A 225,215-nucleotide genomic window follows, 5' to 3' on the forward strand; every position below is an offset into this window, starting at 1 on the left:
AAATTTAGACCCCGTGCGGCCGGCGGAAACCAGGTGCGTCTGAGGGAGTGACGCGGATGTTTCTGTGGCCCCAGGACCGCGAGGGACTTTGCTCCTAGCGACCGACTATCTAGGAAGTTGGAGAAGCCAGTGCCCGGTAGCTAGGGGTCCTGTCTGCCAAGCGTAGGGGGCGCCGGGTGTGCTGCTATCCCGCAGCCCTAGCGGCCCCTGGGAGCCCAAGTCCCGCTCTGCTCCGCTACGCGCCGCAGGACGCCCGCCACGCCCCACGCTGCCCTGCAGGCGAACGCGGGAGGCTGCGAGTCCCCGCCGGGCCGCCGTAGAGTTGCGGCTCCGGCCGCTCCTCCCGCGCCGCCCTCCGCCCCTTGCCTCCCGGCGCCGCGGCAGCTCTGGGCTGGCACGACCGCCGCCACCGCCGCCGCTGCCGCCGCTTCCTCTCTGCAGCCGTTCGGCCGCTGCGTGACGCGTCGTTTCCTCTCAACATGGCGTCCGGGGCAGGTCGGCGGTGATGGAGGCCAGTCCGCGGCTGCGGCGGGTGCTCGTCCCCACGGTAGCTAGGGCAGCCTCGCGCTCGCCGGCTGTGTGAGGCGCCGCCGCCTAGGCCCTCGGCCCCGGGAAGACGGCCGCCCGGGCCGGGCTCCGCCGCCGCCGCCGCCGCCGGGCCGGAGGGACCCCCGGGCCGCCAGGCGCCGAGGCCCGACGGGCGCGGCCCCTGAACGGCGGCCCCTCGAGCGCGGCGAGCCTTTCGACGCCCTTGCCGGCCCCGCGGCCGCTCCGTGTCGCCTGCCGCTTCCTGGTGGCGCCGCTGCCCTCCACGCCTCCTCGCCCCCGCCGCCACCTCCTCGCCTTTCTCTGTCCCTGTCCCCCTCCTCCGTCTCCCCTCCAGCCCCCCGGACCGCCGCCGTCGCCTCCTCTTCCTCCTCCGCGTCCATGTATGAGGGCAAGAAGACGAAGAACATGTTCCTGACCCGGGCCCTGGAGAAGATTTTGGCCGACAAGGAAGTGAAGAAGGCGCATCACTCCCAGCTGCGCAAAGCGTGCGAGGTGGCCCTAGGTGAGCCGGGAGGAGGCCGCGGCGCAGGCAGGCGACCGCTGGAGGGGGGCTGGCGGGCGAGCGGCCGGGCGGGCGGGCGGCTTGTCCCGGGAGCCCTGGCCGAGCTCCTTGACGCCCGACTGGAGTTGACAGCAACTCGGCTGGACGCGGGGCACCGGCAGGGTGGAGGAGGAAGGGCGGCCAGGCGGGGCCCCGAGAACTCGAGCTGGTTCAGGATCGCGGGGCACCCGGGTTCGAGCGTTCCACTGTACCGAGTCGGGGGTGGGGGTGGGGGGGATTTTGTTGATAGCCTCTGGCGGTGTGGACAGAATGTCATCCTTTGTGATGGAGCAGAAGATGAGCTGTTGTTTATTAGCTTAGAAATTGAGGTGGGGCCGATGTGACAAGATTGGGCGTGGGGGAGGGTTCCATACCTTAATTACAATAAACTTTATCGTTTGGCGTGGTACTTTGGGAAAGAAAGGCTGAAGTTGTTCCCTTTTGACAGTCGCGAGAAAGGGGTTTGCAAGAGGTGCCTCGAGTTCTGCCATCTCTCTGCCCCAGCTACAGGGAAAAGAGTAGTAATGTAACCTACTGGGCTGACCTGGAAGAACAAGACCGGAGGTTAAGGGGTGGGTGGCCGGTGGCTGTAGCCTCGTGAAAATGGGGAAGGAAAGAACCTTTAGCTAGACTGGCTTTAGGTAACACGGAAAGGGGTGTGTGTGCAATGAGAGAAATGAAAAGACAATGACACCCACCAACCACATGTCTGGACAGTGGCAGCTGCTCTCAAGCTTCCAATTGTGCTTTATAGTTCAGACAGAAAAGATCTAGTGTAATGAAGCCACAGCAGGGAAAAATCCAAACAATACCTATAACCTCGGTAGGCAGATAACGATTTGTTTGAGGCGGGCCATTGGTAGGTCTAGTGCACCCATCGATGAGGAAATTGTTAAGGGAGAAACCAGGCCATTTAATGTACAGATTAATTCCTGATGCTTACGCTTTTGTTTTATAGCCCTGCATGAGAGCATCTTAGATTGGCAAGAAATTAAGCTGGTTAAAAGTGGGTTTTGAAAAATATTTTTGAAGGGGGACAAACCATAACTTTATGCTAAAAGTAAAGTGTCAAGACAGGTTAAAAACAACTTTGCATTTAAGTCTTGGAATCTGTGCAAGACTATCATTTAACTTGTAAATGTTGTACCTTCCTCCTCTTTTTTCCTGAATCCTTAAAATTGGTAATTTGAAAAACAAGTGGATTTCAGTTTAAACGGTGTTTTTTATTGCTGTTTTGTGTCTAATTTTTAAAGTAGTAGTTCTTTTGTCCCTTCGTTGGTCATAAGTTCCCATTTTGTTGTTGTTATAACAAACGATACATTTCCAGGTGAGTGAGAATTCTGTTGTATAGTTGCAAAATCTGAATTTCTATTTGGTTTCTGAAAGGAATCATTATTAATTGGGTGATATGAGTGGTTTTAGGATTTTTAAAAGAATTGTTTTCTATGGGGTTATCAATAACGTGGCAGGGTAAAGAACATAAATTCAAATTAAAAGCTTTAGTACTTAACTAAGCTTTTCCATGCGCGTGCGTGCGTGCGTGCGTGCGTGCGTGCGTGCGTGCGTGCGTGCGTGCGTGCGTGTGTGTGTGTGTGTTGGTGCAATTTTTTTCCTTTTAGTTTTTGTTTGTTTGCTTTGGAGGTGGGTATGGAGCATGCAAGATTGAACCACCTGTCTCTGCCTCTTAAAATCTGAGATTACAGACAAACACCATCATGCCATGTTTTACAGGTGCAATACAGGGCATGGAACTCAGGGTATCAAACTTGGTAGACAAGCACTCTACCAATTGAACTATATCCGCAGCCCAGAATATATTTTCAGTATGCTAAAGCATAAGCATTTAAAGGTTTTAAGTGTGTTGCTTATGTAATTTCCCCATTTCCAAATATTAATATAAATAAACATAATTAAAAGTTCATTAGAATGAGAGTCTGGGGTCCTTGGTTTAAATCCTAATTTTGTGACATTGCAGTAGTACTGTGCTCGGACTTCCTCTGTAAAATTAGAGTACTGAACTTAACGAATGTGCCATGAACATGAATGCACTCGTCTGCTAACTTGGGCATCTATTATTCTTGCCACTCTTGTTTGCCATCTTTAGAAGGTCTGTAACTCCCTTAACTTGAGTCCCTGGCATTTCTAGGCATAGGAATTCTTGATGCTGTGTGCACCAACTGTGCTATGGTTCTTTAAATCAGGTTTTGCCAGCCAACTAACACCAGAATACTTTCTTTATAAGAGGCATTTTTCCATGTTCTGTAAAAGTTACATTTAGCCCTCTATAAAGTATGGTTTTGGTGTGTACTCTCATGGTAGATAGCCCCTGATTTTTTTTTCCTTCTAGTCATCCTTTAATATTAAGTTTGGGATAACTGCTATATATCCTTGGCTGATGTGAAACTCATTATGTAGACCAGGCTACCCTTGAACTGTAGAATTTATGGCAATTCCCCTGCCTCTACCTCCCAGGTACTGGGATTGCTGGTGTGTGCTACCATTGCAGGTCTGTGTGTAGCTGTTGTTAAAACCCTTGCTGAATGGTGGTGGCACACATCTTTAATCCCAGCAGAGGCAGACAGATCTCTGTGAGTTCAAGGTGAGCCTGCTTTACAGAGCAAGTTTCAGGACAGCTAGGGCTATACAGAGAAACCTGGTCTTGGAAAACAAATAAACAAAAAGCCCAAAAAGAAAACAAAAACTTGAAAAGATTCGTGTGTGTGTGTGTGTGTGTGTGTGTGTGTGTGTGTGTGTGTGTGTGTGTATATATATATATATATATATATATATACACGCATTATTGAACACTTAACAGAGCTGCAAGGAGATGGACAGTAAGCAGGGAAATATATACCAGACTGATCCTTTTTTTGTTTGTTTGTTTTTGTTTGAAAATAATTTCATTGGCATTTAAGTAGAATTCAAATCATTGGTATTTGCAATAAATTCATCCTCCTTTTATTATAATGACCAATTAAAATAAGTTTTCTGTAAATAATACTCAAAATTATATCATCATGAATTCTTAAGAATACTGTATTTTGACTAAAGTATCACCTTGTGTAAACTATATAATCCAGGCATGGTGACTGATACACATAACTCTGGCAGATAGATTGCCATGAGTGAGTTCCAGGCCTACCTGTTTGGGTTTCATAGCAAAACCCTTTTCCACTACACAGAGGAACTTTTATTTTTACAAACAGCATAAATCTTTAAAGGGTATACAGTTATTTAAAACTTATTTCAAATTTTCTAACATCTTAGATTTTGTTTTAAAAAATGGTTAAAAAGAACTTTTTCTTAAATTGGTAGAAGCCCACAGGCCCAGGAACAGCTCCAGGTTGCCCTCTCTTGGTACCTGCCTGACTGCAGTTCTGTGCAGTGAACATTAAGGGATTCTAGGCTGCCCTAGCTTAGTGTGATCCATGCCTGCTCTTGAGAATCCTGCATTAAAAATAGTCTGGCCATCTGCTGGCAGATGAGACAACAGCTGAGCTATTTTTAGTTTCAAAAGAATTTAGGATTGTTTCAGGATTGAGCTTGAAGGTGGCATTGTTTATCTTTGGGGAGATGCACTTTGGACATAACCCCAGTCAGGCTTCTAGGTTCAGGAGTTTCTTTGATGTTAGGCTATACTAAAGTAGTTTAACTTGTGTCTTTGGATAGCTGTGAAAATAACTATAAATGGCAGAATGGGGGTTCCTGGTTGGAAGCTGGCACTAGTAAAATAAGAGAGAAGGCTTAAGGAAGGAAGACATTTGAGCCAGTGATAGGGCAGGGAAACCTAAAGGGATGCAAAAGAATGATAGAGTAGTAAGTTTTGCTCAGATTCGATATGAATTTATATTGTCATCATATTGTGATGTGATCCTATTGACTTAGCTTTCTTATGAGTCTGTTACCCATAAACATAATTTATCCCCAAATATATAATTTATTAATTTTTTTATTTGTTTTATTTTTTAGACACAACTTTGCTGGGTATATCTGATTGGCCTGGTACTAGCTGTGCAGACCAGAGTAACCCAAATTTCAGCAGTCATCCTGCCTTGGCATCCTTAGTGTTGGGATAAGTGAGCCACCTTGGCCTTGTCTAGCCAGAAATAGGAATTTAATACCATGATGCAAATCTTAGAGAACTTGCTTGCTTCTGCCTCAGTAACCCACTGTTACTTCAGGTGATAGCATTGGCTGAATTACTGTGTGCCTTTGACCCTGAGTTTGTGGTACTTTAATTTATCACCATTTACAAGCATGTGACATTTCTGAATAACTGCTGAATATTTATTTAGACCAATTTGTGTGTACATTTTTAGGTGTGGGTATATTTGCCTATGTATGCGTGTGTGGATGCTACAGGCCTGTGTCCTCTTCCTCTGTCTCTTTCTACCTTCCATTTTGAGACAGGGTCTCCTATTCAGTCTGGAAATTGCCATCTCTGTAAGTCTGGCAGGACAGTGAGCCCCTTCAGTTTCCCTGTCTTCACACCTCCTAGCACTGAGATAACAAATACATGTTGCTGTGTGTACCTGGCTTTATGTGGGTGCCAGGTATCCAAATTGAGGGCTTCATGTTTGTACAGTGAGCACTTTACCAGTGAGCTGCTCCCCACCCCACCCCCGACACATTTGAGTTTAAATCAGTAAGCAAGTCTTCCTTGCTGTCTAAAACGAGAGCCATCAGTACCTGAGCTGCCTGAAAATTTGAGTTGTCTAGAGAAGACTAAAGGAAGATCCTGTTTATTGGTCTTTTGACTTTCAGGTTGGATTTAAGGACCCTTGATTCAGAGTAGGCTTGCATACAATGTCATGAAGCCCAAGCTTAGAGAAACGCTTACCCACAGATTTGGATTGCCAGAGTAAGTTCAGGTCACAGTCAGTGTATGAACTTACTCCCATTTTAGAAATTTAAAATGCACATGAACACTATTAAGATTCTGAAAAATTCTCCAAAGAAAACTGCTGAACTTTGATTAGCTTTTCCTAAATTCATTTTACGTTTTCTCAGTCTCTTAATGTAGTTAATGCTTCAAGGATACTTTTCCTTGGACATTACTTTGAAACACTGCTTAAGAGAAAAGACAAAGTAGATAATACAATGACCGGAACTCCTGCTGAAACAGTTCTGAGAAGTCCTGTGTTTGGGGGAAACAATAGTCTTGTTCAGTATCCAGCAACTGGAAATCTGGCTTGGAAGTGCATGTCTGTAATCCCAGCACTTGGGAGGTGGAGACAGAATGATCAAGGAGTTTAAGGCTGGCCCTGGTAGCACAAGATCCTGTCTCAAAAATAAAAACAAAACTACAAAAACAGAAATAAACCAAAACCCAACAGGGTAGGGGGTGGAGGGGGGCGTTGCTGTTGTGAGAGAGTTAAGGCTCTGGAATGCTTTCCAAACTGCTGGTCCTCCTGTGTTCATCTCTACCAATGAATAAATCAGATATGATACTGTACACCTGTAATGTCAGCACTCAGGAAGTGGCGATAGAAGGATCAGTAGTTCAAGGTCAACCTGGGCTACCTGAGACTTTTCACTGAAAAATACATGGGATGATCACCGTTTGCTGTAGTATCAACTTGGTTTCCTTTCTTCCTTCCTTCCTTCCTTCCTTCCTTCCTTCCTTCCTTCCTTCCTTTCATTCCTCCCTCCCTCCCTCCTTTCCTCCCTCCCTCCCTCCCTCCCTCCTTTTTTTCCTCCCATCTGGTGGCAAATTCTAGATGGACTCTCCTGGTAACCTTTATTTTATAGACAAAATTGAAAACAGTTTGAGGAAGCATTTGTCATTATATTCTTCACATATCTGACAAGGAAAAATTCACAAGTAAATTATTGCTATTTCCAACAATTTTAGAATTTGTTTATTTTTATTTTATGTGTATGAGTGTTTTGTCTGTGTGTATCAATGTGCATCACACAACTGCCTGGTACCCAAGGAAGTCAGATAAAATCATCAGATTGTTTCCAATTGAAATTTTAGTCAGTTATGAGGAGGCATGTGGGTGATGAGAACCAACCATACCCTGATTCTCTGAAAGAATAACCAGTGCTGTTTTTTGTTGTTGTTGTTTTTGGTGGGGTTCAAGAAAGGGTTTCTCTGTAGCTTTAGAGGCTGTCCTAGAACTAGCTTTTGTAGACCAGGGTGGTCTTGAACTCACAGAGATCCGTCTGCCTCTGCCTCCCAAGTGGTGGGATTAAAGGTGTGGAATGCCTCTGCCGCCGCCACCACCACCCACCCACCACCACCCGCCCCCCCCCATGTAACCAGTGCTCTTAACTGCTGAGCCATCCATCTCTCCAGCCCCAAACATACATATTCCTTTTGACTATATGCTTGTAATAGTCCCGCCTCTTAGGAGGTTGAGGGAGTAGGATGAATTGAGCCTTGGAGTTTGAGACTATCTGGGCAATATATAGCAAGACCCGATCTCAAAAGTGAAAAAAAGCTAGGCGTTCGCTTAATTATTTGTGGAATTCTTCCTGTTTCAGGTAGTGCACTTGTGTACTGGGCACACACTGTGAATCAAGCATGCCTTGGTGGAAGTTAACATTTTAGTAGGGTGAGGATCCCAGAAACTACTGATTAATAAGTATTATCAGTTGTTATCTGAAGAAACATCTCAGAAGGGTAAAGACACAACAGGAATTAACTGTCAAGAAAGGCTTCTCTGTGAAATGACATTTAAGGGAAAAAGTAACAAAGATTCAGTCTTTCAGAGAAAAACAAGAGGTGTGCTTAATGTTTCAGGTTTCAGAGACACTTGTGTTGTTGGGGGAAAGAGGGAAGTGAGAAGAGCAGGTTTGCGGTTTTATCTGTGGGAAAGCCAGAGAGGAGGTTTTTTTGTTTTGTTTTGTGTGTGTGTGTGTTTTTTTTTTTTTTTTTTGAGAAAGGGTCTCATATAAGACAAACTGACCTAAGATTTCCAGTGCAGGTAAAGATGACCTTGATCTGCTCTTCCCAAATCAACCTCCCAAGTGCTAGGATTACTCTGGAGAGTATGTAGTGGTGGTAGGGAGTGGGGAGAAAAAACTGTCCCCCACTCTCATTGTTTTGTGGGTTTTGTCTGTTTTTTGAGACAGTCTCTCAGTGTCTAGTTTGGTGATCCTCCTGCCTTAGCCTCCTAAGTGCCAGGATTGCATGTATGTGTCACCAGGCTTGGCACAAAAAGTGGTTGGTTGTGTGTGTTTTAGGTTTTTGTTTGTTTGCTTTGTTTTTTGTAGCAAACATCATTGTCTTGCCTTTATACATATTTTATAATTTTTTAAAAGCAGTTTTGATATCTTGATACATAGCCTGGGCTATCCTTGAACTCCTGCCCCCATATTATGCACCCTCCAGCCAAGTGCTAATATTACAGGCATGCTGTATTATGCCTGTCTTTAGACCACCCTCCCCTTTTTACTAGATATTGAGCCCAGGGCCTTGTGCACACTAGGAAAGCTCTGTACCATTGAACTATGTTGATGGCCCTGGAATTAAAAATAAAACATTATTATTTCCTTGGCGTTTTGATCATTTTCACCACCTATCCCATCTACCCCTAGATCCACTCCCTTTCCCTAATAACCCCACTTTGTGTACCGCGTCTTATTATTGTGTTGCCCGAGTATTCTTAAATGTGTGGCCATCCACTAGAGCATAGTTAGCTTACCAGGTACTACACACTTAGAGAAAGCTGGTTCTCCTCCTAGCAGCCATCAGTTGTCAGTAGATAATGGGACTTCATGCCCACCTCCACTTTCCATGCTGGTATTGGTCTGGCATGCTATCACAATCACTGTGAGCTTATATGTGTTGTATTCAGAAGATACCTATTACATTGTCTACTGCCAGTGCCTCTTACAGTCTTTCCACCCCTTCAGGTCAGGAGGCATATGCAGTACAAACCTTTTCCTGCCGAGCTACCTGCACCAACTCTAAATCATAGAATTTCCCAATGAGATAATAGGAAATTTTATAGTAAGAAAAAGGACACAATTCAGAATAGAGGGCTGCCAAGAACGGTGGTGGTGATGATCAGTTTTCATTGTCAGCTTGACTGACACAATCTAGAATCATCTGCAAAGAGGGTTTCTCAGTGAGATTGTTTAGATCAGGTTGGCATGTGGACATGTCTGTGGGTTATTATCCTGATTATATTAATGAAAGAACCAGCTTAAAAGTGGGTTTCACGAGTCCTTGGGTTTGCATAAAAAGTGAAGAAGTGAGCTGAGGCAAAACATGGGGTTAATTTTGTAAATAAAAAAAAAATTAGGCTAGGAAGACAATTCGCTTAGTAATGTGCTTGAGTTACAAGCATGAAGACCTGAGTTTAATCCCTACAACTCATGTAACAGTCGAAGTATGGCAGTGTACTCTTGAAATCCCAGCACTGGGGAAGAGGAGGAGGCTCACTGGCTTGCCAGCCTACTTAATCTGTGAGGATAACTTTTGGTTTTCACACACATGCTTGCATACCTGTGAGTGCAAACACAACTTTATTGAAGTATAATTTACATACTGTAAATACTACCTACCTATCAGTATGCTCACTGAGTTTTTAGTCACTACCAGAATTCAGTTTCATAGTGTTTGTACCAGCTCAGTCAGATCCTAGTGTCCATTTACAGTTAATCTTTGTTTCTTCTCTCCAGGTCTATACATCTCCTAATATGTTTTCTGTGTCTAGAAATGCATTTTCTGAACATTGTGCACAAATAATCTACATTGATGAGGTTTTGTGTTTTTCACTCAGTTTGCTTTTGAAGTTCACTCTTGTAGTGTGTACTGCTGCTTCCTTCATCTCTGCTGAGTGTAGTGGCACACACCTGTAGTCTGAAATTTCAGGAAGTTGAGGCAGGAGAGCAACAAAACCCCACAAACCTCAGTTTTGTATTAATGAATAGGAAAATATAGGTCTTTCATTTGAAATACTTGGGATCCAAAGTGCTCCAGACTTTCAGAGTTTTTTTGAATTTTGGAATATTTGCATAAACTTTACTGGCCAGGGGTACTCAAATCATAATATTTGAAATGCTTTAAAATCTGAAACCTTTTGAGCACTGACATAATGCCCCAAAGTTTCCAGTTTTGGAGCATCCCAGATTAGGTTTGCTCATCCTGTATCACATTTTGTTATCTATTCATTAGCTGATGCACATTTGCGTTGAATGAATAATGCTTCTGTGACTGTTTGGGTATAAATCTTTGTGGACATAACATTTTATTTCTCTTAAATAGATAACCTAGGAGTGGAGTTGATGGGCTGTATAGATTATATTTGAAGGGTTATCCCATTGAAGTACTTGATATTTTGAAACGTTTTTTTTTTTTCCAGACCTTACTCTACACATACAGATACTGGAGTGTGAGCATGTACACAGGGTTCTATTTTAAAATGGTTTTTCTTTGTGTGTGAGTTCCTGCATGTATCCGTGCACCATGTTGTGCCATCGCCTCAGAGACCAGAATAGGCATCAGATCTCCTGGAACTATAGTTATAGATGGTTGTAAGCCACAGTGTAGATGCTAGGAACTGAACTAGGATCCGCTACAAGAGCAACAAATACTCTTAACCATTGATACATCTCTGCAGTCTCCAGAAATACATTCTTTAAAAAAAAAAAAAAATTTACACTGATTTCCAAGGCAATCACAGAAATAACAGCTAATTTTTTTTAGTGTGTTCTGGGTTATATAGCAATTAAATACTTATTGACTTTATCTTCCTTGGTCTTCAGAACTCTCCTGAGTGCTTAAGAAATTTAACTATTTTCATTTTGTAGTCAAGAAACTGAATTTGTATTTAGCTGAGTTGAAATGTGGCCATGCACTGTCTTGGGGTTAGGTAGTCCTTATTTTCTGACTTACTGCAATGAATGTGGGTAAGAGACAAGTTGCAAATGGGAAAAGGAAACCGAGAAAGAAAGGGACTGTCAGGGAAAGAAAAAGGTTGGGCATTTTGCATGTCTATACAGATGGCATGTCTGCAGCTTCAGCATTTGATGAATGTAGGCAGGAGGATCAGGTATTCAAGGTCATCCTTAACTGCATAATGAATTTGAGGCCCCAGCCTGGGCTACTTGAGAACCTTCCTCAGCAAACAAACGTAACTTTACCAACCAAATAAATGAATAAAAAATCTTGGGGCTTTAGTTCAGAGGTAGAGCACATTCCTAGCATATGTGATGTCCAGGGTTCAATCCTTAGTACTAAGAAAGGAAATTTTAAAAAGGATGCACATATGTAACTTCTAACAAAGAAACAAATAACACATACATACATACATACATACATACATACATACATACATACATACATCAATACTGCCCTACACATTTTCAGTGAATCTCTGGGGTATTTATGGTCTCTGTGGTAGTGTTGTAAATCCATCATAGAGATAGAATTTTAATTCTGTGTTTTACTTAAAGCAGACACATTCTGTATTCACAAAAAGTTTTGGTAAGTTATTTGAAAATTTGAAGAGTTGTGTAAGTTCTCAAGGATTCTGTATAAACTGGCTTTTATTATACCTGTAGTCCTACCCCCAAGATTTTTTATTTGTGTGTGTGAGACACACACACACACACACACACACACACACACACACAGAGAGAGAGAGAGAGAGAGAGAGAGAGAGAGAGAGAGAGAATGTGTGTGTGTGTGTGTGTGTGTGTGTGTGTGTGTGTGTGTGTGTGTGTGTTTAATTAGAGTTGCTTACATGTGCATAGGTTATTTATAAGCACATGGGCAACTTTACCAATAGCAACACTACAAAAAGGATGTGTCCACCATCTGTCCTCTGCAACCATTAACTTCCAGTAGTTCTTCAAGAGGGTTGAAGCCAGTTGAGTTTTTTCCTTATCCATGACGGAATGCTGGTAGACCTAGGTTTGTGTGGGTCATGTGCAAGTAATGACAGCTGTCTTGAGTTCATGAGAGCAACAGTCATATCATAGCTGGAAGACAGTGTTCATAACACTCATCCTCCTACATTCTTTGCACCCTCTTCTGCCATATTCTCTTATCTCTGTCTTATTTAGGACTTGCTTTCAGCACATTGGCCAGTTAGGAGTCTGCAGTATCTTCTGTCCACTGCAAAAAGAAGTTTCTCTCACCAATGCAGAGAGCAGCACTAATCCATGAGCATAAATACAAATATTTAGAAAGCAGTTTTATGAGTAAAACATGTTCTCTCAGCAAAACAATAGTATCTTCTCTACTAGAGCCTGGCCTATCCAGCCATAGATTTTTGATTAGGTTTACAGTACTAGGTGTGAATTCAACCTGTGTAGCAGGCTTTAAATCCAGCTAGAAAGCATTTGGTTACCACCATAATAGTCATGCTGCACTATCCATAAAGCTACACATGTGTTTGGTTTGCTGCTTTTTGTTGCATTGTCATTGTGTTTTTCTGAACTTTTCATCTGGCCTGTTACTCCTTTTGTGAGTTTCCAAAGCTCTTTCTGTCTGTCTTTCCAATGGGGTCTGTTTTCTCCTTATTCTGATTCTACTTCACTGTCTAGTCCTTTATCTTACTTGGAGGCCTGGGCATGTAGAATTTTTTAAACACTATAAAAGAACCCAGTCTTCCTTTATTTGATGTTAATATGACCATCCTTTTGATACCTTTTTCCGTCTTCTTTCAATCTACCTATATCAATATATTGTATTTGAGGTTAGTGTCAAGTAGTTAACATATACAGTGGTTCATCCTTACCTGTGGTTTTACTTTGTTCTGTTATCAGCAATCAGCTGCAGTGTGAAAATACTGAATTTGAGTTTGCAGAAATAATTACTAATTTTTGAATCTTGTATTAGCTTTGTCCAGAATGTCTATTCCTTATATATGTCCATCCACTAGTCCAGTGGTTCTCAACTTTCCTAACATTGTGACCCTTTAATATAGTTCCTCATGTTGTGGTGACCCCCACAACCATAAAATTATTTCACTGCTACTTCAAACTATAATTTTGCTACTGTTGTGAATTGTAATGGAAATATTTTTGGAGATAGAGGTTTGTCAGAGAGGCAGTGACCCACAGGTTGAGAACTGCACACTAGTCACTACTACCTCAGTTTTCTGATCCTCTGTCACAATATTACAGTGCTTTTGTTTATGCAATTTTTACTGAGTAATGGTTTAAGAGTGATGATGTTTGAAATTTGGATATTACTGAAAGTGATGCTGTAAAATTTTCCTATACATGAAAAACGAAGGTTCTTTTTTTTTTTTAATGAAGAGAACAAAAAATCATATTTTAAGGATGGTGTGATCTATGATAAGAATGAATCACATATTCATAAGTTTGTGAATAAGGTAAAAAGAAATTTGGACTGGTTTTACTGTAACACTTCAGATTGTAAGAGTCATAGTCCTAGTTACATAATAAGTACCTAGTTAAAATGGAAAGGACGTTAAGCTTTATATTGTCATATATCAGAAGAAAACATGGAGGATTTGGTACTGTCTGTGGTTTAGGCACCTACTAGTTGTGTTGGAATGTGTCTCTTGGTGTTAGGGGAGATTACTATAGTGCCGCATAGTTTTAAAATTCAATTTGTTATTTTTTAAAAAATGAATAATTTATTAAATACACTGTAAAAGGGTAAGAGGGAAAGCAGGTGACACATAACTGGAGACCACCTATCTGCCAAACTGTCTTAATTCTTATACTTGGACCTTTGTTTTTAATGTAAAATTGATAATGTTATGGTTTGGATCTGTCATTTTACATTTGGTCCTTTTCCTTTTTTCTTTGATTCTTTTCTTGCCATTATGTAAATCTTAAATATTGCCTTTATAAACAGCAAAGAACATGTGACAGAATGACAAATGTTTCATTTATCACTTCAGTCATATTTCTAAAATTCAGGAGATGAAAGATGTTATATTTTCTCTTTTATAATATACTTGATATCTTTTTTTTTTCTTTTTGAGACAGGGTTTCTCTGTGTAGCTTTGTAGACCAGGCCGGTCTCTGCCTCCCTTGTACTGGGATTAAAGGCAAGTGACACCACTGCCTGGCTTTGATATCTTATTTCCAATAATTTATTTTTATAATTATTTTTGAGAATATAGTACAGTTATAGTTTCCTTCTCACCTCCCTTTGACCCCTTCCACCCTTCTGATGTACCCCTCCATTCCTTTCAGATTCATGGCATCTTTTTAGAGTGTGTGTGTGTATTCCCAATATATAAATACAATTTGCTCAGTTCATATAATGTTACTTGTATGTATCTTTTCAGAGCTGGCCATTTGGCATTTGATAACCAATTAGTGTGCTCTTTCCTGAGGAAGACTATTTGCCCTATTCTCAGTATTCCTAAGTTGTCTGTAGTTCTTTGTGTAGGGCTGAGGCCTCTTCAGCTAATAGACATTAGCATGTCTATTGATACCATTCTTGTTCAGTCATGTTTTGGCAGCCATGTTGGTGCGATTTCATAGATTCAGTTTCTCTGACATTTGTAGGAGACATAGTCTCACAGCAAACTTTCTGTTCCTCTGGCTCTTCCACTCTTTTAGCCCCTATTCCACAATGTTGTGCTCCATAACTCTGCATTTTGTTCAGTTGTGGTTTTCTGTAATGGTTTCCATTTGCTGCAAAGAGAAGTTTCTTTGATGAGGAGTGAGGACTACACTTACCTGGGGTTGTATAAGAACAAATATTTAGTTAAGGAGTATGCTGATTTAGTAAAATGGTGGTTCAAGTTCTCCTCCAAGATCCATGACTTCCTTGGCCCTAGGTAGTTGGTTGGGTTTCCAGTATCACGAATGAGTTTCTTGTCTAGTAGGCTTTAAGACCAGTTAGAGAGCTGTTGATTACCGCCAAGGTAATGTATGCCACTACTACACCCTTAAGGTTAATGATGCTATGCTGGCCATTGTTGTGGTTCATGGGCACCATAGCTGGGTAGGACTATTGGTTGCTTCCCTTCTATGGAAGCTTGCATAGTCCTCAGGAAGGAAGCTTTCAGGTCAAATACAATTCACATTCTCTGGATCTTGTGTCCAAAGAAGGGCAACAGCAATTAGCCTATATTTTGGGATCCTCTTGGACAATAACTCAAAAGAGGGTTTCTCATTCCTGGTGTTGGAGTTTTTGTTAGTCTATGGCTCTAGAGGGGAACATTGTTAGCCCATATATATATTTTTTAAGATTTATTTATTTATTATATATACAACATTCTGCTTCCATGTATATCTGCACACCAGAAGAGGGCACCAGATCTCATAAGGGATGGTTGTGAGCCATCATGTGGTTGCTGGGAATTGAACTCAGGACCTCTAGAAGAGCAGTCAGTGCTCTTAACCTCTGAGCCATCTCTCCAGCCCTTGTTAGCCCATATTTAATCTATGTATGTATATACACAGTACATATACACATATACTTACAAACTCTTCAGTTTTTATATTCCTCTCTGCAGCCAGCCATCTCTTTTCCTGTCTCTACCTGCCTAGTGCTGGGATTAAAACTGTGAGCTCTGCTTCTCTATTAGACTGGTTAAATTTCATGTAGCCCAATGTGGCTTTGAACTCCTGATCTTCCTGCTTCTACCTCCTAAAGGTGTATGCCACTACTGCCTGGCCTCTGTGGTTAACTAGTGGCTAGCTCCACCTTCTGATCTTCAGGCAAGCTTTATTTTTCAATTACATTTAAATTCCTTTTATAAGGTAACCCTAGTGGTTATTTTTCTTTGGTCATCTTTAATCTTGCAAGGTCTTAATTTTTTAAATAAACTTTAAAAAATAATTTACTGATTTTTTTACTTTTTTATTTATATACATTGGTGTTTTGCATGTCTGTGGGAGGGTATTGGATTCCCTGGAGCTAGAGTTACAGACAGTTGTAAGCTGCCATATGGGTGCTGGGAATTGAACCTAGGTCCTTTGGAAGAGCTCTCTCTCTAGTCCACAAGCTCTTAATTTCAAGATTTATTCTTTCACTAAAAATAATGTATAGATCTGAAAATGTACCACTGACCAAATGTTAGTTAACCCTTATGATGTGAATTTTGCTGTCACTCAAATTATTCATTTGTACACAATGAGTCATTTCTTTGTACCTTGCTTTCACTATTTTTTCCTCTCTTTCCCTCTCTGAAATTTTATTATACTATATTTTGGCATGTATTTTCTTGGATATCTTTTTCTTGTTTTCTCAGTTTTAAAATGCATAGTTTTGTATATAGTACTACATTTTGTGTTTGTAGTTACAAACCTTTGTTAGTTATGAATTAACTTTGTAGTTAATAACTAGTATTGTAGCTTGTAAAAGGATACAACATGAGAACACACTCCATTTACTAAAAGGAGTAATTAACTTTTTTACATAGGAGGTGTGTGTGTTCTGAGATTCAAAGTGAAACATTTCTTCCTGTGGTTTTCTGCAAAATAATTTTGAGAACTGTTGATTAAAATCATTCACGTTTTATTTTGTTTGAAGAGGGCTAATTAGCAGCATCCCTGGATTTGAGACTAATGCTGATAAGCAAAAAGGTGGGATTTTTTTTTTTCTACCTCCAAATTACTTAGTTTTCATAGCTTGTTTTTCTAACCAATTAAATTGATCACAAACTGATGTTTCTGAGCAGTTAAGATGTGAATAAATTAAAGACAGCCATAGAACCACTCAGCATTAGTGTGTGTTCTGATGTCAGATGGAAGACCTGAAGCAGAAAGGAGCGGGAAGAGGAAGGAAGCAGAAAAGTGTATTCCTCTTATATAACCTAAATTTTGAACCTTTTTTTTTCTTGGTCAAATTCCGCCTCTCCCACATTCTGTTACCACTATTCTCCCATTCCTGTGAGTTTGCCCTTTTTTTGGACCTCATGTGCAAATGATCACTTGGTATTTGTCTTTTTATGCCTGTCTTCTCCTGGGCATTGTGAATCTTTATTAAGTTGTCTTTAAATATCCAAGTAATATTTTTACCCCAGCCCTCCTTTACTCCTACCACTGGTAAAAGGCTTTGGTCCTCGGAGAGCTAGACTGAAATCCTGAATATCAAATATCTGGCACACAGTAGCCAATGAGTAAGTCATATATATTTTATGAATCAATGTTATAGCGAAGTAATTTAAGGAAGTTACTTTATACTTAATATAGGGCTTGGCAATAGAACGTAATCAGTAAATAATATTAAATTTAGAAGTGTTGCATAAATTTTTCCTGAAGAGAGACTTGAACATCTCTTTACCAAATTGTTCCACCGAAGTCCAGTTTGCTTAAGCAGTTAGTTTAATTGGAGTTTTAGGAGCATGGATGAGGAGTTATCTACAGAGAGCAGGTGTGTGTGTGTGTGTGTGTGTGTGTGTGTGTGTGTGTGTTGAAACTAGAAGGAGCACCATGACAATGAAGGAAAGGATCTTAGAGGGGAGAAATAATGGAATATGTGAGGCATAAAATCAAGGGAAGCTTTTCTGTGGGAGAAAAAGAACCAGCACGGCGGGACAGGGGAAGGAAGGGTAATGAGGGAGGAAGAAAAGAAACTAGTATGAAAATACCATAATACTACTTTGCATGCTAAGTTAAAAGATTAATTTTAAAAACTGGACATGCATGTTTTATAGGGTTATTTTAAATAATAGTCCTAACTGGAAAATTAGTTACTATCAACACATATAAGCATTTTCAAGAAGTTATGTTTCTGTTCATAATCTTCCTGAGAGGCACAGAGTGGTCCATGCCACCCCCACCCACCCACCCCCCCCACACACACAGAGAGAGAGAGAGAGAGAGAGAGAGAGAGAGAGAGAGAGAGAGAGAGAGAGAGACAGACAGACAGACAGACAGACAGGGTTGTGGGGGGTATGCATGTACCTGATATATTATGGTTACAATATTTTGTTCCTAGTACTTCTAGTTAATGTAGTTATTGGGGTGAGGGGAAATGATTTGGTCATTCAAGTTCTATGGTTGCTGATGTACATTCTCCATGGTCTGTTATTTTTATATTTAGGTGAATATTTTTGATTTTTTTTAAATTTACATTTTTTGCTTTTTTGTTTTTAATGTTCCAAATGAGCTTCTGAAGACTGTAATCAAATTACCTAGTGAACTTTCTGCTCTCTTTTGCTAATGTTTGCTTTTCTTTCTTTTTGCCCTCACCAGAGGAAATAAAAGTTGAAACTGAGAAACAAAGGTTTGTATAATTTCTTTTATAAAATTAATTTGTATACTTGTCAGTCTTGGCCAAAATAGTAATATAATCATCTATATTTTTAGCATTACAGATTTTCTTTATATAATCTTTGTAATAAAATCAAAAATAGTTCTTAAGAAACAACTTCATATAAATTAGACATTTCTGAAATACCCTGAGCTATATTTTAACTTCTTTTCTTGAAGGGTTTATTGCATATTTAGAAAAATTACTAGGTTTCTTTGACCATGTTAGCTTCTTTAAGAACAGAATGGAGTTATTCAGAAGTCCACTGCGGCATGAAGGCACTTGGAAAGTCCATGGCTGCTTAACGTTCCATGTGTCAGGTCCTTTGAGATGTTTATTTAGTGGACCTTGGGACCTTTGGGAAGATAGAAATCCCGTTTTGTGTTTGGCAGCTGTGCTGACTGCTGTACACTCTGTGCCACAGAGGCCTTGGCCCTACATAAAAGTGGTTCCTAAAGTCCCTTCTATAACTGATTTTTTTCTTAATGAATCTGTCATCGTTAATGTGGTATTCTAATTAAACTCTCCTTTTTTATTTAGTCCTCCTCACGGAGAAGCAAAAACTGGATCAAGTACCCTTCCACCAGTGAAGTCAAAGACAAATTTTATTGAAGCAGACAAGTACTTCTTACCTTTTGAGTTGGCATGCCAGTCCAAATGTCCTCGAATAGTTAGTACATCTCTAGACTGTTTGCAGGTGTGTATAAAATGGTATCTATGGCTGTCTATTTTCAATGTATTTCTAATACTACTCACAGTTGGTGATTTAGACATGTCCATAAAAGCCTGGAATACTCTTTCTGAGGTAAGAAACAAAATAGTCATTTATATTCCAGATAGACAGTAGCTTCAAAAAGATGTTTCTGGTTAGTAATAATAAAACTTATTAGCAAACAAAATTTAAGGTTGTTAATAAAAGTGTTGATTTGCTCTCTTTCTATCAGTGATACATGTTGAGATGGGCATTTAGTATGTTCCTTGTGTGGTTTTGAACTCTAGTTTCAAGCAGTCATTCTGTCTGACCCTCCTAAAGTAGCTAGGCCCAAGGGCATGCACCACCTTACTTAAGTCATCATTTGGAAATGATTTCACTAAAGCCCTGTTGATTTACAGAGTGCAGCATTTTGATGTGACACTGTTTGCCTTCTTACTATTTTCCTCACCTGTGGCATTGATTAATGTCAGAAATATTCACCAGTGCTCCCCCCTTTATTCTCATATTACAAATACACAGTGTTTTAGATGTTCTGTGAGACAAACTTCAAGATTTAGAGTGTTAGTGTTTGTTTTCAGGTATTGTCACTGTTTGGAGATTGTACATTCTCAACTATTAACTTAGTAGCCAAGAAAAGATGATTTGTTCTTAAGATAGGTTAAAGATAAATTCATCTGATTTCTGACCTTGCTTTTGCTGGAAAACTAGCATTATTAACATCGAATTCCTTCCTTCTCAGTTAAGATGGTAATAGTGAATGGATCATAATTCTGAGGTTTTTGTAGCCAGTATTTGGAAACTAGATTTCATGAAAATTGATAATATAAGTTAGAAAGAAGTTTGATGTCATTTCAAAATATTAAGTTAGTTGTGCCCCCTCACTCCCCAACCCCTATCCCCGAAAACTACCAGGAAAACCTTGTTTACATAGACAGCATCGAGCAGTTCTAACATATCACAGACATGTTCTTTACACATGACTTTCTGGAACTATTGCCTAGTAGTTTTGTTGTTATCAGTATGTGTTTGTGATTATTCCAGCCGCAAATAGTTTTCTAATTTTAGTCAGTACATTATACAGAGAAAAAGGTATAGTCTTTGACTTTGATTATACTTTGATGTTTTTGTTTAAGAATGTAATGTATATACATTCACATGTATTTTAATTCATAGTCATTGTATTTATTGACTAGCTTCTTTATTATGTCTGTTTCAGAAACTTATTGCTTATGGACACCTGACTGGCAATGCTCCAGATAGTACAACACCAGGCAAAAAATTAATTGATAGGATTATTGAAACAATATGTGGCTGCTTCCAGGGTCCTCAGACAGATGAAGGAGTTCAGTTGCAGATCATAAAGGTAATTAGTTATATAAAGTGAGTGTGTTATTTATTATATATACTTTTACAGAAGCTTTTTGCCTTGGAAATGTTAGGAAAGGTGTTTTTGGGTGTTTTTGTTGTTTTTTGTGCATTCTGGCTGTGATAGAGATCGTTGAGATAATGTTTAGAATCCATATGAGATTTGCTGTTTTATGCTAAGAGTTCACTAGAAGAAAACTACATTCTGTATCTCTTCTTTTGGCCCTCCCAGTTAGGATTACCTGGGGTCTTCACAAGTTTTTTTGTGCCTGCCCTGCTTATACATATTCCATCTTTTAAGTTTTAAAATGATTCATATGGTTGTGACCTTAGTAATCTTTTCTGTATTGTTAGATCCCACATCGTCCTTCTTCTCAGTACATGTATCACTTAAGTGTACTGTTTTTCTACCAGCTTTTAGTATTCTCTTGTGCCCATCCACCTATTGAATTTGCTCAAAAAAAAAAAAAAATCCAAGTTTGTGCTTTAATGAACCTGAATGTTGAATTCTTTTGGAGAAAACTAGTTATGTTATAGTTGTTAATATTACAACTATGATAGTGGAAATATGTTTATATATTGATACAATATTGCATGAGGCATATCTATGCTCAGTTGTGATGAAATGTAAATACTCTGCATTTTAATAAAAGTACTATATCTGATGAAATTTAAAGATGTTCTGGAATTCAGAGGCCTATGGGGAAACTGCTTTCAGAGTGGTGAAAGCCTGTTTTCATAGTAACATATTCCAAGTAGGTAGAAATATATACACAGTACTACCTAAAGTAGTAATTATTTTTGAAAGTTTTAATTCTGAAATGAAAGTAGATATTTTTATGCTTAAACTCTGGATGCAGAAAATTGCTTTTTGTTTATTTTCTCTCAAAGGCTTTACTTACTGCAGTGACATCCCAGCACATAGAAATCCATGAAGGAACTGTCTTGCAAGCTGTGAGAACATGCTACAATATCTATCTAGCCAGCAAAAATCTCATCAATCAGACAACAGCCAAAGCTACTCTTACTCAGATGCTAAATGTTATCTTTGCACGCATGGAAAACCAAGCGGTAAGTATTGAAAGAACACCACAGGTGTTTAGAGTAGTTGTAGTGAAATTTGAGTTTCTGTACACCATGTCTTTTGTGTACAGAATTCCTGTGTGTGTTTTAGTCTTAGTTTTACTGACTTGTTTGACTTCAGACAGATGGACTTTTAATTTCACAAACAATGTGTAAGATTGAGTACCTCATGGAAGTGTTTGTATATTGATATTTTTACCAAACTTAATCATAACAAAGTATATAGTAGATATAAAACTACCTCATTTGACCTGTTCAGGTATAAAATTATTCATTAAGTCTTAAAATGAAAGTATATTTTATATTGATGAAGTATATTTTATTTCTTTCATATATTAAAGGGCTTATCCCTTTGTGATAGTCCTTATCCTTAAAACTACTTCAGGTTGATTGAAAAGAGATTAAGAACTACAGACTTAACTTGGGTTTTTATTTGTTTTGTTTTGCATCTTATTGCATAGGTCTTCATAATTAAAGACTGCAGAAATAATTGAGAGATAGTTTACCTCCACCCTTGACTTTCTGCTTTTTATTTTTAAATTTTGTGTATATGTATGTATGGTATGTGCTGATCTGCTCCCCCAGTATGTGACATCATGAGGCCTTTTTTTTTTTTTTTTTTTTTTTTTTTGGAGATAGGGGTAGCTTCAAGATCTGTGTGTCTTCACCCCTCCCAGAACTAGAATTATAGATACATGGCACTGCCACTGACCTGGCTGTTACGCTATTTCTCGTGCTATCACGCCAAGCACTGTGCCACCTCCAGTCTGACTCTGTTTCCCTTACTGCCAGTGTAAGCATAGTATACCTGTCAAAAGCAGAACTAACTAGTCCAGAGCCCTACTTGGATTTCATCAGTCCCACCAGCAATATCTGGTTCTGTTTCAGCAGCTGACCTAGGTAGGATTCCTGCATTGTATTCACTTGTTAGGTTTTTGTCTTTTCCATTCTGTTACAGTGCCTCAGCCTTGCCTTCTTTTTCATGATCTTGCTTTGTTTCCTGTTTTCTCATGATTACAATAAGGTTATACTTTTTTTCCCCCTAAATAGAAATGTATCCTTTTTCATGCATTATGTTAAGAAGCTAATTCTGGTTCCTTTTTTGGCCAGTGATACTAACTTTGATCACTTGGTTACAGTTCAGGTGTTAAGAGCTGCTCTTGCAGAGGACTGGGTTTGAGTCCTAGCTCCCACATGTTGATTCACACCCATTTACCACTTTTTGTTTTGTTTTGATTTTTGTTTTTGAGACAAGGTTTCTCTGTATAGCTTTGGCATCTGTCCTGGAACTAGGCTGGTCTCAAACTCACAGAGATCTGTCTGCCTCTGCCTCCCGAGTGTTGGGATTAAAGGTGTGCGCCACCACTACCCTGCTTTCATTTACTACTCTTAATTCCAGGGGATCCTAGACCTTCTCCTGGCCTCCTTGCTTGTGTTGCACAGGCATATTGTACACAGGCAAATCACTCAAATACATAAAAGTAAAACATTAAAACAAGTAGTATATCTGTCAGGTTCCTCCAGTGTGAAGTTATTGATCTTTCTTTTGTATTTAATAGATATCTTGGAAGGTATTTTAAGACTATGCAAGTATGTTATTTTCCCCTTATATCCCATTTTAGTATCTTTCAATAGTAGATCTCATTGGGAATAATTCTTACTCTGTTGTTTCTTTGGTGGTATTTTTCTGTTTCCTTCTTTTTCTGTTTACTAACTAACTTTTTCAATTTACCCATTTATTTAGTTACTCAGTTGAAAACTACTCCTGGTTCTTTATTCTACCTTATGTATTGTAAACTGATATTATCGTTTTATTGCCCATGTTATCTCAGCTTGATGTCCTTTTGCCCACTTGACAAGATCCTATTCAGTTTTGAATACCTCCATACTTTCCTGAAATCTTCAGGTGTTTTATGCTCCTTAAAAAAAATACCCTTTTGTAGGCATAGTTTCTCTGTGCCCTCCCAAATAACCACAAAGAGACTTTTATTTATTATAAAAGCTTGGCCCATAGCTTATGCTCATTTTTAGCTAGCTCTTATAGCTAAGTTAACCTATTTCTATTAATCTGTGTCCTGCCCCAAGGCTCATTTACCTCATGTACTTTCCATCCTGCTGGCTCTGCATCTCATGGCCTTTCCTTAGACTCCGCCCTTCTTCTTCCAGCATTCTTAGTCTGGTCCTCCCACCTTATCCTGCCTAGCTATTGGCCAGTCCGCTTCTCTGTTAAAACAGTCACAGCGACATATATTCACACAGTGTAAAGGAACATTCCACACTCTTTGAAACTTTCCATAAATATACAGTATGTCATGATAACACCTACCTCTTCCCCCTTTAACAAATCCTCTCAGGACCCCTTCCACATCAAATCTTCCTCCCAACTCTATGTCCTTTTATAATTATTTAACACACTGAGTTCAATTAGTGTTGTCAGTTCTCATGCTTGTACCCTGGGGTGTGGAGACTGACTGGTCCACATTCCTGAAGAAATGGGACTCTTGCTCTCCCAGTAGCCACCAACTCTCAGTAGCTCCTCAACTAAGAGTAATGCCTCAGAAGTCCTTATGCATTCCATTCCGAAATTTGTAACTGACTTGGTCTTGTGTAGCTAACTACAGCTGTTGTGAGTTCATTTGTGTAACAGCCATATCATTCATGTTATTCAGAAGACATTTTACAGCACCCCTTGCCATCTTAATGGCTCTTTTTGCTCCATTTCTATGATGCTCCCAGCATCCCAGGATGGATAGGATATGGATGTCTATGTTGAACACACAGTCACTTGCTCTTACTGTACTCCTTTTTAATTTTGCCTTTTTAAGCTTTGAAATCAACCATTTCAATAAGGAGTTTGGCACTTTTAGTTGGGCAAGGACATTTATTTAGAAACCAAAATCTGAAACATAAATCATATAGGGGAAATACTGACCATGCCCGCTTGGGGGTAAAGTGGAACACAATTAAAGTGGATTGCAAAGGAGTCAGAACTATGACTATAACAAATAGTTTATTAGGAAGTACTCATGCGATGGAGCCAGTCCTGTATAGCCAGGCGGGAGAGGGCAAAAGGAGCCACATGCATGTGTTTCTGATAATCAAAGCCTTGCTAAGTCACTCTGCCCAAGTGTGCATGGTCAGCATCACCTGTGCCAGCTCCCAAGTGTGCGTGGTCAGCATTTCCCCTACATAACCAAGTTAACTAGTATTCATTGTCTTAAAGTTCCTGCCTCTGGCTCTCTGAGAAAATAACAGCTAGAAAATATACCTATATTCTAGTCCCTCCGCCACCCATCTGTACACCCATATGTGACCTTTTTATCTGTGTGTATTTAGAGCTATATGTTTATACTGACATTTCTGATTCCAGTTCAACATCATAGAGTTCATTTTAGCCTTCTCCCTTGAATTACTTATAACTGCTTTCTCTAAACAGCAGGAAATCTGGCTTTTATTTCATTTTGGTATAGCTGTTTTGTTCTTTAATTTCATGCATGTATACAATGAATGGATCTTGGTTGTATCCACACTCCCATTCCTTCCCCCACTTAACACATTCCCCTCTCATGATGCTACTGCCTGGTTCTTCTCCTCTACCTCCCCCTTCTTTAGAAAAAAGTATTGAGTACAGTTAGTGTTGCCAACAGTCGCATGGGTATGGGGACATCCACTGGAGCATGGGCAACCTACCAGTGACCACATCCCTGAAGAAAATGTATTCTCTCTTTCCTCGAAGCCATTTGTGACCAATAGTTCCTCAGCTCGGTTCAGAGCTCTGGAGCTCCTCCTTCACCCATGCTAGAATGCTGGCTGGTTTCGTCTTGTATGTTTTGCAGGTAACTGCAGCTGTTATGAGTTCATGAGAGCATCTAAAAGATGCATTTCATAGCACTCTTCTCCATCCTCTGACTCTTGCATCTTTCTGCTTCCACTTCCCTGAGACCTAGGAGGGAGAGGTTGGCATAGTTGTTTCATTTAGGGCTGGGCATTCACCAGTCTCTTGCTCTCAGCTCCTGGGTGAGTTCTGAGTCTATGTTAACCACTGCTCATTGCAAAAAGCTTTCCCGTTAGAGCTGAAAGCAGCACTGCATCATTATTATTATTATTATTATTATTATTATTATTATTATTATTATTATTACATTGGTGGCACAGCTGCACTGAGCTGAAAGGTGATATTCTCAGATCCCTCTGATACTGGTAAGCTGCATATGCTGAAGTATTGATTGCAGAGTTTTCATTCTAATCCTGCATCTAGTTGTGCCTTTATTTGTGAAATAATAGTTTTGACCTATTAATTATAAGGTTCTTTTACTTTTTTAGACATTAGAATCACTTAATTTTATTTATAAATTTGTAAAATTTTATATAATTTGAAATATTGCTGAAGATTATGAAATATTATTATTTGATACTGTAAAATATTTATCCTTGTGGAAATTAATCCTGTGATAATCCTTCATATCAGCTCATTAGACTGAAAGAGATGTGTGAGGAGCAATAAAGTTCTAAAAAGTGAAATCCTGGGATCCTGCTTGCTGATATTTTTAGCATCTTGTTAAGTGAGCCAGTTTACAAGGTGGTATTACATACACAACAGTGACAGATCTGCTAAAGTAAAATGCAAGTTGATTGACACAATTATTTCTATGCTTTCTAGATGACTGGGCAAAATGATATAAACCCTTATGACAATTTTGCTTACAAATATAGTTGTAACACACTGTTTAAATTAAAAGGTGTTTGATATGATGATGCCAGAACATGTTGAGAAAGGATGTGTACTAAAAAGTTCCCACCCTTTGTTTCCCGTTTGATCATTTCCTAATCTCCATTCACCCCATATAGATGCTTCTTGTATATCTTTCTAGACTTTATTTCCAGGTACCTAGACAAAAAGAGAATAAGCAAGAGAGGGAGAGAGAGAATGAATGAATGTGAAAAAGTATGTGTCTGTTGAACTTTGTTCTTATTTGTGGGATTTTTGTCTGGTTTTAAGTAAATATATTATTGGCAACAACCTAGTTACAACTTGGCGGCATTAAAATTGTTTTCTTTTTATTTAGATAGTACATTTCTCAGCATCAGACAGGAAATACAAGGTTTGGAGAGATGGCTCAGTAGCTAAGAGCACTTGCTTCGGTTCCAGAGCACCCCAGTTGAGTTAGCACTCAAATCAGATGACTCATAGTCGAATGCCCTCTTCTGGCCTCCATGAGTACTAGCCTAGCACACATGTGGCATTCTCTCATGTGGACACACACACATAGAGATAAAATAGTAAAAATTAACACCAAATCAAAGAGCTGTGTCAGTGAAAACTTCCTCTCTGTTCTGATGCATCAATTTTCAGACTTCTACCGAGCAATATTGTTTCTTTTAGTATATTTTTATGGTGGTTCTGATGGGACATAATTTCCAGGCCCAGAGAAAAAAAGATACTTTATATAAAGGATTTATAGTTAGGTGAATTTCAAGTTACTTATTTTACTAACACTAGAAATTATTTTGTTCTTTCCAGTTACAGGAAGCCAAACAAATGGAAAAAGAAAGGCACCGTCAACACCATCATCTGTTACAGTCTCCAGTAAGCCATCGTGAGCCTGAATCACCTCATCTTAGATATTTGCCGCCTCAGACTGCTGATCATCTATCCCAAGAACATGAAGGAGATCTTGATCCCCATATACATGATATGGATAAAAGTCTCCAAGATGACACAGAGCCTGAAAATGGATCTGATATTTCCAGTGCTGAAAATGAACAGACAGAAGCTGATCAGGCAACTGCAGCTGAAAGTAATCTTGAGATGGGGGCTGTGGGATGCTTGCATGTGAAGGGCAGTAGGTGGGATGCGTTTTTTTGTGAAATGTGGAAAGAATGACTTCATGATTATCAGATACTTTGTGATAATTGTGATCTTTCCTATCAGTGGTAAAGCTAATTCACCTCCACCTGCAAAATACCTCTTAATGATACTGCACATTCATTAGCATCTCACAAGCAATGTGATTTATTATAGACTTCTTTTAAAGTTACCTTTCTAAAAAGAATCATAAATATTTGTTTCAAAATTACATAGGTACTTTAATTTTTTCCACATTAGTTTTATAGCTAAAGATCTACTTAGTGAGGGCTTTTAGAATACGGTTGAAAATTCAACGCGGTCATTGGTTTAGGGAGTTCATGCTTGTAATCCCAGGGTTTAGGAGACTGAGGTGGGAAGATCATGACTTTGAGGCTGGCCTGGACTGCACAGCAAGAACCTGTTTCAGAAAAAAAAGTAACAAAATTAAATATAAAAACAATTTTTGATAACCAAGTAACATACAAAAAATTCATTTAAAAGTATTTTTGTATCTTGTCTAGTAAGTAGTCAGCAAGGTTGAGGACATCTCAAAAAATTTTTCTTTGTTTTAATCTGTGTGTGAATGCAAGTGTGCTACAGGGCATGTGTGGGAGGCAGAAAACAATTTTGCATATCAGTCTTTCCAGATTACTTAGGACAGACTAGCTGTACGGGGGAACTTCAAGGAGTTCCCTGTCTCCACCTCCCTCCCATCTGACTGTAAGGGAACTGAGATTACAGACAAGCAACATTTTGTGCAGTCTAAGGATTTGAACTTAGGTCTTCACATTTACATAGCAAGTACTTGACCCACCTAGTCCTAGTCCAATTTCTGTGTGAGAGAAGTTAAATTGTCATAAAGACTAATTTTTATATAAAAATAAACACATGGAATTATTTTCTCTATTCTTTCAGCCTGGCAGGGAATTTGAGTTGTTCTCTTTGTTTCTCCCTAGCCTGATTTGAAAAAATGACAAAAATTGGGTTGCTGTGTGTTGTGGATAGGGCTTAGTTAGACTTAATCTAGAATTGGTTCTTTGCTTTGAGGAAAGACTGCAGCTGTAGATTTTTTTTAAAACCACATTTTCTAGAGCTCAGTAGTGGCATAATAGATGTATATGTGTACATACCTGTTGGGAGGCAAAAAGGCAACCAACCTAAAGCATTCTTTGGGTGCTACCCATTTTATTTATTTTATTTTTTAAATAAGGGCTCTGACTGGCTTGGGGACTCACCAGTTAGGCTAGGCTGGCTGACCAGCCACCCCAAGGATCTGCCTGTTTTCCCTTCCCCAGAACTGGTTTTATAAGTATACATCACCATACCCAGTTTACATGTATACGTGTAATTCTGATTGCTCTAACCTCTCTTCCTTATAGACATCCCTTTTCTATACCCATGTTTTTGTTTTGTTTTGTGACCCAGTGTGACCGACCCTCCACTGGAGTCCAGCAGGCTCACTGGAGAGTACTCAGCTGATGGCACTGACTCCCAAGTTAGTCCCTCCCCCATCCTGTTGGCTGGTTGTGTGTAGGCAAGTACAGTTGCTTTGAGTCCATGATTGGAATAGCTATCATGGCTAGACGACTCATTCTATAGCTCTTTCTATGTTCTAGCTCTTACACTGTTCTGTTCCCATACCTGGTTTTGATCCTTACAGGAGGTGGTATAATTGTCGTTTATGGTTCAGCACTTAACCTCCATTTATTCTCAGCACCTAGTATAGTCATGTGTTCCTGCAAAGAGGGTCTTCTCTGGTTAAGGCAAGAGTAGCATTTGCCTTTGACACCTGGCTAGCGGTTTATTTTGAGGCAGTTTTACTGTGTAGCCCTGGCTGACCTGGAATGTGCGATATAGACCACACTGACCTTGAACACATGGAGATCTTCCTGCCTCTGTGGTGCTGACATCAACCTTTTTTATGCACTCTGAGTATGAAACTCAGGTCCTCATGCTTCCACGACAAGCCCTTTACTGACAGCTATCTCCCCAGTCTTTCTTTTGAAACTGTATTTGGAAAGGTTACCTTAGGCAAACCGACCATTCACACTAGGTATGCTACCAACCAATTAATCCATATGCTTTGCCTAAACTACTTTTGCCAAAAGTGCTCCTACTTTTCACTGCATGTTTGAAAGAGTAGATTCAAAGGGCTGATCTCTGACACAGGTGGGATTTTATTTGTTTACTCATTTATGCATTCAGCAAACATGTTGAATATTCTGTTTTATGTTCTGAGTGCTAGAATTTGGGGTTAAGATGATAGATATAGCTATTGCTTTTAGTGTTTGCTGCTTTCAGCCACCTAGCTGGACAGATGAGCATGAACAGGTAGTGTATAATTGGTTTCCTAGAAGAGGCATGCCTAGGTGGTTAGGCTGAGGAGAATTAAGAACATACCTTCATAGAGAAGGCAATGGTGTTTTAGTTGAGTTGCAGTAGATAAAACAACTAGCTAGAAAAAATGGAAAAATTTCCAACAGGAATAACATGGGCTGTGACAGAGGAACACGTACTGTGTGTGAGGCACCACTGTAGATGTCTTATAGAATGCAGGATTATCAGTAAAGTAGTATTGTTTTAACCATGAAGGCATTGTTCTAACAACTGGTAATAAATAAACCTTCAGTGCAGAGTACATGTTCTAGAGCACAACTTTATTAATAGTTAACTTCTCTAGGCAGTTCTTGTGTTATAAATATTAATCACTAATATATTTCTGTCAGTTTACATGAAAATTTTAATGTACTGTTTTGTAGATGTTTTTAGATAATGGCTTTGTATATTTACTCACATTGAAGTTACAATTTTCTCTTTTTTTGCTTGTTTTATTTTTTGAGACAGGGTTTCTCTGTGTAGCCCTGGGTGTCCTGGAAGTCACTCTATAGACCAGGCTGGCCTCCAACTCACAGAGATCCACCTGCCTCTGCCTCCCAAATGCTGGGATTAAAGGCCTGTAAGCTGTTTTAGCAAACTGCACCATACAAATGAAAGCTTAGAAATGGTAGAAAAAGTATCTACCACAGAGGAGGATTCTGATGGCTATTTTTTTCTGGTATATGATGTAAATGATTGATTGTACATACTTATTTAACAGGTTTCTCATTGTGACACCTGTTTTGTAGAATATGGCAGATAGTAGGTTTTGAGAAAACAGTATTGTCAAGTCATAATCCTTTATAATAGTCTGCATGGGAAGCAGTGGAGAATAACTGTAGCCAACAGATATAAAGTCCCCTGCCATTTGTTGTAGGGAGGTGTTTGCCAGGTGCCTGGAGCATCCTAAAGTGCTAATTGAACCACCTTGAGGTACTTTCAGCATTTCAAAAGCTCCAGGTGTGATCATGTTTTTGTCTGAAGTCATCTATACAAGTTTTAAGATTCCATCAAGTTTTCTTTAGCTGCTCAGAAGTTCTGCAACCTGTTTTCATTTTTATTAAATTGAAAAATAATTCTTTTAAAGCATGTATGCTTTTACATTGGAAATGTAGATTCTTTTGTGAAGAAACAATGAGCAAAACATTAGTGGTGCTCCAAGTGGCTCAATCTCTGTCTCTTTAGGTATTTTTCTGAAGTAAAATGCAATGTTAATATTTTTATCAAATTAAGACCATTACTTTGATGTTGGATAAGGCTTAGTACAGACATGTATGTACCAAGTACATGTTAATGTGCACAAGACACTAAAAGTGCTTCATTCAGAATACTGTTAGAAGTTTGGTCCTATATAGGAATAATCTATGAACACTTATTAAGTTGAATAGTAGAATAATAGGTTATCAAATAGAACCTTGGTAAAAATGGGTTTGAATTTGAAAAATGCTTAAGATTATGAATTCCGAAAATCTAAGATTATATTGTTCCAAATTTTTTACATTCATTTTAATTTTTTCCAAAAATGTTTTTCATTATACATATTTGGTAAGTTTCTTAGAAAGTTAAAATAATATTGTCTTGAATTTTTCTCTTTCAAAGCTTTATCTAAAAATGATATATTGTATGATGGAGACTGTGAGGAAAAGCCACATGATATTGTCCAGAGCATTGTAGAAGAAATGGTGAACATCATTGTTGGAGGTACTTGAAATAGTTTATTATTTTTTAAAGAGTTTTATCTGACCATGGAAAACCTTAAATGAAAAACCAAATGGGTGAAATTATCAATTTTTAAATTAGTGTTTGTATGTTATATATATGTCTGCCAAACATAGTATGCCCCCTTCCCCATCCGTACAGGATGCCCTCTAAGATTTCTAGTGGATGCCTTCAGCCACCAGATAGCATCAAACCCTGTATCTACCTTTTTCCTGTGCACAGCTGCACAGGTTTTTTGCCCTGCCCATGCTCTGTGGTCAGAACATCGGTGTTGTAAGTACATCAGCAAACTGGTAAAAACATCTTTCTTCACTGTTTAAGAATATTCATGTTACTATAATAATTTCAGTATAAGACGTTTTCTAGTCTAGACATTTTACATTTTTCACTTAAAGTACTTTTGCCACTTCTTTAGCTTTTCCTTAGCATATTTGAACTTTTTGAGGTTACTGCTGACTGAAAGAAGGCTTATTCAAAGCAGTGGATCTGATAACTGAGGCAGCATTGAATGGTTGGATTGCATACACACTATGGATACTCGTTCAAAGATATTATTTTATCCCATGTAGGTTGTAGTGGGTTTGCAAACAATTTCAAGTTGCTAATTAACATACAGTTTAAAACTTATGAATTGCTTATTTCTGCAGTTTTCTTGTTAATATTTTTAGTTTGCAGTTGTAATTGAGTAATTAGCTGAAAGGTGGTGCTACAGATAAAAGGAAACTACTACATTTAAACATTTTTGACATAGAAGAGGACGTTATCCCTAGCTTCTGTTGGAATCTGTCATAAAACCCCTCCTCCCTACCACACTGAAAGTTGATTGATTCCATTTCTGGGTTTTGTTGTTGTTCTAGGTAACAAAAGAGCAAGGGTGTATTTTTCCATTACATCAAAAATGCTAACCTTTATTAAAATACCTGTTTTGATTTTCATTGATTTATATCTTTTGGAGAAAAAATGTGTTTTATTTTGTTTTTGTATTGAGACAGTGTTTTGGTTTTAAAGCCAGGCTAGCTTTAAATTCATGATCTTCCTGCTTCAGCCTTTCAAATGTTGGCGTTGTAGCTGTGTATCCAGTCTTCTGAATGTTGAGATAATAGGTATTCACTGCCACATTTGAGTGAAAAATCACAGTTTTCTAAAATAGCTAAATGCTAGGCTGGAGTTGACATAGGATCAGTGCTTTACCTAGAAATTACACTATAAAAACTATATGGTCAAGTTTGTTAGGCATTTCACTCTTATTTTTCATATTATTATTATAGTGCGGGTCAGATTTGAGGTCAATCCATTGAAACTTCAATTCATGATGACATGCACAGGGTAAGCATAGGACCTGTTATACAATCTGGGAAATAGTATTAGATGCATAGGATAGATTTGAATTTATCTAATTTAGCTATATTGACTTAACCATTAAGGCACTCTCAGAATATATTTCCTTCCTTACTAAAGCCCTTCATGTGATCTCCTTGTATCTTTTGCATTCATCATTTTGTCTAGCACATTCTTAGGTTGTGTGCACAGTTGTATGTCTGTAAGGGACTACAGACATTAACTCCATAGCTTGTGAAATGTCTGTAGATAAGAAAGAAAGGGTTATGTTCCATTACCAATGAACAGTTAAAATTCAAGAGAAAATTAATAATTTCTACTGAAAATGAGCTAGTCGGGCTTCCTATATTGGGTAACACAGGGATGACATGCATCATTGCAGGTATGGAAGAATGGCATTTGATGTCCTGGAGGAGATGATTAAAGAGTGGTGATTTGGTACAATAGATGTGATGTTATAAAATAGAAGAAAAAAAAAATCACAGAAGCAGTTTAACAGGGTTTTAAATTCCAGGGTTAGGATTTTGGATTTCATTCTACGACAAAATGAGTCTGAATTGGAGATTTTAGAACTGAGAATTTTGATAAGATCTCTACTTTAAGAAACCAAGTCTGGGTGCTGGAGAGATAGCTCAGTGGTTAAAAGTACTGGCTGCTCTTTCAGAAGACCTGGGTTCAATTCCCAGCTCCTACATGGAAGCTCACAACTGTCTGTAACTCCAGTTCTAGGGCATCTGACACCTTTACAACAATGCATATAAAATAAATTTAAATAAATTATTTAAAAAAAAAGAAAAGAAACAACATCTGAAAAAAGGAAGGCAGTAACAGACTTGTTTCACAGGAGTCTGGTCGAAGTATAGTAAGAGTAGAAATGAGAGAAAGCAGGAACGGTAAGTAAAGTAACAGACTTTGTAACCAATTAAGTAGTTAAGTAAGACAAAGTGTGTATGTTACAGGTTCTAGTGTTACTTCATAGTATACTGGATACACCGAGAAGACTCAAAAAGACTTCAACATAAGAGTTGTCCTCATTTATTAAGTTTTATTAAAGCTTAAAGGTACAGAGTAATACCATTAAAGGAAAAGGTAATGCCGAGCTATGGTGTCGCATGCCTTTAATCCTAGCACTCAGGAGGCAGAGGCAGGTGGATCTCTGTGAGTTCAAGGTGGCCAGCCTGAGCTACAAAGCTACATAGAAAAGCCCTGTCTGGAGGGGGCGGGGGAGGAAAAGGTACATGAGCTATATGAAGGAAGTTAAGTCTAGAGGAAACCTGGTGTCTATTTTCAGGAGTCCTCCTCCTGTGAAGCCATCAGGATATTCTTAGTTCTTCCAGTATCGAATTGTGGACATTAACAAAATGTTTAATATGTATTTGAGATTTCAGGACCAGGTTTTTTACCTAGCATGTACTAAAATTCCAGGCTCCCCAAAGAAAGCTTGGTTCACCATAGTGTAAACTGTACAAATGTTTGGACTTAGTGACCCAGCTCTGGATAGAAATACTCCTAAAACAACAATACTCCTAAAACAACAAAAAACAACACTTTGAAATATACATTTCTAGGATTAGTCATAGACCTATTACTCTTCTTCATCAGTAGCCTCCCAGTTTTAAAGCTCAATACATAGATGTTGAGTGACATACTCTTGGCAGAATTAAGTGGTAGTATAGAAATTACTTGGGGAAAAGCACTAATACTTTCATTTGGTATACTGAATTTGACCTTCAGGTTATTTATCTGTATAGTCAAGTGTAGACACAATAGAAATTAGCACTTTGTCCTAGACAGAGAGCATGTGCTATTGGTACATTGTGTTAGTAAACTTTATGTCTCTGTGGTAGGTATTTGAGAAAGTAACTTCAAGGAAGAAAAGGGTTTTTTTTTTTTTTGTTTGGTTCACACTTTGAGAGATTTAAGTATAGGGTCCCTCAGTTCTATTGCTCTTGGACTCAGACACTTGTGGAGGAAGCATGTAGTAGAGCAAAGCGGCTTATCTCCTGGCATATAGGAAACGAGGGGGAAGAGTGAGGGACGCATCTCCCAGTGACTGCTTCCTCCAGCCAGTCCTCAGTGACTAATGCATCTCCAAAAATAGTACCACAAGCTCAGGACCATGCCTCAACACATGAGCCTGTAAGGGACATCTCATATTCAGATACAGCATTCTGCTCATGCCCCCAAAGGTCCATGGATATCTCATGATGTAGAATGCATTTAATCTAATTCAATGAATCCCCAACGTAGTAACAGTTACAGCATTAGTTACATCTTCACCAAAGCAAATCTTTAAAATCGAAACAGCAAGCTATATAACTTCCCCATCCCAAAGGAAGGACTGTGAGCAAGAAAAGCTGCAGCCCATCAGGACAGACAGTAAATCCTATGGCTGCACATTAGGCATCCAGGGCTAGCCACTGCCCTATGTGGCTTTGCCTGTGCTCATTTTCTGGCCAAACTGCAAGTTTTCAAACCCTTATGTCATTTTTTTTCTCTCAGTTCTAACTGCAACCTGACCAAAGGCAGCCAGTAATCCCTATGCTGCAGCTTGACTGCTGAGCTGCCTTGAAGTTTGTTCCACCAGGTTCCTTCCTCCCGGTAAATTTTACATCCTACAAAGTTGCAGGACACAGACAAAATGTAGGCAAGTGTTTTTTGGTTTTTGGGTTTTGTTTTGTTTTGTTTTTTACACAATGTAGCATGACTGGCTTCTAGGCCAGTTCTTGATACTGCACAAATTCAGTCTTCACTGGCTACTTTTTTTATCAGAATTCTGGTTTTTTGACTCCCCCCCCCCCACACACACACACAAGAATTAGGGTGTATAGCCTGCTTGCAACACTCTAGACCAGTAATTCTCAACCTGTGGGTAGTGACCCTATTGGGGGACGAATGACCCTCTCAAAGGGGCCATCTAAAGACTATTGGCAATCACAGATATTTATATTATGATTCATAGCAGTAACAAAATTATAGTTATGAAGTAGCAACAGAATAATTTTATGGTTGGGGTTACCACAACATGAGATACTGTATTAAAGGGTCACAGCAGTAGGAAGGTTGAGAACCAGTGCTCCAGACCTTAGATATAAAACAGTTTGTGAAAGCAAAACACTCCTAAATAATTACACCTGGAGCTCTGAAGGCAAAACAACAACTGTCACTTCTTAGTACTCATTTTTTGTCTTAGACCTTTTGTCACAATAACAAATATCTAAGATCATGTGTAGTATCTGTTCTTATCAGTTTAATATCTGATACGTCCTCTATCCAAGGACAATATATTAAATGGATTTTTGGAGCTAGGAGTTGGAATAGGAGCTTGCTCCGTCCACTCCACGCATCGACCTGGTATTGCAGTACCTCCAGGAAGTCCTGAGTTCAATTCCCAGCAACCACATGGTGGCTCACAACCATCTGTAATGAGATATGGTACCCTCTTCTGGCATGCAGGCATATATGGAGGCAGAATGTTGCATACAAAATAAATAAATAAATAAATAAATCTTTAAAAAAATATCTGGAAGAAGTAATTTAAGAGGAGGAAAGAATTATTTTGGTTCGCTGTGCAGGGTTTTCAGGTATGTTTGCTTGGCTCTATTGTTTCCTTCTGGGCCATGGTGAGACACAACATCATGCTGGGGAAAATGTGGTGGACAGAGCAGCTCACCTTGTAAGGGAAAGAGAGCAAGAGGTGAGCATGACACAAAGTACAGGAGCATCATAAGCTGGAGGCTAAGCCCTGAACACAGAGTACTAGTAGATCTAACTCACAGCAGGTGTCAGTCTATTTAAACTGGTAGTTGAAGTCCTAAGGTTATCCGGTAGGAAAATGTAGGGACTAAAAAAAAAAAAAAAAAAAAAAAAAAAAAAAAAAAAAAAAAGACACTGTGGTGTTAGGAATATTAATTAAGTTTAAAACCTTATAGTTATAGAAAAAAAATATTCTGTGACCATATGTTCTTTTAAAATAGTGCATTATAGGTAGGGGTTGGCAAATTATAAGCTATCTGCCAACTTTTGTTTGTTTGGAGAGTGCTGGGGATAGAATTAGGTCCTGGAGTATTCTAGACCAGTGTACATCTCCAGCCCTACCTGGTTTTATAAATAAAATATTACTGTAACACAGCCATGTTCTTTTGTATTGCCTCCCATAGTTACAATAGTGACTGACTTACAAGCCCTAAGATGTGTACTGTCTGATGTTTTACCAGAAAACATTGTCAGTACCTAATACAGGTGTAGACTAGGAAGTAAAAGTCCTTTTATTGTTCTGCAATGTTTTACTTAGAAAAATCTCAAATCTACAGAAAATTTCAGAGAACAGGATGATGAGCACCTTTATCTGGATTCACTAATTTATACTTTCGTTGCTTTTTCTTTATGTCTTTACACATACTTCATGCATATACAGGTCTTTGTTGAACCATTAGAAAATTGGTTGTGTGCATTATGACATTTCACTCCTATATAATGCCCATATATATTTTCTCAAATAAGGACATTAACCTATGCAACCTCAATATTGTTGTCACACTTAGGAAAATTGCCACCTTTTTAAGAATATCTAATACAGTTAAGAATTTTACACTTGTCCCAAAATTTGCATCTGTACTCTTTTCTTCCTTTTTTTTTAAGTCTGGGACCTAATTTTAGCACATTCTTCATATACTATACTGACATGTATTTGATCTCTTTAGTTATAGTCCTTTGGCCTTTACCAAAAAGAATTGAGTATTTGTTTGAGAAGAAATGGATAATAATTGAAGTTCAGCAAAACTTCTCACAGTATAGCATTCATCAGAGCCCAGTTTAGTTAGTGTAAATTTAAAACTAGGCTTCTGCGTATGTATATCTAGAATACCCTTCTTTCATTAAGTATATTTATGCCAGTGTAACTTATAGACCATGTTGTGAATCATGCCAAGTGCATGTTTGCGCCGTAGTAAATGTGCTACCTTTTAAAACAGTGCCAATATGTATTTCACTTTGTTTTTCTGGCCACTGTTTCATTTTAGTTACTCTTTGTTTTTTAAGTACACTCTGGTTTAGTCAGCTGTGCTTGAGTGTCTTTTCTTACCATTTTAGATATGGGAGAAGGGACTGCTCTAAGTGCACGTACAGATGGAAACATTGGAACTATAGAGGATGGTAGTGACAGTGAAAACATTCAAGCAAATGGAATCCCGGGAACACCAATTTCTGTTGCATACACACCATCGTTACCTGATGACAGATTGTCTGTCTCTTCCAATGATACTCAGGTATATATGGGGTAAAGTGGAGAGAAAAAAATGGATGGTCTGCCCGTATCTTGAGCAAATCTTCCCAGCTGATGCTTTTGGTGGATTTCTGCTTGTGGAAATAAAAGGCTGGGGTTTGAATGGATTTCTTTCTTTCTTTCTCATTGCTATAACTTAGAGCAGTTTGTTCTCTTAAGATGTATTGATAGCTACATTCCAACTCTAAGTTGTGTTTCATCTATGTTTACAACCCCTCCCCTGCCACTGAAGTTACATTTAAGAGGAACATTCTTTTCACATATTCATGGGGAAATTACAGAATCATAGGACAAGGAAAAACTTAGGAATGTAGGGCATTTTATCTGAGTCTCCGTTCAAAGCTATGAAGAGGTCAGCATGAATGGGAGTGACAGGCCTTCCTCATGCTTCTCTCTTTTATGTGTTTCTGGTCTTTGTGTTTGAAGACAAGGGATTCTAGAGATTTTCTTGGTTGGGGTGACCTTCATCAGTAAATGACTTTAAAGATTACTCCACTGTCTTATGTCTCCTAGAGTCAATTAAAAAGTCTGAGCCAGCTACATTTTAGGAGTATGCTTGATGTCAAAGAAGGAATTTTAGGTTTTTGTCTGTTTGCTTTTTGATACAGGATTTCTCTGTGCAGCCCTGGCTGTCCTAGAACTCGCTCTGTAGACCAGACTGGCCTTGAACTCACAGAGATCTGCCTGCCTCTGCCTCCCAAGTGCTGGGATTTAAAGTCATGCACCACTACCACCAAGCCAAAGAAGGAAAATTTTAAAGAATATATTTTTGAAGGTATTTATTTAGTGTTGAGTATGAGAATAGCATATTACACAGCACTGTGACAGATTCCACTTCAGGTTCTTCTCATACCAGTTGGGGAGAGTGCCACATCAGAGTCAACTGAATAATGTGCTAGAAGATTAAAACGACTTACACTGGGATATGTCTTAATTTCATGATATATTCAATTCTTTAGGAATCTGGAAATTCTTCAGGACCTTCACCTGGTGCTAAGTTTTCCCACATTTTACAAAAGGATGCCTTTCTAGTATTCAGGTCATTATGCAAGCTGTCAATGAAACCACTGTCAGATGGACCACCAGATCCAAAGTAAGTCATTCACCATTGTGCTTAAGTTGTTAAGCTTATAATGTAGTGTTTGGGTTTTAATTTGTTCTTCATGTCCTGTGGAATCTTAAAATTTTTTTTCTGGCGGGGATATTTTACTTTAAAAACTACATATCAAAAATAGTAGGTTCCCAAACTATTGAAATATATATTTTACATTATTTGAGAAAGGATGGGCAGCAATATATATATATAATGTATATAACTGGTACACAAGTAGGTGTCAATATATGTTATTGAGTGAATAAGTCAATGATTTCATATTTCTATGTTCTGAAGAGCTTTGGAACTATTAAGGTCTGATGAATTACCTTAAGATGATTTCTGTCTCCACTTGTACTAAATACTTTGATAAAGTTAATTATCTATTCCCATCAAATATAGTACGTTTTTGGTTGGGTTTGTTTGACTCAAGCTGGAGCCTTCTAGGAAGAGGGAGTCTATAGTGGGAAATTACCAATACGGAGTCAGGTAGAAATATAAGGGTATTTAATAGGGAAAAGCCTTACTTACAGAGCTACCTAGCCAGCCGGCGTAGCAGCAGTCTGTACTCGAGCCCAAAAGAGAAAGTGAAAGAGCAAACGCAGTCACACTACATCACCCTGACCACGCCCTCACAAGCATGGTCAGGCACACCTGTAGCCAGCTCCTAAGTAGGCGTGGCTGCAGCTTCCCCTACTGGAGTCTCTGTTGACCACCTTTAGACTAGCCTGTGGGCAAGACTCTGGGACATTTTCTTGATTGATGGTAGATGTGGGAAGGCCCAGACTGCTGTGGGTGGTTCCAGGGTTCTATAATAAAGTAGGATGAGCAAGCCACGAGGAAGAGGCCTGTAAGCAACATAGCCTCTGCATCAGTTCCTGCATCTAGGTTGTTGCCTTGAGTTTGTGCTCTGGATTGATTCCCTTGATGATGAACTGGGACATGGAAATGTAAGCCAAATAAACTCTTTCCTCCCCAAGTTGCTTTTGATCAGTATTTTATCATAGTAATTAAAAGCAAACTTCAGTACCTAGGAAAGTGACATATTTTGTGGATCATAATGTCCTTATGTATTTATATGATTCTAGTGAAACTTATTTCTGTTTGGAGTTAATAGGATGGCCTATTTATTATTATTATTATTATTATTATTATTATTATCATCATCATCATCATCATCATTATTATTATTGTAGCAGGATATATTGCACTTGACATTTTTAGGAGACTTTCTAGAAAAAGGATGTTTGGAGAAGGAATGACTTGAAGAAAAAGATGCTTCAATTAAAAAAAATCTTTGGAGTGTTTTGAGTTTCTAATGCAGCTGGATCTAGAGAGTTGCTAAAAACTTGAGAGTTGGGAAATTGCTGAGTGAGTAAAACCCTTGTTGCACGACTCTGAAGACCGGTATTCGGATCCTAGAACCCATGTAAATCCTCAAAAGTTTGCAGGCTAGCTAGCCTGCTACACACAGCCACAAACAGTAAAGAGTGCTTGTAGCAAACAAGGTGGAAGATGAGCACCAGCAGCATCTAAGGTTGTCCTCTGACCTTTCTTCACAGACATAATTTGTCCACCTGCATACATAAATGTTTGTGCGTACACAAACATTCCTCATATATAAAAACACACTCATATACATAGGAAAAAGCTTTTAAAACATAAGGTTCTGCAAAATACATTATATTCTATAGTTTTATTTTGTCACATTGTTTTGCTTTAAGGAGAAACTTGTTTAAGATTCAGAAGCAAAATTTTAAAATATTTTTAGGCCCAAATCTCAAGAATCAGAAAAACAAGTTCTTGATTCTTAAGTATAACTAAAGATATTAATTATATACTAAATAAGGATTTTTTTAAAAACATGTTTCCATATTATGGAAAATCACTTTTCTCATTAAAAATTTGACAACTTTGGCATTTCCTTCTGAATTCATGAGGAACTACTTTAAGAAGAAAACTTAACAATTTGGAGTGTGTTAACATCTTAGAGAAGATCCAGGCAGTTCACAGCCAATTGTACTCTAGTTGAGGGAATATGATGCCCTCTTCTGGCTTTTGAGGACACCTGCATTCACGTGATGCACATAAAACTATACAGGCACTTGCACGCACATTACACACACAAATAAGTAAATCTTTTTTTTAAGGTGTTTTTTGTTTGTTTGTTTGTTTGTTTTTGTTTTGTTTTTTTGAAATATTAGGTCTGGAGTGAAAGTTCTGTTGGTAAAGTACTTGCCCTGCCAGCCTGAGGACCTGAGTTTGATCCTGTTTCTAAAAAGTTCAGGATGTTGAGCAGTGGTGGTGCACATCTATAATCCCATCACTTAGGAGTCAGATGCAGATGGATCTCTTTGAATTTGAATTCAGTCCAGGACAGCCAGAGATACACAGAGAAACCTTGTCTTAAAAAACCAAAAAGCTAGCCATATAGGGGCGGTGGCATGTACTTATAAGCCCAGTGTGGGGTTGCAGGTCTAGATGCATCCCTGGGGCTCACTGGCTAACCAGCTTGGCCTGCTTGGCAAGTTCCAGACCAGTGAGAGACAGTGTCTCAAAATTTTAAGAGATGTGTGGATCTTGCCAGAGCATTCCAAGTGGTCCTTTGGTCTCCACATGTACACATACTCACAGAAAGGAATTAGATTTATTGCTGAATATTATTTTTGCTGTGCTTTTCCCCCAGATGATTAGTTTTCACAAGTCAGATGTAAAAAATGTGAATTGATAATATGCTAGAACTACTGAGGTTATATAATTTTGTCTTTTCATCCTTTTATTTTCTTGCTCTGCTAAGCAATGACCTATGGAGTATTGTCCAGCTTCAAATTGTAATTTGAAACTATCTCAAAAAATTGCAGTCATAAAGTTTCCAGTTTGGTATAATTTAGCCTAGCATAATGATATTGTCATTCCATCTTGTGGAGGCTGAGGTAGGATTGCCATGTGTTCAAGGCCAGCCTGGACTATATAGTGAGAAACATGTCTCAGAAGATGTTTATCATTTATTAAATAAGACAATCATTTGGTCCTTACTTCCTTTGTTAGTAGTTACCTAAATGTCTAAAAGGCATTTTGTTTGATGCTAAGAATAGGAAGTTAAAGCATATGTATAACAAAACTCATTAGAAAATGGCACCCAGCAGGATGGAGCTAATATAGGCATTGAGCAAAAGGACGACCTGAGGTGGCATGGAAGTAATTGTATGTAGGCCTCAGAATACCCTACATGAGGACTCTCCAGTAGTTTCTTCCAGTCTTACCTCTCATTGTTTGCAATTTTAAACAAGTATTTGGGGGTACTAATACTTTCGTATTAGTAATAGTTACTAGAATAGAATAATAGTTATCTTGGAAACAAAAATATAAAGTTCTGATTACTATTGGCTCCAGCTTTATTTCAAAGAAAGTAGTAGTTTTGTGATGAACTATTGATATAAAATTAAGTATTCCTTGTTTTGATCTGTGAATTACTGACACATCTATAAACATTTTAAGGAAGAAATTGAGCAAAGGTTTCATATACTATGTGAATGTAACTAATTACAGTATTAGGAATAGGTTTTTAAAAATAATATCTATAACATTTAATGCTCTGCCTTTGAAAGACTGCCTCAGAGAATATCTTTGGTCTTTTGGACCTGAGGGATAGTTTTCAGTGGGAGAAAAAAGTATGTATGTGAAAATAATTAAAATGTTAGATAGAAAGCAGAAGCATAACACATAACCTTGATTAGAAAAATAATAAAAATTCAGCCAGTTTTTTTTACAAATTTACATTACAGATGTGTTTAGAATAAGAGTTTACATATTAAGAGATACTTTAAAAAGTTCTAAAGGTCTTTTTAGTTTAGAAGAGTAACAAGAATTCCAAATACTAGGAAGGTATGGTTGAAATAATGCTATAATCTAATGCAACAAAAACATTTTTTGATGTTTAGGAATTCTGACTAACATAACTAGAAAAGCATTATATTAGAGTCACTTCATACTAAGCATAGCAGATATCTTCACTACATTAATGGTCATCTATAAGAATTATAGTTGTGACCTTAGTACTTGCTTTAGAAAAAAAATGAGTATAGTTTTGAAAGAAAGGAATGAGGCGTAAATCTGCAAGTTATTTTTATCTTTTCTAAGGGAAGAGTAGGTGTATGTTTAAATATTTGTAATTTTTACCCATTGATATGTGCATATATATTCATATATATTTACATATATATATATATATATATATATATATATATATATCCATGGTTCTTAAAGAGGGCAAGGGGGGGTATATGGAGGTTTGGAGTGAGGAAATGGAAATGAGAAACATTGTGATTGATGAGAAATATTGTGATTATAATCTCAAAAAAAAAAGAAATTTAAAAATAAAACATGAAATTATTTGGCACCAGAGAAGCACTTTATGCTAGTGGCTGAACTTACGAATTTGTGATGTGCAGAGTGTCTTTGGGTCAATCTGTTATTACCAAATGATGACCTTGTTCATATACTGTGCTTTTTGTTTTTCACCTCTCAGGTCTCATGAGTTACGGTCCAAGATTCTTTCATTGCAGTTACTTCTGTCCATTCTGCAGAATGCAGGACCTGTTTTCAGAACAAATGAGATGTTTATTAATGCTATTAAGCAGTATCTGTGTGTTGCACTCTCAAAAAACGGAGTCTCATCTGTTCCAGAGGTTTTTGAGCTTTCTCTTTCCATATTTCTTACTTTGTTGTCAAACTTCAAGACACATCTGAAGATGCAAATTGAGGTATGTTCTACATTTAGACATTAAAACTTAAGTTTACTGATATTTTTCATGTTACATTAGCAACACATGAAAGCTTCCCATACTGTGAAATAATGTCCCAACCTGCAGGGCGTCAGCTTGGGGCAAGAGAGTCAGGGATAGGGGACAAGAGATGCAGAAAGAACGACCATAAGACAGGATTCTGATCAAGTGGCAAACTTTACTTTTCTCAGGCTAGCTTATATAGTCAGCAGAGCAGGATATGGGGAGGGGCAGAATGGGTTGTTTGTGCACCAGGTGTTAGTATAGGCAGGATATTAGGAAGCCACAAAAAGGTTTGGCAGGGTAAAGAGTTCATGAGTAAGAGGTCCAGGAAGGGTTGCCTGTGGGTGGAGGACTGGGTCAAGTTGTTTCTTTTCTTGAGCTGAGGTTCTAAGATGCTGCTATGTAAAGGTTAATATACAACTATGTGGCCGGCCAAGAATGGTTTAGGATGTCATGCCAAGCCCTGAGATTTGGCTCCCAACAAAATAATGTGTGTCATGATGTGCTTCATTTTATTTGTTCATTCAGCTAATGTGTCTCTGAAGTACTAGGTATTGGTTAAGAATTAAGAGTGCAAAATGTGTTCAGGAAATTTGTACTAGTTGAAAAAAAAAACAATAGGTTTACTACTTTATATGTGTTATGTAATAATTTGGTATGCACTCTCTCTCTGCATGTGGTATGTGTATGCATTTGTGTTTTGAATGTATTCAAGTGTTGGTGTTTATACCCATGTGAAGGCCATAGCAGAATATCAGGTATCTTCATCTATGACATTCAGCGTATCTCCTTGAGACACCCTGTCCCTGAACCAGAAACCTTACATTTTTAGCTAGGTTGACTGGTCAGCCTGCTTCTAGGATCCACCTGTCTTCACCCCCAAATGCTGAAGTTATAGGTATGCACAATGAAGCCCAACTTTCTATGTGGTGTTGGGATTTGACTTTAGATCTGCAAGAAAACAGATACTCTTAACCACTGAGCCATCTTTCCTGTCTGAATTTGACTGTCTTAAAAGAAAGGTGCAATACTGAGCCTTCAGAGCTTTAAAGGATCTTTAAATGAGGCCATTGAAAGATACATTTTTTTAAGTTACTTGGTAACATTTGGAAAAGTTAAATTATTTTGAACTTTTTTTTTCCCCAAAACATATTTGAATGTATCTTATTCCTAAGGTCGTCTCCCAAGATGCTAAAAGAACAACATTTTTGGTTCTCAAATATTTTTAGAGACTTAACAAAGCTAAATTAAAGAATATTCAACTATGTCTGCATGCATTATGCTGTCAGATCAGTTCCTCAGTGAAATCTTCTGTCTTCATCTTGGGATAATTCAGTGTTTAAAAGGAATGTTTTATGGTTTATGATTTGGTAGATGCTTTTCCTGACTTTTTTTTTTGGCAGGGAGTGGGGGGTGGGGGGAGCTCAAGACAGGGTTTCTCTGTGGCTTTGGACCAGGCTGGTCTCCAACTCACAGAGATCTGCCTGCCTCTGCCTCCCAAGTACTGGGATTAAAGGTGTGGGCCACCACCTGACTTCTTAAAATACTGTTTTGATTGAGACATTATATATTTTAGAAATATCTATTTTTGTGTTGGTCTGTTTTCACCTTCATATTATGTTTGATATACCTTCCTTCCTTCCTTCCTTCCTTCCTTCCTTCCTTCCTTCCTTCTTTTCTTTCTTTTTGAGACTAAAGTCTCTCACTGAACCTAGAGCTTTCTTATTCAGCTAGATGAGCTGGCTAGTAAGCCTCAGGAGCCTTGCCTACATGTCTTTAATACCTAAGTCACCAAGTCTTACTGTACATGGCGCTAGGGATCTGAATGTGGGTTTCACCAACTAAGCCATCTTCCAAAGCTGCTGCATGTTGTATTTTATTTTTTGTTAATTTCATACTAACAGAAGATGAATTAGCTCAGTGGATATTCCTTTCCCCACCCTTGACATAGTTAAAATAATTGTATTATCGTTATAAATTAATCTTCTATATCTTCTTTTTTGATTGTTTTTCAAGACAGGGCTTCTCTGTGTAACAGCTCTGGCTGTCCTGGAATTCACTTTGAGTCCAGGTTGGCCTTGAACTCACAGATCTGCCTGCCTCTGCCTCCCAATTGCTGGGAATAAAAGCATGTGCCACCATTGGCCAGTTTGCTTTATTTTCTATCAAAATTCATTTAAATATTGCTATGGGAATGAAACAGTAAGGACTTTAAATTTTAAGTCAAAAGTGCAAAAATTTGTACACATTGTCCAATACTTGTTTGCCATATATCTGTGAAGTAATCCTAGGCATTTAGATTACTAGTTAATTTATATAGTTTTCCCCATTATCTTCAGTAACCACAAATAAAGTTTCACACAAAATATTGGGATTTTTACTCCAGTATCAACAGAAACCTTCCATTTGATGATGAGTCATCCCTCAAGATTACATAATTTGGGGGAATTTTGAATACCGAGAGCTTGTAGGGACTCTATACGAGCCATGTGACATATAAATTCTTACAAAACTAAGATTATAAAATTAAATTTTGGTTACCATTTTTCTTTTTCTTTTTTTGCTACCATTTTTTCTATAAGAATTAATTTAGAAGTTAACTGTTGCCTCATAAATTAGAGGTTTGGGTTATAAAATTGTTGCTGTGTTCTAATTCATTTATATTTTCATTTTTACTTTTTATTGTTTTGAGATAGAGTCTCACTGCCTGCTTCACCACTTGAGTTTTGAGATTAAAGGTGTGCACCACCATGCCCAGCTTGTTCTAATTTTTTAAAGATTTGTTTTTTTTTTTTAATTTCCCATTATCTCTTAAAAAGGAGATAAGGAAAATAAATGATAGGTATGTTTGTAGTTGGAATTTTCTTTGGGCCACCAACCAGCTTCCAAATAAAAACACAGAGACTTACTATTAATTATGAAAGCTTGTCCTTAGCTCAGACTTGTCCCAGTAGCTCTTTTAACTTAATTTAACCTGTTTCTATTCATCACCTTTGTTCTTTCTACCTTTCATTCTCTATGCCCCACTTTCCTGCTTTTTCCTTGTCTAGCTAGCTGGCCCCTGACATCTCCCTGGTGTCTCCTTTTTCCCCTTGTAGTCCTATATACCCTCCCTGCCTGAAAGTTCTGCTTATACCTCCTCCCTCAATGTTGGCCATTCAGCTTTTTATTAGACCATTCAGTTGCCCTAGGCAGGCAAGGTAAATTAGCAACACATCTTTGCATAATTAAACACAACACATTTTTACATAGTTAAACAGATATTCCACAACATGTTTTTGAAAATATTAAACATACTCAAATTCACAATAAGTTGTGTTCCATTTTGAAAATGCCAAATATATGAAAACTCAAATTTGCAAAACAAAATTAGGATCATTGTTATATAACGATTCAATTTATCAGTCTGTTCAAATTTTCTGTGATGTGATTTCTTTTCTTTAGGCATTATGTATTTTAAGAAAGTTTATGTGTAACTTTCAGAGAACATCTATATGAAGACACTATGCTTATGATAGAGCTGTTATACATATTGTGCCCTAGATGTTCAAGAAATTTACATTTTTTATTTTCTTAAAAGCTCCTTTTTAGGCATAGAATATTACAGTAATAGTAATTACCTATTAGTCCAATTTTGTAAAGTATAGGTAGTGGACATTGTTTTTCCTACCTCCACAAATCTGTATTTCTTATTTTATAAATCAGAATATTTCACACTTTCTTGATTTGCAATGCCATCGGTTTCTAATTTTCATGGCACACCTAGAAAGAATTTTGTCCATTAAGCAGTTATGAGCAAACAATTTATATGTAAATGTTTACCTTGTGTTCAAAGAATATTACTTAGAAACTGAAGAATGTTTGCTTTTCATCCATATCTTACTATAACTCTACTTAGGTACCTATTCCTTCTGAATCCTGCAGAACTTCTTAGATCCTTTAAGTCATATTTGTTGATTTGTATATCTCCTGGGAAGATACGATACAGTGTTTGGGAACTGTGGTCATGGCCCTAGATATTTATTGAATGCTTGCATAAGTCATATATTGTGTACACAGTGCTTATTGAGAAAGTGCTGGTCCATATCTTTGTACTGCTTACTGTCCATAGAAAATGCATGATTGAGCAATAATTGTTTTGAGTTCTTTTTAAGAAAACATTATGGGGTTGGCTAACCCTTGGGAGAAAGATGTCACTTTTAAAATTCATGGATTCATAAAACATATTTGTAACACAAATGCTATAAACTCTGATAGATATTGGGGTTCAATCTGAAGACCAGAAAAGCAAAGCAGCCAAGTTACAGAGAGCTCTTACCTCCACCAGGGCTGGGGCGATTGTGTCCTCAACTTGGCTGGAGACTAATAGCCAGAATACATCATGAGACACTGAACTCCTGTCTTGCATACCTTCCTACTGCTGGGATTAAAGGCTTGAGCTCTGTTTGTCTTTTAGACTGATTCACTCTCATGTAGCCCTGTGTGGCCTTGAGCTCACAGAGATCCATCTGCCTCTGTCTCCTGAGTCCTGAGATTAAAGGTGTGTGCCACCTCTGCCTGGCCTCTATGGCTTTGGCTATCTTTGCATTCTGATTCTTCAGGCAAACTTTATTAAATCGTAAATAATATATCACTACATGTATTATACATGCTGATGTGTTTTGATTTTAGCTGGCTTTTTTTAGGTCAGTCACTTTCCCCAAATGATTTGAATTTAAATATTCTTAGCTTTCAAATTGAAACTTTCTTCATTAGATTAACTGTGCTTGATAATATTCATTATAAAGAGTTGTGAGAAATGGTGTTTTGAGTGAAGATTTTCACTTTTATGAGTAATTGAAAAACTGTAACAACATATAAAAACTAGATCTTTTTTAGAGTAACAGTTACATTGAAATCTAGGTACACTTAGGATTGCTCTGAACAAGTGTGTCCAAAATGAAACAGTTAACATTAGTGTACAGCATGACCACCCAGACTCCATCTCCTTGCACATTTCATTTGTCAAGGTTCTGCAATGGCAAACAAAGCTGGTGTCAAGCTGCTCACTGGTCCTCTTTTAGTGCTAAGTGTTCAGAGACAAAACTCAAAGTTGAATTCCTGTTCTAGACCTTTGGGATATTTGAAAGACAACCATGTACCTGAATGTTAAATAGTACTTTAAACAGATGTTTCCTTCTGGTCACAGGTATTCTTTAAAGAAATTTTCCTATACATTTTGGAAACTTCTACAAGCTCATTTGATCATAAATGGATGGTTATTCAGACACTGACAAGGATCTGTGCAGGTATTTGGAATTAGTCTTCATTATTTCCTGTAATGAAATGCGTTCATATTCTAGATGCTCATATTCTAAGATTATTGTATCATCACAGATGCTCAGAGTGTGGTGGATATATATGTAAATTATGACTGTGACTTAAATGCAGCAAATATATTTGAAAGACTAGTAAATGACCTGTCAAAAATTGCCCAAGGAAGGGGCAGTCAAGAACTTGGTATGAGTAATGTTCAGGTAAGAGTTTGTTTTTTTTTTTTGTTGTTGTTGTTGTTTGTTTTGGGGGGGGGTTGTTGTTGTTTTGAATTAAAATTTTCTAAAATGAAGCATGCATTTTCTTAAAAGGTCTTTTTGTCTTTATCCTATGTCTAAATTATTACAGGAATTGAGCCTTCGGAAGAAAGGGTTAGAATGTCTAGTTTCAATTTTGAAATGTATGGTTGAATGGAGTAAGGATCAGTATGTAAACCCCAACTCTCAGACTACCCTTGGTAAGATAACATTTTGAGTTTAATTCTCCACTGTTTTATGTCCGTGATACATTGGAAGATATTTAAAGATACTATTAAAGTAATCTTGTATTTATTTACGTACATACATTTACAATTCTTTTTTAAGCATTGAAACTATTTTCAATTTACACTTACTTAAATTTGCTTGGTTAGTTGCCCTAGCAATATAAAGAGGAGACTACTATAATCTTCTTTATTGACATTTCTTCTTACAGGTCAGGAAAAACCCTCAGAGCAAGAGATAAGTGAAATCAAACACCCTGAGACTATAAACAGATATGGAAGTTTAAATTCCTTAGAATCCACATCATCATCAGGAATTGGCAGCTACAGTACACAGATGTCTGGCACTGATAATCCGGAACAATTTGAGGTCCTAAAGCAGCAAAAGGAAATAATAGAACAAGGGATTGATTTGTAAGTGTCAGATTCAAAAAAGAAATGTTACAGAATACCTTTCAGCCACAGATGTGCCACCCTGCCCCCGTTTCCCTACATCTGTTTTTTATTTATTCCTTATTTTTCTCTTAGATCTAAAATTCAATGTTTAGTTCTCCTTCTTTATTGAAGTCTAGCTCAAGCAGATTCAAACCCAACCTGTGGTTTCCTCAGAATTCACCTTGTACCATATATCACAGGCTATTGATGAGCAGAGAATATGTAGTTTTTCACTGTTTCAGTTCATCTAATTTCATAATCACTCAATGAAAATGTAAAATTTGAAAATGCCAGTGTTTAGCATTGTTCCTTTTAGGTTTCTGTTTCCTCAAGTTTAGTTACATGTTTCATTCTTGCTAGGAATTTTATTTTTATTTGTTAATATTAAGCAATCATTTCCTGTCCCAACCTGGCTACTCTCCCAGACTCTGAACTTGTGAATCAATTTTCCTGCCAAATTTTGTGAAGCAGCCTACAAAAGATCTACAAAACATTCCTTTTACGTTTTCCTTGTTTAACCTACAAAATAATGGGTTTCCTTCTTCTTTAGATTAAAATCTAATTACATCACTTTCCACCATCCCTTCCTCCCCCAGCCCCTTTCATGTACCCACCCCCTTGCACCTTCTCAAATTCATGGCCACTTTTTCTTTAATTAGTTCTGATATATGCATATATGCAAACATATGCACATACATAACACATATGCATACCTAAATGTATAAACATAAGCTGCTCCGTTCATTTAATGTTGGTTGTATATATATGATTTCAGGGCTAACCACTTAGGTTCATCCTTGGGGAAGAATATTTCTCCCAGTTTTAGCATTTTTTAGGTGTCTGTAGTTCTTTGTCTATGGGTGGGGCCCCATGATATTCCCCCCTTACATGTTGGTACTGCTATTCAGGGTTTCATTAGGTCATTTTATATACACATGTACACACACTCATACACACAATCATAATTTGCTCATATTTGTGGCCTTCCTGCCTTGTTCCCCTTTCATTCATCCCTACTGTTCCTCTCTCTCTCTCTTACACACACACACACACACACACACACACACACACACACACACACACACACGCACGCACGCACTTATTTAGATTCTTGCATATGAGAAATTTGATTTTTGTTGTTCTTCCTCCTATGTTCTCTAGTTCCTTATTGTAGTGTTGTTTTCTTAGGCCTCTTATGGCTAACTGTACTGGAATCGTTTGTTACCTGGGTGTGTTTAATATTCTTTTCAGACTAAACTGTAACTTTCAGTATCCTCTGTAGAGCTGACTTAGTGAACATAAATTCTTTAAATCTGTTTTTATCATGATTTTCTTCTTGTTGATTGTATCTTAAGTACAGTTAGATAGCTGTTGGTTACTGTCAAAATACGAATGTCACTATTATACCCATAGGGTTATTGTACCAAGCTGGTTGTTGTAGTTCATTGGAGCTACAGCTGGGTAGGACTGCTAGTTAAGTTGATTCACTACCTTGGAAGGCATAGTACCTTCTGATACCTTGACAGCTAGTCCTCAGAGAGGAGGCTTTCAGGTTAGATCCATCTAGGCTCCTCCAAGTTGTTTCCACAGAACATGATGTCTTCAGCAATGATTTACCTTCAACCTCTAGGAGGCAACTAAGGACAACAGCTATAACCTGTCATATTTAGAGTCTGTTGGACTCCTGACCAACAGTTTGAAAGGGGGCATCTCATACTTGACACTGGAAAAGTTTGTTGGTTTGATTTAAGAGCTTAAGATGCTTTTCATTGGCCAGTATAAGTTCAGAAGTTGGTCACTAGGTCTTGTCCATTGCAACCTCATGGGGACATTAACAAAGTCAGTGAGCAAAATTCTTCAACATTATGATTAATGTTAAATCCTGTTTAGTAAGGTGAAACAATTATTTAGCTGGCTAGACTGTGTATCAGAACCTTCATACCAGAAGAACCCTGTAGAATAATAAAGAGAAATGGCCTTCACTGTATTTAGATTGACATAAGTAATTTTTGGAAATGAAAGTGTATCTGCAATCAGTTTTCATTACATCTGACTGCTGCATAAGGACTGAACACCTAGAAGCTTTATAACAGAAGTAAATTCTTAAAGTAACTGTCCTATTGGCAGTGCCTTAGCAGCAACAAATGCCTCTGCTCATGAACCAGCTGCAATGCCCAGTTGAGGTGGACAGTATGGGCCAAACCTGAGTGAAATCCAGGTTCCATAGGTTGAAGTCACAACCAGACATCAGCATCTAATTGACAACCTAAGAAAGATATAAAATACCATTGGATTTTTTTTTTTAATAGAATTGGCCAGCAATAACCCAGAGACACCACTTGGTTATCCAATAATTTCTAAAACCTACGAGTTTGACAGCTTTTTGGAAACCTCCTTCAATCATGTAACATGGGTTGTTAAGGTACAGAAAGATACATGCTGTGAGAAGTATGCTTCCAGAAAGAGTTAGTGTTTTATAGTTGGTAAATCCAGTTTTATTTTACTGTATTTAAGATTTGGTCTCAATATTTAAGAATATAGGCTCATTCTTAGATTTAGATAGACACTGAAGTGCTGAAATAAAACAGCACTTGTCCTATATCTAATTCTTTACATACCTTATATATTTTAGTAAGACCCTCAAAATTTATAGAAGCCATTAAAGCCTTTTTTTCTATTTTGGAAATAAACTAGCTATTTTAATCTTCATGTACAAGTATTTTATTACTATAATTTTTACACCTTAGCATCTTACTATTTTTTTGATACCTTGTGACATAGTAATTCCAACAAGGAAGCACACTATCTTTTGTGAGAATTAGGGGTTGGGGGTGGTTAAGCAGTGTCTATCCCTTCTTTGTAAAATTCCGACGACAAATTTGGTTTTACCAAAGCTCACTCTGGGGGACCAGCAAGTTATTCACTGGCGCCCACATACGTACGTACGTACGTACGTACGTATACACACACACACACACACACATACACACACACACACACCCTCACCCTCACCCTCTCACCCCTTGTCTGCTTACTCTCTCACCCCAGATAGGGAGCCCACAACAGATCAAACAAAGTTCAAATACGACCAAAGTCCAATTTGGGGAACCATGCATTTTATTGGGGTTACTTTCAGGAGCAGAAATGACTGAAAGACCGCTGCATCACCAAAAGACCACCCCAGCATGTATAACAGCTCACAAAAGCTAGGAACCTAGAGCTCACTGTACATCCTGTAGGTAGCTCAACAGATTGGAAAGTGGTCTCACAGTCTCAGGGTCTTCTTCATACTTGGCTTCACTGAGAGGCCCCTCTGCAGTTGGCTCATGTACTCCTGAAGGACAGGGCCTCGTGAATCTGGTCAGTTTCAGGACTTCTGAGTTGTTTACCTTTCTGCTTAAGGCATTTCCCTGCAGGATTAGACTGTTACAGTCTCAAAGGAAACATACACAAGAGGGGACATGTTTTTTGACTTTTCTAATTTTTGTTGCATTTATTTCTATGTGTTTGTGTATGCTTTTGCTTCTGTAATCTTTCATGTGGTTGTTGGAAACTGAACCTGGATCCTCTACAAGAGTAACAAAGTATTTACAAATTGTAAATCAATCACTTTTTTTCATAACAGCTCTTATTATTTGTTTATACAGTTTAATAAAAAATAATTTTCATTTGAAGGGTCTGTTAAAATGTTGGCTTAAAGATTTGCTTTCCTATAAACTTGTTATAGTTCATATTTTAATATGTTTCTATAAATATAAAAGAAGCAGGGGGCTGGTGAGGGGGGAAGCAAGTGCTTCTAACCACTGAGCCATCTCTTCAGCTCCTGAGTTTCCATGATTTCAAGTTTCTCCCCTTAGGTCAGTAAAGAATGTCATTGTAATTTTAGTGGGGATTGTGTTGCCTTTCCATAAGGAAGATTTTATCTTCTGGTATCATCTTCAGGTTTTTTTCCTCACTGTTTGAAGTTTCATTGTAGAGGTCTTTCACCTTGGTTAGGCTTATTCTCAAGTATCTTTTTTTTAAGCCATTGTGAATAGGGTGCTTGCCTTTGTATGTGTGAACACACAGGCATGCATGTATGGGTGGGTGAAAGTCAAATGGCCAGGGGGGAAGTCAGTTCTAATACCATAGGGGTTGTAGGGATCTAATTTAGATCTTCAGGGTTGGTGCCTTTACCCACTGAGTCATTTCTCCAGCTCTGTTTATATCCTTTTAATTTAAATTGCTAGGTCCATAGGTGCTAGGATTTATCTATGTTTTCTAGCTTCCTTGTATTTTAAAATTTAAATTTCCTGAGTGTTCCCTAATTATCTTTTGGACTTCGTTTGGAACTGGCAACATTGCCTATCCTCATATCCTCTTATTAATTTAAATGTTCTCTTTTGTTTTGGCTAATTGTACATCTTGCTCATCTTTTCACTGAACCAACTATTTGGTTTCTTTTCTCCTTTTTTTAAACAGGGTCTTACTATGTAATCCTAGCTGGTCTAGAACTCATTATATAGACTTGGCTGCCTGGCTGGACTCACTCACACACAACGTGTGCCTCCTAAGTGCTGGGATTAAAAGGCATGCACCCTTAGGATCTATGGGTTATCCAATGTGGGTTTTTGACAAGGTTTATAGTACCAGGCATGGATTTCCTCCTGTGAAGCAGGTCTTAAATCCAGTCTCTCTAATTGTTTGGGTTTTTTATTTGTCTCTTTTGTATACGTGTGTGGGGTCATGTATGCCAAAATGTGTGTGGAAGTTAGGACATTTTGCAGATGTCAGTTCTTTCCCTGGACCATGTGGGCCCCGATAGCAACTCAGTTCAACAGGCTTGGCTGCAAATACCTTTACCTGCTAAGCATCTTGCAGGCCCAGGTATTGACTATATACTCTTAGTTCATTGGTTGTAGTGATTTTTTTTTCCTGTGTTTTTTGTTTGTGTTTGTTTTGTTTTTCCTGCTACTGGGATTGAACCAGGAACCTCAAGTTGGTCAAGTACTCTACCACTAAGCTATGTCCCCCAGCATTCTGCTTTTTAAGCATAAGAATTCATACCTTAAATTGCCTTTCAGAATTGCTTTTGTTCTATCTTAAAAATCATGGTTAGTCATGCTTTCAATTTCTTTTAATTCTAGGAATATATTCATTTCCTCTCATGACTGCATTGATCAGTTAATGTTTTAGTTAATGTTTGTGGCTACAATTGAATGATAGTTTAACACGAATCATTAGGACATAACAGAGAAGAACATTACAGACAAAAAGAATGGTATGTTTCAGGGCAGTCACACTTAGCATGGCAGTATATTAGATGAGAACACAGAGTTGGGTCTACAGAAGGCTGCTTGCTCCATGCAAGGGAGTATTTGTCTTGTTTCATGGCACTGTATGCCATGGGGTGTTTTAAGCAGAGATTCAGCATTATCACATATCTAGAAAGATTGTTTTGCTAGCTAGCATCCTGAAAGATGGGTTAGAATATGGGCAAAATGAGATATGGAGACCATTTAAGAACTGTCTCAGTAGTCTAGGTCACTGGTGATATCACTGGAATAAAAGTAGGAAGTAGATGGTTTTTAAATCTAACTTTTGTGTTGGTGCTTAAAGCATGAGGGAGTGGTCCCCTATGAGAAGAGGCTGCAAAAGGCATTCAGAATAGACTCTGAACACATTATGTTTGGGGAGTTTGGTAAGATTTATATGAATAGATATGAGAAAGGAGTAAATTGGAACTCTACTGAGAAAAGCTTTATGTGCTAGTCTAATCTGTTGAGGTAACTGTGCTGAAAGTACTATTCAGTGCTCACATCCTTTCTTAAACTATCCACTTTACAGCATTGTCATTAATCCTCATTGACCATTGTTAATAGGAATCAGAAAGCATAGCATATGCAGCAAAATGCCCAAGAAGTGAGCTGTATCTGTGTTAATGATACACTCCATTTAAAACTCTTTCCTAAGAAGAAAAAAAAGTAAACCTTGTGCATGTAATGATTCTGTATACATGTGTGTTAGTAACTGTTTTCTATATGCAGTTAAGAAAATAATTTACTGCATTTCAAAATCTTCTCAGGGAGTATGAGTAGTTTTCTCTTTTTAATCTTTCTATTCATCTAGATTTAATAAGAAACCAAAGAGAGGAATACAGTACCTCCAAGAACAAGGGATGCTTGGCACCACACCTGAAGACATAGCTCAGTTCTTACATCAAGAAGAAAGACTAGACTCTGTAAGAATACCATTTCATTTCATTCCAACCCTTTCTGCAATTGATATGCATATTAAAACAGTTAACTTGTAGCTTCAGTCTAGAGCTTGTGTAACCAGGTAGTCAAAACTTGTGGTTCTTAGGATTCTCTGCTTTGTAAATGGTTATTTGAAAAATTGAACAAACATGCCGTTGAACATATTTCTATCCTTTGTTTTTACATTAGACTCAGGTGGGTGAGTTCCTGGGAGATAATGATAAATTCAATAAAGAAGTTATGTATGCATATGTGGACCAACATGACTTTTCAGGAAAAGACTTTGTTTCAGCCCTTCGTCTATTTCTGGAAGGATTTCGTCTTCCAGGGGAAGCTCAAAAAATTGATCGATTAATGGAAAAATTTGCTGCAAGATACTTAGAATGCAACCAAGGGTAAATAAGATTTGTATACTTATTGATGGTCAGTTATATCCATGGTAGCCAAACCCCTTCCTTAAGACAGTTTATATTGTCTGCTGTTTGGCAGTGTTAATACAGATTCATCTATAATTGTAATACATGATAGAACATTAGTCCTGAGGGAGAATATTAAAAATGGTGTTTGAAATGACTTGTTTATATGAAACAAAGCTTATAATGTGATACATTTATTTTTTTCAGACAAACCCTTTTTGCTAGTGCAGATACTGCTTATGTTTTGGCCTACTCAATTATCATGTTGACTACAGACCTTCACAGTCCACAGGTATGTTTTCTTCTACATCAATTTTCACAGTAAGTAGTGAGAATTAAATGTATTCTTTTGAATCTGTTAAGTACTAGTTGAAATTTATTATGTTGCTAAACTAACTGATAGAATTAAAATGGTATCCATTTGGTATTAATTCTAGTAAAATTTATAAGAATTTGTAAAGTATTTGTCAGTCTAATGATTGAAAGTTATACAAAGGTTAAAACAAATTTTAACCCAAAGGATATTTTAGGTCTTTTGAATATTGATTACATAGAAACTACTATACGTAATTTGTCTTTTTAAAAGGATAAAGTTTGAACAGCAGTGGGATTAGTATTAAGAGATTATATAGTATAGCATAGAATATATAATACTATTAGAATTGCACCATTCCCCACAGTTTCCAATGGCCAGTCTTGGTGTAGGCATGCATACACAGACACAGGCACACACACACACAATGATGTTATCATATCTCAGTTATATATAATTTCCTTTGTCTTCAGTATGTGCCTCTGAGAGAGACACACTTTAAGCATAATCACAACCATTTCAACTAAAGCATTCAACAAACATCTTAACTATAGGTGTGCAGGGACCATGCTTAATTTCTTAGGGCTATTAAAGGACTATCACCTGATTTCTGACACCTGCTTTAAAATGTTGCTTTTGAAGTCTGCAGTACTTTTTAAAGCTTGACTTCTAAAAAACAGTACCAATTTTGATATCATTTACTAAAAATGCCTCTATAAGTTATTTATAAGAATCTCTTATCTATTAGCTGGGTGTGCACATCTTCAATCCCAGCACTCAAGAGGCAGAACCAGGTGGATCTCATGAGTTCAAAGCCATCCTGGTCTACGGAACCCAGGCAGGGCTACAAAGTGAGACCTTAATTTAAGCATAGGTGAATAAAATTCAAGGGTAGTGAGTTCCATACAAGATTTCAAGAGAAGAAAAGTAGAATTGGTTTTACATTGCTTCCAGAATCCCACCATGGTAGCAGTGTGCACAATGCCAAAACATTTTCCATATTAACTATTACATGATTTTAATCTTCCTTTACTACAAATTGTGATCATTCTGACTTCTTTTTTCTGTTTTTCTTTCTTGGGTGGGGGGTACAGTGAACTTTATAGCTAGTATTCAAGAGAGTAGGGCTCCCAAAGTCCCTCCTGTTACTCTGGGGGTCTGGGATCGACACTGTGAGGGAGATGCTCAGGGGTTGAGTTGGACAGGGGCTGCTCAGCAGCTGAGGCCTCTCTCTTGCTCTAGTACCCTTGCTGCTCTTACTTGTGTATCCTTGCTGGGGGTGGATAGTCCAGGGCGGGCTTCTTAGTCCGTGGAGGCCATGAGGTCCACCACCCTGTTGCTGTAGCCAAATTTATTATAATACCAGGAAATGAGCTTTATAAAGTTGTCATTGAGAGCAGTGCCAGCCTCAGCATCAAAGGTGGAAGAGTGGGAGTCACTGTTGAAGTCGCAGAAGACATCCTGGTCCTCAGTGTAGCCCAGGATGCCCTTTAGTGGACTCTCAGATGCCTGATTCACCACCTTCTTGATGTCTTCATACTTGGCAGCTTTCTCCAGGTGGCATGTCAGATCCACAACAGACACATTGTCGGTAGGAACAGTATAAGGATGCCCGTGTGCTTCCGGTTCAACTCTGGAATGACCTTGTCCACAGCCTTGGCAGCACCAGGGATAATGTTCTAGGCAGCCCCACAGCTATTATGCCACAGCTTCCCAGAGGGGCCATCCACAGTCTTCTCGGTAGTAGTGATGGCATAGACTGTGATCATGAGTCCTTCCACAATGCCACAAATATCATGGATGTCCTTGGCCAGAGAGGCTAGTACAGGGAACATTGCTGACAATCTTGAATGAGTTGTCATTCTTCTCATGGTTCACACCCATCACAGACATGGGGGATTCAGCAAAGGGGTGGAGATGATGACCCTCTTGGCCCCACCCTTCAAATGGGCCCCAGCCTTCTCCATGGTGGTGAAGACACCAGCAGACTCCACAACATACTCGACATCACTATCACCCCATTTGATGTTGACAGGATCTCCGGAAGATGGAGATGGCCTTCCCATTGATGACAAGCTTCCCATTCTCAGCCTTAACTGTGCCTTTGAACTTGCCATGGGTAGAGTCATACTGGAATATATAGACCATGTAGTTGAGGTCAGTGAAGGGGTCATTGATGGCAACAATGTCCACTTTGCCAGAATCTAAGGCAGCCCTGGCAACCAGGCGTCCAATACAGCTAAATCCATTCGCTCCAGCTTTCACCCATCATATTTCAGAAACAAGGCTGGCGCTGCCCAAAAAGATGCAGCTGTCTCTGGACAGGGAGGAGCAGAGAGACTTTTTTTTTAATAGGCATCTATCTGTCAGAACTTTAGGTAAAGTGGCTTGCTTTTTGTTTTTTTAAAAGCCATGACCTTATAAAATTTTAGAGTTAATGATATTCTTCAGTATTACTGTCTTAATTTACTAATTAAACTTAGAAATTCATATTTTTGCAATTTTACAGGGAAAGCCATTCCTGTTTAACTTTCAGCATAGTAGATTCTACTTGCAGAGTATATGTAAAGCTAAGTCGATATGTTCGCCTGATTTGATCCTATATTATATCATATCATATCATATCATTATGGGCTTTCCCACATGAGATCTGTAAGCCTGTGAAAACCTGCTGCGTTATTGTTCTGTGTGCTTTAATATGCACCTGTAAAAGCCTCCTTACCTTTAGAATTCCACTAATTCTTGATGGCAGGTGGTAGAAATGTGTCTAATTAAATATCTCTTCAGAAATACCTTAAAACAACTGAGTTTTGTCTGTCTGATTTGCTAGCGATAGAGTGTAATATACTTTGCTATGTTAATTCCATGTTTGGCAATGTTGCTACTTCAAATTATCAACTGGTATTCCATTGCTTTATTAAGTTGAACATCCCTGTTGAGGTCTTTTAAATAAGAGAAGACAGTCTAAAAACGATTCATCCAGATCACCTAATATAATGTAGTTGTGACAACTCAGAAAATGTTAGGTAGTTTTAAATAATACTCAACTATTGTTATTTTTCCATCCACTTTTGTTTTGATAATGAAATTCCATTTACAAATTATTCATGTCATTCTGAACTACAGTTTGAATCCTTTGGTGTTTCTACTAGTTTGTGTGGGCCTTTCTAAGACCAGTTAGAAGTCTTGTACATCTTGGGCACAATCAAGTCACTCGTTTATTCTCCCTCCTCCTTCCCTTTTTTGGAGTATTCCTTTTTACAGTATTGTGCTGCTAAAGTGTATGCCAGAATGCATCTTTTGTACATTGCCCTTGTTTTCCACGACTTTCATTTTTATATACGTTTTGTTGAATATTTTTCATTTCTAGACTTCACATTACTTAAAAAGTCTCTTAGACAACTATCCTAATTCTTACAAATGAGTTAAAATTTTTATGTTAATTTTTAGAAGTGACAATGGTTTTTAATATCTAGGTTAAAAACAAAATGACAAAGGAACAGTACATTAAAATGAATCGAGGTATCAATGACAGTAAAGACCTTCCTGAAGAGTATCTATCAGCCATTTATAATGAAATAGCTGGGAAGAAAATATCAATGAAAGAAACAAAAGAGCTAACAATCCCTACAAAATCAACTAAGCAGAGTAAGTACAGAGTAATCAAGTCTGACTACTCACGGGGAGGTGTGTTGTATGGTTGAGTTTGTTCTGTTTCTACACTGGTTGTTTTAAGACTGGCTCTCCTATGTTTCTAAAGCTGACCTGGAACTTTCCTGAAAAGGGGGTTGGGGAAGGTGTGTGCTTAAGAGTATTTTGTTTTGTTTGCTTTTTTCCCTCAGAAGTTACAAGAATCTTGCTGCTCTTCAAGAACACCTGGGTTTGGCTCCGATCACCCACATAAGTGCTCACAACCTTTTTTTGTTTTGGGTTTTTTTGTTTTTGATTTTTAAAGACAAGGTTTCTTTGTGTAACAACCCTAGCTCCCTAACTGTCCTGGAACTAGCTCTTCTTGTAGACCAGGCTGGCCTCAAACTCACTGAGATCTGCCTGCGTCTGCCTTCCAAGTGCTGGGATTAAAGGCTTGCACCACCACCATGTAGAAACTCACAACCGTCTGTAACTCCGGTTCCAGGGGATCTGACTGTCTCTTCTGGTTCCCTCTGGTACTAGGCATTCGTGTGGTACACAGACATAAAAAGACTCTGCTTTCTCATTATCTATAAGCAACATGATTCTGCCTGTCTTCTTTTAACCGTTACATATAAATGGAAGCTGGGTATGGATGTGACTAGAAGAGGTGGGAAAGTGTTAGTGTTGAGACTGAGTATGATGCTATTGACTCCACTATACTAGGAGCCAGCTGTGGACCCAGCACTATTCTAGATGTTACATATACATTTAGACAGTAATGATTAATTAGAGCTTAGATATGACTACAGGATGGACATTCCTGGGCCTAATGGCTCTAGAATATAACTCCTTTGGAAAGAAGATTCTTGCCTTTCTAAGCACTTGTACTTGAAGTAAAATCTCAATTTGAACATATTGTTGTTAGTAAATTTTTTTTTTTTTTTTTTTTTTTTTTTTTTTTTTTTTTTTTTTTTTTTTTTTTTTTTTTTTTGAGACAGGGTTTCTCTGTGTAACAGTTCTGGCTGTCCTGGAACTCACTTTGTAGACCATCCCGGCCTTGAACTCACTGAGATCCACCTGCTTCTGCTTCCCAAGTACTGGGATTAAAGGTGTGTGCCAACACTGCAGTAGCAAAATATTTTTAACATGAAGCAAGTGATAAGGATTATAGGATAAATCTGTTCTGAAAATTTAGAATTTTAAGAGTCCAGGGCATTAGGCAGATAATGTCACTGGAGTATAATTGGCCTTATCTCTTATCCCTTTTAATATTCAGAAAGAATTTTACTAAGGTCTTTCTACTTCATAGACAAGGAAACTCAAGCCTAGACAGATTAGAAAAATAATTAGAATTAGTCTTTCTTTAGTAGTCATATCTAATTTAAATAATCTTAACCACCTCTGCTTTCTCTCATCATGTCTACTTTTAACATTTATCTATGTGTGAAAATAGAGAAGAAAGAATTATGTTGCTTGTGGAAAGAAAAAAAAATTTGAAGTCTGACTTTATAATGCAAAAACTTTTTTTCAAGGACAACTACCTGTAAAATCTAAGAGATCAAATGGAAAAGACAGATACTGAGCTAGATATGGTTGAGTCTTCGTCTACTCCAGTATCGAATAAAACTTAACCAATATATCCATCCAATGGTGCTACTTCAGCTTTCCTTCTAGCATTGCCTTCAACTTTACACTTAAGCAAATGCCTATTTTCTGATTTGATCTCATTTTGCCCAGATCATAGCACCCCCACACCATATATTTTCCCTGTCACTCACTTGACATCAGTGAGAACCCTGGTGTGGATAGAAGGTGTGGTGTGCTGGGAATGCTGTAATTACTTAGGAGGGCCAGGGCAGTGCTTTTTATGTTGCTGACTGGGGACAATGCCACTGTGTTTACCTCTCTTCTGCTTCCTGCCTCATGTTTGGTTCCTTTCCTTGATACTTGAATTTTGAGTGTTGTACTCTGAGATTTTCACAGGTTTTCACTTACTCCTATTAGTCCAGTATTCCACCATCCCCAAGGTGCACTTTACCCTTTAAAGTGAAAATTCAAAGGGAAATTTATCTCAGTGTGATAGCACTTGGCTAGCATGCACAGGACCCTTAGCATGACTGTCAATCAATAAATAGGTAAATTGAGTGGTTCTGTTGGCATTTAGTATATTTACATTGTTGTAAATCCATCACCTTTGGCTAAGACTAACCATTTCGTTACTCCAAAATAAAACTTACGCATCCATAAGTTGTTATTAGAGTTCCCTCTGCTTTTGCCCTGGCAAATACCAGTCTTCTCTGTCTTTCTGGATTTACCTGTTTCAGATGTTGCACGTACTTAGCATCAAACAATATGTGATCATTTCTGTCTGGCTTCTTAGGAATATTATCAATTAATGTTAATTACTGGCATTTACTTTAAAAGTGTCATCTTAAGTGCTTTCTATTTTTTAAATGGTAATATTTCTTATTTCAGATGTAGCCAGTGAAAAACAAAGACGACTTCTGTATAACTTAGAAATGGAACAGATGGCCAAGACAGCTAAAGCACTCATGGAAGCAGTGAGCCATGTTCAGGCACCTTTTACAAGTGCAACACACTTGGAGCATGTGAGGCCTATGTTTAAGGTTAGAATTACTAATAACTTTGCTCTAATATATATGTGTATGTAATTTGCTTAGCATATTTTTTAAATATAGTAATAGAGCCTATTTGACATAGAAGATGTCCCTGGTTGTTTAGAACTTAATTAATATGAATTATCTCTTTATTAAAGAAAGTGAAAGATGGTGTGCAGTGATTGGTAGGAATATAATTTCAGAAATTAGAAATAGAAAGCTTTGGAGAGTGGTCATTAATCCTTGGCTTTTTTTTTTCAGTTATAAATGATTTATTCCTAAATCTTCAGTCTTCTTTCCAGTTTCAAAGTGATCCTGAGGCTTAGACTCTCATCAGCACTTATATCCCAGGAGTTAGGGTTCTGAGTAGAACTAGAGCCATAGTGTACATTAAGAAACAAGTGGGAATGTCTGCCCTGGAATGTGGTTGAAGAAAACTAACTTTTCCCTCTCCCAGAAGCTATCAATTGTGAATAGCTTCATGACAAGGGGTCGGACTTCATGGTCACTATTCTTCCACTGTGCTGTGATTTTGTCTGGCTTGAGTTTGTTCAGATTTTTTGTGTGCTGTCACAGTCTGTAATTCATATGTGCATCTGCACTTTTGTATCTAGAAAACACCGTTTCCTTGAAGTCATCCACCACTTCTGGCTCTTTCTGCCCCCTCTTCCACATAGATCCCTGATGTTGTGGGGAGGGAGCTGTCATATAGGCATTCCATTTAAAACTGAGCATTTCAAAGTCTCTTTTACACTCTGCATGATGTCCAGTTGTGGATTGTTAACTGCAAGAAGAAGCTTCTCTGTTGAAGGCTGAGTGATGCACTTATGTATGGATCTAGCAATATGTCATCAGGAGTCACTTTGTTGCTATGTTCATTTAGCAGAGAAAATGGTAGGTGTCCCTGAAGGCCCATGACCTATCAGAATTTTCAGAGTTATGTGGATTTCTGTTTGTTGTCTATGCTAAGTAAGTGCTCTACCATTGAGCTACCTTTCCAAGTCTCACCAATTATCTCAGATCAGCCTTGAACTCACAGTCCTGACTCCGCCTCTGTAGTGCTCAGATTATAGATGTGGACCAGGGTCTGCTGAGTATAAATTCAAACAATACTCCCTTCCAAAATGTAATGAATAGTTTATTAAATATTTTAAAATATTGTCCAACTAGGAATCAAATATTGCTTCTTAATATAAGTACTTAATAGTAAAAGTAAGGCTGAATGGTGTTTGCTGAACAGGCTTTGAAAAAAGTAGGATCACTTGTTGCAAGTAGTAAAACAATTCAAAGGATTGTATTGGAACTAACAAATCTGGTTTATTGTAAAGGTCAGTGCTTGCAAAGAGAAATGAATTTAAGTCAGTGCTAAAACTATATGAATGTTGCCTATTCCTGTGTCTTCATTATTGTGAATAATTTATACATATTGTTCTTAATAGGCTATTGCTGAATTTATGATCTTTTCCATTTATTTAAGCCCAAGAAACAAGATTTTCTCCTTTCTTTAAGAAAGCTTTCTCACTGTGCCAACAGCCTCAATTATCACTTGATGTGCATGGTATATTTTAAATCTTTAATTTTTCTAGTTGGCTTGGACACCTTTTCTGGCTGCGTTCAGTGTGGGTCTACAAGACTGTGATGATACCGAAGTGGCCTCTCTTTGCCTAGAAGGGATAAGATGTGCAATCAGGATTGCATGCATTTTCAGCATCCAGGTAAAAGAATTTCACCTTTATACCCAGTCTGGAAAACACATGCTGTCAGTATAGTCAAAGCATAGTGTTTTTTTCTGACTTCCTTGAAAACCACCTTCAAATTTGTGATAGAATTTAAATGAGTCGTTTTGAGAAGTTCTGATAGAGCAATTCTGTTTGGTGATTCTGAGCATTGTAAGTATTTATTTTAGATACCTTTTAACTTAAGCCTCAGAATTAGTTATCTTTAAAAGAACCAAGTACCTAACATACTTTCCATGAACACAGTCTTTTCTAGGAGTTTATGGACTTTGAGTGTCTTTTAGCTAGATTCTTTTTTTTCTTAGCCCATTTAGTATTTCATTGTGAATGATATGACTTGGTATATTACAAAATACAGCCTAGCTGTAGAGGAAAAAATAAACAAATTTATAAAGCAGGTTTTTGCTAATATAGTTGAAAAAAATTTTAGAAAATTTATTTTTACTGTATGAATTAATTTGTTGACTACTAAAAATCTCATATTGAATTGGTACATCATTCAGATGTGTCTATGTTTAAGAACTCTATGAACTCTTATTTTAAGATTATAATTTTTTAAATTTGTATGTAATCCATGACATATCTGTTAGAACTTATGAATTAGAAGCTAGTTAGTATGCTGTATTTTCAACCATGTGAATACAATTTTCTCTTTTTTGTAGCTGGAAAGAGATGCCTATGTCCAAGCACTAGCCAGATTTACCTTACTTACAGTGAGCTCTGGTATCACTGAGATGAAACAGAAGAATATTGACACCATAAAAACACTCATCACAGTGGCTCACACGGATGGAAATTATTTAGGAAACTCATGGCATGAGGTAAAAACACTTTTAACTTTACAATTTGATTTATAAAGTGAGTTGATGCTAAATATTCTACCACTAACATGCTTAATTGTGGAAAATAATTTAGTATATTTTAAATAAACAGCTTTTAGTAAAAATTTATAATGTAGTCTGTTTTTAAACCCTAACTGCATGCATTTTAATATTTATACACTTTTTTTTTTCCTTTTGTACTGAAGATCCTGAAGTGCATCAGTCAGTTGGAGCTGGCACAACTTATAGGAACTGGAGTGAAGCCTCGGTACATTTCCGGGACAGTGAGAGGTAGAGAAGGCTCTCTCACTGGGACAAAAGACCAGGCTCCTGATGAATTTGTCGGTCTGGGGCTAGGTGAGAGGTTTTTAAATTATTTTTAGAAAATACCACAGTTTTTTAACATCCAGATTATGTAATTTTTATTGTGACAGTGAAATATAATTAGAGAAATGAGGTAAGTTGCCCATTGCCTAATGTAATAGAGAAAAGGAAGATGATTACTTGGGAAATTAGTCTTTTTCACTTGGTCTGGTTTTACAATATTAAATGCCACTTTCTTTCTAGTGACTATGAGAATGATACACTCAACTCACTTTTTTACATTCCAATCCCAGTTCCCACTACCTCCTATAGTCCCGTTCCCCCCACTCTCCCCTCCACCTACCATCTGCTCCTTGGAGAGGTTAAGGCCTCCCCTAGGAAGTCTACTAAGTCTTTCCCATCATCTCATTGAGGCAGGACCAAGACACCACTCCACCCCCTACACATCTGTGTCTAGGCCGGACAAGGTATCTCTCCATATAGAATGCACTCCACTAAGTCAGTTTGTGCATTAGAGTTAGATCTTGGACCCCCGGCCATTGGCCTCATATATTGTCCTAGTCACACCATTGTCACCTATATTAAGGAAGTCTAGTTTGGTTTTATGCAGCTTCCCCTTTTGTCAGACTTGAGTCAGTGATCTCTCACTAGCTTGGGCCAGCTGATTCTTTGGGTTTCCACATCATGGTCTTGACTGCTTTGTTCATATTATCACTCCTCCCTCACTTCGATTGTACTCCAGGAGCTCGGCCCATTGGTTAGTTGTGAATTTTTGCATCTGCTTCCATCTGTTTCTGAAAGAGGGTTCTAGCTTCTCTGTGGGCTGGGTATGTTTTGCTTTATGTCTGGTATCCACTTATGAGTGAGTACATAATGTATTAGACTTTCTGATTTTGGGTTATCTTACACAGGATGGTTTTTTCTAGTTCTGCCCATTTACCTGTGAATTTTAGGATGTCATTGTTTCTTACCATTGAGTAGTACTCCATTGTGTAAATGTACCACATTTTCTTCATCCATTCTTCAGTTGAGGGGCATCTAGGTTGTTCCCAAGATCTGGCAATTACAAATAATGTTACTATGAACATAGTTGAGCAAAATGTCCTTTGGTGTGAATGTGCCTCCTTTGGGTATATGTCCAACCATGGTATTGCAAGGTCTTGAGGTTGATTGATCCCTAATTTTCTGAGAAATTTCCATACTGGTTTCCACAGCGGCTGTACAATTTTGCATTCCCAACAGCAATGGAGGAGTGTTCCCTTTTCTCCATGTCCTCTCCAGCATAAGCTGCCGTTGGTGTTTTTAATCTTAGCCATTCTGATCCGTGTAAGATGGAATCTCAAAGTGATTTTGATTTGCATTTTTCTGCTATTTCCTTGAGTATCTTTCCACCATTTGAGATTCTTCTGTTGAGAATTCTTTGTTTAGATCTGTACCCCATTTCTAAATTGGATTATTTGGTTGTTTGATGTCTAGTTTCATGAGTTCTTTGTATATTTTGGAGATCAGCCCTCTGTCAGACGTGGGGTTGGTGAAGATCTTTTCTCATTCTGTATGGAGCTGTTTTGTTTTGTTGACTGTGTTCTTTGCTTTATAGAAGCTTCTCAGTTTCAGGAGGTCCCATTTATTAATTGATGCTCTCAATGTCTGTGCTACTGGTGTTTTATTTAGGAAGTGGTCTCCTGTGCCTATGCATTCAAAAATATTTCCCACTTTCTCTTCTGTGACGTTCAGTGTGGATGGATTTATATTAAGTTCTTTGATCCATTTGAACTTGAGTTTTATGCATGGTGATAGATATTGATCTATTTTCATTCTTCTGCATGTTGATAGCCAGTTATACCAACACCATTTGTTGAATATGTTTTCTTTATTCTATTTTATATTTTTAGCTTGAACAAAAATTAGGTGTTCATAAATGTGTGGGTTGATATAGGGGTCTTCCATTTGATTTCCTTGGTCCACCCATCTGTTTTTTATGCCAGTACCAAGCTGTTTTTATTGCTATATCTCTATAGTAGAGCTTGAAGTCAGGGATGGTGATGCCTCTAGATGATCCTTTGTTGTACAGGATTGTGTTTCTTGGTTTTCCATATGAAGTTGAGTATTGTTCTTACAATCAACTCACCTAGGCAAATAACTTAAATGTGTAGGCTGATAGAAAATAATAAATAATTAGGCAACTAGAGAAAGCATTCATACTCAGACATTTTAAAGCCACTATGTAGGTCCACCCAAACTGCTGTCAGGATGGAACCTCTTCCCCAAACTTTCAGAAAAGCTTGGAGTGGCCAATAGTACAAATGAAAATACTAGCAAAAGGAAATGTCAAAAAAAAAAAAAATCAAAGATGATATATTTTCAGTCACGACTGGGAAGAGTTCCACCAAGATGGAAGCCTAGACTTTGACCTTGACTTCTGTACTTACAGGTTTGAGTTCTTCTCTACTTCTTTCATACTAGCTACGATAGTTCTAGATTCCATTTCCATTGCAAGCTAATATGTCATCTAATTGTTGGATTGTCAGGACTCTGTAAGAATATATACACAAATGGACTTAGCCCAATGCCTAGTGCCTTAGAGATTAAGGTGTAGCATCTGACCATCATCCCCACTTCATCTCCACCATCCAGAAGCCAGACTTCAGTAGAGCAGTAAGGAATATGCCAGAGAGCCAGCGTTGTTTATTTTTTAAGGCTTTGTAACACAGTATTTGTTTGTAACAATTTTTGAGAACAATAATCCTGTCTTTATCCTTTATTAATTTTTGTTGTTGTTAGCAGTCCTTAGAAAATCTAAAATGGTTTCATGTTTTAAAATACATCCACAAGGAAAGACAAAGGACTAGGACTATGTTTTGATTTCAGGTTGGATTGAGGAAAAATTAGTCCCTTGTTGGTAGTTCAACTGAAGTAATTTAACAGTGCAGTCTGGCAGTCAGTCTCAAGGGGATACATAGCAGAGTGTCAAGTATAAATAAAGTCTTGCTGCCTCAAATTTGTGATTCTCTTACCTCTACCTCCCAAGATTACAGGGGTGTGCCATCATGTCTTTTTTTACAAACTCTGTGTCATAGTTTTCTTTTGGATGTCCTCTATTCTTCACTCATTTCTGGTTTGTCAGACTTTGATTTCTGACTATGCTTGTGAGAAAACTGCTGTTGACTAGGGCTGGTTTAGCAGAGTCCTCTCTTTGAGCTTGTTGGTTTCAATCCAGCCTCTGTAACAGGTGCTCACCTCTGTCCCCAGTGCTTACATACACAGCAGGTGCTTTGCTGAGTAGGATGCTTTACTTAAAATTGAAGCTGGAAAAGCCTGTACCCATAAGCAGCCAAACCACTTTAAGCTAGTATTTTTCTGTATTAACCAGCATCCGTGCACCAAACATTCTGTGACACCTTAGTCATGTGTTACCACTATAGAGATGGTAGGACCTAGGAGAATGGAGCCTCTTGTTTTACCTTCAGCACAGTTACTGCACATTTCAGCCTGCAGTTGTAACTGCACAGTTACGGGTCTACTTCTCTAGCAGCAGCCTGGCCGCTCAGTCCACAACCCTGTAGGAATTCTGTCCCCAAAGGCTCTGTCGCAGCCTCTAAAGGTAGCTTTAACTAAATCTCTGTCATTCTATTTTTAAATAAGACTCAAAATTCAAAGGCTGGGTGAAAATCTGCTACCTCAGAGAGACTAGATTGCAATTAGCTAGCCTTCCTCCTTGCTAGTGTCTCTGAAGTCTGCTTTGCCAAACCAGAAAAAGCTGCACTGCTCCAAACCCCATTCTGCTACCTGCCCTCTGATATCCTATGATAACTTTCTGTCACCTAATGCAGCCTCTTGACCCAAGGTTAATTTTATTTGGTTAACACAAATGCAAACTTGGAGTTCACAGTGTGTGCGAAGATCCCCCAACAGGAGCCAGTAAGTGAGGTGGACTAAAGTCTCATGCAATAGCCAACTTTATTCAGAATCCCAGACATTTTATACCAGAATGTTAAGAAAGGCCACATGCGTAAAGTTTGCATAAATTCAATCTGTATATAATCACAAGGACAAGCCTCATGTGACAAAACATGTTTTTCTATAGAGACATCTAAAGGATAATTTACACATTTAATTGAATAATAATAGCAAGCAATAATGATTAATCTGAAGTAAACTCAGTCCTATCACTTCACCTGGGAGGAGCACAAAAATACATTCAAAGAACAGTTCTATGTTTTGAAGAAACTGAGGTCACAAGACTCTTGTGTTCTTGGAGTTTTCTCACAAGCGCTCAGAATCTTCCTCATGTGATTCCATTCCTCGACCGTGTTCTAACAGTCACGTTTAATATCTGGGGATTTGAATTTAGGGCCCAAGGATATACTTAAATCCTGCATACTCAAGTTCCTCATATAAAGAGTATATACTAATATATACCCTATATATTATAAAGATATACTAATATCCATATATCCTACTACATCGTTTACATCATCTCTAGAATGCTTATACCAAATAGCAAATTGTATGCAAATAGTTGTAAAATATGAGTAGAAATTAAAAAAAATTTTGTATAAGTGTAGTATAGATAAAAATTTCTCCCAAATATTTTTCTCATTGTTTTTATTTACTTACTTGTTTATTTGTTTTTGTTTTTGTTTTTTGTTTTTCTAAGACAGGGTTGCTCTATGTAGCCCTGGTTGTCCTGGAACTCACTCTGTAGATCAGGCTGGCCTCGAACTCAGAGATCCACCTGACTCTGCCTCCAGGTGCTGGGGTTAATGAGTCTACTTCAGCCATGGAGAAACCATTACATTGTATTAAAATTTAGTTTGTCTGTGTCTTTTTCTTAGTGCAGTTGTGTCTTTGTTGTTCACTTCCTAGCATAGCATTTGAAATCAGTGACTTCGATAAATCTGCTATGTTTGCATTCAAAAGAGAATTTATTATTTGGTCAGTAAGATCAACAGATCCTTGTTAAGTACCTACTTTGGTTTTAATATTGAGTGGGGTAGAAATGTGGGGTAATGTATATAACTTAATTCTTAACTTTCAGGAAAGTTTTAGTCTGGGTTAGAAGGCACTGTTAACATATCTAAAGTAATTGGTTGTGGGCTGTGTGGATAATTGTAATCTGATGAGTAAGATAAATGAGAATAATTGAGTGAAATCCTTTATCGGACACTGACATTGTAACGGTATTATGCCTGACATATATTGGTTAAAATGATAAAAAGGAGTACTTAAATGGCAGGCTGAAGAATTTCTATCCTAAGATAGTAAATAAAAGGAAGGTGATGATTTAGGAGTATTGGTCTTGTGAGAAAATGAAGAGATTGTTTAGAGTGAAGTAAGTCTGGGAACTTTCAGCAATCTAGGCCTGAGACTGTGAGAGCCTAAACTATGTAGGAAGAGAAATACATAGATGTGAAAATCAGATCTAATGATCTCAGTGTATAATAAAAAATAAGTTACATACCTTCTTATTCCAAGAAGGAAGAACAAGGGCACAGTCACAACCAAGTCAAGTAAAACTCAGGGTCTTCTGGGTTCCAAAGGGCTTGCTTGGACAGTCTCTGTAAAGCACCTGCATTTTGTGGGCATAGACTGGCTACACTCCACAGCTGCTGCTGTCCTTGGTGGCCAAGTCTCTGCTGCCTTGGGTCTGCATACACCACTCCTGGGCTCTTTCAGGAACTCTAATCCTGCCACATAACCTGAGCCTCTCTCCATGGCACCTTCAGTCCTAGGGCTTCTATCTCAGCTGAGGTTGCCCCATCACCATTTTGTCCCCCTTACTGCGCTGTGCCCCCTCAGCTGCTCTCCATGTCCTTCATGCCTTTAAAACTGATAACCACCTGAGAGACTCTTACATGTCACCAAGTTCAGTTGCCAGCATAAGATGCAACTTTTGCTCCCTCTGGAAGACGTCTGTGTGCTGACCCTGAGGACACACTCCCAGAAGATTGTACTGCAGTGATGCTGGTGTATTCCTAATGGTCACTGCTTTTCTCAGCTCAGCTGACTTGTATGGACTGTCACCATCTCCAGCTCCAGATGAGACAGATTCTTAATACAAAGTGTCACACACACAGCCCAGTAGTCTGAAAGGGACTTTCAAACTTCCCTCTGAAACTTCACAAGCCAGGCCTCCATCTTCTGTACTGTTTGTTTTCATCATTATTCTTAGTTACCACTGCAGCTCGCTAAAGCTTTAAAACATCAGGGGCTTTTCCTCCCCTGAAACAACATGGCCAGGTCTGTTAAAGGAATTTTCCAATTCTGGTAGCAATTTCTGTCTCTGTTAGGGTTTCTCTTGCTATTATGAAATACCATGACCATAAACAACTTGGAGAGGAAAGGGTTTATTTCATATTACCACTTCCAAGGAAGTCAAGGCAGGAACTCAAGGAACCTGAAGACCCTAACATCATGATGCAGAAACTTATACAGGGCTTCTGCTTACTACTGACTTGATCCCCATAGATTGTTCAGCTTGCTTTCTTATAGCACCCAGGCCTACCAACCCAGAGGTGGCACCGCCCACAGTGAGTTGGGCCATCCCACATAGATCATCAATTGAGAAAATGCACCACAGGCCAGTCTGGTCTGGGCATTTTCTCAGTTGAGGTTCCCTCTTCCCAATGATGATTTTGTGTCAAGCTAGCCAGCACATATACCAAAGATAATCCTAAAGTACGATTTAAAACTATGAGTGTTGTTTTACTGATTCTTATGAATAAAAGAATGTTAAACACAGAAAATCTTGAATAAACCTTTGTTAAGAGGAGGTTGGAGATTAATTGGCAGTATTGTAATGTGACCTACCCGAATCATCTACAGAAGACATCAATGCATTTCTTCAAGATTAAGGAAAAAATTTTCCTAGTACCACTAGTTTTGTGATCTAAATTCATAGTGGTCTTAACTTGTGTGACTGTTGCAAATATGTCTTATAACCATGTCTTATATATTATGTAATATATCTCACTGAGCACCTGTGTCCTGCTTTGTAACTGTCACTGGTGTTACATCACTTCTTTATTAGGAGAATTGTATTTTAGGACACTGAGAACTCTAAGCGCATTCTTTGCTTGAATTGTTTTCTAACTACAATGGTGTGTACTCTCTCTTATGTGTGGCAGTTGGAGGGAATGTGGACTGGAAGCAGATAGCAAGCATTCAGGAGTCTATTGGAGAAACCAGCTCTCAAAGTGTTGTGGTTGCTGTAGATAGGTAAGGTATTCATTTTCTCCCCTTCTGTCTTGAATACTGTCTCAGCTCTATTTTGCTCCTTGTAAAAAGAGCAAAAATATTGTCAAAATAACTTTTAGAAAGTAATATAAGACTGTCTTGTAATATACTGTGATTTAAATGATGAAGTACCTTTGATTTTGGTTTTACAAATGTCAAGTACAGGAAGGATTTTAACTGCATAAAACTGTTACAACTGGTACTGGTAATATTAAATATTATTCTTGATGAAAAAAACCACAAATCTCTCTATAGAAAAGTATTCTTTTTTCAACCCTTGGAAATGAAGGTTAATTTATCTTTCTAGGTAAGTGGTGTAAAACAGCATTTTGGATAAAGTGAATGGGTTTTGCTGGAAATTCTTATATGCTTCTTTGGAAAGACATTTAAGTTTTTTGCATTCTATACATTTCTAGGTATTCCCTTTTTAACTTGTTTTCTAAAAGAAACTGCATACTATGTAACTATAGAATATTACTTTAAAATGCACAGCAAATAGAACCATATTTTTTAGCATTCTTTTTCCAGGTAAATGTTCTCAAAATTGAAACCACATTTTACAACACTGGCATTCAGATTTTTAAAAACTACTTGTGTTTGAAGCTTTCAAAAATGTATCAGTCTTTACGTGATGGTCTTGAGACACAGATTAATTCATTATTTATTTCAGTTCAGATAAAACTGTGGGGGGGAGGGGGCATACCTCTGCATACCTGTGTGGAGGCCAGAGGTAAATTTCAAGTGTCTTCTTCCACCTCCTTCTCACTGGTTGACTTGGAGCTCACCGCTTTGGCTAGTCTAGCTAACAGAGAATTTTCTTTCCACCTCCACTGCTGACATAATAGTTTGCAGCTACACCTGGTTTTTGTTTATGTGGGTGCTGGGGATCTAAACTCAAGTCCTCAAGCCCTTACAGTGAACACTCCATCCATAGTGGCATTTCCCCATTCTCCCAGATAAAATGTTTGCATCAAGTACAAACAACTAGATTTAGCAGTGGCTCTTAAGCATTTTCTCAAACTTCTATCTTAGAAAGAATTCTAGTGTTTGGTGTTTTGTTTGTTTCATTGATTTTTTAAGATTTATTTATTTATTACATCTATACAGTAATCTGACTACATGTATGCATGCAGGCCAGAAGAGGGCACCAGATCACATTATGGATAGTTGTGAGCCACCATGTGGGTGCTGGGGATTAGACTCAGGACCTCTGGAATTATAGCCACTGCTCTTAATCTCTGAACCATCTCTCCAACCTCCCTTGTGGAGATTCTGAAAATCCTGTCTATCATCTTGTATTTAGCATGAAGGTTATGACATACAGGATCTGTGACATGCATGATTTTATGTCATCCTTTTGTCAGCAAGAGCTGAGTGTTTTTAGTGTCCTCAGTTTACAAATAAGAAAACAGAAAAGAAGGGTTTAAAAAAGTTGTTCATCCTCAAACTGGCCAATTTTATATTGATGATTATAGTGTCTGTTTTATTCTTTCATTCATAGATAAATATGGGGAATAGAACAAGCTTGTTGGTCTGTTCTGAGCCCTTCTTCCTCCGTGCAGCTCCAGAGCTGGGTGGTAGCTGCCGTTTTTTTTGCTCCCAGGCTGTCTGCCATGGAATGATATTCCTGTCTTGTAGAAAGTTTTTATTGTCATTATGAGGATCTGTTTGGATATTATAAAAATTTCGAAAATGTTAAGGCATGACTGTTACTGTCTCCACAGGCTGCTGTGTTCCACAACATGGCTTAGCTTTAGTGGAACATGGCTAGAAATAGAATGGCCCCTCGGGCTACCAAATTGAATAGGAATTTGATCACCCTTACCCAGGTTTCACATCCCCCTGCCTTCTGCCATCACCCTGACAGGGTCTCCAGACCTCTAGTTGCTATGAAAGTTCTTTATCCTTGCCTTTGTTCTCCACTCTCTGGTTGCTATGGTAGTTCTCTGTCCTTGCCTTTGTTCTCCACTCTCTGGTTGCTATGGAAGTTCTCTGTCCTTGACTTTGTTCTCCACTCTCTGGTTGCTATGGAAGTTCTCTGTCCTTGTCTTTATTCTCCACTCTCTGGTTGCTATGGTAGTTCTCTGTCCTTGCCTTTGTTCTCCACTCTCTGGTTGCTGTGGAAGTTCTCTGTCCTTGCCTTTGTTCTCCACTCTCTGGTTGCTATGGAAGTTCTCTGTCCTTGCCTTTATTCTCCACTCTCTGGTTGCTATGGTAGTTCTCTGTCCTTGCCTTTATTCTCCACTCTCTGGTTGCTATGGTAGTTCTCTGTCCTTGCCTTTATTCTCCACTCTTTGCCATTATCACATTATCCTTTCCCGTGGTTGCAGTCTCCATTTTGCTGCCATACACTTTGCCATTTGCTTTTTTTTTTTCCTCCAGTTAAATCTGTTCTTATTTATTTGATGTTTTTTCTGTTGTTCTCTTATATTGCTTAATTTTTTTTTACTCTGGTATGTTTTGCATACAGATTTGCCTTCCATGAGAATACCTCTAGTTTGAGAGAAATCAGCTGATTACATTGCAGAGTCTAGTAATTTTTAATTTGGTTGATATGAGAACCTTGTGGTTTTCCTGTATTTTATGTTCTGATATCAGTCTAACCATTGGGCTAAATGGTGTGCAGTTCTCTTGATATTCCCCCATGATTGTTTGTTGTTGTTTTTTGTTTTTGTTTTTTGCCAAGTTTTTAATTACTTTTTTCGTTTTACCCAAAAGAACAATACAGAAGTCTTAAGCCATTCCTTAGCAGGAGCTGAAAATTTATATTTGCCAGCCTGTTTTGTTTCTTATTGTTACATTGAAGATTAAAATTAGTTGTGAGACATTCAGATTTTGTAACTAGAGAAAAACTAGGATGCATTGAAAATGGTTATTCGAGTTTAATTAATGTGCAGTGAGTATATAAGGAGACTTTGGAGTTGGCCTGCTGCAGTTTGAATCTTGGCTCTGCCACTTACTGGTTCTGTGACTCTGAAGAAGCTGTAACTTTCTTTGCATGAGTATCTCTGTTCACAAAGTTGTGTTATAATACCCATAGTTAAGATATAAGTATAGTACCTCCTGGTGATTGTTAACTACTACTCTTAATACAGTATTTTTAAGATTAATATTTGAGCTATCCCTGTCTTTGTGGTTTCCCCTTTATCATGTACATCTAGTTGTGAAGTTTAAAGTTGGGGAATATCATAAAACCTGAAAAGATTCATTCTCTTCATACTCATAAAATTTGCTTCTGGTAAAAAGAACAAGTTGTACATAAGTGTACTGAAGTCTCTCATAACAGTGACACGGAAAAGCCTCAGAAAGGGAGGCTGCACAAAGTTCAGCCAATTCTTGGATAAAGTTAGCATTTGTAAATTTTTTTGTCATTTTTAAGTTCTAAATGAATTTTCTAATCAAGTGAATGTTGCTTATAAAAATGCAATATAGCCATATCTAAATGTGCTTAGGGTTTGAGATATAAATAAATAAGTGGTAGAGCACTTACTTAAGGCTAGTTGATTTTCAGTAAAACTTGAAAATCCCATCATTTCCTGGTAAACCAATTCATTGCTTTCACACAGTAGTATCTTTTTAACCTTAGAACCCCATAAAATGCTTGCCTCATATTTGCAAATATGTAACTAAAGTTGCACTGTACTCCTGAGTACAGAATGTGAGTGGGAAGGAAAAACAGTTTAGACAGTTCTTGTTAGTAAGCTATATGGTGAATAAATGTTCACTGGGGCATTTGGCCCTCTTAGAACACTATTAAGAACTGTTAATACTCCAGGCCATTACTTTTGAGTTGGAGTAACAGAAGATTTTAAATTTAAGATTTGTAAGTTTTTAAATGATGTTATTTTTTCCCAGGATATTCACAGGATCTACAAGGCTAGATGGAAATGCTATTGGTGAGTATGAATGTTTATTCTACTTCTAAGCTGCCCTTTTGGCTAAAAAGCTTTAAAGTTGAGATTAAAATATAAATGTATTTATTTTTTAGTTGATTTTGTTCGTTCTCTGTGCCGTGTCTATGGATGAATTGCTTTCCACTACACACCCAAGGATGTTTAGTCTACAAAAAATCGTAGAAATATCATACTATAACATGGGAAGAATACGACTGCAGTGGTCTCGGATTTGGGAAGTTATTGGAGATCATTTTAATAAGGTATTTGAATAATTATAGTATATTTTTCTTTGTTTAAATTTTCCTAATCATAACTTGATAGAATTTTTTGCCTTATAAGCAATTGTTTGTTAGGTCTTTGTTGTTGTTTTGTTTGGTTTTGGATTTTTGGGTTTTTTTGTTTGGGTTTTTGTTATTGTTTTTCTTTTTTCTTTTCTTTCTTTTTTTTTTTTTTTTGAGACAAGGTTTGTCTGTAGTTTTCGAGCTTATACTGGAACTCACTCTGTAGACCAGGCTGGCCTGGAACTCACAGAGATCCACCTGTCTCTGTCTCCTGAGTGCTGGGATTAAAGGTGTGCGCCACCACTGCCCTGCTTGTTACAGTTTTATAATTAAATTTAGAAAATCTTCCTTGGGGCTGGAGAGATGGCTCAATGGTTAAGAACACTGACTGCTCTTCCAGAGGTTCTGAGTTCAATTCCCAGCAACTACATGGTGGCTCACAACCATCTAAAATGAGATTCTGGTGCCTTCTTCTGGTATATAAGCATACATTCAGGCAGAACACTGTATACATAATAAATAAATAAATAAATCTTAAAAAAAGAAAATCTTCCAGGAATCATGCTACAAACTTTTATTATCAGCACTTTTGGGTAGGTTGAGGCAGAATGTCTGTGAATTAAGTCCAGCTTGGGCTACATGTATAGCAAGAGCCTGTCTCAAAAAGGAAAAAGAAGGGCTGGAGAAATGGCTCTTACAGAGGACCAAGTCCTGTTGCCAGTGTCAACATCTAGCAGCTCATGCCCACTTAGAGTTAAAACTCAAGTCTGGATTCCCCTCTTCTGCTCTACCTCCTTGGACATGTACACACATACACAAATACACACAGACAACACAAACTCACTTTCACATATAGGTTTTTGTTTTTTGATTTTGTTTTTGTTTTTTGGAAGCAAAGACTTTGAGTGGTTTTTTTTTTTTTTTTTTTTTTTTTTTTTTTTAGAAATGATTGCTGAAACTTTTGAAAATTTCATTAAAATGTCTGTTTGTGGTGATATGATCTAACAAATAAAGCTTGCCTGAAGATCAGAGTGCAAAGCAGCTACACTAGTTAACCATAGAGGCCAGGTGTGGTGGCACACACCTTTAATCCCAGCACTCAGGAGGCAGAGGCAGAGGCAGATGGATCTCTGTTAGATCAAGGCTATCCTGGCCTACGTGAAGTTGATATAGTCTAAAAGAGAAACAGAACTGACACAAAGGTGATCCCAGCACTTGGAGTGACATGCCTTTAATCCCAGCACTAAGAAGGTGGAGACAAGAAGGCATATGGCTAGGCAGAAAGAGGAATATAAAACGGGAGGAGACAGGAGTTCAGGCAATCTAAGCAGTCTGAGAACAGGATTCACCCCTTTGGTTTGAGCACTGGTAGAGGTGAGAACTCTCTAGTGGCTAGCTGCTTTACTTCTCTGATCTTTTAACTCCCCTACCCACCCCCCAATATCTGATTCTGAGTTTTTATTATTAAGAAAAATTAGAATTCATGCTACATCTGTTTTCCATTTTTCACATACTGGTACCTTTGTAAAAACCTAGGATTCATCATCTTATGCTGATTATTTTGTAGTTTTTCTAAGGCAAAAATGAAAATATCCGTTTTACCTCTAATGTTAGTATGTTGGTCTTGTTGCTGCCTTTACAGGTTGGTTGCAATCCTAATGAAGACGTAGCCATATTTGCAGTGGACTCCCTGAGGCATGTTGTCAATGAAGTTTTTAGAGAAAGGGGAACTTGCAAATTTCAGATTCCAAAAGGATTTCTTACGGCCATTTGAACATATAATGAAACGAAACAGGTAAAAAAAAAAAAAAAATCAGTTGAATAATATCAGTAATATCTTATTATGATCTATATCAGAGAAAAACAGAAAAAAGAAAAAGCAATGGGTTGAATTTCAGTGGATGTATATTTAATCAGTTACATTACTATATTTTAGGTCTCCAACAATTCGAGATATGGTTGTACGGTGTATAGCACAGATGGTTAATTCTCAGGCTGCAAACATTCGCTCAGGATGGAAGAACATCTTCTCAGTATTCCATCTTGCTGCATCAGACCAAGATGAAAGCATAGTAGAACTTGCATTTCAGACAACAGGACACATTGTCAGTAAGTATCCCTCAACTGTGAGAGTACATATAGAAAAGCTGACTGTGCTGAGTGAGTATCCCTCAACTGTGAGTGAAGATAGAAAAGCTGGCTGTGTTCAGTTGGTTTGTGATGCTGAGGGTTGAACCCAAGTCCTAGGGCTTGCTAGACCAAATATACTAGCAGTGGGCTATACTTCCAGCAGCTAGGGTCTTGGGTAAAATATTTTGTTTGATTCTTTGAGTGTTAATCCTGTATAAAAGATAAAATTAAATGTTTGCTGTGCAAGCATGATGATCTCAGTTTGGGTCACCAACCAAAATAATCTGGGCATGGCCAGGCACATCTGTGAATCCAGTTTGTGTTTATGTGGGGTGAGACTATCTTGCTTATCATTTAGTATTTGCATAAGTATTAAGCATTTTACTTAAATATTTCAAGTAATAAAATGTCCCTGTAAGCATTATTAAACACAGGTATCCAGAGGGTAGTTAATTCTGCCTATCTATCCAATACTGAACCCATCACTTTATTATGTGCTGTTGATAGTGTAAACAGTCAGACACATTTCACTTTCCTCACTGCTCAGGACAGGCTAGTTGTCAGGACAGACTCAGACCCAATTTTGTTAAATGTCGAAGCTCTTGGAAACCTGTAAGAAGAATGTGCTACTTTAGAGGTTAATATATTTTAGATACAATTAAAATAATTGAAAATGTGTAGTTATTTCTATTTATTTTTCTCTGTTTTAGCTCTTGTATTTGAAAAACACTTTCCAGCCACTATTGATTCTTTCCAGGATGCAGTGAAGTGTTTATCTGAATTCGCATGCAATGCAGCTTTCCCAGACACAAGTATGGAAGCAATTCGACTTATTCGCCATTGTGCAAAATATGTGTCTGATAGGCCTCAGGTACAGCATCATTTAATAAACAAAATCTTGCTGAGTAATGAGTACAATCTGAAATCTATATTTGTTTGGAAACTTAGGGTATAGGAAGCATTTATTTTGAAACCAAAAGTAATCTGAACTTGATTGTGAGTTAAGATGGCCAGTGACTGTATTAGCCATTACTGTATCTACCAGGTATTCCAAGTAAAGTATATTTATTCGTAACACAAAATGGGGCAGGTAGTATTACAGCTTTATATAAATAAGGTGACAGGTGCAAGAAGTTTAAGTTCTGTCCATAGTTGCAAAGCAAGTAAAGGTGAGTCTTTGAAGCCAGCCAGTTTCTAAGCATCCTGCCCTATCGCCTGTCTGCCTGTGCTTTGAAGCATTGAAGTCAGTTAGCCATGGATGAGAGTGTACTTAAGCACTGAAGTAAAAGGCTGACCTGACAATCTTGCTAATTTGACTTGCATAGCTGAACCTATCGTTTGTATACCTGGGGAAGGACATATGTGCACATGTGTACAGGCAGGTTTCTGTGGAGGCCAGAGCATCTGATGGCCCCAGAGCTGGAGTTAACAGGCTGTTGTGGACCACCTCACAGGATTGCTGGGAAGCAAACCCAGTTTCCTTGCAAGAATAGGATATGCTCTTAACTGATGAGCCATCTCTAGCCCTGTAAAGCCAACTTTAAAAAAAAAAAAATCTAGTTTAAGGTTCTTTATAGACAGTTCTGAATCTTCAGCTTTTTATAAGTTATTATATATTAAGTTTCTCACTTTTGATTGGTAATACATGGAGTGTTTTTCCTGAGAAATATTAAACCGACTGTGTGAGAGTATTTATCTTTGTCTTCCTGATTCTACTTTACCTCTTGAAGGCTTTCAAGGAATACACAAGTGACGACATGAATGTGGCCCCTGAAGACAGGGTGTGGGTGAGAGGATGGTTCCCGATTCTCTTTGAGTTATCATGTATCATCAATAGATGCAAATTAGATGTAAGAACCAGGTAACAATCCGTATTTGAAATTTAAGTTTTGAAGGATTTATTTTTATTGTAATTAACTTATTATGGATACACACAGTTTACAGTTAGAGACCACAAAATTGTTTTTTATCAAACATATTAAGAATTAGACATGGATGGATGGAGGGAGGGAGGGAGTGAGGAAGGGAGGGGGAGAGAGAGAGAGAGAGAGAGAGAAAGAAAAGAGTTAGATAGGCACATTTTAAACTATATTAATATGTTTACTAGATATATTAGTGCAAAATGAAATATATTACTTTCCTTAAATCTGTCTTTTACTATGTTTAATACTGTAAACATTTTTTTTCTTGTTTCTACTCAGAAACTGCAATTAATGACAAATTTTCTTCCTGGTAAATGGTAGAAGCATTTTTTAATTATTAGCTTTATTTTGTTTTTGTTTTTGTTTTTGAGCCAGTGTCCTGTAGCACAGGCTGGCCCTAAGCTTCTGATCCATCTGCCCCTCCCTCCCAAGTACTTATGCTTATAGAAGATATACTGGCTAAAAGAATTAATAAATGAATAGTTTTGAATTTTAACAAATTGCTAAGAGGTCCTCTGCCAAAGAGTCTGCCATGTGAAAGTATAAAGTCAAATGTTTCATAATGTTACGAATATTGCTAAGTTTTTTGAGAAACCTCTGTGGTCTGAGCCCTACTTTGGATTATAGCTTATTTCCTCAGCATTTGCTATACAAATGTAGCTATAAAAGTGAAAAGTTCCTCAGTTTTTGAATTTTAGTTTTAGTGCTTAAAAGCTTGTCATTATAATCTCTGGGTGGTTTATTTGTTCACACATTGCTTGCCTGAGTTATTAACACTGCCTAGAATACAGCAAGAACCAAGAGACATACAGACTGCTTCCCTCGTGGAGACTAGGCCTTGGTGGATTGGTTAGTAGATCCTTTGTATGGGGACAGTATGTGAGCAGAGTTCATAGTGGTACCTGAAAGTCCCCATAACCCTTTGAAAAGGGTTTTTTCAGACATCATTTTTCTTTGTTCTTAGACTGCTGTAAGCCCTTGCTCCCTTACCCATAGTTCTGCAAATTTAATATTTACTCAAGTGATGACTTCCATCTATACTTCTGTCTTAGTCAGTGTCCTATTGCTCTGAAGTGACACCATGACCACAGCAACTCTGGTAAAAGAAAACATTTAAACTGGTGCTGGCTTACAGTTCAGAAGTTTGATCCATTGTGGTCATGGTAGGAAGCATGGCATCATGCAGGTAGACTTGGTGCTGGAGAGAGGTAGCGGAGAGTTCTACATTCTGATTGGCAGACAACAGGAAGAAGGAGACACTGGGGGCTTGCTTCAGCATTTGAAACCCCAAAGCCCACTCCTAGTGACACACTTCTTCCACACTTCCTAATCCCTACCAGGTAGCTCCACTCTCTAATGACTAAGCATTCAAATCTATGTTCAAACCGATAAAAATTCTGTTATAGTTTTTAACAGCTAGAGTGGTATGAGTGGGGAACAGAAAAACAAGCAAACTTCAAGTCAGCACCTTTGGAGTTTTTATTTTCTGAATAATATATCCTAAAGGAACCCATTATTTTACAACTTAAATTGCTTTATATTCAGTATGCATCAACAACCAGTATGAACTTTCCTTGTTTAGTAGCTTCGTAAACTTTTAAAGCTTTCTTAGAACGTTTTGCTTCTTTGCATTCCAACTTTCCTAAGTGTGCTCTGTTATTTAGGGGCTTAACAGTCATGTTTGAGATAATGAAGACCTATGGCCACACTTACGAGAAGCACTGGTGGCAGGACTTATTTAGAATTGTTTTTAGAATCTTTGACAATATGAAATTGCCAGAGCAGCAGACAGAGGTAAGAGAATACATTTTCTTTAGCATAAAGTTGTCACTCAGTATATTTTAGTGTTTGCAGTTAAACACATTAGACATAGAAGAATTCCTAGAATATGTTTCTTCAGTACATGAGAAATAATATTTTCTTTCATTAGCAAGGACACTATTTGGGTATAGGACTGAATTAATGATTTAATATGTATTTTCATTGCTTTTGTTAAGCTGTCAGCTTTTCTTCCATATTTTGTTATAGTCATAACTAAGAAACAGCAGCAACTTTCATTAGTATTAGATGCTGAATTCTTATTCAATAAAGAATATAAAGTAAAATTGGTTTTATTTATTTTGATTTATTTTACTATAAACCACTTAGAGTATGTATTTCAGACTCTGTGGCTAGAGAGCCTCATTTTCCCTCTCTATCTATAGCAATAGTGAATGGAGACTTTGTAATTATCTTTAATGTCATTTAGGAGAGAAGATTTGAGACAGGGTCTGGTTTAGTGGTTGATGGACAGCATGACCTTCATTTTATGATCCCCCTTTCCCCCCAGAAAGCCGAATGGATGACAACAACTTGCAATCATGCTCTTTATGCAATATGTGATGTATTCACCCAGTATTTAGAAGTTCTTAGTGATGTACTTTTGGATGATATTTTTGCCCAGCTATACTGGTGTGTGCAACAAGGTAGGTCTGTAACAGCTATGTTAACACCAAATGTTACATGGCACACTGGGAACATGTAAATGAATTCCTCTTTTCTTTTCTAGACAATGAGCAGTTAGCGCGATCTGGTACGAACTGCTTAGAAAATGTGGTTATTCTGAATGGTGAAAAGTTTACTCTAGAAATCTGGGATAAAACGTGTAACTGCACCCTGGATATCTTCAAAACCACAATTCCACATGCGTAAGATTTTATACAGGTCTACTTTATATTTGTATATTGACAAGGTTTAAAAGTGAGCAATGAATAAACTGTAAAAATTAAATGAAGTAAGTTATTTGTAAATCAAAATCTTCAGTGTGGTTTTCCAATGTTTGGGTCATAATGTGATAACTCTGGTTTTATAAGGTTTTATTTCGATATATCACATCAGAGAAAGGGAGCCTTCCTTAACATGAAAATAGATTTATTTCAGTGACAATAGATTTATTAATCTAGAGAAAATCTGTTTGTATACTACACTATATGCTAAATTGTTGGCATTCTGTATCTGGACTACTCGTAGGCTAGACTGGAATGCATGCCCAGCACAGCCCTGGGGCTCCCTGAATTGTATAGCTTTACTTGTTGTCTGAAGTGTGTAAGTCTACAGACAGACTCTTCCTAGAAACATTTAAGTATATCAGTGCTGATAGAAAGCCATATGAAAATTGCCAGCTTCTCATATTTTAATTTTATATTCTGTTTTGTAACATGAATTAAATCTGGTTTATGTGCTTACAATAGTCTTATAAATAGTAAAATTATAAATAGGAAGTAAAACACAAATAACCTTAGATGTCATCTAATAAGCATTTCTTAATGGAAAGGATCTATTTCCAACTTCTCTTTTTTTGAAATGAATCTGTTTGTTGGCATCTTTCTGCCTAAATTCCAGAACTTATAAGCTTTTCAGAAAGGAGAATTTGATCTTCTTCTACAAGCTTCTAATTCAGAGGCAGCAAGTTAATTTCTGTTTGGGACCTTGTTCACCTAATTTTCCTATCTTTAAAAAAAATGGAATCTAAACAGTTTTATGAATTCTGATTTTTTTATGAGGTTTTTTGAAAAGTGTCAAACTTTTTAAATGAGCTTGCTTTGGGGGTGATAGTTAAGACATTAATATTTAGAAGAAGTAAGTTTTAAATCCATGGCACTTCAGAAAGTGTATTTTACTATAAAACTATTATCCTTATAACCATATTAAGTGCTGCTGAACTATTTTCTGGAAGTACATCTTTTTAAAATTTTTACTGAATGGATCTCAGATTGCTTTCATCAGTAGTAAAACTGTAATTTTTTTTTTTTTTACTTTTTTATATGCCCATTTAAAATATGTTGCATGTGTCATGACTCTTTGCTGTGGCCCCAGTGACTGGTTTTTGTTTTGGTATCTTAAAGGCTCCTGACATGGCGACCTACTTCAGGAGAGACTGCTCCCCCATCTCCATCACCTGTGAGTGAAAAGCAATTGGTAAGTAAAGCCTATTTGAAGTTGTCTATGGCAACTGTGGGCCAAGCTCTGTGTGTCAGTGTCCTAATGTGTTCCTGTTGCTGTTACAAAATACCTGATCCTAGGTAGTCTAGAAATAACGAGGGTGTCTTCTCAGTGTGGATGGAAGCTGCAGAGTGAGCATTAGTATCTAAGGGAGGCTGTCCTCTGCTTCCACACTGGCACCTTACTGTCACATCCTTGCATGGCAGAAGGCAGAGGGCGGGAAGAGCCTCTTAATGCTCTCTATTCCCTTTATAATAAGGTACCATCCGTCCATAGGGCACTGCCCTCATATCAAGTGACCTCTTATTACTGTTCATGGAGGGTTAAGTTTAAGCATGAATTTTCTTAGTTTCACGAATACACTAAAGGCTGACACATAAGAATGTTTGGATACAAACATTCTAGCAGTGGAATCAACTCTTTTTAAAATATGGTGTTTCGGCCGGGCATTGGTGGCGCATGCCTTTAATCCCAGCACTCGGGAGGCAGAGACAGGCAGGTCTCTCTGAGTTCAAGACCAGCCTGATCTACAAGAGCTAGTTCCAGGACAGCCTCCAAAGCCACAGAGAAACCCTGTCTCAAAAAACCAAAAAAGAAAAAAAAAAAAATGGTGTTTCTTGTGTGAAATTCTCATATTAAAAATCCTGATGATAAATTGTACATGTAACAGTTCTATACTCTGTAAGTACCATGAAGAAGGTACTTAAAATTGCTGTTTTAATACAGCACACAGAGTAAAATGATTTCAAGGATAATTAATACAGATACCAGATTATATAGAGATTTTTTACACTGATTTAAAGATATCATTAAATCTTCTTTTCTTTTAACTTTTTACTTTATATAATCTCACTATGTAGAAAATAGTTAAGGGATTCCAGTATGCCCTTCAGCTCTTACTGGTTTCCTATACACAGTTGTAAGGAAACACTTGACTAGCGTTAACCGCATTACTATTACTTTTATGGCTTATGTATATAGGACATGGGAACTGTGTCTTTGCCAAGCTTCGATGTAAGCTCCCCTTGCACTGTGTGACTGCTGTACTGCTTCTGCTCTGTCACCCCCTCCTCCTCCATGGTCTTCTCACTTTCTGGCACACTCTCCCTGCATGGTTTTCAGAACTCTTTGAAAGAAATTTGCAAATATGATGCCTTTAACACTATAAGATTCACATTTTATTTCCATGCAGATACCAAAAGGATAACTCAAATCACCAAAAGCAAAAAATTCTTGTTGGAACTATTTTTATGTAGGCTTCATTCTGATTCTGCCTTTTCCATTTTACCATAAACAACAAGGAAAAAAAAAAAAAAAACCTAGGTCACACTGTTCATGTTGGTTCTTTAGCCCTTGAAAACTTTAAAAAGATTTGTTTATGTGTGTTATGCATTTGCCTGCATGAATTTTTGTGCTTCACAAGTATGCGGGAGCCAGAAGAGTTGCCAGGTCCCCTAGAACTTGAGTTATACATGGTTGATTGTGAGCCACTATGAGGCTATTGGGAATCAAACCCAGGTACTCTGCAAGAACAGTCAATAGCCCCTAGCCCTTGAATTTTAAACCTAGCCCTTGAATTTTAAACCTAGGAGACCATAGCAGCAAGATAGTACCTACTGACCTGTTTGCTTTTCACAGCTTTTAAATTTCTCAACTAATTGTTAATAGTTAAAAATAGATTGTATATTAAAGTAGTAGTCTGTTTCTGGAGAATTGTTGTATCTGCCACAGAAACTCATTAATTGCTCCATAATTGATCTACTGGTTTGATCCATTAGACACCCCATTGCTTGTAGGACATCCTGTGCATACCAGGGATGAGCTTAATCTCCTCTGGGGGTAATCCTATACTACATAGGGTAGCATATACAATATGGGGTTTGTTTTCTGTCCCAAGGAAATCCTAGATCTGTGCTATGTAATTCTGTCCTGTTCTGCATGTCACTTTCTCTTCTGTATAAAGTGAGACTTGTGGAGAAGATTAAGTCACGTGCATCTCACCATACACCTCAGGCTTGGGTACCAAAGATGAGTCCTATCATGTCTGGGCACTACACTCCTGGTGTGCCTTCTGATCTTGCAGCTGCTCTTGCTGCCACTGCTGCTGCTGCCATTTCTGCTCCCCGTCAGCTCTGTTCTCATCTGTCTTCTCTACTTAAACCTACTTCCCAATGTTGTGGGAATTTCTCACTGTCATTCCTAGCTGAAGTATTTCTTGCTTAAGATATATAATTTTAAAAGTAACCTGTTACTATAAAAATAGTTGTAATAAAAGTATTTATATGTATAAGAAAGAATTCAGGCCTTAAAATATACTAGTTTTTATCCTACCTCCCTACTTCAACCCTACCTAATTGGTAGGCATCCTTTCATTTGTTTCCAATACATTTACAAATAGTTACTATTATATATAATTAAAATATTCTTAAATGTAAATACTATTTAGCATATCCAGGCAGTATTTTCACAATTGTGAAGAATTTCTCTTTACCTAACATTCAAAATTTCTAAATACAAATAATTTTTCAACCCTCACTGTTTGTAACACAGTTTGAGTATTGCTGTAAGTATTCGTATGTGTTAATTTTTATTTTAAAAATTTTTTTAAGTCATCATGATCAAATAAATACTTTGCTAGACTAAAACAGTTTTGGGTTTTTTTTTTTTTAACTTAAAGCTGCTTATTGAAACCCATAAAAATAATAATATATATAGCTGGAAGTTCTTTTCCCACCAGGTCCATCTGCTTCAGCCCCAAATGAACACACAGAGACGTTATATTAATTATAAACTGTTGGCTGGTGGCTAGGACTTCTTATTGGCTAGCTCTGTCTTAATTGCAAATCTATAACTACTAATCTACGTATTTCTATTTGGCCTTATCTTACCAGAGAATGCCTGGAGCGTTTCTGTCCTCCCAGTCTCCACATGGTAACTCCAGCATTTCTCTGCCTACCTTTCCCAGAATTCTCATCACCTAGCCCCGCCTATCTTCCTGCCTATATCGACCAAACAGTGTTTTATTCATCAACCAATAAGAGAAACATATATACAGAAGGCTATCCTCCATCATCTCATCTCCTCTTTTCTGTCTAAATAAAACAAAAAAGATTTTAACTTTAACATAGTAAGAATCATCTATCTTATCTTTGTGAGTCTACAGTTTCATGTGTAACTTATCTGTTATCATAACTAAGGAAAACAGTAACTATAACTATTTGTTTTCTACTCCATCAAAGACCTCAGGAAGATAATATATAAACTCTAGAATTGATAGAGACATCTTGCTGCCTAGACAGTCACCCAAAGTTCCTCTGTAACATTGGAGCATCCATCTTCAGTCCATAGGCCAAAGTGTCTGGCAGACTTCTCAGTGAAGCAGGAAATTTTAACTGTCCACCTGTATTACAGTTTATCAGTCATTTTCTCTGTCCTGCAGAATGTCTGGCAGACTCTTCTATGAAGCAAGAACCCTGCAGGACGGTCCCATCTTGTTTTGCATGTTCAGTAGTCTCTTTCCTGTGGGTCCTGCATGTCCACTTTATACAGCATATAGTCAAACAGTCCAGGCAAGAGAGGTTTCTTGCCCAAATGGATGTTTCTGCCATGTTGAAGGCAGACTCTATAATGATTTTCTTCGATGCCCATCTTCCTCTCTGATATAATTGGTATTGCCAGGAGCATCTGTGTCTCACTGTCATGATAAATCTTAAATGCCATGTTCTGTAGGTCTTTGAAAGGTTTGATGAATATCTGTCCATCTCAAATATATCTCTGTATATCTAGAAAACCTAACCTAAACATAACTATAAGTTTTGACAATCATAGGTGACTACAATCTGTATTTAATTATACATTACATTTTTTAATGAGCTATATAACCATAATACCTAAACAAGAGGAAAAATATACATATAATAAAATTGACCTTAAATTTGTATCAATAAACCAAAACCCATTCCAATGCAAAGTATTCATTTCAATATCATAATCCCCTTTTTTTCCTTTACAAAGAGATTGGCTGTGATCAGTAACAATTTATAATCAACCCAAATTAAACAAAAAAAATTATAAACAGTATTTGGGAATTTGGGTGTCATTCTCCCAAACTGCTTCCTGCTGTTTGGGGGCACTGTCAATACCATGGGGATCCTGAGAAAACCTAGAAACCTGGCCAAATCCTGGCTATAGTAGTCTGAAAGGTTGCATGATCCCAGGTATTTTTGGATGTTGGATCACCTGGATCACTATTTCAGGGGGTCTTGCTTGATCAGATCGTATTAGTCTGAAGGAATCCACAGCTTTTCATTTTCTGTAGAAACAAAAATAAAATGTCTCTTCCAAAGTAATGTGTCCTTAGACTTAAATGTTGAAAGTCAAAGCATTCTTAAAATATGTAAGTTGTATTAATTCAGCAGCATTTATCATCAAATGTCTGTTAACAGCTGTTGCTCTTTCCTCAGCAATCAGACAATTCAACGACAACACAATAGCATACACTATCCAGACTCTCTTTGTACTTCCCATCTTTACCTGGCTTTTTTATTACTCTATTTCTTTTACTTTTTTTTTTTTTCTTTTTGAGACAGGGTTTCTCTGTGTAGCTTTGGCCACCCTTGAACTCACACTGTACACCAGGCTGGCCTAGAAGTCACAGAGATCTGCTTGCCTCTGCTTTCTTAGTACTGGGATTAAAGGTATATGCCACCACCGCCTAGCTGCTCTATTTCTTTTTTAACCACTTTATCCTTTTTTCTTTTCTCTCCCAAGCCTATGTGTATTTTTTAAACACATTGTAAACCCTTTAGAGGTTTTTCTTCATCTGAATCTGTCTTTACTGTATATCTCTATCTTTTTCTGGGTTCAAGTCTTTTATCTGCTAAACGGCATTGCTAAAAGTGCCATGCAGTTTTTGCTGCTTACGCTGAGTCAGGAAGCCTCCCTTAAAGGAGCTGTGAGCCTCTGCTTGTCTCTAGCCAACAGACTCCAGCCAAGAAAATGTAGCTACCAAGAAGCCATGCTTGACTTTGTTCTTTGGTTTCTAAAATCCCTTTTTAAGCTTTTGTCAGGTTTCACATAGAAATTCCCACAACCCACAGTGCCAGTTTGTTGCTGGTGGTTCTTGTCCCACAACAGCTTCTCAGCCCCAAATAAACACACAGATGCTATATTGATTATTAAACTGTTGGCCAGTGGCTATGGCTTCTTATTGGCTAGCTCTGTCTTAATTACTAACCTATAACTACTAATCTATGTATTTCTACATGGCCTTATCTTACCAGAGAACACCTGATGCGTACCCTCCCAGTCTCTACATGGCAACTCCAGTGCTTCTCTGCTTACCTTGCCCAGAATTCTCCTTGTCTTCTAGCCCTACTTATCTTCCTGCCTCTTATCGTATATAGCACATAGGTAGTATCAGACCTGAACTCACAGAGGGTCGTAAAGAGAGCCCTTTTAGTTTTTTTGTTTTGTTTCAGGCAGGGTTTCTTTATGTAGCCTTTGCCGTCCTGAAACTAGTTCAAATTCACAGAGATCTGCCTGCCTCTGCTTCCTGAGTACTGGATCAAAGGCATGCACCACCGCCACCTGGCCTGGGTTTAGGTTTTTTGAAATGTTTCACTTTCTGCAGTCCAGGCTGACTTCAGGTTTGCAGCATTCATCCTGTATAAACTCCCAGCCATTGTTCTATACATACAGGACTTGATGTCTTTTTCATGGATAACATCTAAATTTTACAATTTTTAAAAACTAATATAATAGAAAGTATGTTCCTCCTTGTAATATGCTTAACAATGAATTTGTCTTACTAGGATACAATATCACAAAAATCTGTAGATATACATGATTCTGTTCAACCAAGATCTTCAGATAACAGACAGCAGGCACCACTGGTTTCTGTTTCTACTATGAATGAAGAAGTTAGCAAAGTGAAATCTACAGCAAGTGAGTTATTTCTCTAAATAAAAATAAACTGTACTTTAAGTAAGAGTCATTGTGGGGGGAGGGAGAGGGAGGTGGGATGGAGGCAGGGTTTCTCTGTGAAACAGTGCTAGCTGTCCAGGAACTTGCTCTGTAAACCAGGATCTTGAATTCACAGAGATAACCTGTCTCTGCCTCCTGCGTGCTGGAATTAAAGGTGTGCACATCTGCCCATTTGTTTCTCTTAGTAATAATAAGCATATGCCATAATTGGTTTGGGGATAACTTTTTACTCTGTCTACTCCAGTGTCGACATCTCTGGCAGATAATTCTCTTTCAAGAACTTCACTAACATCTACAGTATTACTGGTTGATTACAGTCCCTTTGGTTAATGTTTGTTTTGGGTGCATGGGTCTTCCTTCTCTATCCGTCTACATTCAAGCCCCATATTCTCTCTGCTTTAAAGGTGGGAAGCTGCATGTCTTTCTCTACCTCTTTGCCTGGGAATTTAGTAAAGGCCCCAATACAGGAGCTCCCAGCTTAGAGGATCAGTCTTTGTACACTGCTGGACTACCTTCAGATTCTCCATCACCTTTGCCTAAAAATGGGACAGACACTCTCTTACTTTTTGACATTAGTTCAGTTTTGTTTGCTGAAAGCAAATAACATATAGGAAAGACTACATCTCTTTAGAAAAAAAGGTGGCTTTAAACACTTTGTAAAACTTGAGTCTGTGGACAACAAGATGGCTCAGTAGGTGAGGGCACTTGCTGTCATGCCTGATACCCTGAATTGAATTCATGGGAACTCTATGGTAGGAGGAGAGAGTTATGTCTTAAAAGTTGCCCTCTGGTTTCTACCTGCCAACACACACATGTATGTACATGCACAATAAATGCACGATAAATAACTAATAAAATTTTATTTGAGACTATATTCCTAGAACAGTAATATTTGCAAATAAAGAACTGAATTGCATTTAGTACATTCAGAATGTTTTGCAAATACCATCTATGACTAGTTATTCTCCCTTTCTCTAGCTCATGGCAACCATTATTCTGCTTTCTGTGCCTAGGCTCTTCTGTGGGTTTTATGTGGATGAAATCATAAAATATGTGATTTTGAGATTCATCATAGTATGATTCAGTAACTTACTCCTTTTTATTACTGAGTTAGCAATCCTCTGTATATGTATACATAACATATTTTGTTTGCCCACTCAGCTTCTTGATAGACATTGAGTTTGTGCTACATCGATTATGAGTAGGACTAGTGGGAATATTTGTGTTCAAGCAGTTTGAACACCTGTTTTTCAAATCTTCTGTAAATGTACCTAGAAGTAGAATAACTGGGCTGTATTCTTTATAACATCTAAAGAACCATAAAGCTGTTCATGGTAGTAACACCGTTTTACATCCCTACTAGGAGTCATAGTGCAGCCTCATCTGCCAAAATGCTTACTAAGGATACCTGGGTACCACTCAGAACTCTCCCAGAACCCAGATGAAACTGTTTTTCCTTAAAAACTTTCTGGGGTCCAGGTGCTACCAAGAGGCTCTGGTCTGGGATATTTTGGCTAATAAAATAAAGGGATGAGAATGCACAGTGGTGGCTATCACTGTAACAAGAGATAATGAAAGAGATGGGGTGGGTCTTTTTGTTTTTAACTCATCTTCAACCATAAGAACCACACAGTACATAGAACAACATTTCTAAAAGGAATATCTGGATAGGAAACTTTCAAATGTCTCAGTAAGTAAAGTTAATTTGCAAAAAGTTGGTACCAGGAAAGGAGTTTTATAGTAACTAAACTATAGTAACTTTTTATATTAGAAAGAAACTAAGGGATTGTAAATTGGCAACTACTGGAACCATTACCCCAAGACTGATTAATAAGCAATTCCTCTTGAGCATCTGTTGCCCATTAGAACAGGACCCAAATGTGGCCCTGCTGTCTGACCAGTTCCTTCCCTTGCATGGCCCACATCTGTGCTGCCCAGGGCTTACGGCAGCTGGCAGCTGAGTCCTGTCTCTCAGCTTCTGCATCTGCATCTGCCTGGCTGCATGGTCATTGAAAAGGATCGTTCAGCCTGCTGTCCTAGCAGGCTGGTAGACTGAGCACAGTATCACGTGTTTGATTAGAATCCCGACTCTCCCACTTTCTGTTTGGTGTTGATGTGGTTCCTGTTGTTTCCTTGTACAGGTTTTCATATTATTTTCAAAGAGAAGACTTGGGCATCAGTAAAGGCTACTTATTTCAATAATAACCTGAATTGAAAGTAGCTATTTGAGCATGTACATTGTTCAAATCATGTAAGATATTTCCATTTATTTAAGCAATTACTTTCATGGATACAAAGTTAACTTTAGCAAGTGGTATCTATGAGCAAAGGCAAGATGTCTTCAGTGTGAGATGGGTAGATAACCTTCATACATAGAAATGTATCCTTAGCGTTATAATGTCATAAAAATTATAAAGGATTCAAAATAATGTTTTGTTGCATGTGCGTTGGGGGGTTTCCTCACAGAATTCCCAGAACAAAAACTGTTTGCTGCCCTGTTGATTAAATGTGTTGTGCAGCTGGAACTCATCCAGACCATCGACAACATTGTGTTCTTCCCAGCCACAAGTAAGAAGGAGGATGCAGAGAACTTAGCTGCAGCCCAGGTGAGGAGCAGTGAGGGCAGGCAGCTTGTCTGTGAGAGGAGGGAGGCAGCTGCAGGCTCTGGCCTCAGACCATAGTCAGGCTAGAGATGTCATTTGGAACACCTTCTTCATGTAGCTGCCATTCCAAACCCTGAGCCTAGATGATGTCATGAGGTATAAGAATGGCCATGGCAGAGAGGGAGGGTCAGGGAGTGAGCTCTGGGGCACCACAGTTACTAGTGACAAAGGCAGTTGGTAGGGACTCCATAGAAATCAATAAGGCCAAAGAGAAGCAAGGTCAGGTCATAGTGGAAGTCAAATAAAATGTTTTTTAAGAATAGGGCCGGGCAGTGGTGGCGAACGCCTTTAATCCCAGCACTCAGGAAGCAGAGGCAGGCGGATCTCTGTGAGTTCAAGAACAGCCTCCAAAGCCACAGAGAAACCCTGTCTCAAAAAAAAAAAAGAATTGACAAAGTACTCTAGATGGGTCACATAACATTGATAGTTCACAGGACTTCATCAGCTTGACATTGAATTGAGCTTAACACTTGAGAACAAAAGCCTAGTTGTAGTGGGTATAAGAGGAGGAGTTGGAGACTATACATATTCAAAGATGCAAAACTGCTTGAGAAGAGAAGGGCTTGTGAGCCACAGAGGTGGCCAGCGGCCACAGGCCTGAGAGCCAAAGCCTGGTGTGTGTTGGGTGCTGGTACCAGATGCTTCAAAGAAGGCAGATGTTTTCTCCTTTGTTAAGGTAGACATTTGCTAATGTCTTGGATAGGAGGTGGGAACACTTGCTACTCTTGGCAAAAGACCCAGTTTGATCTCACAGTTCACAGCTTCCTGTGTCTCTGGTTTCAGGGGATCCCATACTCTTCTGTGGCCCGTGTGGGCACGTGCACATACATGGTGCACATATAGATAAGCAGGCATACACATATATATGTAAATATTAAAAAGAACAGGGTTGGGGGAATGTTGAGTTTACTAAAGCTGGTCTAAGTGTGTGTTGTGTTTTGTTTTCTAAAGAGAGACGCAGTAGACTTTGATGTTCGAGTTGATACTCAAGACCAAGGAATGTACCGCTTTTTAACATCACAACAGCTTTTTAAGCTACTGGACTGCTTATTAGAGTCCCATAGATTTGCAAAAGCATTTAATTCCAACAATGAACAGAGGACTGCTCTGTGGAAAGCGGGTAAGCTATCCCATGTCTCATAGTGTCACTGAGAACATACTGACATTGTTCATGTTGGAACTTCCTAAGTGAGCACCTGAGGTCCAGTGATAATGAGAATATATAATTTAGCACCCAGGCCTCCTGTCAGCTGGAAGCCAAATAACCACCTGAGTGCATTCATCCTCACTCAGTCCCCCTCTGGTAACTTGACTGATTTGTGCTTTCCTTAGATTGTGCTGACTGTCTTTGTATTGCTCGTCAGCATAATACAAACTCCTTGTTTGAGAGAAATCGTTAGTGCAGGCTCCACATGGGTCTGCTATCCTTACCAGGATGACTGATTCCCTAGGAGTGGCCATTCCTTGGAACCAAAAGGAGCAATTGTGGGTATAGGTGAGGGTCCTCAGAACATAGCCAGAAAAAGGAAGAAGGGGGCTATTGGCTAGTTAGTATCAACCTCTGCATTCAATAGAATGCTGGCTGCTATATCATAGCTTTGTTTATCCTCCTCCCTTTACAACCCAAAGAGAACAGAAGTGTCCTGCTGCCCCACCCCAAGGGCACTGGCTTTTCTGTCCTTTCATGTCTCTGGCTCACAAACAACCCCTCTCCCCCTTCCCCTGTGATTATGGAGCCCTGCCAATGGCAGAGCTCTGCATCTGCTGTTTTGCCTGCAGGGCTCCAGGTGTAATTCTTTAGGAGTGTTTGCTTTCCCAAGCTGTTTTTCTATCTATAGGGTCTAGAGCAGTGGTTCTCAACCCTCCTAATGCTGTGACAACCCTTTAAGACAGTTTATATTGTGGTGACCCCAACCATAAAATTATTTTCATTGTTACTTCATAATTGTGATTTTGCTACTGTTATGAATCATAAGGTAAATATGCAACCCCAGGTGGGTGGTGACCTGTGGGTTGAGAACCGCTGATCTGTATAGGGTCTGCTTTGTAATAAGCAGCCAGTGTTAAACACAGGCAGAATCTGCTTCCCTGCAGGCTGTTTGACTTTTTCATATGATGCCTTCCAAGTCTAACTCCAGAACCTTCCCCTTCTACAGGCTTCAAAGGCAAGTCCAAGCCCAACCTTCTAAAACAGGAGACAAGCAGCCTGGCCTGTGGGCTGCGCATTCTCTTCAGGATGTACATGGACGAGAGCAGAGTCAGTGCCTGGGAAGAAGTCCAGCAGAGGCTTCTGAAGTAAGGCTGGTAGCTGGTAGTTGTGTGGACTGTGAAAAGAACCATAGCCGCAGCAAGCAGGTAGCTGCTGAACATTTAGAATCTGGAAGTGCCACTTCTCAGATTAGTGTGAAAACTACTAAGTCGCCTTCCAGGCCACTCAGTGCCTCTTCCCCTGCATACATGGCATGCCTGTGTTAAACAGGCTGCCTGTGAACTCCTGTTTGCTTCCTGAGTAAATGCTGTTCTGTGCCCACCTGGCAGCATCTGAACAGGTCACATGTGACATACAGGACAAGGGACATCTTTATCATTCAGAAACATGATGATAGGTGTTGAGTACTTCCAATGCCATAAGATAGGTCTTTCTTAGAAAGCAGTTGTGTAACTGACAGGCTGCCTTATCTGTCTGCATTTTTTATCTAAAAAGTATTTGGAGTTTTGTTATTATTGCTTCTAGATTAGAGACAGGGTTTCTTCGTGTAGCTCTAGCTGTCCTGGAACTCACTCTGTAGACCATGCTGGCCTTGAACTCACAGAGATCCAACTGCTTCTGCTTCCTGAGTGCTGGGATTAGTGTGCACCATCACCACCTTGCTGGAGTTTTGATTAGTTGAATTTGTTTTGTTCTTATCACAAAGTAAATTTAGCTTCTGCTCAGACTGCAGGTCATTTAGGAGAAAGAATGCTGATGCATTGTACATCCCTGTCCCAAGAGCAGTGTGGTTCAACACATCTCACAAATCACTATCCCAATCTCCTCTTCTGTGTACACAACTAGTCAGGTGCAGGAAAGGCTGAGCCTCATAGTCAGTGAGGGAAAAGCCACCAGTTTCAGCCCAGGCCATGCCAGCAGGCCTGTATACCTGCTATGCATCCCATGGGGACTCCAAGTGAGAGAGAAAATGGAGAAGGGGTAGGTTTCCTAAACATTTCTCAGGGGCCTCCTTTAATGTTTTTCTTCCTAATCTGCAAAATGTGTCTTGGTGCTCCAGTTAATAAAAACAAATAGAATCTAGCCAGTTCATCGACAGTTAACATAGCTACCTTCTTTTGTCTTCAGAGCTGACCGTGAATGCAGACAGTAGGTCTCAGTATGTAAAAGCTAGCCTTCTCTTTTGCAGTGTCTGCAGTGAAGCCCTGAGTTACTTCCTCACTCTAACGTCCGAAAGTCACCGTGAAGCCTGGACTAACTTACTTTTATTATTCCTAACTAAAGTTCTGAAGATAAGTGATAACAGGGTAAGTATGAGGCTTCCTGTCTGTCCCTGTCCCTGCAGTTAAGGTAGAGCCACTCAGGGCCTAGACTATACTACACTAAACTTAGGCTATGCAGACCCTCACTTAGCTTTGTTTTCTAATGAGTTTATTTAGAGGAGAAATTAGAATCCCATCAGACATAACTGAGAAGCTCCTCAACGTTGAAACCCTCAGTATGACCCCTGGAAGTACTAAAAACGGAAAACAGGTTTCCAGCCTACAGTGTGGCCTTGCCCTGAGCCTGTACTCAGGCCTTTCGTGTATTTAGTAGCTCCAGGTGACCAGAGTGAAAAATTCAGACCAGTAAAAATAAAGATAAAAATTATCAAATGTAAATGTATAGATATATACATTTACATATAAATCATACAAATGTTTTATTACAATGTCTTCAAAATTGTACATTTCCATTTTTTAAAGCAACTTACAGATTAGGAAATTCGTTGCTATGAGCCATAAATTTCAAATGCCGTTAGTTCACCTGATACTTGAAACTTGAAACTAGCATATTAGAGCCTATGGGGCAGCACAGTGCCACTCTGGCTGTCAGGTGTCTATCCTGAGTCATGGTCCCTGGGTCCAGATGCATCTGCATCTGCATCTGACCCTGTGCCTGATGATGCCAGGAGTGTGTCTTCCCTCATAGTATGCTCTCTGGCCACAGTGTGCTTGCAGTACTGCTTCCCTGTGTCTGGTGCAGTGTGGAAGAGCATGAAGAAAAGAGCAAACTTGAGTTCAGAGATGAAGGAATTAAAATTGGTCCAAGTATATGATTGGAACTGTAAAAGTGGAATGCCTTGATTTTAGTCAGGGTTATCTAGAGAAGCAGAACTTGAGAGAGGAGGGAGGAGAGAGAGACAGAGAGAAACATGTGGTTGATAGAATAAGTTATAGGCTGTGGTCGGATGATCCAATAGTGGATCTCTCCACAGAAAGACTGTGGCCCAGATTTAGGACGGGTCATCCACCTCAAATGATCTGGCCATTTTGAAATGCCTCATGGGCATGCAAGATTGATTGATTTTTAGTTGATTCCAGGTGTGTTGGCAACCAAGATTCACAGTGCTAGGTAGAATCTTCCCTTAAAACTTAAAACTTGTATTTAAAGATGCAACTTAACTCATATATTCTAAAAGTTCCGTTTTTCTCCCTATCCTGCTTCTTATTGTTTAATATGCAGGAAAAGCATGTTAATTTATAAATTTTGTCAGATATATATTAGAAAACGTTTTTAAAAACACTGAAGAACCAAGTGGCCTGGTGTTTTTTTTGTTTTCACATTATACCCAGCTGCTCTAGCTTTTAAAGACAATTTAGTTTCTGTGGTTTGTAATACAAGCAGTACTAATGAAGACATTTATCTCCTCCCCACAGTTTAAAGCTCACGCATCATTCTACTACCCTCTCTTATGTGAAATTATGCAATTTGACTTGATTCCTGAACTTCGTGCTGTTCTTAGAAGATTTTTCCTACGAATTGGAATAGTTTTTCAGATATCACAACCACCTGAACAGGAACTTGGAATAAACAAGCAATGATGAGAACTGAATATTTTTCTGTTGGTGTTTACATTCCTCTGCTCTGTAACAGGACCCTAGAGCAGAGGTTTCCTACCTGGAAAATTGTTTCTCTCAATTGCAGTGTCTGAGAATTACTGGTAGCGATGCAATGCGATGCTTACAGCTATAACTCAGTCCAACACTCCATGTGGTCCCTATAGTAAGTAGTCTGGTGGCTTCTCTGTCATGTTGGGCTCATGTTGAGCAGAAAGTCTGTTCAAACAGTGTCAGCTTACCCTCATGGGTCCTTCCCTGTCCTCTGAGCAGGGTGAGCCCCACACACTTTTGGCAGGTACGAAAATGAAACTTACCCAAAGAAGTATAGATATAAAGATGGAACTTCTGCAAGAAGTACAACTCAGGAGAGCTGTATTTTGAAGGATAAAATGTTTATAATTGGGGGGGAAGGGAGAAAATTATTGCTCATGGTAAAAGATATTTAGCAACTATGGTATTCTTACTCTGAAGATTTTTGCACACTCAGGCTATCTGAGATACTGGGAATCATCATCTTTCTGTGAAAATGTACAGAGATGGAGGGCTGTAATATAAAAACCTTAAAACATATTGTTCCTCCTGCACTGTCTTATTTCTTTATTTTCTTATCTACTTGCTAAATACCCATAATATTTTGTCAAATGCACTAAAACATTTGGGGTGAACTTTTGTCTTTTGGGGGGATGGTCATGTTGAGGGCTTAATATGAATCTGTTGTGACTAGTGCTTGTCAAGATCACAACGGGGGGAACCACCAAGGTAGAACACATCCACGCTGACAAGAACTACCTGTGACATACTCCTAGGGCTTTAAAGATGAGCCATAAAGTAGATGACCTTTCACAGAGTGAAACTTGAATCACTGCAGAATGAATCTAGGTTGCTGTCACTTTTTCTTTTGGGTGGCGGGGCTTGATGTAGATTTTATTCTATGTACAGAATTTAATGTTGAATATATTAAAATAACAAATCTGGCATGGTTTGGGGAGGTTAGATTTACTGGAAATGTATTCATACTGTGAATTGTGCTCTGATGGTAAAATGCAAAGCTTGTCAAGCATTCCATATTAACAGTGGATGTAGAAAATTTTTTTCAGATGGATAAAATGTATATGGTACAGATGTAAAGTTTTCTATGTAAAAATTCTGTACAACTTTCTGTACAATATTGATTCTCATCTGGCATATCTAATCAGGTTATAGGTCAATAAAGTTTTTGAATTATTTCATCAGTGCAGTTAAAACTGTGTAAACCTACAGCCCTGTTTTCATTGATTTTTTTTTTATTTTTTTTAGCTACACAGCTTCTTTTCTTAATCCTAGGATATCCAAAAGTGTTCTTTCCTACTCAGCAATAAGTTGCTGAGACTGGAAAAATGCCTTTAGGGTAGTTTGTGATGTGGCATTTTGTAAATGAATCTGTCCCAGTTATGTGACATATTTCAAGAGGAAACGTGTTAGTCTTTGCTTCCATATCTCCTTAGACCAGCTCCGTTCAAACTAGGCTAAATGTTGTAACTAAAAGTCACTTTGGTGTCTTCTGACCTAAACCATTTCCTACCATTATTGGCAGTTGGTTGTTCAATGCTGTAGTATCCACTCCCCAAAGAGGACACAGTCCCTCTTACTGCCACATACTGACAGAAGAAAATTTATTAGTAGAGCAGAAATGTCTTATTTGGTAAACTCTTCTGTCTTTATGTGCCATTGATTTTTGTCCTTGGAAATATCAAAGCTGGGCTGTCTTCACTGTCATAGTGGTGTACTGAAGACACTAATCCAAGTAAAAATCACTTTCTAGAAGTTGAATAAGTCTTTTTCTGAAGAATCATTTACTGATTAGCAAAGGGTCTGAGGCCACTGCCTCTGTCCTTTCTGGGTGGGAGCTTTTAGCCTCTAGAAACCTCAATTCTACTTCAAGTAAAGAAACTGACATTGGTAGTTAATAAAAATAAAACTTTATTTGTATCAAGAAATAGTGAAATCAGATAAATTAGTAACTGAGTGAGTCTGTGCTTTCATCAACACAAAAATAAAATGGAGGCAGAAAGATGTAACATTTAGTCATGGCTCATGGAGGTAAAATGGTCACAACTCCCTTGACTCCTATAGAATCTGTAGTTACAAAGGTCATGAAAATGAGTAGCTTGTTTGAGTTGCTCGTGTACATAGCCACTGAAATAATCACAGCCACAGCAGGTGTATTCACTATGAATTGTTTCAACACAAAGCTAACAGTAGCAAGGGTGCTAGTAAAAATGTATTGTGTTTCACAGTACTGTTAACACTTTCATTTACCATCTCTTAATGGCAAGCAGAATTTAATGCACATGTGGCAGCTGAATCTAGAGTTCATCACCACCCACAGCAAAATTGCAAAGCTAATTCTATACAATTATGTTATAAATCAATCAGGGATTTTTATGTACATTATATATACATATAACATGTATCATAATAGGAAAAATATGCTTTATATATAGATAGAACATAAATAATATTTAGGTAGGGCCATAAGCAAGACATTCAAGATACCGATTGAACATTCCTTCCACTGTAAAAGGCACTGCTGGTCCAGGGAGGGTTTATTTTAAATTAAGCATGTGCAGCAGACAAGCTCTGCCAAGTGAAAGTGCCTGGCTTTCCAGGGACCTGCTGTTCCTCATTAAGCTGCTCTGCCATGAACTGTTTCAGAGTTTCAGAGGTGCCCGGGCGGAGCCAGGGCTCAGTTGCTACAGAGTTGGATCCATCCTCACCCAATTGTTTCATGATGTCATCAGGATCAACCAAAGAACTCTCGTCATCTGCAGGAGGCAAGAGAGACAAGTTGGGTGGCAGGTGACATACACAGGGTACTTACAGTCCAGCCCATTACAGCTCTGTATCTCTTTACAGAATCACCACCCTTCCCCCATCTTTGGGAGTAGGAGATCATGCCAAGAAAGGGGCTATGTTGGGGGTGGGAGAGAAATAAATTGACTCCATCATACTGGCAGCTACAAGAACTCTAAATATACCAAAGGAGAGTCTACCAGACATTAGACGTTGACTGCAGAAATATAGACTATTAAAAAACAGTGGCCATGACACAAGACTTTAAAGAATTTAGGGATACTTGTCTAGCCTATGGCACTGATACAGGCACGTAGAGAGTCATTTTGAGGAAATTAGTTACATCTGCACTAATCTAAGATGGCCCATTAAGAGGGGACTCGTTCATTAGCCACAGTTATTACTAAAATTCTATATCTATATTTGACTTAATAAAAATAAAAATCTGTCTTCCTACCCTGTGATGTCAATTTCTTTTTCTAAAAAAAAATGACATCTCCTGGTCTGGGTTAGCTCAGCAAAGGGGTGTGCAATCAGTTAATGAGCAATCATTCCACATCGTACCAAAAAGCTCCTGTTTGAAAGGACAGTATTAAAACAAAGTTTAGACATTGAAAACCTGAAAGAATCTTTAAGTTTTAATATTTCCTCACACATATATCCTAAGGTATTAGTTCCAAGTCTACTGGTTCTAAAACAAAAGGCAATTCTAGGTACACATTAAGGGATTGAAATGCCTGTGAAGAGATCCTCTTCACTACTGCATGTTTTCCAGGTATGATCGTGTTTGCTTATTTGCCATCAGAACATATCACTCCTGATACTAGAGAGATTTAAGAAAGTTGCAACAACAAAAATACTGCAATGTAATTTAACAGACCAAAGAATCCTATAAATAGGCCACTCTGCTAAAACAACCCAGGCCCAAACAGCCTGATTTTTTTTTAAGGGGTACATTGTGGCACAAGGTAGCAGAAGAGGTTTGAGGCTGCCTGTGCTTCATGAAAAGTTTCACCCAAGACCACTCATCATAAGAAGATGGGTTTGCCAGCACTCGGGAGGCAGAGACAGGCGGATCTCTGTGAGTTCGAGACCAGCCTGGTCTACAAGAGCTAGTTCCAGGAAAGCCTCCAAAGCCACAGAGAAACCCTGTCTCGAAAAACCAAAAAAAAAAAAAAAAAGAAGAAGAAGAAGAAGAAGAAGATGGGTTTGTTGGCTTAGAATATTAACTGAAAGCTCCTTTTTTTCTTCATGGTGCAGGAAGCCAAGTATAGGTAAAATTTTCTTTATAATACTACAGACCTAAAATCACGAATTTCCTGGAACTGGTTAAGATCTGCTCTTAAAGGGCACCTTGTTGTGTGAACAATCTGCTGCAGGGTTAACCCCAAGCCCTGGATTTGCAGGCTATGTCCTTGACCATAAAACTCAAAGGACTCAAAATTCTCATTCCCTCCAGATGTGCACCAGCCAATGAACATCTGCATGGTACCTGTGTTAGTGGGTTTCTTCTGATGCCCATTCAGTCTCCTCAGTCTGTCTTCATTTCTCGTTCTAAGCTGATCGACATTTACACTGGAGACAGATTTTAAAGAGAGACCACCTGGTGGCATGGGGAGCCGACTATTATCCTATAGTTGAGAGAGAATTTAGAAACACTAACAGTCAAAATAGCTTTACCCTGGACCAATACACACTGTGAAGAGCAAAACAGGGGCCTGTGGATTCTGTCTCCTGTCTTTGCAAGTACCAATGACCCTGAAGACAAATGCTGGCAGGAGGCATGAAGTTCAGTAAAGCACAAACTGAGCAGAGACTTAGTGTTCAAGATAGTGTCACTGGCAGGACAGATACACAAAGCAATGGAAGAAATTAATCCTGAAAAGTAATCCTGCTATTTTTTTTTTATGAGGACCAAAGTGCAATAGAGAAAATAGTCTTTTCAATGACGGTGCTAGATGAATAATGTCTGCATACTAAAGAAGGAATTCAGATTGTATATGTCATACTGTATGCAAAACTAACTAGTATCACAAATAAATCTTCATGGTTTTATGTTAAACTAATTTCTTATGTAAGACCCTCAAAAACCCAAATGATAAAAGGAAATTGATAATTTTGACCTCATTAAAAGTTAAAGCCAAAACCTATCAAGAAGATAAAAAGGGACAATCTTTTTAATAGAAAACATTTGCAAATCTAACATCTGATAATGTATAAAGAAGTCTTACGTTTCACTAATGAAAATAGTACACACAATTTAAAAATAGACAAAGGGTTTGAATTGACGTATCCACAACTAGCTAGGAAGCACAGGAGATATTCTATGACATAATGGACATTTTAGCTGTAAGCAAAATGATGGATGGTAACCACTTCTGGGCATGGAGAAGTGGGAAATTCATATACTGCTATAAATGAAAACTGTTTGAAAATGTAAAATGGTGAGAACATGTTTTGGAAAACAGTCAAAAATCCTTCAGAATGTTAAATTTATACAATGACCAAATAATCCAGTAATTCAGTTACTTACATACCCAAGAGAAACAGGTAAAACAAAACAAAATCTACATGAAACCTGTTTATGAGTGCTAACATTAATCTTAGTCATGACAGCAAAAATGTGACACTAACAAGCAAACTGTAGTATCTGCATAGAATAAAAAGGAATCTAGTATTGACACATACTATAAGATGGATGGCCACTGACAAAGAACAAGAAGACAGTCACTTATATGAAATAAATATGCAGAAAGACAACAAACACAGACCAAAGCAGATGAGTAGTTACCTGGGGCAGCAGATTTTGCAGCCTGATAAGGCTAGCCATGTGATTGTGCTAGCTGGCAGACTATTAAGCTCCTGAGTACTTGTACTTGTCACATAAATGGGAATAAGGAGCTTAAGAAGCTGTCCTACCCGAAAGAGGAAGGGCACCATCAGAACTCCAAAGCCTTTTTATTGACTACATTGTAAAGCTATGGAAAAGAACATGGGTTTGAATCTCAGTCCTCTTACCTATTGACCTTGGGAAACTCACTTGACCAAAATGGAGTTGCAACCATATTATGTTATTTCAAGGCTAACAGGCTTTTGATAAATGCTGTCATTTGCTTTGTATGGCTTCCCTAAAGCCCATACATTATTTAGGAAATAAGATAAAGTTTAATGTTTGTAGGAAAGGATATCTATGACATTTGCAGAGCTACACATTGCCATCATAACAGCTACAAGGTCACCATGATAACTGACAGCAGAACCTAGATTCAGACCACACCAGCCTGACTTTCAAAAGCAAGCGCCCCTCCTTGTTTTGTTTTTTTAACTGGAACACATAAATCGAGACCACACTTTGAATCATCTAAGCTGAGAAGATGTGGGAAGAAGATCATACATACAAAATCGATTCCTTTCAATTTGTTCCTCCTGCGCTCCCGTGCAGAGGGAAGCTGTGACGGTGGAGGGAAGGCATCCTCATCAATGGCAGGGTATGTCTCGCCATAAGCGCCTAAACAAAGAAATCTTCAATTTTATTCAGAGACTGACGTGTTTTTCTTTAGTTGCTTTATGGAGATCACTATACAAGTTCAGTGAATTCTTTAGTGAATTTACAGTTGCACAATCATGACTATCTAGAATTTCCATAAAACAGCTAGCTCCCTTATGCTGTTCACTGGTAACCACTCCCTAGGCCCCACATGAATGGAATTCTGCAACACCATCTGTTGTCTCTCTCCCTTGGCGAGTGTCTGCGGTTCATGTATCATTTCATTGCTGAGTCATGTTTCATTATTCGGGTCCAGCACATTTTGCCTCTGCCGGTGCCAGTTGGTGAACACTGCTACCTTGTGGCACTTGAATGATACCACTTGATGAATATTCATGCACATCTCTGTGTGGACATGACTCCTTTGGGACAGAAACTAGGAATTATTGGCAGCTGTTATGGCGATGGCTCAGCATTTTGTGTGGCTGCCAAACTACTTTCAAAAATAAATGGTTGTACCAGCCTGTCACTGCAGGGCAAACCTATGATCTCAATTTTCAAGAGGCAGGAGGATCAAAGTTTGAGGTCATCCTGGGCCACAGTGAGTTCCAGTTCAGCTTGGACTACAAAGTAAAATCCTGTCTTAAAGATCTAAAATAGACACATATAATATATATATATCCATATTCATATCCATACATACATATATATATATATTATGTATGACTATATTATATATATATATATATATATATATATATATATATAAATTGAGAGCCCATCCCACGTGAAGGGATGCACTCTTGCCCTGGACACATGGGGAAGGGCCTAGGCCCAGCCCAGGATGATGTGGTGGACTTTGCAGAGCCCCCGTTGAGGGCCCTACCCTGCCTGGGGAGTGGAGGGTGGATGGGGTGGGGGTAGGGGGTGGGGGTGAGGGGAGGGAGAGGGAGAAGGGATTGATATGTCAAACAAGTTTGTTCCTAATTTGAACTAATAAAAAAAATTTTAAAAATTAACATTATATTGGTAAATTAAATACACTCACCAATAAAAGCACTATCAGATTCCAGTAATGAATTTTTCAAAAGGTCATTATTGTCATCTCTGGGCTAAATAAATTTTAAAAAAGCAAAAATCATGTTAATGTCTGTATTTTTAGTCTGGAGTAGGAAACTAAGTCACACCAAGAGACTGCATAGGTTTACACTCTAGCCCCCAACAAAACCACAGAAGAGATGACAGGGAGGGTGGCTTCCCTCCTAGCAACCTCATTCCAGTATGCAGACAGCCCCATCAAGAGGAAAGACTCAGGAAGGCCTGACTCCATTCCTGCTTGAGACTGACAGTTCCTAACCCCTTACTGCCCTCTTGTGCTTGTTGAGGGAAACAAGCGAATGAAGCAGTGAATCCAAGCATTAAGCATTACAAGTCTTTAAAGCTTTACTTGGGTTCTCCCATCTTTTGAGGAAGTCTGAGAAGTCTGCTTCCTAATTCTTCTGTGCTAGGAACTGGGACTAAGTAAGTCTGGAAAGGAGGTAGATAAGCTTGGGAAGCAGGGAAGAGAGGCCGCCATATATACAATACCCTCAGCACAGCAACCTCCACAGTAACACTACACACTGTAGGGAAAACAACAACATTGGGCCTACTACAGTGGGCTCCCAAGTGGGAAGTAACTTAAATTTACATCTGTACAATAACCACTTTGTGTGTTAGGAGAAGCCTACGACTTCCATGTGATTTCTGCACTGTGCTCCAACACTCTAGCAATGAATTCTCTTGCTCCTGATCACATTTTTTATAAACTCAACTCTTCCATATATTCAACTTGTATCTCCCCTTTGACTGCCACAAACTATATGATATTCTATACAATTTAGTTTTTAGGAAAGGCAGGTGCTTTCTTTGTAACAGTCGTGATAAATAAAAGTTTCTCAGCCAAACCCACTGATACTAATACATATTTTTAAGCAGAATCCCAGATAGTAAACCTCATTATCTTCTGCATGGAGTCATGTAGCCATCACACATGGTAAGATCTACCAAGCTGCAGTCTTCCCAAAGAGGCCAAGTGCCTCAGGCCATGCTGTAGGACAGGTAGGTCTGGAGCCCACTTGGGCTCAGAGCTGGGCCTTGTTCGTTAGATGTATGGCCATACAAGATAATAAGCTAAGAAGTATAAGTGATGAGCACCATACAGGAGATTAGTGAACTGTCATCAGGTGAAGCTGGCGCAGCAGTGTTAGTGGAAGCCTTGGGTGTGCAACAGGCCAGCGAGCTTCGTCATCTCAACTGGGAAAAGGCCAGCAGTATCCTAAGAATCTCTAGCCCAGAGTGTCCCCTGGATACTTAACCATGTGCTCACCAGCTCAGCTAATATGCAATTTACACTTGCTGTGTCAAACAGCTCACAATCTTTTCTTTCTTCACCACCTACCAACCCTAAACCTGTCAGCCTACCAAAGGACAGCTATTTTCAGAGCACTTCTCCTGCCACACCTCAGCCTACACCAGCACAGCTACCTGGACTCTGAAAGGAATCCCTCCTGTCAGCTACTCTCTACACACAGTAGTAACGGATGGAAACTGGAACCAGGAGGTCACTCCGAGGTATTGCAGGCATCTTATCACTAGCAGTGCGATGGCTCCATCTGTCCCCACTTACGCTTGCTCAAGTACTCTTCCTGCAGTACTGTCCAGTCTGCACATTATCTCCGCCACAGGTGTTGTGTTGTAAACTCAAAATCCACCTGTCAACCCTCCCCAGCCTCCTCTGCCTGCTCTCACCTTCCCAGTGGCAGAACAGGTTGAGGGCCTCCGGGGGAAGGGGCTTTTGTTTTGGTAACACTCTCCAAGATTCCTGTGCCCTGAGTACACTGGACAGTTTCTGGCCCACACAGCACAGACATTTGTTAAAGCCGCCTCATACAATGTCATTTCAGGATAAGGATAAGGGACCAGGCTTGTTTATCTTGTACACCACTAAGTACTCTTCTACTGCTCTAATTTTAGTGACAGCTAACAATTCTGCAGTCAGTGTGGGCCAGGCCCCACTCAAAGGAAATTTTCAGTTTTCTGTGGCTTCTCATTTAATCCTCACAGTGACCCTGGCACACATTTTTACTAGTAGAATGTATACAGAATATGTATGCCAAAATTATCTATGTCTTGCAAATACTGAGTCTTTGTTGTGGTCCTCATCAGTAAGTACTGGGAATCTGAGACATAAAAATTAATAATCTACCCACATCCCCTAACTTGCATAGCTAAAGACACCAGCTCAAGCCACTAGGCTGTTATTCCTACCCATTACAGTCAAATATATATATATATATATATATATATATATATATATATATATATATATTCTTAGCCATGTATCTCTAGACATTGCACTTACAATATAGATTGTGTTTTAAAAATAAATATTACTATTATGGACATGTTCAAAATCTAGAATTCGAATTTACCACAGGCCCCAAAATATAACTTAAAAATCTGAACTTGTTGCTTACCATTCTATACCTTTGTCCTTTACCATTGGAGATGGTGTCTAAATCAACTGCAGTCAACAGAAGAACAAGGGTAAAACAGTTTTAGAGAAGGTTAACAAATAAAAATAAATTTCAGATGTTCTATTACTAGCTCTTACAGAAAATTAATTTTCACCTATCACACACCAGAACCATCTTAGAAATGATGCTATTTGTTCATTAAATCTTGTACCCATCCTGGGTAAATGACTCATTAATAATTTTTTTTGTTTTTTTTTTTTGTTGTTGTTGTTGTTGTTGTTGTTTTGGTTTTCTCTGTGTAGCTTTGAAGCTACACAGGGTTTCTCTGTGTAGCTTTGAAGACTATCCTAGTACTCACTCTGGAGACCAGGCTGGCCTCGAACTCACAGAGATCTGCCTGCCTCTGCCTCCCCAGTGCTGGGATTAAAGGCGTGCACCACCAATGCCTAGCCATTAATAAAATTTTTATGAACTTTGATATCTAAGAAAAAATTAATACAGAATTTCCTTTTTTTAAAAAACCATCTGTCTTGCTCCTGTAGTCTCTGCACAAAGCCACTGAGTTAACCAGGGGGTTGGAGTAAGTTAAACCATAGATAGCCAGCACCAGGTCAGGTATCCCAGGGCAACTGCAGCAAGGCAACCTTGCCACATTTCTCTCTAGATGCTGTCTTTGGGAGTAAAGGGGTGCAGCGGTGGCCCACATCCTTTTATCTCTGTGACTTTCCATAGTTAGGCCATATCTTACGATCACTTTATCAGTGTTTGCTGAGGCAGATAGATATTCACTGTAAGAAGTATCTGTGCCCATCTGGGGGCTACGTTAGTCTTACTGTGCCTAAATCCCACAAGAACAGATCATCATTTGATACTTAAAAAATTCTGTACCATGAGGAGGGATAATGTCTCCTATACAAGTGCTTGTCCAAGTCTTGATCTATGAGCTCAGCCTAAAGTGTTAGATCACATTCTCCTGTCATACCTCCTGAGGTCAGGGACCTTCCTCAGATTCTGTAAGCCATTATCAACCTGCCAAGAGGATCTCAAGATTCAAAAAAATAACAAGATCATCTTTTCTGGCTTTGTTTTATAACTCCTTTTCTGTGGCTACTCTCAATGGCATCCAGGCAGGCAAAGCAAATGGGACACAGGTATAATCACAATACTCACCTGGTAAGGCCCATGGATACTCTGAGACAACTCCACCTACCTCTAGGCCCACTTACTGTGCACATTGCTAGTTAAACATTCCTGTAGGCTCAGACCCCTTTACAGTGCTCACACTGTATTTAATTGGCCTCTGATTTCTACAGTGTCCTCAGCCCCTTGAGAGCAGCAGCCTAGCTTGCTGCCCATACATCATGGTAGTGTAGGTCAGTCTCTGATCTTCATGGGCACCTTAATACCATTAAACTACTAGACTTAGATAATATTTTAGATAATTGGATAGTTGTACAAAAACATACACCCAAATCTGATATTTCCCAGATTTCTGTCTGTTTTGTTTTTCAAGACAGGGTTTCTTTGTGTAGCCTTGGCTTGCTAGCTAGAACTCACTCTGTAGACCAGGCTGGCCTCAAACTCAGAGATCCACCTGCCTCTGCTGGGATTAAAGGCGTGCACCACATCTGAGCTCCCAACCAGGGACATATGACCCTTACTGGACTAATCAGAGTGTGCTATGGAATGTGTTCCTTTGCCAAACTAAATAGCAAAAGGCTCCCATGAGCATAGAGCTGCCAGTGCAATGTCCTGCCCGGGATTAAAATCAAATCAAGAGATGGTAAAAAGCTGAAAAGGCTGGACACAGTAGCACATGCCCATACTACTAGCCTCAGAAAGCAGAGGCAGGATGACTGCTCCAAGTTCAAAGGCAGCCTAGTCTACACAGTGAATTCCAGGCCAGTCAAGAATATAGAAAGAAGACTGTCTTTAAAAAAAATGGGGGTGGGGGCTGACAAGAAGGCTCACTGATTTTACAGGTCAAGAGTTGGTTCCTGGTACCTACCTAGAGGCTCACAACTACCTGTAATTTCAGTTTCAGGGATCCCACACTCCCTTCTGATCTCTGAAGGTACTTTCACTCGTTTGTACATGCCCCCCGCCCCAAATTACATCCATACATACAGACATATAATCAAAAACAAATCTTTTCTTAACCAAACACACAAACAAAATCAACGCCTTAAACGGCAAAGAAAGAAGAGTGCTAGGCCCCGTGTGAAGACGCAGGGTCTGCACCATACCTCCCGCACTTTCCTGCATTTTCATTCTATTGAGCCTCTTCTGCTGCTCTCGTAGCAGGGCCTGCTGCTGAATCTCTAAGGTGTGACGATCACGTGGAGGATCTGGGTACAATAACTTCAGATCCACTCGTGTTTCTGAATCTGGTGCAAAAATTACATAACTAAGTTAAACCTTGTTTTCAACTGAGATTTAGACACAAAAATCTGTACACAAATTTATTAACTGTAAAATACAGAAGCAAGCATCCAAGATGTTCTTAAGAAAATGAACAGATTAACTGTGGTTTTTAATTAAACAAGGAATGGAATTAATTCTTCTGCCTGCAGTCCTAGCAGGAAGACTGCTACCAGCTCAAGGTCACTTGGGCTACACAGTGAGTTCTAGGCCAGCATGGACTACAGCAAACGATCCTGCCTCAAAAAAAAGGGGAGGGGGGGCTAAAATGATCTATCAAGCCATGAAAAGGTACTGAGGAGAACTGAGTGTGTTACTGAGTGACAGGCACCAATCTGAGAAGGCTGAATCCAACTGTATCGACTATGACACTCTGCATAAGGCAAACTGTGGAAACTTACAGGAACAAGAGAAGGGAAGGTGAATGGGTTTAGCCAATGACTTTTAGGGCTGTGAAAGTACTCCATATGATCCTACAATGGTGAGTATATGTAACTATACAGCTATCCAAAGTGAGGGCATGCACATCAAAAATAAGCTCTAATGCAAAACAAACCATTTGAGAAACAATGGTATGTCCATTCAGGCTGAGCAGTCCTAACACTGTGCCTCTGGGTACAGGTGTCCGTAATGGAGAAGGCTGTGCATGGGCAGAGGCAGGGAGTATATGGAAACTCTGAACCTTGCTGAGGTAAAGCTCATTGGCACAGCACTTTATGGTCACCAGCATTAAAAATACAATTGTAACAACCTTAACTGTAAACCAGAACCTCAAAGGACATTACAACAAATATAAAATTAAAGAACACAAAATAGATGTTCTTTAATGAAAAGCTTTACATAAACTTGGCAGTATTACTAGGGAGTCCCAGAAGAACAAGCTTGTGTGATGGGATTCTACCTGCCCTACCCCAAGATGTGACCTAGAGCCTAGCAGATATGGCACCTTATGCTCACCTCTCTCTTTGAGCTCATTGAAGTCATGAATATTCTGAAAAGCAGTAGCATCCAAGCCCTTTGGTGACGGTCTTCTGACAGGAGCTTGTACCCGATGTCTAGCCATGTCAAATATGTCCATGGGATTCCTTTCTCTCTTCCTACACATGACAAATTGTGATCAATAAGCCTTATGGGTAGGAAATGAGGGCATATTCAACTCACTGTAAAAACAACTTAGGTTCTTTTACCACGGTTATTACATAAATTTTAACAGTGCTGCTCTGTTGATCACCTATGATAAAACTGAAGATTTGATAAGGGCATGGTGTCACCTGCCTGCAATCCTAGCATTCTGGAGTTCAAGGCCAGCCTCATAATTTAATGTCACCTTGAGCTACATGAGACCTTGCCTCAAAAAAAAAAAAAAAAAAAAAAAAGATCAGGCATATACTTTTTAGCAATTAGATTTTACTGCCATTATCTATAAAAAATCTGTCCATTTTAATCATGTTGTGAGGAAGAGAAGTAAAAGAAATGTGAAGCGCCATGTGTAGCAAGTCTGTGACATGACTTGGGTGTCAGTAAACCTTACCTCCCTCTCAGTCTAAAACAGAACTGCACACAGGGCAGTAAGGCTCTGCTCCATACCTAGGAACTGTCGCAGGACTCTACAGATACCTCCCAACACCCTGACAGCTACAGTAGTTAAATAGTTCGGCTAAGGCTTGGCTGTTGTCATTCACCCAAAGGAATTGGATAGAGAATGGAAACTCTAAGTTCTGAAAATAAAACCAAATACAAATTAGTGCCTCCTTCAACACTGTGTACCCCCTTCCTCCTCTCCCCCCCCCCTCCTGTATCTCCCTCTCCCCCGACCTTTGTGATACAGGGCTCCTCTCCTATGTCCCTGGCTGGCCCAAATCCCACCATTCATAAAAGACCTGCCTGCCCCTCCCTACCAGCACTGGGACTAAAGTTGTGTGCCACCAAGTCAGCATCCATCCTCTTTATAAAAAACAGAATCTAAGCTGCAGTCATAAACAATTAGGCAGGACAACCTTGTGTCGTCTCATGGGTTTCCTTTCCTCTCAGGGAACTTTTAGAAGGGCCACAGCATGGCCCTGTCAAAGCTGGCTCAGATCTCTACCATGCAACTAGGATGCTAGGATAAAGGAGTCCTGTCTGCTGAGACTGACCGCTGATAGGCATTTCAGGACTATGCAAGAAGTCTTGGAATGTTCCATGTCCAGAGGCTAACCATTTTATCTTGGGCTAAGTTCTGATCCTCTGGAACAGCCATTGCTTGCCTCGCTCTGTGGTGGAACATCTTGCAACAACAGATAAAAACATTTTGCAATCTATTAACTTAGCAGAACACTAGCTTCTGTCAACCTAAGAACCTAAGCATCCCATCAGATAGCATCTTAGGTCTGTAAAAAAGCTCCCCCATCCTGCTGTACACCTCCCTGATGTACCCATGAATGCATTGTAAATTTACTTTGATACATGACTTTGTTCTGTAAAGCTTTAAAAAGTCAAGAAGCTGCTTCCGCATGGGAACAATGAGTTTGGGGTAACTAAATCTGTGCTCCCAGGTCATGGTCACTCATAACGTCTTCAAAATAAACACTCTCTTAATCCCTTTAAAATGAGAGTTGGGGTTTTACATGGACAATAGCAAATCCACAAAGACTAAAACAATCAAAAAAAAAAAAAAACTGCTAGGAGGCTTTTTATATTGTGTCCCTATCAGTTTCCATGATACTAGTAAGTAAATAAGATGATTTATTTACAATTAGGTTATTAGATCTCATTTGCATGTGATCTATATCATATCTGTTCTATGCCTAACACATGGGGGGGGGCAGATAATGCAGTAAAATGAGAAAGAAACTGTTGTATGACATTAGAACGAAGAACCAAACATTACATGTCTCTATGATACACATTGAAAATTATATCAGTAATGTTTAACAGATTCTTGGTGAACTTCTCGTAATTCCAATTCCTAAGTTAGAATTCAGAGTTCACAAAAACTTAACCCATATCTAACTATCTTTGCTGTTGCAAGGGAGTATACTAGATTTAGTGAATTACGAATAAATTACACAGCCATTTTCTGGTGGAGCTACCGGACAATGCTGGAACCATATGGTGAAGGTTAGCATCGCCAACAATACAAGGTGTTCTGTACACTCTTGATGGTGTGTCCTGGGAGAAAAGCACCCCACCCACTCTTCACAAATATTCTTCACCCTAGCTAGTCATAGGGAACTCATACACACTCAGACTGAGGAGCATAGTCATGAAAATAGGCTGAAAAAAAATCCCAGACCAGAGGTGACTGAGAGTCATGACAACTAAACACAGTGCAAAACTTGTATGAGACACCCAAACAGAGGCAGGACATTAAGAAAGAAATTCACAAAGTGTGGATTTAAATAACAGCAACATTTAATGTTATTGTGTAATAATTTCCTCCAAAAAGGGAGGCTCCTTAAGCAGGAAGGTAAACAACTCAAAATAGCTCCAGGAAGTTCCTGAAACTGACCAGATTCACTAGGCCCCTTCCTGCCAGAGTAAGCAATGAAAGCCAAGAGTCTTCAGATGAGGGAATCCAGGTACAAAGAAGACACTCACAAACTGAGGGACAAAAGAAGACTGAAACTAGACCAGCTGCCTACAAAGAGCTGAGCTGCCTGAAAGAGGTTTACATTAACTGAGGCACCTGGAAACGACACACTCCAACATGCTGCCTGAAGGCTGTGCAGTGTGCTCCGGGTTCCCAGCTTGTGATGTAGGTTCCCACCCTAGGCTATTAGTGATGCAGATGCCTTTGAGTCATTTCTGCTCCTATAAGTAACCCCAATAAAAATCACTGGTTCACCAAGTTCGACTTTCGTGCCATCTGTACTTTGGTCTGTCGTGGGCTCCCTATCTGGGGTGAATAGACATGTGTGTTGTCTCCTCAGGAAAAGTTTTGTCATACAACAAATGTCAGCCTCAAACACATGCTCATAGTGTTAAAATATTAAGGATGCAGAAACCTAGCTCTATGTATGATGTTCCTAGCTTTTCTATCAGATTACCCCCAAACAGAAAGTTTATTTTTAAAAGAAAGTGTGTGCTGTACAGTAGCCAAGAAATAATCTTCAAGCTCCCAGAAGACTAACCTACAGTATTGGAGCTTCCTTTAAAGAAGCTGAATCCACTACCAGTGACAGCAGGCTAGGAAATAAGTATCCAACAAAAAAAGAGAAGTTAAACTATCATGTGTAATCGTCCTAACCTTAGAATTTTCCATTCCCTTGCCATTATTTCCCTCAAGAAACTAGATCATCTAGCTTTCAGAAGGGGGGGGGGGCTTTAAGATTAACCCATCACATTCCAGGAAGATGCAGGAAGCAGCACCTGAGTGGGATCTCCTCATCACTGTCCAAGTGCAGCAGCTGTCCCTGCAAACGCCTCTCTTCACTGCGCAGCTGCTTCCTCATTTCTGATAGCTCCATAATTACATTTTTTTTCTCCTCTGCAAATTCCCATTGAGAAGTTAAAAGAAATTAAAGAACAAAAGATTAATTACCAAAACACAATCTGGCTTATCATGAAGGTAAAATGTTCAGAGAACTTTTATGAAAGATATTTATGTGTATTTTAAATACATAGGCATATACACATCATAATGAACATCATTAAGACCCACCATCAAAGTTTTGATAAAAACAGGGAGATAATCTTACAAACATAACAAGGAACTACAAAGGGCGTAATAGGTTTACACTCAGAGGGCTGACTATCGGGGTGGCTGTACAAATTACATATGATAAAAACAACTAAAATCACAAACACAAAACCCCAAAATGCTGTGAAAATCTACTGAAAGTCTTGTCTGTAAAGAGTACCACTGCAATTTGTGCAGGATGAGATGGGCAAGGGGGTACACATAGTACTCTTCCCCACCATTTTTGCAACTCTCTACAGCTCTGTAATTATTCTGAGATGACTGAAAAAGTACACAGCCTCTAGATTACAGGTGTACTATCTACCTTCTGCACGGAGTTGATTCTTCCTTGCAGGTACAGGGGGAGACTGTGCCCCGGACATAGAGCTTTCCTATGAAAAACGGTGACAGACATGGTCAGCATTCCTTCTGTATTCCTCAGTATAACAGGAAACCAAACTCTACATTGTAAAACATGTCTATATCTACAGCTAACCTTCCTTCTTGTATGGTGGAAAGTTGCTTGCCTCTGGCCAATGACAGCTCCTGTCTCTGTATGCTGTACCTGTTAAGTGTCTCCCATCTCCTACAATCGTTCTCATTTTTTCTGACCTCTTCTAAATAAGCACCTTTCTCCCAGCCTATGCAACACATCCTCCTCCTTCATTTACTATCAAATGTTCACTGGCATCTTCCTTCACAATTAGGCTTCACAGGGCTGGAGAGCTGCCTCAGCAGTTAAGAGCACGTATGTCTTCCCCCATTCACTCCCTGATACTCAGCTAGAGTCTGCTTCCACATCCATCACTTCAGTACAACTGCCTTTACCAAATACAGTGATCCCCAAGTCACATACTTAGTTGGCAATTTCATCCTGAATTCCCTTGGCAAGTAATGACTAACATTACTGACACTATAAGTCTGTGTGTAACTTTCCCCTGCTGTTCAAACACTGAATTTCCTCAAATTTCTGTCCTCAACCCTTTTGACTACCCCCTCTACACTTACCCTGCACAATCACATTAATTTAGTAAGCAGCAATATGTTAATTGCTTCCCAAACTACAAATCCAGTCCAAATTGCCTTTCTCAGGCACAACTCAACTTTCAATCTCCAATCTGTATCATCATCATGAGAACTCTGAAAATTAGTCTTGACCCTCACACACCATGCACCTGTGTACCAAAATATTGCACCTGAAGCTGGAAACCCTACTCAGTTCCCTCTGTCACTTTTGTGTCACTGCCCTTGTTTTAAGCCTTCAGTCTCACATCCGGACTTTACAAAAGCATCCTGTCTGTCTTCACTGCCCATGAGAACATTACACAAGGACAAGGGCCCATGCCATTCTACTTAAACATACAAGGATCCCAATGCAATTTCTACCACAGAACATATGAATCAGGCTCTCAGAAGTAGAATCCAAGAAAATGTTTTTCTCACATGTCTATGCTTGTTCTCATAGTTCACATTGCTGCAATCCACAAGCCCATGGAGTAAAGTCAAAGCCTGTAACAACTCCATCCCCTACCCCAACACCCTGCACAGGGTCTCCACTCCCTGTTGCCTTTGCACAAAGTCCGCATCAGACCAGGTCAAGCCAAACCACATTCTCCACATGGCTGTCCTGCCCTCCATAGCTTGCAGACACTGTCTTTTACAGCTGATTTCTTCTGGCTGCTCAAGCATCAACTTAAAGGCCAACTTTCCTGGCTTCTTTTTGACTGTAGATCAGTCTAAAACATAAGGAACTCCACATGTATAACCACAGCTAGTCAGAGACTCCACAAGTATAACCACAGCTAGTTAGCTAGAGACTCTATAAGTGTAACCCACAGCTAGTTAGAGATTCCACAAATAGAGCTACAGCTAGTTAGAATGTATTTTTTCCAAGACTTTCTTAGGCAGGTGTGATGTCAAACAACTTTAATCCCAGAACTCAGGAGGCAGAGGCCAGCCTCTGTGGGTTGGAGGCCAGCTTAATCTATATATCGAATTACAGGACAGCCAGGGCTACAGAATGCAATCCTGTGTCAAAACAAGCAAATGAAAACAACAACAAAATAAGCAAAAGGACTTTCTTAAGGAGCTGAGACAAATATCATTTGCTTTAACAGAGTATGGCTTATTAATTATGACTGAATTCTGACTATAAAAATAAAGCTCCAGGATACCAAGTGCTATCAATTACAACTCTATCTAACAACAGATAAACTAATGCAAACAGTAGGAAATCTCATAAAGTACCCCATCCCTAAGAAAAAGTATATACACGAATGAAGGAACTTATGATGGTGTCGACTGAAGGAGGTCTTTGGAGTTTGCTTGTAATTTTGTTCTGAAGAGCAGGGACTACAGGAGAAGGCTGTCTTAAATACTGCAAAAAAAAAAAAAATCTGCACATAAATATGCACATACAAACTATAATTCAATAGTCCAGACCACTTAAGAAGTTCAGAGTATTATTGCTTGCTTTTAATAAAACATTCTTTACAAAACAGTCAAGTTATTTGAGTTGTGTAAGATCCAATTAGGTATCTGGAGAAGAGAGTCCTGCCTGAATAACTGTTATTCATGATTCACATTCCAACTCTTAACATGGGCCCTGTGCGTTAGAAACAGGGATTCCAAAAGCAGTCTCTGGTGAATTAAATTTAATTTCCAATATAATCCATAAAACAAATAATTCAAGCCCAATGTTTTTGTTAGAGTATTTATTGGCCAGTCACTCTGGTGAGGTGCTGTGTAGCCAGAGCCCATAGCCCACATGGTTCTGATCTACAGACTACATTGTAGGCAGCACAGCTGAACACAGGGCCACAATAACAAGACTGAAAACAGCCAAAATTAGGCCCAGAATTCCAACTGTGGCAGCACCTCACAAAGGTCAATACAGTGTGGGCACTGGATTGAAAGGCCAGAGAAGATAGCAGCCCTCCTCTCTCCCCTTCCCAGCACAAGCTCTAAGCGTGACACATCTCCATCTGAAACATACCTTTGTTTCATCTCCAACCGTATTTTCTCTCTCATAATAGTGCTGAAGTTGCAAGTTATGCTTTTCTTCCTCTTCTTTCTTCTTTCTTTCTGCTTCTTTTCGTCTCTCTTCAGCTAACCGAATGAGTTCTTCATTTTTTAGTCTTTGCTTTAAAATTTAAAAAGACATACTTCTTGCATAAATTTGAAGTACATTTTTAAAATGTGTTACTTTATTTGTCTCAAAGTAAAAATTGAATATATAAAAGATACAGTGTTCTATAAAATGAAGATACTATCTATTTGATAAAGTAGTAGACATCTTTTACCAATTTAATGTTAAACAATTTGTCTCTTTCTTAAATTAGTAATCAATCCCAATAAAATCATGTGCAATGACTGTAACAATGAGGTACTTTAAAGATGGATTTCAGGGTGGCAGCCCTCTCATGCATAACAAAAGCTTCTCAAGTCAACATAACGTAAACGTTTCCCTTGGGCGCACCTCCTCCTCCTTTTCCCTTCTCCTCTCCTGCTCCTCCTCATATTCTTGCTGAATCCTTGCCCTCTGCTCCGCAAGCCGCTTTTCTTCCTTCTCTTCTGCAACTCTCAGTCTCTCACGCTCTGCCTCTTCTCTTTGTTTCTTCTCCTCAATCTGAAGAGTGAGGATGAGTTAGTATTCTGCCAAACTACTGACAAGTTAGAGTATCACTTTTTCCTCAAAAAAAAAAAAAATACTCAAAAGTATACCTTCTGTGTGCAGGTTCCTCGATTTGTGGGTGTCCTGTTTTTTACTAAGAAGGACACGGCCCTGTTAAAAAGCTGCTAGTCAACTGGCATGTCTGCTTAACATGGACTGTGTGAGGACATGGACATGTCCTCAACTTTCTCATCCAATGTTAAAGTTCCCTTCTCACCAGGAATTAAAATCAAACAATGTGAAGAACAGACTGTTTTTTCCAGTATAAAAGGTGCTGAGTAAATGTGGCTGCATTCTTTGTCTAGGGCTGAGGCTCCCTGAGATTCTGCCCTTCTATGTTAGCAGCCCATACTCAGGCAGCCATATTGACTCAGGGGTAATCTCAGAAAGATTCTAAGACCAAGAGGAACACAAAGTTTACTGTGGGACTGTGTCTCTTAAAGGTGTCACTCTGGATTTTACATTTTTAATTCACAAAGTATTTTTTATGCAATCTGAATTTCCTGTAACTTTAAGGTTGCACATTGTCAGTATTTTACATAATGAGAACTTGAATCTTCCTGTACGAACTATGAGTGACCAGCTGCAGCCTTTCCTGATGACACATGGAAATGTGCAGCCTAACATTCAGTACCAAGCACTATGCAGACACAAGGACAGCATATCCAGAGAAAACACTGACAATGCAACAGGACCTTACTTCTCCCTCTTTCTTCTCCCTCTTCCATGAAAAAAAAATTATAGAGAATAACTGCTATATTAAAATTAAATACTTCCAACATGTAAGTCCTTAACAGACCATACAGCTAATGCCAACAGACAGGTTAAGTATTGTTGAAAAGGAGAAAACTATCTTCTAGGTCAGTTTTCAAAGTATGAAACACAAAAGCACTTTATAAAATGTGCTAATTTTAAAATAATTTTTGATTGAATTGTTAAAAAATTTTAAATTTATTTTTAAAGCTGTACTTAAAAAATCACTCACAAATGTTATTTACTCAGTTTGAACAGTATCAAGGCTTCTAACACATTAACTATTACTTGTTTGTGCAAATCCTTGGCTAAAGCTTTTCTCACCTCTATGAACAAATTTGCACACTTTAAAACATATACTTCAATTCTTAAGTTTTAGATTTTTTTGTCTTGAAGATATTGTTGATAGTAAAAGTAAACACCATTTAGCTATTTCGCATTTTCTTAGAATTCTGTGTTAATCTAGACTGCAGACAAAATACATTTTGTGACCACTAAGAAAAACAATTGAAAAATCACCGTTCAAGTGTAATCTATTCATAAATGAATTGAGGATGTACAGGGAGGGGCGCTGAGAATCAAAGTAACAGACCAGGCTTTCTCTCTTACTAGTGGCTTTCCAGAAGGAAAGACTTCCTAGAAGTCCCATGCATGTCAGTGTGCCACCAGACAGGCTTTGCAAATATCCTCTGCTGCTAGGGACAAACCAATCCGCATCTGATTACCTGCGTTCGTTCCTAAAATAGGGACTTTCTCTAGACAGTCTGAAATTTAGTAAGATACTACATCTGAAATTATTTTGTGGATAAAATGTTAAAACACCTGTAATATTTGATAATTACACCTTTTACTCCATGGTAGATGTACTGAATAAAATAAACTCACATTTTGACTTGCTGTAGTCATAGTAACGGCACCACAAGCTCCTTCAAGTTCAGCAGCTGATATGGCACCACCCTCAACTTGCTAACCTGAGTGTCTGGTATCTGTGGGGCTTCTGACATCTGTCATAATCTCTGTTAATCACGTCTACACATTCACTGTCACTGTGCTAAGAAAACAGCCACACTTCTGGTATACCCCATCCTCCACTGATACATCCGTAAGTCTATGTAGCTTCATTATGCCACTGTTCCACGTAGAGTCCATTAAGAGCAGAATGTGTTCAAGTGTGATGCTATGAGGATCTGACTGGCAGACTGGGATCAGATTAAGCCTTAAATATCAAGCTAAAGGGTCTAGACATTTTCTGTAAACAAAGAGAGGCAATTGTACCAGATTTTTTTTAGTAAAAAGCAACATCATGTAAAAAAAAAATGTACACCAAAGGAAATTTTTATCAGGCATCCTGAGATGTAAGTGTGTAAGTGCAGAGGGAAGGGAGGGAGAGAAAAAACCATGAGTCCCTTACAAGCCTACATCTCAGTCACTGGGGCTCTATTCTCCTACTCAGCACTAAACCAAATCTGTGGATTCCCCGAGCTCATTGGTCAATAAACACTAAATGCTTCAGTACCTCCTTTGGAAATAGTCTGAATATTTCACTACTTTAAATGCTACCTGCCTACATTCAAAAAGAGGCATATAATTACAAAATGTCATTATATTACATATAAATTTGTTTTGTTTTGTTTCCTGAGACAGAATTTTTTCATATAACCCTGACGGGCTTCTCAGTCCTCCTGCTTATTAGTCTCAGTGCTGAAATTAACGCAGGCTCCACACACTCAGCTAAAATGTAACTTCTGATTATTTACAGTCCGGACTGTGTCAGGGATAGCACATCCCTGGGGGGTGGCAGGGCGTCATTTCCTACTCAAATACGCATATAGAAAGATTCACTCTATATTGGTAAGTGAATTTTACAAATCTCAACATTCACTGATTTAAAAACTACTGATCTTCTAATGAAGTTTAGAAAAGATTCAGATATGAGTGGATCAATGTGGTTTTTAGCAACAGCTGTACCTGATATAAACTAGACATTTGGGATAACTGCATGGCATTTTAGAATTTAGTGCACAGTGGATAAAATACCTGCAAATTTAGTTTATTGTTATATTTATTATTAAGAGTTGGAGTTATGTCAGGTGTTGGTGACGGATGCAGAGGCAGGTGGATCTCTATGAGTTTGAGGCCAGCCTAGAGTGAGTTCCAGCACAGCCTCCAAAGCCACAGAGAAACCCTGTCTTGGAAAAAAAAAGAAAAGAAACAAACAAACAAACAAACAAAAGAGTTGGAGCTTTAATTAAACAAGCCTTTCACCTGAAAACGAAGAAAATCCTTGTATAATTCTTGCTGTTTGATCTGAAGTTCAGTGGGTGGCTCACTGAATGTGTTTCCACGGGCAAAAGGAGAGCTCTGTGTTTGCACAGGACCTTCAAAAGACAGTTCACAAAAACATACAGTTAGGAAAGGAACAGTGTACTAATAAACCCATGTTATGAAAACAGTATGGCACACAGAAATCCTGGGGTTAAGGTCAGAGAGATGGGCTGAGAAGAATGTGAGGAAGGCAGCAAGGAAAAGCAAACATAAGATGAAAGTGAGCAGCCCAACTCCACCTACAGCAGCGGGAGGGAAGACACCGAGGGCACGTGCAAGCTAACAGCATAAACATGAAACACAGTGCAGGCTGCAAAGTGAAGTTCATGACGGAAAATGTGCATGACTAGCCTTACTTAAGATTAGTTCTTAGGGGCTGGAGAAATAGCTCAAGGGCAAGGCATTTGCTTGGCATGTGTAAGGCCCTGGGTTCAATCCCCAGGGTTTTGGGGGGGAAATGAAAATAGGGGGGAAGATATTACTCTATATGCATAGCAAAAATTTCCAGAAATTATTTTTGAAAACTGCTAAGTTCAAAATTCTTCACATCCATAGCTTAAATACAGGCTATAAAGTCATCTATGAAATAATTAACTACTTTCCATAACTGTGATATGTTTTCCTTCTAAAACTGAGTTCAGTGCTTTATTGGCATGCACAGGCCTTATTATCTGTAGCACAAACAGAGCATTTTTAAAGGGATATAAATGTAACAACAGTTTATTGTCGTACATATTCCTTATTAATAGCATTGTATTTTATCAAAGGGAACTTATTTCAGAAAAACTATTTGAAAAACAATCATTCCCTAGGAACCTCTTTGAATGAAAAAAGAAAAAATATTACATTTAAATTGAAGTCTCACAACTTTTTATTTATTCTTAAATTACTGATTTATTTTTTTGTTTGTTTGGTTTTGTTTATTGAAGCAGGGACTTACTATGTATCCATGACTGATCTGAAATTCACTATGTAGACAAGGCTGGCCTCAAATCTGCAGCAATCCTCCTGCCTCTGCCTCCTAAAGGCTGGGATTACAGTGTACCTCCCTTATTTGTGTTACTTTATACAAACTACTTGGCAGCCAGCAATTCAGGTCTCCTTTTCCTTTGAGTTCAATTTCACTAATGTTTAGTTGACTGGATTAACAGAAAGTCAAATCAAACCTTGAACATCATAAGAACTTAAAAAAAAAAAAAAAAAAAAACCTGTTCTACTGAAAGCAAACTGAGACTATGAAGGTTCTTTTAAATCTTGGGCACTACAGAAAGCCAATAGTAAAATAAATGTGTGCTCTCTTCTCTCTTAATTTCCCTCAAAATTTAAATGTTTGTGACAATCAAAAGAAAGACATATTAGATAAGATCTGTTGCAAAAAAATTTTTTTTCAAAGTGTAGGGAGCTAGTACTATTAGAAAACAGACATGTAACTAGCTACCATAGTAAACACAAAAAAAAACAACTGAAGCTGCATTAGTATTGGAGTTCACAGTAGTTCACTTAAGAACGATAAAAGAATATTAACAGCAGGCCGGGCATTGGTGGTGTACACCTTTGATCCTAGAACTTGGTAGGCAGAGGCAGGTGGATCTCTGGGAGTTCAAGGCCAGCCTGGTCTAGTTGAGTTCCAGGACAGCCTCCAAAACAATACAGGGAAACCCTGTCTTGAAAAACCACACAAAAAAAAGAAAACAGAAAAAAAAAAAAAAAAAAGATTATTAACAGCATGAGCTGGGCAGGTTGGTACACACCTGTAATCCCAGCATGGGAAAGGCTATGGCCTCATAGTGAGAGCCTGTCTCAACTTTTCACCAAAAAAAGATCATTATGAGGGGCGAAACTGGGCCTTATGAGGGGGGGAGCAGTGGCGCACACTTTTGATCCTAGCACTAGGGAGGGAGGCAGAGGCTGGCAGATCTCTGAGTTTAAGTCTAGTCTGCTAACACAGTGAGTTCCAGGCCAAGCAGGACTACATATTGAGACACTGCCTAAAAAATAACAAAAGAGCAACAAAAAAAGCCCAATTAAGACAAAATATCAGAGGACAATGAAGCTTAAAAGCATAAATTAGGAAAATTTTCAGATATAACCAATTTTCCCAAAGCCTTTTAAAAATATTAAGCAGCACATTTATATGTAAGCTATGTGCCTATGTGTACACATACATACAAACACATAAGCACTCATCTTCATATATATGGCATAGCACAAACTAAGTAGCATGGGATACTTTCTTATATTTACAAAGTTTAGTTCCGGTTAGTTCTTAGGGAAAGAAAGTCTAAGAAATTTCAATTCAAATAAAATGAGAAAACTAAACATTTTATGACAGTCTTGAAGATAAAGTATCACTAGGAGGAAAACCTGAGATACTACAGAAAAACTACACAGGTCAGAATTTGCTAGGCATGTTCAATCAGGCTTATTCTCTTGGAAAGGGGGTCATAGTTCTGTGCTCATGCCTAAGAAGGGTGAGTCCTGAGCTACAGTAGAGCTGCAAGCACAATTGTGCATGGAGAGAGACAGACCTGGAGCAAAAGATTCCTAGAAGCGGCAGCAACAAAGAGCAGCAATACACAGAGGAGCTACAATTCTCTCCTAACAACAATAAGATGAAAAAGTATTTGCCGCTCCTACTCTACACTGAACTATTGCAGATTAAAAAAAAAAATACTTTTATCAAAACCAAAGGTTCCAATTCTGGAGTTCTAAAAACTGAAGTTAGATGGAAACTGTAAAAATCTATTGTAAGTCAGGCGGTGGTGGCACACGCCTTTAATCCCAGCACTTGGGAGGCAGAGATAGGTGGATCTCTGTGAGTTAGAGGCCAGTCTGGTCTACAGAGTGAGTTCCAGGAACAGCCAGGGCTACACAGAGAAACCCTATCTGGAAAAACCAAACCAAAAAAAGAAAGAAAGAAAGAAAGGAAAAAAGAAAGAAAGAAAGAAAGAAAGAAAGAAAGAAAGAAAGAAAGAAAGAAAGAAAGAAGAGAACAAAAATGAAACAAAGATGTTCTTCCACGTAAGGGCAGTGCAAACAATGAATGTGGCTGTCTACAAAAACTGCAAACAATGCTCTTCAAATTGCTGGCCACAGACAGGCCCAGTAACGTGACCACCATCACAGCCCACCACGGACCTGCATGGGTTGCCAGTAAGTCCTATCAGTGCTAAAACTTGGCTGCATGATTAGTCAGGAATATTGCAGAAGAACTTCTTACTGTAAAATTTTTTCCTATAATGAAAACTCGCACGAAAGTGTAAAAGCAGAATCAAAACCCCAATAAAAAACTATAAAAGCGCAAAAGCAGAATGTTATCAGCATCAATACATAGTATGAGATGTATACTATTTACATATTTTGATTTTTTAACTGTATGGTATATACCCATACATATATGGTAAAGAAGGATGGTGCCAACTTTTCCCAGCAAGCCACAAAAAAAAAAAAAAAAAAAAAACACTGACTAGTTTCAGCTTACAGAAACTTGGGTAGGGATGCTGCTTTAAGGGGATTGTCAGCTTTACCCATCAACAGAGATGGATCTGACACTAAACTTCCAGTTGCTTCATTATTTGTACAATGTAGAAGGTAAGTGATCACTTAAAACAAAACACTAATTTTTTGTATAATTTATCGTAACACACCAAATACTTTCTCACTGGTGCAGTCATGCAGTCATGCAGTCATGGGAGGAGAAGCAAGCTGTGTATATGTGTAAAGAAAGACCCTCAGGTACAGAAAGGAAAATGTTAGCAACAGCTACATACACACAGCAAGTTACAGAGCTGGGAAGAAATACCCACTGATAAACACAACCTTTCCTTATTCACTTTTTTCAAAGTAACTACATTAAAGAAAGAAAATACTCTATGCATCCTAATTCATAGTACCAAATTCTCAAAATTACAGTAAGAATTTTATCAAAGAACAGAAGTGACATGTTACTGGACAGCATTAGAAATGTTTTTTAGTATAGAATGTGATTAAAAACCTGAGTTTTTATTTGCAGAATCTTCTAGGTTCTCAGCATTTGAAGTGGCTAAATTTTGGTCTATAGATACAACAGCCCTTTTATCTTCACATGTTCTTGCATCTGGGTTATGGTAGGCATCTATATTCTGTCTGTGCATCCTATTCAAATCAGCTGAGAGGGAAAAATAATCCATTTATTTCAATAAACACATTTCTATAGTTACTCTTAAACTTATTACATTTAAAAATAAAAAGTCAGAGGTTAAAACAGGACAACACTGGGAATGGCTAGATGGCGGCTGCAGCTCTGAAACACCTTCACTAAAAACTCTCAAGAGCCTGCGAAATCAACTCAAAACTAGGACTGAAATTAAGGATACATAAATCTTTGACATGCTATCAAAGCCATGTTAACATACCCACTGTCAGTTCAGAAATCAGAATTTCTTTAGTATAAAACTCAAAATAAGTCAGAGTGCAATTTCCCCCAAACCTAAAAACAATGAAACAGCATGTTCTCGTGGAATGTTAAAATGCATCCACACATTCTTTAGCAACTCTTCTTCACAATGTGGAATCCAAGTCTTCATTACTGTGGTCTGTGTATTATCTGTGTATTATCTCACGTGAGAGCGGGACACTGCCAGGACATGATACATGACTTTAGGGCTGCTTCACAAAGACATTAGTTCCATCTTCTCTGATCACTGATTGTCTCACTGCAGGGAAAACCAACTGCCATATCATAATGGCCGTCAAGTATACTATGGAGAAACTGAAGCTCCCTGAGCTACATGGAAGCCATGGTAGACACATCTTATACTACAACCTTAGGCTAAACCATCAAACAGAAACAACCAGAAAAAAATAATAATAACCACTCAAAAAAAAAATCACTACCTGAAGAAGCACAAAGTAGTATGCACTTCTTATTATAAAACATTACCCTGGAATTGTGTATTACCTAGCAATAGACTTGCTATGTCTGTTAAGTAGGTAATACCTAATTCAACTGATAGATTGTCTGGCATGTGCAAACTAGGTCAAACCACCAGTCTCAGAAACAGACTTGCATGTTTATAGAATTCAAGTTTTAAAAGTGCGTACATATAAACCTGTCTACCTACTCCTCCTAAAACACTGTGCTAATAACAGTAAAAATGAACTTAAACACAGATGTAAGAATTATCTACTAGGAAGAACATTATATTCAAGGATGTATTTTGAAAGTGACACATATTTAGAATACCATACAGAACAGTCCAAATACCGAGTGAACATATACAGGAGAACAAAGCTCAGCATAATGACGGTTTACATCCTCAAATTACATTTAGGCCATCTTGGGTTTAGAAAATAGACAAGAACTTCAAGGTAAACAAACAGGAAAATGTGCCAATGAGACATATCCTATGGTCACACAAGCCTGGTAACTTAAGCCCATTCACACACAGAAAAATACACGTAGATGTGGTGGCTCACATCTGTGATCCCAGCTCTCCTACAGCACAATACAGGAAATAAACCAGGAAGCTCGGCTTGTGGAAGCCAGCCAGACTGGAATATGAAGAGCTACACAGTGAGACCCACCTCAGCAAGGTAGCATGAACTGACTCCTGAGAGTTTTCTCTGGCCTCCACATGTGCACCATGACATGTGCATGCCCTCATACTCACACTCACTCACACACAAATATGAAGAAAAAGAATAACAGAGGAGATGGGAAGATGACTCAACAGTTAAAAACACCTACCACTCTATTATGGGACCAGAGTTCAGTTCCACTACCCACACTGGCAGCTCACAAACACCTGCAACCTTCATCTTCAAGGGATCTGATGGCCTCTTCTAATTTCCATGGCATGGGCAGAAAAACGACTATAACACACACACATACACACACATACACACACATACACACACACACACACACACACACACACACACACACACACTTTCTTTTAAAATGAAGTAGAAAAATAGAAATGGGGGAGGGGCGCAGTAGGTAAAGGCACTCACTGCTAGCCTCACCAGGTCCCACATGGGGAAGAGAAATCAAACCATCTCCCTGATGTCTGGTAACATGCACACCCACCCTGTATCAAGTGAGTAATGGGGCTGAGATGAAGAGGGGAGTTAAATATAATCAAAGTACATAATGTACATGCTTGTATATGTCACAACGAAAACCACTGCTTATACAAAACATGCCAATGAGACAGAAAGGGCTGGTAAGACGGCTCGGTGGTTAGTGTAGTTGCCAGGCAAGCAGCAGTTGTGAGGACTGCTTCAGATCCTTAGAATACACAAAAATGGGGCTGGCAAGATGGCTCAGAGGTTAAGAGCACTGACTGCTCTTCCAGAGGTCCTGAGTTCAATTCCCAGCAGCCACATGGTGGCTCACAACCATCTGTAATGAGACCTAGTGTCCTCTTCTGGTGTGCAGATATATACATGGAAGCAGAATGTTGTATACATAATAAATAAAATACTAAAAAAAAAAAAAAAAAAGAATACACAAAAATGCTGGGTAGGCAATGGAGACCAGGCCATAATTCCAGCACTCAGAAGTTGTAGAGACAAAAGACTCCTGGAGAAAGCTGGCTTAGCTCTCCATACCAGTGAGCTCTGGGTTTAACTGAGAGACCTTGCCTCATTGAAAATGTGGAGAATAATAAGGAAAACACCAATGTCAACATCTAGCCTCCACACATAGATACACACATACGCACCCATGCACACTGAACACACATATACGCATATTTAAAAAAGAAAAAGAAAAGGGCAATTTTTAAAACAGCATCTAATAAGATCAAAATATGAAAAACTTGGCGAAGTATGTGCAGGATTTGAAATTCAATTTTCAGCCAGGGGGGTCACCATGTGAGGAACTGTATTAAAGGGTTGCAGCATTAAGAAGGTCGAGAACCATTGCTGTAGAGTTGTTAAAACTTTAACACATGTAGTTTCAAGTTAACATCACTATAGCCAGTTAAGTTTTCAAAGCTCCACCACCAAAACATACCCATCTTACTATTTATAATTATTTGTATTCCCAGCCTACAGCCTCTGGGCCAGTTCTTTATAACTTTTTATTTTGAGAATGTCATGTAATAGAAATGTACAAAGGCAATTTTCAGAATGGATCTTTTCCTTATCTGAACTTTTGAGTCTCATGAATTATGTGCACCAACCATTCATTCCTTTGTATTGCTAAGTAGCTCCCCCAACACACACACACTGGATAAATAAGCATATCCATTCACCTACTCAAACATCTTATAATATCTTAGCTTTTATAGGACCTTTAATAAAGAGTTCTACTGAATAAAGATCACTTAATTATGGCACAACCAATTAAAACATGTTTTTATTTAAAAACAATTGGTTCTGCTCTATTTCATTATTAAGTTATTTTCCCTTAAAAAGATCTAGGGGTGAGAAGTGAAGATTCGCCTGCTTTAGTTTCTCTCCATCAGGAGACCAAAAGTAAACAAAAGGAATTAAGTACATGACTAAGCAGCAGAACTAGAGTCAGCTGTAAGTACATAGGGACACACCCTCGTCATCATAGTGAGCCTCCCTAAACATCTCAATAGAATACCAAAGTCATGTTTCCCCATCTCTAAAATGTAACACCCACATACAAACTTGATACCTTTTAGGTAATGACTCATTACCTTGAATATAGTATTTAAGAGGAGTTTCACTGTCCTTGGTAAAACATTTTCTCTGTTTCATTTGATGTTTACAATATTAAATAGACTGCACATTATTACTTAAAATAGAAACCTCAGAGGTATTGTCTTCATTTCCTCCAGGGTAAGCAATTCTAAAGCAGTGTTTACAATTCAAGAATCCATACTTCACTACAAACGTATCCCATAATTATATTGCTTTAGGTTTCCTTGAAAGTTCTGGAATCACTCTGTCCCAGTGTCTGATGGGGCCTCCCCCATGGTAGCTAGGCTATTTCTGACAACTCATGACTCCAATTTCCTTAAGCTACAACTTAAGCTACACACTCATCAATCCAGGCCTCCTCCTGGGCACTAAGAAGAAAAGTAAACTTGGCCTCCAGCTGAGCAGGAGCTCTTGGGAGTAGCTGGGAAAGCAGAATGAAGGCAGAGATGAGGATCCTCCAATTCTAGACCAGAACAAACAGAATCCTGCACTCACCCTCACTGCTCCTAGACCCACACAGTACAGCCAAGGAGGAAGGGATTCTAAAATGGAGCAGAGGCTCAATGGAAGAAGTCTCCTCTCTTGGAAAAGAAGCAACCAAAATCAGAATTCCACAGATATGGGAAGGAAACTCCAACTGCCACTAAGCCTCTTAGACATGCTTGGCACAGCACTTTTTAAATTTATTGCCTCATTAATAAGGGCCTATTATAGTATCATGAGTAAATAAGTGAAAATTATTTTTCTAACACATTCAAATACATACTTCAAATAAGAAATGTCCACCTACCTGTACAACATTTAATAACCTCATCTATTAGGAAAAGGTAACAAGAACTCTGGTCTTCTAAACCTATGATGATATAAGTTCTACATAATTCTGACACCACTTTTATAATGGGTCCTCTCTTTAGTCCTTATGTCAATTACTAAACCCTTTATTCGACTTAGCAACAGTTATCCAAAAACTATTTTATTTAGGTAACAAAGCTTATTAAGTAGTTTTTTTTTGTTGTTTTTTTTTTTTTTTTTTTTGATACAGAGTTGCACCATGTAGCTTTGGCTGGCTAACCCACAGAGATCCACCTGTGCTGGTATTAAAGGCTTGCACCACCACACCAATCAAACATAAAATAATAAGTAAATAAATACATATATAGCTGAAGGATTGCAACTCTGCAACCTTTCGGAGTCTCTGAAATGACACCCCCAGCGCAAAGAAGCCATATATTGAACAAGTATACTCCATACATGAATTAAAAACAGATCCCTTCCCACAAATACTCCAGTTATTTGTAAATTTTATTAGTCTAAAATAAACTTGCAATATGAATTTAATATTTTCAGTAAAAAATATACCACTATATATTATACTATACTATAAATAGATGCATATATATTATACTATACTATATGATACATATATGTATCATATACTATACTATACTTGTCTGGATAAGCACCAACTAACATAAATTATTCTTTGCAGTTTGGTGACTATCACCAGAAAATGGAAAGTGTATTATTCTGCAGAAAAAAGGGGTTTGTAACAGCTATTATATTCATAATCAGGAGAGCATCTTTGCATTAAATCATAAAATAAAAGCTTATTATATAGTCTGATTGCCCACCTCTTTATATTCTCCACTCTTAAAACACAGGAAATAATTCATTTAAAGCAAGTTCATAGACATATCATACTTATCAGATTTCCTTTGGCATCTCTGAGAGGAGCACCACCTCCGCCCTTCCCCCAGGGGTTGTAAATTCTCATTTCTGCTTCCAGTTTAGCTTCATATTCTTCTTTTTCTAAACGTTCTTTCTTCCTTCTTGCTTCTCTTTCCCGAATCTTGACAACATAAGATATGCTTAAAGTAAATATTGACTTATAGGAGACTCAGACAAGAGACTAGCAATATTACTATTTAATTTTTCTGGTAAAAAAAAAATACAGATATTTTTTAAGTACGCTTATTCACTACAGACTTAAGAATTACAAATAAGAATGCTAATCTAGGAATGCAGGAATCTGACCTGGAACTTCAAGGAAAAGCCCTCACCCAACACCCATACCAGTCAACCTGACCCCTTATACATCACACCCAGAGTGCTGCTCCAGGACCAAGTCAACCCACCCTACAGCTCAGCATGGAAACCCCACAGAGAAAGCACTGCCCAAACTCACTGTGCCTCCCACTCTGCCACCTAAAGGCCACCAGTAGAATCCAGAGAGTTTTCCTTCTACTTCTGACCTCTGCATCAAGAATCTAAGCCTATAGAAAGCTCACACCTGGGCCCAGAAGTTGCACCTATACTCCCTAGGGAAAAGCAACAAAACAAAACAAAAATAACTAAATAAATAAAACAAAACAAAGAAAAAATTGAATATAAATATTTTACAAGGGGCTGGGTCAGTTAAGAGCAAACACTGCTCTTGCAAAGGACTTAAGCTTGATTCCCACACAGGGAAGTTCACAACTGCCTATAACTCCAGCTCCTGGAGGAACTGACACAACTGTGGCCATCGGCACTCATTTACACAGATACATAAACACATAATAAAAATAAATACATTCATGAAAAACTGGCAAGGGACTAGGAATGTGGAACCCTGCCTAGAAAGTACTAAATCAACCTTTACAACACATAAACATGGTGGCACCAAGGAGGGAAAAGGAAACAGGAGGACTAGGATTACAAGGCCATCCTTTCTTCACCACAGAATGAGTTCAATGCCAGCCAGCTACACATGAACCCTAATTCAAGAAAACAAAGCAACAAAAACCATACTTCATAATGTGGAGCTACACCTTGAATCTTGCCCCTGGGCAACTCTTACAAACTCCTAAGCAAGTTTTCTTTAACCAATATAAACTACAAAAGAAGCCAGTGTGCTTCATGTAAGTATTCCACTAATATAGTCCCTATTGGTCCATGCCTTGTGCATGAAAGATTAGAGAAGTGTCTCTTGGACATCCTTGCTTTCTCCCCATGGTTCTTAGCACCTCCTAGATGAACTGAAGTGGTAAAAGTTCATTAAAGGTTTCTCTAGAGCCAGCATGATGACTCCAAAGGTCAAATAAACTGCTACCAACCCTGACTACCTGAGTCTGATCCCAAAAAGACACATGGTAGAAGTCAACAACCACACACACATATACACACAACACATAAATAAGCAATTCCTAGGAGGAGACACAGGAAAATACAAAAATAAAGTGAATAAAGCTCCCAGACATATACCAAGAATGTCTATAACTAACAAGCAGCTCAAATATCCACTATATATGAAGCCCTAACTGTCTAAGACAAGACCACCATTTCTTACAGCATTCTAGTGTATGCACTTCAAAGCTTACCACATTGCCTGTTACTGTTTTCTCCTAAGGTATAAGTCAGTCAGTCACCACCAAATGAATAAAGGAAGGAAGGAAGGAATACCTGCTCTTGCAAAGCTTCTTGGTAAGATTGAAGTGACTGTTTGGAAGGTTTTGGTTTATCTTCAAAGATCAGTCCTGAATTCATCAGTCGATCACTTAAAAGTTTCTGGTCATTCTGTCCAACAGTATCCCTAAACATCAAATAAATAATTTGAATCAATTTATTATTATAAGAGCAAGCAAATTTTAGAAGAAAAGAAAAACAATTCTTTGAAACTGCCTGGCATATAAAACCATCTTTAAGAAGAAAGCCAGCAAGATGGGTCAGCAGGTATAGCACCTACTTTTCCATGCCTGGACCACATGGCACAAAGAAGCACCTCCTGCAAACTGTTCTCCAGCCTCCACATGCATGCCAAAGCATGTGCGCATACTGTGGCTCATTTGTGCACATGCAAACACATTCACAAAAGTTAAAAAACAAAAGATAAAATAAAGTTTTAAAGAGGAAGAAATCCTTAATTAAATTACTCCTTCATAAAATCTCCCATCTCTGTTTTTAAAACATGGAACTTACAAATTTATTCAATCTGTATCTTTAACTAAGAAGTAATGACATAGGTTTGATTCTGATTCCCAGGACTCACAATTACCTACTATCTAAAACCACTTCCCTTGTGGACACCTCTGTAGGTATGCACGCTCCCCCACACACATATATACAAAATAAAATAAAAACTAAAAAGACAGTATCAACAGAATAAAAAGGCAACCCACAAATGCTTTAACATCCATAATATAAAAAGACTACAAATTCAACCACAAATGATTAATAAACATTTCTCCAAAGAAGATACAAACAGCCAACAGCATATGAAAATATGCTCAACACCACTAAATCAATAAGGAGATACAAATCACAACTACACCGAGGACTGGAAATATGGCTCAATAACGGAATGCTTGCCTAGCATCTATAAGTGTTCAATCCCCAGCACTGAGAAAGGGGAAGGAAAAACAACACTACTGTGATGGGATGGGGAGATAGTTCCTTCAATAATGTGCTCACAGAGTGTGATGAGATCTGAAGTCGTCTAAACTAATCTCTGGGCAGGCCTATGGGCTTGACTAGGTAAACTGAGGTCAGAAACCCTGCCCCCCACTCTACTCTTCTCTCCTCTCTCTCTCTCTCTCTCTCTCTCTCTCTCTCTCTCTCTCTCTCTCTCTCTCAACCCTGCCCCCACTCTACTTTCTCTCTCTCTCTCTCTCCTCTCTCTCTCTCTCTCTCTCTCTCTCTCTCCCTCCCTCCCTCCCTCCCTCCCTCCCTCCCCCCCCCCGAGGGTATTTTATACAGCAATAAGAAAAGTAACTAAGACACCAAATGATCACAAGGACCTGCATCTGATCCCCAATACCCACATAAAAAGCTAGGTGTGTTGGAGTACAACTGTAACACCAGCAGGGGTAAAGCAGAGACAGAAAGACACCTAGAGCTCATCAGCCAGTCAGCCTAGCCTAATTGGTCCTAGTGAGAAATCTTGCCTCAAAAGACAAGCTAGGGAGATCCTGAGGAACAATATCTGCAGTTGACCTCCATCAACATGCACCCACATGCATGGGCACACAATGAAATAGCACCTCACACCAAAGGAGCTAGTCAGAAAATAGCAACTGGTGTGGAATATTTAGAGAAACTAGAACCTCTATGCACTGGTAGTGGGAAGGCATAGAGTGTACCACTGTGAAAGTAATATGGCAGTACCTCCAAAATATTTTTAAAATAATTACCATGCAACCTAATAATTACATTTCTGGGTATATACACGTTAAGAACCTGGAAAGATACTTATACAATGATTCTAATAGTGGCATATTTACAACAACTAAAATGATAAAGCAACTCCAATATCCTCCAGTGGATAAACAAGTTAGTAAAACTAATGGTGTAAGCGCACAATGTACTATTATTCAGCCTTGAAAATTCTAATATAATTATAAGACAGTTGAAAACTAAAGACCTGTGCTAAGTGAAATAAGCCAGCCATAGTAAAATACAGTCTGACCCCTCAGGAGGTACTAGCAGTCAAAACAAGAAACAAGAGAATGGTGGCTGCCAGAGGGGCACGTCACAAGAGGAAATGAAGTTGTACCTTTACTGATTTCACAGTACAGAGTTCAGTTTATAGGATGAGAAGCATTCCAGAAATGGCTCTGTAATGTTAGAAAGGCTCTAAAAACTATTAGAAGATCTTATATTATGCATACGTTAGTACTTTTTTAAGTACAGTAAACAAGACAAAATTATTTTAAGTAAAAACTTACGCAACAGGCTGTGCTACATGGTGAGTGAGAGGGGCAGAGATATGAGGGGCAGGCTGTCCTCCAATCACTCCTGAACCATCTTAAAGGGGAAAGGAAAAAAAGAACATTTATTTCCAAAGACTTACTAATAATAATATTTTATCCCTAAGAAAAATGTACAGAGTGCTTATCCCAAGCACCAGAATAACCTTCTGGGCTAAGAGTTAGCAAAAGAACAGAAAAACATAAAACAATTACTTTTTAACTCTGAGTAAAAAGGAAATAACTATGAACACAATTAGCTTTATTTTGGTTTTAAGACTGGTAGTGTGGGATATTTGTACCTGTGTGAAGATGCATTTGCTTTGATTGGTGGAATAAAGAGCTGAATGACCAATAGCTAGGCAGGAGGTATAGGCGGGACTTCCAAGGAAAGAAAAGAAGGGGAGCAGGAATCTAGGGGTTGGGGAGATGTTAGGAGACATGGAGAGGAAACAGGAAATGCAAGATGGAAGAGAGGTAATGGCCAAGTAATAGAACATAGATTAATATAAATGGGTTAATTTAAGTTATAAGAACCAGTTAGGAACAAGCTCTCACAATTAATAAGAAGTCTCTGTATCATTATTTGGGAGCTGGTGGGACAGAGAAAGACTCTTCACTGACTGGCTCTCATTGTGTGACAAAAGCAGACTTGTACCTTCCTCGGTATCCCAGGTTGGCCTTGGATTTTAAAATGGGTATTGCTATGGTTTGTCCTCCAAAATACATGCAGGAGCTTAACTCATAAAAATCTTATGCTAACAAATTTAACAGAGTAGAAGCTTCAGCTCCATAACTGAGTCATAGTGAACTTACAAGAAGAGTGAAAAATACCAAAGATAGACACATGTATATCCTATATATGCTATTTGGGCATATTAGGCCTCTAAAACAAATCACTTAATAAAATATCCTTTCCACATATTGTGTCAAAGTAAGAAAACTGGACTTGATATTAGGTATGAATTTACTGTCAGTAAATATATAATGCTTGGATTAAATAAAGCTGTACCTTTTTCACTTACATACTTCCATAAAACTTACATGCTTCCATAAAAGCAATTACCTTTACTAATGGACTAGAAAACTATGTTTGCCATATAGAAAACTCACAATAAGCAATACTGGGATCCAGTGTGTTTCTGGCACCATAGAAATAGTAAGCGTCATCATAAGGCGTTCGATAGTTAGCTGCCAGATGGGGCGCCAGATGGGGCGCCAGATGGGGCGCCAGATGGGGCGCCAGAGGGGGCGCCAGATGGGGCGCCAGAGGGGGCAGCAGAGGAGGTGGAGGCAGAGGCACTACCCTATAGCAAAAGAAAAATGAAAATTATTCTCATATTTTATTACTTTAAATCAAGATATTTTAATCTTTTGCAAAAAGTACTATTGAAACTAAAAATCAATCTTGTACTAATTGTTCAAGAGAAAATATGAATCAAAAAGCAAACAGCAACAAATTTTAAAACTTCGGGAACATTTTGATAAGAAATGGAGTTAACATAATTGAGTAATATCCAGTAGTCATATGTGCCATATAAAACAAAGAGCTGCTCCCTGCCTCTCAGTAATACAGAAATGAACAACTACAAGAGGACAGTATCCAGTAAAATAAGACAAGGAGACAAGAATGCTAAAGGAACAATAGCAGAATGTCCAGTCTCTCTAAAGAGATGGGAGGAAAGCTTCAAGAGTCCCAGAAAAGGATCACTTCGGTATGTGATAAGGCGAGACACTCAGACAGGACAAAGAGCTCCATAACCTCAGGGCTACAAATGATTCTGTGTGGGCAAGACAGTGTATACAGTGAGTGTTTGTGTGTGGCTACACTTGTGCATGTGTCCGCATGGGTGTTCATATGTCCTTTATGCATACAGGAACACGTGCATGTGGGAGACAATGTGTACCTGTGCATGCGCAAGTGCAGAAGCTATTAGTCACCCTTTCGTGTCAATTCTTGGGATCTGTCCACTTGGTGTTCTGAGACAGGGTCACTCACTGGCCAAGAGTATCCAGTCTCTCCACCTCCCAGCACTGGGACCACAAACACACCATAAAACACCCAACTTTTTTGTATATTACTGACTGAACTATCTCCCCAGCCCAATAGGGTGTATTATATATATATATATATATAACTTACTGGGTTTTCACAGAAAGTAAACCATAATGTGTTAAGTTGAAAATAGTCCTGATATAATCTTGAACAGTTCCTAAACTTAAAATATATAGAAACTTGTATTTCTACATTTCTTTACTGAGTAGGAGACAGTTATATATTTCTTCCAGAATAGTAATGTTCAATAATAAAAATGGCAAGGATAGATTACTTTAGAGGAACAGAAAGAAAAAGAGGAGCTTTGTAGACTGTTACATGAGTATTAACACATTCCCCCTAAAGAATCAGGAGGTCTAAGATGGCACCAAGTCTCTCCAATAGTGAGCAATTCCCACACTTATTAGTCACTCAGTGTGTCTAACATCACTATCATTAACCCAGATACATCAGCAAAAGACAAACCTGAGTAACTGTTAGGAATGGAATCTGTGATTATCAGCAACTCCTAAATTGTACATATACACAGAAGAGTCAAGCTTCACAATGACCCTCCACCTGTAGACAAGTATTACTACCATCTTTAACAATGAGAAAACATTTTTGCATAAAGTCCAGTGAAGCCCGTTCCAACCGTTAATCCAAAACAGAAGCCACTTCACTTCACGCTCTGCAATTCCAGTCTCCGTCTTTAGAGCAGGGAAGTCATTGAAGAAAACAAAGAAAGCAACTGATAAATACTATAAGAAAAGCCCTACAATTTGTTAGTAGCAAATAAAAGACCAAGAACTGCTGAAAGGAAGGACAGCTCAGAAGTATGTGTTACAAGGTTAAGAAAAACATCTACAAATTTAAACATATTCCTACAGTTAGCATATTAACCATAGGCAAAAAAAAAAAGTATAGGTCAGAAAATATCTGTTACAGGGTTTTCTTCATGTACAGATTAGTATAACATGCCTTTTACCTATAGAAATGACATGTTCAATATGTATTACAGGTTGATAATTCAAACAGCCCCAGAGTAAGCCCAGAGAGAACTGAAGCAAAGCTAAAATAAAATCATACAGATATGTGCCATATTAGAAAATTTTTCTGAGTAAGTTAAACAAACAATTCAGTGATTGCCAAGTGGAAATAATGGAACAATGCATAACTTTCCTAAGTTAAAAGATATTAAAAATATAACCAAAAATACTAACATATACTTACTGATCATTTTAAAAATATTAGTCCTCTTTAATAGAAACTTAAAGATTTCTCCTTTTTCTAATAGCAGAGAAAGAATATCAATAACAATGAATACGAAGAGATTATGTGGCAAAGTTATTATTTATCAAACCTCTGAAGGCCAGCGTCCTCTGCTGCAGCACACCCTCTAAACAGAAGACACAACAATGCCTTACCTATTCCCAAAAACAAAACATTGTAAACAAGCACCTGGGATGCACCACTTCACCAAGGGTGCAGTTGAGTCCATTGTACAAGTCTTCATTGTGAGAAGGGGCGCAATGAACTGACGGGATGGGTGGGACTGACGGGGCAGAGAGAGGAGGGAGAGGTGTCTGGAAAGCTACTCTGGGTCTCTCAGGTGGTATCATCTCTTCAAAGGGTCTTGGTGTCAAACTAAACTGCTTTACTCTATCAGGCTAAAATAAAGAAAAAGAAAACAAAAACAAAAACAAACCTGTTTGTTATATAGAATCATAAGTTTAAAGGTGACAAGGACCTCCAAGGACCCTCTATCCCAGCAGTTACAGAACAGCAGAATTTTATAGCTATAAAAGACTTTAAAGATCTGATTCTTACTTATAAGTGGGGAACTGAGGCTCCCTGAGAAGCACATAAATCACCTAATGTCTCATGATTAATAAATAAACAACAACTGCAGCCAGGCATGAACTTGAAGTACAAAACTCTCTCTGTACAGAACGGCACTATACCATGTCTCTACTCAGCTGCCACTATGAGAGCAAAGTGTACTGTGGAGCAGCCCGAGCAAGCGCTCTGTGTGCAGCATCAGAGAGGAAAGACAGACGCACAGGTTTGGCAGGCCACAGTCTCCTCAAGACCATCTGACTCAGCACGTGTCAAATCAGCCACAGGCAACATGTCCACAGAGAACTAAGCTGTGCTGCATAAAAATTTATTAACAAAAAAATTTGTCAACTGGATGTGCCATATTTAAGAATATCATTTAAAAGAAGAATATCATTTTATGTTCTTTTTAAATATTTGAACACCAAGATAATGTTTAACTATTACTACTATGTATTTATTCAACTTGACACTCTTTAGGTGATTCAATTCCAGAATAAGATACTATAAAACTTAACATGCCAACACATGCCATTAAAAAACCAAGTTTCCAAAAGCTAATTTTTTTATTGTTGTTGTTTTTTGGTTTTCGAGACAGGGTTTCTCCGTATTGCTTTGGAGGTCCCCTGAAACTATCTCTGTAGACCAGGCTGGCCACTGCCTCCCAAGTGCTGGGATTAAAGGCATGCCCCACCAATGCCAGGCCAAAAGCTAATTTTTTATTGTAATGGCTACTTTAAAAATATTTAATGGAAGCCGGACGTTTGTGGTGCACGCCTTTAATCCCAGCACTCAGGAGGCAGAGGCAGGTGGATCTCTGTGAGTTCAAGACCAGCCTGGTCTACAAGAGCTAGTTTCAGGACAGCCTCCAAAGCCACAGAGAAAACCTGTCTCAAAACCACCCCCCCAAAAAAAAAATATTTAATGGAAAACAAAAAAGATTACCTTTGGGCCCTACGTATTTCTTTCTGGAAGACAATATAATCACGAAGGTTTTTTTTTCTCTGCAGTACCAGGAATCTGGGACTGAACCTAAGACCTCACTCATGCTAGGCAGCAGCTCTCCTACTGAGCTATATATAACACTGGTCCTTTTAATTTTCTTGTTTAGTTTTTTACTTTATGAGTCTTATTAAGTTGCCCAGAGTAGCTATGAACTTACCCCATAGCCCAAAGAGATCTTGAACTTGTCTCAACCTTTCAAATAACTTTATAAAAAGAATATGATCAGGCCTGGCTCAGGAATGATTTCTAATATTAAAATTTTCATTATACAAATAGTCAGAAATGCAAAGCCGGGGGTGGCAGCACATGCTTTTAATCCCAGCACATGGGAGGCAGAGGCAGATGGATCTCTGTGAATTTGAGGCCAGCCTGGTCTAGTTCCAGGATAGCCAAGGACAACTAAGGCTATACAAGGAAACCCTGTCTTAACTTTCCCCCCCCCACCCCACCCCCCCAAAAAAAAGAAAGAAAAGCAGCACAAAAAGGGGAGATATAAAACACTGGAGCAGTATAAAACACTAGGCCCAGGAGCTTGCACATCCTAAGAACATTCAGCCACCAAGCTCCACCACCAGCCCAGCACTAAACGTGTTAAACCAGACAACTCAAGGAACACACACTTAGGAAAATCCAAAGTTGTCTACAGATGAATAATAATTAAGGTAACTGTAATTTTAAGATTTACTAGATCCTTTTAAAGACATAAGTTTTTAATAAAATTAGAGGTCTTAATTATCATTCCAGAAGAAACAAAAGCTTGCAGCAAATAAACACCACACGTCCAACAACAAAAAACGTGCATTGTGGGAAAGCAATAAATCGTTACCTCCTCCTTACTTAACTGCAATGATGTGTGTGATTCATTCCACTTAATGATGTTGGGAATTGCAAAATTGAAGTAAAGAGAGTATGATTATCCTTCTAGTTTCACAGTAACAAAACGAAAAGACATTTTGAAGTTACAGATTTTTTGGAAATTCCTCTTATAAAGAAAAATAAATTGTCAGGATCTATTTAAACATAGTATTTGTTAGTATTCAAGCACCTGTACTGGCCTGTCCTTGGAGTTCTGACAGGATCTGCCCTCAGCTGCAGGCACTAACCACCACCTGTACCTATTCACTGTATTCCCTTTTAAAAAGGCACTGCCCTCCTCCTGTCCTCCTCCTCTCTCTCTCTCAGTGTGTCCATCCCGCCCGCCCCCCTTCTTTTTCCTGCTGCTCCTGTCTCCTGAGGCCAGTCTCGCCCCTTCCCCTTTTCCCTTTCAATGATCCCTTTCCCTAATAAAAATCCCTCTTTCGCTTACACACTGCTTTCCTTCAATTACAACATCAACTTTAAGTTACACTGTGATAATTTTCTTACAGACGTGCACATGTGAACAGAAGGAAAAACTAACTAAAAAAAGATACACAAATGAAAGGGGGATATCATCTTAAAAAACTAACAGTGGGTAACATTTAAGGATAGGACTATGTTTTCAGTTACCATTTCTATAGTTCATAGTAAGCTATGACCAACATTTAGGAAAATGGATTGGCTCACAATTGTTTGAACTGAACTGTGTTCTATAGTATCCCACCATGTTGAGCCTCACTTGCTACCACCACATTTGAGGCAATAATTATTTGAATATGAGATTAAACAATGAAAGATGCCAAGAACTCTTACCGATTTTTCAGGGTCTTGTACATCAGGACACATATTTGAAAGACGTAAATCTTTTTCTCTAAACAAAATTAAGATTTCATAAATTGAAAAATTGTAAACACAGTCATCAATGAAGCAGATATGCACAAAAAGTCTATATACTACATCTCCAAATACAAATAATTTATGATGAAGCTTTACAATCCTAAAATCAAATTTCATCAGAGTTCTCATTACATGTCAAATGCCTTAAAATACATATCTCAAAATGAATACTGGAAGCACTTCAAAGACAAAGTGGTTTACACAGAATAAAAAACAAACAAAATATTTTATGAAGAAAATTAAAATCTCTTTTAAAGCACCTGTATATTTTCACACCAATAAGGCTGGAGATTTGGCTCAGCAATTCAGAGCCCTTCCTGTTGTTACAGAGGACCTGGGTTCAAGTTCTCAGCATCCACATGCCAGCTCACAACCACCTATAACTTCAGTCTTAAGGATTCAGACATCCTCTTCTGACCTCCAAGTGAACCAGGCACACACACAGTGTACATACATACACACTTACATGCAGACAAAGCACTCATACACATAACATAAAAATAAATCTTTAAAGAAAAAAAATCTCAGTAGAACGTATGCTTAACTCAAGGCTCCAGGTTTGAGGGCCAACACTACAAAATATATATATATTTTTTTAAGATAATAGCAGATATTAAGATATTAGCTTCTTCTTGGAGGTGAGGGAAGGATAAGAAGATAGCTCTCCAACTCTTTAGAACCAAGATTTTTATTCATAGCCTTAATGCTGCACAGATAATTTAAGAAAATTGAGAAGGTAACAGATAGTCAGGAGGCTTAAAAGCCAATAGTTACATCTCTGAAACTGCCAGGAAAAAAATGAAAAAAAAAAAAAAAGCTAAGAGTTAGATAGAACATAAACACTGTGATTTGCTACATTTTGTACTGCATGAGTGTATGCTTACCATTTCTTGTTTTCAAAGATAAACAATCTTGTTAGTATATGAACAGAGGTACAGTTATGTGATCTGCAATCAAGTTACATCAGGAAAAACTGCCATTCATTCTTGACATCACATCACTGTACACAGTGTGCTCTGCTAACTGCAAACCTTTCATTACCGTTTCTTTTTCCTCTGCTGCTCAGCCATCTGTTCCAGGAGCTCTTGCCTATACTGCTCTTTCCTTTGCCGAATAAGTTCTCGATCTTCGCCTCCTAGATAAGAAAAAGAGTCAAGACACTTAACAACTAAAGCGCAAGCTTAGGAAATTCAGTACTTAATTTTGTCATAGTAATAATTAAGAAAAAGAGAGGAAAATCACAAAAATACACCAATTATTTTCATAATTTGAGTTCTTATTTTTGAGGCCAAACATAACATGTATTAATAATTCCTGAGCCTCTGATAACAGAAGACTCTATTCCCAGTCCCTTACATGGTGGTTTGGATGAGAAATGTTCCTCCATAGTCCTGGGCATTTGAGCACTTGGTCTAAGTTGGTGATACTGTTTGGAGAGGCTTAGGAGGTATGGCCTTACCAGAAGAAATACGTCACCAGGGTGGGCTCTGAGAGCTTATCTGCCTTACTTCCAGTTTGCTCTCTCTACTCCATGCTTGTAGTTCAAGTGTAAACTCTCAACTTTCTACTCGTGCTTTGCCTCCTGTCACCCGCTTCCATCCTCTCCCCACCATAATGGATTCTAACTGTCTGGCATTATAAGCCCAAACAAACTCTTCTAAATGCTCCCTTGATCACAGGGTTTCATCACAGAAACAGAAAAGTAACTAAACACCTTAATAGCTTCCATAAATGTCTTAAGTTTGACAAGTATCCATCCAAAAGTTGAGACAGGCCCCACTGGTTTCTTCTAATCGTCCCAACAACTGCCTAGTATGAAGGCCCTTCAGATCACACATACATGATTAAAAAGCAGAAGAAATAAGAGGGTTAAAATAGCTCGTATTCCTATAAACATAATGAAGAGGAAAATGAAAAATACTACAAAAAAAAAAAGAAAACCACACAAGGAGTCCTTCTACATAGAAGGTAAAATGCCTCAAAGAAGGCCACTCTTGACTACTACAGTGAGAAAAAAGCTCCATCATCTACAAAATTATGACTTTTTAGAAACTCATTAAAAAGCTAAGGTTGTCAATGACTAGAACTGAACATCAAGGAATAAAGCAGTAATCCGTGCAGAGATGGGAACCCAAGCATCATAACATAGCCGACTATGGGAAAGAGGCAACCACCAAACAGCATGTAAAAGAAAGCAGCTACATCTTCAACAGAGTTTAAGGCCAGTTTGTGTATTACAGTAGTTAGATTCTCTCCATAAGACTGGCAAAACCGGAAAAATAAAATCACTAAGGTCAATCAGGCTGATTTAACTAAGAATTATAAACCATTATGATCAGCAATTATACCATACACAATCTTAAGTATATACTATACTTTCTAAGCCATGAGAAGATTATTTATGTAGACATCGTGGCTCACGCCTGTGATCTCAGTCAATCTCAGGTTGATGTTCAACCCGGACTATGGTGAGGGTTTGTTGTTGTTGTTGTTTTTGGTTTGGTTTATTGTTGTTGGTTTTGGGGGGGGGGGTTGTTTTTGTTTTTGTTTTTGTTTTGAGAGAGGGTTTCTCTGTATAGCTTTGGAGCCTGTCCTGAACTCACGCTGTAGACCATGCTGGCCTTGAACTCACAGAGATCCACCTGCTTCTGCCTCCCAAGTGCTGGGATTAAAGGGATGTGCCACCACTGCCCAACCTAAGGGTTTTTTTTGTTTTTTTTTTAATAGTGTCTCGGAAAAAAAAAAAAAAGAAAAAGAAAAAGAAAAAACAACAACAACAAAAAACCTTGCCCATATGTACTAGCACACACTGATAATTTCAGCACTTAGAGAAATTAGACAGGGCTGTAATTCACTGTCAACCTGAACTACAAACAAGTTCTAATCCAACCTAGGGTATTCCATGAGATATGGTCTCAAATATTCTAAAGAAAAGAGTATGTTTAAAATCTCTTAGGAAATCCAACAAACTTGAAATAGTAAAGATTACATGAATTATGCTACCAGACTATAGAGGCATTACAAGGATGTACACAGCACTTGGTGTAACTCTTAGTTGTGGACACAAGGGCTCTTCAGTCAACCCCTAGCACTGAGATACAGATAGGCAGTAACAAGAATACAAAACAGAAGGAAACCCTCCAGTTTCCTAATTTAAATATATACTTCTAAATAATTCACAGTTCTAAATGTCACAGTACACTATCATTTCCCTCCAAGCAGTTAACAAATGCCCAGTGGTTCTCAACCTTCCTAATACTGTGACCCTTTAATACAGTTCCTCATGTTGTCATGACCCCAACCATAAAATTATTTCACTGCTACTTCATAACTGTAACTTTGCTACTATCATAAACTGTAATGTTAATATCTGATATGTAACCCTTGGGGAATCAGAACCCACGGGTTGAGAACCACTGGTCTATGCAGTCGTAGCTGTCCTGGAGCTCACTATGTGTGTCAGGCTGGCCCTAAATGAACAGAGATCTGCCTGCCTCTTCACCAAAGTGCTGAGATTAAAGGTGTGCACCACCACATCCAGCTTTGTTTTGGTTTTTTAATAAAGTAAAAGTCCTAAATGAAATATTTGAAGGAAAATAAATTTTAGTACAACTGAAGTTAAAGTATTTTAATGACTGGCAAAGCCTAAAAATGAAATGTGCTACCTTTAGAGAGAATTAAGATCCCTGTATATACAAACATCCTCAGGGACACACACAAATAATCAAATGTAAGATGGACCACTGGTTTAAATGATTCAATTATTTATTCCAAACACTAGTTTATGATGTCATTCAGTTCCTGACTGCATCCTGGTAAACTCATTAATCTTCTTATTGACAAAATTATTATTTTCAGTCATCTCTCAGCTTACTCGTTTCTCCTATTTTTACCATTTGTTACAAATACATCATAATTACATGCCTTTACTCTGATTTAACAGATAAAATTGGTCAAATCTTATAGGCATCAAGAACTAGGTTTCTGTGAATATACCATCTTTCTTGCAATAGTCATTTCCAGGAAATAAGAGTCTGAAAATACCGTATCTATGTCTCAAAGCCAAAATTTAAATCATTGACTACTTTTAAGTTGGATGAACCTAAAACACTATTCAATTTGCTCTTGTACCTTACTACAACCAAATTTTAGCTATGTTTTCAAAGTGCCCATTCAAAGAATAACTTCTTTGTATAACAAAGCAATAATCAAAAAACAGGGTTCACCACACCATTTATGAAATGAAATAAAGACAAGCATAATATAGCAAACCAAAAAGATTATATTCAGTAATGACCTTGACCTCTGATTTAAAAAAAAAAAATAGAAAATTTGGATCATCATCATGATTTGGGAAAAAAACTTTTTCAGATGCTACATAGAAAGAATAAGTGTGGCAGTTTTAATATGAATGGCTCCCACAGCCTTATATATTTGAATGCTTAGTCCCTAAGGAGTGGAATTCTTTGATAGGATTAGAAGAATTATGAGGCATGGCCTTGTTGGAGGAAGTATGTCACTGGGGATGGGCTTTCAGGATTCAAAAGCCCATGTCAGTCCTAGTCTCTCTGTCTCTGTCTCCTTCTCTGTGTGTCTCTGTGTCTTTATCTCCTTTATGTCTTACTCTCTTTTGCTGTCTCTCTGTGTCTCTGTGTTTGTCTCTGTCTCTGTCCTCTCTGTCTCTGTCTCTCTCTCACTCACTCACTCACATACACATAATAGAACAGTGACTAAAGCAATAAGGGTGGGGGAAAGGAATATTCAAAGAAAGTGAACTAAATTACAAGACAATCTCACCCTATCTTAAGAAACAATCAAAGAATCAAGGGTCACATAAAACACAGAATAAAAAGAAACATCAATAGCACAACAAAGTCCTAGTTAAAAAAAATTAGAACCTTATTACTCAAACTGATTTCATTTATCATCTATAAACCATGGAGTTCATTAAGTTATATAGCCTTTAAAGTATCGACAGTTCTATACAATGCATACTTAACATGGTACCCAGCATTAAGCCTCAATAAACTGTCTGCTGTCATTCGTAAGGACATTTAATTCAACACTCTGTAAATGACTAATCACTGGAAGTGTTGTACATACCAAAAAGCATCCCCGCAAAGGGACTACAAGCACCACAATCAGCAGATCTGGGTGGTTGGTTATCTTGAACACTAAAGCAATATGAGAGAACAAATATTAATATCCAGGTGATTTTAAGAAATCAAAATACAAAATAAAGGCCTGGAATGGCACACCTCAATGCCATCACTTGGGGGGATGGGGCTGAGGCTAAAGGACTGTGTGTTTGAGGCCAGCCTAGGATACATAGAAAGATTCAAGCACATATAAAAAACCCTTGTCTCAAAGAATAAAAAACAATTAGGAGTTGAGATGACTCAATGAGTAAAGTACGTGAAAAGCACTGAGGACTGGCTTAACCCTCAGCACACACAGAAGTGCCTGTCTATAATCCCACAGCTGGGGAGGTGACAACGGGACCCCTATGGTTTGCTGGAGCCATGCTAGCTCCAGGTTCAGTGAAAGTCCTGTCACACAGTGGAATATGATTGAGGAATACAGACTTTCACCTCTGGCCTCCACAAACACATGCACCCTCGAATAAAAAAATAAAGTATGCTATGAATTATCCTTTCTTTCAAGGTGTCAGTTAAAACTATGGTACTTTATTTCTTTATACCAAGGGACCCCAATATATATAACTTTTCTTCAGCCTGTTTCACTGGGTCAATAGATTTGAAAACCTTTTTATATGGAATCACCCAGTAAGACTGGGTTTTTGTGAGAGAGAGAGAGAGAGAGAGAGAGAGAGAGAGAGAGAGAGAGAGAGAGTGTGTGTGTGTGTGTGTGTGTGTGTGTGTGTGTTAACTATATTCCCAGTTAGGAAAGATTATGCCTTTGGAAAAAAAGAAATTTTTTTTTGGAAAAAAAATCTTAAAGAATTTTTAAAAACTAAAATTTCTTGAAAAAGGGGAACAAACAAAAAAGTCAGACCCTCAAAGAAAATTGAATTGGAACAAACAGCAAGTTCTCTTACTGCCAAGGGTAATTTATACTTTGTATATCTTCTAAGACACTGTTACCTTCATTATATTATATATTAGAACCATTTACTCTGTTTTCCTTATGAGCATATACCAATTGTACAAATTTCCCTGTTTCACTTATATTTTCATATATGCTTATAATGTGGTTTGATCACATTCAGTTCCCCATCACCCTCTTATGCTCCTGCCCCACACTTCACTGATCTTTCCTGCCTCTCTCTCATGCACCCCAGGCTGGCGTTGAACTCCTCTAAAGCCTGAACTTCTAGTCCTCCACCTTCTTCTTAATTAGTGCTGGGATGACGGGTGTGATCCACCTGTAATAACTGCAGTGTGTAAATCCCCACACTGTTAATACTGTAATGAGGATTAAATCCTGGGCTTTGTTCATGATGGCCAAGCACTCTACCAACTGAGCCACGTCCTCAGACCCAATGTGGTTTTGCTTTATATTTTCACATTTTTAAATTTTCTGTTTGTTTAGCATACATGTGGCATGGTTTAAGTGTGGAGGTCAGTACAACATTGGGGTTCTCTCCTACATAATGTGGATTCCAAGAATCAACTCAGGTCATCAGGCCTGGTGGCAAGCACCTTCATCTACTGAGGCAGCTAACTGGTCCATGAGGTTTCTTTTAGGTTTCGTTTTTTAAGAACAGAACCAGTCATTTTTATGTACAAAACAGAAAACCATGCACATGCACACACAAATATATAAAGTTATTAACTTTCAATATAAACTTCAATGCTAATTTTATAAAGTAAGCATTAAAGCTACTCTACCAATAAGCAAATAAATAAATAAATAAAGTTAAAACTCCCACTGCAGGGATATTTTCAATTCAATTTTAGTACCAGAACTTTATGTGTATGTGCTTGTTGCAGGATGAGATCCCTCTAGCACTGGAAATACAGGCACTTGTGAGCCACCAGATGTGGTACTGGAATTCAAACTTGAGTCAACCTCTTAATCACTGAGCCATCTCTCCATCCACAATTCCAAGACATTTCAAATTCATCAGAACACCATTAAGTTATGTTCATTTCTCTTTCATTATTTCAAACTAATTTATATACTTATCGTTCCAACTTAAATATATGTGCTGCCGAAGGGAGCACTATACACTTACCCTGAAAGCCCTGCCAAGCTTTACTAAAATTAAGTAAGTAAATAAATAAATAAATAAAGTTCTTGAAAAGAATGTTGTAGGGCCTAGGGATGAAGGGATGTAGTTTGGTGATGAAGTGCTTGCCTCACTCAATGATTTATGTTCAATTCCCAGAATAGACACAAAGACAAGAAAAGAAGGAGAGGAGGGAACAGATAGAATGCTGAAAGAAAGTTATCTTAAATATTCACCCCTAATACTTCCTCACCTTTTTTCCCAATCAATTCCTGTCACTAGTAAAGGATGGCTGTTAATATGCTATGCTTTTACTACTTTTTCCTTAAGCCAGTTTTAGTCAGGTGCTGTTTCAGGGAGTGTAGACTCAAGGACAAAATTGCTGTCACGTACCTTGTATTTCCAGCAGATGAAATCTGGTTGTTTGACTGCTCTGTGACAGCAGACTCATTCTCCACAGGAGGCACACACACTTGTCTGTTTCCAAGTGTCCTTAAAAACACATTAGCTTATAGAGCACATCCCACACACTGTGGGTCTTCTTATCTCTCTAGGGCTTTAACATCCGATGTGTTAGCACTAAAGTTAAGAAAGACTATTCTGACAGTTACTGTAAACACATCCTAAAGTTAACCAAATCAAGTCTACCTCAAGTATGATTTGCTTGTCAACAAGATGTAGTGAGAGTTTATATTCAAGTTTGTTGTTGTTTTTATGTACAACAACACACTGGGAAACTAATGCTACAACCCCAGTCCCTAATACTTTTTTTTTAACTGAGATTATTATAAAATACTTCGATATAACTTCTAGAATATTTTATTTCAGTTATTTAAATATTTATTCGTGTGTGTGTGTGTGTGTGTGTGTGTGTGTATACACCCTCATGTGTGCACACAAGCCATGTCTTTGCTAAGGCCTGAGGGGGTCAGAGGGTGTCAGATCGACCAGAACTAGTGAAAGTCATTCAACTTGGGTGCTAGGAATTGAACTCAAGCCCTCTGGAAGAGCAACAAGTGCTCTTAGCTTTTGAGCCATCTCTCCAGCTATGTATGTATGTATGTATGTATGTATGTATGTATCATTAGGTTTTAACACAGGAATTACAGGTCACCTTCTGTAAGTCAAACCTATTCTGGGCATTGAGTAGACACAGTCCCTGTACACACTAAAATTTAGAGGCAGAACTAAAGGTATTTTTTATTTAAGACATATACATTCTAGGAATTATTTCACTATAAATAAAACTGAGGTTCTTAACTTAAAAACAGACACAATAAACTCCATGAAAGAATGTTAACAAAAGCTAAACAGAAATATTATTTTAAAGACAGCCTGATGCAGAATAGATCTGAGGAATCTTCATTTTACATTTAGAATTTATTTTCTTTTTTAAAAAGCAAAAAAGTGAGTATTTTTTCAACTATCTTTTTTTTCCATTTGGCAAACACTGATTTGTTTTTATGAAATATAATTCCTCATGCCAGAGAAATCAGCATAACTTTTTACATGAAAATTAGCATTCATGAAAAACCAGCATTTTAAAAGTCATATTTCTTTATGCAGCTGTTAACACATTATATTTTCCTTCTGAAAAAGACAAAAAGAAATATGGCTGAGGAATATGATACAATATTTAACGGAGTTGATGCTGAGATTAACAGGACTGTCCAAGTGCAGCTGTAAAAGAAAAGAATTCTACAAAGATGCAGCCTGTTACAGACTTCACTTATTTCCAACACAAAACCATGATTGGAGTTATCTGAGGGGGTGGGGGGTGTCCAAACACTGTGACTTTGCCACCAAAACAGGAATTGCTTCCATTTTTTTTTACCCATATCTAACACAGTACCCCACATGCCATTTTGACGTCTACTTCAATTTCACTTTTTATAACAGCTAGCTTTTGCAGGACGTTGGTGGCGCATGCCATCAATCTCAGCACTCAGGAGGCAGAGGCAGGCAAGTCTCTGTGAGTTAGAGGTCAGCCTGGTTTACAGAGTGAGTTCCAGGACAGCCAGGACTACACAGAGAAACCCTGTCTCAAAAAAAACAAAACAAAACAAAACACAGCTATGTTTGTTTAAACTGAATCACAGATGCTCAGATCTCTTTTAAACTAACACAATCTAGTGTCATCCCATTTAAAGCAAATTCCAGTTTTTAATGAACAATGTTCTTGATATTTAGTTATACTGCATCTATATAACAGACATATGCAGAAAGTCTAACAGCAGGCTTGAGACTTCCTACACCAAGAAGGGGCTGCTTATGTAGGTAGCCCTTGGTTGTCTCCTAACAATACAGGTTTTAAGAAGTTCCCACCAGGCTAAGAACTAATGAGTGCTTCACTGTTTCTAAACTATCTGCACAAACAATATAGGTTATAAAGAAATGCGTGCTTTCCTATAGGAAGTCTGTAATGTTAGCTTATGCAAGGAAGGGGCATCCATACAACCTGCCCTCAAAAACCACAGGCACTGAATTCAGTGCTGGAGAAATGAAGTCTCCTCACCTACTTCAGAAGGCAGAAGCGCTTCTCTCTGCTTCTGTCCATGAACCTTTTTTTCCCTTTGGTGTGCTTCCTGTCTATCCTACAGCTACAGTAACTCACAGCTGTCAGCTGGTGTGCTATGTGCCTGCAATTCCAGCAATTCCAGCACTCAGGAGGCTGAGGCAAGAAAAAAAACTACCACATGTTTGAGGCCTGCCAGGGCCTAGGAAAACGTCATCTCAATAAAATTAAAATCGACTCACAGCTGTGCGTACAATCTACACAAAGACCTGTGACTCATCCTAAAGAATCACCAGGACCTAACATGACACACGAAAATAAATTCACTGATGGTACAAGGAGGTACCTACATCAGTAAAAATAAATAAATAAACATACAGAGAAATTGAAATTTGCCATTTTTAAAGCATAACTTTGGGTCCCAGAATTAAAAGCCACTAAGAAAGATAGATTTGTTCTAAAACTTACCAAAGAACTACAGCGTCCTGCATTTTCAACTAACTTGTTTAAAAATACCATATTTAGCCGGGCGTTGGTGGCACAAGCCTTTAATTCCAGCACTTGGGAAGCAGAGGCAGGTGTATCTCTGTGAGTTCGAGGCCAGCCTGGTCTCCAAAGCGAGTGCCAGGATAGGCTACAAAGCTACACAGAGAAACCCTGTCTCAGAAAAAAAAAGAAAAGAAAAAAAAAAAAGAAAAACAAAAACAAAAAAGAAAAAATACTATTTCTATCTTAAGTGTATTGAGATTGTAACAGCTAGAGCCATGTACCTACACAAAAATATCGTTCATGGGCTCTTCAGCACATACATATCATAAAAGCAAGCACCATATTATTTTCAAACCATACTAAATTAACAAAATTTTACAAATATTTATGTTTAAGATAAAGGCTGTTGCTAATACGTAAAACTACAAAGCTTTCCCAGTGAACAGATCATACAAAATATGTTCTGAAGTATACCTTCTAGTAAGAAAAAACAAAACTCATTCACAAGATTTTAAAAGTCACCTGTCACTTACAATTACAATAAAATAAATTACAGAAATATTTAAGAGCTCTGGGTAGGGGAAATACACATTTCACTAAAAAGAATTGCAAAATCATAAGGCATCCTGTTCAATTTTGTGACTGATACAATTGTGCTTACCATTTAAATACAGGAAAAAAGTGCTATTCGAAAGTTACTAAGACCAAAAAAAAAAAAAAAAAAAGCATGAAATTTATATAAAGCCATGAAACCAACTTGTAGTTTAGTCAACCTTTTATTCTTCCTGAATCTGGAAGTGAAAATTCAATAGCCATCAATAGCCATACTGAATCATACACTCTTCATACACTCTTTTCTGCTGGGAAGCTAATGAGATAAAGGAGGCTGTGGCTTGTTCCTTCTTCTCTCTGATCTTTCAGCATTTTCCTCCATATCTGACCCTGGGTTTTTATTATTTAGATCAATTAAGAACTCTATTTGCATAGAACCTTATCAGATGGCTAACAGTGGCCTGAAACTCCAGCTCCAGGAGATCTGAAACCCTCTGGCCTCCACCAGCAACTGCAAGCACATGGTGCACATAAACTTAGATCGGAACACACACATTCTTAAAATGTTTTTAAAGTAAATGAATTTTTTTTTTTTTTTGACACAGGGTTTCTCTGTGTAGTCCTTGCTGTCCTGGAACTCACTCTGCAGACCAGACTGGCCTGGAACTCACAGAGATGTACCTGCCTCTGCCTCCGGGATGCTGGGATTAAAGGTGTACCACCTTTATGTACCACCACCTAGCAAATGAATTTTTTTAAAAATTGCTAAAATGACTTTTCTGAAGAAAAAGTAAAGGCACTAAGGGAGAAGCAAACACCAATAGATAACTTGTAATTAGGCACTTTTCATTTATGTCTTACACATTAAATCTAGAAGAACATACTACACTAAGTAGGCACTTATGGTTTATACAGATTCCAGCTTGAGAGAAGTATTATTTCAGAATTTTATTGAATGTCTATTAATTATTAGTATGCAACTAGCAAGATTTAAACAGAATGGAAATTCTAACCCCATCAGTCACACAGAAACCACACACAGCATTCCAATACTGAAACCTTGCTTAACTCATTAATATCAAAGTAAAATACTAAGAGATACTGTGCTAACTTCCACAGCTCAATTAATAAGTAATAAAGACTAGCACAGGCTACAGTTTAAGAATCTATAATTCAAAGTATCATAAAAAAATCTATTTACACTCAATTTTTGAGCTCCTAAACATCACCTTTCCTTATTAGTATATATACATAACGACACACAAACACAAAGTACAAACTGTTAGTCCCAGGGAGAAACACTTTGTCAATTATTTAAGAACACTGATCAATTCATGGTATATAATAAACAACCCTTCCTGGAGAGTTTTCACTGCCCCACCTTTAAGATAAGAAAAAATACATCAGGTAGGTTAAGAAGTTCTATGATAATTAGAAATGAACTCATAGCAAAATTATAAAAACAAGACATCACTATAAAAGTAGAATCATTCAAAATTTTAAGAAGTGAGGAATAAGGAAATTGTAGAAGTTAACAAATAGGGTTATTTCTTTTACTAACAACTACACCATTAAATATGAGTTATATTTTGATTATACTAATTAAATTGAATGATTAATATGAATTCTTTTTTCAAAGAGAAAGAAAGGATGGATATAACCCTAGTTTCCTCAAGAAACATTGAAAAACAGCATAATGAACAGAGATATGATAGCTGCCACATTAACAAAATGTAAGTAACACATGACTGAAATAGTGTTCAGAATTGAGATTGTGAGTAAGAATTCAATCTTATGTAAAATAATCTCAAAATATTATTTAAGGAAGTTGACAAGAGAAAGGTCATTTCATTTATGACATACATAATAATGCAGTCCACAAGTGATTGAAATGGAATTAATTGATTTGTTAGTTCATATGAGAAAAATAAAACATCAACTGTCCTAAATTTCTTAAAATTCCAAACTTCAAGTTTTTGTTTTCACTACATTCAGGAGGTAAATTCATAAAGAGAAAATAAAGGTTCTACAAAGTTCTCAGGTACAGTGATGACACCATCAAAATTCAAGGTGTACCTGGAATTCCAAAACTGAAAGGTATTTTAATTAATGTTAAATATAAGCATTTTCAAATATAAGATACTATAGGATATGGAGCATTTTCTGAACTCCAATTAGATTAGGCCCATATAAAAAACTATAGTAAGCAATTCACATTTCTCATTCTTCCAGATACTAAATTTTGAATTCAAATTACCTAAATTAAGATACAGACTAAAGACAGAGAATTAATTAAAGCTTTTTGTTGTTATCAGTAATTAAAATACTGACTATGCATTATTACCCCTGAGAATATTTTCCAAAATACTAAAAACTTAAATGTTTAGACAATTAAACAAAACAGGTCCCATAATATACATGTAATCCTTCAAGTTAGCAGGTCAATGACAAATATAGGCACTGTGACAGTTCTATCTCTAATAGTTAGGAAAACATACAACAAGTTAAATATTAAGGTAAATGTCAACAAAGACTTATTGTTGAATTATAAACAATATCACAAAATCAAAATCAATCATTCAAAGAAAGTAAAAAAACATTTGAAAATCTGAGAAAAGTTTATACCACTTGCATTACATAAGCCCAATAATAGTCTTTAAAATACATTGATAAAGATATTTAAGGCTTACAAACATTGAAGGCACAAATTGTCTTTCATCCATGTTAAAATGTCCCTTTTCCCTACATTTTAACATCTGAAATTAGGATGGCTATCAACATGACTTTAAGTGGGTTTTATCCCTAATAGTTGTCTGGGAAACTATGACCCAAGACAACCAGAGTCCTCAACCCTTGGACTTTCTCTGGATGGTACTGGCAACCAGAATCCAGGCTTCAAATCTCAATGTCTGCTTTAGGCTTCCCACTCACATACAAGATTTGGGGGCGTTTTTTGATTGTTTTTATTTGGGTTTTTGTTGTTGTTTACTCCCCTACTTGGTCATGGTTGAGACAAGAAATTCCCTTTATGAGAATATTTCCACTCACTTTTAAATTAAGGGTATACACTTTCCACCTTCTAGCTTTACCTTGGGGTCCTCATTTTGACAGTATGGCTGAATTAATCAAATATGGTAAATCAAGTAAAACTGCTTTTATAAAGCTAACAACAATATTAAGAAAATAACAATAAAAAGGAAGATGTAAATACCTGTCACGTGGATATACTCTCAGAAGTTTTCTATCAAAGTCACTTTCAAACCTAAACCTCTCATCCATCTCTTCATTTGTGGCAGGATCCCAGTCAGATCTACAGTGCTGTCTGTCAAGCACAGGCTCCTCATTAACCCTTCCACCTCTTCGCTCCCGAGCACCAGTCTCAGTGGCAAAGCTTCGTTTTGTACCAGAAACGCCAACTTCTTCATTTGTCTGTCTAAGAAGTCTTCTATTCACCAATTCAATTTCATCATCTAGTTGTTGGTATCTGCCCTCCTCTCGCCGTCTTTGTTTGAGAAGCTCTTCATATGTTGGTGCCTTGGAATGTGTGTATGAAGTCTGTATTTGTGGAGGTAGGTCAGATTTACCTTGACTAATAGGGTTTTTATTTATTTGACTCTTTGGCTGTTAAATTAAAAAAGAAAAAAAAGCTTAATGAGATATTATATAAAAGATAATTAAAGTCTTTATACTAAGTCTTTATTACATAAAAGTCCAATAACTATCCTTAAAAATACACTGATATATATCTCAACTTTGATATTTCATCAAAAAAAATCCATTAAAGTATTTTTTTGGAAAAAAGCTTCAAGGAATTATTTTGCAGTAAATTTTATTATATATCAAGACAAGCAATAGTAAAATGGGCAAATGGCTGTGAAAACCTAACAACTAAATAAATGCAAATTCTTAGCCTTAGACATAATAGACATATTTTAATATTGCATAGTACTTCAAATTTAATTCTTCCTCAACATAAAGAATTCTTCCTTCAAACTAAATTCTTCCTCAACAAGATAAGCTTTGCTGGGTGGTAGTGGCACACACCTTTAATCCTAGCACTTAGGCAGCAGAAGCAGGTAAATCTTTTTTGAGTTTGAGGCCAGCCTGGTCTATAGGGTAAGTTCTAGGACAGCCAGAGCTACATAGAGAGTCCCTATCTTGAAAAAAAAAAAAAACTTAAGTTATGATACTTGAGCTGACAATGCGCCCCAAAAACCACATAAAATCTAACAAAAACTTTGGTACCAGGCATGAGATACCTTCTTTGGGGGTGTTGTTTAGGGGAGTCCAAGAGACTTTCAAAACATTGTAAGCTATGGCTATTGCTCTTTGTTGTCTCCCAGAGGTTGAAGGTAAGAACCTATTGCTGAAGATACCATGCAAAAGCTTTCATGGTACCAAACAGTGACATGCAGGCAGCCAAGAGAAGGAAACAACCAACAGTCCTACTGTGCTGGACAGTTTTATGTCAACCTGACAGAAGCTAAAGTCATCTCAGAGGAGGAAATCTCAATTAAGGAAATGCCTACATAAGATCCAGATGCAGGCAAGCCTGTAAGACATTTTTTTAATTAGTGATTGATGGGGAAGGACCAGCCCATTGTGGGTATTACCATCCTTGGGCTGGTAGTCATGTGCTCTATAAGAAGGCAAGCTAAGCAAGCCTTGGAGAGCAAGCCAGTAAGCAGCACCCCTCCATGGTCTCTGCATCAGCTCCTGCCTCCAGGTTCCTGCACTGCTTGAGTTCCTGTCCTCACTGCATTTAATAATGTACTGTGATGTGGAAGTGTAAAGGAAATAAATCCTTCTATCCCAACTTGCTTTTGATCAGGGTGTTTCATCAGAGCAATAGTAACCCTAACTAAGCCACCTACAAAGCTGTGATGGCTATGACCCACAACAATGACCAACATAGCAGAAATGTGGTGCTTACATCTTGAGACTAACCAATAGATGTCTAATTGGTCTTAAGGCCCACTCACCAAGAAGGAAACTGTGGCTGGTACTAGAAACTTAAGACAACTACCCAGGGCTGCTGAGGTCAGAGGATCTCAGAGGAGAGCCTACTATCACCACTTTACTGAACCAGCATATTTCCTTCAGATCCTAAATCCTTATCTGTACACTCATAACTAAATGTGACTCTCACCCTCATCTAAGAAGCTTCTCTTTGAAGCAGATGGAAACTGTTATAGGAAAAAAACCACACTGGTCAAAATGCAGAGAACAACTGGCAGCTCGGATGACTCAGCCCAGAGGCTACATCTAATACACAATTCTACACCCACGGACAGAAAGATTATAAAAGCCAAAGAAACACGAAATCAGAGGTGAGATTGTGGCTCCTAGAAATGACAGGGGAACTACACCCATGATACTTCAACAATATAGCTGCCCAAACATGACCTACACAATGACAATACCAAGAGACATTCTAAGACAGATAGGGGAAACCGCAAAGGGCCCTATCCCTAGACAAAGAACTACAGACAACTAATGACAGCTGAGGGAGACATAATTACTCTTCCCCTAGAATGAACCCCCAATTGGCTATCCAACACCAAGTGGTCTGCCCTGAAATCATATACACACAAACAACATTAAATAGACTCAACATATTATATTTACATATTTATGCATTGTACATATATGTAACAATAACAATTAAAGACAATGAGACCATGAATTTGAGGAGTAAGAGAGCCATATTAAAGAATTGAAAGGAGAGGGGAGATGGGAAATTATATACTTACATTTTTAACAATGATCATTTAAAAATAAAATTATAAAAAGAACTCCCTTCATCACTCAATTATTCTAGTCCTAGTAAGTCTTGATATGACTATATACACATACATACATACATACATACATACATACATACATACATACATACATACACGCACCACCCAGAAACTAAGGACGGTGGCACAAACATGAAATCCCAGCAGCCCACTCACGCATATGATATTAAAGATCACTTTATAAATGTAAAACATACCTCAATATTCTTTTCCACTTGTCTGATCTTTTCTATGGCTTCTTCCTTACCCCTGAGAAATTGATTATATTCTTTGTTGCGCTCAAGTTTCAACCTTTCCTTAAAAAGGAAATTGAAAGACAATGATAACTTCAACTTCAGGAAAACAGGCTGTTAATCTCAAACCAGAATCACACAAATCAGAGCTCTTAGCCTAGACAGGCTTTACTACTGACTTCAAGGACAAGAAGCCACAGAAAGGAAGAGGACTGATTAGCATGGCAGCTCTTCAAGTCTCCTTGCCTTATGCAAATATACATGAATATATGCTTTTTGATCCATTAACACATGACATCACTAACAGAATGGAATTACTTCTGCTCTAAAATATTTTGATTCCTTTTGCCCCAGTGCTTCTCAGTGACATATCCATCTTGCAATTCCCCAAACCACTACCAAAATGCTTGATACTAACCATTTTATTCCCTAAGTTAAAGAACTCCTAAACAACAACAACAAAAAAATTACATATACATTAAAATACTATAGCGGAACTGTTGTTGAGATGCAAATATATTGCATTAGTATTTTCTTAAATCCTAATATAGTCAATGTCACTGAAACAACACTTTCTTTTTTTTAATCATTTTATTTGAATTAGAAACAAGATTGATTTACATGACAATCCTAGTTCCCTTCTCCCTTCCTTCCTCCCCTACCACCCCCCCCAACTAAAACCCTACCTATCACATATCCTTTCTTCTAATCTACACCTGACTCCTAACTTTTCTGCTCCTTCATGACCTCTGCATCCTTCCCTCTTCTTCCCTTGAAACGACACTTTCTAAAAGAGTACTTAAAGGGCTGGAGAGTTGGCTCAGAGGTTAAGAGCACTGACTGTTCTTCCAGAGGTCCTGAGTTCAATTCCCAGAAACCACATGGTGGCTCACAACCATCTGTAATGAGATCTGGGGCCCTCTTCTTGCGTGAAGGCAGAACACTGTATACATAATAAATAAATAAATAAATAAATAAATAAATAAAATCTTTTTAAAAAGTAAGAATTTGTATTAGTGGAAAGATAGAAACACACAGATAGCCCAGCAACACTATCTTCTCACATCTACTCATGTCACTGATAACTATCACACAGCACAAACTTTGTGGCTCACATACCAATGTTGAAAAATAAACTAAATTTTTAATTAAGTAAATAAATACAGCAAAACAATCAACACAATAAAGAAATCCATCACACTATATCATTAATGTTTAAAAAAAAAGTTTTCAAATGACTCAAATGACTATTCAAATAGAAATTCCACAGACTTTTTTAAAAGAAAGATTATAGTCAATTAGGGAGAAATGGCATAACTAGAAAGATATTCTCTCATGACTTTGAAGCCCCAGGGAACTCTACTCCTACCCACATACCTTGGCAGATAATCGCTCGTCGATAGGAAGAGAAACTCCCAGAGTAGATGGGTCTGTTTCACCCGGAGATAGAAAATTTTTCTGTGTGTATACACATTAAAACTATGTTAGCTAATTGCTCTGGTACATTTCAAAGTGTCTTTAGGGTATATATTCTAAACTGCTACATAATGCACAGCAGAGGTTGCAATGGGGATGAAGTCAGACATTGTCTAGAAAGCACACCGAAAGTGACTGAAAAGAATCCCTTCAAATCAACTTCGGGAAGGAGAGGCTCAAGCTTTAACTCAGATGGCAGCACAAATACATCATTATAATGATGAAATGGGTCAATTTTTTCCAATTTATATTCCTCTAGTGTAGATGGAGGTTCTTCACTATTTTAACTTCCTCACCGGTATCTTTATGAATAGCTGCAATGTTTGTTTTGTTGTTTGCTGTAGTTACCTAAGCCAATATATGCACAAAATCCCAAAGAGTAAACTGTGAATGCTGTTGCTATGTGTCCCTCCACTCATGTCCACTGGGCACTGGCGTAGCATCAGTGAGCATTTTTGAGTATCACCCTGGGCAGCTACGGACCTAAAGCTCAAACTTCTACAACTAATAGCCACTATTACAAGGCAAAAGAACAAAAACAGAAATGAAAAGGGGGATATAACAATGGACACTGAGGAAATCCAGAGAATCTTCAGGCCATACTTTGAAAACCTGTACTCCACAAAATTCAAAAATTTAAAGGAAAAGGACAATTTTCTGGATAGATATCACTTACAAAAATTAAATCAAGAACAGATAAGCAATTTAAATAGACCTATAACCCCTAATGAAATAGAAGCAGTCATCAAAAGTCTCCCAACCAGGGCCAGATGGTTTCAATACACAATTCTACGAGAAATCCAAAGGAGAGTTAATACCAGTACTCCTCAAACTGTTCCAAACAATAGAAGCAGAAGGGTCATTACCAAACAATTACCTTGGTATCCAAGCCACACAAAGACACACAATATAGACCAATAACCCTCATGAACATTGATGCAAAAATACTCAATAAAATACTGGCAAATCGAATCTAAAAACACATCAGAAAAATCATCCACCATGATCAAGTAGGCTTCATCCCAGGGATGCAGGGATGGTTCAACATATGAAAATCTATTAATGTAATCCACCATATAAACAAACTGCAAAAGAAAAAGCACATGATCATCTCATTAGATGCTGAAAAAAGGCCTTAACAAAATCCAATACCCCTTGAGATTAACAGGAACATACCTAAACATAATAAAGGCAATATACAGCAAACCAACAGCCAACATCAAACTATGTAGAGAAACTCAACTCAATTCCTCTAAAATTAGGAACAAGACAAGACTGTCCACTGCCTCCATATCTCCTCAATATTGTACTTGAAGTTCTAGCTAGAGCAATTAGACAACAAACACGAGATCAAGTGGCTACAAACAGGAAAGGAGGAAGTCAAACTTTCACTATTTGTAGATGATATGATAGTTTACATAAGTGACCCAAAGAACTCTACCAGGGAACTCCCACAGCTGATAAACATCTTCAGCAAAGTAGTAGGACACAAGACTAACTCAAAAAAATTAGTAGCCCTACTATATACAGATGATAAATGGGCTGAGAAAGAAATCAGAGAAACATCACCCTTTACAATAGCTACAAACAACAAATAAAATATCTTGGGGTAACACTAACCAAACAAGTGAAAGACCTGTATAAGAAGAACTTTGAGTCTTTAAAGAAAGAAATTAAAGAAGATACCAGGAAATGGAAAGATCTCCCATGCACTTGGATAGGTAGGATCAACATAGTAAAACTGGCAATCTTGCCAAAAGCAATTTACAGATTCAATGCAATCCCCATCAAAATCCCAACACAATTCTTCGCAGACCTTAAAGGAACAATACTCAACTTTATATGGAAAAACAAAAGAACCAGGATAGCCAAAACAACTGAAGGCATCACCATCCCTGACTTTAAGCTCTACTATAGAGCTATAGTAATGAAAACAGCTTGGTACTGGCACAAAAACAGACAGGTAGACCAATGGAATCGAATTGAAGACCCTGATATTAAGCCACACATGTACGAACACCTTATTTTTGACAAAGAAGCTAAAACTATACAATGGAAAAAAGAAAGCAACTTCAACAAATGTTGCTGGCTTAACTGGATGTGGACATGTAGAAGACTGCAGATAGATCCATATCTATAGCCATGCACCAAACTTAAGTCCAAATGGATCAAAGACCTCAACATAAACCCAGCCACACTGAATCTCTTAGAAGAGAAAGTGGGAGGTACCCTTAAGTAAATTGGTACAGGAGATCACTTCATGAACAATAACTCCACTAGCACAGACACTGAGATCGACAATTAATAAATGGGACCTCCTGAAACTGAGAAGCTTCTGTAAGACAAACGACATAGTCAACAAGACAAAACGGCAGCCCACAGAATGGGAAAAGATCTTCACCAATCCCACATCTGACAGTGGGCTGATTTCCAAAATACACAAAGAACTCAAAAAGCTAGTCACCAAAACACCAAGCAATTCAATTAAAAAGTGGGATTCATAACTAAATAGAGAATTCTCAATAGAGGAATCTAAAATGGCTGAGAGACACTTGAGAAAGAGTTCAACATCCTTAGCCATCAGGGAAATGCAAATCAAAACAACTCTGAGATACCATCTTACACTGGCCAGAATGGCTAAAATCAAAAACACCAATGACAGTCTGTCCTGGAGAGGATGTGGAGAAAGGGGAACACTTCTCCATTGCTGGTGGGAGTGCAAACCTGTGTGGCCACTTTGGAAATCAGTATGGCGGTTTCTCAGGAAAATGGGAATTAGTCTACCTCATGATCCAGCAATTCCACTCTTGTGCATATACCCAAAGGATGCACTTTCATACAATAAGGACATATGTTCAACTATGTTCACAGCAGAGTTGTTTGTAATAGCCAGAACCTGGAAGCAACCTAGATGCCCCTCAACTGAAGAATGGATGGAGAAAATGTGGTACATTTACACAATGGAGTACTACTCAGCAGAAAAACAATGAAATCGTGAAATTCGCAGGCAAATGGATGGAACTGGAAGAAACCATCCTGAGTGAGGTAACCCAGTCACAGAAAGACAAGCATGGTATGTACTCTCTCATATATGGATATTAGACATTGAGCAAAGGACTACCAGCCTACAATCTACACCAGAGAAACTATGAAACAAGGAGGACCCTAAGAGAGACATACATGGCCCCCTGAAGAAGGGGAAAAGGACAAGAACTCCTGAGCAAATTGGGAGCATGGGAGAGGGCAGGGAGGAAAAGAGAAGGGGAGAAGAGGAGGGGGAGGAGAACAAGAGGAATCAGGAAGACTGAGACAAGGGAGAAATAGAGGAGAGCAAGAAGAGAGATATCTTAATAGAGGGAGCCAGTATAGATTTAAAGAGAAATCTGGCAAGAGGGAAATGTTCAAAGATCCACAAAGATAACCCCAACTAAGAATCTAGGCAGTACTGGAGAGGCTGCCTTTGATGCCCTTCTCCTATAATGAGATTGATGACTACCTTAATTGCCATCCTAGAGCCTTCATCCAGTAGCTGATGGAAGCAGAAGCAGGCACCCACTGCTAAGCACTAAGCCATACTCCTGGAATCCAGTTGTAATCAGGAAGGAGGGATAAGCAAAGGAGTCAAGACCATGCTGGAAAAACCTACAGAACCAACTGACCTGACCTAATGATAGCACATGGACCCCAGTCATAAAGCTGGGGAACCAGCACTGGACTGAACCAAACCCTCTGAATGTGGGTGCCAGTTAGGAGGCCCAGGCAGTCGATAGGACCAACAGTGGAACCAGTATTTATCCCTAGTTCACAAATAGACTTTGGGAGCCCATTCCCTATGGAGGGAAACTATTTAAGCCCAGATACAGGGAGGAGGGCCTAGGCCCTCCTCCAAATGATGTGACAGGCTTTGATGATTCCCCCATGGAAGGCCTCGCCATCCTTGGGGAGCAGGTAGGGGTGGGTTGGGGGTTTGTTAGGGAGCATAGGAGGATGGGAGGGAGAGGGAACAGGGAGGACTGATATGTAAAATGATTGTTTTTACAAAAAAAAGAAAAAAAGGAAAGAAAAGGTGTGAGAGAAAGAAAGAAAAAGAAAGAAAGAAAGAAAGAAAGAAAGAAAGAAAGAAAGAAAGAGAGTTATGAACTAATGAAATTAATTTACTAACTCGATTTCAAAGCTGTTCTGTCTGCCCAGTAAGAACAGCAGTGGTCCATTATTCTAAACACTAGATGAAAAAAGTGGTATTTGTTTACTGGCTCTTCCAGACAATGGTTAAATTGATCTTTTGCTTTTGTTTTGTTTTGTTTTTCGAAACAGGCTTTCTCTGTGTAACTCTGGCTGTCCTGAAATGCACTTTGTAGACCAGGCTGGCCTCAAATTCTCAAGAGTTCCACCTGCCTTTGCCTTCTGATTGCTGGGATTAAAGGCAAACACCACCACTACTCCACCTATGTCATTTTCTTGCTTTTAACTCTCACCTCCATGTATCATAGAAAGGCTTTAAGAAAATTCCACAATTTTACTACTGCATTTTTTAATAACCCATTAGAAAAACAACTCCTTCATGGAGATGTAAAGACTCCCTTAATCATTTCCACTTTACCTTTAAAAAGGCAATTCCTTTTCATGCCCACCTCTGGACTACCCAGCTTGCCATGACCATAGCCATCACTGCTGTGTCTGTTTTTGAGGAAGGCTGGTTAGCCATGGTCCACCTTTGGCTGGCCCAGACATAATCCCTTTCCTTCTGCCTAGCTGCTACCTAAGACATGACACAGTGTCTAAGAACTCATACTTTGTGTAATCCAAGATCTGTCTTTCATTCCTTGACCTTTCTGTAGCCTCTACCTTTGGTAGCCAGCACTCACAAGCTGAAACCACATTTTTATGAAACATGCGCAGCACTCCCATTGATCATTTCTAATCTTACACTTATGAAGTCAGAAAAAAAGGAAGATATGACATACAGGACAGGGCTAGGAAGTCAAGCTATAACAGGAAAGATGTGACATGCTAAGGAATTCTATTTTTTATTCAAAAATTAGTGAGGAAGACACTGAAAACTATTTAAATCAGCTGTAGGATCATTCTGGAAAGTGTCACGAACAATGGATTGATAGTCAGTACAAGTTCAACTGAGACATTACAGAATTTGTAAGTTAATGAGAGTCTCTAGCAAGTTGAAGTAACTGTTCTAAAGCACTTGCACTCTTCATGGACATTCCAGGAACTCAATGCTTCACCACAGCCCATCACACAGACTGCCTTTCAACAACACAACCCTAGCCTTCTACATCATTTCTCATTACTCTATAAAAAGGCTACCATCCATTGTCAAGCTGGTAAATGTCTCAAATGCCAAAAGTCTACAGTCTACATCTTTCTTCAGTCTATATTCTCCATTTGAAAAGCTTTCTCTATTTTGGCTTCAGAATATCTACATTCTTCCTATCCTGTAAATGCCTTATAAAATGATACCTCCCACTGATCAGGATGACTTGCTGTAGTTTCTGATCTTGAAATCCTAAAGCCCTTGAAGACAGGATCTATAGTGTAACAAACTATTGTGTTTTTTAAACATTGAGTGACCAAAAAAAATGTATGATAATATTTTTAAATAGTTTGTACAACTACTAACTGGTGCTCTGTTTTCCAACATAAATTAACAAATGTGATCACCTTTATTGGTACAAAAATATCAAGTAATCCAAATCATAATAACAAAACATAGTTCAAAACATTTTTAAAGTAAATTGACTATTACTTGTGTTCAGTATAAATTGTGGAACAAACATTAATGAGCAAGCATACAACAGTTCCAGGATATTTATAAAGATAGCAACAAAAGCAAATGCAAAGCAGGAATCAATGCAATGACTACATTAATAGAAAAATTACAAGGTGTGGACTGTCATCTTGGCAAAAGCAAAGATATAAAAAGGTACCACTCAAAAGTCTCAGAAACACAAATGAAGCTGTTTTTCTACTTGATTTGAATCACTTAAGAGCAAATGATTACAAGCTATTACATCTTTTTAAAAACAAACTAAAAGAGAACATTATGCAGGCAACCCTACCTTTCTTTTTGCTTGTGTAATGCCCTAAAGTCAAGAGAAACAAACCATTGATAAGGTGTATTCAGTAAAGGTCTGTTCTTTCCAATTACAACTTGAAACAAGTGTTTATAACACAATGGAAAAGCCAGGAGTATTGTGGATACTGGAAACATGATTGCTTAAAATATTTTTAGAACCTACAAAGAAAACTTCATTGTAAAACTTATAATAAGCCTATAATTTAACTCTTACATGATCTGACAATTGCAAAATGGTTCTGCTAGATAAAACATTACATCATAAAGCAAAGCTGCTGGTGGCCCTTGAGATCCGAATATGTAATGTCCCAAAGGCTCTTGCTGAAGGCCTGATCTCCAGTTGGTGGCACTACTTTGGAAGGTCCTGGAAACTCTGCTTAGTCCAGTCTTGCTGAAGGAAACAGGTCACTTGGGACATGCCACTGAGAGGCTCCGTCTCATCCCCAGACCCTTGCTGCCTGTCATGACATACGGACTTTGTTCTGTTGCACATTCCTACCACAGGCCCACAGCATTGGAGTCAGCTGACCACAGACTGGACCTCTGAACTCTTTATACTCTTACACTGCTTCTCTCAGATACTTTTTACAGTAATGAAAAAAACCTGACTGAGCATAGTAGTTCATAAAACTGTTAACTGAAAATTTATAAGCGTATCAAATAAAAAATAATTAGTAACTAATACACTGTGGGGAATAGTGGATAGGCCCCTTTAAACGAAGATAGCTTTACAGAAAAGAAGCAAGCACTGTTTACAGTGGTTAATCTTGCTTAATATTAAAGTCCATTTCCCTAGTAAAATGCTCTCCTGTGCTGGAAACTAAATCCAGTGCCTTACTGAATTCAAAGCTCCAGGAAGAGTCTTATTATTACACATCACAAATTCTCACAACATTTTTTCCACCAAGAATTAATTTTGACTATACTAGTTGACCAGGTATCATCACATATGATCAACACTTCCCAAAAGTAAATTTAGGGATAAATTGAAACAGGCAAAACAACAGTCATTAATATAACATCTTACCTGAGTAAGATAGCGTCTATAGTCTTGCCTCAATTCTTCTTTTAATTTATGTTTCTTCCGTTCATAGTCTTCTCCAAGTGGTAAACTTAATCCATAATCAATTCCTAAATAGAAAACAATTTAAGTAGCATATTCCTTTTCAAAGCAATTTCAGTGATGTTCCCCCTCCTGTAACAAAGCATGCAAGGACTGTAATCAGTTAGATTTCATGTTTTGAATGCGTTGGTGGGTGACACACAGATGCAGTGGTAATTATTTCCACTTATGAACCCTACATCCTATTCCCCTACCCAGAACACTGTTTCTTGTGTCTCCTTCAGAGTATTCTATGTACCTACATTAAAATAATTTTAGGTTACTGTATATGCAAGGATGTGTGTAAGTACCTTTCTCCCTGTTTAGACAAATCATCAAGCATCTTGTTTTTCTTCTCTTTTTGTGTTTATTGTTGTTGGTGTTTTAAGACCAATTTCCTCCAGTAAGGCTGGACTAACCAGAATTCCCAGCACCTCCCAAATATAATTTTTAAAATTTTAGGAGATTAAAATAACCACTTCTAAGTCTGGAGATGTGGCTCAGTTGTTGAGTATTTGCCTAGCATACAGAAAACCCTGGGTTGGGTCCTTAACACTGCATAAAATATAGTAATACACATCTGTAATCCTAGAACTTGAGAGGGAGAGGCAGGAAGACCAGAAGTTTCATCAGATCACCCTTGGCTTCAAAGACTTTGAGGCCAGCCTAAGGTACATCAGACCCTGTCTCAAATTAATTAATTTTTAATTACTTACATAATTTATATAATATATAATTATAAAATAAAAAATATTACTTCTAAAAGAAAAAGCTTATAACTAATCTAGGTACTACAGAAGAAATAGTAGATGAATTTATAAACTGTCATAAAAACATCCAATTTTGTATTCCTTACAATTCAAGGAATTATGGATATGTTCTATGTATTGTCATCTGCTTTTGTTTTAGACCACTGAACTCAAAGAGGAAAGGCCAAGATTACATATGTATAAATGCATCCTACTGTTTTATAAAACACTACATTTTATTTTACACTATAAACACTATGAAATTCTTTTGATAAACATATCTCGACTATTTAATTCCTTGGTGATAAAGATTTAGTAGGCAGGGACATCTCAAGCATTCCCTGTGTCTTGTCTTTGCATCATCCTGAAAGGAAACTCCTCGATCCCAGAGAAATGGTGTGTTTTTTAATACATAATTTAAGCTGATGGAGAGAAACAGTAAGAGGGTTTCTTGTTTTGTCATTTTTTTAAGATGTATGTGTGCATGCACACAAATGCACATACACATGCAAGTATACACATGCCGTACAGGTATGGCAGTTAGAGAGCAACTCTGAGGACTCAGTGTCTCTCCTGCTATACTGGAGATTCCTAAGTTTGCTGGCCTTACTTTAATATTTTTAATTAGCATACAAACTAGCAGGCTTCATTCACATATGCATTCTATCTCTCATTCAACAGGAGTATGTGTGTAGAACTAAAGGATTAGATCATCAAAAACAAAGCCCATGCTGTACTCAACATTATAACACCTGGCATACAACTTATACCCATGAAATGTTTACCCAACCAACATACAAATGGACTGGGCATGGTGGGACACACATATAATGACAGCACTCAGGAGATGGAGGCAGAAAGACCAATTCAACGTCATCCTCGTCTGCATAGAGTTTGAGGCCTATCTAGGAAACATGAGACCCTGTCTCAAAAAATAAAACAAATTTGAAAATGAACATATAAATGAATGGCTGGGCAAGAGGAAGAAATGAGAAGGGAGGGACGAGAATAATCATCCTCTCTCATTTCTGCTTTTTAGCAGTTTGATTGCACTGAGAGGAAGGACTAATAGTTCCTAATAATTAGAATTACATGTCTAGTGACATGAAGTCACAATAGACATTCTGTGGTGTCAAGGAGAAAATGACAATGCTAAAAAAGGTGATACCTTCCTATAGGCCCAACTTTCCCAGGCTGAAAGCAATTTGTAGCTTCTTGGACAAATTCTTACAGTGCCTTTACTACAATCTTGAATTCTATTTGTGGGCTTCTCTAGAACTGGAAAATGTGAAATTATGTTCATTTATAAATTACTGACCCTATTAAGTTCAACTTAATTAAGAGTATTTGGTCTTCACAAATTCAGGTCTTCCAAACCTGAAACAAACTGAAGACTGTATGGAGTTTTTTTGCTTTGGTTTGGTTTGGTTTTTGGTTTTTCGAGACAGGGTTTGTCTGTGGCTTTGGAGCTGTCCTGGAACTAACTCTTGTAGACCAGGATGGTCTCAAACTCACAAAGATCCGTCTACCTCTGCCTCTAGAGTGCTGGTACTAAAGGTGTGCGCCATCACCGCCCAGCTTGAAGACTGTAAGTTTAAGGCATTCCTGAACCAGACTGAGCCTGACTGAGCCCAGATGGGCACTTAGTGAGACCCTGTCTCCAAAGCGAAGAAGTGTAGGAGTATAACTCAGTGCTAGAGAGCGCTGGCCCAAAAGGCACAAAGCCCTGGGTCTGATCCCCAGTACTGCAAAAGGAAACCACATTTGGTTTCCACCACTGATTCAAATACTACTTGTAACACTGGCTTAGTAAGCAGTCATGGAGAATGCTTCCTGTATTATTAGTAAATCTATTATAAGCTTGGAATAGTGGTGTACCCCTTTAATTTCAGCATTCCAGAGGCAGAGGCAGTTGATCTCTTAATTTTGAGGCCAGACTGGTCTATATAGCAAGTTCTAAGCCAGAAAAAGCTACACAGTACAACCTTGTCTCAAAAAAAAAAAAAAAAGAAAAGAAAAAAAAAATTATAAGCTTTAGGTTTAGTCAACATAAAATACCATCTAACTCTTATTTTTATCACCTAGTACATAAACAATCATAAAAACAAAAGGGTCTGGTGAGATACCTCAGTGGATAAAAGCACACGCCTCGCAAGCCTAACCTGAGTTCAATCTCTGGAACCCACAGAAGGTAAGAACTGACTCCAGCAAGTTGTCTGTCCTCCACAGCCTCTGTCGTACCTGCATGCTCGCTCGCTCTCTCTCTCTCTCTCTCTCTCTCTCTCTGTTTTCTCTCTCTCTCACACACACACCATACATACAATGATGATAAAGTAAAATGTATGTAAATAAAATTAACTAAATAGAACAATTTAGATATTCTACTCATTTCCATAAAGTACTAACAGTGGCACTTAAACTTGAGCTAAGAAACATAGTGAGACTTACTTAGCTGTTGCCCCTGATGATGCTAGTGGCAAGAAAAGTATTAGGGTCACTCAAAGTGATGTCACTACAAATAAGCATCAGTGACACTGGTAGTTAACATTATGCTTCATGACCAACAATCAAGAAGTAGTAGGCTCCTGTAAATACTTGTGAGATAAAAAATAATATTTAAACCTAAAGCATATAATCATTTTTAAATGAATTCACCTCCTAAGAAAGTACTCACAATAATTACTGTTCAAATTCCCAGAGATCATGTACTTTCCTCCATGTTATATAACAACCAACCAAGATAAATTATAGGGAGTTATTACAAGCCTTTATATAAGGTGGTTTAGGAAGACATGACCTGCACTGTCCAAAGCCTCAGCTACAGAGGTGTTCCTGCAAAGAACCCTAGATTCACAACACAGGATCAAGAGTGTCAGCATCTCATCTGCAGTAAAGTAAACCAACACCAAGTGTGCCATAAGAAACAACTAAAAGCTGCTGGCATTAGTAACCTTCCTTCATTAATCTAAATATTTACATCCCCTCTGTTTTACAATAATCTAACTTTTAGAACAATATAAAATTCTTCTGCCACTTCTTGTATTAAGTGACAAAACATGTACTTTGTTTTTGGAATAATATTTCTTTTCCAAATTTCCATAAAATTATTTTGAAATGTGTTTTTTAGTATCAGTCAGCCATGTTGAAATCAGTCAAGCACAGTAAAGCTCATCAGTGGTACCAGGACTTGGATGCTGAAGCAAGACAATACCAAGTTCAAGGCCATGAGCAGCACCTTATAAGAGCCTCAAAAACAAAGCAAAAAGCCAAGCTATGTAGGTTCTACTAACAAGAATAAAATCACTTCACCTTATTCAGCAAACCATAATCTTTTTGCTTTGCAGATTGCCAAACTGGTAACTTCAGAGCATATTAATAATAATGGTAAATAAATCATTTTTATTGGAATCTGAAGTGCTGAGTGGTGGTATTTTTATTTAAGAATCAGAGATGATTTCTAGAAATGTTAGCTAAAATCACCATGGACTTCAGACACAGAATGCATTCCTGCTCAGGGGTTGGGAACTGAAGAGGAACCAAAAAAGAACAAAGACAACAGAATGCTGAGAGTCTTCTAAGATCACCTCAAGCTTGAGGACTGAATAGAATTCACAACATGCAGGCATCACTGTATTCACAACTAAACTTTGTTATAGTAAAAAGATGAAAACCAAAATTAGCAATAGGAAGAGGCCTATGCAGCAAAATCCAGCAGAAACTAGGCATCAGCTACCAAGGGCTCATCCCTGATGGGGTCCTACAGAATATAGAAGTCCCTTCGACCACAGGTTGTGGCAACACACATGGAGTGTTATCCCCCAGGAAGCTATTAGAGAATCAATGCCAAAGATTTTATAAAATGACCACTACTCTAGGTTTTGCAGGAGAAAGTGAATAGTCAGTATCCAGTGTTTTACAGACTGGGGCACAATGAGCCACTGTTCTCATCATTTATCAGTAGTTTTGCATCAGTATGGGGACCGCTTATGGGTAAGTTCCAAGCACAGGCGAATCTTACAATAAAACTTTCTAAGGACAAGCAGACCAAGGTCAACTATGTCAACAGTTTTCTGCACAAGGAGGGACTAGAAACAGAAGAAAAAAAAACAAAAGTGGCCCTGTCAAGCCAAGTGAAAACAACGTATCATTAAAGAAGAGAGAAAATACTTCATAAAGATGACAAATTTTTTTATAAAATGAAATTTCAGAAACAACCATTAAATACAACTGTGTTTGAATTATTAGTGACCTTGAACTCTATGGGTAAGCAATAAAAGAGGAAGCCTGATTAAACTTGGAGACAGAAAAACAATTCATTAAAAGTTTTGCTGTAGCTGGGTATTGGTGGTGCACTCCTTTAATTCCAGCACTGGAGAGGCAGGCACATCTCTATGAGTTCGAGACCAGCCCAGTCTACAAATCAAGTGCCAGGACAGGCTCCAAAGCCACAGAGAAACCCTGTCTTGGGGGGAAAAAAAAGTTTTGCTGTAACAGAGCATCAACTCCATATGGACTAATGATCTCAACATTAAACCTGGTACCCTGATCCTGTCAGAAAAGAAAACAGGAAATATGTGAAGTTGCACTTTTTTCTTTGGGCTATCAACCAGCACCCACATAAAGAAATGGAGATTTATTGTTAATTATGAATGCTCAACCTTAGCTTAGGCTTGTCCCACTAGCTCTTTTAACTTAATTCAACCAGTTTCTATTCATCTACATTTTGCCTCAAGGCTTTTTACCTTTCTTTCATTCTGTATGTCTTATTGTCCTGCTTCTTCTGTGGTTGTCTGTCTGGCCAGTCCCTGGTGTTGTAATTTAATAAAAGCAGCTCTTGAGAGAAAGATGCCATAAGACAGGGTTCAAGCAGAGGGTTTTTTTAATTAGGAAAAGATTTCATAAAAAGGGGAAAGGGGAGGGGGGTGACCAGCCTCCAAAGACAGCAAGAGAGAGGAAAGAGGGAGAAAAAGAGGGGAAAAGAAAGCAGAACAATGAGAGGGAGGAAAGGGGGGGATAAAGGGAGAGAAAGGGGGGAAAGGGAGAGGGAGAGGGAGAGGGAGAGAAGAAGGATGGGAGGTGGGCAGGACCCTTTTAAAAGGGAACATAGTGAATATGCACAGGTGGCTACAGCTGAGGGAACATCCTGTCAGAACCCCAAGGACAGGCAATATACATGCCTGAATACTAACATCTGGTATCTCCCTGTTGTCTCTTATTGTTTCTCCTTTTTTCCTCTCCAGCCTAAATAACTCGTCCTACTTACTCTCCTTGGCCAGAAGTCCCACCTATACCTCCTCTCTCACTATTGACCATTCAACATTTTTTATTAGGAAGGCAAGGTAAAAGAGCAACATACTTTTACATAGTTAAACAAATATTAAATAAAGGCAACACATCTTTGCATAGTTAAACAAATATTCCACAACAAATATGACTTAGCCTTATCCACAGAGGTAGATATCTGCAGTAAAATAATGTTTGCTGAACACAACAGCACCATAACACATTCAAAGTCATAGCAGCTATAAATGCATGCACAAAATGAAGATCCAAACACAAAAACAGATGGAGAAGACCTCACAGAGAAGCTACACCTAGCTGAGGAGTTATTAGCAGCTGTCAGGTGCTAGAGGATATGTGCTAGTTTTCTTCTTGGATGTAGCCCATCAGACACTATTGTGTCATACACCCATACACATATACCTAGCATTATGTGGACTCGGTAGATTTTTTTAAAAAGAGGACATGAAGTTGGGAGGAGGGGAAAGTAGAGGAGGTGACAGTGAAGGAAATGGAAGGGGAGAATGGAGAAGAGTGACTCAATCAAAACACTATAGATAAATAATATATAATATTATATATATAATCAGACAATAAAAGATCAGTAATTTTTTAATAACCCCATGGTTGTTAAATTTTATTCACTCAAATTCAGCTATATAGGGCCACATACAAAAGACTGGATTTCACAAATAGAGGTTTTGCCAAAGACATAACAGAAGCAAGGTGAAATGAACCATGCAAGGGAGTTTTGTGAACTGGATCACAGAAGTAAGTCGTTTTATCAACTTGATGTAAGCTAGAGTCATCTGTGAAGAGAAAATGTATCCATCAGACTGACCTACTGTATGTCTATGGGGGCATTTACTTGATTAATGATTGATGCAGGAAGGGTCCAGACCACTGTAGGAGGTGAAATCCCTGGAAAGTGGTCTTGTATTGTGAGATAATCTTTTGGTACACTATGAAGATGTGTCTCTGCCAAGGCACCTTCTGATTGGTTTAACAAAGAGCTGAACAGCAAATAGCTGGGCAGGAGAGGATAAGCGGGACTTCGGGTCAGAGATAGGAACCTCTGGGTAAGAATCTGAAGTGGGGAATTTGCAAGCCAGACGCTGGAGAGAGTGGCATGCATGGCACTGAGCAGAGGTAACAAGCTCCATAGCATAATATAAATGGGTTAATTTAAGTTCTAAAAGCTAGTTGGGAGCAAGTCTTCATAATTAAGGCCAAGCTTTCATAATTAATAAGTCTCCATGTTATTATTTGGGAGCTGATAGATCAAAGAAAGTCCAGTCTTTTTTTTTCAAGACAGGGTTTCTCTGTGTAGCTCTGACAGTCCTAGAACTCACTATGTAGACCAGGCTGGCCTCAAACTCACCAAGATACGTAGCACGAACAATAAAAACCCAGCGATATTAGGGTTAAAGCTGAAGATCAGAGAAACAAAGCAGCCAGCCACTAGAGAGTTCTCAACTCTATCAATGCTCGGACAGAAGGCACAATCGTATCCCCAGACTATACTGATTCTCAGACAGGCTAGACTGCAATGTGTTCTTGTCTCCTCCTGCCTTATATTCCTCTCTCTGCCCAGCCACTTCACTCCTGTCTCCACCTCCCTAGTGCTGGGGTTAAAGGTATGAGCTCTGTTTCTCTTTTAGACTGATTCATTCTCATGTACCCCAGGATGGTCTTGAACTCACAGAGATCTGATCTGCCTCTGTCTCTGGAGTCCTGGGATTAAAGGTGTGTCCCACTTCTATGGCAGTGGCTAGCTTTACATTCTGATCTTCAGGCAAGCATTATTATATCATAAACAAAATATCACCACAGTAAAAAACAAGAGGATGTGTTTAGGGCCCAGTAAGATGGCTCAGTAGATTAAGACATCTTCTGTCAGGCACCATACCTACCTTGCTCTTCTGTTCGGTTTGGGGAGTGGGAATGAAAGGAGAAGGAAGAGGAGAAGGGGAGAGAAGGGCGGAAGAGAGAGGAACGGAGGGAGAGAAGGGGAAGGGGAGAGAAAAAGATGGGGGAGTATAGGGGAAGCTGTAGCCACGCCTGCTTAGGGGCTGGCTAAAGGTGTGTCTGACCACGCCTGCAAGGGCGTGGTCAGGGTGATGTAGAGTGAGAGTTGGTCAGATGCTGGTTTCTGGTTTCAGTTTCACTTTCAGCTTGCTGTACAGACTGCTGCCCAGCTGGCTGGCTAGGTCGCTCTGTAAGTAAGGCTTTTTCCCTATTGAAATCCCTTGTATTTCTACCTGGCTCCATATTGGTAATTTCCCGCCATATCTGGTGTCAGGAGCGGAATCTTGGCCCCATTTGGGACAGCCTGCAGGTCCCACAGGGACGGCGGCCTAGGCCCAGAAAGCGCACTCTCTCCACAGGTGCTCCGAGCCTGCAGCCGACCCACTGTACCACACAAGTGCGTTCCAGCTACTGTTGAGCTGCTCAGAACTGACAGCCCAGCTGGGATATTTCCACAGACCTCCCCACGGTTACTTTGGGTAGGAAGAGCCTTCCCCAGGAGACCACGAAGGCGCCAGGAACCTAGAGGTTTCAGCTAAGGTAGAATGGGACATAGTAAGAGAAATTGTAGACAAACGAATTCTAACAATGCCTCATACGGAAGGCCAGTGCCTTCTGGATTGTGGAGAAGATGTAGTAAGGGCAGGCACTAGACCAATGAATGTAGATCGACCAGGGACATGCAAGGAAACCTGCTAAGGCCAGGGAAACCCTGAGGGGGGCTTCAAGAAGGCCCCCCATATCAAGAAAGGTCCAGTCAGTGGAAGACAATCTCTCACAGGATGGATAGTTCTTTGCCTATTGTGAAAAATAATACTGCTCTAGATGGTAGTTTGAACAATGATGAAGAATCAAATGTGACTGGACAAAATGAGAAACGCATATTTTGGCAAACTTCTATTAATGATACAAGGCCTCAATTAAAAGTGAAAATTAATGATAAAGTTATTAATGGCTTAGTAGACACTGGGGCGGATGTGACTATTACCCAAAAGTCTTGGCCTCAGAAATGGCCTCTTAAAGAGGCAAATGTACAATTTTTAGGAATTGGAACTCTATCTAGAGTTCAACAGAGTGTTAACTCGGTGGTGTGCATTGGACCGGAAGGACAGAAAGGGAGACTGAAACCATACATGGCAGTTATAGCTATAAATCTCTGGGGTCGTGATCTCTTACAGCAATGGAATACTCAGATTAATATTCCTCCACTGTCAGATACAAATTATGTACAATCTTTAGATAGTAGAAAAGATCTGGTAAGACGCTATGGAAAACAGTTACCAACCATCCATGCGGTACAGAAACTAGGTACAAATGATGGACCATTAGAGGAGCCAAAGCCCTACCACTGAAGTAGCTTACAAATGAAACTGTTTGTGTAGGACAATGGCCTATGACCTCTGAGAAGCTAGAGGCTTTAGAAAAGTTAGCACAGGAACAGCTAGAGGCTGGACACATAGAATCTACCATCCCTTGGAATTCTCCTGTATTTGCTATCAAAAAGAAGTGATGTAAGTGGAGAATGGTGACAGACCTGAGAGCCATAAATAAGGTAATTCAACCAATGGGCTCTCTGCAACCTGGAATGCCATTAACTTCCTTGATACCTAAAGGATGGCCAATCACAGTCATTGATCTAAAAGACTTTTTTCACAATACCGTTACAGGAAAATTATAGAGAAAAATTTGCATTTACTATACCAACTCTTAATAATTCACAGCCAGTTAGGAGATATCAGTGGAGGGTTTTGCCACAAGGAATGCTAAATAGTCCTACTTTGAGTCAGTACTTTGTACAGCAACCTTCGGAAATAATTCATAAGAAATTTTCACAATCTCTTGTTTATCATTACATGGATGACATTCTTTTATCAGTTTCCAATAAGGAAACTTTGGAATGTATGTTTGAAATGGTGAAGAAAGTTCTGCCTCATTGGGGACTACAGATTGCCCCAGAAAAGATACAAAGAGGAGATTCTATTAACTATTTACGTTACAAGATGGGCTTAAAAAGAATCAGGCCACAGAAGGTACAAATTAGGAGAGATCGTTATCAAATTCTTAATTCTCATCAGAAATTATTAGGGGAAATTTCTCAATTACAAACGATTATTGGTGTAGAAGGACATAACTTAAAGCATTTAAAAATTGCCCTTAGAGGTGATAAGGACCTAAACAGTCCTAGAATATTATCTGCTGAGGCAGAAAAAGTTACAATGGGTAAAAAATAGAATATTGAATGCACATGTAGATCAGATAAACCTTGATTTAGACTGTATTCTGGTTATATTGCCATCCAGAGAATACCCTTCTGGAATTCTGATGCAAAGGGAAGACACTATATTGGAATGGATATTTCTGCCACATAAACAGAATAAAAAGTTAGACATATGTAGAAAAGATTTCTGATTTGATTTTAAAGGGCAAATTAAGACTTCGCAACTGACTGGAAAATAACCAGCAGAAATTATAGTACCTTTAACTAATGAAGAAATTTCCTCCTTGTGGAAGGATAATGAATATTGGCAAATAGCTCTTACTGATCTTTTGGGAACAATTAGCAACAATTATCCCAAAACTGACAGAATTAAATTCATAAAAAACACAGTCTGGATTCTTCCACGTATTGTAAGACAGACTCCCATTTCTAGAGTTCTTACCTTCTACACCGATGCCAACAAATCAGGTAAGGCAGGTTATAAAGCAGGTGAGGTAAGTAAAGTAGTTCAAAGTCCATATAAATCTGTACAGAAGGCAGAATTATATGCAATTCTCATGGTACTCATGGATTTTACAGAACCTCTTATATAGTTACTGATTCTCAATATGCAGAGAGAGTCATGTTACACATTGAGACTGCAGAATTCATTCCTGATAATACAGAATTAACTTCACTGTTTATACAATTACAGGAAACAATCAGAAACAGAAGTAATCGTATATACATTACACATATCAGATCCCATACGGGTCTGCCAGGCCCACTAGCACAAGGCAATGATGAGATTGATCGTTTATTAATTGGAAGTGTGCTAGAAGCCTCAGAATTTCATAAGAAACATCATGTAAATAGCAAAGATTTGAAAAAGGACTTCACCACCACTTGGCAACAAGCCAAGGAGACAGTGAAAAACTGTCCTACTTGTTCTTTTTATAATCAAATTCCATTGCCAGCAGGTTGTAATCCTAAAGGCATTCAGAGAAATGAGGTTTGGCAGATGGATGTCTTTAACTTTGCAGAATTTGAAAATTTGAAATATGTGCATCATACTACAGACATATTCTCAGGGTTCCAATGGGCTACTGCTCTTAACTCTGAAAAAGCTGATTCTGTTATTACACACCTGCTAGAGGTGATGGCAGTTATGGGTATACCTGCACAAATAAAAACTGACAATGCTCCAGCATATGTCTCCACAAAATTAGAACAATTTTTCAAATATTATAACATAAAGCATCGGTATGCCACACAATCTTACAGGAGAAGCAGTGGCTGAGAGATCCAATAGAACACTAAAGGAGATGCTCAACAAACAAGCTTGGAAGACTAAACCCCCAAACATAGGTCGCATAATCCTTTATTAACACTAAACATTCTTAATGCCAATGAAAAAGGACAAACAGCTGCGGAAAGACACTGGACTACAGAAAAAAACTGCTGAACTGAATCAGCTGGTATACTTCAAAGATGTACTAACCTCTGAATGGAAACCAGGACGTGTGCTACGTTGGGGTAGAGGTTTTGCACTGGTTTCCACAGGAGAAGAAAAACTTTGGAAACCATCAAAGTTGATCAAGATTCTCGTTGAAAAGGAAAAATCTCTCGACGAGGACAAATGACAGGTATTCTACTAAGGTATATCTTATAAACTAAATAGAAACCTCGCAAAGGAAAGGGAAGTGTCTTGCTTTTATCTTCACAGGAAAACTCATCTCCAGAAGGCAAAGGACACTGCATGGGTAGATGCTTAAGAAAAGGTAGTTATAACTATCAAACAAAAGGAACGTGCCATATGGTAAACTTTACGGCTGTCACTCAGAGAACTCTATTTCTCTATTTCCTAGTCCCTATTCAATTAAACCAATGCTGGATTTAGGGTGGATTTGGCTTTCCTCCTCTAAAATCCAAGCACGTTGTTTAACTAAACTTTAGAGTTTCTGTATTGTATCAAGAAGCCAATTGATGTAATACAGAATAAGAGAAGAATTTGGGGACTGTCTTTGTCTTTTCTTGGCTCTTTCCTTCAAGGTATACACCCTCTCGTAATCGTTATTCTCCCATGGTTGCCTTTCCCAGTATGTGTACATACACAAGCAAACATTTCTCTGCTAACTGTTTATGTTTGAGTCCCACACAGCCAATGAAGACCTGCCTGACAGCAATCCCTGGACACCCTGGAAAGAAAATGGGCCACACCTCCTCGACTGCACTGGATCCAACTTGCCTCATTTCAACTGACACTCCAGCCAGAGGTTCAATCAAGTTGAGGATTTCAAGTGAGATCTTCAATCAAGCGAATCCCATGTAACATGGACTGGATACAATCCATTCAAGACATTCACTATACTAACATTTTCTTCCTACAGGACCTCACAAGGATGTCATCCCATTTCAGCAGGAAGTAACTTGGAGAATGCTACGTCCCTTTTCCCCATTGTTGTCATTTAGGATAGTGTATATACCTAAGTTAGGGATAGCTTGCTATTGTTTATGGTTGGGATTGGAAGGTGTTCAGGCTTGGACACCTCTTTCAGATGACTTTAGGGTTTAGTTAAAATAGATAATTAGGATGTGACATAAGCAGACTGTTGTATCTTCTTATATTTCACCTTTATGATTATTAATTTTGGATACTTTACACTGTTAAGTTTTAATCCTCTTTTAGACTAAAAGGGGAATTGTAGGGGAAGCTGTAGCCACGCCCGCTTAGGGGCAGGGGAGGGGAGAGAGGGGAGAAGGGGGAGGGGGAAAGAGAGGGAAGGGGGAAGAGAGGGGGGAGAGAGAGGGGAAAGAGGAGAGAGAGGGGAGAGGGGAGAGAGGGAGGAGAGGGGAGGGGGGAGAGAGAGGGGAGAGGGAGGAAAGGGGAGAGGTGAGAGGAGAGAGAGAGAATATGTTCTAAGTTGGAACGCAGGTCTTTGTAAATACGTGACAAACACTCTACCATGAGGTACATCTCTGGACCTTTTAAGATACTCTTCTGGCAAATTTGCCTCTTAAACACTGAAGTTTATCAAGTCCAAATGTAGGTACTTGGTTTCAGAAGACATTATAATACTACCTTAAATCTTTATATGGGATGGAAAATGGAAAATAACAATATTGTCCATATACATCATCATTATCTTAATAAAATGAATTTACAAAATCATAAAATTTAGTGTTATTTGGTATTTGTACATTAAGCCATCAATAGTTTTCACTGGCAAAAATGAGTATCTGTGGTTTATATACTACTGATTATGAACTACTATATTTAATTATGATGTCACAGACATTTCCAAATTGATGTGTATTAGATGGGAATTTAAGATCATCCTACACAAGGTGAGACATTGTTTTGAGGCAGGTTCTCTTTACTGTTCAACACTACATATACCAGGCTAGTGGCCAGCAAACTTCCAAGAACTCTGTTTCTGCCTCCTAGCTCACTCCAAGAACACTGACATTACAGATTTGAGCTGCCACGGCAACTTCCCCTGGGGATTTATTTGAAGTCCTCACACATGCATGGCAAGCCTTTTACCCGCTGAGCCATCTCCCAAACCCCATATTTAGCCTAATTTTAATGATACAAGTAATTCAGTTTAAAGCTATGAAACAAGAAAATTTGTGTTTGCTAGTTTTATTTCAATTTGATCCAAGCTAAATTCATCTGAGAAGAGAAAACCTCAGTTGAAAAAAAATGTCTCCATAAGATTGGGCTGTAGGCAAGCCTGTAAAGGGTTTTCTTAATTAATGGGGAGAGCATAGCCCATTGTGGGTGGGTCCACCCCTGGGCTGGGGGTCCTGGGTTCTATAAGAAAGCTGAGCAAGTCAAGTGGAGTAAGCCAGTGAGCAGCACTCCTCTATGGCCTCTGCATCATATCCTGCCCACAGGTTCCTGATCTGAGTTCCTGACTTAGCTTCCCTCAGTGGACTATGATTCAGGATATGTTAGCCAAATAAGCCCTTTCTTCCCCAAGTGCTTTTGGTCATTGTGTTTTATAACAGCAACAGTAACCATAAAGAAGGAAAAATTGTATAACATTCTTTAGTAATATTCAATGTAAATCAAATATAGTTATTTTAGATGACAATTTTTAAAAGGTCCCATGAAAATTAAACCCTATATTCCCAAGATAACTCACTTTATTTTTAGGAAGAGAACATTCATTCATTCAAAATATCTTTTCCAAGCAAATAAGTGTCAAGCACTGTGCCAATTAGCAAAAATATGCCACAGCAGAAATGTCCACCCCAATCCAGCAGTGAAAGCTAAAATTAGACAAGGAGATGAGAAGCCATTGAAGGGTTTGAAACATAGATTAATATACCAAATTCATTTCTTGAAAAGATACTAAATAGCATGCAAAGACATAAGAGGACTTCACAAAGAAAAGGTTATCAGAATACTCAAGAGAATGGAAGCCTGCAGACAACAATCAGTGGGATTGGAGAAACGTGAACTGACTCGACATTAGGAATTCTATTAAAATCCACTGCACCTCCCTAATTATTTGATGTGACAAGCAAAAGAAAAATAAATAAATAAAATAAAAGGGGGGGTCAAGAATGAGGAAGCAAAGCCGGGTGGTGGTGTCGCAAGCCTTTAATCCCAGTACTCAGGAGGCAGAGGCAGTCGGATCTCTGTGAGTTCGAGACCAGCCTGGTCTACAAGAACTAGTTCCAGGACAGCCTCCAAAGCTACAGAGAAACCCTGTCTCAAAAAAACCAAAAAAAAAAAAAAAAACCCAAAGAAAAAAGGATTGAGGAAGCAGCTTGCTAAGATGGCAAGAACCAGAAATCTTAAGAGGCCATGATATCCACGTAGAAGCAACCATCCAGTAGGAAGTAAAAAGTTCATAAAAGAAAGTGGGGTGGAAATAAAATTCAGAAGAAACTGAGATTTGAGTACAGGTTTTCAAATCATATTTACACTGTTTGAGAAAAAAAAAAAGAACTGTCCTGTGAGTGGATGCAGTCACTTGAGAAGTTATAAAGCAAAAGAACAGCCTAGATCAGAGCTCAATCACTCCAATTTAAGAACAAAGGCTGCTGCACATTGTATTTTAGAATGTTACTCGTATGTAAGGGGCAGAGAATAACTCCCTTGCAGAAGATGTAAAATACAAGGAAACATTATTATTTATGGCCCAATTACATGTCAATTGTCTTTTCTTACATATTCAATTACTGTTCATAACAACCCTAGGAGACGATGTCCATACAACAAGGAAAAAAAACTTAAAACAAACATGCCACATCACAAAGGCATGGCAACCCAATCAAGCCAACTTAACCCCAAAATTTCAGTGCTTTTGCCTAAGCTTAATGATTTATTATCAAAAATAATCTATTATTAAATTTTTTAATTATCTCTTAGAATTTTAGAATTTCATACAAATTTCAGATGAGAAAATAATCCAACTTACTTTACATTTTTAATTTTATTGTATGAATGTTTTGCCTGCATGTATGTCTGTTCACTACATGTGTACCTGGTCCTAGTAGATGTCAGAAGAGGGCATCAGATCTCTGAATCAGGAGTCACAGGCAGTCAGCTGTAAGTTACTAGATGATGGGAGCTGGGAACTGAACCCAAGCAGTCTGTAAGAGCAGCCAGTGCCCTTAACCACTGAGCCGTCTCTCCACACCCTAGTATTATCTAACTTACTTTATAGTCAAAGAAACTAATGAGTTTAGATATTAAGGAAATTTACTAAAATATAATAGCTCATTTCCCTATAGCTGCATATTAACTAATAATTTTCAAGAATCAAATTTGAGTTACCTATATATCTGATACTGATACTAAGCGCATCACTTTGAGTTGTTCTAATAAAAATAAAAATAAGAAATAAAAATAAAAAGCCCTTTAACTACTGTCTCTTAGCTAGCCACTCTACTACTAAAAGCAAAGCAGTAACAGAAAATACACCTGTGATCATGAAATAGTCCAGTGAAAACAATGACTGAATCAAATGAATTCATTGTATTTGACTTACTTTCGGTGAACGTTTCGGTCGCCATCAATGAATCACACAAGATACATATTATTGACAATATTCCTGTTTTAACATTAAAAATATCAACAAACTAACATTTAGCTTTTTTATAAAGTTTTCAAATACTTCATAGTAAGGCATAATTTTAAAAATCAGTATGGCTGTAGTATTAACTTTCTAGTTCCAATCTGGATGTCCTTGGGCTGGGGAGCTTAATAGGTAAAGAGCTTGCCATTAAGAATGAGGACCCCAGTTCAATCCCTAGCAGCTATGTAGAAAACTGGGTGTGGCACATGCTTGGAATCCAGGAAGAACCAAGTGGAACCCAACCTCTGGAGCACTGCCAGAAAGCTCAGCTCCCAATAAGTTAGCATGTCTCAAAGTGGATCTCTCCTGAGAACTACACCCAAGATGGCCTCTGGTCCCCACGTGTACATGTACACTTGAACACACACAGCCACATAGAAAATGGTCCTCAATAACTTTTCATATACTTTACACTTCCCTCATTCTTTCTTATTAAAATTATTTATTTGTAAATGTATGTGTACAGCACCATGTGGGTCCTGGGGATGAAACACAGGTCCTCAGGCTTGTTGGCAAGCATCTTTACCAGCTGAGCCATCTTGCCAGGCCTGTGAATTTTAAACAAAGTCTACCAGTTTCAATCAACAAATACAGGCTCTCTCATGTTCACACATACAAAAACACACTCAAAACTTTTTAAAACTTTGTTGTTAATTTTTAGTATGTCACACCATTTCTAATATTATTTCCATCAATCACAACCAGACAATATCAATGAAATAGGTACAAAATTCTCCAAATTACATTTCATATGAAGTCTGTATTACCATATGTAAGATTCTAAAATAAAGTTACAAAGAAATATTTTTTTCCTGGAGAAACAAACCTCTTTCACAATACCCTGTTATGCCATGTTAAAATCAGCTCCGCACTGGTAGTACCGTACCTAAGGAGCCCATGGGCTGCTGGCTGTTCGGTGGTATGTTCTCCTTAGCCATAGAGATTAATATTTTACTGTTTTCAGAGAGTTTCTCTGGTGCCTTTCCCTGGAAAAGACATGATATTTACAAATCAAAAAGGAAGGACAAAAACCGTACAATCCATCTCAAAACTTATTCAACATATTAAATACCTTAGGGAGAAAAAAAACTATACAACAGAGATTGAAGCAAAATTTGAGAAATGAACCAAAATTACTTACATACTGTAACACCTGTTGTGATACCTAACTCATTCTCTTAGAAATACGTCTCTGTGAAATGCCAGGCACTGTGCCCAACACTAGAAACGTTAAAACAAAACTGAAAGCTTCTGTTAGTTTATACACTGCCGGTGGACATGAGGAAACTAACATATGTAAAGAGTGGGGATGAGGAGACAGCTCAGTTGGTAAAGTACATTCCCTGAAAGTGTGAGGACCAGAGTTTGCATTCCCAACACCACATAAAATTTTGCCAGGCCCAGCAGCATTTGTCTGGACCCAGGCTCTGGGTATCAGAGAGACACAGATCTTCACGTTCTTCAGCCAGGCAGCACAGCAAATTCTATGAAGTCCAGGTTGAGTGAGAGGTTCCCATCTCATAAAAGAAGGTGGCAGCAATCAAGGAAGACACCTAATGTGGACATCAGGCTTCCTTCTACACCATTCAAACCCACATGCACATACTTATCATTCTCTCTGTGACTCTCTCTGTCTCTCATTCTCTCTCTCTCTCTCTCTCTCTGTGTGTGTGTGTGTGTGTGTGTGTGTGTGTGTGTGTGTGTGTGTGTGTGTGTGTCTGTCTCTCTCTCTCAGGGAGGGTCTATGGGTCTATGAAAACAAAAGACAGAACAAGATTAAAAGACCCAGAAATACTGAGGGAGGGCCTGCAAGGCCTCAACAAGCAGTGATTCTTGAACTAGTACATAAAGGTCATTTAGTAAAGCTGTAAAGTGACATGCTCAAACATGCAAACCACTCTCAGTATCAAATAAATATGAGCACACCCTGCCTGGTGCTGAGTGAGTGTACCAGCCTGAATCCATCCCTGTGTGTACCTGAACTATGAGTATGATGGGCCATTTGGGTGAGGGTACCAACCTGAATTCATCCCTGTGTCTACCTGAACAAACTATTTACTCCTTTTAGTCTCATTTTCTTGATCTCTAAAAAAACAAAAAAAAAAAAAAACACCTCTACTTGATAAAGATGTTGCGACTAGATGAAATGCTACATACACAGCTCCTGAGGCAACCCCTTGTACACGGCAGACTGTCTGGGAGGAAGACAGCCATGGACAGTGCTCAAAAGAACGAGCACTTAGGGTTGGAGAGATGGCTCAGCGGTTACTGACTGTTCTTTTCCCATGAGTTCAATTCCCAGCAACCATGTGGTGACTCACAACCACCTTGAGTGAGATCTGGTGCCTTCTGCTGGCATGCAGGCAGAAGACTATACAAAATAAATAAATAAAATCTTTTAATAAAAAAAAAAAGAACGAGCACTTAGTGTCTACCAACTCCTTTATCTCTCTGAGTCATTAACTTCCCAATGCCTCAGTTTACTACCTGAAAAATTATAATTAAGACATACTTATTTCAAGCTGGCCAGTGATGGCGCACACCTTTAGTCCCTGCACGTGGAAGGCAGAGGCAGGCAGATCTCTGTGAGCTTGAGACCACTCTGGTCTGCAAGAGTTAGTTCCAGGACAGCCTCCAAAGCCACAGAGAAACCCTGTCTCACAAAAAAAAAAAAAAAAAAAAAAAAAAAAAAAAACCTATTTCAAATACAACACAGAAATATAATCTTTTAAGGCTATGCCATATCCACATTTACCACTCATATGTTAACTTATGTGAATAAAATGTATGGTAAGAATATCATGACTATCATCTCAATTTGGTTATCTCTGTGTGGGACAGATGCTCAGCCAAATGAGACATTGGGAAATGGGTAAGCCAGAAATGACTTGGGCATTCTATACAGACATACGGTACAGAAGGTGTCTTGTTACCACACACTGAGTCTGTGAGGGATGGCACCTGTCTGCATCAGTGCAGTTCCAAGAGCCCAGGATGGCTCCTAGCATAATTTCAGTATTTGCTAAATGACAAATCACTCATGTCAAAACAAAAACCAATTTCAGAAAACTTTCTAGATACTGCTTTTCAGAAACAACTGTTAACATACTTGTTCTAAAAGCAAATAGTACTGTTGTGGGATATTTGTACACTGTGTGCAGATATATTGCTGTGATTGGTGTAACAAAAAGCTGAATGGCCAACATCCAGGCAGGAGGTATACAAAAATTTACAGGGAGATAAAAGGAAGAGGAGGAGAATCTAGGTGCACAGAAGACACAGAGAGAAAAAAGGAGGTGCAAGGTGGTAGAGAGGTACTGGCATGTGATAGAACATAGGTTAACATAAATGGGTTAATTCAAGTTATAAGAGTTAGAACAAGCCTAAGCTATAGCTGAGTTTTCATAATTAATGTTGTCTCTGTGTCATTATTTGGAACTGGCTGGAGGGACAGAAAAACTCATTACATAGTAAAAAAAAAAAATTACCACAATAATTTTACTAATACATATTTTAAAACATTTTTTAATCACTAAATACTCTTTTCACATGAAAATCTGAGAACTTGCTTATGTATCTGTTCTGCTTAACCTCTGGTCTTTCTGACAACTACTCATCTTGGTTAAGTATTAAAAGTATTAAAAGTTCAACAAAAGAGAATATTGTGAAATATAAAATCCCACCAAAAACACATTCAAAATCTCTCAATTCACGTCTAGAGTCAGGCTCTCCAAATCAGAACAAGGGTGTACTAATCAAAGTATGAGACTGGAGAGTCTCACTGTGGAACCCAGAGTCTCTCTCAGTGAAACATGCTTGGCTGGTTTTTTTCATTGTTGGTTGGTTTGGGAGGATGTGTTTGTTTGTTTGTTTATTTGTGAGATAGGGCCTCACAATGTAGCTCTTACTGATCTGGAATTCTTGCTGTATAGATCAGGCTGGTCTTGAACTCAAAACAATCCACCTGCCTCTGCCTCCCCAATGCTGGGATTAAAGGCCTGCATCATCACATCCAATTTAATGAAACATGTTGGGAGACAATTCCCAGGCTTGCCTTCATCTCCATGTAAGGTGGGTCACTTTCCAATTCTTCTTTGTCTCTGGCCAGTTTTGCCTTCTGCTCTTCAATGAATTCATCCAAGCTATCTGTCATTGTAGATTCTGAAAAAAAAAAGGAGTCTTCAATGAGCACGGCAATAGTGTAGTGTTTTAAACTAAAGTGGCAAGACAATGACATAATCCACATTTAGTACTTAGTCTCACTTAATCACACTGAGAACGACAAACTCAAGCATGAACATGAATACCTTCTGTCTGTCTCTTCCTCTCCAATTTCCCAGAAAACCCGACAATGCAGGTTAAAGTATAGAAAAAGAAAGGCAGTCAAAGGACTTTACAACTATGTGTGAAATCTTCATAATGAAAACCATTCTAGACAATCACATAATTAAAATATTAACAGACAAAACCAACAGCTATTACCATAATCCATATTCACACAATCAAAAAATAAAAAGGAAATAAACGAAAAACTTTTAAAACTCTAAAAGTTTTAAGCTCTTTAAAACATTCTTTTTCTGGCCAGGTGGTGGTACACACCTTTAATCACAGCACTCAGGAGGCAGAGGCAGGCAGATCTCTGTGAGTTCAAGGCCAGCCTGTTCTACAGAGTAAGTTCCAGGACAAGCTCCAAAGCTACAAAGAGAAACCCTGTCTTGAAAGAAAAAACAAAAACAAAAACAAAAAACCACTTTTCTCTGAAACCCTGTTTTCTAACTATTTGAAATTAATTTTGAGCTGGGTGGTGGAGGGGCATGCCTTTAATCCCAGCCTTCAGGAGGGAGAAGCAGGTGGATCTCAAGGCTCCATAGCAGCCTGGCCTACAGAGCGAGTCCCAGGACAACCATGGCTATGCAGGAAACCCTATCTTGAAAAACCAAAAAAGAAATTAATTTTGAGATCAAAGTTACTAAGTTAATACAAGAAGCACTTATATATTCTTTACCAACCCCTACTGTTAAGAATTTGCCCTTCTTGCTTAATCCTCTGCTTGTGTACAGTACACTATTCTCTGTATAACTTTTTCTAAAATTATACAAGTGAATTACATATAACATTGCCCTTTGTCACACAACTCTCCAAGATGTATTCTTAGAGAATTAGCTTGAGGCCAGAGATGCAAGCAGCTCAATGTGTACCTAGCATACGTAAAGCTCTGTGTTCAATCACTAACACTAAGTGAGGAAAGGGGGCGGTTACTTTCTTCAATGACTTTAACAGAGTATCAAATAAATATCAACTAAACATACATTAATTTTCCCCCCAGTACTGGGATTAAATCTGGCTTCACTGCATGTTACGCAAAAAACTCTACCACAGTTCTATCCCAGTTCTTTCAAATAAACCACTAGTAGCCTTTGTAGCCTTTTATTTCTCTCTTTAATATTCAAAATCCAGAGTATTGGGGCTTGACTAACTTGGAGATTTGATCAATTTTAAAAAATGTAAGGAAAGACTTAATTGGTCAAATCTCCAAGTTAGAGGCTACAAAATGCCTCTAATTCCACCACTGACTACTCACTTATTTACTAGTCAACACTTAAGTTATTCTATTGTAGCAAAAGTCCTACATTCACCCACTTACTTATTAGCTTGTCATCAGGCAGAATCTCAAACTCCTTTATTAACAAGGTCCTTACTTTAAATTCACAGGCTATAGTTTTAACTGAGAAATAACTCATATACCGTAAAACTCACCCACTTTAGTTACCAGCACTAGTGAGTTGTAATGCAATCATGGTTGCTCAGTTATTACTATAATTGCATTTTACAATGCTTCCATCACCTCAATGTGACAGCTAGTATATCTTTCTGGACAAGGTCAACCAATGCCAGATGATGGAGCAGGTATGGAAATCACATCAATCTTCAAGACTATGAGGTAAACAAATATACAGAGAAATCGAATACAGTAAACCAAAATCTGAGAAAAAATAATTAAACAAATATTAATCAAGCACAAGGAACATTAGAATAAAATAAAATTAAATGAAAATCCCACTGCTGGGGGTGTGCTACCTCCCTATAAGTTTTTGGCCAGCGAAGGCCCTAAACCCCCAAAACAATACAGGCCATTGCCACTGCTATTGGTTGCCCACAAGAATGAATGAAATAATAAGACCTTATTACTGAAAACACAGCATGTTTTGATCATAGGACAGAGAGAAATCAAGATAGAAGTAAGCTAGAAGCTTCCTCCTTGTTGGCTGCTTTCACTGTATCAGAGAGAAAACATCAATGTCTTATGCAGCAGCAAACCCTCCATGCTACAATACTGACCTATAGGGCAGGATGTGCCCACATGTGCAATAGTGGCATGGCTATTATGGGGATACCAATTGCTTTCTACATGGCTCTCAGGTCCACCACCAAAGTGAATTTAAGAATGGTGGTGTGGCCAGCTGGTGGTGGTGCATGCCTTTAATCCCTGCACTCGGGAAGCAAAGGCAGGAGGATCTCTGTGAGTTCGAGACTAGCCTAGTCTACAAGAGCTAGTTCCAGGACAGCCTCCAAAGCCACAGAGAAATCCCATCTCAAAAAAAAGAATGGCAGTGCAATTCTGGTCAATGTTGATGTTTGCTTTAGCAGAGAAGCTTTCTCACAGTGAGCAATGGTTATTGTAAAAACTCCTGACTGGTCCAGGTACTGAGAAAATGAAACATCTGAATGCTTAGCCATAATAAATGGGACATCTCCATCACGCCTTCTGGGTCTCAGGAAACATCACCAAGGAGGAAGCAGAAAGAATGTAACAGCCAGCGGATGGGATAGTGTTGTAGAACACTGGATTCTGGCCATGAACTGGCCACCACACTCAAGAACTTGAAAAAACTTGCACAAGACCTGTCTAAGCTTTGGCCTAACACATTCTGTCATGGCAAAGGAAGGGCACAATAGGCCCCATTCCTCACTAAATCTATAGGCAGTTAATGGTTGCTGGGGGAGAAAGAGAAACATCAGTTGTGTAGCCACTGGTAAGTTGCCCATACTCCTGTAAGAAAATTTAACTAAATTCATTGGGTCATTAAAAAAAAAAAAAAAAAAAAAAAAGACATGAAAGTGGAATGGGAACTAGTTGGAAAAAGGAATAGGGTTGGTGGGAGGGGGGAAAAGAGGATAATGGGTGAGTGAATGTGCCTAAAATACATTGCTGGGCATGATGACACATGCCTTCAATCCCAGTACTAGGAGGCAGAGGTATACTAGCAAGTTCCAGGACAGCCAGGGCTACATGCTGGGCCCTTGTCTCAAAATAGAAATTTTAAAAATTATACACATCTACAAACAGTATTATAGCCTTTATTTGATACCCCAAAACTGACTAGCTTAGCTTGTCCTAAAACAATGATTTCTCAGATAATAAGGGCACATAAAAGCGTAACATAGACATAGAATAATATTAGTCTTATTCAAATAGTAAAAACCACATCCCCAGACATAGGCTTAACATGGTCACAATACACTGTTGAAAAAAGCAATCATGGGGAAGGATGGGAGTGGTTATTCACACTAGCATATGAATCCTAACACTTGGGAGGCAGAGGCAAATGCGCCTCTGTTAGTTCAACCAGACAGCTAGCTTCTTCTATAGTCAGTTCCAGTCCAGCCAAGGCTATGTGGTGAGTCTTACCCCAGCTGTGCCCCCCTCAAACGCCCCCCCAAAAAAAAAAACCTTGAAGCAAGAGAGCCTGTGGGTAACCTACCTCAAGCTCTGTGCGACGAGATCAAGAAGTGCAGGGTCCCTGCAGATGCTCTATAGCTCCGTATCTTATTTCAGTTTAAGAGTTTCCCCAAGCCTTGTTCTGAGACACTATGTCTCTGTCCAATTTTCCTGATAGAATAAGATACCCACAGGGTCAAGAACACCAAGAAATTTTTCCATGCCTCTCTGCAGTCCCTCCTCCCCGAACCCAGAGAACTAATCAACTCATATCTACCTCCATAATTCTGTCTAACTTGGAAGCTTCACATAAATGGATCATATAAAAGTCAGACAGCAGAAAGTATGTTTCCTAGTCAGTTCAAGAATGGTTTCTCTGTGTCCTGCAACCCAAGCATATGGTGTCTTCAGCAATGGAGTCTTACCATCTAGTTGTGACGAGAAACTAAGGACAAAGACAATAAATAACCCGTGCTTTCCGGAAAACCCCCAGAACCTCTCTGACCACTAACTCATAGAACTACCCATTGCTAGACTGAGATTTTCATTTAATAATTTACATCTTCTAGGAGCAGCACAGTCCACCCATTCAAGGTACCCCCGTCCAAACTCCTTTTAAAATAATTTCATTTTGTAATTAGCTTAGAAGATGTTATGCAGATCACTAGGGACAGGGGTACCGTTGATGGTCCTACCCAGCTGGACCCTAATAGGCAAGATGTGCCCACTACAACAATTAGTAGCATGACTGTTACAAAGGGATAATCAATTACTTTCTGCTTTGATCTAAGGCCTGTTCCACAGGGGTGAATCCATGCCTAGTATTGTAAAGCTGGGCAAAAGGCCATGGCTAAGGGAAGTCAAAAGCCCGAAGAGGGACTATATTACGGTTATTTTGCTAAATGATCATGCTGTCAAACTGCCTGTTCATACCCATAGATCTGTGCAACCATGCACATCAGAGACACTCCTTTCTTCAGGGACTGTTAAGACAGACTCACAACAAATCAGCACTGACAATAAGTAGGTGGTGCCAGAAAGGGACGTCAATGTTCCACACACCCAAGACATAGGAGCATCACAGAAAAGAGGTGAGGGAATCTAAGAGATGGAAGATAGGAAGAGGTGCTATGGATATGACATGGCTATTGCTCTCATGAATTCACAACAGCTGTGAGTTACCTGCATAAGACCTGTATGTCTCTGTGTATATTATTCACAATTTTTTGAAAAGATTACTTTTCACTGAAGCCAATTTAGTTGTTCTTGTTTTTAAGAAAGGGTCTCACTATGTATCCCTGACTGGCCAGAAATTCACTATGTAGTCAGGCTGGTCTTGAACTCACAGAAATCCACCTACCTCCAAGCCAGAGTGCTGGGATAAGGGTGTTTAACACTACACTGAACAGAAACTAGAATGTTTCAAAAACACGTTTTTTTTTCTAAAACCTCATCAAATTTAGTGAGTACTAAATGTGGCAAGAAAGAGCTACTAATCACTAAAGATAAAAGTCCTGGAGAGCATACAGGGCCCTGAAACACAAATCAGAGCAGACTGTCTGGTTGGGAAGTTGATATACTTTAAGTTGAACCTAGTAAGTAAGACATGCTAACAGAAATTTCCAAAGATGGCTAGAAATTCAAGACTGGAGTGTAAAGACATGAGCCACATCAAATAGGTTTACCTAAGAATTAAGTATTTCACCCAGATATACTGGAGCACACCTGTAACCTCAGCTTCTCCCTACTCAAGACTGGGGCAGAAAGTTGGCAAGTTTAAGGTGAGCTTAAGGACTTAGTAAGACTTTCACTGAAAATTTTGGTTTGGGGTTTATTTTGACTTGGGAAGGGTGTTTTTGTTTTTGAGACAGAGTCTCACTATGTAGCCCTAATGGGCATGAAACTTGCTTTGTAAATAAACCAGGCTGTTCTTGAACTCACAGAGATCCATCTGCCTCTGAAAATTTTTTAAAAATAGGGCTAGGCATGGTGACACACAGCTTCAATCACAACCCTCAGAAGACAGAAGCAGGTGAATCTCTGAGTCCAATTCCAGCCTGGTTTACATAGCAAGTTCAGTACAGCCCTCAGAGCTATAGAATAAGACCTTGTCTCAAAAACTACATAAAAATTAAAAAGTACCAGGGATGGGGATATAACTCAGTGGCAGGGCAGTTGCCTAGCATATACAAGACTCTGCACTCAATCCCTAATATAAGCTATCAAAAAGGAAAAAAAAATAAGTGTTTTAAGATTCTAGGACAGATCTAAAGTAAATGAATACAGGTAGGAGATAACCCACAGGCAAATGCTGGGCAATGTTCATTTGAAAGAATGAGGAAGAACTGAAGCTGGATAAACACGTGAAGGATGAAGTCCTCATAGTAATTTAGCACCAGTCATTACAAGTTCTGAAATTCACTGTAAGTAACAGTAACCACAATAAAATATACACTAACCAATGACCTTTTTCCTGATAATGACCTCTTGCCAAAGACTATTAAGAATACTACTGAAGTTAACGAGTTAGATGAACAACTTACTAAGGCACTGATGGGTGCATCAAGAACACACACCAGCCGGGTGGTTTCTTTAATCTCAGCACTTGGGAGACAGAAACAGATGGATCTCTATGAATTAGAGGCCAGTTTGGTCTATAAAGCATGTTCCAGGACAGGCTCTAAAGCTATACAGAGAAAACACACCAATGGCAACCCCTGAGTTTCTTATTAAGAGGGTATTTAAAAAGAATTCTATGACTAGAGCTTGAGCTAGGCAACTTAAGAGAGAGTGTAAAAAAAGCAGAATTCTGCCATCAGGAAGTAGAAAAGAGTCTATGACTGGACATCTTGAGAAATCTTACAGCATGAAATTAAAGTGTAACTGGTAAAGAAGCAACAGTCACTCCAGTCTTGGGGATCTGTTTCCACACGGAGTGGTTTTGTGATCTTATGCCCATAAATACAGTGGTGTTATTTAATGCTGATATTCTGTACAATTGTTTATTGTCAACAGGACACCACAGTGAGCCCCAAAGCAGTACCTGGCAACACAAAGGCCTAAACCCTGCTTTTCTCTTTATTCCTAAAAGTGTGCAACAATTTATACAAGACCAATTCAGCCACAAAATTATGCACAAATTACTGAGTGGATAAAGGGGACTAGATTGGTAGGCAAGACCTAGATATAAAACACAGTAAGAACGTTTATAATTTAAGGATTAAATTCCACCCCCCAAATCAGCAAAAAGAAGGTTAATGGGATTCCAAACTATCCAGACACTCTATAAAATGTACAGTTACATTTTCCATGGCATTATCATCAGGTACTTTCCCCTAGTAGCTACTATCATAGTATGCAGATAAGAAATAGTTTTCAGGAAAATAGTTTCTACAAAAGACCTGGACTAGAAACCCATTATTCATCATTTACTGATTCTGGTTAACAAAAACAATATGTTCTTTAACGATGTCTAGGATTCCTTATTTATAAAATGGAAATACTTACTACAGTGTTATGAAAAAATTCATCACATATGTAACAGAGTCTGATACTTATCACTATGCCAGTTACTTTACTGTCACTGTATTTTCATAGTCTCTGTATAATTAAACATTCACTTTTTAAAAAGCATCCAGACTGGAGGTACAGCTCAGAAACAGAACATGTACTTAGCATGCATAATAGTCTCAATCAATTTCCAAAGGTTTAACCTTTTCAACCTACTTTACCTATTTTAAGATCACAAAAAAAGAAAAAGGCAAGAAAAAAATGGAAACAGGGTGATAAGAGAAAGGGAGGGAAAGGCTTTAGATGTAAAGTATAGTGAGATTTAAATCATTATTACCTGATCCTTGATTGTCATAATCCAAGTCAACACAAGGGGAAATGTAAGACAGTACACATATTCTCCCCAATATGAAAGCATGAGAAATAGAACATGACTCCCCTTGTAAACCAGGATATATTCTAGACTGCAAGGGATGCTAGATTTGTAGAGAAGGTGGATAAAATACATGATCCTTGACTTACTATTTATATCACATCCCCTGCCACAAATGACAGATTAGTCAGTCTGGGATTTGGGAAGCAAATGAGATAGTTTTAAAGGATTCAGTAAAGATACCAACAATTTAATTATGTCCGGAGCTTTCATCAGCTATATAGTACGTCCCAGCATAGCCTGATCATATTATATAGCAAGACATTGTCCAAAAAATAGCATTCTTATTGTTGTTGACATTGGGTTTTGGTATGTATGTCTATTTGTTACTGGGCTGGGGTTGTAGCTTAGTCAGGATATCACTGACTAGCAGGTGTGAGCCACTAGATTCCATCCTCAACACCTGGTGGGGAGCTGACTTTGTTTGGTATGGTGGCTCATTAATAATCCCAGTACTTTGGAGGGTGAAGTGTGAATAACAGCTTAGGTTATATAGGGAGACCCTATCTCAAATATATCATACCCCCAAAAATGTTAAAACTATGGGGGGGTCAGCCTGCAGAAAATGACTCTACAGCAGGAAAAGAGGACTAGGGAACGGAGCCTCAGAGAGAAATAAGAGAAATAAGGCAGGAAGCAAGGGAAGGCCCCTGTGAAAGAACTATAAGCAGACAAAAGGAAAGACAAAGTTCCTCGTCAACCCACCAAGAAAGGGCCTCACAGTTGTCTTCTCCTTAGCAGATGACATTCACATGAACTGACTACAGGTACATCCAAACTTTAACAAATCACTCCAAATTTTGCTTAAAAGCATATGCTATGTTGCTGAGGGAAGAGCATGAGGTTGGAGAACAGGGAGTGAATAAATACATGACAGCATTTAAAGCTTGAGCTTTTATCAATACACCCTTAACAGTTACGGCAGGCATACATGAAGTAGCTTTGGCTATGCGGAATTGCTAATACACTTCTGTCTCCTACTCAAACTCTTGGGTCTACTACTCAGGAAGTACATGACAGTATACTCAGAATGATGTTTAAAACCCAGTTGTGGAGGGCTGGTGAGATGGCTCAACCATCAAAGGCTAGGCTCACAACCAAAATGATAGTATGGAATTTGCTCAAGTTTGTAATAGTTAAGCAAAGCTTTTATGAAAACCACATTCGAGGAAAAGTGTTTGTTTTATCTAAACCTATCTGCTCCCTTCCCAGATCACCCCTGGGCAAGGAGATCCAAAAGATCTTCTCAATGGGAGCATGTCAGCAGATACTTCACACCGGAAATTTCACATAAAAATAAGGGGAAAAAAGACAGTGTCTCCCCCTACTTTACTCGGGGCTCCTTTTTGCATATCAACATGACAAGTCATCTTCCACATAAAATTCAACTTCTTCTCGTGTAACTGGTTTTCTATAAAGCCTGTGGAAGGAGACAGAACTAATCCAAAGTTTTGTCCTCTGACCTACACATACATGTCGTGGCCTGAGCTCCACCCCCACCCCACCCCACCCCGCGCGCTCACACACGCGCGCACACACACAACAACAAAAAAAAAAACAACAAAAACGTATATTCAAATTCCAAATAAAAATACTAAAATCAAGAAATAGACGGTTCTAGTTCATCAAGCAATCACAGTAAGAAGAAATAAATCACAGCAGGTTTTCATTGAGATACGGAGAAGATTGAAGTCTGACTTGCAGAGTGTAAAAACATTAACCAGCCCCGGAGGTGCAAGCACTCTGGGTTAGCGCAGCCGCGGCGCGACTGCCTGAGAGAGAAGGCGCGGGAGAGCCAGCACTGTCTGCGGGCGTCGCGGGTAGCTGATGTCTCGGAAAGCGTCAACGCGTTGTCAGGCAACCGGCTCTCAACCACCCCGGGGCAGCAGGTCGGGCAGCTACCCGGGAGTCCACCGCCCGTTTGCATCAGGGCACCGCCCCCGGACTGGCAGCCGCGAGACCCGCACCTGGGACGGAGCCCAGGCCGCCTCCTCGCGACCCGCGCCTCCAGACCCCCTCCGCAGCGCCCCCGCGAAGACGCGAAGGTCCCCTGCTCCGCCCGGCAGGCTCGAGCCCCCGCCAAGCCGCGGCCACCCAGACCCGGGCGCGGACCCAACCCGCAGGCTCCCACGCCCGCCACCCACTGACTTACTCCCACCGACGCGTGGGGAGCCGCACCCGGTTCCACGGTCAACGACCGCGACCCCCGGCGCTGACCAAGCAACCGCTCGCCCGCTCTGGCTCCGCCTCCCAGGCCCAGCCCCCCGCCCGCCCTCCACCAACCGCCAGGCGCGGCCCCGCCCCTGCGGGCTGCGGGTCGAGGCCACGCGGCCGAGGGCGCCCCCTGCAGTCCCGGAGGCCACGCGATGCACTCGCTACAGTGTCAGGGATGGGGGTGTGGGTAATGTAACGTGGCCGCCGCTGCAAGGATCAATCTATCCCAGACGCCCAGCACGGGAAGGCCTGCACAGTTGTCACGGGTTGTGTGGCACTGACAGGAGGACTCTCAGCATTCTTCTCACAGGCATTACTCCCAGCCCAGCAGGTCCGGTCAACTCTGTCCTGGGCTTTCATTACCATTTCAACAAGTTACACTGTGTACGTTTTCAGTGGCTGGATGTCTAGCTTCTCAGGAAAACGGAACTAATGATACAACTAATGTATTCTAACGTCCCTAGTGTGTCCTAAGTTATACTGGAAGGGGGTTCTATTTAACTTGGGTTTTGTTATTTTGGCCCGGGGGAAGGGCTCACACTCTTGATTCTCCAGCCTCCACCTCCCAAGTACTGGGATTACAAGAGTGGAACAACGTCCTATATGGTTCTTTGGTTCTTGCTTTGTTTTTTTTTTAACCCCTCCTCCGTGACTTGTTGAGACGGGTCTCCTGCAGACAAGGCTAGCCTCAAATTGCTATGTATGTAAGGCTTTCCTTGAACTATCTTATCCTCCTGCCTCCACTTCCCAACGTCTGGGATTACAGGCAGGTTCAACAACACTCGACTTTAGAAGGTAGTTAAAAAGCCAATTCCTCCATCTTTTCTGAAACCAGTGTCAACACCAACAGCTGTGGCGAAGAGTTAACAAATCTGTTTTTGTTTTTAGCTAACTTGTCTGCTAAAAACCTGCAATAAAAGAGGATACAACACAAAGCTTGCTGGGCAAAACAAAACGTCCATGTCAAGCGGCTACAAAGCCTTCGAGGTCCTGTGGAAGGAGCAGTTGCTTTCAAAGAGTTAATGGAAGGCATCTCTGAGCTGTGATTTTTAAAGAATAGTGTGTGCCTTACTGTAGAAATATCAGGAAGTGCATTTCAAACAACACTTAACAACGAATTATATTACTAAGCCAAGGAAAAAGTACTAATAGAATGAAAAGCTGACGGGGGGGGTGTCTAAAAGGAGACAGTGGCGCTGAAGAAGTCTGTAGGAACTGTTACAAAGAGCTATGTTTTTTTTTCATAAGCAAAAAATAATTACATTAGTATTAAAACAAACACAAATTTCATGCATGCCTTTAACTTCTAACCTAGTGAGCATTTGAGGTTGGGAATGAGAGGGAAGAAAACCTAAAAACAATGACGACTGGAACAAGTTTCACTTTAACCGCGGAAAGAAACAGCCGAGATTAATTCTGTACTGAAACAAACAACGTTCACAAGAGCTGGAGACAAACTTTATATGAAAATAGAGTACTAAGGCAGCCACAGCTCCTAACATTTGTATACATGTTACTTTATAAACACGTCAAAAAGTTAACCTTAGCAACCGGGGACTTTTGCTGCCCTCCGGTCAACAACAGCGAAAACACAAAAGCGAAATAATAACCTCAAACCCGGGAGGTTTTCCACTACGCCAAGAATTATCTTAAAAGAGATTGTCACGGTTAATTAACTTCCCCTCCAAAATCAACATCCAGAGCTACTTACACCTCGGTTTTCCTAGAAACATTTAGTAATCAAAACTATTTTTTGAAGTAACTAAACACACACACACACAAAAAAAAAAAAAAAAAAAAAAAAAAAAGTCCGAGACCTAGTCTCCGCCCACTCTCAATATGGCGGAGGCTGAGTCTGCGCAGTACGGGCAGGGACGGCCGATTGCTTCCTGGCATGTCAACAAGCCCTTCTTCCGGCGCGGAAGGCTGAACCATTCCCACCCCGAAACTTTGTCTCCCTCTCAGCTCACACACACAGTTTTATGAGGCAGCATATCCTCGTTTCATCCGACAAGCTGTTCTTAGCTCACCGGCCTCTCGGCGGTCCCTGTACCGCCGCGCCGCCGACGCGCCCCGACCCTCCGAATGGTCTGGACCAACGTCACCTCCGGTCCTAAGTGTCATGGCTGCCTTGAGAGGCTAGTGAGTGTGCACCCTCGGTGGGGAAGGTGCAAAGCCCGCACGCGGAGGCCCAGCGAAGGAAAGTTGCATCTCGGTGGTGGAGGCGACAACTTCTCCGGTCCCTCGGCCATGGCGGCTTCCGGGAGTGGTATGGCCCAGAAAACCTGGGAACTGGCCAACAACATGCAGGAAGCGCAGAGTATCGATGAAATCTACAAATACGACAAGAAACAACAGCAAGAAATCCTGGCGGCGAAACCCTGGACTAAGGAGTGAGGAGGTCCCTGGCGAGACGCAAGGGAGGGAAGGGATGGCGGGAGTTTAAGAGACCCAAGCGGGGTGGCTTTCTGGGGGGCGACGACAGAATACCCGCCACGGTGTTTTTAGTCTGCCTTATCGGGTCGGTAGAGCCTAACCCCTCCTCTGGGGCCTGCTTCGATTCCCCTTTCAGAAAGTTTCTTTAACAGACTTGTTCCAGAGGGTGTAAAGAACTGACTTGGGGTATCACTTTCTCAACAGGATTGTTTTTATAAATCTCCCACACTCTGTCTTGAACCTGGTGGATACATGCACCCTGTTGCAGCCTTCAGTGAATCCCAAACTGAAGAGCGCAGCTGTTTTCAGAAGTCAAATGAGCAGGCCACTGATCTCAGAACAAAGAAGCCATAAGCTCTTTTAGCAGTTTTTTTTTCTGTGACCATTTTATGGACATACCAAGTCCCTTACCACTTCTCTAAAATACTACTACAACGATTCATGTAAACCAGGAATTATGAAATAGGGTTTAAAGCTAGCCAAATCCATGTATCTCTGGGACTGATGACAAGTCAAAAGATTTCTTTAGAACAGATTGTGTTAAGGACATTGAAAAAAAATCACAAAAAAGATGCTGTCTAAACAAATCACTGTTTCCAGGTTTTTTGTCTTAACAAAGCTAGCTTCCACTGTCTATTCTATTTCACAGTGCTTATTGAGTAGTTAATGTGAGCCTGGCACTGGCCTGAAGATTCTCATGTCTTTTAGTAATCATGAAAATCCAGTACTGTACTTTGATTCCTTTTCAGTAAATAGGAAAACAAGCAAATACATTCAGAAATTCACCTCATGATCATACTATAGCAATGAACCCAGGAGCAACCGACTGAAAATCAGGTCTCACAGCTGTCAATTAAAACATTGACTGGTCTTAGGAAACTAAAATATCTAAATTTATCTGTAAGATAAAAACAAGCCTAGCTATTGGTGATGTTATGAGGTAATTTATTAAAAAGTTCTAGATGAGCCTATGTAATGAGAGCACAGTAATAGTTGTCTTTGTCTTTTTCTCCAGTGAAGATGAACCGGTTTTTTAATTTTTGTCTTGGTTTCCAAGACCAGGTCTCAGTATCTTTCAGCTTGTGGTTGAAATCTAGCAGCAGCTGGAAAAGCCTTGGAGATGCTGAGTGACCTGCATAGATTACCTACATATTGTTCCTAAAAGGCACATTTTAGATTGATGTAAACTGTAGACTTTCCTCTAATTATGCTCATCTGAACACGTAAGCTACATCAGTGGTTTTAAAATGTGTCTGTTGTTCAATAGTTTAATCCCATACAATGATGACAAAATAATCACAGGAAAAGTGGGGATATTACATCTACTTTTTAACCTTCACGATGATATCACAAGGAAGCCACAGCTTCAGCACACTGAGGGTATGTTAAGAGATGGGTTAGTAAGGCTGGTAACAGCACCTTAGATTTTAGTGCTGCAGGGACTAAGCTAAGCGCTTCATGTACTCTTCATACTAACTGTGAAATACCTATTTACAGAAATACCTACTTATGTAGCTGTTAATTGGCCAAGATTTAAACCTAAGCGAATCAGTTTCAGAAGCCACATTTGTAAATTTTAGGTCCTCCAGATCAGTGGGTAAGAGTGCTAATTGTTAAGCATGCAGACCTGAGTTCAAATCCCCAGCAACTGTATAAACACATGCAGGGATATGTATGTTGTTATCCTTAGCATTGGATGGAAGGAGAGCAGAGATCTATAAACTGGTCTTCCAGCCTAGGCATAACAATCAGCTTCCAGTTAGTATCTGTCCCGAGGGAATCAAGTGGAATAAAATAAAGGGCAATAAGTAAGTGCTGAAATAGACACCTTAATTCCAGCACTGAAAGTCCAGAGGCCAGATTGGTCTACAGAGTGAGTTCCAGGACAGCCAGGGCTACACAGAGAAACCCTATCTCAAAAAGCAGAAGAAAAAAAAAAGGGGAGGGGGGACACCCTGTGATCTCCATATGCCATCTGGTGGCACACCGATGAACATGTACCATACACAGAAATTTAGGCCTGAGAAAGTAACCAGAGATATGATAATCCCATGTTAATGGAGAAAAAAAACTATGGAATTTGATGGTATTCCCTCCGATAGTATAATTAAAAATTACCTTAGACTCTTTACTTGGGGGTGATGGGTTACAACCTCTGATGTGCTGTTTCCAGGCACCTAGTACTTGCTGTTTTCTTTTTCCTCCCACATTTGGCATTCCCATCACTGTTAATCCCTTTGGTACTTATTCTTTATTTTCACAGAAGCTGTCTTTTGAGATTGTAATTTAAATGAAAACTTTAATAACATTGTGACTTTTGTTTTGTAGTCACCATTACTTTAAATACTGCAAAATCTCAGCGCTGGCCCTACTGAAAATGGTGATGCATGCCCGATCAGGAGGCAACTTGGAAGTGATGGGTTTGATGCTTGGGAAAGTGGATGGTGAGACCATGATCATCATGGACAGTTTCGCTTTGCCTGTAGAAGGCACTGAGACCCGAGTAAATGCTCAGGCTGCTGCATATGAGTACATGGCTGCGTACATAGAAAATGCCAAACAGGTAAAAATATTGTTGCTTAAACTTTTAATAACTCGGGCTGGAGAGATGGCTCAGAGGTTAAGAGCACTGACTGCTCTTCCAGAGGTCCTGAGTTCGGTTCCCAGCAACCACATAACCATCCGTTATGAAATCTGGTACCCTCTTCTGGTGTACAGATATACATGGAAGCAGAATGTTGTATACATAATAAATAAATAAGATCTTTAAAAAAAAACTTTAATAACTCTTAAGAATCTCAAGATTCTGGGTTTCTGAACTTAAAAGTGTCCTTTTCACATTCAATTTCATATTTTAAATTTAACAATTTTATGTAAAATATTAAAAGTCTGGTGAGATTTATAATATAGATAGTGGCAGACAGGGGAGAGGGTGTCTTTCTGAAATAAATTTCCAGTCAGTGTCAGTTGTGTTTAGACAATAGAAGTTAGACTGGAGGTGTAACTGGTGGTGGAGCTCATGTCTGCCTTCCTAAGCCCTGAGTTCAAACAAATGAATGGATTAATGAACTAATAAATAAGAAATTTAGGAATTAATTATTCCTCAGTAGAAACCCAGCTAAATAAATGGCAGGGCATCTATTAATGTACTATGTAGGCAAGCTTGAAAAGAAAAAAAGCTCTTTAGGCAGTGGAAGTGAATGCACTGCCTAAAGTCCTAGCACTTGGGAGGCAGCAGCAGGGAGATCTCTGAGTCAAAGCCAACCTGGTCTACAGAGCAAGTTCTGGGACAACCAGGGCTACACAGGAAACCCTGTCTCAAAAAAAAAAAAAAAAAAAAAAAAAAAAAAAAAAGCAACTATCAGGGCTGGAGAGATGGCTCAGTGGTTAAAAGCAAAGACTGCTCTCCCAGAGGATACAGGTTCAGTTCCCAGCACCTGCCTGGCAGCTCGCAACTGTCCAGTTCTAGAGGGCCCAACACCCTCACCCAGATAAAGATGCAGGAAAAACACCAAAATAAAATAAAAATAAATTAGTTTCTTAAAATAAGCTATCTGGACTCTGATGACACCCTATGGAAGGCCTCACCATCCAGGGGAAACAGAAAGGTTGGAGGAGGTTGGTAGGGGAGGACAGGAGGGAGAGGGAACTGGGATTGTCATGTAAGACAATCTTGTTTCTAATTCAAATAAAATCTGAAAAAAAAATTATATAATACCTCAAAAAAAGCTATCTGTGTATTTACTTACATGGAACAGTTCCAGAATTGTTTGTTCAGTTTAAAATATAGGTAGCTAGGAGTAGAATGTTGTATGTAGTATGCAACTATTTACAGATATGTTTGTTAATCTATAGAATATCTCTGTAAGAGTACGTAAGATAATAGAGGGATAATATCTAAGCTAAGAAACAGGTAGAGGAGGGGGAAGGATATGGGAAAGAGACTAAATACCCTTGTTCTTGTACCTTGATAATTTTACACTGTACACATGTATCATCTATTCAGAAAATCTTTACACGATGTTATCTTTATGTAGTGTTACTACATAAAGCCTGTAAATGACACTTTCTGTGAGATTAAACCATACCTCAAACAAGATTTTTCTTTCATATTTTAGGTTGGACGCCTTGAAAACGCAATTGGCTGGTATCATAGCCACCCTGGTTACGGCTGCTGGCTCTCTGGAATTGATGTTAGTACACAGATGCTTAACCAGCAGTTCCAGGAACCATTTGTGGCTGTGGTGGTAAGTACTTGTTCTTTTTAAAGAAATGGGGTCTCACCAGGCATTGGTGGCACACGCCTTTAATCCCAGCACTCGGGAGGCAGAGGCAGGCAGATCTCTGTGAGTTCAAGGCCAGCCTGGTCTCCAGAGCAAGTGCCAGGATAGGCTCCGAAGCTACACAGAGAAACCCTGTCTCGAAAACCAAAAAGAAAAGAAAAGAAAAAAAGAAATGGGGTCTCTGCTTTTGCAAAGGACCCTGATTTGATTCCTGTCACCCCCCACAGAGGCTGGCAACCATCTGTAACTCCAGTTCAGGGTATTTGATGCCCCTCCTCTATATGCACCACATATGGCTGGTGTCGATGGAGGCCACAAGAGGGCATTGGGTCCCCTAGAACTCCTGGAGTTAGAGGTGGTTGGAGGCCACTATGTGAGTGCTGGGAACCAAACATAGGTCTCTCTGCTAAAGCAGCAAGTACCCCTAACTGCTGAGCTATCTCTCCAGCCCTTCAAAATTTGGTTTTGGATTTAACTTTATTTAATTTTTGTTGTTCTGGGCACAGGTCTCTCTGTTATGCATCTCTGACTGTCCTGGAACTGGATGTGTAGACTAGGCTGGCCTGGAACTCCTGGAGATCCACCTGCCTCTGCCTCCTCAGTGCTGAGATTAAAGGCATACCCACCACACCCGGCTTACTTTGTTTTTGTTTTTGTTTTTTGTTTGTTTTTCAAGACAGGATTTCTCTGTAGGTTTTGGAGACTGTCCTGGAACTTTCTTTGAAGACCAGGCTGGCCTCAAACTCACAGAGAACCTCCTGTCTCTGCCTCCCAAGTGCTAGCATACCCACCACAGCCCAGCTTTTTGTTTTGTTTTGTTTTGTTTTTTATAAAAACAGATTTTATTAAGTTTTTCAAGAATATTTGCTAAAGAAAGACTACTGGAAAATTAAAACAGTGTGGTAAGAATGACTCTCTGGCATCACTGTACTTAAGGATGTTCTTAAGCTCCTTGCATCTCTCACTCCTATAGATGAGGGTAGAACCTTTGTCAGCTTCTCAACACTTAATAGGCATTTAATTAGGGTTGACTGGAGAAGCAGAAATGGCTAGATCCTGTCTACTTTTATGTCCAGAATGTTTTAGATGCAATCTAGGATCTTTAAGAGGAAACTAACAATTATTCATCTATTAAAGGGGTCAGGTAGGGGCAGGTAGTTTCTCAGTTAATTCATTACTTTGATTGATTGATTGATTGATTGATTAATTGACTGATTGGGTTTCTTGTTTGTTTTGGCTTGGTGGTTTTGGTTTTTCAAGACAGGGCTTTTCTCTGTAACCCTGGCTGTCCTGGAACTCACTCTTTAGACCAGGTGGCTGGCCTTGAATTCAGAGATCCACCGCGTCTGCTTCCCAAGTGCTGAGCTTAAAGGCCTGTGCCCAGTTTGTTTTAAAACATGGTCTTGCCAAGTAGCATGAATATCTTAATGATACTAAATAAATATTCTTTGGTGATATGATAACTTAATTCTAATCTATAAATTAACTGAAGTATTCCTATTTCATTGAACTTTCTAATTTTGGTTAGTATATAGTGCTATATTTACTTTGTTGTAGTTTTCTGGGGTGTTGACTCAGTGAGCATATGGTTTGTTTGATCAATATTAAGTATATATCTTTTGTAGATTGACCCAACCAGAACAATATCTGCAGGAAAAGTGAATCTTGGCGCCTTTAGGACATATCCAAAGGTAATTTGGATGGAGGGGCTGTGAGGGGGCAGTCTCATGTAGTCTAGGTCAACCTTGAACTTGCTATGTAGCCCTAGCTCTGAAGTACTGGGATCACAGATGTGTGCCCCCACAGAGGTAGGTATAGGCACTCGTGTGCCAGTTCTCTCCTTCCACCCTGTCTGAGACGGGGCCTTTCACTTTTCCCTGTATACAGCTAGCTTCTGTGGAGTTTATCTCCACCTCCCACCTGGCCTTAGGTAACTAGAGATTCAGATGTATGTGCACTAACAAGCCCACCCAGCTTTATGTGGGATCTGGGGTCTCAATTTACCTTCTCACATTTAATCAGTGAGCTTTTTTTTTTTTTTTTTTTTCAGTACTAGAGGTACTAGGCAAATACTCTACCCCTGAGCTGCATATGAACCTTTGTAGTATCTTTTTGTGTAGAATTTTCAAATGTAAAATTGCAAACTGTTACAGTCCATATCAAAGGATAGCATATTTATGTTACATATTACTCTCACCAGATAAAGGGTTATTTATTAAGAAACATTTGTGTGCCCGTGGCATTTTGACAAGGACTACAGAAGCAAGCTAGATCCATTTCCTTCCCTGAAGGGAAACTGTAATCAGCAGTAGATACGAGCAGAGATACACAGCACCTAAAAACAAGAGAAACAAAGCTGTAAGCCAATCTATAACAAGCCACACCCAGAGCAGCTAACAGGTTTGGGGTCAAGTAGAAGCAATTCTTTCTAAGATGTGTTGTTTGGTTTGGCTTTGCTTTTAAGATAGGATCACACTCTATAACCCTGGCTCACCTGGTGATAGCTAGATAGACTCTGCTGGCCTCCTTTTGTCTCTGCCTCCCAAGTACTGAAATTAGCATGGGTGAGCCATCAGGCCCAACTGTTATTAAAACATTGATGTTTATTATTTGACTGTCCAGAATTTGGTCCTGTTGTAGAATATTTGTTTATACTGTAAAGGTCTAAGGTGCCTTCTGATTGGTTTAATAAAGAGTTAAATGGCCAATAGGAGAGAATAGGTGGAGCTTCTGAGGGGGAGAGACTGGGAGGAGACTCTAGGCGTGCAGATTTGCCAGCAAGACATGGAGAGGAAACAGGAGGCACGAGGTAGAAAAGAGGTAACGTTACATGGCAAAATGTAGATTAATATAAATGGGTTAATTTAAGTTAATTAAGACCTAGTTTAGACAAGACTAAAAGGTCAAGCTTTCATAATAAGTCTCCATGTCATTATTTGTGAGCTGGTGGCCAATAAAAAAGCATGCTACAAAGTCCCATATATAAGAACCTGCAGAGAAAAAGTAAGGAGCTTTGCCTTACGCTATTTTCAATTTTCTGTTTTCTGGTTTTGTTTAGGGCTACAAACCTCCTGATGAAGGACCTTCTGAATACCAGACTATCCCACTTAATAAAATAGAAGATTTTGGCGTGCACTGCAAACAGTGAGTAATTGAACAGTTGTCGGGGCTATGGGTGTGACACAACAGAAGAGAGCTTGCCTGTCATTCCCAAGGCCCTGGGTTCAACCCCAGCACCAAAACTCAGAAATCATTCAGTCAAAGACTTTTATTTTACACATGAGAAAGACTCAAACAAAATGCATTTCATAATATATGGTGCTTTTAAAATATTTGTGCAAGGTATGGATTTAGGATAATACTCAGTGTTTAATAATTCTCTTTTCACTTGTTTATTCTTCAATAATTATTTTAATCTAGCTTATTGTCTTGCAAATAATCATAAACATTTTTTTCATTGCACAAAATACTCAGTCCATAAAAAAAATTAACAGTTGAGACATATACCCAGGTGTAGCTGGACAGTAATCTGTTTGCTGCCCTTAAAATATACCATTTTGAGACATCAAGATGGCTCGGTGAATAAAGGTACTTGATGCCAAGGCTGACAACCTAAGTTCAATCCCCAGGACCCATACAATGGAAAGAGAATTTATTCCTGCCAGTCGTCCTCTGACTTCTACATGGTACACTCATCCACATTTATACGTAAACACACACAATAAATAAATGTAATTTTTTAAATGCCCATTTTTCATTTAGCAAAGACTCTTTTCTCCAAGTTAAAAAATAGCCAATGAGGGCATCTTTTCATATTTGTAAATATATCTCAACACCTTTCCTACTACCATCTTCACCCAAGCTATGCCGTCTGAAGCCCAAGCATGACCCTGAATATCTAACTCATCTCCCATGTCAGCCTTTCACCTGTGTCTTAAAGATGAGTCCGCGGGACTGGCTCTGCTAAAATGTATGTCAGAGCATGGCTTCCCTCAAAATGACGTTGCATCTTACCAATAATAAGATCCAAAGCCATACAGATTATACAACCCTCTGTGATCTGGCCCCTGATCCTCTCTCACCCTTGAAGTCCTCATTTTCATGTAGCTCACTAACTGCTGTACATGAGGGTCTGTTTCCAGATCACTTGATCACTTTGTCTCCAATAGCACCTTCCTGTCTCTTGTACCTGTTTCCTTCCTTGCAGTCACCATGGAATGTTTTTGGTTCCTTGTTGTTGAACAGAATTACTCACTGCTATGTCCTTGCATTTAAAATCGGGCATAGCACATAGAAAGGTGGGCACTTTTAAAATGTTGCTTAGATAAATGAGTGATTATCTAATGTCCCTTTTCTCTGTAACTCCTGTCCCACCGTTAAGGAATATCTTGACTGCCATGTGTTACTGCTGCTCATAATGTACAACCAAATGTGAGGGACAGTTCTCTGACAAGGATCAGCTTCAGAACCTCACGTATGCTACTCAGATTCTCTACCCTTAGCTCCACCCTAGCCTCCCCAAATTTGCTTGGAATGTAGAATCTGATATGCTAAATGTTTAAGCACATATTAGATAAGTTTATTATATGCCTATATAAACTCAATAAAGATAAGATATTTAATATGTGCCTATATAAACTCAACAAAGTGAAAAGACCAAAGATACATTCTATATAGCTTGTGTAGATGTTGGTTTATTTATGACAGTGTACAAGTCATACATAACTAAGTTTCATTATGAAATTTGTATGTGCATATGATGCATTTGATCATATTCATTCCCGTTACCCTTTCTCACCCTCTCACTCTGCTGATCCCTTTAATCTTCCCATCTCGTCCCATTGATGTTTTTGTGGGTTTTTGTCATTTGTTAATATTTTTGATGACCCAGTGAGTTACACGAGGGTTGCATTGTTTACAGGAGCATTACCAGTGAGCATATCACTAAAGAAAGGGCCTCTCCCTCCCCAGCATCCATCACTGTATAAATCCTCGGGGAAGGTAAGGCTTTGAGAGTCCTGCCCCCACCATGACCCAGTCTAGTGCAGGTAATCACAGTTGCTCTGAGGTAAGAGTGGCCATGACAGCCAAGCACTGGTGGTGCACGCCTTTAATCCCAGCACTCGGGAGGCAGGGGCAGGTGGATCTCTGAGTTGGAGGCCACCCTGATCTACAGAGTGAGTTCTAGGACAGACAGGACTGTTACACAGAGAAACCCTATCTCAAAACTCCCACCACCACCAAAAACAAAGAGTGCTCTGACATTCCTGGCAGCAGACCTTCCACAGCGTTCACCTCCGTTCCCCGGGCTCTTACATTCTTTCTGCCCTTCTTCCATGATGGTTCCTGAGCCTTAGGGAAGGGGGTGATGTTGATGACCACTTTCTAGCTGAGCATTCCACTGTCAGTCATTCTAGCCAGCAGTCAGTTCTGAGTCTGAAATAACTGCTGCCCACTGCCAACAGAAGCTTCTCTGACCATAGCTGCCAGCAGCAATAATCTTCAAATATAAACATAGTTTAGAAGGCAATTTGATTGGCACATTAAGTCCATCTAGTAAAATAATAGTAGTAGCTTCCCACAATAACCATGGGCTTTTGACCAGGTTGGCAAGATGAGGCAAGGATCCCACTTCCTGTGAAGTAGCCCTCAAATCCAATCAGGTAAAATAGCAGACTTGCCACTGTTGAACTAGAGGCCACCTATTTAGCAGATTGGTATCATAGCACACAGGATCCAAAGGAAGGTAAAACTGTTGATGACAGCCCTTACCCAGCAGCCTGTATAACATCTTCCAGCATTATGGGGGCTAGCCAGCAGAAAGGACCTGCACCCAGTTTCTGCTTGCTTTGTCTATGTCCTCTGTCTTAGCTACTTTTCTATTGCCACAACAAAACACCATAATCCAGTCAACTTATAAAATAAAGCATTTAATTTGTGACTTTTGGTACCAGAGAATTGGTCCATGATGATTATAGTGTGGACCATGGTAGCAGGCGGGCATGTGGCTGGAGCAGTAGCTGAGAGCTTACACCTGATCCATGAGAAGCAGAGGGGGAGAGAGAGGTAACTGTGAAACCTCAGAGCCCATTCCCAGTGACATACCTCCTCCAACAAGGCCATACCTCCTAATCCTTTCCAAACAGGTCCATCCACTAGAGACCAAGCATTCAAATGGATGAGCTATAGGGGCCATTCTCATCCAGCCACTGCATCCTGAGACCAGCCATGTGATATCTGTAGGAGCATGGTGTGTTAAGTAATTTAACTTAAAAATCCTTAATAGAAGTAGAATGCAGGTATTTCATTTGGTTTGTCCTTTAAGTGCCAGGACCTTGGGCATGCTGTAGCACTATCCCTAAGCTACTTTCCAGCCCTCGGAGTTCTGCTTGATTGGTTAGTTTGGTTTTGGGTGTTTTGAGACATCGCCTCTATACATAACCCTGACTGTCCTGAAATTCACTCTGTAGACCAGGCTGGCCTTTAACTCACAGAGATTTTGCTTGCTTCTGCCTCCCTAGTGTTAGGGTTAAAAGAGTATGCCACCATACCCAACTCCTCTGGAGTTTTTAACTAGCCTATATTTTAATATTAGAAGCAAACTGTTTAAAGATTCAGTGAAAACCATAAGGTGAAAGAGAACAGACCCCACAAAAGCTGTCTTGATCTCTCTGCACACCTGCACCATGGCACACACATATAAAAGAAAAGCACAAGCTGGGTGGTGGTGGTGCACGCCTTCAATCCCAGCACTCAGAAGGCAGAGGTAGGTAGATCTGTGAGTTCGAGAACAGCCTGGTCTACAAAAGCTAGTTCCTCGACAGCCTCCAAAGCCACAGAGAAACCCTATCTCAAAAAACCAAGAAAAAAAAAAAAAAAAGACAACAAAAGCACAGTTAGCAAGAGCAAAATTATGTGAGGGAAACCCAGAAAGCCATGTTGTTACTAGCTTCTTGGAAATTTTTGGGCACTACCAAAAGATGTGTGTATGTATGTATGTATCAAGAAAGGTTAGTAGAAGGTTAGACAAAGGAACCTGTTGTTCAGCTATATGATTATCTGAATATAAAATGTAATTTGCTTAAGTATTGCCAAGACATCTATGCAATGTAACAGTGTATTTTTTTCACTTACCAAATGTGTATCTTTTTTTGTAGATATTATGCCTTAGAAGTCTCATATTTCAAATCCTCTTTGGATCGTAAACTACTTGAGCTCTTGTGGAATAAATACTGGGTAAATACCCTGAGTTCCTCTAGCTTGCTTACTGTAAGTACTGTACTTGTTTTATTTGAATTTTGTTTTGTTTTTTAAGATAATCTTACTCTGAATTCCAAGCTGGACTCAAACACTTGAAGGTCAAGAAACAAACCAGCAGTGTCAGTTCTAACCTTATATTTGGGTCCCAGGGATCAAGCTTAGGTTGTTAGGCTCAGGAATCACCTGTACACACTTAACCATCTTACCAGCCCCTGGTTTCAGGAGCTTAATTGTTGGGATCACGGGCAAGTGCTGTTACACCTGACTAATTTGAATTTTAACTAAGCTATAAAAGCTGTTTAATATTTGAAACTCATTTCACAGAGAGACACAGCGTCAAGGCTGGAACAGGGTTCTGCACTAAGTTTGATGTGGATGTTAGGCAATCCAAATGGTCATCATGGACCTGAGAGACTATCTTAGGGTTTCTATTGCTGTGACGACTCCATGACCACAGCAACTCTTATAATGAAAACATTTCATTGGGATGGCTCACTTAAAGGTTCAGTCCATTGTCATCATGGTGGGGAACATGGTGTGCAGGCAGACATGGTGCTGACTACATTTTGACCAGAAGGCAACCGGAAGTCAGCTGAGACAGTGGGTGGTATCCTGAGCATAGGAAACCTCAAAGCCCACCCCCACAGTAACACATTTCCTCCAACAAAGCCATGCCCACTCTAACAAAGTCACACCTCCTAATAATGCCAGTCCCAGTGAGTTTCTGGAGCCAATTACATTCAAACTACCAAGATACCAAATCTAAATATCAAATAGAATACCAAATGAACATGAAATCTGCTTGTGCCTTAAAAAGATTAATAGAAGAAGAAACAAAAAGACTGTTTTTGTTGCCTCAGATAGCAGGTAAGTCTCTGACACATAACACTCTAGTTTGGTGGTTCTCAAACTATGGGTCAAAACCCCACAGGGGTCCCATATCACATATTTACATTATGATTCATAACAGAAAAATTATAGTTACGAAGTAGCAATGATAGAAATGAAATAATTTTATGGTTGGGGTCACCACAACATGAGGAACTGTATTACAGACAGCGTTGCAGCATTAGGGCGGTCAAAAACTACTGATATAGTTAGAAATAACAAGATACCGAGAAAGATGCCATGTAAGTTAGTAGATGTAGGAGCAGAGCTTTCCTGGGCACACTTAGGTTCTTATTCAAGCAGTGTTAAAACCACAGCTTTCGTTCAGCTTTGCAAGGTTCATACTCCGGCCTCATTTTGAAAGCAGATGGCAGGCAGCTTTAGCTTCTGACCTCACAGCCTTTGTGCTTAATGTTCAGAAGATAAACACCAGCATACATGTCCCTGCATATTCTCAGGCATGTTTCCTGTGTTTGCTCAGCTTTGCTTAGATCACATATTCATCCATAAGACATGTCATGGGGCAGAGCAACAAATTTGATGAGTGACTGGGCCAAGGCAAGGGCTAACTGCTGGGCTGGTGTGAAAACAACTCTTTGAGGAGCATGGGGATTAAGCTGGAGAAGGAGGTCGTGGAAATCAATTTGATGATAAATACCAGGCAAAGAAAGGCATTAACTCAGTGTGTCCTGATACATCATTTAAAATCTAATGTGCTTATTACATGGATATATATTTAATAGGTACATATTTAAAACTTAGGGCAGCTTTTGTTTCCTGTGGTCCTGGCTGGCCTTGCAGTTGCTGTGTAGCCAAGGATGACCTTGAACTTCTTTCTGTCCCCACCCTCTCTGAGTGCTGGGATTATAGGCATGTGCTTCACATCCAGTTTTAGTGTCTGAGCCTTGGTGTAAAATGTTGGCAGTGACACTGTAAGTATTACTAAGTACACTAAGGTACTTTACATAAGTCATAACAAAGTTAGCAAGTGCCTGGCTTACAATGAAGTCTGGATGAATAATTACTAGTGTTTTGTTTGGTGCATTATATTCTTGGAAAGACTCCCTTGGCCCTATTTATTTTAAATATAATTTTGACAAGATCTGTATTACTAGAAGTAGCAGAATTAAAAAGAGAGCAGGCTGGGCACAGTGGCGTGTGTCTATAATGCCAGTCTTTGTGATTTGAGAGGTTGAGTCAAGAGGATCAGGAGTTCCAGGTCTTCCTCACCACGCTGAAAGCTAAAGGCCAGCCTGGGCCACATGGGGCCATCTTGTTTTAAACAAAAATAAAGGAGGAAAGCAATCATACTAGAAAATATTATGTATCCCGTGTGCCAAGCACTGCTAAGTGTCTTATGTATGTTGTTCCCTTAGAGACAAATATATTTATAGTCAGAAGTGACACCTGGTGGCAGGGAGAGAAAACTCTAAGACAATAGCAATAAAGGCAGTTGAATATACCTGCTTAGTCCTGTGACTGACTTTCCCTGTATTCCAGCATTGCAATATGAGGACATGAATAGTTGGGATGAGTGTAAATTATTAAGTGCCTTTACTACTAAGCTGACTCACCAGCCTGATACAGGGCCTTGCCTTATATATAGCCTTGACTAGCCTGGAACTCATACTATAGTCAAGACTGCCTTGATTACATTTATAGTTGCCAGTTTTAGATTAAAACTAAAAAGACATCTCATAGCAGCTTTTTAAAAATATTACAGTTAGCCCTTGCTAACATAGTGGTATATGCCTGTAATCAAGCCTGAGTCATTTGACACCCTGTCTCAAAACAAATAAAATGAGAATATTACAATTAAGCCTGGAGGTGTAATTTGGTGATTTGTAAAATACATACATATTTGGAAATGGTATGTGTAATAGATCCTCAAATGTAGGTATGAATGAGGACATATTGCAATACTCTGATAAGAACAGTCACAAAACTAGCTAATAATTATTAAGCCTTTCTTAGGTGCCCTGGACAGTCCTAGAGTTTTAAGGTGGAAATCATTGCCACCTACTTCCATTTTTAAGAGTTCCAGGAGGCGTGGTCCAGGCATTCCTCATAGCCTTCATAATGACAAAACTTGATTTAAGCAAAGGAAAAAATAACACATTTAATCTTGAAATTAGGTTCTAAAATTTTAAAATCAAATTGGTAGATTTTAGGAGCAGTTTTTATAGCTATGACCTAACTTCTTCACTGTCTATCCATCTTTACATTATTTAGATATAGAATGTTAAATTAATTTACATAAAAATTAGTGGATTTTGTCAGGCATGGTGGCGCATGCCTTTGATCCCAGCACCGGGAGATAGAGGCAGAGGGAATCCCTAAATTAGAGGCCAGCTTGGTCTACACAGCAAGTTCCAGAACAGCCAGGGCTACAGAGAAACCCTGTCTCAAAAAGAAAAAAAAAATTGGGTTTTTAGCCAGGTATGGTGGTACACACCTTTATTCCCAACACTAGGAATCAGAGGCAGGCAGATCTCTGTGAGTTCAAGGCTAGTCTGGTTTACATAGTAAGTTCCAGGACAGCCAGCGCTTTGTAGTGAGAGACTCTGTCTCAAAAATAAAAGCAAGTGTGTGGGGGAGTGGGTAGAATCTTGGGCAGTGGGGGTGTGGGGCTGGACAGAATGGGTGGTATACCTATAGTTCCAGCTCCTCAATAGAGTAAGGCCAACTTGGGCAACTAACAAGACCCTGTCTCAAAACAAATACAAAGGCTTGAGAGTATAATGCTGTAGTGGAGTGCTTGCTTATATCTACATGTCCCTGAAGGCAGGCTTAGCCCTGGAAAAAAAACAGAATATTTTCATGATGAGCCTATGCTGTGAAATGACATGACACCATTTTCTCCACAGAATGCAGACTATACCACTGGCCAGGTGTTTGATTTGTCTGAAAAGTTAGAGCAGTCAGAAGCCCAGCTGGGACGAGGGAGTTTCATGTTGGGTTTAGAAACACACGATCGGAAATCAGAAGACAAACTTGCCAAAGCTACTAGAGACAGGTAAGTGTTCATGTGCAGGTCCTGCCCTACTCTTCTCTCAAAATTTACAGGAAGTAAATCCTGATCCTGTGGTTCAGTCAGCTACAACTTGGGAAATGCCTGAGTATTATCACACTTTCAAATTTTAGGGGACATAAGGCAAAATAGAAAGCTCAACTCAAAGATCTAGGAATACCATAGCCACATGGTGTACAAGGAAAGCTGGCCCCTGACTAGATCTTTTTTCAGGGGAAGGGCTTCCAAAAGCATGCTTACCCTTTTCCTCGACTAAACATTTTCTGAAGAATTAACATTTCTTAAATTTGCCAAATTTCAGATTCCAGAATATTGTGGAAAAGATTCTCTCTTAAGTCGTTCTTTCTGCACTTTAGTATCTCATGTTTTACTTGCTAATTATTTCCTTGGGATGTGGTCTCTGATAACTTAGATGAGAATGTGACCATTGATGACAGAATGTACGGGTTGAAAACACTAACATTTACTGCCACAAAACCTCAAGTTTTAATCTGATACTGGCAGAAGAGAGAATATTTGGGCAGTTATAAGCTGGTTTGTTTGGTGGAGGGCGGGGGCTGTCTTCCCTCAGTTCATAGCATATTTCCACTCTTGGGATGTTTTTTTTTTTCCTTTTTCATAAGCTGTTTCTACTCCTTGCCAAACTTGAAAAGCAGAGCCTTCCTCCATCTCCTGGTGTCTGCCAGGATTTCCACCTGTACTGTGTTTTTCTCTTTAACACTAATGAAGTTGTCTTTGAGCATAAAGCAAACAAACAAAAGCACTGTTCTGTAGGGAGAAGGGAGGGGAAGGTGAAGTTTATCCTGCCACTGGAGTTAGAAGTACCTCATTCAGCTCATCCTGGTGGAGAAAGTGGCTCAGTGGCTCAGCACTTCAGCACTTCCCTGTCGGGCATAGGGCTCTGGTCCATCCCTGGCACCAAAAACCAAAACAAGAAACATGCCTTCTTTCAGAAGGTGCAGTGGCCACACATTGGCTTTGGCTGTCTCAGTGTGTGAACTCATGAATGTGTCTGCATTTGTTTTCAGTGCTGGGCATGGCACTGTGGCCTTGCTGCTGCTCTACCCTTGTCATATCCCCAGCCAATTCATTTTGAAGTAAAAGTTTCCTTACAGAACTCTTCCTTTGTTTGTCCTTTGTTTGGATTTTGTTTGTGTTGTTATCCTGTTTTCTCACGGGAATTCTTCACTTTTGTAACAACAAAGTAGGGAGATCAGCGGTAGAAATAGAAAGTAAATTACTTTAATAAAAAGTTAACTCATGTGAATATTGATAGAGCTTTGTCTTTGGTTTTGGTTTTTCTATTTATCATTTCTCAAATCTTAAGTCCTTCACGAACTGGCCTGACTTTCAGCTCTCCAGACGATGTTTATAGTTATTTTGGGAAACAAAATTCTTTAAAATTATTTTTTTAATTATTTATGACAGATTTTTATTTATTATAACAGATTTTTTTAATTCTTTTACATTGACTGGTGGGGTGGGTGGGTGGGTGGGTGTGTGTGTGTGTGTGTGTGTACCTTCCCAGACATGCATGTGGAATTCAGAGGACAGTCTGTGAGATCTGTTCTCTCTTTCCACCACTTGGGATTCTGAGGATCTAACTCAAGTGGTCAGGCTCGATAGCAAGAACCTTTACCTGACTGAGCCACCTTGCAACTCCAGGAATAATATATTCTAACATAATACTGTGATTAGTGTGTGATTATTGCATATTACTATGTAGACACATAGTTGCCTTCAAAAAAGGCAAACAATTTTCCCCAAAGCCACTGAGTAGCAAAACTAACTGTTATGACTTGTATCAAAATTTAGTTATTCTTCTATGAAGGGTCTAGTCAGTAACAAAACACTTAACAAGGAAAGCAGAGAATTTTTTTATAAGCCATAAGGAAAAAATTGGCATGATTTGAAAAACATGACTAAAACTGGGTCATTCCTGGGCATCCAAGGATGAGCATGAGTGGAAAAGGTGATGTTTGAAGCAGTGTTCCCCTTGTGACATTGTGTTTCTTCTTTCCAGCTGTAAAACAACCATAGAAGCCATCCACGGATTGATGTCTCAGGTTATTAAGGATAAACTGTTTAATCAAATTAACGTCGCTTAGGTACCACTGAGTACTTTTCCTGAAAGCGGAAATGTGGAAAAAAACAAAGCTCCAGTAACACTTTTAAACCTGTTACCAAGACCCAGACTAGAAGACTGCGGTGCTGTGCAGAGTCCTGAGTATTATTAGCACTGTAATAAAACTATCACGTGATACCGTCTTTCTGTGCTTTGTGGGCAGGGTTGCTTCTGGTTCTCTTGCTCATGGGAGGAAAACTTACTAGATCTTTTCTGTTTCAAGTCCTGCCTATCAAAGTAAGAAAAAAAAAAAAAACTCATTTCATCGAATGAAAGTCAGAAACTTCAGGGGCTTTGGTTTTGTTTTGTACCTTCTGTATTAGTAAAAATGTAATATAATTTAAGAAAGAAAGAAAAAAAGGTCTTACTATTCATGTTCTATTTTCCTGAAGACCACTTAACTTACTAGAGACAGCCAAACACATGGTATCTAGTAATTCAAATATTTTCTGAGTGCCTTTTCCGTACCAAGGACAGGAGTACTTTCTAGAGTTTGATTAGCAAGCTGGATATGTCACTGACCTCTCAGAGCTTAGTGGAGGCTAAAACTCAGCTGCTCTATAGAAACATGGTGTGATATAAAACTCAGGAGAAATGCTTACTGGGGGGGGGGGGTTAGGAAGGTCCACTTGAAAGAAGGTCTAGCCAGACAAGGGACTAGGAAGGTGGTCACTGTTACATCAACAGTATGTGATGCTGGTTGTCCAGTTGTACTTAGAAAGTAACAAGGGTGACACAAGAGGTAGGGCAAGGGTAGCTCCTCCAGTGCTCTGTGGCGGGCAGCACTGAGAGGTGTGAACTTTGGAAATACACTATATTGGGTTTCTGAGAACACTGTAGAACATGGGTAAAGGCTACATGAGAACCATGGAGAATAAAGTGAATAGAACCACAGGCAAGAGGATGAGATTTCAGGCACAGAGGATTTTTAAAATGACTTCAGAGGCCAATGAGAAAGCTCAGTAGGTAACAGGCCCTTGCCACTGAGGTTGAACAAGCTGAGTTAGGTCACTGGAACCCACATAAAGGTAATGAGGAAGAACCAGCTTCACAAAGATGTCCTCTGACATCTGTCTTTTTTTAATTATTTGTATTTTATTTACATTGATGTTTTTGCATGCATATATGTCTTCATTAGGGTTTCAGATCCCCTGGAACAGGAATTACAGACAGGTATGAGCTGCCATGTGGTGCTGGGAATTAAACCTGTGTCCTCTGGAAGAGAAGCCAGTGCTCTTTAACCACTGAGCCATTTCTCCACTCTTACTTTCCTATTACTGGATCAAAACACCATGACCAAAGCAACTTATAAAATAGTTTAATTTGGCTTATGGTTTAAGGGAGTCCATGATGGCAGCAGAACTCCTGAGAGTTTGCTTGTGAAAATACATTCTTGCAGAGAAGTGGTGGCAAATGCCTTTAATCCCAGTACTCAGGAGGTGGATCTCTGTGAGTTTGGGGCCAGGCTGGTCCACAGAGTGAGTTCCAGGACAGCCAGGTTTACACAGTGAAACACTTTCTCAAAAATACATTCTTTTCTGACATACCCTGATTACAGTTTCCCCTCCCTCTACTTCCAGTCCTCCCTACCTCCCCTTCCATCCAGATCCACTCCCTTTCTGTCTCTCATTAGAAAAGAACAGGCTTCTAAGTGATAACCAAACATGGCAAAGTATAAGACAAATAAAGTTTGTCTGAAGATCAGAGGGTGGAGTTTGCCACTAACCATAGAGGTCTGGACAGACACAGGAAATGGGTGAAGAGAGGATATAGGCAGGAAGAAACAGGAACTACCTCTCTTCCACTGGTAAGCTAATGAGGTAAAGATGGCTTTGGAGTTGGAGTGTGGCTCTCTCCTTCACTAAACCCAAGCATTCATGTTAAAGTAAAAACCAAATCACATCAAAGTTGGACAAGAGAAACCTATAGATGGAAAGGAGCCCAAGAGAAGGCACAGAAATCAGAGATCCACTTGTTTGCCCATAAAAACACTAAGCTGGAAGCCATAGTATATACACAGGACCTGGTTTAGAGCTGTGTCAGCCCTGTGCTTGTTGCTTCAGTCTGGATAGGAGCTTTGCTCAATTGATTTAGAAGGCCTTCTCTTGTCCTCAATCCCCACTGGCTCCCATACTCCTTCCAGCTACTCTTCATTGGAGTTCCCTGATCTCTGAGGGAAGGGATTTGATGGAAATGAAAATATATATCATTAGGAGTCATTTTATCACTACATTTTTTTTAAGACCAGTAGTATTTGAAGGACTCTAGTAGACCCAAGCATAGCAAACATGGTTCTGGCAGGCCATGCCTTTCCTCCATTTCCTCTGCCTTACTAAACCGTTAGATTACATTCCTGGAGCTAGCCACCAAAGTGTATTGCCTTATTTGGCCACATCCTCCTAAGGCTGACCACCAAGGTCCAGCTATCAAAGTATTGAAGTCCAGCAATCAAAAGCCCCCTTTGGCTCACCTAATTAACATGCCCAGTCAAAACAAACCAACTCTTCACAGGGTACACACACACACACACACACACACACACACACACACACACACACCCTGTCTCTTTATAAACTGTCATTTGCCTGTGGGCCACATCTATCTCCTCTCTATCCAGAGGCAGTCCTTTGTCCCTCTAGGGCAAATACCCCTTCCCCCATCACTTGTTCCCTTTCCTTTTCCTCTTCCTTCTGTATCTCTCTACCACCACCACCACCCCTCTCCTTTGTGAGACGGGGTTTCTCTATATAACAGCTCTGGCTGTCCTGGAACTAACTCTGTAGACCAAGCTGGCCTCAAACTCACAGAAATCTGCTGCCTCTGCCTCCCAAGAACTGGTATTAAAGGTGTGCACCACCACCACCCAGCCTGGTCTTTGTCTCTTATCCCCTGCTCTTTCTCCTTCTGGGGCAAATAAATCTCATTTGTCCTGAGAACTTGATCTTGGTGTGCCCTGTGCTGACACCAGTCCTTTCAGTATTTGATTTTTACCTTGGGTTCCTGGGCTGTCTGTCTTGTCTTTGGTTCTAGGTCACCCCAGCTGTATTGGGTCCAGGTTCCATCTTGTGAATTGGGCCTTAAGTCAGATATTGGTTGGTTACTCCTACACATTATGTGCTGCCATTGCCCTAACACATCTTACAGGCAGAACACCAGATCAAAGGGTTTGTGGCTGGCACCAGCTTGACTTCTCCAGGTTCAAGGAGTTGCGTAGGTGTTGTCTTCAGCAGTAGGGCCTGCTATCAGTTTGTGGACAGCAACCTATTGTCTTTAAAACAGCCTGGGATGTTTGTGAATTCCCATGGGACCCCTATGGCCAGTAACTCAATTAGACGGAACTCAACCCTGGTGCTGATAATTTCATTTGATAACAAGAGGTGGCTAGTTGGGTACCCCATTATTTACCATTTCATTTAGATTGCCTTCATATATGTATATATTTTAGGAAGTTTCTACTGTATGAAATTTCCAAACTACCCCTCAAATATCCATTAAATCAGTCTCTACCCCTATTCCCTCCCTCAACCTCCTTCCCCTGCCTACTTGATCCTCCTGTTCCCCCTCCCCAAATTCATAATTATCTATTCTATTTCCTGATGAGATTATCGGAGCCCTCTACTCCCTCATTAGTACCTAATCTTTGTGATTGTACAGATTATAGAGAGTTCTGATCTTGATCTGCAAGGAGAGGGCAGAGAGGGAGAAAGAGACTCTGGGAATGGTGCCAGTCTTTTGAAACCTCAAAGCTTCCCCCACACACACTGCCCCAGTGCTACACCTCCTCCAACAAGGCCACAACTCCTAATCTTTCCAAAAAGGACCAAGAATTCAACCATAAGAGTTTACGGAGGCCACTCTCATTCAAACCACCGCAGACTTCACATACACGGTGGCTCTTGTGTTCTTCTACATCCACATATATGAAATCATAAAAATATAAAATTTAAAACTGACTTCATATGCTGTTGGAGATCAGGGGAAACAAAGCATGTGAGTTTTCTGGTGCCCTTAGCAGTGAAGCAGTGTTTGATTAACTAAACCAGTGTCCAAAATGATTATACCCACACACATCCTTGTTTGTTCATTTACTCTTTTAACGATGCCTTTAAGTACACAGAACTTCATGGCTCAGGCCATGAAATTCTTATTTAATTTTTATTTATCTATTTATTTATTTACTTACTTGGTTTTTCGAGACAGAGTTTTTCTCTGTTTAGGCCTGGTTGTCCTGGAACTCACTCTGTAGGCCAGGCTAGCCTCACAGAGATCCACCTACCTATGCCAGGACAAGTCAGGGCTACAAAGAAAAACACTGTCTTAAAATTTAAAAAAAAGAAAAAAAGCAAAAAACATGTTTTATACAGCAAAAGTTTGTGTTTAGTAACACAGTTTCAGCCACATGGGCACTGTATTGAGTCATCCTGCTAAGACAAGCTGGTTGAGGTTTCTCAGACACGATTGAATAGGTAAGGTTTTGACATCAGAGCCAATGAGATAACTCAACAAATAAAGGAGTTTGTGGTCAAGCTTTATGACCTGGATTTGAGCCCCAGGACTATACATGGTCGAAAGAGAGAACCCTGAGCAATGCCTTCTTGCCTACACACACACACACACACACACACACACACACACACACACACACACACACACAAATATATGTAACATAGCTATTTTTCTTTAACATTTTGATACAGGAGAGCAAAGAGTCGGTTATCATGACTCAAATATAACTATCACAAGGTTCCTTTAATGTACATTAGTTACATGTATGAATATCTAACTTGATATATAGACATAAATTATGGCATGAAAATTAAGAGGGACTATTTGGAAGGTAGAAGGAACTAAAAGAGGGTAAGGGAGTCAACATGATCAAAGTGTTATATACTCAGTAAAATCCTTCACTGTACAACAAATGTACACTAACAATTCCTTTTTTAAATTTTATATGCATTGGTGTTTTGCCTGCGTGTATGTCTGTGTGAAAGTGCTGGGTCCCCTGGAACTAGAGTTACAGTAAGTTATGAACTGCCATATTGGGGCTGGGAATTGAACCCAGGTCCTCTGGAAGAACAGCCAGAGCTCTTAACCACTGAGCCATCTTTCCAGCCCCCTAACAAGATACTTTTTAAAACCACTTACATACCAAGACTTAAATACAGTGTGTAGCAAGAGCCTATCTCAAAAGACAAAGACAAGCAGGGTGATGGGGTACACTCCTTTAATCCCAGCACTCATGAGGCAGAGGCAGGCAGATCTCTTGAGTTCCAGGCCAGCCTGGTCTACAGAGCAAGTTCCAGGATAGACAGAAACTGTCTCAATATATGCTTAGGCAGTATTACGAAGAAAAGAAAGCTCTCCTGTTGTTAACTTCACTGGATTTTTTTTTTCTTTTGAGAAGTCTCAGTGTAGCAATACCTTCCATAGTAACAGAAAAAACAGAAAAAAAAGAGAGACAGAGAGAAAGATCTTGCTCAAATAAAAAGCATTTATTGGTTCATCAAACTCCAAAGTGAGCGTTTAGAGTATTTCATTTAGACAGTGTTGCATTAGACTTCCTGGCAGGATTCTCAGCTCTGTCCACCACATGTTGACCTAAGCCTCAACTAATTTCTCCCAAACTGGCTGCCTGTGGTACCACTTGGGGGCAGGGAAGCCATTCATCAGGGTCAGCATAAGTTGCTGACTTTACTCTGATTGGCATAGCCTGGGTCATGATCCCATGCCTGGAACTATATACAACTAGTTACCCCCAAACCTGGCAGAGCTCAGTAACCAAAACTGCATAATTTTATAATTTTACATGGTAGATCCCACAGAGATAGACAATGTTCTCTCAATTAGCCAAAATTTGAAGCCTATCTGTAATGATAAGTCTTTACTCCATCTGCCTGAGCCCTGCCGCCACATGGGTGCCCAGAATAACACAGAGTCTTATATTAGTTTACAATGCTGCTGGCCAATTGACTAGGACTTCTTATATCCTAGCTCAGTCTTAATTATCAACCATAATCATAAGACTTATCTTATGGAGGACGCTGGCGGTAAGTGCCCTCTCTTGCCAGCAGATCACATGGCGGCTCCAGAGCAGAGAGCAGGAGAGAGAGCAAGAGAGCGATTTCCTGCTTATATTCTGAGTCTGCCTTCTATGTCACTTCCTGCCTGTATCACAAGACATCCTTTTACTACATTTCCCAGAATCCTCCTTGACGCCTAGTCCTACCTATCTTGCTTTCCTATTGGCCAATAGTACTTTATTTATCAACCAATAAGACAAACATATACATGGAAGGACCTCCCCCATCACCTGTCTCTAAGGTTTTTGGGTTTTTATCTGTGGAGTGAGCTGGGTTTTGTTTTTGCTTGATATTTGTCTTTGATTTTTGTTTTTGTTTTGTTGTTGGTTTTTCTAGACAAGTTTTCTCTGTAGACCAGGCTAGCCTCTGACTTGAGATCCACCTGC

At 38.9% G+C, this 225,215-nt stretch overlaps 3 protein-coding genes and 1 pseudogene across 15 annotated transcripts; 3 read left to right on the top strand and 1 right to left on the bottom strand.

Moving 5' to 3' along the window:
* The first annotated feature begins 602 nt into the window (after nucleotides 1-602).
* Arfgef1 (ADP ribosylation factor guanine nucleotide exchange factor 1) lies at nucleotides 603-100,593 on the top strand. The gene is given in 41 exon segments (XM_027398848.2): nucleotides 603-1,051; nucleotides 18,185-18,215; nucleotides 18,783-18,939; nucleotides 20,174-20,320; nucleotides 21,214-21,393; nucleotides 26,927-27,203; nucleotides 31,229-31,330; nucleotides 37,778-37,953; nucleotides 38,930-39,063; nucleotides 43,592-43,826; nucleotides 49,039-49,138; nucleotides 49,227-49,366; nucleotides 49,512-49,620; nucleotides 49,857-50,058; nucleotides 56,188-56,299; nucleotides 56,505-56,710; nucleotides 56,939-57,023; nucleotides 60,521-60,692; nucleotides 63,153-63,304; nucleotides 64,882-65,010; nucleotides 65,694-65,852; nucleotides 66,059-66,209; nucleotides 73,304-73,394; nucleotides 77,268-77,308; nucleotides 77,401-77,413; nucleotides 77,415-77,568; nucleotides 79,232-79,285; nucleotides 79,287-79,384; nucleotides 79,526-79,698; nucleotides 80,430-80,590; nucleotides 81,450-81,580; nucleotides 83,306-83,435; nucleotides 83,971-84,106; nucleotides 84,190-84,328; nucleotides 85,526-85,598; nucleotides 91,436-91,568; nucleotides 94,074-94,213; nucleotides 95,222-95,390; nucleotides 96,427-96,565; nucleotides 97,669-97,786; nucleotides 99,179-100,593. Coding segments are annotated over 41 exon segments (5,538 nt in total). The 5' UTR covers nucleotides 603-927; the 3' UTR covers nucleotides 99,344-100,593.
* LOC113833800 lies at nucleotides 35,867-36,077 on the top strand (annotated as a pseudogene).
* A 703-nt stretch (nucleotides 100,594-101,296) lies between the features above and the next one.
* On the bottom strand, nucleotides 101,297-200,523 carry LOC100751044 (centrosome and spindle pole associated protein 1). 13 transcript variants are annotated; one of them, XM_035440012.1, is made up of 34 exons: nucleotides 198,665-198,768; nucleotides 192,613-192,740; nucleotides 190,607-190,783; nucleotides 188,904-189,010; nucleotides 185,736-185,835; nucleotides 184,763-184,825; nucleotides 168,426-168,529; nucleotides 167,382-167,405; nucleotides 161,209-161,289; nucleotides 159,796-159,894; nucleotides 157,006-157,415; nucleotides 150,632-150,730; nucleotides 148,150-148,220; nucleotides 144,088-144,181; nucleotides 142,963-143,020; nucleotides 139,909-140,117; nucleotides 137,526-137,719; nucleotides 136,392-136,470; nucleotides 134,131-134,260; nucleotides 132,391-132,538; nucleotides 127,025-127,177; nucleotides 122,971-123,083; nucleotides 119,758-119,907; nucleotides 119,275-119,421; nucleotides 118,552-118,656; nucleotides 116,605-116,671; nucleotides 115,970-116,087; nucleotides 112,577-112,716; nucleotides 111,445-111,585; nucleotides 109,199-109,245; nucleotides 106,729-106,792; nucleotides 105,592-105,701; nucleotides 103,686-103,824; nucleotides 101,297-102,165 (listed from the first exon to the last, which is right to left on the bottom strand). In XM_035440012.1, the coding sequence occupies exons 4-34, from the start codon at nucleotides 189,000-189,002 to the stop codon at nucleotides 101,957-101,959; spliced, it is 3,765 nt and encodes a 1,254-aa protein (XP_035295903.1). In that variant the 5' UTR covers nucleotides 189,003-189,010; nucleotides 190,607-190,783; nucleotides 192,613-192,740; nucleotides 198,665-198,768; the 3' UTR covers nucleotides 101,297-101,956. The 13 variants fall into 13 exon arrangements, with proteins under 13 accessions (XP_035295903.1, XP_035295904.1, XP_035295902.1 ...); XM_035440013.1 differs by lacking the exons at nucleotides 190,607-190,783; nucleotides 198,665-198,768 and adding an exon at nucleotides 200,438-200,523; XM_035440011.1 differs by lacking the exon at nucleotides 190,607-190,783.
* A 118-nt stretch (nucleotides 200,524-200,641) lies between these two features.
* Cops5 (COP9 signalosome subunit 5) lies at nucleotides 200,642-218,885 on the top strand. Its single transcript, XM_027398861.2, has 8 exons — nucleotides 200,642-201,119; nucleotides 203,491-203,725; nucleotides 205,281-205,409; nucleotides 207,071-207,136; nucleotides 208,504-208,589; nucleotides 212,603-212,714; nucleotides 216,461-216,609; nucleotides 218,648-218,885. Exons 1-8 carry the CDS (start codon nucleotides 200,812-200,814, stop codon nucleotides 218,730-218,732), a joined length of 1,170 nt encoding a protein of 389 aa, XP_027254662.1. The 5' UTR covers nucleotides 200,642-200,811; the 3' UTR covers nucleotides 218,733-218,885.
* Nucleotides 218,886-225,215: the final 6,330 nt, after the last annotated feature.

Source organism: Cricetulus griseus, chromosome 2, assembly GCF_003668045.3.
Source record: "Cricetulus griseus strain 17A/GY chromosome 2, alternate assembly CriGri-PICRH-1.0, whole genome shotgun sequence".
Classification (NCBI taxonomy): Eukaryota; Metazoa; Chordata; class Mammalia; order Rodentia; family Cricetidae; genus Cricetulus; species Cricetulus griseus.

Coding starts and splice junctions, on each gene's coding strand:
- Cops5 (XM_027398861.2), top strand. CDS start 200,812: ATGGTCTGGACCAACGTCACCTCCGGTCCTAAGTGTCATGGCTGCCTT. Junction 201,120..203,490: donor GCGAAACCCTGGACTAAGGA/GTGAGGAGGTCC, acceptor TTTGTTTTGTAG/TCACCATTACTTTAAATACT. Junction 208,590..212,602: donor TTTGGCGTGCACTGCAAACA/GTGAGTAATTGA, acceptor CTTTTTTTGTAG/ATATTATGCCTTAGAAGTCT.
- LOC100751044 (XM_035440013.1), bottom strand. CDS start 189,002: ATGACAGATAGCTTGGATGAATTCATTGAAGAGCAGAAGGCAAAACTG. Junction 167,406..168,425: donor ATAGACGCTATCTTACTCAG/GTAAGATGTTAT, acceptor TCTTGACTTTAG/GGCATTACACAAGCAAAAAG. Junction 134,261..136,391: donor CATGTAGCACAGCCTGTTGC/GTAAGTTTTTAC, acceptor TTTGATGTTTAG/GGATACTGTTGGACAGAATG.